The sequence below is a fragment of the Pseudorca crassidens genome, chromosome 2 (assembly GCF_039906515.1).
Source record: "Pseudorca crassidens isolate mPseCra1 chromosome 2, mPseCra1.hap1, whole genome shotgun sequence".
Lineage (NCBI taxonomy): Eukaryota > Metazoa > Chordata > Mammalia > Artiodactyla > Delphinidae > Pseudorca > Pseudorca crassidens.
The window spans coordinates 136931394-137219133 of record NC_090297.1 but is presented as its reverse complement, the minus strand read 5'-3'; the positions used below and the strand labels follow the sequence as shown (position 1 = coordinate 137219133).

General features: G+C 45.0%; 6 protein-coding genes, 2 long non-coding RNA genes and 1 pseudogene across 25 annotated transcripts; 8 read left to right on the top strand and 1 right to left on the bottom strand.

Moving 5' to 3' along the window:
* The first annotated feature begins 33492 nt into the window (after positions 1-33492).
* RGS8 (regulator of G protein signaling 8) lies at positions 33493-64073 on the top strand. Of its 13 annotated transcripts, none has more exons than XM_067728849.1 (8): positions 33558-33617; positions 34753-34825; positions 36182-36329; positions 36746-36874; positions 39308-39409; positions 40429-40493; positions 57615-57781; positions 58950-64073. In XM_067728849.1, exons 4-8 carry the CDS (start codon positions 36849-36851, stop codon positions 59130-59132), a joined length of 543 nt encoding a protein of 180 aa, XP_067584950.1. In that variant the 5' UTR covers positions 33558-33617; positions 34753-34825; positions 36182-36329; positions 36746-36848; the 3' UTR covers positions 59133-64073. The 13 variants fall into 13 exon arrangements, with proteins under 13 accessions (XP_067584956.1, XP_067584950.1, XP_067584955.1 ...); XM_067728846.1 differs by lacking the exon at positions 33558-33617 and adding an exon at positions 34137-34571; XM_067728845.1 differs by lacking the exon at positions 33558-33617 and adding an exon at positions 34137-34607.
* A 33742-nt stretch (positions 64074-97815) lies between these two features.
* Positions 97816-249999, bottom strand: LOC137219779 (uncharacterized). The gene is made up of 11 exons (XR_010941242.1): positions 249883-249999; positions 248861-249556; positions 198272-198419; positions 183005-183128; positions 181963-182153; positions 177603-177671; positions 141295-141334; positions 141019-141198; positions 139611-139740; positions 105666-105754; positions 97816-104302 (listed from the first exon to the last, which is right to left on the bottom strand). It is a non-coding gene; the product is annotated as an uncharacterized lncRNA (long non-coding RNA).
* Positions 106775-112551, top strand: RGS16 (regulator of G protein signaling 16). Of its 2 annotated transcripts, none has more exons than XM_067728842.1 (5): positions 106775-106927; positions 107815-107925; positions 108715-108776; positions 109065-109231; positions 110651-112551. In XM_067728842.1, the coding sequence occupies exons 1-5, from the start codon at positions 106884-106886 to the stop codon at positions 110876-110878; spliced, it is 612 nt and encodes a 203-aa protein (XP_067584943.1). In that variant the 5' UTR covers positions 106775-106883; the 3' UTR covers positions 110879-112551. The 2 variants fall into 2 exon arrangements, with proteins under 2 accessions (XP_067584943.1, XP_067584942.1); XM_067728841.1 differs by having other exon boundaries at positions 108712-108776.
* On the top strand, positions 121602-136798 carry RNASEL (ribonuclease L). 3 transcript variants are annotated; one of them, XM_067728838.1, is made up of 7 exons: positions 121602-123078; positions 127309-127394; positions 128641-128846; positions 129649-129781; positions 133745-133875; positions 133959-134055; positions 134529-136798. In XM_067728838.1, exons 1-7 carry the CDS (start codon positions 121602-121604, stop codon positions 134601-134603), a joined length of 2205 nt encoding a protein of 734 aa, XP_067584939.1. In that variant the 3' UTR covers positions 134604-136798. The 3 variants fall into 3 exon arrangements, with proteins under 3 accessions (XP_067584939.1, XP_067584940.1, XP_067584941.1); XM_067728839.1 differs by lacking the exon at positions 133959-134055; XM_067728840.1 differs by lacking the exons at positions 128641-128846; positions 129649-129781.
* Positions 179332-180382, top strand: LOC137219777 (RNA-binding protein with serine-rich domain 1-like; annotated as a pseudogene).
* RGSL1 (regulator of G protein signaling like 1) lies at positions 213040-224894 on the top strand. The gene is given in 7 exon segments (XM_067726581.1): positions 213040-213052; positions 215889-215971; positions 219831-219905; positions 221185-221504; positions 223477-224219; positions 224222-224356; positions 224359-224894. Coding segments are annotated over 7 exon segments (1629 nt in total). The 3' UTR covers positions 224619-224894.
* On the top strand, positions 240618-244592 carry TEDDM1 (transmembrane epididymal protein 1). Its single transcript, XM_067726512.1, has 2 exons — positions 240618-240646; positions 243548-244592. Exons 1-2 carry the CDS (start codon positions 240618-240620, stop codon positions 244590-244592), a joined length of 1074 nt encoding a protein of 357 aa, XP_067582613.1.
* Positions 250000-250244: 245 nt separating the features above from the next.
* On the top strand, positions 250245-259587 carry GLUL (glutamate-ammonia ligase). Of its 2 annotated transcripts, XM_067728836.1 has the most exons (8): positions 250245-250381; positions 251405-251518; positions 252984-253162; positions 254465-254626; positions 256219-256365; positions 256777-256904; positions 257104-257303; positions 257881-259587. In XM_067728836.1, exons 2-8 carry the CDS (start codon positions 251508-251510, stop codon positions 258197-258199), a joined length of 1146 nt encoding a protein of 381 aa, XP_067584937.1. In that variant the 5' UTR covers positions 250245-250381; positions 251405-251507; the 3' UTR covers positions 258200-259587. The 2 variants fall into 2 exon arrangements, with proteins under 2 accessions (XP_067584937.1, XP_067584938.1); XM_067728837.1 differs by lacking the exon at positions 251405-251518 and having other exon boundaries at positions 250248-250381.
* A 6745-nt stretch (positions 259588-266332) lies between these two features.
* LOC137219774 (uncharacterized) lies at positions 266333-268439 on the top strand. 2 transcript variants are annotated; one of them, XR_010941240.1, is made up of 2 exons: positions 266333-266860; positions 268056-268439. It is a non-coding gene; the product is annotated as an uncharacterized lncRNA (long non-coding RNA). The 2 variants fall into 2 exon arrangements; XR_010941239.1 differs by having other exon boundaries at positions 266842-266979.
* The last annotated feature ends 19301 nt before the right edge of the window (positions 268440-287740 follow it).

Below are 287740 nucleotides of genomic sequence, written 5' to 3'. Positions count from 1 at the left end.
ATATACATGTTCCTTATTGATGATGATGATGACCAGATAGTTGTCTTAGGTGCCTCAGCCCTTGGACTTTTCCTGGCCACAGCATGGAGATCATCTGATCCCAAGTTAGGGGGTTATTGGAATGCTTATCCTGGTGGTGATGGGGGTGGGGGAGGGGGAAGACAGGAAAAGGAATAAGGATGGTTGACAAATATTAAAATCAAGTTGTTGATGCTTCTGGGCACACCCTATCCTGCTTTGTTCAAAGCCAATCTCAGATGGCCAATGTTCTTAGAAAGCTGGTTCAAACCACAGTGGCTGCAGTGTCTCAGTGGGCAGGAGGCCGTGTTCCTCAGCTGGACCAGCTCTGAGCACCGCGAAGTAGAAGGTTGTCTTTGTCTCTCCAGCCTCCTTCCTTGGGGCCCCTTTTTTACAACGGCAGTATCCTCCAAGCCACGTGGGGTTGTCCTGTTCTTTTCTTGTTCTTATCAATACCCGGTTTTAGAACAGGATCTGAAACAAATTCACACTGAGATGTAAATGATGGACAGTCTAAAGTGTTACCTCTTCAGGGGAATTTAGTTTTTGAAATAAAATATACTTAACTCCCACATTAATTTTAAGAGTGGGGAAGGCATTCTGGGGGTATCAGTTCTTCCTACTTAGGTGGTTAATTACTTGCTCAATCTCAGTGTTCAAATCTCCACCTGCTCAGTTTAGCAGGTGGCATGGTTAGCACCAGTTGTACAGGGGAGTCAGTCTTTACAGGATGTATATTTTAAAAATAAATTTATTTATTTAATTTATTTTTGTTTGCGTTGGGCCTTCGTTGCTGTGCGCAGGCTTTCTTTAGTTGCAGCAAGCGGGGGCTACTCTTCGTTGCGGTGCGCAGGCTTCTCATGGCAGTGGCTTCTCTTGTTGTGGAGCACAGCCTCTAGGCGCACAAGCTTCAGTAGTTGTGCCACGTGGGCTCAGTAGTTGTGACTCGCGGGCTCTAGAGCGCAGGCTCAGTAGTTGTGGTGCATGGGCTTAGGTGCTCCGCAGCATGCGGGATCCTCCCGGACCAGGGCTCGAACCCATGTCCCCTGCATTGGCAGGCAGATTTTTAACCACTGAGCCACCAGGGAAGCCCCTACAAGATGTATTTTTGAAAAGTTTCTCAGGGACACTGGCGCACTGAATCTCCTGCCCTCTCTCCCTCCCTTTCTCCCAAAACTCTTCAGTTATAGGAGAAACTATAAAGTAGGTGGCTGCTTTTCCCTTGCTGAGTGATGCTTTACAAGAGGCATTTCTGGGAACTTGAAACCCATGGCAAGAATTGGAAGGGTCCGCCAGCTCCCTTATACACAGCCTTGTCTTGAGAGGAACTTCAGGGACCTCCCTGGTGGTGCAGCGGTTAAGACTCTGAGATCCCAATGCAGGGGTCTGGGTTCGATCCCTGGTCAGGGAACTAGATCTCACATGCATGCTGCAACTAAGAGTTTGCACGCCACAACTAAGGAGCCCACCTGCTGCAACTAAGGAGCCAGTGAGCTTCAATTAAGGGGCCCGCCTGCCGCAACTCAGACCCAGCGCAACCAAATAAATAAATAAAATATTTTTATAAAAAGGAACTTACTCTCCCTTGTCCTTTATTTGTGTTGTCAATGCTTGTTCACGATGCAGATATTTACTCTTACCTTAGTACTGGTTCTATGAGTATTAGGGGATGATTTCTAAGGCTTTTCTTCATGCTCATCCACATCAATACTGAATGTCCTAGAGTAGTTTTTAAAAAATATTGTGATGCAGAGTAAGAATATACCTAATGTATGTGTCATCTCACGTAACAATTCTTACTTTTACTATGTGTAAAATATGTTGTTTGACCTCTGAAACCAGTTCATTGATTCCCTAGGTCACCTGCAGTGAGGAGGCACCTACCTTGCACACGTACAAGCGAGCCTGTGTGCCTCTGACCTTGGTGCTGATAATGACCAGGTAAGCCTGGCTGGAGATGCCTTCTGAGAATGCCTCGCTCATCGCTAACAGGAGGCCACCCTCTCTCCCACAACACACCAAGGACAGCTTGGGGCCCAGATGCTCTCCCAGCAGTGGGGGCAGTGAGGGTGTGTCTGGGATTCACACACTGCAAGTGACACACACATAATCCACCTTACCAATTTCTCTTGCCATCATGGAAATGGCAGCAAGGGAGTGGAAAGGAATCTGTTTTAGTAGGAGAGTCTGGGTGAAGGGTTAGTGTTACGGAGCCACACTCTTGTCCCACTTCACATGTGGGTCCAACATGGTTCTTGTCCTCTCTCCTGCTTTTCTCAAGTTGACACACTTGACTTCCATGGATGACTGAATTGGGGAAGGCTCCTGCCCTTTGAGGGGCAGTGTCACAGATTCCAGGCCTAGGCATGCAAACCAAAGGGAAGGCTGTGACGGAAGCGGCTGGAAGCGGCTGAACTGAGAGCATGTGACACACTGAGTGTTTGCTTCCTCAGTGGTTAATTTATCAGTAAATTCAGAAATGCTGTCTCAAGGGGAAACCTCTCCAACCCATTATCGTGAATGCTCGCGTACCCTGGGAAGTGATTCCTCTGCTATTTTCTACAAGCTGAGAAATGTGCATTTTATGCAAGCAGAGAAACACAGAAAATTGCAGTATGGTTCTTGGAGAAATACCTATTTATCTGAGCCTTGTTCGATCAAAAGCCACCTAGGTTCTGTTGATATTTGTGTTAAAAACCGTGCTATTTAGGCTCATATTTAAAGCTGTAGCGAAATTTCAATTGTATAAACACCAAGTGTGTGTGTACACTTCCTGAGAAGATGGCAAACCTTAAAGGCAGGCACTGTATCTCATTCCTACTTTCTACCTCCTGCAAAACCAAGTGCCGTGCTGTACCATTTCTTGCCGTTCAATAAATATTTGTTAAATGAATGATGTAATTTGTGGCTTAACTCCTACAAATTTTAATCTCAAACCAGCTTTTCTCAACACTCAGCCCACCCCCTGCACCCCTCCCTGACTTCCCCATCAATGTGTGCTGAGGAAATGCAAACAAGACATAATTAGGAAGGTAAATGTACTTTGAAATGCACACATACAAACAAATGTAGGCCAAAGGCAAATTTAAATAGTTTTTTCAGAATTGTCTGTGGTTATTATCCCTTACCCTCTGCTGGCCCAATTTTAACAGACAATCAGGTTAGAGCTGATATCGGTTCTGTATTTCCACTTTAGAACAGAGGGGAAAGGTAGGAGGATGCTGTGAGGATGGTTCAGGAGAAAATAAAGTTAGAAAAACCCCAGAGTTGTGTTGAGTCGAAGACTCAAAAACAAAAGGGATAGTATATTTATTTTATTTTATTTTTTTAATTAATTAATTTTTTAACATCTTTATTAGAGTATAATTGCTTTACAATGGTGTGTTAGTTTCTGCTTTATAACAAAGTGAATCAGCTATACATATACATATATCCCCATATCTCTTCCCTCTTGTGTCTCCCTCCCTCCCACCTTCCCTATCCCACCCTTTTAGGTGGTCACAAAGCACCGAGCTGATCTAAAAGGGATAGTATTTTTCTTAGCTGAAGGCTATGTCAATTTATATTCAGGCTACCCCTCTGCAAGCTCTAATTCTATTTGTTCTCTCATCTATTGTTCGTCTCATCTCTCAGGGCTGAGGCTGGGAATGGGTGGCAAGTAGGGTTTGTGAGACCAGAGCAGTTTGTTACCCAGACTAGTGTCATCTCCTCTGGGGATGATAAAACTTTGCCAGCCGCCCCAGGGAGCAGTTCTGCTTTATGCTTTTGCTAGCACCCAAGCAACTCTCCCAGAAATTTGGGTTGCAGGCGAAAATGCTCCTTCCCCTTCAGAGGGCAGTTTGTAGAGGCTGAAGCCTGGAGGGCCAGGGATTTTTGCAAAATTTAGGTCAGGGCTCTGGCTGGAAATTGTGTACTCAGTCTGGACCATTCGGAATCCCTCTATCTTGTCCAGCATTGCAGGGTGCACGGCACATAACAGATACTGAAAATGAATGAATGAATGGGTGAGTGCATGAATGAACTTGCTGAAAACAAAGTACTCCTGCCTTTTTGTCATTGGCCTACACATCCAATGACCCAGTGTACTCCCATTTAGTAGAGGTGACTTGCCATGTACTTGCAGTTAGTGGACTGTGATATATGTTAGGTGGATACGTATTTGGTGTAAATCGAGGGACAGAAGTTTTTAATCTCCTTCAAAATATTGGGTCATCTCCCAATGATCCATTCCTTCGACCTGGTCTGAAATTCCCACCATAATTATCACTTAGGGGTTAGATAACAAAGCTGAAGAATTGAATTTGTTTAGGAAGTCACTGGAATAGTGTAACATTGATTTATTTAAGAAGTCACAGATAATATAAATACTTTACTTAGGATTGGACTTTTAACCCTCTCTCAGGTTAGCTGGTTGATCCCTTTGTTAACAAGTATATGAGAGGGACTTCCCTGGTGGTCCAGTGGTAAAGAATCTGCCTTCCAATGCAGGGGATGTAGGTTCGATCCCTGGTCAGGGAACTAAGATCCCACATGCTGCGGGGCAACTGAGCCTGCGCACCACAATTATTGAGCTCTCGCGCCTCAACAAGAGAGCCTGCGTGCTGCAAACTATGGAGCCCATGTGTCCCGGAGCCCATGCGCTACAACTAGAGAAGAGAAAACCCACATGCTGCAACTAGAGAGAAAACCCAAGCGCTGCAACAAAGAGACTGCGTGCTGTAATGAAAAGATCCTGCATGCCTCAACAAAGATCCCGTGTGCCAAAAAAATAAGGAAAATAAATAAATAAATATTTAAAAAAACAAGTATATGAGTTATAAGGCAAGAGCTTTAAAAGCAGAGAATCCAGCAGTGATGAGGAAAGATCTAAGGGTGGACGACAGCTCAAGGTTTCAGCTCAAAGGTTGACTGGACTCTGACTCTGAAGGGGAGACCTTTGCCTCTGCCTCTTTAGATAGAGGGTACTACTTTCCAATTTTATCCAGACCTTGCCCCATCCCCAGCTGGAAGTCAAGATCCTTTTTTTTTTTGCGGTACGCGGGCCTCTCACTGTTGTGGCCTCTCCCTTTGCGGAGCACAGGGTCGGGACGCGCAGGCTCAGCGGCCGTGGCTCACGGGCCCAGCCGCTCCGCGGCATGTGGGATCTTCCCGGACCGGGGCACAAACCCGCGTCCCCTGCATCGGCAGGCGGACTCTCAACCACTGCGCCACCAGGGAAGCCCTGCAGGAACCTTCTTTATGGTACACTTGGAGGGCAAAAAGTTGCATTTGTCCCAAGGGAAGATTGGAATATGGCACGAGAGAAATGGTAACTCGGATCTGCTTTTTCTTCTGAGTCTGACACCTTGCTGCTGAATGAAATTTCCTAAAATGCAGCTGTTATGATGTCATAATTCTGCTCAAAGACATCCAGTGGTTGTTTTTTGTCCATCAACTCAAACTCATACTATTCTACTCCATGACTCCAACTTCACTTTTTTGCCTTATTTGGGACAGAGCAACAGGTAGGGGAAGAAGAGGCCTAAATGTCATGTTGGACATACTTAACAGGGTTTCAAGAAAACATGACAGTATGACCGAATCACTTTGCTGTACACCTGAAAATAGCACAGTGTTGTTAATCAACTGTGCTCCAATATAAAATTAAAAATTAAAAAAAAGAAAACATGACAACCACATTGAGTACATTTATATGACAAATTTCTTACAAGGATTCACAATACATGTAATTTATTTATTAGAATTGGGAAGCTTGGAAAGAATATTTGACTGGGATTGGGAAAACTTGAATATGAATCCCAGCTCTACTATATTACTCACAATAAATCCTTAAATAATTTAGTTTCCTTCTGGTGTCTCCGTTTCCTCAAAGATACTTAGTCCACTGGGTTGTTGTGGTGATCAGAGTAGATAGCTGCAAAAGAGTCCTTTCAAACGCTAAATTCTCAATTCAAAGTTCTTTCAAACACGAAATTTCATCAATTAACAAAAATTAGAGATTTCATTAATTTTTAAGTAAAGTGTTATTCAGTTTTTTTTTTTGTACTTAATAAAATGAGAAAGCTAGTAAAAAGAATTTGGTCTTCCTGAGACACCTCTGAATCCAGGAACTCTATTTCATGGAGGCTGTGGAAATTAGAGGGTGGAAGATGCATCCTGCATCATCTGCAGGCAGAGTCCACCTGAGGTGGGACCTGGGGTCTTGACTAGAATACCACCCTGGACTGGCATCTCTTTCTCTCGAAAGGGAAGCCAAGAAGAATGATGCTCTTGGTTATATTTTAGGGCAGGAATGCTAAGGGGTCAGAGATTGGTGTGCTTATTAAAACACACAGGGACATGGGCTTCCCTGGTGGCGCAGTGGTTGAGAGTCCGCCTGCTGATGCAGGGGACACGGGTTCGTGCCCCTGTCCGGGAAGATCCCACATGCCGCGGAGCGGCTGGGCCCGTGAGCCATGGCCGCTGAGCCTGTGCGTCCGGAGCCTGTGCTCCGCAACGGGAGAGGCCACAGCAGTGAGAGGCCTGCGTACCATAAAAACAAAACAAAAAAAAACCCACACAGGGACAGAGTAACCCGATGATTTGTAGAGTGTATGTAGGGGCGCTGTTTGGGGGGTCAGGCTGGGGTGAGCGGTTACACCTGCTTCCTTCCATTTTCCAGGGCAAATGGCTTCAGCTGCTGCCCGGCAACAGCCAGCTCATCAAAGCCTTTGAGAACAGCTTTGAAAATGTGTTAGCCAATAGCCGGGCGGGACTGGCCTGGCAGCTGAGGGACCCCCTCGCTGGAGCAGAGACTTCCGAAGGAACAGATGGAGGCCTTTCTCCCCCTGGCTGGCTCTCAGGGCTTGTAGGCACGCAGGACTCAGACGCTCAGACCAAAGCAGCTTCTTACCACGTTTTCGCCCTTGGCCCACGGCTCCGGAAGGAGTCTTATACACCACTCTGCCGTTTTCCTTTGTGGGGTGTGAGGTGCCGGATCTTATCCAGGGCAGTCACCCTGCAAAGGTTTGCTCTCCCATTAAATTTGCCTTGAGTCTTCTCATGTGTCATTAATCAAGCAGCTGAACCGAGCGGGCACTGCTGGAGCACAACATTCATTATCGTCCCCAAGGGATTCCTTTGACTAGATTCCAGATCTTTTGGTTCTTGGAATAGAGATATCCATGCTGCCAGGAAGACCCAAGCCTGCAGCACGTTGCAGGCCACTCCAGGGACTTTCCCTGTGTCCTTGTCACAATCCCCAGGGTTCTGTGAATCCCCATGGATTCTCAAGGTCCCTGCAGCAAGCAAGCTGACTTTGGGAAGCAGCAGCCCAGGGAGAAGAGCCTCCAACAGGGCTCTATATGGGAGTTTCTGAGGACACAGCCATATGGCATGTATCTAGCCTGTTTTGTAAAATATTTTCCACTTTCCCTGTGGCAAGTGCTGGGGTGATTCTGCCCTTTTCTTCTTCAGGACTGGTGCAGTTTTGAACACTGGAAAAGGAGTTTGCTCAGTTAGCAAATTCACCCTCACCTAAGTAACATTGCTGATACTTTTTCTTCTTCAAAAAGGAGAAATCTTGGGGAAAGGTAGATGTGGCTTTAATCTTAGAGGGAAAATAATTATGCATCAGGGAAGTACTTAGGTTTCTCCTAGGACTTTATGGAAATGTTTTTTGGCTTTCCAGAGAGAAGGGATCATTTGTTCTTCAAGGAAATTTCAAGAAGATAATAATAATAATTAATAAATAACTTTATTGAGCATTTCTGTCTGGCAGGCATTACCGTAAGTATACTTAGTTATGATAACTTTTATGGGTGTAAAAACTGAGGCACAGCAGGGTTAAGTCACCTGCCTAAAGTCACACAGCTTTTAAGTGGTAGAGCTGGGATTCAAGCAAAAGCAGTCTGGCTCCAGAGTCTGCCCTGTAATGGACACAGTAAAACAAATAAACAAACAAAAACCAGACAAAGAAGCCATGTAATGATTAGATGGTGCCAGCTCCTTATTCAAAGGTTATCCACTCATCTGTAGATTTTCATGGCTTTGGCTTCTTGATTTTGTATTTTTATCCATTCTGTTGTCCAGCAGCCCCTGTGCCAGAGGGAAGCAGGGGAAGGGAGAGACAGGGAACTCAAATCCATCACTTTCAATCATCATGAGACATTCTAGTAAATGTCAAGTGGAAAACAATCGGTTAATTTGTGTCATCCTTTCCAGTAGTACCTCTAATTCCCTGAATTCGAGACGATGACACGTTGAAGTTTTTGGAAACCCTATCATTTCTGAGGCCTTACTTTTCCCTGACTTCATTTGTATCATTTTCATAAGCAATGAGGGGTGGTGACCCACAACAACGTTTTCTCAGTTGTAAGATTCCATCCCTCAATTGAAAGAGGAATTATGTTTTTAATATAGCGTTATATTTTGAGGGGCATTGATGGGAGTGGCGGGGGGATTACCAGTCTTACCACATTATATGTACCTGATGATTGTAAGACAACTGAGCTACAGAAATGTCAAAATGTGAGAAACAAATGTATTTTAGAATTGAGAAAATATATTCTATTCCTATCATTCAACAAGGAATAAACCTTGTTAAGGTAGCATGTTGTAAAGATTCTTCTTAAGTGATCTTTCCTCTCTGGGTATCAGAATTTTGATTACAGTTGTCAGCTGGAGTTCAGCCTTGTTCAGATATCTATTTTTAGCAATAGCTGAAGGTTTTTTTTTTCATGACAAGAGGAGGATTACTTAAGAATAAGAGAACTGACTCATGGAAGGGGTCTGAGTTTCTTTCTTGTTAGGAAGGGGCTGGCTTCAGGGGTTGCCCCCCTAATGGGATAGGAATTGAGTGGAGATTCTTATCTGAGGCAGAAGAGTTGGAAAAGTCGGAGAGGTGAGCCAGGTTTGAGATCAGGGAAAGCAGAGAGATTCAAACTCCAGAAATAAATTCAAGCACCAAGACTGCAGTAGATTTGTCATAAAAATGACCCCGTTCTTCTATCTTTCCCTATATTCGTGCCTTTCTAATGTGACTTTGCAGCTCTTCTCATCAAGTGAGGCGTCTATTTATCTCGCTCTTGAATCTCTGCTGGCCTTGTGACTTGGTTTGGCCAGTAAAGTACGGCAGAGTAAGGTTGTGGCAGTCCCAAGCCTGGGCTTCAAGAGGTCTTTGCACTTCTGGTCTTTTTTGGGGGGACCTTACCTCTGCCATAAAAAAGCTTGGCTAGCCAGATGGTTGCTAAGGGACATGTGCCCTGTCACCCTAGCCAACAGACATTCAAGTGCCAGGCATGCTGGCGAGACCATCCTAGACCAGCCAGGCCCTGCTGACCCACCAGTTGACTTGGGATTCATGAGCCAGCCTAGTGGAGATCAGCCCAGCCTGGCTCAAATCAGCAGAACCAGCCAGATGACTCAGAGATACATAATCAATAACAAACGGGGGTTATTTTAAGTCACTAAGATATTGAGTGGCTTGTTTCACAGCAATAACTAACTGACATAAAGACCAAATACCAGATTGAAATTAAGGCACCAGACCTAAGGGTTTAGAATAAGACAGAGACTAGGTTTGGAGCAACAGCTGTTCAAAAACAAAAGATGGGCTTAGAGGATCATTGTTGAGAATGGCCTTGGGATGTCTGTGACTTACCTTCTTGAGTAGCTGGTCGATTCTTAAATTAGACTTTTTTTAAATTTATTGTATTTATTTTTATTTTTGGCTGCGCGCAGGCTTTCTCTACTTGCGGTGAGCGGGGTCTACTTTTCGTTGCGGTGTGCGGGCTTCTCACTGCGGTAGCTTCTCTTGTTGCGGAGCACGGGCTCTAGGCGTGTGGGCTTCAGTAGTTGTGGCACGCAGGCTCAGTAGTTGTGGCTCGCGGGCTCTAGAGCACAGGCTCAATAGCTGTGGTGCACGGGCTTAGTTGCTCTGCGGCATGTGGAATCTTCCCAGACCAGGGCTCGAACCCGTGTCGCCTGCATTGGCAGGCAGATTCTTAACCACTGCACCACCAGGGAAACCCTAATTAGATGGGTTTTGTCACAGGGCAGAGGCAGAGTAGGGAGAATGAAAACTAGACAATAAATCAAGATTGTTTTGTTTATAGAAATATCCCAAGCATTGGTATCCTTAGCACAATGCCTGGCCCTAGGAGGTGATAAATAAATACAAGTTGATTAGATTAATAAGTAAATCTTCTCTCTCCTAGAAATTTCATTTGTTCATTCATTCATCCTTTCAACAGATTTTATACTGAGCACTATATATGGGTGTAGATGCTCCTAAGTGGGCAGACATATGGGCATGATTCTGCACAGGTTTTGAAATTCCATATCTACCAGACACGGAGTGTATGTAAACAATGTACTAAACATTCATCTTAAGCATGTGCATATGTACATCAAACTGCAGTGTATTCTGCTATTTACCTCCAAATCTCTCATATCTAAGGACTGGGTGTGGACTAGGAAATGTCTCTTCTGTTCAGGCTAGAACTCTCTTATTCTTTCTTCGACTTCTGCAAAGTCTATTGACCACATCTGGGTCTCAGGACATTCATGTCAGATATTAGTCTGGGATGTAGGGAATGCTTTCTTAAATAGCTGTTTAAGAGTGATTGTAGGTAGTTCTGCAGTTGCACAAAATTCAAATAGGATTCCTGAGCTCCAAAAGCTGCACAGGTCTGAGTGTGCTGAAATGTAGGAAAGTTTGTTTGCCTTCAAAGTGCTCCGTAAAATGTGAGTTGTAGCTAGTTATTGCATGTCTATTTTTGTGGTGCTGCAAATGTGTCTCACTTGGATCTACTGCCAGTGATGGGAGGGGTCAGGACCTGCTCCAGGAAAGGTTTCCAGAGTCAATATGAAAAAGGGCTAATCCCTTTAGCAGAAGTAATGAATGCTGAGATATCTCCTAGGTGTTCTTATCAAACACCTTCTCTGATCATGGTCTTTTATTATTCTACCGAGTATTTGTTTCATGTGTGCAATGATGCAGGCCAGTGGTTCCCAAATCCAGTCCAACTATAGATCCCAGTCAAAGATAAAGTTATCTCTAACCACAAAAAATGAAAGAAAAAGCTAACATGATCCAGTGTGTATGTGTGCATGCGTACCTGTGCATATGCATGTGTATGTATGTATATATTTCTTTATATCAATTTCTAAGTACCTAAATGTGGATGCAAAGTTTCCAACTGGGCTTGCACGGGAAGAATTATCCTTCATTCTCAGATTATGTCCTTCATACTCTTCTTGGCATTAAGATTATTTTATGAAATAATGGCAACAGTAGATAACCATTTTTAATGTTCTTATTTGAAAACATAAAAATTGATGATCCTGTGGTTGCTGCCTGGGAATTTTATAAATTTACCAGGGCCATGATTTACAGGTCTGGAAATCGCTGAAAGGCTGCACTAGGCACTGTGAAAGACAAAGAAGGATGACTTCTTGCTCTCCAAGAGTAAGCAATTCCTGTGGGACAATTAGACATTAGGACAAAACAGCTGGCAAAAAGTTATCTTACAAAGCTGTGTTCAATAAATGGACTGTGTCATGATAGGTGAGTAAATTAACATACCTCTTATATTCAAGAAAAATATTAACCAATCTGAGGCAAAGAAGGGTTGACGAAGGTTTCAGAAGAAACAAACACAAATCAGCTTTCTCATAAAGCCTGGATTTTATTAGTTGCCAATGTCAATTTTACTCATTGATATTAGAAATGAAGTTGGGGTGGTGGATACATTAAAAATGGCTAGTGTGCAAGGAAAGGAGCTGGAAGTACCCAGAGTGGGTTTGAAATCTGGGCTGTATGGGTTTGAAATCCAGGATGTATGAGTGAGCTTTTGCTGTGTAACAAAATATCCTAAAACCGAATGGCTTAAAACAACAACCATTTATTAGGTCATAATTATGTGAGTCAGTCGGGCAGTCCTTCTGATTTGTACTGGTTTAGCTAATCTTGTTTGGGCTTGCTCATGTGTCAGTAGACAGCTGGTGGGTTGGCTGGTGGCTGGATCATCCACTATGACCTCACTCACATGTCTGGCATTAACTGGCTATTGGCTGGTTGGCTGGTACAGTAGTAGTGACTGGGTCACATGTTGCTATTCATCCAGTAAGCTGGTTCAAGCTTCTTCACATGGAGAATGTAGGACTCCAAGAGCAACAAGATAGAACAAGCCCCAACTTACAAGTGCTTTCCAAGCCTACTTGCACCCTATTTATTTCTGTATCTCTACATTGTTTCATTCCTTAAGCCAAAGCTTCCCAACTTGTTTGCCTAGTGTATACTGCCATGTACTCAGGTATTCCTTCCCTCAGAATTTGGGCAGAGTGGCAGAGCCATGGACCTCACTTACTCCAGTGCTCCATAAAAATTTTTATTATTTTTATTTTTTAAAACAAAAACAAATATATGATTTATTTCAAATAACCTAGAGAAATTTACCAGTGTAACATAATCAAACCAGAAAAATCACTTGCAGATTGGAGATAGTAATGAAACTTTTCAGAAAGGAAATCCAAGAGAAAAGGGTTGTATTTTGAATGCAAATGTGATTCATTGTTCTCATAAATTGCTACTTAATCATGCAAAATCTGAGATTCAGAAGGAAAAAAGTCTTGGGAAGGTTATGAACTCTTTTAGTGATCTTTTTGTTAAATAGATCCATCTTTAAACATTTTTATTGCAGTATATCTGACATATAACATTAGTTTCAGGTGTACAAATAATGGTTCAACATTTGTATGTATTGTGAAGTGATCACAACAATAATAGTTTAAATCCATTACCACAAATAGTTACAGTTTTTTTTTCTTGTGAGGAGAGAACTTTTAAGACTTCCCCTCTTAGCACCTTTCAAATATACAATATAGTATCATTAACTATAGTCACCATGCTGTACATTACATCACGTGACTCATTTATTTTACAACTAGAAGTTTGTGCCTTTTGACCCCCTTCACCCATTTCACTCAACCCCTACCTCCCACCTCTGGTAACCACCAATCTGTTCTCTGTATCTATGAGACTTTGTTTGTTTAGATTCCACATACAAGTAAGATCATATGGTATTTATCTTTCTCTGTCTGATTTATTCCACGTAGCATAATGCCCTCAAGGTCCATCCATGTTGTTGCAAATGGCAAGGTTTCATTCTTTTTAATGGCTGAATAGTATTCCATTGTGTGTGTGTGTATACACATTTCCATTCTATTATGTGTATATATGTATATATATACCACATTTTCTTTGTCCCTCATCCATTGATGAACATTTGTTTCCATATCTTGGCTACTGGTTTTTTTTTAAGTTTTTATTTTTTAAAAATTTTATTGAAGTATAGTTGATTTACAATGTTGTGTTAATTTCTGCTGTACAGCAAAGTGACTCAGTTATAGATATATATTCTTTTTAATATTCTTTCTATTATGATTTATCACAGGATATTTAATATAATTCCCTGTGCTATACAGTAGGACCTTGTTGTTTATCCAACCTGTATATACTAGTTTGCATCTGCTAATCCCAAACTCCCAGTCCTTCCCTCCCCCATCCCCCATCCCCCTTGGCAACCACAAGTCTGTTCTCTATGTCTGTGCACATCTTATCTATTATAAATAGTGCTGCAATGAACATGGAGGTTCAGATATCTTTTCAAGTTATTGTTTTATTTCTTTCAGATAAATATCCAGAAGTTGAATTGCTGGATCTCATGGTAGTTCTATTTTGAATTTTTTGACGAACCTCCATAAATGTTTCCCATAGCAGCTGCACCAATTTACATTCCTACCAACAATGCAAAGGTTCCCTTTTCTCCTCATCCTCACCAACACTTGGTATTTCTTGTCTTTTTGATAATAGCCATTCTAACAAGCATGAGGTGATATCTCACTATGGTTTTGATTTGCATTTCCCTGATGATTAGTGATGTTGAGCACTTTCATGTACCTGTTGGGCATCTGTACATCTTCTTTGGAAAAATGTCTATTCAGATCCTCTGCCCATTTTCAAATTGGACTGTTTGGTTTTCTGATACTGAGTTATATGAGTCTTTGTATAGTTTGGATATTAACCCCTTATATGATTTGCAACTATTTTCTCCCATTTGGTAGGTTGCCTTTTCACTCTGTTGATGGTTTCCTTTGCTGTCAAAAACTGTTTTCTGTGTTTGCCATGATGTGAAAATCTGGGCAGTAATACTCTAAGCCAGTAGTTGTCAGGTGTGGTCCTAGACATGCAACATCAGCATTGCTGGGAATTTGTTAGAAATGCAAATTCTCAGGACCCACCCTAGACTTACTGAATGGGAAAATCTGGGGGTGGAGCCCGTAGTTTATTTTTTCAAACCATTTTCTCAATGGTCACCAATTCAGCCTGAAATTCAAAGTCTGCCACCATCTTCATTTCAGTTATCACTCACGTTGACTTCCCCAAGGTATTTGACACCTGCTTCTCAAAAGCTCATCTTTCCTGTCTTCTATTACATTTCATTCCTCTGGTTTCCTTATCACTCACTCTGATAATATCTGATTGACTCCTCTTTCTCTCCTCCTCTTTTAAATATAGTCACTTCTCAAGGTTCTGCCCTCAGCCCCTCTCTTGAGTGATTTCATCTACTCCCATCTCTTATCTTCAAGGAGAGAGCTCCCAGCTTTCCACGCTTTTGCTAAGATCCAGCACTATATTTCCATCTCCTCTTCGTCTTCTTCCCTGGAATAGTAACAGGGCTCAAACAATCCCAAACCAAACACATTAGTTTTCCTGTTACCAGCCTACATCTGCTCTTTCTCTTGGGTCCCCTAGCTTTCAAAGCCTGTTTTCAAATGTAAGATTATAGATCCCATCTCCCTCCCATCCTTCCCCATTCTGAACTCTTCCATCCCTCACTTCAAATCAAGACCTGCTGATTCAGCCTTCACAGATCTCTGTACTTTGTTCATCCTCTCTCACCCAGGGATTTACAATAACTTTGATTGGCTTCATTTTCCTCTAATCTCTCTCTACTCAGTATCTCCTTAAAACTCAGATCTGGAGATTGGTTCAAGATGATGGAGTAGAAGGACGTGCACCCATCCCTCTTGCAACAGCACTGGAATCACAGCTAACTGCTGAACAATCGTTGACAGGAAGACACTGGAACTCACCAAAAAAGATACCCCATGTCCAAAGACAAAGGAGAAGCCGCAATGAGACGGTAGGAGGGGTGCAATCACAATAAAATCAAATCCCATAGCCGCTGGGTGGATAACTCACAAACTGCGGTAAACACTTATACCACAGAGGTCTGTCCACTGGAGTGAAGGTTCTGAGCCCCACATCAGGCTTCCCAACCTGGGAGTCCGGCAACGGGAGGAGGAATTCCCAGAGAGTCAGACTTTGAAGGCTAGTGGGATTTGATTGCAGACCTTCGACAGGACTGGAGGAAACAGAGACTCCACTCTTGAAGGACACACACATGGTAGTGTGTGCATTGGGACCCAGGGGGAAGGAGCAGTGACCATATAGGAGAATAAGCCAGGCCTGCCTGCTGGTGTTGGAGGGTCTCCTGCAGAGGCGGGGGGGGGGGGCAGCTGTGGCTCACTGCGGGGACAAGGACACTGGCAGCAGAAGTTCTGGGAAGTACTCCTTGGTGTGAGCCCTCCCGGAGTCCACGATTACCCCCACCAAAGAGCCTGCAGGCTCCAGTGCTGGGTTGCCTCAGGACAAACAACCAACAGGGAGGAAACTCAGCCCCACCCATCAGCAGACAAGTGGATTAAAGTTTTACTGAGCTCTGCCCACCAGAGCAACACCCACCTTTACCCACCACCAGTCCCTCCCATCAGGAAGCTTGCACAAGCCTCTTAGATAGCCTCATCCACCAGAAGGCAGACAGTAGAAGCAAGAAGAACTAAAGTCCTGCAGCCTGTGGAATGAAAACCACATTTCACAGATAGATAAAATGAAAAGGCAGAGGACTATGTACCGGATGAAGGAACAAGATAAAACCCCAGAAAAACAGCTAAATGAAGTGGAGATAGGCAACCTTCCAAAAAAAGAATTCAGAATAATGATAGTGAAGATGATCCAGAACCTCAGAAAAAGAGTAAGACAAAGATTGAGAAGATGCAAGAAATATTTAACAAAGACCTAGAAGAATTAAAGAACAAACACCTAGAAAAATTAAAGAACAGAGGTGAACAATACAATAACTGAAATTAAAAATACACTAAAAGGAATCAATAGCAGAATAACTGAGGCAGAAGAATGAATAAGAGATCTGGAAGACAGAATGGTGTAATTCATTGCTGCAGAACAGAATAAAGAATAAAAAGAAATGAAGACAGCCTAAGAGACCTCTGGGACAACATTAAACACACCAACATTTTCATTACAGGGATCCCAGAAGGAGAAGAGAAAAAGGACCTGAGAAAATATTTGAAGAGATTATAGTTGAAAACTTCCCTAACACGGGAAAGGAAATAGCCACCCAAGTCCAGGAAGCACAGAGAGTCCCAGGCAGGATAAACCCAAGGAGGAACATGCTGAGACACATAGTAATCAAATGGATAAAAATTAAAGACAAAGAAAACTTATTAAAAGCAACAAGGGAAAAATGACAAATAACATACAAGGGAACTCCCATAAAGTTAAAAGCTGATTTCTCAGCAGAAACTCTACAGGCCAGAAGGGAGTGGCACAATATATTTAAAGTGATGAAAGGGAAGAACCTACAACCAAGATTACTCTACCTGGCAATGATCTCATTCAGATTTGACGGAGAAATCAAAAGTTTACAGACAAGCAAAACCTAAGAGAATTCAGCACCACCAAACCAGCTCTAAAACAAATGCTAAAGGAACTTCTCTAAGTGGGAAACACAAGAGAAGATAAAGACCTACAAAAACAAACCCAAGACAATTAAGAAAATGGTAATAGGAACATACATATTGATAATTACCTTAAGTGTGAATGGATTAAATGCTCCAACCAAAAGACACAGGCTTGCTGAATGGATACAAAAACAAGACCCATCTATATGCTGTCTACAAGAGACCCACTTCAGACCTACAGACTGAACGTGAGGGGATGGAAAAAGATATTCCATGCAACTGGAAATCAAAAGAAAGCTGGAGTAGCAATACTCATATCAGATAAAATAGACTTTAAAATAAAGAATGTTACAAGAGACAAGGAAGGACACTACATAATGATAAAGAGATCAATCCAAGAAGAAGATATAACAATTATAAATATATATGCACACAACACAGGAGCACCTCAATACATAAGGCAAATGCTAACAGTTATAAAAAAGGAAATCAAAAGTAACACAATAATAGTGGGGAACTTTAGTCAGACTCCCTGACTTTAGACTATACTACAAAGCTACAGTAATCAAGACAATATGGTACTGGCACAAAAACAGAAATATAGATCAAAGGAACAGGATAGAAAGCCCAGAGATAAACCCATGCACCTATGGTCAACTAATTTATGACAAAGGAGGCAAGGATATACAGTGGAGAAAAGACAACCTCTTCAATAAGTGGTGCTGGGAAAACTGGATAGCTACATGTAAAAGAATGAAATTAGAACACTCCCTAACACCATACACAAAAATAAACTCAAAATGGATTAAAGACAAATGTAAGACCAGACGCTATAAAAATCTTAGAGGAAAACATAGGAAGAACACTTTTTGACATAAATCACAGCAAGATCTTTTTTGACCCACCTCCTAGAGAAAGGGAAATAAAAACAAAAATAAACAAATGGGACCTAATGAAACTTAAAAGCTTTTTTTTGCACAGCAAAGGAAACTACAAACAAGACAAAAAGACAACCCTCAGAATGGGAGAAAATATTTGCAAACGAATCAACAGACAAAGGATTAATCTCCAAAATGTACAAACAGCTCATGCAGCTCAATATTAAAAAAACAAACAACCCAATCCAAAAATGGGCAGAAGACCTAAATAGACATTTCTCTAAAGAAGACATACAGATGGCCAAGAGGAACATGAATAGCTGCTCAACATCACTAATTATTAGAGAAGTGAAAATCAAAACTACAATGAGGTATCACCTCACACCTGTTAGAATGGGCATCATCAGAAAATCTACAAACTACAAATGCTGGAGCAGGTGTGGAGAAAAGGGAACCCTCTTGCACTGTTGGTGAGAATGTAAATTGATACAGCCACTGTGGAGAACAGTATAGAGGTTGCTTAAAAAACTAAAAATAAAATTACCATATGACCCAGCAATCCTACTGCTGGGCATATACCCATAGAAAACCACAATTCAAAAAGACACATGCACCCTAATGTTCATTACAGCACTATTTACAATAGCCAGGTCATGGAAGCAACCTAAATGCCCATCGACAGACGAATGGATAAAGAAGATGTGGTACATATATACAATGGAATATTACTCAGCCATAAAAGGGAACGAAATTGGGTCATTTGTAGAGATGTGGATGGACCTAGATAGAGACTGTCATACAGAGTGACGTAAGTTAGAAAGAGAAAAACAAATATCGTATATTAACGCATATATGTGGACACTAGAAAAATGGTACAGATGAACCCATTTGCAAGGCGGAAGTAGAGACACAGATGCAGAGAACAAAAGTATGGACACCAAGGGGGGAAAGCGGGGTGGGGGGGTGGGATGAACTGGGAGATTGGGATTGACATATATATACTAATATGTATAAAATAGATAACTAATAAGAACCTGCTGTATAAAAGATAAATAAAATAAAATTCAAAAAACCCCCAAAACTCAGATCTGATAATGCAAATGATTTGACCAACACTCCTTTATTTAAATTTTTTTTTTTTTTAACCATCTGGTTGCAATGTACCCATTAATGTACATCCTCCACTGCGGCCTCCTATCACACTTTACTTTCTTCTCCAGCCTCCCTAGGAAGAGCACTCACTGTTCCCCAAACACCTGGGGCACCTCTAGACTCTGTGCCTTTGCCCAGGCTGTTCCTCAGCCTTGAATTCTCCTCTCACTAAACTCCGCTCGTCAAAATCCACAGGTAACCTTCACCGTGCGGGTCAGATGAGGCTTCCTGTGAGAGGACAGCTCTGCTTTCTCACGTGGACCTGGTCTCTCCTCCCCCCAGTGTTTCTGTGTCACTCTTTGTGTCCTTAGTTCACTTATCTATACACTAGCATCACTTATTTAAATCTCTCTCTCCTTGGATCACCCAAGCCATGACAAGGATGTCTCAGTCATCTTTGCAACCCCACAGCACACAGTAGGCTCCAACGATTGTTTGAATTGCCCTGATTTTGTTGAATTGGGACAGTGTTTGATGCTGCAGTGAAATGGTGATCGTTACCCTTTTCAGAGGCACTGTCCTAACTGGAGCAACCATCCCCTGAGGGTCATCCGGGGCAGCGCTCATCAGGGCATCTGAAGGCAGACCTAAAGGAAAAGAACTAGCTTGTAGCGGGGAGGACGATTCTCTGGAAGTCTGTGGCAGTTCTTGGCCCCTGCATCCCGCCCCTCCCTCCGGAGAAGGCCCTCATTTGTGAGCTGTTTCCCTTCATTAGCTGTGCTTGTTGAGTCTCCGCAGCTGCACTTCCTTTGGTCTTCTCTGGCTTCGCTGTTTGCTTGTTTCCCAGTCAGCCTCTTTCTCTGGCTGTGGTTGTAAATAGAGCCGATGACTGTCAGTTCAGGGACCTGTGCGGTGAACCGGCCGCATGTGGGCGGCAGGTAGAGTAGACTGGAGAATCCAATGCGAAGGGTTGTCCCTGACGCTCAGAAGCTGCTGCAGGTGCTGGCCCGAGCTGTCCAAAAGGTTTCGCTCTTCACCATCCAAATGGAACTTTACAGACAGAAGCATCCCGTGACATGCTCTCTCCATCCCCTCCTGGGCCTCCCTCTCGTTCCTGTTTTGCCACCTCACACCCGTCACAGGTTGGGCCATGGTAAGAGGGGACACTCAGGCTTGCCTGTGGCGTGGAGTGAAAAATAACACGAAACATTTCATGCACTGTACTCTTCTAGGCCTGATTTTTGTCTCCTCGTTGAGAAGTTTGGAATTGTGCTTGGTCTACGTTGCCCAGCCATTCTGAATTCCTAAGCCAGAGTGGCCTGGCTTGTTGGCCGTGGCAGGAGAGGGACCACCTTGAAGCCAGAGCAGGAGCAGGGCCTTTGTCTCTCGTGTCCAACCTGGTCTGTTCTTGAGCCAAAGCAGGTTCTTCTCTCTCCCTGATGCCAGTTACCCTGCTTCACCCCCTTCCTCGGTGTGCGACCCAGGGGATCTCCTCCCTCCCCAACCTCCACCCTCAGACTCCTCTGGGCTCTGCCTCTCTCTGAATTCTGCAGAGTGTCGGCCCCTCGGAGGCAGCTGCCAGTGAACAAACTGTCAGCAGGAGAGCCACAGAGGCAGTGCCACCCTGCTCGAGTCTGCGGTCCTCCCCCGACTCTGCGTGGCAGTGCGCATCATCTGTCAGAGTGCCCCCTCCCCTCCCGCCTCTTCCCCACCCCCTTCCCCTGGCGCTAGCTGCATTCCGGTTCATGAGCTGCAAAGCCAGGCAGGAGAGGAGCTGAGCTAGTGGGAGCCGCGTGTTGCAGCCGCTCTGCTAGGGGCCGAGGTGTGGTGAGCTGCCCCTCGGCCACCCTCTCCCATGTACCAGGAGGTGGCCGACTCTGTCACCCAGGGCTTCACCGAGCCATGCCCAGCTGGGGCTCACGCCAGTCACACCTTCCCAGCTGCACTGCCCACCGCCAGACAGGTAAGAGAGAGCGGCTCTTCCAGCAGGGCCTGAGTGGGGCCCTGAACACGTCGTCCTGAGCCACGAGTCTTGCTGGGAAGTGCAGAACAACCCAAGGCAGAAAAGGCGCTGTCCGCCAGTCATAATCCTCCTTCTTTCTCTAACAGAGCTCCTCAGAATGGGTTAAGTCAGTCACCCTTGCCAGGAACAAGGGTGCAGGAATATGCCCATTCTTCCCAGGTAGTGGGCGCTAAGCTGTAAATGTCCTTTTTTTGTTCTTCCTCCTCCTCGATCCCAACTCCCCAGGTCCCCTGAAACCTGCCTTCTGATCCAAAGGGATGCAGTATCTTCCCTCAGATCCCTTCGGGAACTCTGCGAATATGGTAGGTTGCTGTCTGGACCATGACGCTGTCTCTGTTAGTTTCATTCATGTTTTTTTCTGCTGTTGTTTTAAGCGGATCACCTGCACAGTAGTCTGGCTGCCCACAGGATCTCTTCTGTTTCCAGACAGCATGCAGGTCTCCCGTGTTGCTGGTGACTAACACGGGTGACACATTCCAACGCAGGAGGACTCACAATCACAATGAGTTTGAGGGAGATCAAAATACACTGGAGGTCACCAATTTCTTTTTTTTTCAGCTTTATTGAGATGTAATAACAAATAAAATTATAATAGGTTTAAAGTGCACAATGGGATGATTTGATGCATGTATACATGGTGAAAGAATTCCCACCGTCGAGTTAATTAACACATCCACTGGCAGGTCACCAATTTCTAGTTTAAAAATATTATTCCACCCTTTTATTATTATACATAATGCTGAAATAACATCATAGTTAGAATTTTGTTCACATTCTGGATTGTTTTCTTAGACATATTCTTAGAATGAGACTTGCTTGGACGATGTTTTTTTAAAATTGATACAAGTGACATATAACATTATTTTGGTTTTCAGGTATACAACATAACGATTTGATATATGTATATATTGTGAAAAGATCACCACAATTAAGTCCAGTTAACATCCATCACCACACATAGCTGCAGTTTTTTTTTTTTTTTTTTGGCAGGTCACCAATTTCTAAGCAGTGAGTCGAGGACACAGTTACCATCTACAGGAGGTGATGAATCTTTGGCATCAGCTAACTGGGTCCTTCTCAGAGCTGTCTAGGGGGGCCATGGAGGAGGAAGGTGGCTTTTCTCTGTGTTAGAGTCACTCGGTATCCGTCTATTGTTTCACTCCATACTCAAAACCTGCTTTTCAGGTCCTCATAGTCATTATCTTGGAAAGCATTCAATCTAATGAAATAGGAAGGAAAGCCTACCCCATCCTGCAACTTGGGTCATTTTTTTTTTTTTTTTTTTTTTTTTTTTTTTTTTTGCGGTGCGCGGGCCTCTTACTGCTGTGGCCTCTCCCGTTGCGGAGCACAGGCTCCGGACGCGCAGGCTCAGCGGCCATGGCTCACGGGCCCAGCAGCTCCGCGGCATGCAGGATCTTCCCAGACCGGGGCACGAACCCGTGTCCCCTGCATCGGCAGGCGGACTCTCAACCACTGCCCGACCAGGGAAGCCCCACTTGGGTCATTTTTGAATTATTTGTTCCTACAGTTTTGGAAAACTCCAGGGTTGTCTTGGAAGATGCAAGAGGTGCTGGAATGTGGGGGAGTGAGGTAACTGTTATCATGAGCACATCTAAGTGCTTGGGGAAAGTTCAAAGCTCTAAACATGCAATGTGGTATTATGCTGATGACAGCTATTATTTTTAGTTTGGGCACAATAGCTCTATGAACACTCAATCAATCTGGCAAACTAGTTTTTATTAGCCATTTGCTCTCTGCTCAATCCTTAGAGTAGGTGTCCTAGAGGAAAGTTGATGGGAGTGGGGTGAGTGGGGATTGGAGTGTGTTGGGTGACTCCTAGCCCACCATGACCGGGCAGAGATAAGCTGCTCCTGGGGACCAGGTCCTTCTGGCATTTTTTTTTTTTTTTTTTTTTTTTGCGGTACGCGGGTCTCTCAGTGCCGTGGCCTCTCCCGCCGCGGAGCACAGGCTCCGGACGCGCAGGCTCAGCGGCCATGGCTCACGGGCCCAGCCGCTCCGCGGCACGCGGGATCTTCCCAGACCGGGGCACGAACCCACGTCCCCTGCATCGGCAGGTGGACTCTCAACCACTGCGCCACCAGGGAAGCCCTGGCATTTTTAAAAAAATTTCACACAGTGCCTTACACACGAAGGAATCTGAAAACTTCCTCATATTCTTTGTCCAGTTGAATTAGACCCGCTAACGAAGCCAAGGTGTTTCCCCTATGGGTCAGTGAGCTCTGGCCTGAAGAGCATGGTTCTTCAGCCACAAAAGCCATTTCACAAATGCCAGGGACTCCCGGGGGATTGAACAAGAGTGTGGATGGACGGCACAAATCCATCGTATTTCCATTTAAAAAACCGTCCAAATGTGGGTCTCAGGGAGAGGTCAGCAGCAGCAGCATTGAAAATGATGTGACGTTGTATAGAGTGGAAGAAGCCCTGGCTGTCCTGGGTTCGAGTCTCCCTAGGGTCATTAATTGAATTCCCTGTGCCCTTCACTCAGGGCTCCTGAATAGTTTTCATTTTGTAATTTGTAAAATGGGCACAAAAACAAGTGCCCAACTTACCTCGAAAGGTTTTTGTGAGGATCAACTGAAAAAAATCATGACAGCTCCCAATTATCAAGATTGCCGGGAAACTTTGCTAGGTACTTTCCTTACATGCTGCTGTTTAATCCTCCCGAATTCCCCAAACTGAGTCTCAAGGAGCTTAAGAAACCTGATCAGCTAAAGAAGTGAAAGCAGTCTGTAGGCTGTGACAGTGCCATACAACTGTAAGTTTTGTTGTGTATCATGATTTCATGGCTTAGAATACTTGTCCTGTTAATCCTATCCCAGGCTGTCTGTTTTGTGCTTTCTCATTTCCCCTTTGTCCAAATACCTACAGCTCCAGAGTCCCTAGAATTGCTCCTTGTGTCTCCTCTGTGCCTGGAGGATTAGAATATTTTTTGCTGTCCAAGAAGCATCAGCATTCTCATCAGAACATTTATCAGTGTTCTCTGCATGGAATTTCCACAAAGCTTTTGAATTCTTCAATAAAAGGTCCTAGACAGAAGAGGGTCTCAGAGAAGCTGCATGGCTTAAGGTAGATTCCCACCAGGGCCTTGTCTCTCAAGGAGAAGTGTCAGAATTCGCTCAGCATCTTTGTGCATCAGAACACACCCACACAACCCTGGTCCCTCCTCCCGCCCCCAGTGCAGGCATTAATGTGCACCCAGCACAGGCTCGAAAGCAAGGCATCTCATTTCCCAGAGAGCTCCGTGAAGGTAGTAGCAGATCCCAGCGGGAGAACTGTCCCCAGTCTCCACACCACTATTTCCTGCCACTGTTGCGACCAGCCCCCGTCCCTAGGTCTGATGGCTCGTGGAGTTTCCTTTTTGCACGACTCTAGGTGGCTGGCTGGAATGTAGCTGGCAGGGAGGACATAAAAGCCATTGGCTGAAGTCATTAAAAATGGAGGATTAGAAAGAGCTTATTTTATATTCAGAGGAGGGGGAGAGTGCTGAAGCTGCTTTCTGTAGACCCTGATGGCAAATGGTAAAGCATTTGTTACTGCCTACGAAGGTGAAGAGATTGGTAACCAGCACCCTGGCACTGCGAGAAAGGAGGAGAGCCACATTTCACTTGTGGCAGTGCCTCGTGCGCTGACATCTCAGCCCCAGGGCTTTGAAAGCTAGGTCCTGTTGCCCTTTCCTCCGCAGCCTCCCCTCCACCCCTATTTGGTGCTGGGCCTCTGTCTTCTATGACTCGGATGCTCTCCATGTTTTCATAAGGCTGAAGAATTTACAATCCATGTTTGCTTATATATCTATTGAATTTTTGCAGTAACACAGGAAGTTGGCATTGCCTTAGTATTCTGATTTCAGAGATGGGAAAGCAAGGTCTTAAGCCAAGATGACCCAGCCATGAAGGGGTGGAGTTGCAGTTTGAGCCCTTGTTACCGGACGCGGGAGCCCATGCTGTTTCTGTGACTCCATGCTGCCTCTTCCAGCCAGCATCATGCTCCTAACATAGTTTCGCTCACCCACCTGACGGCTGGTTCAGTGAAGTTCAACGAACATTTACTGAGCATCTTCTTGGGGCCAAGCTCTGGGCTACGTGTTGGTGATGTAGAGATGAAAAAACATTTTTTACCTGTGTAGTGTACATAGGTCATGTGATGGACCTATGCTGCCCGGTACATTGCGTGACCCACAGGAGATACCTAAATGTCAGTTGAATAAATGAATGAAAGAACGAATGAGAGGATATACTTTCCTATCCTTGGTGAACTTGAGAGAGTCTGGTTAGGAGAAGAGAGTTGCAGGCACTTCATCGTGCCAGGTGCTGAGGTTAGGGAAGTATGTCTGGGAGCACAGAGTAGGGCACTTGCGGAACCTGGCTGTACAGGGGAAGCTGCCTGGAGGAAGTGGTCCTGAAGTGCAGCTTGAAGGGTGAGTAGGCAGAGCGAATGGTAGAAACGAGGCCTAGAAACTTGGGGCCGTGGTGTGTGCTCAAGACTGTGAACAGCGTGGAGTCACCGGAGCATGAAGCAAAAGCCACGGGGGTGGTGGGTGACTCTCCAGGTAGGCAGGACCCAGCTCTCGGGGAGTTTATGTGTCAGAATCTTTTTTTTTCTTTTCTTTTTTTTTGGCTGCGTTGGGTCTTCGTTGCTGTGCGCAGGCTTTCTCTAGTTGCAGCGAGTGGGGGCTACTCTTAGTGGCGGTGCGTGGGCTTCTCCTTGCAGTAGCTTCTCTTGTTGTGGAGCACAGGCTCTAGGCACGCAGGCTTCAGTAGTTGTGGCTCGTGGGCTTCAGTAGTTGTGGCACGTGGGCTTCAGTAGTTGTGGCGTGCGGGCTCTAGAGCGCAGGCTCAGTAGTTGTGGCACGCGGGCTTAGTTGCTCCGCGGCATGTGGGATCTTCCCGGACCAGGGCTCGAACCCGTGTCGCCTGCATTGGCAGGCGGATTCTTAACCACTGCGCCACCAGGGAAGTCTTATGTGTCAGAATCTTTATTCAAGCTCAAACTTTATCCTTAGGCTAGCGGGGCTTATAGGTTGTAAGGGGAAGGGAACATAATCACATTTGTGATTTAAACAGGAGATTATGGCTGCAGAATGGAGTTGAATTTAAGGAGGAATCCTGGATCCCAGATCACGAGGACAAGAACTAGGGACCACGAGCCAGGACGTGAACCAGAGCAGTGGTAGTAAGGATGGAGTGGAGGCAGGTGTAAAAACTATGAAGGAGATTTAATCAGTATGATTTGGTAACTGGTTGACTATGAGAGATGACAGAAAAGGTGTCATCTCTAATTACTTCCCTATTTTTGGCTTGAGTTACTCAGTGGATGGTGGTGCCAGAAACTGAAACCAGGGCTTCCAGAGGAAGCCAAGATTTGTGTGTGTGGCAGGTAGGGTGGGGCATAAAATGGGTCAGGAAAAGAAAGGGATATGGTGTGCTCGATTTTTAGATACATTTGCATTTGTCGTACCTGGGGAATATCTGAGGGGTATGTTCAGCAACCCATGGGCTATAAGAATGTTTACACCTGGCAGGGGGCCCAGAATTAGAAGAAAGTATTTAGAGATGGTCAGTATAGCCGTGTAGTTAGGACTGTGGACAAGAATGAGATTGCTGAAGAATCATTTAAGGAGAGAAGGGCAGGGAGCCAAGGTTAGAGGGCAGGAGAGTATCAACATTTATGGGGGAGGAGGAGGCAGCAAAGGAGACCAAGGGACAGGGCAGTTAGGAGAGTGTAAGGTCGGGGAGGTGAAGAGAGTAGAGATGCTAGAAGTGAACGGTCACCGTGGTGAATGCAGTGAAGAGGTCCTTAAGGACAAGGGTCATTTGACCTCACAGGATGGGAGTCGCTCTTTCAAGGGAGTGGTAGGGATGGATGCCAATTGTGAAGGATTGAGGACGGGATAGGAAGCAGGGAAACGGGAGATTCTCTCAGACAGCTTTGCTGGCAAAGAGAGGAATACCCAAGAGAGAATGTTTTTTAAATGAAAGAGTATTTTTATTTGTAAGTATAATGGGAGAGAGAGAGAGAGAATAAAGATAGAGGCAAGAGTTGATAAAGCAAGGTAAGTGGGGAAGGAGGGGCTCGAAGCTAAGGAGGAAGAATTTGCCCTGAATAGACACATCTGAGAGGGGTGGATGTGTGTAAATGTGGACAGACTTGTAGGGGAGGAGATGGGGAAAGAGGCTGAGGTATTTTGTTCCTGAGGCCTGGATTATCTTGATGAAACAGGAGATGAGGCTGTGGGCGTGTGAAGGATTGTGTTACATGAGCCCTCTCTGTACTGTGGCTTCCTGCCCTTCAGCTGCCTTTACAGAAGTCAGCTGGCCACTGGGAAGCTGATTTGTAAAAACTGAGTTCGCTGTTTAAGGCTGAGGTCATAATAAGGACAGAGAAGTGTTGGGGAGGTAAGCGAACAGATCATCCTTTGCATCCTCAGCTGAGATTGACTTACTGCCCTCCTGGATTCTGGGTGTGTAGGTGAGCAGGTCAGCAGCAGGAAGAAAGGAGGTAGCTGGATTCTGCCCCAGCAGCTCTGGGCTTGAGTCCTGGCTATGACTCTAAGAAACGTGACTTTGGGCAAAGTCTTTAAAGTTTAGTTTCTGTAGGTGATAGCTAAGAGTTATACCCACTCTAACCTCGATGAATTTTGGCACCTACTTCCTAGGAGTCAAATAATAGTTTTTTTGGAAAATTGATTTATTTATGGGGAAGAAAATTTACAATGGAAAATATACAGGAAGTCAATTCCCATTTAAATTGCACTTTTCTTCCGTATTTTGATTTCCTTGCACTAATAGTTTACACATGGTATGCTCATTTTACTACAGCACATATTGTTACTGGTCACACTACTTAAAACATTTTTTATGCATAATATCAAATATACACGAGTCAAGAAAATAGGACAATGATCCCCTCTGCACCTACCACTCAGCTTCGACCCCCTTGCAGTCCCCACCCTAGATGATTTTGAAGCAGTTCCCAGATAGCATATCATTTCAATGCTAAATATTTCCAAGTGTATTTCTAAAGAAGAAGGTTGCTTAAGGAAAAAAAGTCTCAATATCAATATCACACTAATGACAATATCTAATCAGGGCTCACATTTCCATACTTGTCTCATTATATTTTTATGGTTTTAATACGAATCAGGATGCAAATTAAATTCCATATACTACATTAGGTTGATGTGCTTCTTAAGATTTTTTTTTTTTTTTTTACCACCGATGACCATTGTCTGAGAGATAGCCCTGTTATCCTACAATATCTCCTGATTTCATGTAATTTCCCCCAGTGTCGGTCTGCCATTTAATTTTAGATCCAAGGCACAATTGCAGTTTAGACACCAAAGCCTCCAAAGTTTCATTGTAAAGTTCCTCTAGACACACTTAGAAGGAGAAGTATAAAAATAATCAATAAAGAAAAGAGGCTAGAAAGAAGAAAAGGTGCAGGGAGCGGTAAGGAGACACATGAAGGCGCAAGAGGAACAAAAGAAAAGGAAAAAAGTAATAGAGACTTATGTAACCCACGATCCACCAAGGTTGAGAATCCTTACAGATGTGTTTCATACACTTTTTGCTGTCACCTAGATTAGCGGGTGGCAAACGTTAATCTTTAAATAATAACATCTATTTATTTGGTGTGTTTTCCCAAACAGCTTATCAAATAGCTGAGCAGGTATCGTCGAAGTAATCCTCTTTGTAAAGTAGGGAAGCAGTAGGAATTCTAATTCCCATTTTACAGATGATGAGACAGTTGGTACGGCTAATAATAGTGGCTCACAGTCATTTGCCATTTGTCAAACATTGTGCTAAACTCGATGACATTATCTAATTTAATCCTTATAACAAGCTGATGACATTGGTATAAGGATCATTATAAGCCTTATAACAAGCCGATGACATTGGTATAAGGATCGTTACAATCCTTATAACAAGCCGATGACATGATGAAAATAACATTCAAGAGAGGGAGAGTAACTTGCCCACAGTTACAGATCTGGAAAATCAAGGAGTGGGGATGGAAACTCCGGGCTGTCAAACCCACTGTTCTTTCTTTCCAGGTCAGTCTACTAAGTCATCAATCTTGTTTTGCATACACTTGCTCACTGGCAAAATTCCATTTAAAGAGAAGCTCAGAACATCACTAAATATAATAACAGGGTACAGTGTGCTGGAATTTGCAGAGCATTTTCCTTCCCACAGACTGTCTCTTTTCTTTCTTTTAACCATCTTGAAAAATAGGGCAGGTGTGTTAATTTGTGTTTTACAGATGAGGAAATGGAAATAAATGCAAAGCTTTTGATTATGTTAGTAATCAGGCAGCTAGTAAGGGCAGTTAGTATCACGGAGCTAGTTAATGGCAGAGTTAGGACCAGAGGCCCTTTCTTCTGACTCCACAACCCGTGCTTCTCGGGTCCTCTTTGCAAATCTCATGGGCCCACACCTTTGGCTGCTACTTTTTTCCACGTCCCCTCTGATGTTCCTTGTGCGAAGTCAAGCAGGCTTATTACAAATTAAATATCTGGATGCTTGAACTGATGAACAGGAAATGAGGCTGCTAATGCTCAGAGGAATGGAATCGAGATGCATTTTTTTAGCAGAATTTTGGGCCAAGTGGCCTCTTTCTGTCCTTCCTTTCCCTGTGTCCTTCCAGTCTCCATGGAAACCCCAAATCAATGTGGCATATGTTGATTCATGTTTCTACTGTTACTAGGAAGCTACAAACTGGAAATTGCTTTTAAAAGATTTGTGGAAAAGCTTTAGCATGCTCACCAGAATTCAAATCTAATATCAAAATGACTTTTTAAAAAAGCTTTTAATGTGGTCCTATCCTAGGTGGTATGTTGATTAAATAAGCACACAGGGGGCATTTGGCAATAAACCTCCTCTTCCACTGTCGTGGCTTTTAAAAATATTATACTGCAGGCTATAATTCCCTTTATCTTCAATGTAATTACATTTCTGTGGCCTGTGTGACAATGGCAGGTGTCCTTTTGCTCTTGATTAATTCCACTCTGCCCTGACCAGGCTGTTGGGAACAATAGTTTGCAGATGCTGTAGGTACCTGTGCTGCTGCCCCTGGGTGTCATTAGCATTAGACTGACTTCCTTCTTGACCTGGAGACTGCAGAAGTCTGGTGTGTTTCTGCCATAAGGAATCCTTGGTGATTTTCCACATTTTCTCATGCACTCAAAATCAAATACAGCTGACATTTATTAAACACCTGCTCCATACAAGGCAATGAGAATTTATAGCAAGGGGAGTAAGTCAGAGAGCCTGTCTGTGCGGAGCACACAGTCATTTGGGAGCATCTGAAAACATAAATCACAAGGATAAACTACAGGCTGTGATGCAGGCTGTCAGAGAATCACACAGCACAGCGGTGGTGTTGGGATGGGGGGATTCCTCCTGATTGAGGAAGTTCTGGAAAAGCTTTGGAAAGGAGAAATTTTAGCTTGGAGGTATTGGGTTTTGAGAAGGAGCTAGGAGTTAAGAAGCAGGCCCAGGGTGGGGACATTCGGGGCAGAGAGACCAGCAGAGGAATCAGGTGTGTGCTTGCGTGCATGCGTATGTTCTCTCTGTGTGTGTGTGTGTGTGCACGCACACGTGTGTGTATACAATGGGATATGAGACTGGATAGGTAAATGAGACCAAATTATTGGACCATCAGGCCGGACAGAGAGCTACAACGGAGCCCATCAAAGACTATTATACTGATGACCTGCTTTATGGTATCTATTCAGTGGGCAACTCTCATGGAAGTGGAGTGTACCAGGACGTTTGTGGGGAATGGGGGTGATGAAACGGGGGCAGGAAGATCAGCTCGTGAGGAGTGGGTGGAAGGGCATGCATTGTACTGGGTGCTGATAACCTCTGACATGGCAGTGTCAATGGATGGGAGAGGATGAAACTGAGAAATATATCAGAAATACAATGACAAGGTTTAAAAACCAATTCAGGGCTTCCCTGGTGGCGCAGTGGTTGAGAGTCCGCCTGCTGATGCAGGGGACGCGGGTTCGTGCCCCAGTCTGGGAAGATCCCACATGCCGTGGAGCGGCTGGGCCCATGAGCCATGGCCGCTGAGCCTGCGCGTCCGGAGCCTGTGCTCCGCAGCGGGAGAGGCCACAACAGTGAGAGGCCCGTGTACCGCAAAAAAAAAAAAATTCAGCAAGGGGAATGGAGGAAAAGAAACCCAAAATACCTGCACTTGTTACCCTGAGGGGCTGGAACAGAGTGACGTCATGAACACTTGGAGGGGAAGGTGGTTGTTTTGGGGGCAGTCGAGTCTGTGGGGTCTGAGAGGGGTGGGGCTGTCTAGAAGACCTCTGGAAATGCAGCGTGCAGCTCAAGAGAGGCAGGACCAAAGCACTGATTCTGGAGAGAAGCCGTGGCCGGTGCCTGAGAGGACTGGGTGTCCCAGAGTAAAAGCAGAGGGGGATAAGCAACAAGGTACAGGGCAGCCCGTGATGCCAGAGCAGGGCTTATCATGACTGTTTTCCTGGGAAAAACCATGTGTCTCGAACAGCGGCAATGTTCTGCGCCCAGTCTTCAGCCAGCAACTCAGGAGCAGTAACCAGAGAAGGATCCAGAGCTCTGCATCCCTGGACCAGAGTCCAAATAGCGAGTGCCTTTCTCATTAGCCCTCCAACCTGCTTGCCTTTTCCTGCCTCTCTCCTTCAGGAAAGAAGACCATGCCAGGATGGCATGCCAGAAGACCATGCCAGGACCCCTTTGGTCCGGCTTAATTCCACGCCCCTCCCCGACCCCAGGTGTTCTTTATGTACCTGCCTCTATAGGAAGGAAGATTAAGTTAGAGTCCTCCCTTGAGAGGGGCCTGTACTAGGTCTGTACTGCTCAAACTGGGTGCTGTGTGCTTACACCTTGGTGTTTAGGAGAGTTTGGGTAAAAAAAAAAAAGTTTGGAATGCTTTTAATTTTCTTTTTACTCATGCTAGAGGCATGTCCACACACACTCTCAACCCTCTGCTCTTTATATTCCTGTTCTTTCTTTTTTTTTTTTTTTTTTTTTGGCTGTACACGGGCCTCTCACTGTTGTGGCCTGTCCCATTGCGGAGCACAGGCTCCAGACGCGCAGGCTCAGCGGCCATGGCTCATGGGCCCAGCCGCTCCGCGGCATGTGGGATCTTCCCGGACCGGGGCACGAATCCAGGTCCCCTGCATTGGCAGGCGGACTCTCAACCACTGCGCCACCAGGGAAGCCCTGTTCTTTCTTTTAAAGCTTTATTCATGATGATATCTTTCCTTAAACATTTGGGTTGGCTTATGGACTTCCTGGTTAATATTAAGCAGCTTCCGCTTGAGACTTGGGCCCATCTGCAGCCCTGCTCTGTCTCCTTGGTGCCTTTAAAATCCTGGATACAGGACTGGGCAGCTTAAGACTTGGAAGAGTCCCTCATCCTATCATTTCAGTGCCGGTAGAGGTCCCACGATGATGCTGCCTTTGTGTTAAGGCGAGAGGTGGAACAGAGGCTGGAGGTATGGAGTTTGGTATCGGACACCAGCTCTACCACTTATAAATGACTTGTCTCTTTTCCCATCTGTAAAGTAGGGATGATAAAGATGCTGGCCTTGTAGGTTTGTTGTGCGAGTTAAATAAGATAATGAAGTGCGATGTTTAGCACAGTGTCTGGCACGTACTAAGTGCTCATTAAACATTGGCCCTGGGCAGGGAATCCAGGGGGGACCCACCTTATAATATAAGCTTATCTTGGATTAGCGAAGTGGTTACCAGTGGGCTTTTATTCTCCAGTTTATCTGTGTACCTCTTCCTTATGGTGCAGTACACCAGGAAAATGCCCAGAAGTGAAGGAGTCTCTTTATGCTTTAATTCTAAACCCCAGCTAACCTCAGCGTTCAAGACAGGAATTCTGAGGAATGGAAAACATTTCTTTCGCATCTCCTTTTATAACGCTAAGCTCCTTTTGCCTAACAGAGGGGCACCGTGGACATTTTCAGAGAGAGACAATGAGTGACTGTAGAGGCAGCATCAGAATTTTTATTTCCTCCTGTCTTCAGGCAATGTGTGCTTGCAGCAGAATCAGCGCACTGTGAGAGTACAGGCTATGCACCAATAGGTCTGCCAGGAAAGACTGGGTCCAGGTGTGACATAGTAGGAAAAGCTCTGCTCTAAGAGTCATAAGAAAACAAATTCTGGTCCTTGAGCTGCCTCTGACGTGTTGTGTCACTTTGAAAAAGGCAGGTCACCTTTTCTACCCTCAGTTCTCTGATCTGTGACACAGGGATAATAATACTCTCTCTGACTATGGCATGGGGCTGTCCAGTGACAATACATGACAATGCTTTCTACATTGTAAAAGGTTCAACAAATGGAATCTAGTATCTTTATTAGAAAAGCATCACTTTCCATAGAGATGTCTGCTGCCTTTAGCAAATGCTGCCTTCTGGGTTTCAGAAATGATTTGCCGCAAAGTCTAGGTACCTTTGGAGCTAGGTCCTGGGCGGGAGCAAGAGGCTGTGTCTTAGAGACCTACAGCGGAATGGGGAGAAGGTAGGTAAGCTTTATCGCAGGGCAGCGGTTTGTAAACTTTAGCATGCATTGGGATCACCCGGAAGGCTGAACCCATCCCCAGAGTTTCCAATTCTGTAGGTCTGGGGGTGGGGCCTGAGACTTTACATTTCTAACACATTCCCGGGTGAGGCTGACGCTGCCGGTCCAGGGACCACACTTGGAGAACCACTGTACTAGGGCAAGCAGGAAGAGAGAGTCCTCCTTCTGGAACTGAACCGGGCAGTGTGAAGATCCATGTGGGTAAGGTGATTTGGAAGAAAAAACTACAGAAGACAGAAAAATAGAGATAACGTGCAGATTGGGCAGAACAAAGGGAAAAGTCTCATTCCGTAACAAATGCAGGTAGGGGGAAGTTGCTAGGTGATGGATGAGGGAGAGAGGTGCATTTCCATTGTAGGGAAACCCAGGTGAGAGGCAGGAGCATCGATGTGGAAATACATGTGTCTGGGGAGGTGGAGATTTCTCATTAAGAAGTGAGGAGTGGTGTGGTGGGTGCTGGGGAGCGGGCCGGGCTGGGAGAGGAGTGCCACTGCAGAGTGAGAGGGACAGCTGAGATGTGGCAGAGCGGGGTAATTTCAGGGCTGTGTGGTCTGGCTCGGTAGCGCAGCACAATAGACATGGGGAGGAAGGGGGTGGAATCTGTATGTGTGACCTGCCCCGTGGCTTTCTTGCTGTCTGCATTTATCACATCACGTCACACCCAACAAGACAGCCCCCTCCTCCTGGTTCATTAGGAGATCTGATTCGGCTTGGCTTCTTCTGTCAGCAGCTGTCTGAGGCAAGATCTTTATCCTCCCTGCTCCCTGAGCAGCAGCCAGCCTTCAGCCGGCAGCAGAGCTTATGAGAAGAGGCCCCCTGGACCCTTGATGTTCAGCGTACTGGTGGCGGGAAAGAGTTAATACCTCTGGCTTCGTTGCCCCCTGGGCAGCCTCTGGGTGCAGAGGAGGGCAGCTCTGGGCTGTGGGGACTTCCCCCTGAGCTGCTGAGCTACGGCCAGAGGAGCAGGGAAGCACTTAGTGAGGCTGAAGACGAAAGTGCGGGAGGAGTGCCAGGCGAGCTCTGCTCAGGGGCACCTCCTGTATCCTGCCAATGAGGATGGGCGTGCAGACTGTGCCTGGGAGCTGAGCCGCCGCCCGCTGGGTGTAGGCTGCTTCAGTATTTACCGAATGTGACAAGCAGAGAGAAGAGCTTTCGGTGGGGCCGCTTGCTGCCCGGCTCAAGTGGTGGGAGGTGTGCTGTGCACGTATGCAATGTGAATATGTGTGTTTGTGTGCGTGTGTGTGTGCGTGTGCAAGTGTGCCTCTGTGTTCATGCACACATGCCCTTCACCCGCCAAGGATTTGATTGCTAAGAGAAAGATCTACTCTTTCCCCAGAGCTCCTTACCCGCAACCTTTCTGACTATCCCGTTGGCAAAGACCCGCAGGCCATGAGGACTGGTCAAAGACGGTGAGTGTTGCTTTGGCTTCTCTCTTTTCTCTCCGGGTGCCCGTGTGGGCTGATTGCATTATCCATATTTAATTAACCTGTCTCTCCATGCATATTGATTGCTTTCTTCCCGCTGAGGCTCTTAGTTTCTCTTCCCCTCTTTATCAATCTTTGCTCTTTGCTTTTAACCATTTTTTTCCCTTGCGTATCCTCGCTTTCCAATATGTCCCATCCTGTCTGCCCCAGAGTCACCTGTAACTTGATGCCCACTTATTAGGGCACAGGTAGCATGGTGCCAGCATGCCCTCTGCCTTCCTGGGCTCTGAGTAACCCCGAACTCTGTCCCCTAGAAGTCGAGGGCCAAATGGGATAAGAGCCCCTAGGTGCTGGGATGAATGAGAAAGGTGGGGTCAGAGTATCTTGCAGATTCTTACTTAATCGACTCTAAGTTAATATAAGGGGTGGTGGAAGGGCTGAGGGGCATTGATGGCCAGTGCTGGGTTTGGAAGAGAGAGAGGCAGACATCTCAGCAGCTCTGGGAAGCCAGCGCGGACTAGCAGTGGGATGGGAAAAGCGACAAGGCAGTGACAGGAGACCAGGTGATAACTGCCCCAGGTGACCTTGCCTGCTGTGAATGTGGGTGGTAGCCCCTGGTTCTGCTGAGCCCCAAGGTAATAGAGGAGGCTTCCCCCTCCTCTGGGGCTATATCCCACAGGTCAGAGAAAACGAGGCTAAGATACCCCAAACAATGATTTCTAGAGACCCTTACAGCTGTAAAGGGCTTTGATTTCCCGACTTCTGGGCAAGCAGGTGTACGCACGGTTAGGACGAAGATTGAGGAAATGTCCTCGCTGTCAGGGAACACAGCCCTGGCTCGGTCTCCCAGAGATGAGCCTTTACACGAAGTCTAACTAAATTTTTTTTCCCAGTTTTAACAAAGCAATCTTTTAATTTGATTGATTATAGTATTATTAGAGGAGGTTTTCTTCAAAAGTATTTGTGAAATGTTCTAGGTAATATCAAAATAATGTCACCTGCATAGATCATGTGGGAACCTGATCTATCTAAATTAAGTTTCTTTTAAAATAGATTCTATGTTTGGTGTCACGGTTCCCCAGGGGAACCCTTTATTGATGGGCTGCTCTCCTCATGTGTTTCTTCCTATCAGTTTCTTCTGTGGGAACAAAGGGTTTGATGCTCTGAGAATGGGACCCTCAGGAGAGACAGATTATTAGTCTATCAGGCCTCCACCTCAAGACCCCCTTTCCCCGATGCCCTTCCTGCTTCGGGTCGGGAACAGGCCAGTCTGCAGAATGTGGAAGGTCAGGCAGCCTCCATATGGGCAGGAAAGAGTGACTTGCATATTCATTTCTTCAGCCTGTGCCTGTGATCCCCGCAAAGGAGCAAACCTGAGTGGTGACAGTGCGTGACAAGCCTCCCTTGGAGTTCTTCCAACCTTCCTCCCGCTCACGCCCTCCCCAGGCACCGGCACTCCCACCTCTGGGACACGTTCCCTTGGAGGGAGGTGAGAAGCAGCCAATCAAAGGATTCTGGAGCAAGTGCTGACCACTCCGCCCCCACCCAGGGCTGGCTGGTCACTTGGGTCCCACTCGAGTAAGACACAGAGAACTGTAATTTTTGGCTTGCCACGCCTGTGCTTTCCTCCCCGGGGGCTCGTGTCCCACTTTACGCTGATGGCCAGTGGCTGGGGAAGCAGGACCTCCTGACCAACAGGCAGCAATGTGAAGCCACCCAACAACTGGTCCTTGTTCACCCCCGGTTGGTCACCCTTGCTCAGGACCAGCAGACATTCGTGGGGAACGGGTGTGTGTGTGGGGGGGCGGGGGAGGTATTCCGTTGGCAGAAAGTCACCTGCGAGGACTTGTAGTGCAGTCAGATAAGAGAGGGGGCCCGCTCTTACAGCAGATTCTTTGATTTTAGGTGAGAGGACGTGAAAGGGTAAATCCCTGTGCCCCGCAGTCTTATCTCCCGCCCTGACGTCCCTGCACACCAGCCAGAGGGTTAACCGTAAGCGGGTGCCTGTATGGCCGCTTTACTGATGCCACGCAGGTAACTGATGCTAACCTCTCTTCTCGTCTCTGCCACTTTCCTCTTCCTCTGCCTTCCCACCTCCCCTGCTGTCTGAGCCTGCTCCAAGCCTCCTAATGCCGTGGGTGGGCCACTGGCGTCCGTCCCCCAGGCCTCCTGTGTGGACGGCGCTGTCCTTCCCCGGGTGCTCCTTGCAAAGTTGGGGCCTTGCGAGCAGCATCTGCAAGGCCCTCCCGTACTCTGCCGGGACTTATGGGGTGGGACTGTGCATGAGTGTGCATTGAGCCATTTAGGGGTCTCTGAGTTTCCGGGGTAGAGAAGAAAGATGAGGGCAAGTCTAGTCTTTTTCTTAAGTGACCTTAACCTTCGACTCTTGCTTCTGCTCCTATTATTTCAGGCCTATCTAAAAGGTTAAGTCTCAGACAAGATGGAAAATAGAACGATTTTGCCCCAAAGAATATTTTGTGGAAGATTTTTGCAAACTATTTGGGAGACTTACTGCTGTCTTGGTAACAAGTAGCACACTTTACCCGGATCCCTGCTAAACCTTGTTAAATGGCTTGCATGGATGTGCCGTGTTTTGAAATCCTCTTAGTTGATCTTTAGGGGCATCGACCTGACTCTTCAATGATTGATGTTTCTGAGGCACCAAGGGATGAACCGACTCACTCTAAGTCGGTTCTGGCCTGTGGTGCAGCCTGGGCAGGACCTGCACTTGAATTCATGGAATGTGATGACTCAAGGGCCCTTAATCAGTTGCTACAATAGCCTAGTGCTGGGGCCCCCCGTGATTTGTAACAGTGAGTGGACGTGAGATGCTCACTGTCAAGGAAGGGAGAATGGCTGTAGCCAATATTTTGAAATGCCAGGAAGTCGATGGCTTCACAAAGCACCTGGCTGAGATGAGCGGTAGGGGCACAGATTGTGCAGAAGAGGAGATATTTCTGAAAACTTGAATGTTCTGGCCTTAAAAGACTCCTCAGAGATGGACTGTGGAGTCCAAGTGTCGTCCATCCCCGCCAAATGTAATACCATCCCCGTAGACATTTGTTGGATAAGATTTCTGTGAACAATTCCCAGGGTCAGGGATGAAAACCCATTTGAAGTAAAAGAAAGAGCTTGAATTGGATCTAACATCTCTGCTCAGGTCCAGGATTTGAGAAAATGAGGAAGGGAAAGCCAGGCTGGAAGAACTTCCTTTCAACAAAGAGAATGACATCTTCTAGGATAATTTCCATGGCAAACTGTTACCAGTGTGCATGTGGCAGGCCCCTGTTATCAGTCACTCTTAAGTCCTGACCATCCCAGACCCCTCCCTCTTAGCTTTACCCTCCATCCGAGGAGTTGCCATGGTTAAAGGCCAGGGGTCAGTAAACTTATTCTGTCAAGAGCCAGGGAGTAAATATTTTTGACTTCATGGGCCGTACAGTGTGTGTTGCAACCACCCAACTCTGCCCTTGTGTTCAAAAACAGCTTTAGACAATATATAAACAAATGGGGTGTTGCATTCCAATAAAACTTTATTTACACAAACATGTATCTTGCAGGGCTGTAGTTTGCCAATCTCGGTGAAAGGTAAAAGTGGCCTAATATTGAGAGTCAGAAAGAGACATTAGCATAATTTCTCATTGGATCTGCCACAACAAATAACTACTAAGTGTCTGGTCCTTAGGAAAATAAAAAATATGAGAAATTTAAGCATGCATGTTACAATTTTAAATATGTTGATCGAGATCAACCAAAATATAAGTAGGTGTATGAGAGCTTAGTTAGGTGAAGGTGCTGACAAGGGGCACCCTGGTTCTTAAGTGCTGATTGTACCCACAGCTTCTCCCCACCCGTAGGCATCAGTCCTCGCTGGTCTGTAGCCATTCCTGTATATCCTCAGGTTTGTGGGATCGGTGGGAAGGACCTGAGGTAGAACTGACCTGCCCTGAAGCCCCATACTTTGTCTGTGCTCTGAGATTCTATGACATGCATCCCTGTATCATGCAATCATCCCTCTGCTCTCCATATGGGTACCACTGGGGCTCTGTAATCAGGATTTACTGCTGCTGCTACTGCTACTTTGCCCTCCTAGTGGGAGAGCAAAATGTGGATTGTTATTATGTCATCGCTGTATTTCCTTTCCCCACAGAGAATCCTAATTTAGAAATTCTTCCAAGCTAACGACCTTCATTGACTTACCATCAACTTGCATGTCAGCTTTAAAAAGCATTAAGCCTCCAGGGGTAGGGGACCTATTACTATTCCGGTAGTCAAGATGGGGAGTGAGTACTGCCCTTGATCCTCTAGGTGTTTCTCCTCTTGTTTATGAGATCTTCAGGGGCCACCTGGGGAAGGAGGGGAGGGGGCACTGCTGGCTCCTGCCACAGCAACCCCAGGGGCGCTTTATGGGGCTGACAGTTATTATTATGACAGTTCCCCATCCTTCTGCCCCTGTGCTTGTTGCAGGAACAAAGGGATGAGGACTCGACTGGGATGCCTGTCTCACAAGTCCGACTCGTGTAGTGATTTCACAGCTATTCTTCCCGACAAACCTAACCGTGCTCTAAAGTGAGTAATACGGCCACACAGCATTCCCGGGCTGCCGACCATGGGTTGCCCACTGTGGGACTGTACAGCCTCATCTTCTCTGGTAGATGGCTGAACAGATGAGCCGAGTGACAAGAATTTCCTGCCTCTCGGCAGCTCCTTTTATATCTCTGAACATGAATGAAAAAATGTTATATTCCTTTTCGAAGGGTATGGCTTAACGATCTCAGAATAGGGACCCTCCTTTTTCTCCTAAGAAAACCATACCATGCAGCTCCCTTATAAAGCTGCAGTGTAGGATACTTCTTGGTTCTATTGAGTTGTCATTCTGAGTTTCTCAGTTTGGAAACAAATTACTCAAATCTACTCTAACATTCTGCTTAGGTTCAGAGAATCTGGATTCAGTGCCTATACTGTGTTAAATGATGTCACAGATGGTACCTCATTTAACCCTCCCGGGGCTCTGTGATGGGTGCTGTTATTCCCATTACAGATGTGAGGAAACTAAGGTGACAGTAAGAGATGGAGTCAGGAGCTCAGCCTAACTTTTTCTAAGTCCAGTTTCTTTCCATTGTTACTGTGACATGTTAATTAATTCATTAATTAACTAGAAGTATAGTTGGTTTACAGCGACATCTTTATTTTTATTTTTTTAGATTTTTTTTTTTTTTTGGCTTGTGGGATCTTAGATCCCCGACCAGGAATTGAACCTGGGCCCTCAGCAGTGAAAGCGCAGAGTCTCAGCCACCGGATTGCCAGGGAATTTCCCATACAGTGACATCTTTAAGTGATGCACTTTCTTAGTTTTGCTTTTTAGACTGAAAGCCAACATATTAAACTTACAGAATTCCAATCCTGAGATTTTTCCATCAGCTCCTTAAGAACATATACATTTATAGCGACAGAATTGTAGGAATCCAGCTATGATCTTCATTTGCCCTCCATTGTTTTGATTTATTCTCCTGAGCAAATCTTAGTGGTGGCTGAAGGAGAGGAGGTCGTTCCAGAAATATTCAAGACAGACGTTTCTTCTTTCCTAGGAGACTATCCACGGAAGAAGCTACGAGGTGGGCAGATTCCTTTGATGTGCTTCTCTCCCATAAGTGTAAGTAGGATTCAGGTTTCATCATGTCTCGGCAAATCATTCATTTGTAAAAGAGGCACCAAACACCTGCCATGATCCAGGTACTGTGCCTGGTGTCCAAGACAGCTCCAGTCTCTGACCTCACAGAGCCTCCTGGCTAGAGGGCCCGTAGACAAGAAAACATAATTTAAATGCAGTGGGAAGAGGGCCCTTATTTTGTTTTCTGAGCTGAAAGGATGGTCCCAAGGAGCCTTTACGTTCTCAGCAACTTTAACAAGAAAGAATCTGGCTTAGGGGGTTGCAGTGATGTGCTCGATGGGAATGACAGTCTAGATTCCATCCAAAGCTTGTTTTATAAACCGAGATGACCTCCCCCCAAGTCGCTGGAGAGCCTCAGGTTACTCAGCAGTCAAATGAATATTCTGTGCGTTTTGTTATTGACTTGAGTTGGCAGAGTTTTGAGTTTTCTTGTCCCTCCTTATTTGGGGGGTTTACTACCCCAGCTGTACTATACCCCTCAACTTCCGACCGGGTACGAGTTTTATTGTACACACGTCTGCTATCCCTCCTCTTCCGTTTTCCCCTTTCCTCACCTTGTATGCCTTCCGTTTCCCACAAAGGCAAAAAGAGTTGTGCCTTTTGCAGCGTGGGAAGGGCATTTTGATGGCGGCCAGACTCTTCAGCTCTTGCTTTTTTCTTATCATAAGCAAGTCCGAGTTCATTGGGCTTTACATCCTAGTGGCATGAAAAACATGGGAGTGGGAGAATAGGAGTAAGGAAGTGCGTTTTGAAGAGAAAAGAAGGTTTTACACAGACATTCAGTGTTCCTCATAAATTCGTCTTGCTAATATTAGAAGTCCTGATTGATCTGGGAGCAGAAGGCCTTCTTTTAGTTTAGAGCATTGTTTCCACTTACTTGGGGGACATCGTTTTGATACAACAAAGTGAAGGGCATTGGCTGGTACTCACGCTTGTGTTCTCGATTTTGACCCAGCTCGGCTACCAGATAGTTGATGGCCTTGATGGAGTCCCTCAGTCTTCAGAAAATGTCTTCAGAAGTGATTTTGCTTTCATCTGGATGAGCAGTCCCCTCTTACTATGCCCCTCATCCTAGTACTAATTAACGAATGCTTTTGACTAGATTTTAAAACGAAATGCAAAATTTAAGAATAAGCACATATTGTAGCAAGTGATTTTGTGAGACAAATAGTCATTTTCGTGTTCTATGGATTACACTTAGGAAAGAAAATAAAGCAGAAGAGATACAGCACATATGACATATGGCTATACCCCCAAACAGCAAACTTCTGTGGCGAATCTGTCGAGGTAATGGAATATGTACGATAGTACTTAGGATTTGATAGTTGTTTTTTATGGGGCGATTCTGACTTATTTTCTGGAATCACATTAGGCTAAATAAGTGTCACTATCAAGTTACACCTTCTTTTCTGGCTGGATTTGATTCAAGGTTATCTTGAAGTTTGATTTCTATTTCAGCCTCATGATTGACTCAGTTTAAGTCACTGAGGCCGTTTTCTCATTCTTAAATGGGGATGGAAATACCTGTGTGCTACCTGTCACCTGGGTGTGAGAATCTTCATGAGAGGACAACTTTAGATGATTTTGGGTTCTCTATGCAAAGGTGTTTTGTAAGAATATGGTGGAATTTTTCAAAAATGTTGCTTGTATTTCTCAAATGAAAAATAACTGTGGCTTGAGAATAAAATTGCAAGTTTTGCTGCCAACGATTAACGTGAAGCCTCTATAGACAGAGTTTATGATGGTAAAATTAGTGGATGGAAGCTTACGGTATGTTTGGATTGCTGCAGTGGCAAGACCGGTGATTTAGAGGTTTAACTGTATTTGTTTGACTCAATGACTTTTAGAGCTAAAGACACTTGGTTCTGCTTCTATCAGGGGTGCTTTGGGTTTCCAGGAGTGCAATCACAATTTTCTGAGCTGGGGATTCCACTAAGGGGTGTTACAAGCCAACACCAGATTGCTTTGCTTCTTTGTAAAAAAAAAAACAGTACAGAAATAAGCTTTTTGAACTTTGAAGTTCTGTGCTCCTCCTTGGAGTCTGATGTTCGTTTTTATTTCTGTTTAGTATGGAAATAAAAAGCCAACGGAGTGAATGTCTTTGAGAAGCAAGGGGCTTTTATTCAGGGGCCTCTGGCAGTATTGCAAAGTTCCCGAGAAGCTGTGGAGGGCCAGAGCCCAGCCTACCTCCAAGAGTGTTGACAACTTTCTGCAAGTCTAATTAGTTTGGGTTAGTACTGTGACTCAGTTGGGGCTGATTGAGCTTTTCCAAAGGGATTACACGTGTGCTGGTCTCTTACGAGGGACAGCAGTATCAGAGGTGTGCAGGGCTTTCAATTAAAACAACAAAGTGTCCTAAAAGAAAGGAGAATGACTGAACGACTGGGCTATGGAAAAACGTGTTAGTCTAGAGCCCACTCGCTGGTAATTCTCCAGGCAGCTGTCCTCCCTGAGTTTTCTATTTTGGAAAATTCAGATAATTGTTCTTGTTCCCATTCTCAGTTTACAGAGCATCTCTGCCATCCTGCTCTGCCTGGATGTTTAGGGCACTTATTTACTCTAAAAAAGGTGTCCTGAGTCTTCATTACGGACAAAATCTATGCTAAGCAGCTGACGGGAGAGGGGCCCCAAGATGAACCAGACAGTCCTTCCCTGGTGGAGAATGCAGGTTTCTGAGAAAACAGACATAGATACAGATAACACAAGAAATAAGGCCACGTGCTAAGACTAGGGGGCCTCAAGATTTCAAATAGAATCCTGACATTCAGTGTTCCTCTTAAATGCCACCTTGTCGACGTTAGAAGTCCTCACCGATCCTGAGCAGAAGGGCTGCTTTTGGTTTAGAGCATTGTTCCATTTAATCAGGGAGTGTACTTCTGCAGAATTAGGAATGCTGACTGGTAATCAGACCTCTCGATTTTGACCCAGCTCTGCTGCTAAATAGCTGGGCAGCCCTGATGGAATCCTTCAGTGTCTTGGAAAATCTGTTTCCTCATCTCTACAGTGAAGGATCTGGATCCAGGGGGCTGGATTGAGCTCTGCCCTATTGTTCTAGGATGCTATCTGTAGCAACCACCAGGATTGGCAGTCACTAGTCACCTACGGCAGGTGGTTTGAGTCCATGCTGCCTGCAGGGTTATGTAAAACTGCTTGAGAGCTGAAATGGCTTGAGCAACCAGATGAGAGGCGAAGGTACCTGTGTTATGAAGCTTTCTCCTCTCCTTGGCAGGATCCCACTGGGAAGGGATGCATCTCGCAGGTTCAAATCTCAGGGAAAAAAGAAAGCAACTTTTACTATTTTTTAGAATAAAAAAATCTGGAACGTAAATATTTGGGGAGGAATTTTATTTCCAGTTACACTTGCTTACAAGTGCAGTGCAGAGCTAAAGACGCCCCGTGGAGGTCTGGGAGATAACCACTTGCTAAGTGCTCTTTTTTTTTTTTTAACCAACAAATGAAATTGAAAGTGCTGATGGCTTCATTAGATAGGGAGGGATTTCTAATGTGTGTTAATTTGGCATCTTTCTCCTGTTCATCCAGTGACAATTATAGACTTGCTGTCTGTGTTTGTGCACCTAGTCTGTCCCCAAGGGCATGTGTGCGTGCGCCCACCTCTGCAGTTCATACTCGGGAGAATGAAGGCTCTCAGCTTGTGGGAAATCTTTTCTGACAGGTTGCTGGAGAGCACAGAATTTTGTGTCTTCTGCTTTTATTCCTCATGAGGTTCAGGCATGTGCTTGTTATTTGTCCAGCTTTTAGTAGGACGTTCAGTCCTTAACTCTGAATCAATTCTCCCTCCTTCCCTCTGCCCCTCCTTCCTTTTTTTTTTTTTTTGACGTAAAAGTTGAAATTCATTCCAGTTCTCAGGTGAAGGTGTAGACAGGGTCTCTTCCCTCTTTCTTTCAGCTGATCCCCCACCGGGATGACAGAGCCCTTCACCCTGGGCCCCCATGTGGTCCTTAGCTTTGTTGCATTGTTTGCAGCGCGTGGAGGGTCCAGGCTGACCTGTCCCCGCCAGGCCAAGGGAAGGCTAGGTTCATGGAATAGTGTACTTGAAAGCTGTTTTACATTTGCAGAGTTAGTATTCATCTCTGAGCAAAAGAGAGCAGTAAAGAAGCTTTTAGTTTTAAAAAAATTAGCCCCTTTGGGAAAATGATTGAGCTATAGAAAAATAGAATGAAGTGACCTGGGCACATAGCAACCAAGCAGAAAACCCCACACAAGCCAACACTAAAATTATCAGCTCATGAAATTCCTCACTTGTTCATGCAAATGGTCTTCAGCTCTAGAATGTACCGTTTAATAAACAGATTTCCACCTGTCACACAGCTCTCCTCACATCCCTCTGCAAGCCGAAAGGTTCTAGAACAGTGTTACTCAAAGTGGGATCCAAGGAAGGCAGCACCAGGAGCTGAGCAGCCGATGGGAGCCTGTGAGAAATGGAAGTTCTTGGGTCCCATCTCGTACCTACTGAATCAGAATCTCTGGGAGTGGGGACCAGCAGTCAGTTTTTGCTCAAGCCCCCCAGTAATGTTGACATGCACTGAAGCTTGAGAAACACTGCTCTAAAACACAAGTATGGGAAACTATGAACCTGGAGCCTCCTGGCGGGGCAGGTGGTCTGTGCTTTCGAAGAAACACACTCAAGACTGTACTGCCATTCTCCAAAGTTCTCAGGCAACGCATCCCTTTAATGGGACATCGTCCATATATTGCAGAGTCCACACATGTAGCAGGCGTGGTGGAGAGTGTTCACAGTAATTAAACAAATATGGCAGGTGTGCTTTCTGGATAAAGTGAGGATAAAAGTTAGAAAGAGATACTCAAATTAGAGATGGATAGAAAAGAAACTTCTCCTCCTTGCCACCCTCTCTATATTGCTGTAATTTTTATTTGCACCCAGGAACATGGATGCATTTAGCCTTTATAGAAGGAGTGACAAGAATATGTAAGGCAGCTATTAAAAGCTTGTTGAAGGGCTTCCCTGGTGGCACAGTGGTTGAGAGTCCGCCTGCCGATGCAGGGGACACGGGTTCGTGCCCCGGTCCGGGAAGATCCCACATGCCGCAGAGCGGCTGGGCCCGTGAGCCATGGACGCTGAGCCTGCATGTCCGGAGCCTGTGCTCCGCAACGGGAGAGGCCACAACAGTGAGAGGCCCGCGTACCGCAAAAAAAAAAAAAAAAAAAAAAAATGCTTGTTGAAGAAGGTTTGAATGAAAGCATTTGGACACGCATTCTCTTGCTTACCAGCTGTGACCTTTAGTAAATTATGTAAACTCTATAAACCTCACATTCCTCATCTGTAAAAAGGAATGCTTAGACTTACCTTGTAGATTTGTTGTGACGATTAAATGTGACTACGGTTGTGAAATGCTAGGCATGGTGACTGGTACATGGTGTGGGGCTCCATGAAGGATAAATATTCTTATTATTTTTATTATAACCCAACATTAAATTCATTGAGAACACATGCATTTCATGACTCCTATATACTAGAGATGGTGTCAGCTTCTTGATCCCATAGGCAGCTTGAGGTTCAACTCTGGGGGTAGGGTGGGGTTCACGTTAGCATCACCAGTGGGCTTATTCCAATTTCATAATACCTCACCCCCTTTGCCACATGAGGTTTTGGCATCCCTTCTTCATACTGTCCCAACTTCCCCTCAATGTATGTGAGAGCATCCATCTGCGATGTAGTTTTTTGTTTTTTTGTTTTTTTTGTTTTTTTTTTTTTTGCGATGTAGTTTTTAAAAGCCCAGTAGGTGAATCTGATATGTTTCCTCTTTGAGAGTCCCTGCAGTGTTGTTATATCAAACCAACCAGAAAAACATTCCTAAACACTTAATTTTTGAAATCTTTTAGGCTCTGGACTGGTGTACATGGGATTTGATAATACTTCTCTTGTTTTAAAGGAGTCATTTGTGAATGCTAAACTTTCACCCTATTTGGGGCACATCTCCTTTGTCACCCCTTTAATAAAAAATCCCTTGCCAATTTCTTATAATAGTTGCAGATACAGGCTCGACCACGTTTTTTCTGTTACTTGACTCAGTTTCTGCTTGATAAAATAAGAAGGAACATTGGACTAGGAGTTGTAAGACCCAGGCTCTCCTTCCTCTTCTGTGACCACGTCCTAGGAAGAACAAGCCATGCCACCCCAGGGCCTCACCATTTCCTTGTGTTCCATGTAGGCCTGGATCATAGGATGTCCCATGTGTTTTCTGACTCAAAGAGTCTAGCAACCAAGTCCTACTACTATCATAATCTATCATCTTGCGATATATATACTAACAAAGTAGAGATCATTGAAGAAAATTACGCGAATCACAAGACTGAAGTACAATTAGCATACTAATTGCTTGCCAGTAAATGTCAGTAACTGGAAATAGTTTGTTCTCTAAATAATCTTCCTACCTAAATCTTCTTAGCCCCAGTTATTTGCTTAAAAACCTTCATTTTATAGATAACATAAAAGAAAGCCTTTGATCCTGGTGCTATTCTCATCACAAATTTCAAATTAGTGAGCTTAGTTTCGAATCAAAGAGGTTTTGACTTCGTCATTAGTATATGTATCCTAGATTTCATGAATGTGTTTTCCTCTCCTCTCCTTCGTCTGACCTTGGATCCATTAACCAGCTTATTTTTTCCCAATTGATCAGGGACGCAACAAGAGGACTGTGGTCTTTGGGACTACACTTTCGCAAACAGAAAGCTAAAAAAAAAAATATATGTATATATCATTCTTGTGATCTTTTCTTTTTTTCCAAGCCTGGGAACTGAACTAGGCTCAAGCCCACCCCCAGTGCCAGCTAAATCAGGGCTCCTGGACCTTGAACTGTTACCTAAGCCACCCTCCCTGCTGCACCAGCTGCACGGCTCATTCATAGTGACCCAGTTCCTTTTCTTATGTAAGCACCCTGCATCAAAGCACTAGAGGGAGGATGCCGGCAGCAGGCAGCGTGTGCGGCCACGGGAGTGCTCTTGCAGATGCAGTGCATGCTCGGGAGGTTGCCAAAGTTCTGTCCAGTGTTCCAGGAATTCTGGACACCATCCTTTCCTTTCCTGCGACTCAATAGACACTAATCTCAAAAATGTCTGATGTCCTTAGTGTCTTGACTTAGAAGGTCACGCAGAGAAAGCCAAAGTGAAATAAAAATGAAATGAAATGAAGAAAAAAAAAGGCAGATCCTCCTGTTTCTCTCTCATTCTCCTGAACGGTTTCTCACCCATCATCTTTAAGTTACCAGGGTCGTGTTTTGGTATTAGGCAGGTTATGTTCTGTCCAATGATTCCTTAAGCCAGCAAAGTACAGGAGTAATGATCACAAACACATGTGGAGCAATCCCTGTCTTAGTGTCAGGCTCTGCATGCTGTTTACGTGTATTAACTCACCTCATCCCCACGGCCCCATGGGGGAAGTACTGTTAGCATCTGCATTTCACAGAGGAGAGAACTGAGGCACAGAGAGCTTAAGCATCTTGCTCAAGGTCACACAGAGCCAGGACACAGTCCCAGGCAGAATGGCTTCAGGGGTCAGAGAGAAATCACTCTCCAGCAGCCTGGAATCTGTGGGGGTGGTGGAGGGGGGTCTCTACTTCTCTGAGTAGTGGGGAGGGATCTGAGTCTGGGATACCCCAGGGGGGTGAGTGGGTAAGGGAGGGGTGGATGGTGCCTGGCAGGTGTGGGCAAAGGAAGCACAGCTAACAAAGCAGCTGACTCTGAGAGATGCCAGTAAATGCTCATGAGCCTTTCAGAGATGAACCGGCATCCTGCATTGTAACCAACTGCAGTTTATGGACAAGCAGAAGGGAAGGAGAGGGTCCTGGTGGACAGAAGGGGAAAAATGGAAGGAGGAGTGAAAAGGGACAGAGGATAGAAGAAAAGGGAGAAGAGCGGGGGGGTGGGGGGGGGAGATGCTGAGGAGATTAGGGAGAGGACCAGACAAAAGGCTTGCTGGGAGGAGGTGGGAGGTGATAGAAGGGGGCGGAAAAGATGTAGATGGGAAGAAGGAATCCTGCTGGAGCCTCATACAATTCCTTTGCTAGGTCACATGAGCAGGAAAGTTGGGCCAGGTTGGGGACAAGTGGTCTGTACACAGAGGCCCGCCGCGGCCATCTGCTCTGGTGCAGGGGAGGGGCTCCTGCAGCCATGGGGCGGTGGAGGGGGACTCCCACCCCATCTCACTTCCATTGTTCCGGGATGAAGTTTCTCTTTGCACAGTGAGCCTCCACCCTGCGTTGCTCAGAGCCGGCCCTGGAAATATGAAAGGATGGGAGAGGGGCTGAGAGGGGAGGGCAAGCAGAGGAGGAGGGCTGTGATCCCCATGGTCTGCGCAGGCCTCCATGAGGTTTTCAGTGTGTCTTTGCTGCGATGCTGCTTCTTGGGTCCAGACCCTCCTAGGCCTTTCTCCCCTCCTTCCTCATCTCTCCTCAAGCTCTTCCCTTGAAATCCTGGTAAATTTCAAGTGCTACATTTTGCTTTGTTTGCCCTCCCACTCCCTCTGAAACCCGCCCTGGAAATGCAGGCAAACACAGTTTGGATCAAGGCTGCCGGTGACCGGAGGCACCTTTACAAGGTCACTCAGCTGTGCTCTGTTAGAGTGTCCCCGGGCCAGGGTGGGGGAGTATGCCTGTCTGCTCTCTGAGGTGCCCCCTGCATCCTGGGAGGGACACGTAGGGTGGGTATCAGAGCTGCGGAAAAGAAGAGAGTTCAGACAGATTCCAGGTTGAGTGGTACCTAACGGCCTCCATTGTCGCCACAGAGGAGGTGATGGCAGGTGTCGTCCTGCCGGAGAATCTCCAACTCTGTGAGCCCAATGGTGTGTTTGCCCTGCTGTGGCGTACTTTCAGCATACTGTCTGATTTGGGGTTATTGCCCACCCCTCCTTTAGAGGAAGCGATAACGTGGGGTCTGCCAATGGTCACCAGAGGAGAGACAGGCGGAGTGGGCTCTGAAGTCGCGTAGATGTGTGTGTAAGTCCACCTCCCGCCCCTTACTGTCTAAGGGACCACAGACGTTTCACTTAAACTCTCCAAGGTGAGAAAGCCTCGGCCTTTGAGATGTTAAGGTGTTTTCCCCAGGTCACACAGGATTCAAACGCAGGCTGTCTGACTCCAGAGCCTCTGCCTTGATAATAGGGTTGGTGTAAGGGTTACGTGAGTTGATATGTAGATTGGATACCATAGAACTTGGCCTGGGGTAAGTCCTTGATGTATAATGTGAGAAAGAGGATGGAAAACCATCGTCTGAGAGCTGTGTGTGATGCAGACACATCAAGGTTGTGATGGGGGCACAGAGCAGAGCGCTGACCCTACCTGGGAGAGTTCATGAGAGCCACCACCCTCACTTTCCAGATGACGATGCTGAGACTCAGTGAGGTTGAATGTGCTAATTATGGGCAGCCTGCCTGTGATCAGAACTGGTGCTTCTGGGTGAGACAGTGGTGCTCCCATCCCAGGCGGGATGGGCAGGGTCAGTAGGCTGCCTCAACGGAGCTGCCAGACAATTGCAATCTGAGTATGAGCTCACCACACATTTTACTCCAAATCTCCATCCCCACTGAGTCAGTCTGAGCTGCTCTAATTCAGTTGGGTGCTACTGCCCATGCCCATTCTTCTCTCTATGTAGTTCTACTCTCCGATACTCCTCTGCCTCCCTCGGTGACTTTTTTCATTTCCTCCCCAACTCATCTGTCGCCCTCATTCCTGGAAATGTCGTCACTATTGTGTTGTTGCTTGAGGCCTCCTTGTCTCGTGCTGTGCAATGGCTCTCCCTCCCCTGCTCTCCAGTCATCACCGGCGCAGGCGTCCCTCAGGCCCCACCGTTGTGCAGAGCTGGAGAGTGGACCACTGTCTCACATAAGAATGCTGGCTCTAATCCCACTACTGGGCATATACCCTGAGAAAACCATAATTCAAACAGTCATGTACCAAAATGTTCATTGCAGCTCTATTTACAATAGCCTGGAGATGGAAACAACCTAAGTGTCCGTCATCGGATGAATGGATAAAGAAGATGTGGCACATATATACAATGGAATATTACTCAGCCATAAAAAGAAATGAAATTGAGCTATTTGTAGTGAGGTGGATAAGACCTAGAGTCTGTCATACAGAGTGAAGTAAGTCAGAAAGAGAAAGACAAATACCGTATGCTAACACATATATATGGAATTTAAGAAAAAAAAAATGTCCTGAAGAACCTAGGGGTAAGACAGGAATAAAGACACAGACCTACTGGAGAATGGACTTGAGGATATGGGGAGGGGGAAGGGTAAGCTGTGACAAAGCGAGAGAGAGGCATGGACATATATACACTACCAAACGTAAAATAGATAGCTAGTGGGAAGCAGCCGCATAGCACAGGGAGATCAGCTCGGTGCTTTGTGACCACCTAGAGGGGTGGGATAAGGAGGGTGGGAGGGAGGAAGACGCAAGAGGGAAGAGATATGGGAATATATGTATATGTATAACTGATTCACTTTGTTATAAAGCAGAAACGAACACACCATTGTAAAGCAATTATACTCCAATAAAGATGTAAAAAAAAAAAAAGAATGCTGGCTCTGCAGCTTGGCATCCTTGCTACTTGCTAACTGTGTGACCATTGGCAAGCTATTTAACTTCTCTAAGTTTCATTTTTCTCTACTGCGAAATGGTGAAACTATCAGGACCTATGCTGTAGATTTGCCACGAGGTTCACAATGCATTTGGTGCTGCACCTGGCCCCAAGTGAGTGCTCAATACCTATTTGCAGTGGTTATTTTAAAAATGCCTTCTCTAACTTCAACTTTTCTTTACCTCCAGCTTGGCCTCTTCCTTTTTTAGTGTCCCAACTGCTGGTGCCTTCCTGCTCTCCAGGTTCCATTTGCCAGCCTGGAGCTGATGCTCCTGTCTTTTTTTTTTTTTTTTTAAATTTATTTATTTTTGGCTGTATTGGGTCTCCATTGCTGTGCATGGGCTTTCTCTAGTTGCGGTGAGCGGGGGCTACTCTTCATTGCACTGCGTGGGCTTCTCATTGCAGTGGCTTCTCTTGTTTTGGAACACAGCCTCTAGGTGCGCGGGCTTCAGTAGTTGTGGCACGCGGGCTCAGTAGTTGTGGCTCGCGGGCTCTAGAGTGCAGGCTCAATAGTTGTGGCACATGGGCTTAGTTGCTCCACGGCATGTGGGATCTTCCTGGACCGGGGATTGAACCCGTGTCACCTGCACTGGCAGGCAGATTCTTAACCACTGTGCCAGCAGGGAAGTCCCTATGCTCCTGTCTTTGAATGACGGGCACACCCCAAAGCTAAAAGGTCTTGCTCCTTTCCTGGTGCATCGTAACACTCTCCAGGAACTGAAATCTAGGTCTTCATAATGGTTTGCCTACTTCCTACCAGGGTCCTATTCTTTTTTCCAGAGTAGCTGTTCCCAGACTCTTTTCACTCTCATAGGTGTCCCCACCACAGTACATACTACATTTGTAATTATTCAATTAATTATTTTAAATGATTGCTTAATGTCTGTTACACTAGACTAGCTTGCAAGTTCTGTGAGGTAGTGACTTTATATGATTTGATTCTACCGTATCTCCAACATCTGGCACGTGGAGGCAGACCACCTGCAGGGCCTTCATCCCAAATTAATAAAGAAGATCAAAGCTGTTCAACCATGACACATCTCAAATATGTCCCTTCCTGGACCATTTCTCTCTATTGCCATCCGCCCCCCTCTCTTTCTCTACTTTTTTTTTTTTTGGCGGTACGCGGGCCTCTCACTGCTGTGGCCTCTCCTGTTGTGGAGCACAGGCTCCGGACACGCAGGCTCAGTGGCCATGGCTCACGGGCCCAGCCGCTCCGCGGCATGTGGGATCCTCCTGGACCGGGGCACGAACCCGTGTCCCCTGCATCGGCAGGCGGACTGTCAACCACTGCACCACCGGGGAAGCCCTCTTTCTCTACTTTTGACTTTCAGGAAGTCAAGTTCATCCACTTCTTCTTGGACCCTTTCCTTCTTTAGAATCTGCCTTTAACAGATACTGTTCTTTTGCCCCTTTAATTACTCTCTTCCCTTGCTCTTTCCCTTCTGCTTGCAAACACACCTGGAAAGATCTTGCTTCAGAGTCATATGGACAGTAGGGAAACTTGGCTGTTCTTGCCAGCTGTGGACTGGAAAATTTATCTGACTTCGTAAGTTTTAGTTTCTTCCTGTGGAAAATGAGAGTGGATCATTTGTGCTATCTATGGATCAGAGTTGCTGTGAAAATAAATTGAGCTGCTGTTTGTAAAATCTCCAGCAAAAATCATGGCATATAGTAAATAAATAAAACTCCCTGCCCCAGATGCTAAAGAAAGAAATAAAAACTGTATCATTTCCCTTTCCTACCACTTTCTCCAGCTAATATCAGATGGGAACTCCTTCAACATCCTGCACCCACACGAGAAACTTTCCTGCATCCACACGCAGCCTTTCCTCTTTTTCTCCATCACAATGCTGTTCTCAGGCCTATTTCTCCTACCTTCCTGGAGGCAACATATTATCAATGAAACTTTCTTTTCGTTAACTTCAACTCCTCCAGCTCAACAAGTCTTTTCTGGCCAGATCAACGTTTAATCATACCCAAGGCTATCTTACAAAAACCCCACGACACACACACACACACACACACACACACACACACACACACACACACACACACACACACACACACACACACCCCAGACCATTTTCCTGACTTCTTGTTTCCCTCCAGCTGTGCTGTCTGATCTCTCTACTCTCCTTCTTGCAAGAGGCATCTGAATTCATTGTTTCAACATCTTCCCCCCTCATTCCCCACTATACTTACCACAATATGACTAGGGCTCTCATCACACCACGAAGACTGTTCTTGCCAGTGGTTGCGGAACCTTGTCGCCAAGTCTAAAGACCATCGCTTCTCAGACCGTATCTATCTTGTGACCTCTGGGTAGCGCTGGACACAGTGGCCACTTCCTACCTGAAATGTTCCCTTCCCTGGCCTTTTGGAATGCTGTGTTATCCCTCTGTCTCTGGCTCTTTCACAGGCCTCTTGGTGTATGTCTATCCTACAGGTAGGCTCAATAATTTTAGCATTATTATTATTATTATTAAACACTAGTCTTACTAAACTATTTCTGGTTACTCAAATAAACCTTTCTTAATTGTAGGCCTCCGTGCCTGTGGTTCCAGCTTTCTGCAAGTCTCTTCTTCCTCTTTCCCTTCCTTTTTCACTTAGCTTCCTTCTCCTCAGCTTCACATCTCAGCCTAGAAGCTTCTTCCTCCTATAAGACTTCCCTCTCCTCCTCAGCTCTGGCTCAGGCGCCCCACCCCGGGTACTTTCACAGCCACCTACGCTTTCCCTAGCATATCACTTATCATCTATACCATAATTACCGTAATTATGTTATCTTGGCTCAAATTGCTCTTTTACTGAAAGTTCTGTGAGCACTTAGTTGTGCCTGTCCCTTCTGCCCAGGCTCCTAGCAGAATGCCTGGGTCACATAATGGGTGAATGAATGAATGAGTGGAGATGGCCTTACTGCTGTGTTGGATTGGTAGTTAGGCTATCTTTTGGTTTTTTTTGTTTGTTTGTTTTTTGCGGTACGCGGGCCTCTCACTGCTGTGGCCTCTCCCGTTGCGGAGCACAGGCTCCGGACGCGCAGGCTCAGCGGCCATGGCTCACGGGCGCAGCCGCTCTGCGGCATGTGGGATCTTCCCGGACCAGGGCACGAACCCGTGTCCCCTGCATCGGCAGGCGGACTCTCAACCACTGCGCCACCAGGGAAGCCCTATCTTACGTTTTTAGATGCTGCATGTTATTACTTGCGTGAACTCAGCCAATCCACTTCTCTAAGCATGTTTTCCTCATCTATAAAGTGGGAAGAAGTAAAGCAACGTTCCTGAGGATACTCTGCAGGTGTTATCTCCTTTAATCCACACAAAGACCCAGCAAAGCTGAGATCTGATGCAAGGTGATAATGTCTGTACCTTGGGTAGGGTAAGGCCACACAGTTTCCCTAGCAGGGCGACCCTCAGTAATAGCATCGAGGAAGGCAGAGAGGTAATTTTCTCCATTTCAGCTTGCTCACAAGCACCCATTTTTGCCTGATGGAAAGCACAACAAAATCTAACACAAACAGCAAACGAAGTTTTCAATTCAAAGAATTTAGGCTCATCTGGTTGAAAAACAACAGACTCTTCAGAGTCCCTCTTCTGAGTCACTTTACATTTGCCCCTTTAGATAAACGCATAGTGTTTTAGGGTTCCCCCAGCCCCGCACCTTTTCCTTCCCACACCCTGACAGCAGCGGGAAGGCAGCAGGGGAGGGCCTCTGGCCCGTGTCCTCCCTGTGTCATGGATCGTGTCCCTGGCTCTTGTCACCTGTGGATTGGTCATTGCTCCGAGGCCACCTTGCGGAAGCAGCCCCGCCCATGCCCCTTGGCTCTCCCGGGCAGAGTCTCCTCAGAGGCTTCCGCAGCTGCAGGTGGTTTTCTCTCCCACCTCTGCCTGTAGCCTCTGACGGGCATGCTAGCTCTCAAACCCCTGTTCTTTTAGAGCCTGAGGAAACTTCTAGAGCTCCTCTATGAGAACTTGGAGGAGACAAGACATGGCAAAAAGAGCACCCACGAGGGATTTTATGGACAGCGATTTTATGATTTGTTTTCTGATGTATCCCAAGATTTTGAACAGTACTTTGTTCATGAGTAGTATTTTTTTTAAAAAATTGTTGAATTGAATGAATGCTTTTCAGAACATCTCTCTGCCTAATTAGTGCCACGCCACTGCTTCACACTCACTTTGATTCTTAATTTATCTTGGACTTCTGTGCCCTCCTCTCAGTGTTTTGAACCCAGTGCAGGAAGGAGGGGCAGTGGGGCACTGAGCAGACCTTTCGTATGAGTCTAAACTGTATTACTCTCCTCCTGCCTGGCACAGGGACAATTTTATTTCCAACCTGCCTGATGGGAAACAACCTTATATCATATTCTGCTTTCTCCAGACTCCTTGTCTTACTGTTAAGGTGACCATGTGTCCTGATTTTTGCCTATGGTGGTCATGGTTTATGTCTGTTGTCCCTGTGTAATTAACAGAAGTGGCCCCCTTGACTCCCAGAAATGTCCTGGCTGGGGTGATAGATTTCATGGCCACCCCTACTTTTGTTAAACACTTTAAGCTCAGGCCTCCAAACTTAGATTTCTTTGTGATTTAACGTTTAGCTTTGGGATTTTCATCAACACCCTTTTCTCTCCCAAGTTCCTGGCTCTTACAATTAAAAGTCTTGACTTTTATAACTATGGTTCTAGTGTGGGCATTACGATGTCTATTTGGAAAGATAAACAATGACTTTTTAATTAGGAGAAATAAAAATGTTTCAGAAAAGTAAAAACAAATAGTTAAATATGTCAACCACATGGCACCATCAATCCATGGAATGATGGTGGACAGTGCCCGGGCCTAGCACCTATGGATGGACCTTCGATGCTCAGGGGAGTCCATCACCCAGAATTAAGAACTGTTAACATATTGTCCTTCTAGTAAATTTTAGAAAAGAAATAAAACATTATAACCAGAGTCTTTTTTTTAAATTAATTAATTTTATTTATTTATTATTTTTGGCTGCATTGGGTCTTCGTTGCCGCGCATGGGCTTCTCATTGTCGTGGCTTCTCTTGTTGCGGAGCACGGGCTCTAGGTGCGCGGGCTTCAGTAGTTGTGGCACGTGGGCTCAGTAGTTGTGGCTCGTGGGCTCTAGAGCGCAGGCTGAGTAGTTATGGTGCACCAGCTTAGTTGCTCCGCGGGTTGTGGGATCTTCCCGGACCAGGGCTCGAACCCGTATCCCCTGCATTGGCAGGTGGATTTTAAACTACTGCACCACCAGGGAAGCCCCCAGCCAGAGTCATTTTTAACCAATGCAGTCACTCCTTTATTTTAGGCTGTATCTGTCCTTCCTCTGAGGACAGTTGGTAGAAAGCTAGAGCTCTTATTTGATTTGAGGAGCATGCGTTAAAGGTTAAGATAATTTATCAAAACTATTTTAAAATAAAAACATCAGCTGAATACATAGGCTATCAATGAATGTTGTTTCCCTTTCCAAATCTATGTGATAACACTGCTCATCTTATTCCGATTGGAAGCTCTGTTTGGCAGTATGCGTGACATTGATTAAGAAAAATGCAAGGCTATGTTAATCATTAACTCATTTAGTAGAAAAATTATAATTCATCTTAATTAAAATGTATAATTTGATAGGCAAGATCTTTTAAAATAAAGCATCCACGGAATTAATCATTAAACTATGGGGCCTCAAAAGTTTTTTAAAAGAGGCTGAGAACCCCTTCCATATAACCGAATGGTTTTACAGACTGCATTTCAGTGGGTGTTTACTTTCAGACATTTTTCTGATAATAGTGAAAGATTTGCCCTGAGGCATTCACTCCCCCCCACCCCCCATCAGTTTGTCTTGTGACAGATTGTTTTTTCAGGTTGGTTGACTTGCATTGGTGCAGGGAATGGATTACGTATATTCCTTTGGCCTCATTAGAAACACAGGCTCACCAGTAAACCCAGGGGACAGCCAACTCTGCATTAGGGGACAGGCAGTCACCACCGAGGGCTGATTAGAAGCGACCAGGCCTTCCCATAGTCATTATTCCTATGGCTTCCTAAACATTTCTCCAGAATATCACTATGATCCTTGAATGAGAAGCATGGCTTGCCTCTGACGGTACCTGTGTGTTTAAGAGAATGGAGTCTTCAAGAGGATGTGGAGGAGAGCAGTGAGGGCTGGACAATCAGGGCCACTCCTTTGTTTTTTTTGCGGTACGCCGGCCTCTCACTGCTGTGGCCTCTCCCGTTGCGGAGCACAGGCTCCGGACGCGCAGGCTCAGCAGCCATGGCTCACGGGCCCAGCCGCTCCGCGGCATGTGGGGTCCTCCCAGACCGGGGCACGAACCCGTGTCCGCTGCATCGGCAGGCGGACTCTCAACCACTGCGCCACCAGGGAAGCCCAGGGCTACTCTTGTGTTATGACTACCTTTCTTTCTTCTACAGTTCTTGGACTTAAGCCTCTTCCTATTTCCCTTCCTTTCCACTTCCCTCCACGTCCACAGATGGGGTGGCTGCGTTCCGCGCCTTCCTGAAGACGGAGTTCAGTGAAGAGAACCTGGAGTTCTGGTTGGCCTGTGAGGAGTTCAAGAAGACCAGGTCAACTGCAAAACTTGTCTCCAAGGCCCATAGGATCTTTGAAGAGTTTGTGGATGTGCAGGCTCCGCGGGAGGTGTGTTGGCGGTGGGGTCTTGTCAGACCTCCATCCATTGCTCTCTCTCCTTGCTGGGGTTTGAGCCAGGTTTGATGGGGACTTTCTTCTGAAATGAACCTCACTGCTCTGATGGCTCTGGATACAAAAGGGATCCCTTTTAAGGTGCAGAGCCCAAGGATTCTATAAAAAGGAGCTCTATTGGGAGTATTTTAGCTGTCTGTCAGTTAAACATGTGTCAGCAGGAACTGTGTTTCTATAGGGATTCTGCAAGATAGACGCCAGTAAGCCCATGTTAGTTTTCCTAGTGGAACGCAGCATGACTCGATGGAGTGAGCATGTACTTTGGAATCTTGTTCCAATATCAGCTCCACTACTTACTCGTTGTGTGATCTTGGTCAAGTTACCTGGTCTTTCTGAATCACATTTTCCCCAATGTAAAAGGCTATAATATCACCTTTCAAGACCACTCTGAGTATTAGGAGTCAAACACCTATTCAATATTTGTCACTGCTTATTAATGAGTAATTATATCATTTATATTATTTTATGATCATTTATTATAATTACTTATAATAATAATATGAATTTCTATGTACTGCTATTCTGAGTTATAAAACAGAGTTTTACCTGGGAGAGTTTTATAGGAGACAAATATTTGTTGTCTATGAGTTTAGGCGCATTCTATACCTAAAACTCTTCAGTTATGCTTCGACTTGGGATGCAGGAGGTCTTTGGCCAGTGGTCAGAAAGCTGCAGGCTCCTTATACATGCGGTTGGAACAGAGATGTACATTCTGAACATAGCCTTTCTCCCTGGGGTATTTGTTTCCTTAGCAGCTGAGAAAGGACAAAAGAGCAAGCCTACTTTAGGGAACCCACATTCATGCTTGTCTCTGGTTTAACTCTGCCTGACATTGCAAAGACCCATGGATTAAGAGTTGAGTAATTTGGGGGTTTGCCTTGGCTGTTACTAACTTTCCAGAGTAAATTAGACCAGCTTTTTAGTATCCCTTTTCTTCAGTATCTTTATCTATAAATTGGGATGAAGACTATCTGGTCTTCAGACCTCACAGGGTTCTTCCTGGGATCAAAAGGGATGACCTTCAGGAAAGCAGTTTATTAATAATTATTAATATAACAATTGGCCCTTGAGGACCTGTGACCGTGCTCTCTGTTTGTGTCTCCAGGTAAACATAGACTTCCAGACCCGAGAAGCCACAAGGAAGAACATGCAGGAACCGTCCCTGACTTGCTTTGACCAAGCCCAGGGAAAAGTACACAGTCTCATGGAGAAAGACTCTTACCCCCGGTTCCTGAGGTCCAAAATGTACTTAGATTTGCTGTCCCAGAGCCAGAGGCGGCTCAGTTAGACCTCAGATGGGGACTCTTGGAGATCACCGGCTTTCCCCTCCCCTTGCTGCCAAGACCATATTCTAATGTGAAATGTCATAGGTGTTCAAAAGCAGTGGCCTTTAGGTTGGGAGCCCGGGAGTGAGGAAGGGATGAAGGGCCATTCCAAAGTATGATCCAGCCACCAGAGCTCGGACTCTATTCCATTAACCCATGTTTGTGTTTTGGTTAGTGGTAGCACCTTGTCGCTGTCACCCTTCTCTGGGTCGGCAACTTGCCCTCCATAATGCCTTGGGTCATCTCCACTGAGAAGGCAGATATGCCATGCTGGGCTAATCTGTAAATAATGCAAATGCAATTTCCACCACTTCCACACCCTCCTCAGTTAGGACTCTCGACTCTCTTAACTTGTCCTATACTCTTATGAGGAAGAGCTAGAAGACTCTGGCTTACGTCTGTGATTTGCCATCACAATGTAATAGCCGGTCCCGCGTGCTGGGACCTCACGGTTTAGGAGAGAGGTCTCAGTGGAATCCCAGGTTTCTAGCACTGTCACTGATAGGTGGCCTCTGAGAGAAGGGGCACACTCCATGGAGTTGGCTGTTTCTTCCATTTGCATAAGACCAGTGTCACTGTCCATCTCAGCCTAGGAGATTCACAAGACTCCCATACCCTTGCCATTCCAGAAAGGGTCTTGGGAGATGTCCTTCACCACTTCTGATGTGGAACTGCTATTGAGAAAGAGACAGCTTGCAAGTCTTCCTCAGTTCTACCAAGAAGTTTTCCCGAAGTTGAATGAGCAGGGAATGTAGCACCAGTAGATTTTTGTGCAGTGGGCCACCATATAACCTCTCTGTTGCTTAACGTATTCTCTGCCCTCACCTCCCTGTGGTATCACACATCACTGATCTCTTAGAACGATGGATGGCTTGGTAAAGGGAGGTGAATTCCCTTAGCATGGACAGCTCTCACAGTGCCTAATACTTCTCCTGTCTCTCCCTCTTCCCCCCTTCATGCAGGTCATGTAATTCCAATGGGGGAGAATGGGAACTTAGGCTGTAATTCTCTTTCCAGCTTGCTTCCTGGGAGCATGCTTTTTTAGAAAGGTTCCTCTCGTGAGGGCCATCTTGGCTGACCAACAGCTTCCTTCTTGACTTTTTGGGATTGAACGTGGAACAGGAGGTGAGGCTAAGAAGATCACTGTGAACATCTGGTTGTAGAGAACCTTCCTAAGACGTCTTCATGGTATCCCGGTGCTGCTTTTGGAAATACATCAGGAAACTTTTCCCTGGAAGATGAGCAAGACACAGGAAACTTACTCCAGCTGCCCGGGAAAAAGCTGACTTTGGCCCAAGACTGCAGTGCCGAGGAGATGAATCCTCAGCAGAGAGACCAGAATGTGGAAGAGGAGCCTGGGGGAGGCTGGTCCCTGGGTGGACTGAATCACAGAGAACGTGCTGGAGGTACTATTGGGGTAACTCACAGCCGATGGATTTGGATTCACTGCAGATCTCCAAAACTTTCAGCTTGACTAAATGAAACAGCACATGATTAGGTGTAAGCTCTGGAATGCAGGTGATTGACAATTGGGCTGAAGCAGGCTCCTCGTGCAGCGGGGATGAGCCGTTTTAGATGTGCGGGTGTTCCAGTGCTTGCATTTCTGTCCAGTAACTTTATGAATCTCTTCCTTCCTTGGCTGCAGCTAGACAAAGCCAAGAAGGCTCTTGAGTCCCGCGGGCTGTTAGGGTCCGCTGCCCCGCCGTGTATCTGTGAGTATCTGTTAGTGAGAGCTGACATGTCTGTACGAACCATCGAGGAGAGAGAGAACACAGGCCTCCTGAAGAGACCTGTGGAATTTCACGTTCAAGAACTCTGCAGCCTCGTGTGGGTGTTCCTAGTTAGATCAGATAGTATTCCCCCGCCCCCACTGGTGAAAAACCATCCTTAGTTTAAGCTGCTAGAATTATTTTAATGATCAAATTCCGGAACAGGGTATTTTCAATGTTGTTTACATATGAAATGTACGTCTGCTGCCAACTCTACTGTCCACTAGGAGGTGCCTATAAATGGGAACAGCACAGAGTTATGGAGGCCTGAAACGTCCTAAGAGGGGCCTTTTTACCACTTCCACTGTCCCCAGGAGAAAAGTCTGAACAAGAGTGTTTTGCGGTCGCCTTCTGTGGGGCCTAGAGTTCTTGCCAACTATTGGTGGAACGAAGGATGCAGATGGTGGTGTCATGGCACCTGGTGACTTCCTCCCACGATGGGGAGGTGTGAAGGATCCAGCTTGGGTATCCTGAGATTTGCCGCTAAGTGAGCGTCTGTGGGCGTATGTTCGTGTGTAGAGGAACGTGATAGTTATGTTTATGGTACTCCCGTGGAGTGTGTGTGTGTGTGTGTGTGTGTGTGTGTGTGTGTGTGTGTGAGACAGAAAGAATTATGAGCACTAGACTAGTACACCACAGAGATGGTCTTCCCACGGGGGGAGCTTTTCTCACACCCTTTATGTCCTGCTTCCTCCAGGAGGCACAGAGCTCTCTGCTCTGATGATACTTTCAGGCACTTTGGTCATGCCAACCGAGATTTTGGTCTGTGACGAAACAAACAGATATGTTTACAACATCTAGAGCAATATCTAAGCATACCTCATCCCTGACCTTCCACATCGCCCTGCCCCGCCCTCTCCCTCAGCCTCTCCACAAGCCGTACTCCGCCTCGTTTGGTGGGCACCCACAGTGGCCGCTTCTCCACGTCTTCCTGGGTTCCTCACGCCGGGCTTGTGCTCTGGACTGCCTTCAGGGCACAAGGCTTGCTCTGTGCTTGGGACCTTTAAAGGCTCAAGGCAAGCCATGCAGTAGGCCGGGCAGAGCTGTGACTTTTAGGATTGCTCTCCATCCCTGAGTGGCCTTTAAGCCCCACATGAGTATTAACCCGTTTGGGGGCTGGTGTGAGATTTCCTGTTGCCCTTGGCAAGCCAAATAGAACACGATCAGTAACGACCCTTCATAGCCCTGGGCACTTCTGGGGTGAGGAATGTTCCCTGAGCAGCGTTTATTATGAAAGTTGAGGATGTGCAGGGATCACCCGGAAAGCCTGTTATAAGTGCTAATTTCCAGGTTCCACACCCAGAGATGCTGATCTAATAGATCTGGGGTGGGATGCAGAAGTCTGCATTTTTAATAAGCTCCCAGGTGTGTAGTGGCCTGTGGACCAGACTTTGAAAAAAAGATGGTCTAAGACAGTGGTCTAAGACAGAGGCTCTCACCCTTGGTTGTTCAATGGAATCACCTGGGGAGTTAAAGAAACCCGAATGTCTGGGTCCCGCCCCAGAACATCTTGGGGTTGGAACTCAAGGCATCAGTTTTTTAACTACTCCACAGGTGGGTCCAATGTATAGATGAGGTTGGGATGCTGGGCCTGAGGAGTGAGGAACACAGCTAAGGGTAAAACACAGCTGTGTGAGCTGAGAGGGCTGGAGCACACCCAGACACAAACAAGCACAATAACCAGGAACCTGCCAGCCCTGAATTTGACTCTTAGGGTGGTTGCCTCTATGCCCTCTCTGACTTTTGAGATAAAAATGTTTCTGCCCCAGCTGAATGCGTTGTCAGGCAGTGGGTCCGCCAACAGTGGGGGCTGAAGGGGTCCTTGGGGCTTTCCTCGCCTGCCGGGTCTTGTTCACAGGGCTTCCTCCAATCTCTCCTCCTAGGCTGCTTCGCTGTTTGTTTTCATGTGCTCTCGTGCTTGGTCATTCCGTGTTAGGCCGTGCCTCTGTACCCAAGGCCACGCGACATGGTAGCTGGACTCAGGTAGTGGGTGAGGGGTGTGTAGTAGTAATAATAGCGGTAGCACAACAACTTCAAATTTCTCAAGGGACGGTGTTTTACCCTCAGAATAGCAAGCTCTTTGAGGCTTTCTTCTCCAGGGCCACCACGGGGTTTTGGGTGCTGCCCTAAGCCCTCACCATTCCCTTTGGTGTTAGGCTGGATGGGCAGCTAGAAGGTTCGAGTTGATTTTACGCTCTGGTGCTCTCCGCAGAACTGGCTGCTCTGGATTAACCAAAGCTGTGAAATGGCTCTCTGCTCAGGCTGCAGGCCCAGCCTCTGGGTGCAGGCCCTGGGCGCCTGTCCTCAGCAGGGCCGGGTGTCCGGGCGCTCCAGGCCCTGGGCTGTGAGGGAAAGGCATGAACTCACTCATGTGCGGAGAGCCGGACTGGGAATGGGGAAGACTGAAGAGGAAGGAGCAGGGGGGAAAGACACGCAGCTCCCGTGGCATCTGCTTCTCCATAAACCAGAAGGGAGAGGTGATGAGTGGTGAGTTCAGAGGCAGGATCGTCTCCCATCAACAAGAGCACCCAGAGCTCTCCTGACCCTGTCAGTGCCCACTTCCAAGCAAGGCAGACGAATTACAATTTTCCATCCGAGGCTGTCCTTCAGTCTGCCAAGTGTCAGCCCTCTTCAAATCGGCATCCTCCGTTTTAGAAGCAAAGGAGGTGGCAAAGTCCCCCCTGGCGTGGGGAGCCTGTGCCACTTGGCATGAGACTGTGAAGGAAGAAGCCAAGAGCAGAGATGTCTTCCTGTCCCTGTGACCTCTTGGGATTCACAAGATGCTGTGGACCAAGATGAGAGATGGCAGGATGGGGCCACTGGCCTTCCCTGGTGTGGGGTCCTGGTCTTCTCAATAAACCGTTCTCTTCTTGATTCTTCCTCCCTTCCGCCCCTCTGCTCCCTCCCCTCTGCCAGGTACAGAGAAGGCGGCTGGGCTGATGTGCCCTCCAGGCGTGGTAGCACTCACCGAGTCACACGTGGCGGCACAGATCTGTAGCAGCTCATCTGCTGTAGAAACGCTTGGCTGATGGAGTCCTCATTGAGTTGTTTCATTACCATGCAAAGTGGAATAATGTCACTCACCTCTACTATAAACAAGGCTGTGAGGACATAATAAACAGAACCTGAACACGCTGCCCTTTGCTCTCTGCCCACATTTCTGGCCGGCTGACTCTTTATGAGGAAACACTTCCCATAACACATGGACTCCCCGGGAGGGGGCACGCGGCCTCTCCCTTGCAGAGAATGGCACGGGGCTGGCCATCAGGAAAAGCAGCAGTGTGGGTGGAAACGGGATGGGAATGACTTGGGATGAGTTTGGGGGTGGAGGGTGACTTTGGGATGTGAGAGTGGCTTTGAAACTGTAAAGTGCTATACGAACACGAGGTGGTATTTTTATTGGTGCCCCCTACTGCGTGAAAACGCAGGGAGAGAAAAGGCTGAGGGATGGTTTATATATTTGTTCAGCTGGAGCAATCTGAAGATGGAGTGGGTTGACCTTGCTTATGCCCCTACCTCCCTTTGTACAATCAGCGTGCCCCTGAAAGGACTGCGTGAGTCATCGAATCTTCCAGAGTCTCTGGTGATGGGCCCCATGGAGGGGACCACAGGAGAATGAGCTGGAGGGCCTGCTCACAAAAGCTCAGTTTTCAGTTGTGGTGATGAGACAGAGATATACAAAATATCATTCATCCAAAACAATTAAAATGTACCAGAGAAGGTCTCTCTTTAAAGGAAAGCTGATGTTTCTTCAAAGGTGAATGCTTTGGGTTAAATGAAGAAGGCTTTGCCATGCAAATGAACCCCCCTCCCCAATCCCGGTTTTGGGCACTGGTCATGGGAGATGGCAGCAGGCGGCTGCAGACAGGAGGCCCGCCCCTGGGGAGGGGATGGCACTGGCTCCTCTCTTCCCAGCTTTGCCCTTCTACTCCTTCCTACCCCGATTGCCACCCGGACTTTCTGACCCCGCCCCCAGGCCTGAGAAGAGCAGGGGAGGAGGTGAGGTGAGGGCGCAAGGGGCTCAGACCTGGGGCTCATGCCTCCTGCGATAGGCCTCTGGCTCTCTGAACCTGGGAGGACTCTGGTGGGTCGTTCCCGGGCTCATGGGAGACCCTGTCTCTGGGGGATTCCTCCAGCTCTCTCAACCAGGGTGAATGCTTTCCACCTCTGGCTGGTGGCTTGCTTCTTCCTGGGAGGTGCCCCGGCGTCTCTCTGCTGCAGTCTTGTTTGTCCCTCCAGGACGCCCTCTTGGACAGCTGCTTGGATGACCCTTTGCTAGTCTCTTTCTCTCAGAGACCCATGACTGGCCCATCCATTGGAAGCACTGGGGCCTCATTTGGCCCTAGAATTACCAGGCAGCAGCTGCTCTGCCTTTTCTCTGCAGCCAGAGCCTCCAGCCAGCCCACTGCTCATCTTTTCAGTTTTCCAGGCTGGAGTCAGACCCCCAGGCATCAGGAGGCACATGTCAGGCTCTCCAAGGGACCCACCGCCCCTGCTGTCCCTGGGGGCGAGGTGAGAGGCAGCCATTCAGCCCCACTTGCGTGGGGTGGGACTCACACTCCTCTAATATCTCTCTCCAAAAACTTTCACAAATTCTCTAGGCCTGACCTTTTTCCCTTGGAGACAGGCTTTGAGTGCCGTCCCTGGTTCTCCACTCCCTCCCTGCAGTGTTTGCTTCATCTGGAACCCTTCAGATCTCCTATCCATCTCCTAGGCCTTGACGGAAGCCTCTTACACAGACTTAACACTATGAGGGGCGTCTCATTAACATGCAGTAAATGTGGAAGAAAACAAGCAAAGTCCCTTCTGGACCTATTGTTTACATCAACAAAGTGAGATCCACAGCCTGAGGGAGACAAAGCAGGGGACATTGAGATAACGACCTCCCGTGGATACACTTCTTGGTTGGCGCCGTCTGTCTTGGTCCCCTGCCCAGGAGCTGTGGGACAAAGCCCTCCTGAAGGCAGGAGGGAAAGAGTGGGGCTCCATCATGGGAGTGCTTCCCCCTGTTCAGGCCTCATTCTACAGCATAGAGGGGAGTCCAGGTCCACCAGCCCCTGGCACAGCGGCTCGTGCCCAGCCAAGGAAACAGAGTCCCAAGCTTGGGAGAACTGTCTTTGATCAGGGTTTCATCACACACTCCTCCTCATATCTGGGGCTCTGATGCAGATTCTGAGTTTGAATCCCAGCTTTCACTCTTATAAGTTGTGTGAGCCTAGGAAAGTTACTTCGCTGTGCCTCAGTTTTCTCATCTGCAAGACTAAAATAACAGAGCCAACTGCTTGGGGCTGTTGTGAACATTATATAAGTTGACATAGAAGAGTGTTTATTATGATGCCTGGCACGTAGGCGCACAGTGCGTGTTAATTGGCATCTTCTCTCACACTGGGATCACCAGGACTCAAGCCAGCACCCCCTTCTTGATTGAAAAAGGAAACCACTCAAAGCAAATGATATGACAGGTTCAATGTCTCTTCCTTCCCTGCTAAACCATAAACTCCCTGAGGGCAGAGACTGTTTGCTTTGTTCCCTGCTCTAGTCCCTGAATATTTATTGAAAGAATATTGTACCTACAAATGTTTCTTGAGCACCTCTTATAAGTGAGGCACTGGGATTGTTTGGAAGTGAAGGCAAGAAATCCACAACCTGGGCCCTCAAAGAGCTTACTTCACTGTTACAGGAGCTTAACCCTTCCCAAGGCCTGGGAGACAGATCTCAGATACCAAAGAACTTAACAAATGGGTGGTAAAGGAAGTTAAGTGGCTGCGTAGTCACGGTGGCAATACTTAGAGAAAACACCTCGGGGGAGCCTAGAACTTTGCAGAGCAATTTAGATGCCTCATCTAGTTGAATCTGCACAACAATTCTGTGAGGTAGTGTATTGGTTTGCTAGGGCTGCCATAACAAGGTACCACAGGCTGGGTGGTTTATAACAACAGAAATTTATTTCTCATGATTCTGGAGGCTGGAAGTCCAAGATCAAGGTATAGTCAGGATTAATGTCTTCCAGGGCTTCTTTCCTTGGCTGGTAGATGGGACCTCCGCACTGTGTCCTCACGTGGTCTTTCCTCGGTTCTTACACCATTGGTGTCCCTTTCTCTTCTTATAAGGACACTAGTCAGCTTGGATTAGGTCCCACCCTAACAGCCTCATTTTGAGTTAATCACCCCTCTAACCACCTATCTCAAAATATAGTCACATTCCAAGGTACTAGGGGGTAAGGCTTTAACAGATGAATATTTGAGGGAGGGTATAATTCATCCCATAACAGGTAGACACTGTTACCTGTTATTATCCCCATTTACAGATGAGGAAAGAGAGCTTAAGTGACACACCAAAAGTCACACAACCTGCGGGTGGCAGAACAGGGATTTAGAGTCCTGTAAATTCAGAACCGATGCTCTTAACCTCTGCTATGCCAGCGGGCCAGAAGGGAATGTGGGGTTGGGGGCATGGGGTGGAGTGGGGACCTGAGGAGGTATGGGGGAGGGGAGGGAAGGCTGGAACGAAATGCTCATGGGCTGGGAAGGATGCATAGGCACACCAGTGCAGGTGAGGTAGGGGTGAGGGTATGGGTGGAAATCTGGGCTCCTGGAGAAGCTGGAGGCCTGGTGGAAAATGATGGTGTCTGAAAGACACACCGCAGAGCCTGCTGGAAATTGGATTAGTCAATTATCTGCCTGAGCTGTCCCCTGGCCGTGGTTTGTTTTGTTGCTGCCCTGACCTTTGTACTTTCTCTCCATTCATACGGTAAGTCCGCTGCTGTCTCACAGCACCACTCGGCCGTCACCCCTGAGCCCACCACTCTTCTGGGGGAGGCTGAGTCACGGCCCCGCCCACTGCCTGCAGAAAACCTTTGGCTCCGTCTCCTGCATCTGCCATGGGGTGAGCACATTTCTCCCAAGGAGGGAGAAATAGCCCCATCTTCTCAGGCACTGAGACCTACCTTGCAGGCACCGAAAGGGACAGGGGGCTCTTCCCCCAGCCACAGGGTGGGAAAGAATAAGAGATGTGGATGAACTAGCCCGAGACTGAATCCTGACACTGTTGCTTATTCTGTGTGTGTGACTCTGGGGAACTTAGCCTCTCCTAGCCTCTGTTTTCTTATTAGCAAAAGTGGGGGTAATAATGCCTACATTTCCAGGCAGGGTGGCTGTGAGGATTAGAGGTGATACGTGCAAAGCACCTGAGGCAGGAGCTGGTACAGATAGGGACTCAAACAATGGCAGCTCTAAGTATTAGAGATCCAGGCCCAAGGTTGCGGACATCCTGGTGCTAGGTCTCTAACTTTTTCTGGGGGCCAGAACTTGTCACGGAGCCGTTGGCCGTGGAAAGTCTATCGGGTCGAATATAAGTTGTACTTGCAGGAAAACAGGTTATCTGTCAGCTAGAAACAAAACAAGGTGGCTTTCGTTCAAGAGGGCGCTCTGCCCTGGCCAAGAGATTAGGACCGATCCACGGGTGCCCTGCGAGCTAAATGTAATAGGCCTCACTCGTCACACAGGCTTTTCAAAGGGCTCTCAAAAGGCAACAAACTAATTGGACTTTGAACTGGCAGAGTTAAAAAAGAACAACCCTGTGTCTTTCAAAACCAATTTAACTGATCAGGCGCCTCCAGTACACCGTTTTCTAATTAACCCCGGGACCAGAATTATACTCTTGACTTGTAGCTTTTGCAGAAACTCAGGAAAGGAAACTGATGTGGATAATCTCATTCAAGGTGCAGAGTATGTAAGTGGCTCTGGAGTAGATTAAAATGGAGCCTACCTCGACTACAGAATAGCTGTGTGGAGGTTTGCTAGGATATTAAGGGAAATCATTTCAATCATGTGCTTTAAAAGTGAAATCGTCAGGGTTTTCCAGTAAGTGCTTTATCAGGTCAGTTGTAACCAATAGCAAGGATGATGTCAATCTACAAGCCGGCAAGGCCTAGATTGGCAGCAAGTCCCAGGAAATGGCAAGGAAGGGGTGAGGAGCTAGGAAGGGGGCTTCTAGAACCTAAGACATCACAGTCACATTCAAATCACAGAAACCCTGGGTTTTCAGTAGCACGCTGGGTCGAGGCCAACTTCCTCTCCCTGCATCACGGGGAGAAAGGGAGTTGACTCCTGGGGAGATGAATAGGGGGCAATTACCCAAAAGTAATATCAGTCCTCACTGTGGCCTGGCCTTGGGGAAGACTGAACCCAGGCCAGAGGGCAAACAGATTTCCTTTCCTGACTCAGGGCGGACAAGGCAGTTGCTAAGATACGGGGACTTTGCAAGAGAAGAGGGGAGCTAGTGTTTGTGGGCAGCCAGGGGAGTCCTGGGACCCTGGCCCCTTTCACTGGCCAATGGCTCTTGGCAGGCAGCTCTGCGGAGGACTTGTCTCGGCCAGGAGGAAACATTCTCATGCAGAGGGGTGGCATCTGGGCCTGCTCTGCAGCCACAGAGACAGTCTTGCTCTGTGGAAGGAGCAGCTGTCGGCCACCTGCTCAGCAGCCTGAGTTAAGTCCTCTTTTGAGCAGGAGCGAAGGAGGCTGGCCTCTAGAATGAAGGGCGCGTTCAGTGCTACCTGCCCCGGCCATTGGCTTCGGGAGGTGAGCCGTGAGTGGGGCACGTGGCCTATGGTTCCACCTAAGGCCCCACACAGGGCTCCCTCTGGACGCTGGCAGCTGTCCCATCTGCGGGCCTTTTTGTCTCAGTGCCACGTGCCCCTGCCCCTCTGTCCCTGTCCCAGAGGAGGTGTCTGTCCCAGAGCCAGACAGGCTGGCAGCCGGCTGGGCAGAGAGATTCGGGGGTGCCAGCCCTTCCACTAGAATAAGTGCAGCCCCAGAGCAGGGCCAACCAACCACCTATGGGGTGTCTAAGCTTATGTAGGGAGGAGGTTTTGGAGGGTAGAGGAGCAGGGACATGTTCTATAAACTGTAGAAGAAAATGCCATGTGTACATATTCACCACCAATCAAGAAAGAAAGAAACAGACCCAGAGGTGAGGAAGGAACACATCCTGTAACCCTAGAGTTTGAGCAGAGAACTAGATGTAGAAATCGTCGCTCTTCACGAAGCACTTACTATATGCCTTACAAACACGGTTTAATCCTCCCGGCAGCCCTAGGAAGCAAGCATCCTCCTCCTGTTTTTTTTTTTGTTTTTTTTGTTTTGTTTTTTGCGGTACGCGGGCCTCTCACTGTTGTGGCCTCTCCCGTTGCGGAGCACAGGCTCCGGGCGTGCAGGCTCAGCGGCCGTGGCTCACGGGCCCAGCCGCTCCGCGGCATGTGGGATCTTCCCGGACCGGGGCACGAACCCGCGTCCCCTGCATCGGCAGGCGGACTCTCAACCACCGCGCCACCAGGGAAGCCCCATCCTCCTGTTTTATAGAGAGGGGCATGAGGCTCCGAAGGGCTGGCAGGAGGGCACTGCAGACTCTGGCCCTGTGCTCTTAGTCCTGGCCTTTCGCAACCTCCTGCGTCTGTGCTCTGCCTTCCGAGAGGCAAAACCTCTCTAGACACCTCTCCTAGGAGAGACCTAAGCCATTTATTTAACTTTTCATCTGTTGTTCATTTTCTCTCTTTTTATCCAGAATATAAGCTTTCCAAGGGCAAGAGCCAAATCTGATACTTCTTGGCAGGCAGCTCCTCTGCCCAGGGCACTTGGATGCTGCACACTGAGCGCCCAGATGCTCTCTGATGATCCAAGATCACACTGGCTGTCCTTCCCGCGTGAGATGATCGCCCTGACCCTCTCTCTGTAGGGCTTCAGTGTGAGATAGTTTTCCCAGTTGGGTCCCACACTCGTTCTCCTAATCACCTTCAGCAAATTCCATTGTAAGGTGAAGGTCTGAGTGAGGACAGGTCTGCAGCCTTGGGAAAGAATGAGGCCTCGGTCCAGAGAAACAGGATCTGTGCCTGGGGGCCCTGTGAGGAGGGTTTTTTTTTTTTTTTTTACATCTTTATTGGAGTATAATTGCTTTACAATGGTGTGTTAGTTTCTGCTTTACAACAAAGTGAATCAGTTATACATATACATATGTTCCCATATCTCTTCCCTCTTACGTCTCCCTCCCTCCCACCCTCCCTATCCCATCCCTCTAGGTGGTCACAAAGCACCAAGCTGATCTCCCTGTGCTATGCAGCTGCTTCCCGCTAGCTATCTATTTTACGTTTGGTAGTGTATATATGTCCATGCCACTCTCTCGCTTTGTCACAGCTTACCCTTCCCCCTCCCCATATCCTCAAGTCCATTCTCTAGAAAACCATAATTCAAAAAGAGTCACGTACCACAATGTTCATTGCAGCTCTGTTTACAATAGCCAGGAGATGGAAGCAGCCTAAGTGTCCATCACCGGATGAATGGATAAAGAAGATGTGGCACATATATACAATGGAGTATTACTCAGCCATAAAAAGAAACGAAATTGAGCTATTTGTAGTGAGGTGGATGGACCTAGAGTCTGTCATACAGAGTGAAGTAAGTCAGAAAGAGAAAGACAAATACCGTATGCTAACACATATATATGGAATTTAAGAAAAAAAAATGTCATGAAGAACCTAGGGGTAAGACAGGAATAAAAACACAGACCTACTAGAGAATGAAGAGGGGTTTTATGGGCCCTGCCATTACTTAAACATACACAGATCTGTGAATCCTGTAAGCCTGGAGCCAGCGAACAGCTGGCCTGCCGAGGGCATATTTGCCTGGTAATTCTAATTTTTATTTGAATGCCCATCTGCCCAATCGCTGACATCACAGGGCAGCTGCAGGTCTTGTTTTCCCTTCCTGTTGTCTGCGCCTGTGATGTGGCCTTGATCTGGGGATGATTAAATGGCTCTGTGGGTGGCCTCACCCCATAGTGTGTGAGCATGGGGTAGGGGTGGGAGAATACTCCTCATAACTCCTTTCCCCTACTTTTTCCTCACCTTCTGCTCTTCATAACAGTCCTGGATTCAAATCCTGGACCTGGTTATTTGCTAGTTGTGTGATCTTGAACAGTTTCCTTAAGCTCGCTAAGCCTCAGATTCCTTATCTGTAAAGTGGGCCCAGCATTTCCACCCCTAGGCATATAAATCTCAGAGACAGTCTTATCCGAGGACACCAGTGGACACAAGAGTGTTCTTAGCAGCACTGTTTGCAATAGCCAAAGGCTGGATACCACACACCAGGCCTTAGAAAGAAGAATGAATAAATTGTGGAACGGTCACACAGTGGAATACCATCTAGCTGTGACAGTGAACAGACGGCAGTGGTATTGCAGTAACCGTATGGATGAATTTAGCAAAACAACGTTGAGCTAAAAAAGAAGGTCCTTTTATTAAAATTTAAATATAACCAAAATAAACAGTGTATTCTGAGATTTCCATATATATGTAATAAAACTAAAAACGAGCAAGGGAATGATAGGCGAGGTGGTTGACTTAGGTAAGGGGAGGTCGGAGAGGAACGGGAAGGAGCACATGAGTAAATGTAATTTAGCATCAGTGTCTTAATTCTCGGCTTGGATGTGAGTTCAAGGGTGCTCATCATATCACTAAAATTAGTGATTGAAAGAATTAGAAAATAAATAAGTAGGGAACAAGCATGGATCAATAAGGATAGTATGAAATGAATCCAAAAATTGTAAAGATTAATTCAATTTTGCACACTGATTCCATTAAAAAATATGATTGCAGGATTCCATGAAATGAGATAATATTCATAACAACCACTGTCTGGCATCCAGTAGGTACTCAAGAAATTAAGTTAATCCCTCAATTCTCCCAGCCACCCAGGGATCTTATCTTGCTCCCCGTAAGTAAGGATTCTTAGTGCTTTGATCCTCTATGGCTGAATCCTACATCACTCACTAATTTTCTTCTACTTCCTTCCTCCCTCCCCCTACTCTCCTCTCCCTCCCCAGAGCAAATAAAGCTTATTTATCCTATGTCACAGGGTTATGGGGATACTATATAAGAGAAGGCTTTGAGATTGTTAAGTGTCCCCAGTAAACTGTCACTTTCCTATGTGCCCTGCATTCTATCAGTGAGAGAAAACAACAAGACAGAACTCTTGAGCTGGGCAGCTTCTGTAAGTGAAATGGACCCGTGGCCATGCAGTTGATGTTTGGGGAGGAGAGAGACTGATGTGATCTCTAATATTCTAGGGGGATGCTGCAGGAGGTGGCCAGGCGTTGTCCCTGTAATGGCATCTGTGATTGAATGGAAAGAACCCTGGGCTTGGACTTGGAGCTATAAAACCTAGGTTAGAATCCTGACCTTCCCACTCATTGGCTGTAGGTAGGCGAGTTACTCAGTATCACTGAGTCCTGCTTCCCTTATCTGTACAATGCACGTTGAATGTAAATTAAACAGACACACACACAGAATCAGTACAATGCTTGCCTGACACATAGCAGACATTCAAAAACTACTTGCTGAATCTGAATCCTATATCGTCTCCAGAGCCCAAGTTTCTTGCTGGGGCACTGGGATACTCACTTCAGCCAGAGTGAAAATGGCTTAATCCAGATCTGACAAGAAAGCATCATTTTGAGATTCAGTGCTGATGAATTGGTGGGATAGATAGGTGACATTTATCAAGGGGTTGGAAGCAGTTCCTTGATCCCCTTCCTTACTTCCTGAGCCCTAACCATTGGTGCAGGATGACTGGAAAAGATAAAACAAATCACATGTACTGGTGGCTCTTTTCTCAACTTTTCTGTCAGATGGAACCAAGGGAAGGAGACAACCAGAGGGAAAATAAGTTGCTGGATATCGATTCTGGAGAACCCTAATAGAGGTGGAAGCCGGGAGGAAGATTTAAGGGTACAGGTAATTTACATCCTATAGGCCTTTTAAAAATTGTTAAGCTTGGCCTGAGAAAGCTATCTCCTTTTTCCTCAAAAAAATGACTTAGCCCAGCCCAGCCCATGATTAGTTCTAGGTCTGTGAAATAGACCGGAAGCCTGGGGTAAACTCTGAAACTTACTTTCAAAACAGAGGTTATTGAATACCTATTATGTGCTAGCACTGTGCAAAGCTTTTTATGTACTTCAAAAAGCAATCTTTACGGTATCTAGCCAATATGTCTCTAAATCTTCATTTTCTAGACTTGAGATGACTTCTTAGATTAGATGGGGTTACCCAGAGATAAGTAGTGAAAATGTGAGGGCAGAAACCAGGCGTCAGGGTGGAGGTGGCTGCCACAGACAGGAAGAGAGGTCATCCTGTATCTTAGGTCACAGCTGCCCGTCTACCTCAGAGACAGGGGTGATGTCTACGGATTCGGACCAGAGCACAGTTGTGAGACTTGGGAGGGAGACCCTGGGGGCCCCTAGCTTTCCAGCTGGAACTATCTCCTGGCAATACTGACCTTTCCACACAGCCCATCTTGCCACACCATGTGGAGAAAGGAGATGAGTAACATTGGCCTGTCACCCCAGCAGAATCTGCATTTAACTGGGATGAAAGACTTAGCCTGAAGGGATAGAGCTTGGTGAGATTCTGAGCATCAGTAGGAATTTGGGGGGAGGGAGGGTTTTAAAAGGACCCCTTGGGTGCCCTTCCCTTTACTCCAAAGTGCAGAATTTTGTCCTATTTGGAAATGTGGCCAGTCTCCTCACTCCCCCCACCCTCCCATAGACTTGAAACTCTAGGGTATTTGCTTGTCTTTGTGAGTAGGGGCAGGCTTTTACATTTAGGAACATTTTTGTGGGGAGATAAGGTATATGAAAGGGTTTTATAAATAGTAAAAGGTTACATAAGCGTAAGGTGATGCTTTTCCTACTGCTTCCTGTGGAGACTGATGCAAGCAGAGGTCTCTGATCTCACTCCCACTGGGAGCCTTTCTCCCTTCCTTGGAGCCCGACCCAGATTTGAAGCCCAGGAATACATCTTATGTAAGACTTGGCTAAAGTGATAGAGCCCCTCTTCCCAGTTCAAATTTCGTTAGATTTTTATCAATTAAAGTTTTTAAATTAAGCGTTTACAGTGTGTCCAGGCACTCTGCATAGCTGAAAACATTAAGAATAATATATGCATGATTCCTGTATTCAAGGAACTTATAGTTCAGGACTGGCTAAATAAAGGGGAGGGGGCATGGAATCTTATTGTTAAATGAAATTTTAATTAAAAACCTCAATACGTAACGTGAAGAGGGGCTGGGCTGCTTTGATTGAGGTGGAGATAGAGGAAGGAAGGGGTGAAAGAGGTAGAAGGTCAGAGGTCATGTTGGCCGGACCTCACCATGTCCCCTTGAGGCCCTTCTAGGGTTTTTCAGAGGCCAGTTCAAAAGGCAATAATTTCCATAAGGCTTCTAGAAGAAAACAGAACACTTTCCTGGCTTGAAGATAGACCCAAAAGCCCTAAGTATAAAAGGAAAAAATGATAAATTAGAGAATATCGAAGTTTAAAACTTCAGCTCATGAAATGACAATCGCTAAAATAAATAGGGAAACCAGAGTGGGAGACCATATTTGCAATACTTATATCGGACAGTAAATCTGTATCCAGAAAATGTGAAGAACTCCCACAACTCAATAAAAAACAAACAAAAAACAATATAAAACATTGGTCAAAAGACTTACACATACACTTCACAAATGAATAGTACATTACTGGCGGGTAAACCAAATTAAAAAAAGAGTCAATCATTCGGGGAGTATAAATTGGCAGCTTGACAACAGTTTTCTTTTAAATAGCAGTGCCACCATTTGAAATGGCTTTGTGTGTGTCCTTAACAGTTCCACGGATTCCCAAGTGCTTTTTCTTATTTCAGTTATAAAACTTTTTCTCATATCCCTTCTCTGCCTCCAAATTATTTTTATCCATAGCACTAAAGTCATGAAGATACAGCTAGATGACCCATAGATGTCAACGGTTTTGTAATCCTTCATTAATGGCCTCCGAGGCCTCTTTTCTAAGTTCAGAAATGACATATTAATATTTCTGTTTGCCAGGGAGCGATCTCCCAGTGGGCTGCAGTCACCATCCTCTGTAAACATGCAAACTCGCGTTACTACTAGTATAGCACCTTAACGATTTTCTCTTGCCCGTAAACAGCTACACTTGTGAAGTACAAGTGACACCCAAAAAGAGTGCTAAGAGACTCCTATCCAGGGCTCTAAGAGGCTCTTCCAGGGACTAGGGAACACTTGGAAAAATTATGGCAAAACCCACAGTGATATACGCCCACCAGACATGTAAAATGAAAATCTTGATCACACAAGGGTTCGCAAGGATGTGGAATAACTGGAATTCTTATAAAGTGCTTGTGTGAATGCAAAATGGTACAAGGCGCTTCAGAAAGCAGTTTGTCAGTTTCTTATAAAGCTAACATATGTAACATATATATAAGTAACTTATAACTTTCTTATAAAGCTAACCCTATGGCCCAGCTACCTTACTCAAGGAGTTTTCATATCTGAAAACATATGTCCACAAAAAGACGTGCACACATATGTACATAGCAGCTGTATTCACAATAGGCAAAAATTCGAAACAACCCAAATAAGCAGGACAATGCAGGATAAGCAAACCGTGGTGTAGTCATACATGGAAAATACTACTCAACAGTTAAAAGGAATGTACTATTGATACATGTAACAACACGGATGACTCAAAAACATACTGAGCTAAGGAAGGCAGACACACAGTACTCTATCCTGTGTGATTCTGTTTATGTGAAATTCTACAACGGGCAAACTCATCTATGGTTTTTAAAAAATCAAAAAAAATAAGAGCCCGGTTGGGGATGGATGGAGTGGGATGGTAGCAGGAAACTGGGAAGGGCCACAAGGGAACTATCTGGGGTGACGGGAATGTTCTAGATCTTAATAGCGATGTGGGTAACATAGGTGAGTGCATTTGTCAATACTCCTTGAACTAAAACAGTTAAGATCTGTGTATTGGGTTGGCCAAGAAGTTTGTTCGTCCTTTTCCGTACCATCTTATGGAAAACCCAAACAAACTTTTTGGTCATCCCAAAATTTTGCTGTATGTAAATTACATCTCAATAAAAATGCGAGGCAAAGAAATCACTACTTTCCAATTTCGATAAGGCAGAGTAAAGACCTTTTTGTACCCCTCTTCTCTCAAAAACAACTCACAGCTAGGAAAACAGCAAACAGCAAAATAAACTGAGGCTCAGTGAAACTAGGTAGCATCTGGAACCCACAATAATACACAGAGAGCAGAGGGGGGAATGACAAGTGATTTAGCAGAGAGGATAGAAGCCAGATCTGAGCCCTGAGGGGTAGGGGTGAAGAGCAGGATGTTGGTTGATTGACAAGCGTCAAGTTCAGTGGCCTGCAGAAATCCAGAAAGGCTCTGGTGCTAGAGGAATCAGGAGGGGTGTGTGGAATGGGGACGCTGGAGCAGGACTGTTTGAGAGACTGGTGAGAAGTGTTTGCTACAGCCTCCCCACTACTGCCCTAGGACACCATCGCTATGAACCCACAAACTCCTCCTTTTACTTTTCTGCAATCCTGAATCCTTCTCAAGGTTTAGGGTCTGGGAAATCCAAAGCCAGGAAGATCAACGGTCTATTTCTATTTTCTTGCTCTGTACAACCCTCCTCTGACAAAAGAAGGTACAAAGTAGCTTATTTGCTTGAAGAGAGGAAGCGAGAGAGGAAATTTTTATTTTTTTGTTTTTTGATAGGTAAGAAGTGGATTTATTTAGAGAGAAACACACTCCACAGAGTATGGGCCATCTCAGAAGGTGACAAAGGCCTTGGGAGAAACACGCTCCTCAGACAGAATGTGGGCCATCTCAGAAGGTGACAAAGGCCGAAAGAGGAAATTTTAGGTAGGGGAAGAAAACCCCAGATTAATATGGCCAAGTATCCTTTAGCTACTTATACATGCACTTGCACTCTCTGTTTTCGAGTACTATAACTTATATTGTATTTCCTCTATAAGAGAATCTGTGAGGTAGTGAAGACACTAGTATTCCCCATCTAACTGATAAGGGAAACTGAGGCACAGAAGAATTATATGAGCCGTCCAAGGTCACATGACCTGTTACTGTCTACTCAGAACAACGGCCCTGGTCCCTTGGCTCCAAAATGATTATTCTCTCACTATTCAATGATGACTGTGTGCTGCTCTTCAAAAATACAGGCAAACAGGCAAAAGAAGAGAATATACTGTGATTCCCTTTATATACAATTCTAGAAAATATAAACTAATCCATACAGCCCTCAGAGAGCAGCTCAGTGGTTACCTGGGGAATGAGAGGGCAGCACAAAGTGAGAAGCAGAGATTCCAAGGAGATGAGAGAGACTTTGGGGGGCAATGGATGTGCTCACTGTTTGACTGTGATGATTGCACTGGGTTTACATATGTCAAAACATCAGATTTTACTAAATATGTACACTTTATTCTATGTTGATTACTCCTTAATAGAGCTGTTTACAAAAATATGGGCAGAAATGAATCAGTTGCTGGGAGGCCCTGCAATTACCATTTCTGCTTTTCAAACCTCTATAAAACACCCACAAATATGCTAGACATACGGAATAATATACACCCTGACTTCATGGGGATAATTCTTAAAAGAAGAGGACTTCCAAAAAGGGAGTCCAGTGAATAAAGATTTACTGAGTGTCTGTTATGAACTGCGTGTTCAAGTCTCCCCCAAACTGATATGTTGAAACTCTAACCCCCAATGGGACAGTATTAGGAGGTGGGACCGTTGGGAGGTGATTAGGTAAAGATGAGGCCATGAGGGTGGAGTCCCCATGATGGGATTAGTTTCCTTAATCCCATTAAGGGATTAAGAGGGAAAGAGGCTAGAGATGGCTGCTCTCTGGGCCATGTGGGGACTTAGTGAGAAGGCGGCTGTCTACTGGGTCTGCCGGTGCCTTAAACTTGGACTTCCCAGCCTCCAGAACTGTGAGAAATACACATCTCTTGTTTAAGTCACCTAGTGTATGATATCTTTGTTATAGCAGCCCAAACTGACTAAGACAAAATCTAACGTGTGATCTGTAAAAGTTTTCACTAAACCCTATGTGTTGGCTATTACCATCATATCCATCTTACTGGTAAGAAGTTCTCAACGCAGCAACAGTTGGGGTTTGGGGGACACCCCCTTTTCCCACTCGCTTTCTGAGTTCTGAACCCTTTGTCTGACTCAGGAGTCAGACACACAATGACGAAAATATCAACTTCATTACGGATAAAAGCTGGTTTGGAAGGCTTGCCTGAGAAGTGCTGCTAAATGGTTCTGTTAATAGGTTCTTCTGACCTGACCCGAACTCTCAAATTTCAGGCTTTCCCTCAGGCCCCACTCAACTTAGCAAAGAGTAGGGATTTCAGGCTTCCTGGGGACAGGCCACTTCAGAAGCTGCTGCTTCCATGGGTAGGACTGAATCAGGTTGGGGAGAGAGGCCACAAGTATAACTTTGAGGGAGTCCCTTAACATGAAAACACAAGGAATCAGAAATAAGTATTCCCCCCAACAGTCAGGTGGAATTCAGACACAGGTCCACATGCCAAAGCATTTACTACATCAGTGGGCTTCATTCTAAGAGTTGTGTGCAGAAATCATTTCTGTGCACTGAGTCCTGTGTTAAAAGGACTAAGGGAACTTCGATTTAAAGAAACCCAGGGGTAAACTTTTCATTAATTGGATAACTTTCTATATTCTTTCACTCACTTAAATACTTTCTGTGCACTTAGTCTGTAGGCCTTTGAGCCCATGACTAGGCAGGCTAAGCTAAATGTCATGGTCCCTGTCCTCAGGGAGCTCAAAGATTGACCAGCCATTCCTAAGTTATAGCTCCTGCCTCAACTTTCCTTTTCAGTATATCTCCCATTGATCGATTTTGCGCCTCCTGTTAAAAACAAACAGGATTTCTCCTTGGGGCTCCTATAGATGCACTCCATACCCTTCCCCATCTCTTGCCTTTACTTATGTTATTCCTTTGGCCTGGAATCCAATTCAATTAAGCATAAAAATTGAGCATCTGCTCTTTTAGGACTGTGGGAGCTGGAGCTACAAAGAGAGGAACACTATCTGGCTACTGGACATTGTAAAGCTTGGCCTTTAAATGTCTAAATCCTATCCACCCTTTAAGGTCCACTTCTTCTGTGAAGCCTTCCCAGGTTTCCCAACGAGCCGTGCTCTCTGATCTTTGCCTCCCTGGAAGTTTTTCAATTGTAGCTTTGAATGGTGCGTCTACCTGCCGATTGGTGACCCTTCAGCCACACTTACCTAGGGGAACACAATGGAAACACCCCATAATTGCGTGATCATCTCCATAGCAGAGTCCCCGAAAAGCTGGTATTTCATTCTCTTGTCCCCAAATGTTGCTGCCTAGCATAAAATGGGCAGGAAAGGACATAGTCAGTGATGGCAAAGGCTACTACTGGTTGGCCTACCCCTGCATCTAGCGTGACCCACCTTTGCTTTGTGGCTACTGCCCCTCCTTCTTCACCTGGCTGTTGCCACGGCTGTCGGGTGTCCCTGCCTTCCCCTCACATCCTCCCACTGAAGCCTCTGCACTTCAAGTTTGAATAAACTCAGCCGCAGATGCCCTCACCTTCCTCCAGAGCCCAGGACTTCAGCCTTTTCTGTCCATCCTGAAGTCCAAGTCCTTCCCAGGAAGCCAGAGCTGCTCTGTCTTGGGCCCAGAGCCAGATTACATCTCAATGCAACCCTAGGGACTCCTTTGGGTTTTTCCAAGTTTAGACTCACCCAGTGTCTCACCAGACCAGGGAATATGATCAGATCTTCCTTTTTTTCCTGCTGTGTATACAAGAGCAAGGAAGACAGGAGGGCCGCCTCTATTACAAAAGAAATTTTGGTTGGCGACATAAATTCAACTCAAACCAGCGTGAATAAAAGGGGGACTTGGCCAGAGTATGGGGCATCCCATGGAATCTAGACGGGGATGCAGCCCAGCTGGCATCAGAAACAGTGAGCAGAGCTGTAGGGAGCCCGGAAGCCCTGTTTCTCCTCCCCTCTGTTTCTCTCTGTGCACCTGCCGCATCCTTTTCTCTTCTTGCAGACTGTTTTCCTCTGTTTCCCAGTTCACATGGCAAAAAATGGCTGGTAGCTGCCATGTTTACGTATCAGTCCTAACACCAAGACATGGAGAGGAGCCCATTCTGTCTCTCAGTCTCAGGTCAAAAAACCCCCAGACTGACTGGCCCAAATTGATTTGGATGTGCTCCCCTGGGCCAAGGAGGCAAGCTCGCTTTATCAGAACACAGCTTCTGCTGCAACTGTGTGGAAGCAGGAGGGGAAAGGGAAATTTTTAGAGAAGGGGGTACTGGGGCCACAATCCAGAAGGTGTCCCCCAGACCGTCTCATGGAGCACGTACTGACAGGTTCTCCCTCTAGGAAACTAGTCCCCTCCAATTCCGCATCCAGCCACCTGGACACTGGTGCTGGTAATATGCTTATTTATGGGTGCATCTTCTGGCCCACTCCCTACCCCCTCCTTAAGCTCCTGGAGGGCAGGGACAGGGTTAGTGGCAGCCCCCCCGCCCCACTGCCTATCCAGTGCCTGCACTTGGCAGATGTCCCTAGTGGTTGCTGAGAGAATATAATACTTACATGTACCAAGAATTGCCCTGAGCCCTGTACACATTAACTTATTTAATCCTTGAAATAACCCTACGAGGTAGGAACATTTGAGGAGACCGAGGGGGTAAGTTGCCTGTCCCAAATGACATAGTTAGTCGGTGGCTGAGTCAGGATTCAAACCCAGTTAGAGTGACGCTCAGGTTCGGGATCCTAACCAGCAGATCCTACCAACCTCTTCATGAGTGTTTGGTGAGTTTCTGCTTTGCTTCTCAGGTTTCTCAAGTGAGCCACATCTGAATACACACACTGGCAGCAGTGACCCCGGGTAAGGGGGGCAGGGGGGTAGAAGTCAGGAATTTCTTGGCCCTCCCTTCTTAGGTAGAATTGGCTACTCTCTTTTATGCCCATGTCTTACCTGTACACACGTAGCACCTGTAACTCTTTCCTGTACTGATCTGTTTATGTGTCTGTTTCACATATATGACCAGTGGGGCACATTTTTAATATTCACTTAACATACTTTTATTTTAAATAAAAATATTGCTGGGAAATGAGTTGTAAGTTATAGATGTAGAAAAAACACAATAGGGAATTCCCTGGCGGTCCAGGGGTTAGGACTCCGTGCTCTCACTGTCAAGGGCCTGGGTTCAATCCCTGGTCAGGGAACTATAGGATCCCACAAGCCATGTGACATGGCCAAAAATAAATAAATAAATACACAAATAAATAAGTAAATAGGCAAACATCATTATAAAAAAAAAAAAAGAAAAAACACAATAAAAACTGTCTCTTATTCCCCTCCCCTCTGCCCCAGCCCCCTTTCCACAGAGAAAACCACTGTCAATGCAGCGTTAAGTTCTTTATCTGGTGATTTCCTGTATACTTCTAACTCACGGCACTCCCTCTTGATTCATCAATTTTAGACGTCAGTTCTAGACTTCTCATTACGGTAGTGAGGATTCTAAACTCATGTACTTTCCCCTCTTGTCTTCTTCTAGGTCTCCCCAGTTTCTGGTTAACAATGCTTTTGTTATCATGATTGTATAGATATTTTTTACTGTTAAGACAATTAATATATTTTAATTACATATCCATTACTGCACAGTTCTTCCCCCGGGGATTAATAATTGCCTCAATTTTCATCTGTTTAGTGTTCTATCAACACCTGGTTGCATCTTCCCACGTGCTCCCACAGCTGTAAAACACTGCCCAATGACACCTCCACATTGTCCAGTCTGTCAGACAATCCCCACACCCCACTTCACCACCCTAACTGTCTCTCCTGGAGTCCTCTGACCCCCTTATTAGGGATCGGTTGCTGCCTCAGTCTGCCGTTTAGATGTTGTGGCCCTTTCCTTTGCTGACTTCCTGGGAATTCCTTTCACCTCTCTCGTCTCCTAATTCCCGTCTCCCAGCCCATCCTCTCTCTTCTTATTTTCTTATTTTTGTTTCAACAGATCACACTTTCCGGTAGTAGCTTTCTAAGAAAGGGTGCATGGGAGATAATTTTTGGAAACATTTTTTACTAAAAATCTCATCTCTGCTCACCTTTGATTTGAGTGGTACAGAATTCCAGGTTGAAAATTGTTTCCACTTAGAACTTTGGAGGCAGTACTCTTGTTTTCTGTTTTCAATGTTGCCGTTAAGAAGGATTATTTTGATTCCCGTGTATCATTTGTGGTCTCCTTCACCCTGGTTTCTCAACTTATAGGTTCTTTTCTGTTTGTTTCAGCGTTCTGAATTTACAATGATGTGGGGCTTTTTCCATTCATGTGAGCACGCAGTAGGCCTTGACAATTTGGAGAAGACTCATGCTTCACTTTGGGGATGGTTTGCTTATGTTATTTCTTTGATGATTTCTTCCCCATTGTTTTCTCTGTTTTTTTTTCTGGCACTCCTATTAGTTAGAAATGACACTCTTTGGCTTTATCCCCTAATGGTCTTATTCACTTCTTTTTATTGTCCTTTGCTTTATCTTTTTTTCTACTTTCTGGGAGATTTCCTCAACATTGCCTTTGGACACTTCTGTTGGTTGTTTTTGTTTGTTTGTTTTGCTATTGTAGTTTTGATTGCCAAGAGCTTGTGTTTTTTTCTCTGATTAGTCCTCAGAAAGCAAAATTCTGTTCTTATTTCCTGATGCAATATTTTCTCCTACTTGTCTGAGGATATTAATGATGAGTTTTGTTTTGTTTACTTTTCTTTCCATTCCCTGCATTGTTTCTGTTTCTCCCAGGATCCATGTTCTTATTTGTTTTAGTCTCTCTCTTTCATGTTTGAGACTTTGCTCTAAGGTCTGGTGATCCTTGGTTTTTCCCTCACATTTAAGAGTGAAGCACTAAGAATGTGACTAAAAGTTCTGTGTGCGTAAGTGGGGCTTTTTCTGTGGGAAACCCCAAATGTCAGCATCTGTAAGTCTCCTCTCTGGAGCAGTTTGACCTCTCCATTGGAAAGTGATTCCCCTGGGGCCGGGCCAGGAAGGAATAAATGGCTGCTGGGTCATCAAAGCAGAGGAGGCCTGGGACCTGTTCTCCAGGGGTGTCCCCAGGGAGGCAGCAAGACCCTGAGAGTCATGGCCGGGAGGGCAAGGGGTCCATAGACAGTACTTCCAAAGGTTGCTGTTCAGAAAGAGAAGTTACGAAGCAGCAGCTGCTGCTGGACCTGACTGTGGATGGGGATTGTGGCTGTCTGAGCAAAAACCTGAGCGGACAGAGGACCAAGGACAAGAGGGCCACTCACTCCCACTACCTGATGCCTCAGTGTTGTATGAAGGCTTATCCCCCGGTAACATTTCAGGGAGAGGTACCTCAGTGGGTCTGATTCCTTGTTTTGTTTTTGCTTCTCTAGCAGTTTGCAGAACAGGTGCTTAAACTGAGAAATTAGGTTAACCTATAGGAAATAAAGAAAATAGTAAAAAAGAAAGAAAGAAAAAGAAAATAGTAGGTTGAGGACTGGAATTCACAGCAGGTATGTGTACATTTGCAGATAAATCAACACCAAGTGTACCACATAGTGATGACATAAAATAAATTCCTAGACCCCAAATGCAGGAGTTCTGGATAGGCTTCTGTTGGCTCCCTGGCATCCCTCAGCCTCTCATTGTAAGTCTAACCTGAATCCATTATTGGAGGAAGCTAAAGAATGATTCTACCCTGTACCATCCCACTCATGTATCATCAGGGAATCACCAACCCTCCAATGGGAAAGTCAGATCAATGCAGCTGAAACTGCTGACATATTTGGAGAGAATTTCAGTCCTGTAGCTTAGGAATCACACATGTGTGTGCACACATGTACACATGCATACACATATGGACTGGGTTCCTAACTCAAGGGATCGGGGGAGAGATGAGGGAACCATGGGGCTCATTTCCAGTCCAATTCCTGCCCAGAACTCTCCAGACAGAGCCTCAGTGCCTCTGGAGATGTAATCGCAGTCCCAAACAGGTGTCAGGTGCAGCTGGGGGCCAGCCCGACTTCTTAGAACCCAAGAACTTCTTGGGTTCTTAGAGTCTGACAGTTCCAGAAAGACAGGGTGGAGAAGAGAGACGGTGGCAGGGCATGGAGGCACACAAGAGGGCGGTGGTGGGGACTGGACTGGTGAGAAACAACCCTCCCTCCCTCCCCTCCCCCACTTCCCTGAGAGCCCCAGGGCTGAGGCAACGTGTCACCATATTTTTAGTTATTCTGCTAAGTTGTGTCTCGGGGAAGTGAAAGACAAATCTCCAGAGGTTTGCGTGTTTGATTCACACCTAACACGCCGCTGTCTACTGCCAGGGGAAGTACTGCTGTGCAGATTTCTAGCAGCAGACTGAGACTGAGTCTTCAACTTTATAGCTGTTTTGCCTGTCTTATTGTTGGGCCTTGCGGAAGAGTGTTGATGATGCAATGCCAGCCCTCCTTGCTAGGGATGACTCAGCACTTTGGGAAAATAGAAACCCAGGGGAGAGCACTTAGCTAAGAGTGGCAGCAACCTGTTCATCATACCCAGAGGTGAGATGCTGCTCTCTTAGATGTATGCAGTTGCATTCGAATAATACTTCGTGAGATGCTGCTCTCATAGATGTATGCAGTTGCATTCGAATAATACTTCGTGCTCATCTCAAAGGGCCTTAACCAGAGAGCTTCATTAAAATCTCATGAGAGCCTCATGAAATATACAAAAACTCCGTGCTCTGTATTTCAAAGAGAGAAACTGAGTCCTGAATGGCCAGCTGGGTGGCCCATGAGTAACCAGCAACAAAAAGAGCAAGAAATTCATTTCATTCTCATTGCTCTCTCTTTCTCTCTCCAGATTAATTAATTTAACCAAATCACCCATTTTAAAAGTACTGATTTATTACTACACCTCTAAGTATATACATGCAATCTGATGAATAAAAACCAAGAAGAAAAAATCCAGTTCACAATACGAATGTCTTCGGGGATGATCTTTCTTATTAAAAAGCATTTTTTTTTTCACTTAATAAGATGATTTCCCTTGGGAGTCCATTCATGGTGAGCTTCGCTGGTACACTTATTTCTTTATTTTTATTATTAATATTTTTTAACATCTTTATTGGACTATAATTGCTTCACAATGTTGTGTCAGTTTCTGCTGTATAACAAAGTGAATCAGCTATACATACACATATATCCCCATATCCCCTTCCTCTTGCGTCTCCCTCCCACCCTTGATATCCCACCCCTCTAGGTGTCACAAAGCACTGAGCTGATCTCCCTGGGCTATATGGCTGCTTCCCACTAGCTATTTTACACTTGGTAGTGTATATATGTCCATGCCACTCTCTCACTTCGTCCCAGCTTACCATTCCCCCTCCCCGTGTCCTCAAGTCCATTCTATACGTCTGCGTCTTTATTCCTGTCCTGCCCCTAGGTTCTTCAGAACTCTTTTTTTTTTTTTTTTAGGTTCCATATATATGTGTTAGCATACAGTATTTGTTTTTCTCTTTCTGAATTACTTCACTCTGTAGGACAGACTCTAGGTCCATCCACCTCACTACAAATAACTCAATTTCGTTTCTTTTTATGGCTGAGTAATATTCCATTGTATATATGTGCCACATCTTCTTTATCCGTTCATCTGTCGATGGACACTTAGGTTGCTTCCATGTTCTGGCTATTGTAAATAGAGCTGCAATGAACACTGTGGTACATGATTCTTTTTGAATTACGGTTTTCTCAGGGTATATGCCCAGTAGTGGGATTGCTGGATCATATGGTAGTTCTATTTTTAGTTCTTAAGGAACCTCCATACTGTTCTCCATGGTGGCTGTACCAATTTACATTCCCACCAACAGTGCAAGAGGGTACCCTTTTCTCCACACCCTCTCCAGCATTTATTGTTTGTAGACTTTTTGATGATGGCCATTCTGACTGGTGTGAAGTGATACCTCATTGTAGGTTTTTTTGTGTGTGTGTGTGGTACATGGTCCTCTCACTGCCGTGGCCTCTCCCATCGCGGAGCACAGGCTCCGGACGCGCAGGCCCAGTGGCCATGGCTCACGGGCCCAGCCACTCTACGGCACGTGGGATCCTCCCGGACCGGGGCACGAACCCATGTCCCCTGCATCGGCAGGCGGACTCTCAACCACTGCACCACCAGGGAAGCCCCCTCATTGTAGTTTTGATTTGCATTTCTCTAATGATTGGTGTTGTTGAGCATCCCCTCATATGTTTGTTGCCAATCTGTACATATTCTTTAGAGAAATGTCTATTTAGGTCTTCTGCCCATTTTTGGATTGGGTTGTTTGTTTTTTTGGATATTGAGCTGCATGAGCTGCTTGTAAATTTTGGAGATTAATCCTTTGTCAGTTGCTTCATTTGCAAATATTTTCTCCCATTCTGAGGGTTGTCTTTTGGTCTTGTTTATGGTTTCCTTTGCTGTACAAAAGCTTTTAAGTTTCATTAGGTCCCATTTGCTTATTTTTGTTTTTATTTCCATTTTTCTAGGAGGTGGGTCAAAAAGGATCTTGCTGTGATTTATGTCATAGAGTGTTCTGCCTATATTTTTCTCTAAGAGTTTGATAGTGTCTGGCCTTACATTTAGGTCTTTAATCCATTTTGAGTTTATTTTTGTGTATGGTGTTAGGGAATGTTCTAATTTCATTCTTTTACATGTAGCTGTCCAGTTTTCCCAGCACCACTTATTGAAGAGGCTGTCTTTTCTCCATTGTATATTCTTGCCTCCTTTATCAAAGATAAGGTGACCGTATGTGCATGGGTTTACCTCTGGGCTTTCTATCCTGTTCCATTGATCTATATTTCTGTTTTTGTTCCAGTACCATATTGTCTTGATTACAGTAGCTTTGTAGTATAGTCTGAAGTCAGGGACCCTGATTCCTCCAACTCTGTTTTTCTTTTTTAAGATTGCTTTGGCTCTTTAGGGTCTTTTGTGTTTCCATACAAATTGTGAAATTTTTTGTTCTAGTTCTGTGAAAAATTCCAGTGGTAATTTGATAGGGATTGCATTGAATCTGTAGATTGTTTTGGGTAGTATAGTCATTTTCACAATGTTGATTCTTCCAATCCAAGAACATGGTATTTCTCTCCATCTGTTTGTATCATCTTTAATTTCTTTTGTCAGTGTCTTATAGTTTTCTGCATATGGGTCTTTTGTCTCCTTAAGTATGTTTGTTCCTCGGTATTTTATTCTTTTTGTTGCAGTGGTAAATGGGAGTGTTTCTTTAATATCTTTTTCAGATTTTTCATCATTAGTGTATAGGAATGCACGGGATTTCTGTGCATTAATTTTGTATCCTGATACTTTACCAGATTCATCGATTAACTCTAGTAGTTTTCTGGTAGCAAATTTAGGATTCTCTATGTATAGTATCATGTCATCTGCAAGTAGTGACAGTTTTACTTCTTCTTTTCCAATTTGGATTCCTTTTATTTCTTTTTCTCTGATTGCTGTGGCTAAAACTTTCAAAACTGTGTTGAATAATAGTAGTGAGAGTGGACATCCTTGTCTTTTTCCTGATCTCAGTGGAACTGGTTGCAGTTTTTCACCATTGAGAATGATGTTGGCTGTGGGTTTGTCATATATGGCCTTTATTATGTTGAGGAAAGTTCCGTGTATGCCTACTTTCTGGAGAGTTTTTATCATAAATAGGTGTTGAATTTTGTCAAAAGCTTTTTCTGCATCTATTGAGATTATCATATGGTTTTTCTCCTTCAATTTGTTAATATGGTTTATCACACTGATTGATTTGCATATATTGAAGAATCCTTGCATTCCTGGGATAAACCCCACTTGATCATGGTGTATGATTCTTTTAATGTGCTGTTGGATTCTGTTTGCTAGTATTTTGTTGAGGATTTTTGCACCTATGTTCATCAGTGATATTGGCCTGTAGATTTCTTCTTTTGTGACATCTTTGCCTGGTTTTGGTATCAGGGTGATGGTGGCCTCATAGAATGAGTTCGGGAGTGTTCTTCCCTCTGCTATATTTTGGAAGAGTTTGAGAAGGATAGGTGTTAGCTCTTCTCTAAATGTTTGATAGAATTTGCCTGTGAAGCCATCTGGTCCTGGGCGTTTGTTTGAAGATTTTTAATCACAGTTTCAACTTCAGTGCTTGTGACTGGTCTGTTTATATTTTCTATTTCTTCCTGGTTCAGTCTTGGAAGTTTGTGCTTTTCTAACAATTTGTCCCATTTCTTCCAGGTTGTCCATTTTATTGGCATATAGTTTGTAGTAATATAGCTTGTAGTAATCTCTCATGAGCGTTTGTACTTCTGCAGTGTCAGTTGTTACTTCACCTTTTTCATTTCTAATTCTGTTGATTTGAGTCTTCTCCCTTTTTTTTTCTTGATGAATCTGGGTAATGGTTTATCAATTTTGTTTATTTTCTCAAAGAACCAGCTTTTAGTTTTATTGATCTTTGTTATTGTTTCCTTCATTTCTTTTTCATTTATTTCTGATCTGATTTTTATGATTTCTTTCCTTCTACTAACTTTGGGGTTTTTTCGTTCTTCTCTCTCTAATTGCTTTAGATGTAAGGTTAGGTTATTTGAGATTTTTCTTTTTTCTTGAAGTAGGATTGTATTGCTATAAACTTTCCTCTTAGAACTGCTTTTTCTGCATCCCTTAGGTTTCGGGTCATAGTGTTTTCATTGTCATTTGTTTCTAGGTAATTTTTATTTCCCCTTTGATTTATTCAGTGATCTCTTGGTTATTTAGTAGTGTACTGTTTAACCTCCATGTGTTTGTATCTTTTACAGTTTTTTTCCTGTAATTGATATCTAGTCTCATAACGTTGTGGTCGGAAAAGATACTTGATACGATTCCAAATTTCTTAAATTTACCAAGGCTTGATTTGTGACCCAAGATATGATCTATCCTGGAAAATGTTCCATGAGCACTTGAGAAGAAAGTGTATTCTGTTATTTTTGGATGGAATGTCTTATAAATATCAATTAAGCCCATCTTGTTTAATGTGTCATTTAAAGCTTGTGTTTCCTTATTTATTTTCATTTTGGATGATCTGTCCATTGGTAAAAGTGGGGTGTTAAAGTCCCCTATGGTTATTGTGTTACTGAGGATTTCCCCTTTTATGGCTGTTAGCATTCACCTTATGTATTGAGGTGCTCCTATGTTGGGTGCATAAATATTTACAATTGTTATATCTTCTTCTTGGATTGATCCCTTGATCATTATGTAGTGTCCTTCTTTGTCTTTTGTAATAGTCTTTATTTTAAAGTCTACTTTTTCTGATATGTGTATTGCTACTCCAGCTTTCTTTTGATTTCCATTTGCATGGAATATCTTTTTCCATCCCCTCACTTTCAGTCTGTATGTGTCCCTAGGTCTGAAGTGGGTCTCTTGTAGACTGCATATATATGGGTCTCGTTTTTATATCCATTCATCCAGTCTATGTCTTTTGGTTGGAGCATTTAATCCATTTACATTTAAGGTCATTATCGATATGTTTGTTCCTATTACCATTTTCTTAATTGTTTTGGATTTGTTATTGTAGGTCTTTTCCTTGTCTTGTGTTTCCTGCCTAGAGAAGTTCCTTTAGCATTTGTTGTAAAGCTGGTTTGGTGGTGCTGAATTCTCTTAGCTTTTGCTTGTTGTAAAGCTTTTAATTTCTCCATCGAATCTGAATGAGATCCTTGCTGGGTAGAGTAATCTTGGTTGTAGATTTTTCTCTTTCAAGACTTTAAATATGTCCTGCCACTCCCTTCTGGCTTGCAGAGTTTCTGCTGAAAGATCAGCTGTTAACCTTATGGGGATTCCCTTATATGTTATATGTTGCTTTTCCCTTGCTGCTTTTAATATTTTTTCTTTGTATTTAATTTTGATAGTTCGATTAATATGTGTCTTGGCGTGTTTCTCCTTGGATTTATCCTGTATGGGACTCTCTACGCTTCCTGGACTTGATTGACTATTTCCTTTCCCATTTTAAGGAAGTTTTCAACTATAATCTCTTCAAATATTTTCTCAGTCCCTTTCTTTTTCTCTTCTTCTTCTGGGACCCCTATAGTTTGAATGTTGGTGCGTTTAATGTTGTCCCAGAGGTCTCTGAGACTGTCCTCAATTCTTTTCATTCTCTTTTCTTTATTTTGCTCTGCGGTAGTTATTTCCACTATTGTATCTTCCAGGTCACTTATCGGTTCTTTTGCCTCAGTTATTCTGCTATTGATTCCTTCTAGAGAATTTTAAATTTCATTTATTTTGTTGTTCATCGTTGTTTGTTTGCTCTTTAGTTCTTCTAGGTCCTTGTGAAACATTTCTTGTGAAACGTATTTTCTCCATTCTATTTCCAAAATTTTGGATCATCTTACTATCATTACTCTGAATTCTTTTTCAGGTAGACTGCCTATTTCCTCTTCATTTGTTTGGTCTGGTGGATTTTTACTTTGCTCCTTCATCTGCTGCGTATTTCTCTGTCTTCTCATTTTGCTAAACTTACTGTGTTTGGGGTCTCCTTTTCTCCTGCTGCATGTTTGTAGTTACCACTGTTTTTGGTGTCTGCCCCCAGTGGGTAAGGTTAGTTCAGTAGGTTTTGTAGGCTTCCTGGTGGAGGGGACTGGTGCCTGTGGTCTGAGGTTGGATCTTGCCTTTCTGGTGGGCAGGACCATGTCCAGTGGTCTGTTTTGGGGTGTCTGTGAACTTATTATGATTTTAGGCAGCCTCTCTGCTAATGGATGGGGTTGTGTTCCTGTCTTGCTAGTTGTTTGGCATGGGGTGTCCAGCACTGGAGCTTGCTGGTCATTGAGTGGATCTGGGTCTTAGCGTTGAGATGGAGATCTCTGGGAGAGCTCTCACTGACTGATATCAGGACATTGGACCAAGAGAGACCTCCTGGGGTCAGGAGGTCCCTCTTGGTCCAATGTCCTGAACTCGGCTCTCCCACCTCAGAGGCTCAGGCCTGACACCAGGCTGGAGCACCAAGACCCTGTCAGCCACATGGCTTCTAGTGTTGGAGGGTGTACTGCAGAGGCAGGGGGTGGCTTTGGCTCACTGTGTGTATGAGGACCCCGGCAGCAGAGGTTCTGGGAAGTACTCCCCTGGTATATTTAAATGTTGGCTCATAGATCTTTGCTTGCCAAGAAAAGTATGAAGGCAGGGGGGCAATGAAACTTTAAGCTGAAATACCCAGTTGTCAGTGCGTGCTGAAGAGCAGTTGGCAATTAACAATGATTTCTGAAATGATGGTGTAAGCCAATGAGTATATAGAATCAATTCACAAAAATGCAACTCACGTGCAGCTTTGGGGTCATATGTGTTTTACGAAAGTAAGCCCTGCCCATAGCAGTGTAAACCCAGAGGTATAGAACCCCAGAGAAGATTTATGGAGGCCTGGTGGGCTAAGGCTCAGTGGGATGGGGACGTCTGCCTTGACAAAGAAGAAACCATAGATCCCTGCCAAATGGCCTCACAGAGCTTGGCTACGTGGGAGGCTGGGACAGCTGCAGTTCTGGGGTATCAAGAGGAGAGATAGGTGGTTAGCAGGTAAAAAGCCGGAGCGCCTCGGTCCTAAATCCAGATGGAGTTTACTGTCCCCTCCCTCCATGGATCATGGCTGAGATTCAGCAGCAGGGATCTCTCTTGTGCCAAAATTTTGCCTGAATTTCAACCCCCCTAGGAGACAGTGTGTGTTCCTGTTTGTATAACGGGTCTGTGTTCAAATCTGCGCTCAGCCATGTTCCAGACAAGATTCCTAATCTCTCTAAGCCTTAGATTCTGCATCCAAAAATGGAGAGAGTGAGTAGCTACCTTGCAAAGAGGTAGTAAGCCTGAGAGATGATGTCTGTAAAGGATTTGCATATAATAGGTGCTCCAAATTAGTAGCTATTATTTTTATTGGAAGAGAGGCTGAAATCCCATCAAGGGGAAAGAGAAAGGCTGCCATCAGCCAAAGTGTGTTTGGAGGGGGGCGGACTTCCATAAAGAGTGGATGGAGAGTCAGCCCTAAGCTCCGGTCTGCATACTCAACAGCAATAGGACCGGTGCCAGAAGCTGCCTGTATCTGCCCAGCACAGCTTGGAAATTTGCATCAGAAGCAGCAGGGTGCCAGTTAGGTACCCTCATCTGGGACTCTTGAGTCAGGAGCTGGTGATGCAAAGAAATGGGGTGGGGGAGACTCCACTTTGAGGTTAGTGGTGGCCGTGGCCTCTGTTTTCCAGGGGCAGCGGAGCCAGCGGGGGGGTTCTGGGGAGTTCCAGCGCTGGCTGTGGAGCAGGCTGAGACATCTAGCCTTCAGCCGTGGCCCCTTGCTGGTGCTCATCAGAGTGGTTCTGTGGAGGGATTTTTGGCCACCGAGCCTCCCTTTGTTCTTGTCTGTGTTCGGAGACTCCCCGAAAATTCTGTAGGCTACCCCAAACTCCCTTCAATAATTTTTTTCTCTTTAAGTCAGAGACAGTCCATTTCCATCCTTAGCAACAGAAACTTGACCAGGACATCTTTCCGACCACCTTACTTAAAGTACGCCCCGCTTTGCTCTCTGCTTCCTTTGTTGCTTTCGTCACTGTTCATCATTATTTTACCAACTTGATGCTTGTTCCTTATTTCTCTTCCCCTTCCGGATGGAAGCTGCCTGAGGGCTTCATCTGCCGTCCTCTGGGGTCCATCCACAGCCAGGCTCCTGGAAGCTGCTTGACATAGCATCCTGGCTATGCCCACAGACGCCGGGGCCAGCCTGCCTGGATCTGAACCGTGGCACTGCCACTGTGAGATTTCAGACCTCCATGTGTCTTGGCTTCCCTAACAGTAAAGCAGGGATAACAACAGTTCCTGTGTACAGCTGTTGTGAGGATTAAATGAGGGCACATATGAGAGGAGTGCCCGGCACAGTGTTCATGGATGAACTTAGGAGAAATCCAGATAAGAAGGCAGCTGCTTTTCAGGATTTAATGATCTTCGTCCCATTGCTCTAACCTTCACTCTCAGTGGAGAACCCCTTTCCTAGGGTTAGGCTGAGTTTATCAGGTTGAAACTTGGGGTCCAGAACCAAGGGCCCAGTCTTCGACATGCTCTCATCTTTTGAGTATTTCATGCTGCCCCTGTTTTGTTACCTAAGCATCCCAAACCTGGGTGCTCAGAGCCTGGGAAGCCAAGCTTCTCTGAACCACTGAGTCATGGCCCGCCGTCTCCTTCCTCAGAGGCCTCTCACTGTCTTTCCCCAGCCTGCTGGGGCTAGTGGGACAGCCACTGCTTCTAGGAAGAGCTGCTCCTTCTGGGATCCCCAGGCCTTGGATGATACCAGAACATCAGGGCAGAGCCTTTCACCCAGACAGGCTGTGGCAGGGCAGCCAACTAAAACATCACATTCCTGGATGACTGCTTTTCTCCAGAACCAGTGCGTTACTTTTTTTTTTTTTTTTTTCAGTGTGTTACTTTTTCCATGGTCTTGGCTCTTCCGGCACAGAGGGCTGGATGCCACGTGAGCCATCCATTTCTCCGCGTCCCCTGCCAAAGTCCACCGATGGTGCAACCGAGCCTGGGGCTACGAGCCCAGATGTTTGCTGCTCTATTTTAAGATTCTTAGTTCTGTCTGTTTCCCAGAAGTTGTCAATTGGTCAGAGGAAAGGGAAAGCGGGGGTGGGAGAAGATGAGGGCCAAGCCACAGTGGCTCATTCCTTCCAGCTGGGTGGAAATTCCCATCCTTCAATGAACCGAAGCACCGCCCTCCAGCCCCAGACAGAGTGACTCAGAATTCTTCACTGGTCCTGGCCACGACGAAAAGGTCTTGTTCATTTTAATAATAGAAATGAGGAGAGTACCGCATTATTTGTGTAAATCTTAGACTTCTCAGAGCACAGTCACACACTTTCCCAAACAGAGGCACAGAGAGGTTGGTCATTGCCCACGGTCACACAGCTGGTTAGTCACGGAACTGGTCACAGAGGCTGGATCTCCTGAATTTTAAACTGTTTTCTGCCATTCAGTAAACAGCCATTTATTATCTTTCCCCATGCCAAGGCGCCTTCCCGGGCTTGTCAGCGTCCATGTGACGGAGAACGTAGCCTGGGGGCTGGTCTATGGTAATTCCCAAGACTTCCTGTTCCCATGGCTTATTGCTTCTCAACCTCACAGGAGAGGACATTCATTCATGCAAATGAACAGTTATTGTGTGCCTGCTGTGTGCAACTACCGTGCTTTTGCAGGTTCACAATTTGCAGAAGAGAAAGTTGCTAAATGCAAAATTACAATAAAATGTAGTAAAGTGCTGTGTTGTTGGCAAACACAGAATGTTTAGGGGACACAATGAAAGAGGTAATTCACTTTGTTGGGGGGAATTCCCTGGCACCCCAGTGGCTAGGACTCCACGCTTTCACTGCTGAGGGCGAGGGTTTAATCCCTGTTCAGGGAACTAAGATCCCAGAAGCCGTGCAGCCAATAAACAAAAAAACAAACAAACACTTTGTTGGGGGCAATGAGGACAAATCATAGATGAGGTGGTTTTTCCCCCAACTTAAAAAAATTTTTTTATTGAAGTATAGTTGATTTACAATGTTGTGTTAGTTTCAGGTGTACAGCAAAGTGATTCAGTTATATATACATAAAGAATATATATACATTCTTTTTCAGATTTTTTACCATGATAGGTTATTACAAGATATTGACTATAGTTGCCTGTGCTATACAGTAGGCCCTTGTCTCCCAACTTTTAATTGTGAAAATTGTCAAGCATATAGAAGAGCTGAAAGATGATTATAACCACCACCTAGGTTCAACCATTGCTATCATTTGCCATATTATCTTTCTCTCTCTTGATATATAGACAGGTGGATATAGATACCTAGATACGCAGATATATACACACTTATGTAGGCATATAGCTGAATCATCTCGAAGTCAGTGAGGGATGTCATGACACTCGCTCCTAAACATCTCAGCAAGCGTCTTTGAAGAATAAGGACATTTGGAGAGGTGCATTTTGAGTTGGGTCTTGTCAGATGAATAGGAGTTTATCAGACAAAAGGGGAAGGTCATTTCAGGTAATGGCAATGACGACGTACGTGAAAGCAAGTGAACGGTGTGGAGCGTTTGGGGGAAAGGTTATGGAGCGTGACCAGAGCTGAAGGGGTTGGGGGGCAGGTAGAAGAGGAGTCTGCAGCAACGGGTTGGCACCGGACTGTGGAGGAACGGGAATGTCCTGCTGAGGGTTTCAGTGTGGCCCTGGGGGAGGTGGGAGACACTGGAGGCTTGAAGAGGGTAAGGACACGCTCCAATTTTTCTTTATCTGGCACCACAGTGGGTAGGATGGGTAGGATGTGAGAAGATGGCTTAGGATGCAAGAAGGTGGACAGTGGTTGTGAGGATGGAGAAGGGAGAGTCCAGAGATTGGATGAGAGTAGACAGGACTTAGAGGCTGATTGGAAACAGGAGGGATGAAAGTGAGGGATCATCGATGGTGAGTGAGATTCCTCTCAAGAGCAACTGAATGGATGCTCTACTGCCATTCATCAAGGCCATTCATCGAGTCACATGATGGTATGTACACCATATTGAATGAGTTTTGGACAAGTTAAGTATGAAGACACCTAATAAGCAGGTGGAAATATGGGTCTTGAACGCTAGAAGGGGTCAGAGAGATGGGTTCGGGAAGGCAGCAGTGTATAGAGAGTGGTTGAAGCAAATACAGCTTACTCTGCTAGAGGCTGAAGTACCAGGAGAGAGGCTGGCCAGGGCACAACCTTGGACGGCACCTATATGGAAGGACAGATAGAAGACAAGAGGGGCAGCCTCGGAGGTGGGAGACCAGCTAGAGGGAGGCCCGCCCACCCGCCAGGTTCCCAGTGGGCATTAAATGAGCTCATATGAGTGAGATTCCAAACTCCAGGCTAGGACTGGGTAGGTGTTGGATAAGTGAAAATACCATTCTTTTTTTTTTTTTATGGACCATTTTTAAAGTCTTTATTGAATTTGTTACACTACTGCTTCTGTTTTATGTTTTGGTTTTCTGGCTGCAAGGCATGTGGGATCTTAGCTCTCCCACCAGGGACTGAACCCGCACCCCCTGCATTGGAAGGCAAAGTCTTGACCACTGGACGGCCAGGGAAGTCCCGAAAGTACCGTTCTTAGAGTGGATGGATGTTCTAGGTGATGAGCGCGGCTCCAGGGTCAAAAGCTGCCGGGATTGAAGGGCTGGCTCCTCCTGAACTGAGCCTTGGAAGCTGAAAGCCCTGTTCCTGTTCCCAAGAAAGGAAGCCCAGACTGAATTAAAAGAGAAGGAAGGTAAACCTTCATCTCTCGAATCCTCTTAGAGCTGCGGATGTGAGTGTTTGGAACCCAGGGCAGGAAGGAGCTTTCTGCAACTCTGGAGGGGGCGAGGAGGGGGCTGTCTACACAGTGAGTGGCTCACTGCGTGGGTGCTGGCGTCAGACGACCCGGTATCAAACCAGGGCTCTGGCCTCTTGTCCCTTCTTCAATTAGCCTCTCTATGCCTCGGTTTCCCCATCTGTAAAACCACAATAGTAGGCATACCTTCCGCAGAGGTTAGCGTGAGGATGAGATGAGATGAGAAGAACCATAAATTTGGAGCACAGAGAATGCTCGCTTCATGTAGCAATTGTCCTCCCCATTGCTGCCGCCCGGGGGTTCGGGAAGCCTGGGGATTTGGATCCAACAGGTTCTCCTGTAGCCCACACCGGAGCAGCACAGCCACGTGGAGAGGGAGTGGCTCGCCGGGGCTCAGCCACACAGCCCAGCGCGTGTCTCCCCTGCGCAGATGTCCGGGGCCCATTAGGCAGAGCTCATTTCTTTCTCGGCCAAACATCACGCAGCCTCCCGCTGCGCTCTTCCCCCTGTCCACCTGGGCCTGTTTCTAGGACATCTGCTATGTCAGGAGCTGATGGCCGGGGAGCTTGTGAAAGGATCACCTGTTCCCATGGCTCCCCCCCGCCCCCTTCCCTCCCACCCCACCTCTGCCGGCCCCAGCCTCCCGTGGCTCAGACAGCTGGCCACGTTCCTCCCTTCGCTCGGGGAGCTGCGGGCACAGTGTAAGGAGGCACGTTTCCTCCCAACTTGTTACGGAGGGACAGCTAGCGTTGATGCTTTGTCAAGCCTCCTGCTTTCCTACAAGATTGCTTTTCCTCTGTGCCCCTCCTTCAACCCTCCCCACCGGCCCCTATTCTCTCCCTATTGAAATGGGGGTTCATGCACTGTGACTCAAAAGAGGGCAGGTCCCAAACTCCCAGGAGATGGCAAACCACTCCTGTAGCTCCGGCCTGACATCTCTGCACGTGTGTGAGACATTCACATGCCGGGGCTTGCTGTGTGAGCAGTCCTCGTGTGTCATCTGTGGCCTGTGTAAGCACCTACATATCCCTATCTAGGGCAGCGTGGAGAAATGGCCTGAAGTGGCAGCCAGGGGCTGGGGGGAATGCTGCTCAGAGGCAAGAGGACGGGGCAATGTGTAGCCCTGCGTCCGGATCTGCTGGACAGAACTGGGTTTCAATCCTGGCACCTCTGTTCACTGGGTGGGTCACTGTGGGTAGATTACTTACCCACGCTGTTGGTTTCTCCATCTGGAAGGCACTGAGCTCAGTGTTGGCTCATGGGGGCCCTGCAAATGGCATGTCCCTTCCTCCAAGACAAGGTCTAGAACAGGGCCAGGTGTTAGCCAGCTGCAAGCAGCTGAAATCTGTTCTTACTACCAAACACAGCATCTCCCTAGCACCTGCCTCTCTGGAATACCTAGGAGAGAGGGAAAGGCGGCGAGGTGTGCCAGGAGCTCTCCTCACTGAAGACCTTCAGAGAGACGGGACAAAGTGGCACAGCTCCGTGTGTGTCTGGTGCCCTGTTTCCAACTCGAGCTGGGCTCTGGAAGGACGGATGCGTGTCAGACTTTCCCTGGCTTTGTGCCGGTTTGCCTGCATTGGGGGACTCCACCAGCCCCAGTGGGGGCCATGTGAGGGAAGTGCATGATAATAAATTTCATTGCGTAAGGCAGACTGTCTGCGACCCAATTCCAGAAAGTCATCAGCTTGGAGTTCAGCCAGGAGTGTCTGCGACCCCAAGGAGCCTGGAGAGGCCGAGCTGACGATGGCTCTCCAATGACATCCACCGTGTCCAGTGGGATGCACTCCTTCCTTCCTCAGCCAATATCTCATGACTGAGCTGACAATGGCTCTCCAATGACACCCACCGTGTCCAGCGGGACGCGCTCCTTCCTTCCTCAGCCAATATCTCATGACTATCTATGCTATGCCCGACACTGAGCTGGGTACAGATTCCAGGTTCCAGGCCACCCTGAGGCCATTTCAGACCCGCCCAGGTGAGCACCTACATCTCAAAGGCAGCTTTCCAGCCGAGGAGAGCACACCAAGTGTCTCTAGGACCAGGGATGGACTGGTGTGCTGAGCTCCCCTAAGAAATGAAGGGGGGTGGGCTGGGACTTAAACTGCTGCTTGCAGAGGTTTCCATCTCTGAGGGTCTTTCAGTCCCCCGTCCGCCACCCCCCCTCCCCCCCATGTGGTTTGAGAGTAAAACAATGTTTCAGGTAGGCCATTTGCTTCCCAGAGAGCAGGGGGCCTTCTCCTTGCCCAGAGCATCGCCTATCAGTGTTGGTGGCTGCCCCGGCCGGTGAATATGGTAGAGGGAGTGAGTCGGTCAGAAGCCCCCTCTCCTCCCCAACCGGGGGTGGCATCTGTTAGATTCCCCCGGTGCTTGTTTCCTGCCTGGAGTGAGACACAAGCCGGCAGGCGATACCTGCCTCACGTCCCAGGTCTGGAATCCCAAAGTCCTCACTCCTCAGTCCAGGAAAGAACAGGGAATTGGACATGTAAATTTCACCTTGCAGTCATTTGCAAATCCCAGGCCTCACTTTTTTGCCCCCTCTAATCTGTCATTCTACGTGGCTTCCCAGGGCCTTGGAAGATTATGAAATGAGAACAATCTAGGTTTTTATAAACTTTGTTTCCAAGACTCAGTGAGTAGAAGTGAGATGCTCTCAGAAAAATGACATTCGTGACAAAAGTGAAAAAGGAGATGGGGAGGGAGGGTGAAAAGGAGGAAGACAGAAACCCAGGGCGCTTAGGTGACCCTCCTCTTTTGGAATTGGCAGTATTAGGGTGAGGGGGGGCCTCATTTATTGCCACTGATTTCGTTGATACTCTAGGGAATGAATCAATATGCGAGCACACGCATGTGAAAGCTGAGGCAGCGCGCTGCAGGGGGACCCCAGACGCCGGGAGAATTCACGATTCAAGGCAGGCAGACAGTCTGGTTGGGCTGTGGGGTAAAGCAGACCATCACAGCCAGACAGGCGAGCCCACCTGCATGGGGGAGACCACAAAACACCAAGCACGGGGCCTGTGAAGGGCCACGGCCCGCATGCAGCGGAGAAAGCATTAACCCCAGAGGCTCCATCTACCAGAAGAGGATGAACAAAGGTTTCCAGGGCCCACACATCCCAAAGGCTTTGGGAACTGGAGCTCTGCCTCCCTTGAAAGCTGCCCCTGGGCTCTTTCCAAGGTGGGAGCCAGGATCCTCTATGAGCAAAGAGGGCTTGGGAAGCACAGCTGGGAAAGGAGGCGTGGCAAAGCAGCTGAATTGAGTTTTCCTGAAAAGATAATAAAAGCCCAGATGTTAACCAAGGGATTTTAGCAGAGGAAGGAGCTCTCGGCAGCCACGTGTGGGAATTGCATACGCAAGAGACAAAAGAAGCAGACAGGTCCAGAGCCAGTGATGACACACAGCTGAAGGCAAAGACAGAAAGTGGGAAACATGAATGGCTGCAGAGGGATGGGGTGAGCAAAGAAGAGGGGTCGGGGTCGGGGGGATACAGGAAAGAAAACTACAGAAAACAGAGGATGAGGTGTAACGTCCTTCCCAAGCTTATGCTTCGTTCTTCTCATAGTGAGCAAACTCTGAGTTCTAGAAAACACCATACAGCAGACTGGCATGGTGTATGTTAGCAACACAGGCTCTGGAATTGGACTGAGATCAAAACCCAGCTTGACCACCCACTAGCTGTGTGATCACAGGCAAGTTACTTAACCAGCCTCTGCCAGAGTTCACTCAAATGTAAAATGAAGACAAGATAGAACCCGGCTTATGGGGTGATTGTGAGAACCGAAAGATAATTCAGCGGAAGCAGCACACAGAACAGAGCCTGGCACACAGTTAGAGTTCATAGCTATTAAGATTTGTGTTGAAACAGAAGCCAGCCTGCCAGCCAACATTTACAGAATACACACCAAACTGGGCACGGTGCTAGGGGCTGAAGATAAAAAGAGGACCAAGGTTTGGGCTTCCCTGGTGGCGCAGCGGTTGAGGGTCCGCCTGCTGATGCAGGGGACGCGGGTTCGTGTCCCGGTCCGGGAAGATCCCACGTGCCGCGGAGCGGCTAGGCCCGTGAGCCATGGCCGCTGAGCCTGCGCGTCCGGAGCCTGTGCTCCCCAACGGGAGAGGCCACAACAGTGAGAGGCCCGCGTACCGCAAAAAAAAAAAAAAAAAAAAGAGGACCAAGGCAATGGTTCCCTGCCCTGCAGGAGCTCACAGAGCAAACAGATTGGGAATCAATTCTGAGTTCAGGGTAACATAGGCAGGAACAAGTTCCAGGGATGAGAGAGCACTTGCACCAGGCCTCAAAAATATGTAGAAAACAAACTCAGGATTCAATGTGAGTCCTATGGTTCTAGGACTCAGACTAGTGGTTGCCTCTGATGGGGGTGGTGGGGGAGGCTGGCTGGAAGGAGCATGAAGTTTTCTAGGGTGACAGAAGTATTCCGTAGCTTGATTGGCTCTTGATTAAAATGCCACCCAGCAAGCTGGCACGGTGTATGCCATGGTTACGTGGATGTCTACATTTGTCAAAACTCATCGAGCTGTATACTTAAGATCTGTGCATTCATTATATGCAAACTATATCTCAATATATATAGTTTATTGAAAATATCTTTTAAAATGAGTAGCACTGGGATTGGAGGGTCCTTCAGGCCTAGAGAACCTCGTGCTCAGGGCTTGTTGGTACAGGCAGCACGGTGCCTGGGGTAACCTGCAGCTGCTGAGGCTGGCTGGGTGTTAGGGTGTGAGGCGAAGGATGCGAGATCAGTTGATTAGAGCCTTAGGTGCCATGTAGAGGAGACTAGACGTGATCCTACTAGCCATAGGTGCTGCTGAAGAGTTTCAGCCTCTCCCAAGTGGCTGGGACTGCCCTCCTTGCAGGCTAGGGGTCCATTGGTCCAGTTGGGTAGAGAGAAGCAGGCCTCCCATCCCCTCAAAACTCTGCTCAGAGGGAAGGAGGAGAGGGAAGAGGAGAAATCAGAGCTGAGTAGTACAGCCATCAAAGTGAGCTACACCCAATGCCCTAAAGGATGATCAGGGGAAAGCAGTCATTTCTTGCACCCAGGCTGAACTCTGTCAACTTCCCCTGCCCAGGAAGGGAGAATACCCACAGTTCTTGTCATGATGCAGCAGGGAACTGACCCCCAGAGACTATTTCACGTCTGCTGGAGGTGATCTCTCCCTTCTCATGCAGACGTCTTAGGATATGTGCTGCCCCTGCTGTTTTTGTGCTTCTAAACCTAAAAGTGGCATCCAAGTGTGCACACTGCCAGCTTAAGCTCCTCTGCCTGTATGTAAGGAATTCCTAGATCTTTGTGCATCTTTGCTGTACCCCCAAACTACAACACGCATTTCCTAGTTGTTTGTCCCACCGAGGCATGCTTCCTCCCACGTGCCCTGCATATTCTGACCTTCCATGGTGCTCAAACCTCTCTCACTCCTGTTTTTTTTTTTAAACACTGCCAACGCTCTCTGATCTCTCCCTTTCCTGGACACTTGTTGCAACACCAGGCAATCGTTTCCTATCACCTCTCCCTCTCCCCTCTGGTAGTTCTGTTTCCTCAGCTGGAAGGAAATATAAGGCCATTACAGTCAGAGAGGAGCCTTAAAAACTGTTGTTTCCCCATCAACTTGGGAACATAGTACATTCTTTTTTTCTTTTTTAATTCTCTTTTTTGGGGTCATGTTTCTTTTATTTATTTATTTATTTATGTTTGCGTTGCTGCACGTGGGCTTTCTCTAGTTGCGACGAGAGGGGGGCTACTCTTGGTTGTGGTGCGTGGGCTTCTTAGTGCGGTAGTTTCTCTTGTTGCGGAGCACGGGCTCTAGGCGTGCAGGCTTCAGTAGTTGTGGCACGCGGGCTTCAGTAGTTGTGGCCCGCGGGCTCCAGAGCGCAGGCTCAGTAGCTGTGGCGTATGGGCTTACTTGCTCCGTGGCATGTGGGATCTTCCCGGGCCAGAGATCGAACCTGTGTCCCCTGCATTGGCAGGTGGATTCTTAACCACTGCACCACCAGGGAAGCCCCATAGTAAATTCTTAATAAATATTCATTAGTAGATTGATGACTGACTTTGGAAGGTCCAGACCGCTGTGGGGATCGTCTGTGCCAAAGTCGAGTAAGTATTTTCATTTCCTCTAACTGTTTTCAGCAGACAAAGGTCCTGTCTAGACCTCAGTCTCTGTGGAAAGAGTGGTCCTGGGGGGTCAGAGGGGCGGAAGGAGATGGTAGGCAATGCGGCTGGGATATTGTGGGATGTTGAATCCTGACCCCAGATGACCCAGGCTGCAGAGCTGTGTCCCCATACTCTCCACTAAAGAGAGCACAGCTGCACTGGGAGCGCTGGGCAAAAATGAGGTCAGGTTCTGTCAAAGCCAGTACGATTCACAGGCGAGCTCAGCTTTCTGGATTGACAGCAACTGTTGAGTCATTACTGCAATTGTAGACATGAACCGCTTTACCTGCTGGGAAGAGAATTTAGGATAAACCGTGAACTTCAAAAAGTTTCTGCCTGGAAACTGAAGAGGTAACCATGGCAACCGGGAGGCAGGCTGAACTTGGAGAGGGCTCTTCGTCTTGAGCAGGGAGCTTTGTGCTCTTGGCTTTGCCCATCTGTGCACCATGCATCAATTCCTTTGTCTCTTTCGCTTTCTTTGTCGAATGAAAAAGTACTAGCTCGGGAATCTGGAGATTCGGCCCAGGGTTCAGCTGTTTTCAGCTCCATTGCATTTAACTAAGGGCCTTTAGCACTGCCGTTTTGTTGTCTGCAGAATGGAAATTTAAAAGCTCCTCTGGTCTATTCACAGGGAATGCAGAAAGGACAGGAAGGTTTGAGGAGGTTTTCTGCCTAATCACTATTATTGTTGTCATGTGGCCACGTCCAGGCTGATTCCAACGTGGTACTACCGAGGGTAAGACCGGGGGTTCGATCCGTCCATAAACTTGCTCTTATTGCTTGGAGAAAAGCTGTCTCAGACACCACCCACGTCCCCATTCGGCAGCTGCATAATAAAAGCATATGCACTGGGGCAGAAGCAGCAGCAGGTGACAAAACAGCCCTCATCCCAGCTGACGAACTCCTCCAGCAGAAGGGCCTGCTAATGCTGCCGGCTGGGCTGCGTCATCGTGTGGACCAAGGGCTGTGCGGAGAAGCAAACGTTCAAAAAGGCATCCTTCCGTTGCCCCCCTCCCAACTCTTGCCCATCGCCCTGCCCCACACCAATCCAGCCCTGGACTTGTGAGAAAAGTAGAACAAGAGCCCAGGCGGGCCAGACGGGGTGCAGGTGGGAAGCGGCATCTAAGATGGTGCTACCAATGCATGAGCTGCTGCCTCGCCTGTCCCTGTGTTCCACTAACCACCGGGAGGCTGGGGAGGGTTCAGCTCTGGCTTCAGAGAGCATTAGGTTTTGACTAACTGGATCATCTTCCGCAGGCCCTGGCTTAACAAGGGAATCTGCTCTGACAAAAGACCCCCCATATTGTTCTGATTGGGGCCTCTTTTCCTATAGCGGTGCCTCAGTGGCTCTCTCACAGGCCTTCCTCCCCTCTTCCCCTCTGTGGTTTTCCCCTTTCCTTCCCTGACCAGCTTTTCTGGGACTTCTCACTGAGCTCTGTCAGGTGGAACCTCTTCACCTCTGGTTTCCGACCCTTACTTCCAGCCGCCGCTGAGGAATAGCAACTCTTAAACGCCCCTCATGAAATAAACACCTAAACTCCGAGAGTCACAAAAAGACTTGCTACTTTTTCTTGTTGTCTAGCAACCCCTGTAACCCTACTAAGTAAACCTGAGAGCCAAGGTTGACTGAGCGCTGACTACGAGCTGAGCTCTGTCCCAAGCACCTTCCAGGTGTGGCTACAGGTGCTGTGGTGTGTCTCCCAGATCTGCGTTTGGGACCAGGCCCTTATTCCCCAGGGTGCTGGCTGCTGTAGGCTCACAGCCGTCTCTCCCTTAACAGAGGGAATTGCCTCGTTTAAAATTAGGCCGTCCAATGAACTGTTGATGAGGGATACAAAGGCCCGGCCCCTTGCTTCACTGCGGGTCTGCTCAGAAGAGTCATCCCACTCCAGAGCACCCCCTGGGACCAGCTTCCGGCATTCGTTTCCTCCCTCTGCCCAAGCCTGCTTCCCTCACACCCTCTTAGTTCCCAGAACTCTCCCCAGCAAGTCTCTGCCTCCGAGCAACTAAGTTTCCCGTCTCCTGGGGAATTCAAACTAAGAATTAAATTTCTTTAGTCCTCACAACAACTTTATGAAATAAGCGCATCATGTTTTCTGTTTTAGAGACAAGGAAACGGAGGCGTGGAAAGGTTGAGAAACTCGCCTAAAGTCTCCCATCAGTAAATGGTGGAGCCCAGATTTGAAACTGAGAAATCTATCCCTAGATGGTACACTCTTAACTTCAAGTGCAGCCTCTTAACAGCAATCCCAAAGGGAAGTGAGGGGCAATGGGGAGGCTGTGATGCCTTTATGGGAAAGTGAGGAGAGAGGCAGAGCATTTATTACCTTTATCTCAGAGATGAGGACGCCGAACTAGCTGGCAACTGCTTAAAGGCAGGATCATTCACTAGTTCCGGAGGTGGTGGGATTCTAATCTGCAGAGGGGCAGTGAAAAAGCATGGTAAATTCATATTTGACTTCTGGCAAAACACTTACTGTGTGACTTTGAGCAAGTTATTTAACCCGAGTCTTAGTAAAAAAAGTACACAGTAGGGCTTCCCTGGTGGCGCAGTGGTTGAGAGTCCACCTGCCGATGCAGGGGACACGGGTTCGTTCCCCGGTCCGGGAAGATCCCACATGCCGCGGAGCGGCTGGGCCCGTGAGCCATAGCCGCTGAGCCTGCGCGTCCGGAGCCTGTGCTCCGCAACGGGAGAGGCCACAACAGTGAGAGGCCCACGTACTGCAAAAAAAAAAAAAAAAAAGTACATAGTAGATGCTCAATAAAGCCAGCCACCAACCCCAACCCTTGTCTGCTATTTCTAACTCTGATCTTGGGCAAGTCTCTCTAACGTTCTGACTCAGTTTCTTCATCTATAAAATGGAGGTGAGGATGACAAAGGGCTTACTTAGTTGACCCGTGGCCATTTGGGTAGGAGCACAGTAAATGGAAGTTATCAGTATAACCATGATGCTCTCTTGCCTGGCTTGCTTCCTGTGCTCCGGTCCTGCAGGACCCAACAGACTCAGGCTCAGGCTGTGCTCGACACCGTGCGTGCCTCCCCGAGGAGGCACCTCAACACCAATCCTCCTGGCACCGCTGAGTTGGTTTCCTGCTTTTACTAGCGGCAGAAGGTGGTTTTTTTTTTTTTCCCCTCTACTAAACTGGGTGTGCGCTTCTCTTCTCCGTGTGAGTTCTCTGCCGCTTCTCCCTCCCCACGCTGGTGTCCGCCAAGAGGAGGGGATTAGCCCCGTGAGCACCCCCGCGGTGTGAAGGTTGCACGAGGGTAGCGGCGCATCCCGGGCAGCGAGCCCCACCCCGTCGAGCTGCAGGCCCCTCCTGCGCCTTCGCCCGCGCTCAGTACCGCTCTCCAATTGGTCGGCGGCGCGCACCCCGCCCCGCCCCCTCCAAGGCAATAAAAGCCGCTGGCTCGGCGCAAGCAGTTGAATAAACCCAATCTGCGCAGAGAGGCGCTGCCCGCTGCTGCTCTGCCTCCTCGCGCCCTGCGTTGCCCGCTGGAGCCCGTCACCATCCTCCACACGACGTGCTGCCCTGCACCCGCAGCCATGTGCCGGACCCTGGCCGCCTTCCCCACCAACTGCCTGGAGAGGTAAGAGCAGCTTGTCCAGCTGCCTGGAGGAAGAAGAACAAGTCCCACCAACCTTAGGGAGTGCAGTGGCAGCAGGCTTGCAGACCTGGGTGGGCTGGAGAATGGGACGCAAGTGACGAGAGGCGGAGGTCAACTTGGTTCCACGTTCTCAGATGCCTCCTTAGAGTCTTAGAGAAGGATGGGCGACGAGAACGGAGAAGGCAAAGCAAAGGGAAGCAGAGGGACCACTGCTTACTGCCATTCCCCACCCTCTGACAAGTGGCGCTTCTGCTCAGGTGACCCAGCTTCAGGAGAACCACGGTGGCATCACCAGGCAGAACCGAGTCTTCCCCGGTTTCTTAAGCACTTGGTTTTCATTCTAAGTCATAGGTCTAGGGGCCCTCTGGCCCTGGAAAGGCAGGCAGGTGTTTTTCAGCAGCTGCCCCTGTGAGGGATGTGCCCGCTTCCCAGGGAGCTACTCACCCACTCCAATCCTTGCTGGAGCTGGGAAGGAAAAAGTAAAGAGGAAGGCAGAAATCAGCTTCCACACAGCTCCAGAGATACTTGTGACAAGTCTAAGAGACTGCTGAACTGCCTTCTGCTAATCAACAGGCACAGAGATGGATCAGTGGGACTTAAGTGGGCAAAAGCCCACGTGTGCTGTACTGTAGACCCAGAAAGTATAAGACCTACCGAGGCACAGCCTAAATACTGCTTTCATTGTTTCTGGGTTCATGATACCGCTGAGAGAGGCAACGTTTAGGCCCTGGGAACAGTTAACGGGTTCCCAGGAGCCCCAAGGCTGGAATTTGGGTGACACTAACCTGAGCTCTTCTGGGACCTCGTAAATCTCTCTGCCCTGGCTGAGCGAGTGGAGAATCCTCACAAGCTCGTGCTTTGTCTTCCAGAGCCAAAGAGTTCAAGACACGGCTGGGGGTCTTTCTTCACAAGTCAGAACTGGGCTCCGGTACTGGGAGTGTTGGCAAGTTCGAGTGGGACAGTAAACACAGCAAAGAGGGGTAAGTCCTGCTGAAAGCCTAGGGCCCCTGGAGGGAGGGAGCCAGATTCAGGAAAGGAGTCCTGAGAAGGAAAATACCGGGAGAAATTAGGACATGCCAGCGTGGATGTTGGTGACCTTTTCCTAGAGATTGTAATGGAGCTGGTCATAGCCGGTCTGCTATGGATGCCTGGCTCATGGGTGACTGCGTGGATGGCTCCAGGCTTCTAATGCCACCAACAAATGAAGATACCCAGGGCCTGAATGTCTAGTTACCAGACTCTCGCACCTGGAGATGTCATTGCACATGCAACCAGGGCAAGGGCAGGGTCCAAGGCCACTGGAGGGTTTTAAATTAGTGACTACTTCCACTGACATGCACTTTACCTGGAAGCCCTTTTATACTGACCATCAACTGTGCCAGGTGCTGCGTTAGGCTCTGGGGTTATGGGTAGACATAATCTCTATTCATAAGACCCTTATTTCCTTAAGAAAGTATACAAAACAAGCTCTGAGAGTCAGGGGGATAGAAAGAACTTTGGACAGTGAAGAAGACAGTCTTAGATACTTAATGAGGGCCAGAAGTTCCCTGCTTTGGTTTCTGGTTACTGAGCTGTCCTCTAGAAAACACAACTATTTCCCTGAACCCCAACTAAGAGTTTGAGGCATCAGCTCCAATAATTATCCAATTATACAATTGTGTGAATTATACAACTTCCATCAGCGTTCTGGCTAGGATTTGTGCTGTGCAGTAGTTTGTTGATTTTTTTTTTTTTTAATTAAAATCCTGCCTTTTTTTTTTTTTTAGCAGAAACTTCTCAGAAGACGTGTTGGGGTGGAGAGAGTCATTTGACTTGCTGCTGAGCAGTAAAAGTGAGTGGGGCCCTGTTGTGTCTGTCTGTGGATGGCACATGTGTGCCCATGTGCCGTGGAGGCAGCCTGAGGATGCTAAAAGTGTGGGCAAAATAGTAGTAGTAGTAATAATAATAATGATCCCCTAGTGTGCCAGCCTCTATTCAGAATACAAAGGCAGGTCCTTGTTGGAGAAAATTACATCCTAAAAATAGACCATTAACTACAATTGCTGTCTTTTCTTCTTCTATTCCCGGCTGGCTGTCCCCGCTGTCTGACCTGTCTCTTCCTCTCTCCCTGCAACCCCAGATGGAGTGGCCGCCTTCCACGCCTTCCTGAAGACAGAGTTCAGCGAGGAGAACCTGGAGTTCTGGCTGGCCTGTGAGGAGTTCAGGAAGCTCCGGTCAGCTACCAAGCTGGCCTCCCGGGCTCACAGGATCTTTGAGGAATTCATCTGCAGTGAAGCCCCCAAAGAGGTCAGAGCCGTGACATATGCCAGGGATCCTGCAGACCCTGCCTGCTCCTTCCCCACTGAGAATCGGGGATGGTGGGGGGCCAGCAAGGAAAGGGCCGAGTTTAGAAATACAGTGGCCTCATTTGTCACAGGAGGCTGGAGACTAGAAAGCCAGGCTCCGGGCCACCCCTGCCTCCTTTTACCCTCATACTCACCAGTGGGACCGGAGGGGTTGGCAGGGGTTTTTTGGCTTCTGTCCATATGCACTTCTGTAAACGAAGCCCTTTTTAGAGCTCAAAACACTTACACAACTGGGGAGACAGGTCATCATAGGGTAACCTGGCTCAGTCCCCTTGTTGACCTGCCTCAGGTCTGTGGTCTGCGGACCTTTTAACCTTCCCCCAGGCCTCCACTGTGTTTGATAGAGAATATGGCGCCACCTTGTGGAGAGAGAGTAGTAATGCCTTGCTTTTGTATCTGTACAATATATTTTCTGAGCACTTTTATTTATTCCATAAAGATTTGTTGAGCATCAGTTACATGCAAGGCAGTATTATAGACATTGAGGATATGGCAGTGAACAAAAAGTCTCTACCCCAGTGGGAGAAGGTGACAATAACCAATTAAGTAAATATTGTCAGGGAATGATCTCTGCTCTGATAAAAACAAAGCAGGATATGGAAGGGAATACCAGAGTACGGGGTGGGAGGATGTGAGGTCTTTCCGATTTATAAAGGGAAGTGAGGGGTGGGCTGTTTGATAAGGTGACATGCGAACAGAGACCTGAAAAGGAGGAAGGAACATTCTAACACAGGAAACGGAAAGTGCAAAGACCAGAGAGTGCCTGTTGTGACCACAGACCAGCAAGTGGGTCCATGTGGAATGGAGCATGAGGGAGAGAGAGTGGGAGATGATGTCACACAGGTGGCAGATGGCCAGGTGCCGGCCCAGGTGGCCGTGTGGGCTCATTGCACACTTGGGTTTTTCCTCTGAGTGACGGGAGACAACAGAGCTGCTAGCAAACTGACTTGGGTTTTAAAAGGCTCGCTCTGCTGGGTGGAGAATAGAGCCCGGGGTTAAGGGGAGAAGAGAGAGACACCAGGTAGCAGGCGCTGGCACTAGTCTAGGACAGAGGTGATGGTGACTTGAACCCGGGTTGTTACAGTGGAATGGGTGAAAAGAGGTTGAATTTGTACCCATTCTCAACATATCCTGGGTCGTTCTGAGAGACTGGAGGACAGACACTGGATCAAAGGTGGGGACAGGCCCAGAGTTGAAAAGCCCGTTGATGGTCAACTCTGGAGACCCCCGGTTCCGTGTTCGGAATCCAGTGCGCCTTCACTGCCCCACGTGCCAGTCCTCCCGTGCCTGCTGGCCTCCTGCCTCTGCCACCCCGTGCCCTGACGCCCACGCACTCACGTGCTTGCCCTCCATCCCACAGGTGAACATAGACCACGAGACCAGGGAGCTGACCAGGACGAACCTGCAGACGCCCACGGCCATGTGCTTCGACGTGGCTCAGGGGAAGACGCGCACCCTGATGGAGAAGGACTCGTACCCGCGCTTCCTGAAGTCCCCAGCTTATCGGGACCTAGCTGCCGAAGCCGCGGCCGCCTCCGCCTCTGCCGCCTCCGCCTCTGCCTCCCCATCCGAGCCCTCGCATACCTGAGCCTCCAGGCTGGGAGGGGGCCGGCCAGGCAGAGAGGTTGGGTCGCCCGTAGCCGAGGCGCCGCCCCCGTGTGGGGGGGCGGGTTCTGCACAGCCAGAGAGGACAGCGAAGGGAAACGCCCACCCGGTGACACCCTCTCCTCTAGACCCTGCGGGACTGAATTCCGTGCGTGAGAGGGTTCCCCCACTTCTAGGACCTGCGCCCAAGGGCTGAAGAGGAGGGTTGTATGTGGCTCTCTGGGGGAAAAGAAGGATGGTGCAAGAGTCAGCATCGGCTCTGGCCCTTCTCAGCGGGGCAAGGGATATTCCAGGGTGCTTTGGGAAACTTGTGGATAAAAGGAAACTTGAAGATGAGTGAGGGAAAGACAAGCAGGTTAGCCGTTCTGCCTGTCCGTCGGTGGACACATCCTGGTTTCCTGGTTCCCAGACTGCCCTGGGCACACAGGGAACCGTGGATGTGGAGCCTTCCCATCCCGTCCTCTTCACCTGCCTCTGGGCTGCGCGGCGGGTTCCTTAGCTTGCATTTCTCAACACTCCTGTGTCCAGCCTGGCAGTCTTGTCAAGGCCAGAGAACCAATGTGATGCTTGCCCCAGATGAGATTTTTACCTCAAACACTGGCCTTCAAGCCCCTTTCCAGATCAATAGAGAGCCCTGAAAAGAGGCCATCTTGCTTATGTGAAATGAACCTTGGTGCTCCTGGTGGCCTCTTGCGGGTGCCCCGACCCTGTGTGTGCATCAGGGTCCACCTGTGAGCAGGGCCCGCTGAGGACCTCTTGCTGGGATGTGCCCTGTCTTAGCTCCGTGCTGCTGTTGAATGTGGGGCCCATCAGGAGAAGGGCATGGGGCCTCTTGGTGAGCGGCTAGTCCAGCTCTTTTGCCGGGCAGGGTGGAAGGGGGGAGAAAAGGATCCTGAGAAACAAATCTCTTGGCAGTTCCAGAGAATCCTCTTTAAATCAAGCTCATCTTTTATTTTTGTGGGTATGAGAACAGCGAAAAAGAGATTCCCCAGGATGGAAGGGGAGCCTCGTGTTTCTTTCCTGTGGATGTGAGGTAACGCTCACTGGGGTGTTGGGAGAAATGAGGCAGGGACCTCAATGAACTTGGATGGACCGTAGAAGCTGGGAGTGAGGCTGGGAAGAGCAGGACTGGGGGCAATCAGAACCCGCTGGTCACCTCATGGCATCACTGAGCACACGTTCCGTGGTGGGACTTCTGCCCGGGCCCAGGCTGGGGAGGTGAATTAACCGGGCAGCTCCCCTGTGCCCCAGGAAAATCCACACTGTTCTCTCTGCGCTATGAGCTCCTCCAGGAGACAATTATTTAAGTCTAACATATTGTTGGTTTTGTGACAGTGGTCATGGCACATTATTTTCACTGCTGTTGTCGTGTTGTTGTATTGTTATTTATTGTCATTTGAGTTTGCCTCTACTGGAGAATCTCAACAGGAGCTGGCGGCCTGACTGTCTCCCTCTCCACTGGACTCTACCTCTTGAACATGCTGGGAACCTCTTAGCGCCTGTCAGGAACTCCTCCCTGTTTAAATATTTATTTATTGTTGACAGCTGGAACTGGTTTTCTGATGTGAATGATGTACTCGATCCCCATTTTCCTGCTTCAGCATGTTATTTTATTGTGAAATAAAATAAAACCCAAGTATGAGATCCTGTCTCCAAGGGCTGTGTGGTCAGGGGAAGAGGGAAAGGGAAGTACGGGCGGGAGTCTTGTGGGAGAGCTGGCGTCCGGAGATGCCACAGGATGCATGGGGAGCTTTCGAGGTACGGGCAGAGGTGACTGTTCTAACGGTGGCCACCAGGATGGGTAACTTCATTCAGCTGGTGACAGCCCAACTTGTGTCAAGCCATTGTGTCGTGTTGATTGGACCTGGCTCAGCTGTCATTTCAGAGCCCATCTCCTCTCTCCACCCGGCCCAGCACAAGCCATTCCCAGTTCTTCTTCGAACAGAGCAAGGGGTGGTTGCCCCGGCCAAGTAGCCACACATTATCAGTTGCGGGGGGACTTTTGTGCCATTTTCACCTTTGCCCATTTTCAATTTGCATTAGTATCCTTTTAAGATGTCATATAAATTCAGGGAGTTAGTATTCCTTATAATTTCATAGACGTCTCTGAGATGAGCTTTGGGAAGCCACTTGGTACATGGGACTGTTCCATTCCCGGGGCAGAGGGAATGAGAGGTTAGCGCTGGGCTGGAAAGAACTTTGGGGTAGGCTTGCAAGGATCCAATCTGCTCTCCCTCTGCCGATCACCTACTCGTTCTCCCTAAATTCTTCTCTATGTTGAATTATCTGTTTATATAAAGATAACTGAGTAAAGTGACCAGACTTCAGGTACATCGAGTAGAAAACCCCATGGAATCACATTCGAAGCCCAGATCTAAGAGGCGATTCTATGTGTGATGCCAGGAGGGATTCTGAGGTTAAGGGCCTGGAAAGGAAGATGGGAACACACACCGTGGCAGGCCCTGATCTCATTGAGTCCTTACCACAGCTCTGTGAGGTAGGTATGATAACCCTACAATACAGATGAGGAAACTGAAGCTCCTGGGGGCATGGGGGTGGGTGAGTGAGAGGGGAACATGCCCAGGGCAGCTGGCTCGAGAGAGTGGCAGAGATGAGATTGGAACCCAGTGACACCGTGTTGGGGCTGGGGGGGTGAGTCCAGTCTGTGAGGGATGGTCGAGGGATATGATGGATGAGGGAAGAAGAAAGATGGTACCCAGAGAGGTGGGGAGGTAGGAACCTTGTCCTCTTCTCATTACTTTCCTTCCATCTTTTTGCCTTTTTTACATGCATTTATTGCATCTAGTGCATTCTATGTGCCTGGCAGAAGACCAAACTAGTAGCCGTACCATCAGCTGCAGGTAGCCTCACTTTATGGTGGGTGGGGATTCTGGGTAACTTTAGACAAGGGCACAAATGTGTATTTTCTGAAGCAGTATGGGTGCCCGTAGGAAAACGTGGGTGTAATCGGCTAGTAATGGAGAAATGAATGGGGGTGACGGACATCCAGTGACTGGGGTGGGTGCTGGCAGGCTCCCCAATCCAGCAAGACCATCCTCAAGGCTTGTTCCCCTCTCCTAGCCCTTCTTCTCACATACAGGGTGGTCTTGGAGCCCATGGCGTGGCCTGAAGGTGGTAGATACTCATTAGAGATAAAGAAGAACGACTCTTGGCTGACCTATACGTCTCCCAGGTGTCAGGCTCAAACCAACACAGGACCTCTACTGTATTGGTTCTCAGAGTGTTTAAGGGATTTCCTGAAAATCACTCAGCCAGCAAGAGGTCTCCAAGATCTTCAAACTCACTGGCTCTGGTCCTCCCCCAGTGCACTTCAGGCTTTGGCTTAGCAGGCAAAGCACTTCCTGCTTCCAGGCAAAGCGGCCTGCTTATGCCTTTCCGGCCTCTGCTCCCAATCGCTCACCTGCCCCTTGAAAACAAACCTTTCACGGTTCCCAGATTCACCCTACTGTTCAAGCCTCCTTGCTTTTGCCTCCTGGACCCCCTCCCTGCTGTGTCCCCTACTCCCATCACTCCTTCATCAGCCTGGGGACGCATCTTTCAAAAGCCGGCTCAAGGGTCTTTCTGCGGCGCCTTCCCCTGAGCCTTTGGGTCTGATCCCTGAAGCCTGTGCTTCATGTGCCCCCACTGCTGTGAACCCTCATCAGAGCACTTACATCCCTCCTTTCTGTCTCCCTTTACCAGACGGCAAACTCCTGGGGTTTAGGCATGTCCCCCTCTCCAATTTTCTACACCCAGGGCCTAGCATATACATGTTTAGCAGACGGCTCTTACGCTAATGATTAATTTTAAATCCAGCAGGAGAAACGTTTAGATGACCATTTCCAACTTCCTACCAGACTCCTCTCCCTGGACGTCCCACAGGCTCATCGTATGTAGCACATTCAAAGCCAAGGTCATCATCATCCCCCTCAGATATCCACAGCCTCCTGGTCCTGTAACCCCGATAGGGAGAGACGCTGCTTCTCCTCCCGGCTCACCGAGACATCTTTATAGTTTTTTTTTTTTTAAATAAATTTATTTATTTATTTATATTTTTGGCTGTGTTGGGTCTTTGTTGCTGGACACGGGCTTTCTCTAGCTGCAGCGAGCGGGGCCTACTCTTCATTACGGTGCGTGGGCTTCTCATTGTGGTGGCTTCTCTTGTTGTGGAGCATGGGCTCTAGGCACGTGGGCTTCAGTAGTTGTGGCACGTGGGCTTCAGTAGTTGTGGCTCACGGGCTTAGTTGCTCCATGGCATGTGGGATCTTCCCGGACAAGGGCTCAAACCTGTGTCCCCTGCATTGGTAGGTGGATCCTTAACCACCGCGCCACCAGGGAAACCCTCACTGAGATTTCTTAGAGGAACCTTTCATCCTCTTCAACCTAGGCTATAAAAACGACTTCCCACCTGGTGCCCCTCCCCAGTGCTCTCCCCCTCCAGTTCATTTTCCATGCCATGTCAGTCTTTATCCATAAAGCACGGATCTGAGCATGCCATGGATGCATTTAAGCCCTTCAGTGGCTCCCCTTTGAGTATGAGAGAAAGTCCAGCTCTTACAATGACATACGAGGTTCGTGCTGACCTGACCCAAGTCCCTCTCCTGACTTCGTCCCTGCCCAGATGGCCCTCACACACATGCTGTTCTCTCTGCTTGTAATGCCCTCTTTGTTTTTCTTTTAATTAGGGGTTGGGGGCTGAGGAGGAGAATGCCCTCCTCAAAAGGCCTCCTGAAAATCTAGCAAAAACATCACTTCCTCAAGTGAAGCCTTCCTTCCCAGACATCCACTGCCCAGAGTTCATCTCTGCCACTTCCATGATTCTAGGACACCCTGTCCTAACCTTGATCGCCTCATGTGTGACATGGCACTGTCACTTGCCTCTTCACAGCTCTTTTTCTTTCACTAAACCACTCTCTTCAAGATGGGGAGCCACATTATTTGATAAGATGGGGCAGAACAGACCACGGCTGAGTGATACACAGCTCAGCTCATGGGGTTGGAATGTCGGGGCTGGAACTGGCCCCTTCGCTGTATGACCTTGGGAAGCTACTAAGCCTCTCCAAGGCTTACTTCACTCATCTGTAAACGAGTGCAGTAAGAGTGCACCCCTCAGAGGGAACACGGAATGAAAGAAAAGTGGCACAGTGCTGATATCCCACGAGTATTAACTATTATTATTATCTGATTCCAGGTACTCAGCACAGTACCTTGTACACAGTCAATAACTATTTATTGACTTTTTGAAAAGAATGGAAGAGTCACAATTCAAAGCCAGGATTCCAAGTCTACTTTCCCAAGTGTAGTACAGCTGTTTCCATACTGTATTTTATCTGATATGAAGAGCATTCCAGAATTCCAGATGAGGAAATCAAGGACTGAGCCATTAAATCCAGACAGTACTCACTCAACCCAGGCTCGTGTATTTCCGCATCAGTGCTGTTGCTTCCGTGTTGGCTGTGGAGGGCTCTGGCCTATCCCTCACCCTCTGCTGCCTCCCTGTGGCCATGTCAGGTCAGGCTATACAAACTTTTCCCTTGGAACTGCTTAACTTTGCTTGGAGTTGGCTCCTTCCTTTGGAATTGTATCCAAGAGGTATAACTTTTAGTTTTGTTTATTAATGCAGTTTAATAAAGATGTGAAATTTCAATAGAACTGAAAATTATTAGCATAATTGCTAAGGTACCCCAGGGGGTACAGGGGTTAAAATTAGATTTCTTTAGCCAACAGGGCTGAAATCACCTTTAAAAACTGAAGCTCTTGGCGTGGATGTAGAGAGAAGGGAGAACTTGTGCGCAGTTCGTGGGATTGTAAGTTGGTGCAGCCAGGATGGAAAACAGTATGGAGCTTCCTCAAAAAATTAAAAATAGAACTGCCACATGATCCAGCAATTCTACTTCTTTTTTTTTTTTTGTAGCTATATGAGATAACGGATGTTAACTAAACCTATTGTGGTAATCATTTCAGAGTGTATGTGAATCAAGCCATCATACTATATAACTTAAACTTCTAGAGTGATGTATGTCAATTATTTCTCAATAAACCTAGAGGGAATTCCCTGGCGGTCCAGCAGTTAAGACTCTGAGCTCCCAATGCTGGGGACGCAGGTTCGATCCCTGGTCAGGGAACTAGATCTCGCATGCCGCAACTAAAGGAGCCCACATGGGGCAACAAAGATCCTGCATGCTGCAACTAAGACCTGGCACAGCCAAATAAATAAATAAATATTTAAAAAAACCAGTACCTACCTCATAAAGATTAGATTATACGATTTTATATATATATATATATATATATATATATAAAAATATATATAAAGGGCTCAAAACAGTTCCTAGAGCATACTAAAGAGCTACATAAATGCTTGCTACCATCATCATTCTTCTTCTTCTTAACATTATTATTAGTTCAGGTAGCAAAAGTGGCATGTGCAGAGACATGGTGGTGGGAAACAGTGTGATGTGATGGGGAACTGGATGGTAGTAGTGGTGATGCCCATGAGGAATCAGGACAGTCAGGGACCATACCAGGACCTGAAATCATGTTACATATTGCATTTCTCCATTATTTATGATCTATTTCTGCCTACTAAGATGCAAGCTCCAGGAAGACCCCCCCGAGGCACTTGTGTGATAAATCACTGTATCCCGAGCATTTAGAATAGTCACTGGCAACACTGTCAGTGCTCAATAAATATTAATTGAGCGAATGATGGGTTAAGGATTTTGAACTTTGTCCTGCACACTATGGCGAGTCAGTGAAGCAGGTAATACTAGATGAGAGGCTGAGAAGCAAATCATCAGTTTCTTCCAGTAAGCGATAGGAAGGGCTGAGGTAGTCATCCCCTTGCAGATGAAAGTAGGAGACTTGGGATTGGAATGAGAATGGGGAGTGGCATTCAGGGGCTGGTACCATTCATGGGGATGGAGAAAAAGGAAAGGAGCAGGTTTAGGGAGAGATGAGAATCTCTGTTTGGGACATGTTCTAGATTTGTGGGTCTGAAGTTCAGCAGAGAGGCTGGGGCTAGAGAGAGAGGCTTGGGAGTCACTGGGGTGTAAGGGGCAACAGAGGTCGAGAGTCTGGATGGCGTGCCGCTGGTGACCAACATGTCACCACACCTTGCTCGCTGTTCATGACCCTCTAGGAAGTTTGTCTCCCGGCAAGACTGGATGTTCTTTGAGGACAGGAATACTTCCCATGGTAGCCTTCAGTATACAGCGTGCATCTCCATGCTAGGAAAATGGTCAGGAGCGGAACTTCTAGAGCAGAAAGGAATCTTAAAAACCATATTAACATGAGAGAATGAGGCCCAACATTGTTCAACCACTTGCCTGTGGTCACTCAGCAAAACAGCCACAGCTCTGGCTGCAGGACCAGGTCTTAAGACTGCCAGCCTTGTGCCCTTTCCAGGAGGCCACATTGCCTCAGGGTGGTGAAATTGACAGCACCCAGGTGAGTGAAGGAGCTTGGGCTTTGGGCTGATCTAGCTTCCTGCAGCCTCCGTTTCATCATCATCAGGATTGTTAGGGGTTGATCGGGTCCGAGTCTCTTGTGATGCAATGAACATAGTGCCAGGCACCCTGTCGGTGCCCAATACATGTTTATTTACCATTCATTTCCCTCAAGAAGATAGGGGGTTTGGAACAACGTGGTCAGGTTGGAGCTGTGACCTGAAAGGCTGAAGGCTGAGCAGCACGATCTTGGACATCAAATCAGCCCTCAGCAATCAGTTAAGAGCCACCGAATAAATACATGTATATGTATAACTGAATCCCTTTGCTGTACACCTGAAATTAACATATTGTTAATCCACTATACTCCAATAGAAAATAAAAGGTTAGAAAACAAAAGAGCCACTGCTTTCCTCTAGGAGGTTTAAAGGTGCTACTAGCTCAGGCCACCTCTGCTGAGTGTAGGCGTGGTCAGTGTCCCCTCCCTCCTCCTTTCACTCTCCTTTCTAGGCTCCGCCCCGCTGGCTCGCTTTTCGACGCTCCAGCCCCAGAAAGAACTGTTTCCTTGCTGGCTACAGTGTTTGAGGGTTAGGTGCTGCCAGAGAAATAACCAAGGAGGAGGCGTCTGTGTTTAGAAGGTAAGGTGGGCAGAAGGAGGAGAGCTGGGAAAGCTTGAGAAGTTGTTTTCTTTGAAGGATTCCTTGGGCTTTGGGGACTGGAGATGACAGTGGGTGTAGAACTGGAGGAGAGGAGAGAGCTCACAGAGCCAGCTGGTCAGCCCCAGGGGGCCCTTTGGGCCTGAGCCCACCTGAGATTCCCAGGGTTCTGTCACAATCCACACATTATTTATGCAAGTCATCTCAGTTTATCAGGCACATCTTGTCATGTGGAGAAAATGAAACTGAAAGCAGGACTCTTCCCTTGCAGTGTTTTTGATGGGTTATTTTCATTTTCTAGTCTGATATTTCACTTGGGGGTTCTTTTATTATTATTATTATCGTCATTTTTATTTGCATTTCCTCAAAAGGAGTCCAAGATGTGGTATTCTTAAACGATTGTATTACACTGAAGTTAGCAGTTGGAGGTGGGCTGGAATAAATAAAAGACCGGAGGAGGAAAGAAGTTCGAAGAAACCCTGAGTCTTCCAGGTTTCTTCGAGATTCTTTCCTTCTCTGGTCCTTTATTCCAGCCCACCTCACACTCACTGTCACCGGAAGTGTTTACACAAACATTGGGTCCAGAGAGTTCATTACCGGGTGATTGTGCTTCCGCTGCACATTTGATTAGACCTCTGAGGTAAGGGCTTTGACACTGTCGGAGGGGGTGAGATTGCTGAAAAATGGTTGCTCTGTGAATTTTGCAGCAGACGTAGTTATGTAAATATTCAGGTAACAGTTTGCTGCCATCTGCTGTTTGAATTGGGTCTAAATTGCTCAGAGCTGATCAAGGGCAGTTGGATTAAACTGACACCCCAGGTTCCCTATTTGTGTAGTATGTATATGCACATGGGTGGGGAGACTGGGATTTGTTAACTTTTGTTTTCATAAACGGACGTAATTAGCTCTACCATTTATTGAAGGCTTAATATTTCCCCCTCTCCCTACTTCAATGCACTTTATACGGGGGACTGTATTTATTGTTGCCCCCATTTGAGGGAACAGAAAATCGAGACTTAATAATCTAAGGTTACACGATTAGGAAGTAAGAGTCTAGAATTACACGACCAGGGGCTCAAACTTCGATCTTGCTGAGTTGGGAGTCCGAGTTCTTAACCATACTCTACACTAGTTTGAATAGGACTGCACACATGCAAAGAACCAGGAATGTGCTGAGCGTGTTCAACCAGAAACACAAACTGATGAAAAACACATATTTTCTTATTAAATGAGGGTTCTGTTTTTTTTAAAAGGCCATCTATTCCTAGTAAGAGTATGTTTATATGGCATTGGGAAAAAATGTATTAATATAGGTTGAGAATCCTAAAAACAATCATAGCCTTTGACTCGGCATTCAGTTCTTTGAAATCTATCATAAGAAATCTATTATAAGATCTATCATAAGAAAACAAGCTAAAGTAAGCTAAATTTGCTCTAACATTATTTCGAATTGTGAAAAAAATAATCATTTTGAAACTCTGTTTTAAAAGTTATTTTAAAAATTTGCTCCATAGTAGAGAACTGAAAAACCTCTCTGATGGCATATTGCATAGCCATCAAAATGTTTTAAAACACTTGTAGGGCTTCCCCGGTGGCGCAGTGGTTGAGAGTCCGCCTGCCGATGCAGGGGACACGGGTTCGTGCCCCGGTCCGGGAAGATCCCACATGCCGCGGAGCGGCTGGGCCCGTGAGCCATGGCCGCTGAGCCTGCGCGTCCGGAGCCTGTGCTCCGCAACGGGAGAGGCCACAGCAGTGAGAGGCCCGCGTACTGCAAAAAAAACCAAAAAAAATCCCACTTGTAATAACATAGGACATTATTTATAATAAGGCATTAAATGAAAGGAGGCAGGATACAAAGTTACTTACAGAGCATGAGCCCAACTATTTTTTTAAAAATCTATAGAAATATACTAAAATATTAACAATACCTGTTCCTGGGCAATGGGAGAATAAAGTAATAATTTTCTTGTTTAAAATTTATATATATTTATAATATTCTATAATAAAAATTTCTATAATAGATGTATTTTGAAAAAGTTGCTAGTAAAATTAATTTCTCAAATTCAAATGTTTTCGTTTTTTTATAAATTTATTTATTTTTGGCTGCATTGGGTCTTCGTTGCTGCATTCAGGCTTTCTCTAGTTGCTGCGAGCGGGGGCTACTCTTCGTTGCGGTGCACAGGCTCCTCATTGCGGTGGCTTCTCTTGTTGTGGAGCATGGGCTCTAGGCGCGTGGGCTTCAGTAGTTGTGGCTCACGAGCTTAGTTGCTCCACGGCATGTGGTATCTTCCCGGACCAGGGCTTGAACCCGTGTCCCCTGCATTGGCAGGCAGATTCTTAACCACTGCACCACCAGGGAAGTCTAAATGTTTTCTCACTATTATAAAATTATGAAGTTCCTCTCTCATCTCCAGGTGGAAAGTCAGAAGACTTCAAGAGTATTGTCCTTCCTGATACTGGTGGTCTGTAGCCAGATAATTCTGATTTACCCTGACAGGATTTTCTAAGAGTTCCACGTCTCTTTGATCAAATCCCAAGGAGATAAGTTTTTCATTTTCTTGAAAAAAAGGCAAAAAATTTGTAACCAGTGGTATTTACCATCATGGAGACCAAGAGCCCTAACAATCCTCAGGAAAGACCCACACCCTCTACTAATGGGAGGGTTTCAGAGGAAGACAATCATTTGTTGATTAAAGCTACTAAAGAAGATGACATTGAGCTGGTCCAGCAATTGCTAAAAAAAGGGGCTGATGTCAATTTCCAGGACGAAGAATGGGGCTGGTCACCTTTGCATAATGCAGTACAAAGTGGCAACGAGGACATTGTGGATCTTCTGCTTAACTATGGTGCTGAGCCTTGTCTGCGGAAGAGGAATGGGGCCACTCCCTTCATAGTTGCTGGCATCACTGGAAATGTGAAGGTGCTCAAACTTTTACTTCCGAAAGTAGCAGATGTCAACGAGTGCGATGTTCATGGCTTCACAGCTTTCATGGAAGCCTCTGCGTATGGTAGAGTCGAAGCCTTAAGGTTCCTGTATAACAATGGAGCCAAGGTGAATTTGCATCGAAAGACAAAGCAGGATCAAGAGAAGATTAGGAAAGGAGGGGCCACTGCTCTCATGGATGCTGCTGAAGAAGGGCATGTAGATGTCGTGAGGATCCTCCTTCACGAGATGGGGGCAGATGTCAATGCCCGAGACAATATGGGTAGAAATGCTTTGACCTATGCTCTTCTGCACTCTGACAATGAGAAGGTGAAGGCCATTACTCGCCTTCTGCTGGACTGTAAGGTTGATGTCAGTGTGAGGGGGGAAGGAAAGAAGACGCCCCTGATCCTGGCAGTGGAAAAGAAGAACCTGGGTTTGGTACAGATGCTTCTGGAACAAAAACATATAGAGATCAATGACACAGACAATGAGGGCAAAACAGCACTGCATCTTGCTGTTGAACTCAAGCTGAAGGAAATTGCCCAGTTGCTGTGCCACAAAGGAGCCAGAACAGATTGTGGAGACCTTCTTGCCATAGCAAGGCGCAATTATGACCATGACCTTGCAAAGTTTCTTCGCCAGCATGGAGCCGTAGAAGATTTTCACGCTCCTGCTCAAGACTGGAAGCCACAGAGCTCACGCTGGGGGGAAGCCCTGAAACATCTCCACGGGATATACCGCCCTATGATTGGCAAACTTAAGATCTTTATTGATGAAGAATATAAAATTGCTGACACTTCTGAAGGGGGCATCTACCTGGGGTTCTATGAAGACCAAGAGGTAGCTGTGAAGCTATTCTATGAAGGGAGCACACATGGACAAAATGAAGTCTCCTCGTTGCAGAGCAACCGAATCAACAGTAATGTGGTGACATTCTATGGCAGTGAGAACTACAAGGGCTCTCTGTATGTGTGCCTCGCCCTGTGTGAACACACACTGGAGGAGCACTTGGCCAACCACAGAGGGGAGGCTGTGCGAAATAAGGAAGATGAGTTTGCTCGAAATGTCCTCTCATCTCTATTTAAGGCTGTTGAGGAACTACACCTGTCTGGATACACTCACCAGGATCTGCAGCCACAAAACATGTTAATAGGTAAGTCCCCAGTGTTCTCTTAGAAACGTAGGGCCTTTTGTTACGAGGGGAAAGGATTTTCATGGCAGAACAGGGAAGAACTAGAGTCAGTGTGGATTGTTCAGTTTGAGGATTAATGTAACAAATCGATGGTGACAGTGCAACCTCTCCTGCTACCAGGTATAACCCGTATTCCACGTGGAGGTCGAGGATGCCAATGGAATAGCAGGCTAACCTTATATTGCCCTTGGCAAATACAGATTTGTAGATCTTGGATGGAGCCAGCTCCAGAAGTTTGAATTCTTAGAGTAGTCTGCAAGTCAGGAAACCTAGAAAGTGTGTTCCTTCAGAGAAGGTGGCAGTTACAGTGAAACTTAATGGCAAAGCTGAGGTTAAAATTGGGATCCAGGTTAAGATGTGACACGGTGAAACATACTGCAAGCAGACCGAACAAGTCAGTGTCCACTGCTGCAAACCCAAACCAAAATAAACTAAAGCAACATTCAAGGATACAAGCAGAGCTGAGGGCTTTGCTGGTGGCGCAGTGGTTAAGAATCCGCCTGCCAGTGCAGGGGACATGGGTTCGAGCCCTGGTCCGGGAAGATCCCACATGCCGCAGAACAACTAATCCTGTGCGCCACAGCTACTGAGCCTGCGAGCCACAACTACTGAGCCCGTGAGCCACAACTACGCACCTAGAGCCCATGCTCCACAACAAGAGAAGCCACCACAATGAGAAGCCTGCACATGGCAACGAAGAGTAGCCCCTGCTCGCCGCAACTAGAGAAAACCTGCACAGCAACGAAGACCCAACACAGCCAAAGAAACAAACAAACAAAAAAACGAAGCAGAGTAGGGAACAAACGTATGGACCCCAAGGGGGGGAAGTGGGGGGGCAGCAAGATGCATTGGGAGACTGGGATTGACATATATACACTAATTTGTATAAAATAGATAACTAATAAGAACCTGCTGTATGAAAAATAAATAAATAAAATAAAATTCAAAACTTCCCCCCCCGCCAAAAAAAAAACCAAGCAGAGCTGAGTGTAAAGTCCCAGGGGGCAAGGTGGGACAGTAAAAAGAGCCTTGGCTTCAGCCATATTTAAGGAGCCTTGCAGCCTTGTCCCACCACTTTGTAGCTTTGTAACCTCAAGCAAGTCGCTTAATTCTGTGAGCATTGGTTTCCTCACTTGAGACTGATAATACCTCCCTCATAAGGTTGTTATGAGGTCTAAGTGCAGTATGTCAAATGGACAAGTCATCTGTACATTGTAAGTGCCCAACAAAGGCCAGGTGCTTGTCTAGAGGGCTAAGCAGAAGCAGATACCTAACCTACAGACATGCACTGACATTTAAGCTTGGTGTAAGGGACCAGGGCAAAAAGAAGATGTGGGTACTGAGAGTCAGAGAACGGTACTTAAGGTCCTGGAAGAGAGAAATAGGTAGACGTAAGATCTGGTTTTAGTGTGAGGACAGGTGTTTGTGACACTCCTTCCTGGTTTTAAGCAACTTCGCTGGGGAGACTGACAAGGGCCAGAAATATGTGCAACTCTACCCAGTAAGGAAGTCTTTGAGGTTCAGCCAAAGGTGAGGTCCTTCCCAAGTTTACCTGCTGATCTTGATGCAAAAGGATCACATATCACGTTCTAAAGAAAAATAAGTTGTGACTACCTATTCTTTGAAATTTCTAGCACCACTTCTTCCATTCTTAAGCTTGAACAGTAAAGAACTGATTATATTTCTGCCTCAAGGTGGCGAACCTAGCACATACTGCAGACTCTTCCCTGTATTAAATCCCTCCAATGATGGGAAAAGATTTTTAAATGAATTCATAACTGAGATCAACATTAAAAAAAGAATTCCTAGAGGACAAAATCCTTGAAGAATCATGGAGAGACTAAACATAGATAGGATGGGATTGAAGAATAATACAGGAGTCCAGGACAAATGCAGGAAGCCACAGATAAACATTACTTATGAACGTAGGAACAGTGTAGAAAAGTGCCACTCCAAAGTGATGGAAGCCAGAAGCAGGAGAGGACCAAGGACCAGCTAGCAGGCAGATTGCTGCGACAGTCGACACTAGGAAGATCAAACCCTGGGCTTCCCCTCTTCCCCAGGGACCAAGCATCTATGACAGACCTTTCTTCTACAGACAGGGGGACTGCTTGAGACACTGGGTTATTGGTGATATCAAGAGAAACAAAGAGCAGTTAAACATGCAAGATTTCTGCCAAAGCAGCTACTAAGTGGCATGTCCTGCTTACCCCCGAGCTTCACTGAATAAAATGCAAAGCAGAAGCTCTGACGACTGCCTCCATTCCTCCACTCTGTTGGGTGGCATTAACAGAAACAACTCACAGGACATCAGAGAGTCTCGACTGCAAAGTAAGGCTTACAGTCGAAAATCACTTAGGATATGCAAGAGGTGCCAATACCATGAAAGAGAGGCATGAAACAGAAGAATTTACACCCAAAGAAACATAGCTAACCAAATGTGTACGTTTCCATGACTGTTAAAAGAAATTGTCACAAATCTGGTGGCTTAAAACAACAGGAATTTAATCTCCCACAGTTCTGGAGGCCAGAAGTATGAAACCAGTTCCACTGGCACCAAATCAGGTTCCAGCAGGGCCAAATTCCCTCTCTACACTGTAGTGCAGAAACTGGGCATAAGCATTAAAACTTTTTATAGCACTTTAACAATATCTGTTGAAACTGAAAATAAAAAATTGGGGCGTGTAAAAAACAAATCAAATGTTAGAAGAGATGTGAGGTATTCCATTAGGTACTTTCAAATGTCAGTAGCAGAAAACTCGACTCCAAGTGGCTTAAATAAGTGAAGGGAATTTATCACTTCAAATAATCGAAAGTGGTCTGTGGTTTATGATCTGCACCCCATCTGCCCCTTCACCCTCATCACAAGCAACTTTCTGACTCTGTCCCTCCTCCCCAAGTGCACACTTGGGCCTTCCTTCTGCCAGAGTGGACTTCTCCACGCATTCCTAGCTGGAATCCTCTCTTCCCTCTGTTCCCCATTCCACTCACCTACCCAAATTCTACTTTCTGATCTTTTCTGTCTAGGCGTCTCTTGCATTTTTTTTTTTTTTTTTTTTTTGGCCGCACCATGCAGCATGTGAGATCTTATTTCCTCAACTAGATTGATCCCATGCCCCCTGCAGTGGAAGTTTGGAGTCCTAACCACTGAACCAGCAGGGGATTCCCTAGGTGTCTCTTCCTTAAAGAAAACTTCTCCACCCTCCCCACACCCCCACCCCAGCCATGTAGCTCTTCTCGTGATCCACTTTTAGGGCATCCTGCACTTTTGGCTAGCATTTTCAAAATGGCAATTCATTTAATGTTTATCCTCCTCTAGTATCGGTCCCCTTGCCCAGAGACTCTAAACTCTGTAGGGCTAGGACTGTGTTCTCCTTCCTCGCCATCATTTTTTTCCCCTCACTAAACACTTGTTGAATGATTTAGTGGGTTCCTTTTTGTTAGGCTCTGAGTTTCCTCACAACTGTGATGTCTAAGTTCATAATGAAAGGAGTTTGAGAAGCACACAGTTGTACTGGCCATCATCCTGTGTGGGGTTACCCAGCCTTCCTCTCAGACTCTTTGAAGCCACCTCTTCGAGGACAAATTACTGCCTCACCCACCTTTCATTTTGTTCCTGACCTCTCTCATCCATGCATCCCTCTTTCTGAGGACTTAGTGGCTTCCTTTAAGGGAGGAAGATTCTGAAGGGGGCAAGGAGGCAGTGACTCATTACCAGCACATGGTTTATTCGTGGTAACAGATTACAACGTCTTAGTGGGCAGTGACCAGCGGGCTTGATTTGGTGGAATGCTATGCTTAAGGTGGTCTTGGATTCGGATCCTTATTGTTTAGTTGTTCTTTAGCTATAGGATGAAACCTTAACTCCGGCCAGCAGCTTCTTTACAGATCTGTGCTCTTTGACCCCAGGAGTTGCATGACTGGGGAGCTGGTTATACTTATCCTCATGCTTCCCCACCCCTTGGCTTGGAACAAATAAAATGTAAGTCCTGCTCTTGGCAGATACCTGAGAGATCAAACGACACAGTGCACGTGACAGTGTTTTGAGAAGCAAACAGCAAAGCAGATGTGAGCTTATCATTGTCTTCCTCAGAGATGATAGGTTGTACATTGTGTTACAGACTTATTTAAATTAATTACAGCATGTGGAGAATGAGGATTTTCAATGCATCTCTACAAACCATCCCTTAGATTACAAGAATGGCGCTTACCTGGCAGATTTCGATAAAAGCATCAAGTGGACCGGAGATCCACAGGAAATCAAGAGAGATCTAAAGGTAATTTCTACAAACAATTTACTTTTCTATCTTTCTGCTTCCTTCTTTGTTCATTACTTTACTCCCTGTGGCCAGTTAGAGGATGTTCCTATTTCAACCAGAAGGAAAGACATTGCACGGCATTTCCCTGGTACTCACTGCCTTCACTCCCTTGCAGACAGCCAAGTGGGTGTGGGGTTGACCATCGCCGTGGCCCCTTTCTCTATGTCTTTAGATCTCTCTCTGACCCCACAGGCTGAATAGTAAATACACTGAACACGCCACAGTTCTTCCAGAATTACCGCCAGGAGATTTTCTCCAAAATAATTCCACAATTCCTGTAGGAGGTATTTTCTGCCTAAAGACAAAGTAAATGAGATTTCTTTTCCCACTCTATTCAAACACGTGTGCCAAACTCCTAGGAGGGCCAGCGACTAAGGCCCTCTCAAGCACAGCGGAGGGATGGGATCGATCCGCACCTCAAAAGAGACTAAACTTGGCCCCAAAGATTAAGATCCTGAAAGAACTGTTTCTCCAGAGAGGAGACAGAACAGAGACGTAGCCTCTGCAGACCACGGCTCCCAGATAGATTCTGAGCTTGTCAGCGCAGCTCTCGCCTGGAGTTTTCCAGGGCGCTGAACTTCCAACCCAATAGACGAGAACTCTCCATCCATGCCTGGCCTTTCTGGTTCAGCGGCTCCAGATTTTAGCTCCTTCACTGACTGGTGTCCTTCCCAGTGCAGTTTCTATGCTGGCCTCCTTCCTGGTCCTTCCTCCCTTGCTGTGCCCTGACTCCTGGGGCCTTCCCTCTATTCTGCGGGACCTGGTCTGGCTCCTTTATCTGTGGCCTGACATAGGCCCGACCCAAAGTCCCAGTTCCCACCTAGACTCTGAGCATCCCCCTTGTTTAAAACCTTCTCCCTTTCCCCTGTTTATCTAAATTCTATCTGTACTTGGAGGTCTAGCTCAAATTCCTCTTCCTCTAAGCAGTCTGCCCTGACAACTCTGGCCTGGGATTATCTTTTGTTCCTTATAAACCTAAACCTATAAACTATACTACCTTGAAGGGGTAGTATCCTAGACTATACTACCTTGAAGAGTTCTCTGTGCACAAGCCCATGCCTTCTCTCCCTGACCAGGCTGTGGAATCCCCTCGAGATTCTACGCGTTTTCCATTTGCTCATAGCCTGTGCCACACCCTCCAAAGTTCCCCAAATAGAGCGAAAATTCATAAGTGCTTTTGGCTTGATTTATGGCTTTTGTGTAGGCCCTGGGACTGCTGGTCCTGTACGTGGTAAACCAGGGAGACATTTCTTTTGAGAGGCTGAAGGATCTAAGACATGGAGAGTTGATTCAACTTTCTCCAGATGAGGAAACTCGGGACCTCATTCATCACCTGTTCTCCCCTGGGGACAATGTGAAGGACCATCTGAGTGGCCTGCTGGGTCATCCCTTCTTTTGGAGTTGGGCGAGGTAAGGAAAACTGAGTGTATATTACAGGCCTCCAGGACAGAGACAGTGAGTGTATTAGTCAGGGCTCTTTATATATGTACAAAATAAGGAAATGCCTCATGCAATATTGGGGCTGAGAAGTTCCACTATTTGCCATCTTCAAGCTGGTGACCCAGGAAAGCCAATGGTGTAATTTAATCTGAATCCAAAGGTCTGGGAACCAGGGGAGCTGAAGATGGAGATTCCAGTAAGGGTCTGAAAGCCTGAGAACTGGGACAGCTGAGGGCAAGAGAAGAGCCATGTCCCAGCTGAAGCAACCAGGCAGAGAGGGGCGAATTTCCCCTTTCGTTCTAGGCAGGCCCTCCATAGATTCGATGATGCCCACTCACATTGGGGAGGGCCATCTGCTTTACTGAGTCCACTGGTTCAAATGCTAATCTCCTCGGAAACATCCTCACAGACACACCCAGAATAATATTTAACCTGGGCCCTGTGTGGTCAGTGACATTAACACATAAAATTAACCATCATGGTGAGGTGGGCAGGAGTCAGGCTGGGAGTCAGCAGACCCAGGCTTTTCTCTCAGCTTGGCATTTCCTGGCTGGGTGTCATTGGAGCAGTGACTGAACTTCTCTGGATCTGGTTTTCTCCATTGAAGAATAGAAAAAGGATGAGGGAAAACAGAGAGAGAGAGAGAGCTCTCCCCTTATGCAGATTTTAGAGACATGCTTTTACTACTCCTATCAAAAGTCAAAATCTAATAGTTCTGTAAAGATTAGATGGAATTAGGATGGAACAACCGTGATGATTCTGTCATTCTCAGCCGCTACAGGACCCTTAGGGATGTGGGAAATGAATCTGACATCAAAACGAGAAATGCTAAGGGCAAGATCCTCCAGCTTCTGCAACCTGGAACATCTGAACTTTCCACAAGTTTTGCCCAGTGGACAACTAAGGTGCGAACAACTCCTATGGTCTGGGAGTTATTCCAGGAATAAGAATCTGTGTCATGTGTTATGTTGGTTTTCCTAACTGTTTTATACTACGGGCCTGGCCCAACCAAGTGGTGAGAAAGGGGATTTTCCTCTCCCTCCTCCCATCCCAGGTCCCCTCTGCCCTTTTGAGTCTCTGCTCCAGGCCAGGCCCTCCTGAGAGACTCATCCAGGCTCCTCTTTAGGATGGCCTTGTCACAGCCCAAGAGCCTTTTTCTTTTCTGTGACTCTTTCTCTCAAGCCTTGTTTTCTGAGCGAGGTCTGACTAATAATTCTATTTCCACTGTGACAAGAGCAGCTGATGAAATAGAGTTTAGCCCAAAGGAGGGACTCCCCCATGGGGCATTTCCGTCCAGGGAGACTGGCTCCCTCTGCTGTCAGTGAACAGCCCTGCCTGAGCATCCGTGTACATAGACACACTTATTTTCTGTATGAGAGAACAGAAAATGAAAAAAAAAAAAAAGAAAAGAAAAAAAGATGATCTTTCAAATTCCTCCTCTTCCAGAGAAGGTCCACTCAATATAGTGGAACATAAAAATTAATCACCATTTCAGTCTAGTCAGTACTACCAGAACTTTCGTGATTATTAATGAGCAGACATCTATCAAGTACCAGTATGTGTTAGGCCCATGCAAGGTCAGAGATATACAAAACAGAGTACAGCATCCATGTGGGGCGGAGAGACCCACAGAATGATGGCTGTGGGATACATGCTGGGTACCCCAGAGACATGGGCAAAGCATTATGGGAAAATCCATAGCTCTCAAGTCTTTGAGTGAGACCAGCAGCTTCTGTATCTTAAGAGTTGAAGAGTTCTTTCAAACCTCTTCATTTCTGCGTCTCATTTTTCTTTCCTTCCCTTGCTTGCCTCTAGACCACATATCACACTCATAATTGCTGGCTTAACGTCTCTCTTTCTTGCTACACAGTAAGTTCCACGAGGGCAGAGACCATCCGCTGTCTTGTCTGTCATTGTATTCTTGGCATGGAGTAGGTGTGCCATGACTCTTTGCTAAATGAATGTCTATAAAAGTTCAGCTAAAAATTAAACTTGTAGAAACAAAGACATTTGAAACCAGAGCAGATGATAGTAATAGCTAACGATCACGTAGTGCTAACTACATGGCAGCTGTAGTTCTCAGGACTTTCCATGAGTAACCACAGTTAATCTTTACAACAGCCTCTGAGGCAATTAGCTCCATCTTGCAGGTGGGTAAACTGAGGCACAGACAAGTGATTTGTTTCAAAGGCACAGAATCAGTAAAGGGTGCAGCAGGATTTGAAGCTGGGCACTCTGGCTTAAAGGCCATGTGCTAACCTGTAGCTGATAGAGATTGTCATTTTCTTTTTCTTTTTAATGTCTGAGACAGAGAAACAGTACTACAGGCAATAGAAAGGAGAAATCCAACCTCAAGACTGAAGTGCTAGTAAAAGTGGTTGCAAAAGTAGAAATAAGAGAAGTATAGAGCACAAAGCACAGAAGAAGCAGGTGATGAAAGCTATTGTTTCCCTTCTTTTCTCACTCTCCACTCAGTGTTAAATGGAGCATTATTTTCAGACCATATAGGAAAGTCATTCTCTTGAAGGTTAATTATCTGGCCTTTACTTTCTGTTTGAAAGCAGAAGCAAGGTTTGAGAAAATGCAGTGGTGTTGGGTAAATTGTCAATCAAAGCCCAAAGGTCCAGAGGCACAAGAAGGAAGGACAGAATTGAAATGAAGAGGAAAGTACAAATAAGGTGCTAAATATCACTAGAGAGATAAAGGTTATGGAGGTAATGGAACGTTATCAGTCATCAGATGTGATGATACAGGTGGGTTCTAAGGTGCAAAAATGTAATTTTAAAAAGTGTGTCCAGGGGCTTCCCTGGTGGCGCAGTGGTTGAGAGTCCGCCTGCCGATGCAGGGGACACGGGTTCGTGCCCCGGTCTGGGAGGATCCCACATGCCGCGGAGCGGCTGGGCCCGTGAGCCATGGCCGCTGAGCCTGCGCGTCTGGAGCCTGTGCTCCGCAACAGGCGAGGCCACAACAGTGAGAGGCCCGTGTACCACAAAAAAAATAAATAATTAAAAAAAAAAAAGTGTTTCCAGAGAACAAGATACAACAACGAGGAACCTGGGAGACAAGGGGGTTGGAGAAAATGGGGCTGAACCCAAAGACGCAAGACTCTATCATCCAGAGAAAGGAGCCTCAGTTCTATTTATAAACATGAAAAATTATGGTAGAACTACTTTTTTTATCCTCAGATAATTTACATAAGATTTTATTCTGATTGTACTACAAATGACAAAAGGATACCCAATCTACTGTAATAGAAGGTACAGAATTGAAAAGCGAATAGGAAAATAGAGATACAGAAAAAAAGATAATACAAATGAGACCAAATATTAAATGTGCCAATTCCCCTAGAGAAACATTTAAAACTGACTAAAAATAAAAATATAAAAACGTATTTAATCAACAAGGTCCTACTGCATAGCACAGGGAACTATATTCAATACCCTCTAATAAACCATAATGGAAAAGAATGTGTAAAAGAATATGTATATATATGTATAACTGAATCACTTTGCTGTACCAGAAATTACAACATTGTAAATCAACTACATTTCAATAAAAAAATGGGAAATAAAAAAAAAAAGGCCACGCGCTAAAGCGGCTCACTGCACAATGTTATGATGCCATCAAGTCCACCAAATCATTTAATTGCCAAGGAAGTTGAGGCTCAGAGGTGGAACCCCAAATACTCAGGGCTGGAAAGCCAGAGGTTGGCAGAGCTGGAAAGAGAATTCTGTTCTTTTGTCTCCCAGTTCATTGGTTCTTTCCCTTAAATTTCATTGACATATGTTGAATTTTGATTGACTTCAAGTCTTATCTTTTCATTTTCAGCTTTGTTGTCCTGTTGATTTTGGTGACTTGCCCATTTTCCTGGGCGTGCAACCAGTTTTCCAGTGTGGACTCCACCTTCTTCACATGGCTGCCTCTTCTCGTACACATACATGCTCAGCATTTCTCACATGTGCTCCACACATAGTACCCCCAGGCAGGCTTCTAGTCACCAGTTACTCTTCCTAAGGGACCCTCTGGCTTCATGGTTGTTGCATCTTATTCTCTTACTCCAGACTCTTTCTACCTATCAGAGCCATCTACAAGAGGAAGGCATTATTATTATTATTATTATTATTTTATTTTTTTGCGGTATGCGGGCCTCTCACTGTTGTGGCCTCTCCCATTGCGGAGCACAGGCTCCGGATGCGCAGGCTCAGTGGCCATGGCTCACGGGTCCAGCCGCTCCGCGGCATGTGGGATCCTCTCGGACCGGGGCACAAACCCGTGTCCCCTGCACCGGCAGGCGGACTCTCAACCACTGCGCCACCAGGGAAGCCCAGGAAGGCATTATTAATATGACAGCAGCTGCCCTGGGACACCTAGGGACAAGGAGAAACATGTAACCTTTGGAAACATAATTACAAACAAAACAAAACAAAGAACAACCACACTCACTATGGCAATGGCTGCAACGCCTGGTTTCAGTCAGGACAACCCTCTTGAAGGAGGAGATGTAATCAAGTATGAAATTGGAAGGGTGGCCACAAGGACAGTGCTACTGTAGAGTATAGTGAGCAAATTTCCTCGTATAGTAGCCAACGATTTCCTAAACCATGTTTTAATGTAGTTAATTTCTATGAAAACAATTCTCTTGGAAAATAGATACACGAATTTAAAGTTATTTATAATTCCACGTCCAAACACAACTACAGTTAGTGTTGTGGTGTACGGTGCTTACGTCCATTCTTTTCTTTGTATTAATTTGCTTTATCAATTAGTAGAAATTTTGACATATATTCAGATTTGTACTCTGCCTTTTTGTACTAACATTCAGGATTTATTTTGTGTTGCCACCACATTCTTGTGTAATGTTTTTTTAGATTGACAAATTTGTGATGGAAAAAATGAATGAGTTTTATAAAAAAGGCAACGTTTATCAGGACACCGTGGGTGACCTGCTGAAGTTCATCCGGAATTTGGGAGAGCACATCAATGAAAAAAAGAATCGAGAGTAAGTCATGTATGAGAAGTCATGTTTGAGATGAGAATAATTGAAAAATTCCAGTTCTAAATTTATATCTGCTAATTTGATAGAAAGAAGAATATTTATTTTGATGAAAGTCATTCCTCCTTCTGTGTGGAAAAGGGCCATCACAAGGGTCTTACAGTCAACAGTGGACATGCCCTGCAGGTTCTCCTCTTCCTTTTCATTTTTTGCTGAGCCCCCTTTAACAGTAGGCTAGCGATTCTTGTGTGAAGAAACACAGGGGACTGCGTGGCTGGGTAAAGCGAATGTAGCATTGGAAGAGTAGCCCCGTGTTAATCCAATTAGCTTTCGCTACCAAAATTCTTAGCTGTAAACTCACAAAAAACTTGCAGTTTTGAGGGCTTTTTTGGATTTCAGCATTGTAGATAAGGGATTGTGGGATAGTATTATGTTCATTTTATGGATAATAAAACTGAGGTTCATAAAACTTAAGTTGCCAAAGTTTAGTCCATTAGTTGAAGAGTCAGGAGATGAATCTTGCTCTGTCAGATTCCAAAGTCCTCATTTATTCTGCTATAGAAACCAGGGGAGCAAAAAAGGTTTCCAGGGCCATATGCTATAAAGGGGGGATGCAGAGTTTGGGGCAAGCATGTCAAAATATTTATGTTTCATTTCAGGATGAAGTCAAAAATTGGAGCACCTTCCCAGTATTTTCAGGAGAAATTTCCCGATCTGGTCATGTATGTCTATAGGAAACTACAGAACACAGAATACACAAAGCATTTTCCAAAAACTCACAGCTAAATAAGCCTAGGTGTGATGGAGGTGGTGGTGGTGAGCAGGCTGGCCAGCCCTAGTGCCTTTTGAATTCAGGGAAGTATTCTTTTGCTGTGTAATCCTGGGCGAGTCACAACTCTCTGGGCCTCTTGACATTTTTTTTTTTTTTTGGCCGCACCACGTGGCATGTGGGATCTTAGTTCCCCCACCAGGGACTGAAGCCATGCCCCCTGTAGTGGAAGCACGGAGTCCTAACCACTGGACCACCAGGGAATTCCCTGAGCCTTTTGACTAACCTGGTTGCTTGTGAGCAATGAATTGGATAGCTGATGTGTCAGTTCCTGGTGCCGTGCTCAGCATTCTCCACGTTTATAACAAAAAAAAGCATATGCTCAAACTACTCTAGTCCTTTTTAAGGGTAAAGCTTAGTGGCAGGAGCTGGGAGAGCATCCTGCTAAGATTCCTCTTGTCAACTGCACCAAAGGAGTGAGTTCCTAAACCTCTAATGTTTTATGTTTTACATCAATTATCTCATGTAATTCTCCCAACAACCTTGCAAGATAAGATTAATATCCCCTTTTAGGAACTGAAGAGCCTGAGAGACTCAGGGAAATTGAACTACTTGCCCCAGATTATACAACTTGCACAGAGCGCAGTATAAATGGACGTGGTGTTATTGTTACCTCTCACTCGGCACCTTAGAACTTAATTACTAGCTCAGAGCTCTTCTACATGAGACCCAAAAGGTCAAATGGGCTCTGGGTGGCTCATTCATTCATTCAATATTTGTTGAGCACTAACTAGTATAAGTCTAAGCACCAACTGTATGAAATGCATTCCTTCTAGAATCACCTGTGTTGGTTTTCTATTATGTCAAGGCTGTATTTCTCAACTGTAGGCAATCTTGCCCTTCAGGGGCCATTGGGCAGTTAAAATGTCTGTCAAAGCTGAGGGTGGGGGGTTGTACTGGCATCTAGTAGATAGAGGTCAAGGATGCTGCTGAACATTCTATGATATGCACAGGATAGCACCCCCGAAACACAGAATTATCTGGAAGAACAGAATTATCAGTGACACTGAGGTTGAGAACTTCTGCCTTAGCGGGCTGTGCTACCTTTGAACTGGCTGGGAGCCCAGGACTGTGGACTGTGTGGCTCACCTCACAGAGGACTGACTTGAGTGTGATGTCTTGCTTTTCGATCTGCAGTGAGACAGTTCCAGTGTCACCCCCTCAGGAAGTCCTCTGAATGCCCTCACTTTCCACACCCCTGTCTGAGTGTCCTCTCTGGCTTCCTAGCACCCATGGCCACACAAGAGCATGTTTCTCTCCACCCAGAGCATGATTCTTCCCCACTGGAATGATATATATATCATTGGCTCCTTAGGGCCCATGATAGATATATTTTTTGATGTGTATCGTACAGCCTAGCAAAATGTCTGCCACATGGTAATGACCAATAAATATTCATTGAAAAATGAATGATCCCTCTTCATACGTGAGTAATAATGCTAGGACATATTTTGATGGTGTTTTATAAGTTATAAATTACACCTGCATATTTTACTTCTTTTCGTTTTCAAAATAATCCTGTAAGATAAGTGTTGTGATCCTCATTTTGCAGATGAGGAAACTAAGGTTAGAGACGTGTTGATTTACTCTAATGCATAGGAAGTGTCACTGTCTGAATTTGAAAAGATTTTCTGGCATGAAGTCTGATATTCTTTCCATTTATCGTCACTGTGGTGGTGAAGATGAAGCTTTGTAATGAGAGGAGCTGTGAGAAAAAACAGTGTCTTAGGTTCTTTCTGAAAAGGAGATGGTCTTGACTTCCCTGGTGGTCCCGTGGTTAAGGCTCTGCACTTCCAGCGCAGGGGGTGCGGGTTCGATCCCTGGTTGGGGACTAAGATACCATATGCCACAGGGCATGGCCAAAAATAAATAAATAAATAGAATTTAAAAAGGAGGTGGTCTAAGAAGGGTGCCACTGCATGAAATTAACAAGTACTGGAAGAAAAAAACTTAAGACTTCTCTTTAAGGTTTTAGGAGCAGCAAGGTTGCTTTAAGTTTTAAAAGTAAGATTTGTTTTTCTGACTTGTAGTGAGTACTTGGATATGACAATCAAATGCCCATTTGTAAAGCATATTCAATAAAACTTTGAATTACCTGAATGTCTGATTTTCTCTGAGTGACATTTCTACTTTAGAGAGTAGTGATATCTACAATAGAAAATGCTCAGTGATTAATTCCTGGGTAAGTTTTAAGAAAGGCATCCTGCTCTTTAAAAATGGGAAAAGGAGCCTGATTTCAGCCCTCCATTAATTCGGGAACAATACACACCTTGGGGGTCCTTGTAGAAAAAGAAGGGTCTGATCATTGTACTCTCTAATCCTCTAAGCGTTTCTGTGGACATACTGCAAATATTTCTTATTCAGTTGCCATTATCACAAACATTTAATTGAGCTTGTAGTTCATGTTAGGTACTGTGTTAGGCAAAGTGATTCTGTGCTTGGGCTTGTCAAGCAGAAGCGCCGGTTACACAGAGACGAGGGGAGCTTGCCTGCCTAGAATGCACTGAACAAGCAACACAGGAGAGGAAAATTATGGTAAGAATAATAGTTACCACCTCTTGAGCACCTACCGCTTTCCAGAGCCTAATGCTTTTATATGTGACATCCCATAACATGACAGTGCCATAAGATGTAATTATTTCCATTTTACAGAAGAGGCAACTAACGCTCAGAAAGGATTGCTAAGTCGCCCAAGTTCGTATGGGTAGTAAGTGGAAGAGCCAGGGTGCAAACCCAGGTCTGCAAGTCCAAAGGGTGTGGCTTTTCTGGAGCGCCAAAGATGGGGAGTTCAGGTAGGCTGGATGGTCTTTGTGAGAATGTGTATCGGGGCTTTCATCCATTCCTTCCTATTAAAGCCTAGGAGGTCAAGGTTACCCATGGCCTTCATAGCAACCAAATCCAATGGTCCTTCGCTGTCTTCATCAACCTCACACCACAGTTGATTCAGCTGACTACCCTTTGGCTCTTGCACCTGTCTTCTTTAGCACCTGCAGCACCACACTTATTGCTTCTCCTCCCCAGTGGTTGCTCCTCCACAGTGTCCTTTGCCAGCTGCTTCTCTGCTTAACCCCTAAACCTTGAGTGCCCCCGAGTTAATCCTCAAGCAATTCACTTTTCCTCTTTTCTCCGTGGATGAACTTTTCAAGTGCCGTGACAAGTATCGTCATAAATAGACAGATGATATCCATGTTCTGAAATTTATCCACATAATTGCCTACGAATTATCAGTCTTGTTTGCTTCTTTTTTTCCCATACGCCCTACATCCAATCTATTAATAAGTCCAGTTGGTTCTCTCACCAAAATAAATTCTAAATCTGTTCACAACCTTCTGTGTCTGCTACGCTCAAGCTACTGTCATTTCTCATTTGGACTGAAGCAGGAGCCTTGAGCTTTCATCCTCATGCCCCATCTTTTCTCCACAAAGTGATGTTGAAAAAATAGTCCATGGTGAGAAACTGAAATGAGCTCTTCCCCCGGTCCCTCTTTCAGCCTTGCACATGGCCAGACCCCCACTAGCTCAGTGTGAGTGAGGAAAGATGGTGACCAGTGAGATGAGTTGGGCCCTGATTATGCGGTGCTTTTGAAGCTAGGCACCAGACCCTCTAGGGACATTCATCAAGTGACATGGGATGGACACAGAAGTATGTGTACAATCCACAGATCAAAGTTACCCTCCATCGAAGGCCCCTTGCCTTCTATGGTCCCTAGCTGACAGCGATGTTCCCAATACATATCAATGTATTGAAGGAGGGAGGTGAGTACAATGGGCGATTTGTTACAACATTTTACTCAGTGGGATCTCCGGAATCTTAACGTTCCCTGGTTTCCTTTCTCCTTTGGCTAGTTGAGCTGAGAATCAAGTTGTCAAATCAACCCTAGATGGAAATCTTATTCATTCATTCTTTCAACAGATATTTATTTTGTGCCTACTAAGTGCCAGGTACCATCTAGGTGTTTGGGATACATCCACAAACAGAACAAAAATCCCCGCCCTCAAGGAGCTTATACTCTAGCAGAGGAGAGAGACAATATACAATAAGCATAATAAATACATCCTCTAGTGAGAATGAAAGTTATAAGCATTACAGGAAAAAAGGAAAGGAGGACGTAGGGAGAGCTAAGACAGGGGTGGATGAGTGGGCATTGGGCCATCAGCCTTCAATGAGGAGGTCAGAACTGCCCAGAGACTTGAGGTGAACGGAGGTCCATGTGAATACATGGATGAGGAGCCTTCCATGTATTCAGCAGCGTGAACAGCCAGTGCAAAGCCTTGAACTGGGAATGTGTCCACTATGTCTGAGGAACTGCAGGGAGGCCAATCTGGCTGCAATGAGGGAGCAAGAGAGAAGCAGAAGATGAGGTCAGAAAGGCAATGGCGCCAGGTCTCTAGGACCTGGAAAGGCATTTTAGGGGCGCTGGATTTCACACTGAGATGGGAGCCATTGGTGGTGGTGGTGGGGAGGGTCAGCGAGCAGAGGAGTGACATGAACTAACGGATGTTTTAAAAAGCTCACCCTGGCTGCTGGGAGCAGAGAACAAGAGCAGCAGTGAGGAGACTGATTCAGAGGTGATTTCAATAGCCAGGCGAGAAATGATGGTGGCTTAGGCCAGGTGATAACAGTGAAGGTGGTGCTACCTTTGATTCTGAACATATTGTGGGCAATGTGGCCGTCATTAACTCTCTCATGTCTGGCTGCAGTGAGACAAACAGCCCCGCCCATCAGACTCCTGCTCGTTGCTCTTGGTTCCGATTTTTCAGCCTAAGATTTCGCCGCAACACAGCCTGAGCCAACCGTACATCTAAGGCTATGAAGGCAGCCCGTATTTGTACCTTACTGTAGGACTGACAGGCACGGGATGCTGTGCAACCTAGCTGCCCAGGTTTCTCCCCACACACACCCGCCGGCTTACCTCCTTCTGGGGACTGAACGAAACTGATGAACTCCTGACAGAGAATGTAATGGAAACACAAGTTGGTTTTACAGAAGAAAGGTAACCGGTATTTTTCCAACCAGGTCAATAATCCTTTGTACTTTGCAATCTAGAGTCCAAACAAACAAGGAACAGAAAAGAGAAATGGAACTGAATCGCTAAGAAATGCAGCTCAGCAAGGGCAATAAATAACCTCATGCTTGTAGTATTTGGCCCAGAGGAGAGGTGTGTTGATTAAAAATAGTATCTAAGGGAGGCGGAGACTGGGGTTGAGGTTCTCAAAGGACTGATTGGTAGGAAAGGAAAGGCTTGTTTTCTCATCAGAAAAATCTTTCTTATTCCTGGGTGAGGTTGTTTAAGAAAAGTTCAAAGTAAAGAAAAAAAATCTAAGTTTTGCTTGAGAGAAGAGAAGCAGGAGAGATTTTGGTCTGTTGTGTCAAGTCATAACTCTACTCAACTTGCTTCTTTGTAAGCACACTTACAATTTCTCACAAGCTCTCAACCCATATCACCAGCACAACGTGTACAAAAACACACAAACACACATAACATCATTTAGAATACGGGACGGATCCCTGAAGGATCTAACTACCAGAGAAAGGAAATAAAATAAAATTTTAAGTCTTGGGGCTCTCATAAGAAAACCAAATATAAGAATCAAGTGGAGTGTCTTTCTCAGCTCTCCAGATCCCAGAGAAAAATAAAACCTTGTTGTGAGCATGGCTGAGTGAGCTTTCTGATGCCACATGTCACAGGTAGGGCATGAGGAAGCCATTGGTGAGTCCAAGGTCTACAGAGTGGAAAAGGAGAACAGGAAGGGGGGAAAAGGAGACGAGAGAGACAGTGAACAAGGACAAGGAAAAAACATATAAAGAGAAAAAAAGATGGGAGAAAGATAGGTCTCATGGTCAAGCAGTCACTAGGAACTGTCGAGTGTCATCTTGACTTGAGCTACGCCTCACAATGCAGATAATTGCTGTGCGGCCCATGGGCTGCACTGCCTATCTCACACCCATGGCAAGCATTGCCGATCAATTCTCAGACTCCTTCTGGCTTAGGTGTGGCCTCAGAGTTCTTCTCAACACAGTCCTCCAAGCATCTCCTACCCAACGACCACAGTGGACATGAGAGTTTAATCACTTTTGCTAACCATGGACTACAATATAGAGGAAAGAACTCACCAGCAGTTGCTTGCCCAAGTGGTAAAAATGCAAAAAGCAGAAATGTCTACCTGCCTTGATGCTGTTTGTCCTACTTACCTGCTTTATAGTTTCTTCCACAGTCACCCTCAGGAGATCCTATCCCTCTCCCTGTCCGAATCCACACATCAAATTCAGCTGCCTCTTCCCCCACCCCAAACCATACACCATTCAAGAATCATACTCACCAAGTCATGGGGTATTTCTGGCCACAAGCTCCACTATGAATTTTCAAGAGTGTAAAATGGTGTCTGACCAAAGACCTGCAAAAGAAACCTAAGAAACAGCCAAAGGGGTCTAGAGTTTCTCTTCATGAAAATGTCACAGTCCATCTGCAGCCACAGGCAAAGAGAGGTTCCATTGCTTTCCTATATCAAGGGACATTAATTCCTAACTTCATTGCACTGAATCAACTTGCTTTGTGCAAAACAACCAAGAAAGATTAAACTGCAAGATTCATTTACCTTTTGGCTCCATCCTGCCCCGACCTGGGAGTTATCTTGCCTGTGTGCAAAGGCCAAAGCTCACGACATTAAAAGGTATTTATTTTGTGTATTGCATTATTCATTTCTACAGGACTTAGAGAGAGCAAAGGCTTATAGCCTTTTCATAAAGAGAAATACCTTTGGATTTGCCTAAATTCTTTAACTGGAGAAAGTAGAGAGAACAGAGGATGTGAGGATTAAAGGTACAAATAACTTAGGGGGGCGTTAAGAGTGTCCAAAATTGATAGAAAATTCTAGGCTACTGTCCTCTTTTGTCAAGGAGAAGGGTCTGTGACCTAGGCGGTTTTGAGACTAATGTGAAAGGGCTTCTATGTTTACAGGTAGCTATGCTTAGCAGTCTCACTGTAGGCATCAAAATATCTCAAAGTGCCCCCAAAGTATTTGTGATAAACAAATTTGTGATAAAGCCCAGAGGGGCTAAAGTGAACTCTCAGCACATCACGTCATTCTGACCATCTCCCCGAGACCGGCAGCCCCAAACCTTTGTCAGTCTGCGGCCCCCTCCTTCTCTTCCCTTTGTCCTTGGCTGTATCGATGGAAGGTGATGGTGTTGCCTGCACTTCACAAATATCGGTCTATGAAGGAGACTCAATCCTTAGTGACCCCTCCCTGCTCTGCACTCGGTGTTGGACAAGACACGCCCTGCCTGGCGTGTGAAGTTACCTTTATGGGATGTGCGGTGGGACTGTGAGATCGTGAGATTTTGTGGGAGTAGTGCGTGGGAGCATTTTCACCATGTGACATTTGTGCCATTCAGGGCCGGAGGCTGATGTGGAAAACACGCCAGGCCTGGAGCCACAGGACCTGGTCACTCTAGGACTGCCCCAGATTTGCCAAGTGACCTTAGGCAAGTCATTTAACTTCTGAGACCCATCTGTAAGGAGGGAGTGATGTTGACCTGACAGGGTGATTATGGACATTAAATGGTAGAAATTTGTAAATTGACAGCAACACTCAACATGAAATACCACTTTCTTCCTAAATAGACCACAGCGACCTAAATGGCCAGGACATTCTCAGGATTCTACTTCCCACATTACGTTCGCCATTTCTATAACATTATTGCGGGCCGCATAATTAAGTTGACAAACTGATTAGCTAAAATGCCTTAAGGTTACTTCTGAAACCTTTCATTAAGACAGTGGCAGATGCTAGAGTATGAGTGCGGATCACCCCCAAACACCTGCTCTTCGAGGCCTTTTCCTCCTTCCCTTTTTTACCATGTCGCTGGTACCACCATCCACCCAGGCACCCACGCCTGCTACCCTGATCCCTCTCTTCTTGTTACCACTTCTCTCTGACATTCAGAGTGATAGGTCCTGTGTTTCGCTTTGTGAAAAATCTCTCCTATTTATCCATCCTCTTCATCGTTTTGCCTTTAGACTCTCATCGCTTCTCACCTAGACTCTTGAAACAATCTCCTGACTAGTTTCCCTGTCTCCACTGTGGCCCCCTGACAGCGCTAGCCATGGCCAGACTTCTGCAGAAATAATTTTCCTAGATGAAAGTCTGATCATGTCACTCCTTTACCTAAACCTCTGATGATGTTTTGTTTTTGTTTTTGTTTTTTTTGTGGTATGCGGGCCTCTCACTGTTCTGGCCTCTCCCGTTGCGGAGCACAGGCTCCGGACACGCAGGCTCAGCGGCCATGGCTCACCGGCCCAGCCGCTCCACGGCATGTGGGATCCTCCCAGACCTGGGCACGAACCCGTGTCCCCTGCATCGGCAGGCAGACTCTCAACCACTGCGCCACCAGGGAAGCCCTCTGATGATGTTTTATTGCCCTCAGAATGATGTCCAAACTCCTAAGCTCGGCCTACGTACTCTCGGAGGCCTGGCTGTGCAGCCTCATCTCTTGCTATGTCTGCCTCTCACAACTTTTTCTTCAGCCTTAGAGGTTCCCCCAAGGTGCCACAGGACTGTATTCGTGGTGCCTTTACTTACTCTGTCCTGTCCCTAAGGCCTCTGCTTCTCTTGATACTCAACCCCCCAGTCTTTTCCTCTTGCTTCTTCATCCACCCTTCCCTCCCCATATTCGTCCCCAGACAATTGTCAGATAACTAGTCTTTCCAGGCTTGGCTTGTGTGACCTCTTCACTGGCACCTTTCTGACTCTTCCAGGTAGGAGTGGCCTCTTCCTCCAATGTACCCCACTGCCTCCTAGAGACTTCAGTCATGTCACTCACAACCCTTTGCGCACTGACCTTAAACACTGATCTCTCACGTTAGACTGGAATTCCTTGAAGACACAGATGGTATCATTAATATCTGTGTCCCCAGGACTAAGCTCAGCGTCTAAAACAAAGTGGCCACCCAATAGGTGTTTGTGGAATAATAGTGTTCTTTCCTAGTTTTGTGAAATTTCACCTTTTAACAGGCAGCATCCATGGAAAAAGGTGCACTGAGATGAGCAACTATTTATAAGGCACCAGCACGCAGATGTAACCAAATATTTAAACCAAAAAAGAAGCAGGATTAGTGTAGGTTTGGTTTGAAGAATATTTTGATATTTGAGGTTTGTTTTAGTTGCATAGATTGAGAAGATATATAAATTTGGTTTCAGTTAACAACTCAGCAATTGCTATCTGCCAAACACTGGGTGAAGGGAGTAGAGCAGAATGAATAATCCATTGTCCTTCTGGAGGAATTCACAACTTCACAATCCAGTGGGGCAGATACACACATATAACACATGAAAGTTGCAAAGTGCCAAGGGGCACAGAGGCAGGGAGAAATAAGTTCCTATTGGGAGGACCTAGGAACTCCTTAAGCAGAGCAGGATTTAACTAGAGATCTGAAAAATGGTTAAGAGTTTGGTGAGTGAAACTATGGAAACTAAGAACACAGCCAAGGAGAAGCATAGAGGTGGGGAGAATGCCAGGTGTGCTTTGCAAGGGTAGAGCGGCCATCACTGCAGCACTGGGTACCAGCAAAGGGTGTGATGAAAGATAACTGTGTACAGGCAAAGGCGATCAAGGAGGCTGGGGATTTAGGATTTCATTATATCAGTAACTGGAACTCCTGGAGATTTTAGAGGATTTTCTACTTCATATTTATTTGCTCAAATTGAAATAGTTTTGATTTGGTAAGAAGTTTATTTTTTAAAAAATGCTGGAGAGGGTGTGGAGAAAAGGGAACCCTCTTGCACTGTTGGTTGGAATGTAAATTGATATAGCCATTATGAGGAACAGTATGGAGGTTCCTTAAAAAACTAAAAATAGAATTACCATATAACACAGCAATCCCACTACTGGGCATATACTCAGAGGGAACCATAATTCAAAAAGACACATGTACCCCATGTTCATTGTAGCACTATTTACAATAGCCAGGTCATGGAAGCAACCTAAATGCCCATTGACAGACAAATGCATAAAATAGATGTGGTACATATATACAATGGAATATTACTCAGCCATAAAAAGGAATGCAATTTTGGGTCATTTGTAGAGACGTGGATGAATCTAGAGACTGTCATACAGAGTGAAGTAAGTCAGAAATAGAAAAAAATATATCATATAGTAACGCATATATATGGAACCTAGAAAAATGGTACAGATGAACCTGTTTGCAGGGCAGAAATAGAGACACAGATGTAGAGAACAAACGTATAGACACCAAGGGGGAAAAGTTGGCTGGGGGTGGTGGTGGTGGTGGTGGGATGAATTGGGATATTGCGATTGACATATATAGACTATTATGTATAAAATGGATAACTAATAAGAACCTGCTGTATAAAAAATAAATAATGTAAAATTTAAAAAAAAAAAAGATACTCAGCTCAGTAAGAGTCACTCTTCAGCTGTTGATGAAACATTTGGATTTAAGTCTGAGAATGCTTACTGGGAGAGAAAGAAATGTGTTGAAAAAATCAGCAAAGGTTTCATCCTCTAGCAGAATTATAAGATTTGTAGAACCAATCATCTCTATATGGGGAGAAAAAAATCTCTCATAAGCAGGATTGCATTTAGGATGGGAATATTAAGCAATAGAACAGATCATTTTACAAGGGTTAATCTCAGCATGACGATGGCTTTTAGGGTCATCTAACTCAATTTCTCCCCTCTCCAGGACCCTCGTCTGCCACATCGCTCTGCTTAAACACTCCCAGCTGTGGGGAGCTCCCCGCCTCACAGGACTGCCCATTCCATTTATGCAGAGAGAAAATAGTTTCATAAGATCTTTCCTACCGTGAACTGCCTTCCTTTACCTTCTTTCCGTTTGTTGAAACTCTGCCCTCTGAAGCTTGATTGAATTCATCTAAGTCCTCTTTTAATGGACAGAGATCCCATATTTAAAAAGTCATTACAACCTTCTGCTTACCTTCACCCCCTCTGGCTAGTCACTAAGCATTTCTTCAGTAATTCATCACATGGCCTCCTTTCCGTCTGGTTCTCTTCTCCTTGGCTAGAGGGGCACCCACAACTCAAGCATTCCACATCCTTCTCAGGGAGGAGCATAAGACAACGATTACCCATGTTCTATGTTATATTAGCATGGTCGGAAACGGGGTTAGCTTTTCTCACGTTACACTATTAACTCCACCATCTTTAATATATGCAGTCACTTTTCAGAAACCAAGTCAAATTTCATCTTGTAGGTTTGGGTCCAACATTAAAGCCCCAAAAGAGGTTTTTTGAATATATCGGTAATGGAACATATTTATTATTTCTCTCAAGCTTGATCATTGTGCTGCCCAAGTTAATCTCAGGAAATAAGTGTTGACTGTCTCAAAGTCAAGCATAGAGACCACAGGTAGACTAGCTGGTCTCTCTAAGTTTACTCTAATTCACTGTATCTGCTTTTTAGTGTATAATGTCAACCCTTGAATAGTAATTTAATTGTTCTATCAATGGCCCAGCATTTTCCCATCATACCTAAAGTGTATAATGAAAGACTTACAGGGCTTCCATGGTGGCACAGTGGTTAAGAATCTGCCTGTCAATGCAGGGGACATGGGTTTGAGCCCTGGTCCGGGAAGATGCCACATGCCGTGGAACAACTAAGCCTGTGCACCACAACTGCTGAGCCTGTGCTCTAGAGCCTGTGAGCCACAACTACTGAGCCTGCGTGCCACAACTACTGAAGCCCGTGCGCCTAGAGCCCGTGCTCTGCAACAAGACAAACCACTGTATTGAGAAGCCCACACACTGCAACAAAGAGTAGCCCGTGCTCGCCACAACTAGAGAAAGCCTGCACAGCAACAAAGACCCAACACAGCCCAAAATAAATAAATAAATTTATTTAAAAAACCCCAAAACACTTATAAAATGAGAAACCTAAATATTATACACTAGTCCTATCTCTCAGTCCAGCTAAATGTCTGGTGAGAAGAGTATGTGCCACTCCTCTAGGGTGAAGTTGTAATAACAAAAGAAAACTAAACAATCCCTTTCATTATTTTTCCTAATGACACTTTGGTGGTTATTGTCTTCTTATAATAGAAACAGAAATAGAAACCCAGACAATCAAACACTATTACAACAGAACTGATGCCAGTTCCTGCCCTCTGCTCCATAGATGTCTTTTTTTGTCGGTACCTAGTGTTGTAAACATTTATGTGTTTTTTTCTGTCTTCCTCCTCAGCCTTCTGCTCATCTTTTTATGAGAATTCCCTGATTCTTTTTTTTTAACATCTTTATTGGAGTATAGTTGCTTTACAATGATGTGTCAGTTTCTGCTTCATAACAAAGCGAATCAGTTATACATGTACATATGTCCCCATATCTCTTTCCTCTTGCATCTCCCTCCCTCCCACCCTCCCTATTCCACCCTTCTAGGTGGTCACAAAACACCAAGCTGATCTCCCTGTGCTATGCGGCTGCTTCCCGCTAGCTATCTATTTTACATTTGGTAGTGTATATATGTCCATGCCACTTTGTCCCAGCTTACCCTTCCCCCTGCCCATATTCTCAAGTCTGTTCTCTAGTAGGTCTGCATCTTTATTCCCGTCTTGCCCCTAGGTTCTTCATGACCATATTTTTTCCTTTTTTTTTTTTAGATTCTATATATATGTGTTAGCATATGGTATTTGTTTTTCTCTTTCTTACTGACTTCACTCTGTATGACAGTCTCTAGATCCAACCACGTCTCAACAAATGACCCAGTTTCATTTCTTTTCATCGCTGAGTAATATTCCATTGTATATATGTACCAAAACTTCTTTATCCATTTGTCTGTCAATGGGCATTTAGGTTGCTTTCATGACCTGGCTATTGTAAATAGTGCTGCAATGAATATTGGGGTGCATGTGTCTTTTTGAGTTATGGTTTTCTCTGGGTATATACCCAGTAGTGGGATTGCTGGATCATATGGTAATTCTATTTTTAGTTTTTTAAGGAACCTCCATACTGTTCTCCATAGTGGCTGTATCAATTTACATTCCCACCAACAGTGCAAGAGGGTTCTGTTTTCTTAACAGCCTCTCCAGCATTTATTGTTTGTAGATTTTTTGATGATGGCCATTCTGACTGGTGTGAGATGATATCTCATTGTAGTTTTCATTTGCATTTCTCTAATGATTAATGATGTTGAGCATTCTTTCATGTGCTTGTTGGCAATCTTTATATCTTCTTTGGAGAAATGTCTATTTAGGTCTTCTGCCCATTTTTGGATTGGTTTGTTTGCTTTTTTGATATTGAGCTGCATGAGCTGCTTGTAAATTTTGGAGATTAATTCTTTGTCAGTTGCTTCATTTGCAAATATTTTCTCCCATTCTGAGGGTTGTCTTTTCATCTTGTATATGGTTTCCTTTGTTGTGCAAAAGATTTCAAGTTTCATTAGGTCCCATTTGTTTGTTTTTGTTTGTATTTCCATTTCTCCAGGAGGTGGGTCAAAAAGCGTCTTGCTGTGATTTATGTCACAGAGTGTTTTGCCTATGTTTTTCTCTAAGAGTTTGATAGTGTCTGGCCTTACATTTAGGTCTTTAATCCATTTTGAGTTTATTTTTGTATACGGTGTTAGGGAGTGCTCCAATTTCATTCTTTTTCATGTAGCTATCCAGCTTCCCCAGCACCACTTATTGAACAGGCTGTCTTTTCTCCGCTGTATACTCTTGCCTCCTTTATCAAAGATAAGGTGACCATATGTGCGTGGGTTTATCTCTGGGCTTTCTATCCTGTTCCATCGAACTATATTTCTGTTTTTGTGCCAGTACCATACTGTCTTGATTATTGTAGCTTTGTAGTATAGTCTGAAATCAGGGAGCCTGATTCCTCCAGCTCCGTTTTTCGTTCTCAAGATTGCTTTGGCTATTTGGAGTCTTTTGCGTTTCCATACAAATTGTGAAATTTTTTGTTCTAGTTTTGTGAAAAATGCCAGTGGTAGTTTGACAGGGATTGCATTGAATCTGTAGATTGTTTTGGGTAGTAATTTTCACAATGTTGATTCTTCCAATCCAAGAACATGGTATATCTCTGCATCTATTTGTATCATCTTTAATTTTCTGCATACAGGTCTTTTGTCTCCTTAGGTAGGTTTATTCCTAGATATTTTATTCTTTTTGTTGCAATGGTAAATGGGAGTGTTTTCTTAATTTCACTTTCAGATTTTTCGTCATTAGTGTATAGGAATGTAAGAGATTTCTGTGCATTAATTTTGTATTCTGCTACTTTACCAAATTCATTGATTAGCCCTAGTAGTTTTCTGGTATCAGCTTTAGAATTCTCTATGTATAGTATCATGTCATCTGCAAGCAGTGACAGCTTTACTTCTTTTCCGATTTGGATTCCTTTTATTTCTTTTTCTTCACTGATTGCTGTGGTTAAAACCTCCAAAACTATGTTGAATAATAGTGGCGAGAGTGGGCAAGCTTGTCTTGTTCCTGATCTTAGTGGGAATGGTTTCAATTTTTCACCATTGAGGACGATGTTGGCTATTGGTTTGTCATATATGGCCTTTATTATGTTGAGGAAAGTTCCCTTTATGCCACTTTCTGGAGGGTTTTTATCATAAATGGGTGTTGAATTTTGTCGAAAGCTTTCTCTGCATCTATTGAGATGATCATATGGCTTTTCTCCTTCAATTTGTTAATATGGCTTATCACATTGATTGATCTGCATATATTGAAGAATCCTTGCATTCCTGTAATAATCCCCACTTGGTCATGGTGTATGATCCTTTTAAAGTGCCATTGGATTCTGTTTGTTAGTATTTTGTTGAGGATTTTTGCATCTATGTTCATCAGCGATATTGGCCTGTAGTTTTCTTTCTTAGTGACATCTTTGTCTGGTTTTGGTATCAGGGTGTTGGTGGCCTCATAGAATGAGTTCGGGAGTGTTCTTCCCTCTGCTATATTTTGGAAGAGTTTGAGAAGGATAGGTGTTAGCTCTTCTCTAAATGTTTGATAGAATTCACCTGTGAAGGCATCTGGTCCTGGGCTTTTGTTTGTTGGAAGATTTTTAATCACAGTTTCAATTTCAGTGCCTGTGATTGGTCTGTTCATGTTTTCTATTGCTTCCTGGTTCAGTCTCGGAAGGTTGTGCATTTCTAAGAATTTGTCCATTTCTTCCAGGTAGTCCATATTATTGGCATATAGTTGCTTGTAGTCATCTCTCATGATCCTTTGTTATTTCTCCAGTGTCAGTTGTTACTTCTCCTTTTTCATTTCTAATTCTATTGATTTGAGTCTTCTCCCTTTTATTCTAGATGAGTCTGGCTAATGGTTTATCAATTTTGTTTATCTTTGCAAAGTACCAGCTTTTAGTTTTATTGATCTTTGCTGTGTTTCCTTCATTTCTTTTTCATTTATTTTGGATCTGATCTTTATGATTTCTTTCCTTCTGCTAACTGTGGGGTTTTTCTGTTTTTCTTTCTCTAATTGCTTTAGCTGTAAGTTTAGGTGGAAATAGAAACAAAAATAAACAAATGGGACCTAATGAAACTTAAAAGCTTTTGCACAGCAAAGGAAACCATAAACAAGATAAAAAGACAACCCTTTGAATGGGAGAAAATATTTGCAAATGAAGCAACTGACAAAGGGTTAATTTCCAAAATTTACAAGCTGCTCATGAAGCTCAATATCAAAAAAATAAACAAACCAATCCAAAAATGGGCAGAAGACCTAAACAGACATTTCTCCAAAGAAGATATACAGACTGCCAACAAACACATGAAAGGATGCTCAACATCACTAATCACTAATTAGAGAAATGCAAATCAAAACTACCTGTCAGAATGGCCATCAACAAAAATCTACAAACAATAAATGCTGGAGAGGGTGTGGAGAAAAGGAAACCCTCTTGCACTGTTGGTGGGAATGTAAATTGATATAGCCACTATGGAGAACAGTATGGAGGTTCCTTAAGAAACTAAAAATAGAACTACCAGATGACCCAGCAATCCCACTACTGGGCATATACCCTGAGAAAACCATATTTCAAAAAGATTCAGGTACCACAATGTTCATTGCAGCTTTATTTACAATACCCAGGGCATGGAAGCAACCTAAGTGTCCATCGACAGATGAATGGATAAAGAAGATGTGGCACATATATACAATGGAATATTACTCAGCCATAAAAAGAAACGAAATTGAGTTATTTGTAGTGAGGTGGATGGACCTAGAGTCAGTCCTACAGAGTAAAGTAAGTCAGAAAGAGAAAAACAAATACCATATGCTAACATATATAAAAAATGGAACCTAAGGAAAAAAAAAAAGGTTCTGAAGAACCTAGGGGCAGGCCAGGAATAAAGATGCAGATGTAGAGAATGGACTTGAGGACACGAGAAGGGGGAAGGGTAAGCTGGGACGAAGTAAGAGAATGGCATGGGCATATACACAGTACCAAATGTAAAATAGCTAGTTAGTGGGAAGCAGCCACATAGCACAGGGAGATCAGCTCAGTGCTTTGTGACCACCTAGAGGGGTGGGATAAGGAGGGTGGGATGGGAAGGGTGGGAGGGGCATGCAAGAGGGAGGAGATATGGGAATATATGTATATGTATAACTGATTCACTTTGTTATAAAGCAGAATCTAACACACCATTGTAAAGCAATTATACTCCAATAACGATGTTAAAAAAAAATAAAAAGCATAGTGTCTTAAGGAATGTGGGTATATATCAGTGCTGTATAGACCACTCTTCTAGGAAGAGAACTAAAAGAATTTTCTTTGCCCAGGTTATGATCTCTTTTCCAAAGGAAGTGATAATCTAAGGAAAGATGTGTGCATGTTTGTGTGTTACCCTGATTAATGAATGAGGTAATTGAAGATTGAAGAAACATGGTAGGCTACAAACTCATCTTGGAACACATGAAACATCAAGACACATATGCAAATAAATTGTACTTTTAAGAAAATGTGTGCTATTTTGTGTATGTTGTTTTTTGCACAGTAAAATGCTTAAATTTTGTTTTGCATTTTAAAATCTGACATTAAATTTACAAGAGCCTTTTTAAGTCCTTAGGAGAAAGTTCTTAGGTTTGTAAAACTGCCTTGTTAGGTATGTAAAGTATTTTTTAAAATCATATTTTCAGCCCATAATATGAAATGCCTAAGGAATTTTAGTTAACAAAATATGGAAGTGGTATCTGTTTAGGAAAATTTGATTTATCAAATGTATGATTTTATTGAAAAATAAGGAAAAAGTGAAAGCAATTTAAAATAAAATTACATTTAAAAGTAATTCTATATGCCAAGTTTAAAAGCTTAACAATTAGTTTATATATATGTACCATAATATATTGAATATTGATTATAACACAGCAATTGCCAGTATTTTGTGGTTGGCACCTTGCTCCATTGGAAGAGCCCATTAATAATCTTCTACCTTTCACCTGAAATGCAAATTAACGAACTTTCCATAAAACAATTTGTGTGGTTTTTCCTTAGCCACCCTTCCTAGGGGGCAGGAACTCAAGAGTTTTCTCTGGTACCATCGAGCCATGAAATTCCATCACTGGAACTGCAGTGCTGGGCTTATGAGTACAGGAATGTATGACCTCAGAATGCCTGCCCTGAAATCCTCTAACAAACTCCTGTGTATCCCTCAAAACCCAGATCAGAATTAAATTGACATTTCATCCATGTTACACCTGTACTAGATGCTTTATTTACTCATTCACCAACTATTTATTGTATGCGTATGGGATGAGCTAAATGAACATTTTGATGATTTTTATAGAGTTGCTAAAAAACAGCCATTTTAACTCAAGCGTTTTGACACTGCTGTGTTTTTGAGACACACAAACATATATATCTATATATTTATGTATATACAGCTATCTGTATCTATATATCTATCTATATATCCATCTTTGTATCTGTGTATGTAGATCTGTACATATATACTCTATATCAATTGAATTTTATGCTTATTCATGTCCACACATCTAAGTTTAATAGGAAACAAACAGACCTTCATTATGCTTACTAGATGCTTGGAAAACACTGGCTTATGTATTTTTCTACCTTCCTCTTCATCCTTCCCTCATTTCTTTTAAAATTGATACCTCAGCACAAATGGAGAGCAAGGGCCCCTTCCTAGCTCATGCAAAGATGGTGCCCTCTGGTGGATGGTGGTAAAAATTACACCATTCTCTCCAGAATTCTGTTTGGGTTTTTTATTTTTCTTTTTTTCCCAGATTTATCTTCAGTTGATTTTACATTCCAGCGTCATTAGGATTACTGTCAGAGTGCTCATACCTACTGTGATATGAGGAATGCAGAAAGTTCCTTATCACCCAAACAGCAGCCCTGCCCATTCCACCATTATATCAGGCCTCAGTAATGATCCTTTGTGGCTTTGAAGGTCCCTGCTACTATTTATTATTTTACCTCAAAGGTACACATTGTGAGACATAATAATATTTTGAGGCATTAATTTACTACAAGAGATGAGCTCATCAGTATCTGATCTCAAAAGTACTCAGAAGCAAGACAGATCTGTCAAAAAGTGGCTGAGGTATCTCTTCAACTTCTACCTTTGTAGAGAGAAAATACCTTAAAATAGTAATATTTTGTCTGTTCGTTTCTGCCCTTGTATATAACTTTTCTCCCATTAGTGAAAGGAATTGCCTCAAGATGAGGTCAGATTGTAATACCAAAAAATAAAGTCAATTTTTAGGTTAAAAAAATCGAAAATATGCTTTTAATACGAAGAAGAGGAGGCCTGCATGAAGTAGAAAACAGAGTTTTGTCAAATCACTAGGAACGAATATAGAGGAAAACCAGACTCCCTGCCACCCCAAACTCAAGGCACTAGAGGAGTTCGAACGAGGCCACAGGAAGGAGGAGCTGCAAGGCTGGGCAAGGCCTGAAAAGGTACCCAAGGTTGCGGGTAAGAAACAAGGTGATGGGACCCAGAGGTGACAACCAGAAACAGAGAAGAACCTCCAGGGGAAAGTGCAGAGCTCCACAGTCACCAGGAGCAAGGAGAAGCACAGAAGCTGAACTACTGTCTAGGGAATATTTTATTTCCACCCCGGGGACCATGGCTCATCTCCTGTGGACAGCATCATTACCTGATCATCCCACTGGTGCAAGGTGTAAGCCTCCCGTGGAGAGCTGCCCGCTGCTCACACACTGGACGTTCGGCACATGCATGCCAGCCTGCATCCTGAGACACTGCTGAGCCCCCTGTAAATAACACTGGGTAGTACCTCCCTCCTTTGCAATCGTCAGAATGCTCACAGATCCCCAAAACCAGAGAGTAGAGGCTCTTAACAGCCAGACAACAATTTACCCCTGCTACACCTTAACTTTTGAACAAGAAAATTAACACGGAAGAATAGCGCCAGAACCAAAGGAAAAGGGTTACATCTTGTTTTCCTAGGAACTAGAAGCAAGGGGGAAACTAGAAGGATAATGGCTCTCTAGAATCCTTGTCCCAGCCTCACACTGTTCTAAGCATAAATATTTTAGCCGTGACCACAAGTAGGGAAGCTTAGATTCTCCACATCCTGGGGACAGCAAGGAGAAAGGCAGAACGGGTGGCATAAAAACATTCTTTTGCAAGATCCCAATACTTGAACTCTACCCGCACAGAATTCCATTCCCTTTGACTCGCAGCTATAGCATTATGTGACATGGCTAAATGTCTACCTACATTAAGCCACTTTGTTACAACTTTGGAGTTTTAGGTTATCATCTATAAGTCTACTTCACAGAATAGTAGTGAGGATTAAAAAGAAAAATATGCAGAATAAACAAGCCATTGGATTTTGTATTGGAGTATAATTGCTTTATAATGTTGTGTTAGTTTCTGCTGTACAATGAACTATATCAGCCACATATATATATATATATATATATCCCTTCCCTTTTGGACCTCCCTCCCCTCCCATCCCACCCATCTAGGTCATCACAGCGCACTGAGCTGAGCTCCCTGTGCTATACAGCATTTTCCCACTAGCTATCTATTTTACACATGGTACTGTATTTATGTCAAACCTAATGTCCCAATTCATCCCACCCTCTCCTTCCCCTACCCTGTGTCCACATGTCCATTCTCTACGTCTACATTTCTATTCCTGCACTGCAAATAGGTTCATCTGTACCACTTTTCTAGATTCCACATATATGCATTAATATACGATATATGTTTTTCTCTTTCTGGCTTACTTCACTCTGTAAGACAATGTCCACCCACATCTCTACAAATGACCCAATTTCCTTTCCTTTTATGGCTGAGTAATAGTCCATTATATATATGGACCACATCTTCTTTATCCATTTGTTTATCGATGGGCATTTGAGTTGCTTCCATGACCCAGGTACTGTAAATAGTGCTGCAATGAACATCGGGGTACATGTGACTTTTTGAATTATGGTTTTCTCAGGGTATATGCCAAGTAGTGGAATTTTGGTTCATATGGTAGTTCTATTTTTAGTTTTTTTAGTAACCTCCCTACTGTTCTCCACAGTAGCTGTATCAATTTACATTCCCACCAACAGTGCGAGAAGGTTCCCTTTTCTCCACACCCTCTCGGCATTTAGTTTGATGATGGCCATCCTGACTGGTGTGAGGTGATACCTCACTGTGGTTTTGATTTGCATTTCTCTAATGATTAGTGATGTTGAGCATCTTTTCATGTGCCTCTTGGCCATCTGTATGTCCTCTTTGGTGAAATGTCTATTTTGGCCTTCCTCCCATTTTTGGATTGGGCTGTTTGTTTTTTGATATTGAGCTGCATAAGCTGTTTGTATATTTTGGAGATTAATCCTTTGTCCATTGTTTCATTTACAAATCTTTTCTTCCATTCTGAGGGTTATCTTTTCATCTTGTTTATGGTTTCCTTTGCTGTGCAAAAGCTTGTAAGTTTCATTAGGTCCCATTTGCTTATTTTTGTTTTTATTTCCGTTACTCTAGGAGGTAGGTTATAAAAGATCTTGCTGTCATTTATGCCAGAGTGTTTTTCCTATGTTTTCCTCTAAAAGTTTTACAGTGTCTGGTCTTACATTTAGGTCTTTAATCCATTTTGAGTTTATTTTTGTGTATGGTGTTAGGGAGTGTTCTAATTTCATTCTTTTGCATGCAGCTATCCAGTTTTCACAGCACCACTTATTGAAGGGGCTGTCTTTTCTCCATGGTATATTCTTGCCTCCTTTGTCATAGATTAAGTGACCATAGGTGCATGGGTTTATCTCTAGCCTTTCTATTCTGTACCATTGATCTATATTTCTATTTTTGTGCCAGTACCATACTGTCTTGATTACTGTAGCTTTCTAGAATAGTCTGAAGTCAGGGAGCCTGATTCCTTTGGCTCCATTTTTCTTTCTCAAGATTGCTTTGGCTAGTTGGGGTCTTTTTTGTTTCCATACAAATTGTAAAATTTTTTGTTCTAGTTCTTTGAAAAATGCCCGTGGTAATTTGATACGGATTGAATTGAACATGTAAATTGCTTTAGGTGGTTTAGTCATATTCACAATATTTATTCTTCCAATCCAGGAACATGGTATACCTCTTCATCTGTTTGCGTCATCTTTCATTTCCTTCATCAGTGTTTTATAGTTTTCTGAATACAGGTCTTTTGCCTCCTTAGGTAGATTTATTCCTAGGTGTTTTATTCTTTTTGTTGCAATGGTAAATGGGATTGGTTCCTTAATTTTTCTTTCTGATCTTTCAATGTTAGTGAATAGGAATTCAAGAGATTTTTGTGCATCAATGTTGTATCCTGCAAATTTTCCAGATTCATGGATTAGTTCTAGTAGTTTTCTGGTGGCATCTTTAGGATTTTTTACATATAGTGTCATGTCATCTGCAAGCAGTGACAGTTTTTTTTTTTTTTTTTTTTTTGCGGTTCGCGGGCCTCTCACTGTTGTGGCCTCTCCCGTTGCAGAGCACAGGCTCCAGATGCGCAGGCCCAGCGGCCATGGCTCACGGGCCCAGCCGCTCTGCGGCATGTGGGATCTTCCCGGACCGGGACACGAACCCGTGTCCCCCGCATCGGCAGGCAGAATCTCAACCACTGCGCCACCAGGGAAGCCCAGCAGTGACAGATTTACTTTTTCTTTTCCAATTTGTATTCCTTCTATTTCTTTTCCTTCTCTGATTGCCATGGCTAGGAGTTGAAGAACTATGTCGAATAATAGTGGCAAGAGTGGATATCCTTGTCTTGTTCCTGATCTTAGAGGAAATGCTTTCAGTTTTTCACCATTGAGAATGATATTTGCTGTGAGTTTGTCATTTATGGCCTTTATTACGTTGAGGTAGGTTCCCTCTATGCCCACTTTCTGGAGAGTTTTTATCATAAATTGGTGTTAAATTTTGTCAAAAGCTATTCTGCATCTATGGACATGATCACATGGCTTTTTATCCTTTAATTTGTTAATATGGTGTATCACATTGATTGATTTGTGTATATTGAGGAATGCTTGCATCCCTGGGAGAAATCTCACTTGATCGTGGTGTGTGATCCTTTTAATGTGTTGTTGGATTCTCTTTGCTACTATTTTGTTGAGGATTGCTGTGTCTATGTTCATCAGTGGTATTGGTCTGTAATTTTCTTTTTTTGTGATATCTTTGTCTGGTTTTGCTATCAGGGTGATGGTGGCCTCATAGAATGAGTTTGGGAGTGTGTTCCTCCCTCTGCAAATTTTTGTAAGACTTTGAGAAGGATGGGTGTTAGCTCTTCTCTAAATGTTTAATAGAATTCGCCTGTGAAGCCATCTGATCCTGGACTTTTGTTTGTTGGAAGATTTTTAATCACAGTCTCAAATTCAGTGCTTGTGATTGGTCTGTTTATATTTTCTAATTCTTCCTAGTTCAGTCTTGGAAAATTGTACCAAGACTGAACCAGGAAGTTGCTTGTAGTAGTCTCTTAGGATGCTTTGTATTTCTGTGGTGTCTGTTGTAACTTCTCCTTTTTCATTTCTAATTTTATTGATTTGAGGCCTCTCCCTTTTTTTGTTAATGAGTCTGGCTAAAGGTTTATCAATTTTGTTTATCTTCTCTAAGAACCAACTTCTAATTTTATTCATCTTTGCTATTGTTTTCTTCTTTTTCTATTTCATTTATTTCTGCTGTGACCTTTATGATTTCTTTTCTTCTACTAACTTTGGCTTTTCTTTGTTCTCTTTCTAGTTGCTTTATGTGTAAGGTTAGATTGTTTATTTGAGATTTTTCTTGTTTTCAGTTTCAGAAACAGAAAAAGTATTCCCTTTTTCAGTTGTAATAGATACTGATAAATGTCCCATCAAAGTGGTGGTACTAATTTTCACTCAACCTCACAGCCTATTAATCAACAAGTTCTCAGATTCTCCTTCCTAAGTAACTTTTCTGGTCAGTTCCTTTCACTCCATCCCCACCCACCACCCTTGTTCAGGCATCACCAACCCTGCATTGTTGCAATATCTCTTAATGAGGTTCCAATCCTCATTGATTCCTATCCACATTGCAACCACAGTGAATGAAGACCTAATCTTGGGAGTGAAGATATAATCATGCCACTGGCTAATCTGAATTCTCTAGTGGCATCCCCTTGACTTGTGGATAAAATCCACGTCCTTAGAATGAGCTTCAAGTTGCCTCGTGTTTTGCCCTGGCCTCATTTCCACTCCCTTCCCACATTCTCTCCAGGCATATCAGAAGCTTCTAGCTGGGTTTGAAATGGGCTTCCTATTACACATTTTTTCTCTATCTGAGAAACTCTGCCTTTCCTTCAAGGCTTAGCTCAAGCACTGCCTCCTCTCAACTGGGAAGGATATCTCTCCATGCAACTTCTAGTCATCTCTATCGGTACAATTGCCACCCTGTTTCACCAGTCTTGTTTTACTGGGAAGTCTTTGAAGTAGGAAACCGTGTCCTGTCTTGTCTCTTTAGAATCTAGCCCTATGCCTGGAGGTGCTCAATGGATGTTTGTTGGATGAATGAATACATGAACACATAAACACATGAGCTCCACCATAAAATGCTTATGTTATAGTTATAAAGACAGAACAGATACATACAAATGATGCAAGTCACTAATGCTAAGAGTGAAATACCAAATGAGTGGGACAAATGACCAGAGCTATGCAATTAGAAGGGAGAATTCACCCCAGCTGTCGAAGGCAGGGCAAATTGGATCATTCCCAAAGAACAGCTGGAGAGACTGACATAGGTGTGTTCAAAGTTTATCTTGACTCCTTTCTCCTCAATTAAACACAGAAGAGGCCGAAGGAAAGGGTGTGGATGACTTGGCATAATTATAATTTCCCAGAGACTTAGACCCCTTTTGCGTAAATCAGTGTTTTTCAACCCTTTTTTCATTTTTGTCCTCCTTAAGGAAGCTTTTTAACATATGTTCCCTTATCTCGTCCCCCCGCCGCATGAAAATTTAATAACGAAATATACTATCTCTTTTATGTCCTATAGCCCTTTGGAAAGCCACACATCATTGTAATATCTAAAATCACAAATTTGTACTTCCTTGGGGGTCATAATGTCCCTTTTGAGAGCACATGGTGTAAACCAAAGGCAGAGTGTGATCCCAGCAAAGAGCTTGGTGATGCAGCACAGAGCTCATCTTCAAAAACACTGGTCTTCAATAAATGTATTTTTAGCAATAGGCAGTGAGGGTTCTTTAGTGAGAGGCAGACTAGATGGCCTCAGAGGCACTTCCAAATTCTACATACGGAGCTGTCAGAACTCAGAGATCTCAGGGGGAATGTCCTGGTATTTAATTAGAAAACTAATTTAATTTGGAAAGAAAGTAATTAGGAAATTCATGTTCTATTACAGGGACTTGAATGAAAATTGCTTTCCTCTTACTCTTCTCCAGTCAATAACCAGGGTGACAACTATAGGAGAGAGGGAAGTGTTATCTAAAAGGATGAAAGGGATAAGCATACCTCTGGTTTAGGGACTTGTAGCCCAAAATAGATGAAATGCAAATCAGGAGACTGAGCTTACCCCAATGTGGTGGAAGCAAGAAGCTCCCTTCTATTCAGCCACACATAGCACCGATGGGGCATCCAACTAGGATGGGGAGGGAGCAGCTGCCAAACTCACTACCTGACGCTCTGTGATCTGCAAGTAAGGCCTCTTCCGGAGGCAGCACTCCTGGTACCGTGGTGGACACTTGGCCATGCACTGGCTTACCCTCAGGGACAGGGTCTGATGGGCACTTGTCTCAACAGTAGAGTATGCGTCTTGCTGCACATCAGATTCATCTCAGGAGAGCTTTTCTAAAATACAGAGTACTAAGTTTTGTATGACCCTACTAAATAAAGGCTCTGGGTTGGGGCCCAGGAATCTGCAGTTTGTATCATCCCCCCCTCTCCCACCACTGGTGATCCCAATGCAAGGGCATCTTTCACCTGATGATTGGAGACCATTGCATTTGACTGGAAAGCACCACCCTGGTTATCAGGTCTCACCTGGAAGCTATCTTCCTGCCCTCACTGACCCACAGACTCACACAGGAGTGTGGGGCAACATCTTTGTAAAAGCAGAACTGAAAAGGATTTCCCAAGAAAGGCTGGCATGCAGGAGGAAACGGAGGGAGGGGGAGGGAGGTGGCTAAGAGGGGGATGGAGAGGGAAGGGAGAAGAAAGGGAGGGTGGAGGAGAGAAAGAGAGATGGAGAAGGCTGAGGGAGAACGTGGAGAATTCCGCAGAAAGAAGACAACGAGGGTGAACGCAGACCAGACCCTGGAAAGGAGAGGTGAGGAAAGGAGGAAACAAGGGAGCCAGAGGCCTGTGCTTTCTCTCTCAAGGTGGGAGAGAAGTAAAAAGTCCTCATGTCCAGGCCCAGGAGATAGTACCAGTTGGTGATTAAGAAAATGTGTGTTTGGCCAATTGCTAGGCGGGTGTTCTAAGACAAGGTACTTACCTTCCTAACATTCATCCTCCTCACAGGTAAGTGTGGAATTGTAATCGTGAGGCCTCCATGAATAGTGCATCTTAAAGCAGGTTATCAATATAAAGCACTTTAAGTTGTTAATCTTAGGGCTGGATGAGACCACTGGGTCTATTTCCTCCAAATCCCTCTTTTCACAGAAGAAGAAACCGAAGCCCAGAGACAAGTGACCCACAGGGTGTCACATGGTGAGCGGTGTGTCAGTGACAAAGTATATGCTGAGATACTCAGTCACCAGCTGTCAAGAAGTACGAGAGAACTCCAGCCCACCCTCAGGCAAAAGGGGAGGTAAGTGGGTGAAGGCTGTGAGCCCTCTTTCCCAATCAGCCCCCTCGGCTGACGGCCCCCAGGCCACAGGAGAGCACAGCACTCGGGCCAGCCCGCGAGCTGGATCTTGGTCTGTCCCACCCTGCCCGCCCCCTCGCGGTCTTGTCAAGAGGAGAGGCCAAAGGAGGCATCCCCAGAATTGGGGGACGAGGAGAGTCAGCATCAAACAAGCAGAATTGTCCCTGCAGGAGCACCCCACCCTAAGAGGTACTGGGCACCACACACGTGTCCACCATTAAAATGCTCACTTGAATGTACCCTCAAGACTGGAATGCAGCTGGAAAAAGCAAGAATAAAATCAGTTATTTTGAGGCTGGGCTTCGTGGTAGAAGGATGTGTTGGCTGAAGGGGAGTGGCTGGTCAATATGGAGCCAGAAACACATATAGTTAGAAGCAAGAATTTATCGTCTTCCTCCAGTGCTAACCAAGGAGAAAGACTGTACTGGGGAGGAAATAAGTATTACAGAAATGAAATCCTTTTGGAGAAGGGGCAACTTGTCAAGCTTTTCCTTTACCTGCTTTATTTTCCCCGCGAGTACATTTAGTTATGTATGTTCTGAGTCAATGTTCTGAGCTAAGCTATCCCTTGCTACTTTGATCTCAGGTGAGGGGCAGGGTTGGGGGCGGAGCGTGGATGGGTGGGGGCGGGGAGCATCTCATAAGCAGGCACAAGTAATTCAGTCACTGCAGAGACATATCCTTTAATGTTAATGAATACACGGGGCTTCTGGTTTATAAGCATCGGTCAGTCCTTCGGAACCTAAACAGACTGATAAACATGAGTTTCTGCATCTGTAAAGCTGAGGTCTTGGTCCTACTCAGGATTTATCCTGCCTTGCTGCGAGCCCCAAGCCCTGCCCCACCCTACTTGCCACCATCTCAGCTACAACAATACTCTAATACTGCCCAGATCACACACTTACATTTAAGGGAAACACCCCAGAAACACCAGTGCCTTAACCCATTTCCCTTCAACAAATGTATTAACCAGCTATGATCAGCCAGACACTACACTAAAAGCCGGTATTACAAAGGTGAATAAGACATGGCACCTGCCTTCAGGGAACTCAGAGGCAGGACCTTGCCACTGCAAGTGTGGTCCATAGGCCACCAGTGTCAGCATCACCGCAGAGCTCGTTAGAAATGTAGATTCCGAGGCCCTATGCCAGACCTACTGACTCTGAATCTGCATTTCACTAAGATCTCCAGGTGATTTGTATGCATATAAAGTTTGAGAAGCGCTGATCTAGTAGCAAAGATTCAACTAAAGCCATCTTGAATTAAACTTCATGACGATGAAGTAAACTAAGTATGGTGGGAACATCGAGAAGGGTTTGGTTAATTCTGAGGGAGAAGTAGCCATTTGCACTGAAATTGAACTGGCCAACAAGTTGGGGCTGGGGGCAACTGAGAGTAGGTAGGAGCATTCACCTGTGGAAAAGGGCATGAACAAAGCTGTGAATGTGCATGTTGTGTGGGTGATGGGGGGTGTGAGGGTGAGGGTAGGCCATGTGCAGAGCCAGATTGGGACAGACTGGAAGAAAGGTCTTTCAAGGGCTCCTAAATCTCACCCCAGGATGGATGGCTGCCCAGCCTATAGGTGCTGTGTTCTTTGCACTGCCCTTGTTACCAGCCCTCCATGCTAGGATCTGACCAGTGCATGGACAGGGAGAGGCCTCTTCCCAACTTCTGGCCCTCAGTGACCCCTTGGGGATGAGGGGCTGATGTTTGCAGACAGCAAAGGATGCCGAGTCTCAGATCTCACGCCAGGACACCTGGTCCCTGGCAACAACTCTGCAGAACGACCTTGGTAGGAAGTGGATGCACAGATTCCCACGGATCCCACGGATTACTGGCAGCCCAAACAGCCTCCGAAGAGAGGGCTTCCCCCTTATTCAGCTTGTAAGAGAAGCTGACTCTGGAGAAAGTTGAGAAAGTAATGACATGTTATGGAAGGGGATTGGGTCAGAGTCTGGAGGCTGGGTTCCAGTTCCGACCTGGCCTCTAGCTGTATAACCATAAGGAAGTCTCTGGGTCTCAGCTGTAAAATGAAGAAGATGGACAAGGTGATTCCCAGGTCCTTTCCAGCCCTGATAGTCTGTGATTCTGGAACCTTCCAGTTTTAGAAAGGTCTGCCATGTTCCCCTTTTTCAGACTACTTGGATTCTTGTGGAATTTACTGCTGAGTGTCAAAATAAAACATCCTGAGGACAGGATCTCCATCCAACTAACAAGGGCGTCTGGATTATATTGTCCATTGGATTACATTTAGAGGACTAGATAGATAGATAGATAGATAGATGACACACAGACAGATTGGCAGATAGATAAATTATGAAACTGACATTAAACCTCTACCATGGGTTGTGTTTGGCAATTGAGTTCAGCACCCAAAATGCAGAACCTTTGATTCTGGCCAAAATGTTGTCATATATCTTTGGAGAAATATGACACATATTAACAAAGAAGAAAGCACTATATAATTTCATAATAAAGTGTTCTGTTAATGATAATTGTTAACATTTTACAGTGCTAAACACTTTATAGGCATTTCCTCGTTTATCTCCCTCAAATCTTAAGGTAATAAATCATGTAGTATGTTTTTGCCTGTAAATAACAGAAAACCCTGATGATGCTGGCCTAAGCATTAAGGAATTTATTCTCTCACTTAACAAGAACTCCAGAGGTAGTGTACCTCCAGAGCTGGTTAATACACTGACTGGATGAAATCGTCAAGGGTCCAGTTTATTTCTAGTTTTTCTCTCTGCCATTCTCATTGGCCTTGTCCTCAGATTAGCGACCGTAATCGTTTCAAGATGCGGTCACACTTAAAGATGCCATATCCTCATAGATTGTCCAGAGGCAGAAAAGACAGCTCTATCATATACATAAAATATTCCTTTATGATGGGGGAGCGCTTTACCAGAAGAACCAGAGCAGGCTTCCCCTCGCATCTCCCTGCCTGGGCTTGCATTTCACGCCCACCCCTCAACCCACCACCAGCGAGGGAATCACTGCGGGGCTCAGCCTGCTTTACTGTTGTTTTACTCCTTGCCTGTGGTGGGCACGCAGGCCCACCTTCCTCGGAGAGGGAGGGGAGCTAGTGAAAAGAAAAGGAGGGGGTGTTCTATAGGAAAAAAGAAAGGCAAGTGGTTTTAAGGCAAAAAAAGAAAAAATATCATTTTACAGTATAAGAAATGGAAGTTTCGAGAATTAAGTAACTTGTTCAAAGGCATGCAACTTGCAAGCAGCAGAGTTGGGATTCAAAACAGAGCCCATACCCTGACACATTCCAAATCAGGTCAAAGTCACCTGCCCCCTGCAGCTTCCACTGCATTCCTGACCTCAGCCCCCAGGCAGTTACTCACTCTGGGGTCAGAGGCTTCTTGCCCCGTCAAGGTCACAATGCACAGATGTTATTTGCTCTCCCAGCCTTCTCCAGGGCAGGGACTAGATTTCATCCATCTTTTTATTTCTCTTTTATCCCCACCCTCTAACACCATGCTTAGTTTCTTTTTTTTTTAATTAATTAATTTATTAATTTTTGGCTGCATTGGGTCTTCGTTGCTGCGTGTGGATTTTGTCTAATCGTGGCGAGCGGGGGCTACTCTTCATTGCGGTGCGCGGGCTTCTCACTGCGGTAGCTTCTCTTGTTGTGGGGCACGGGCTATAGGCACGTGGGCTCAGTAGTTGTGGCACGTGGGGTCAGTAGCTATGACTTGCGGGCTCTAGAATGGAGGCTCAGTAGTTGTGGCGCACGAGCTTATTTGCTCAGCGGCATGTGGGATCTTCCCGGCCGGGAAGTGGGATGTGGGGATTAAACCCTTCTGCTATGTTGCCAAACAAAGGAAGTCCTTGGACTAGCTGTTCAAGATAAGCTCATTTTCTAATTCATTTATGCAAATGAATTACTTTTTAGTGACAATAAAACCTGTTTATTTGCCATCAAGTTGTCTAGGAAACTGGAATTAAATTCGGCGTTTAGTTTCAGTTTTTAAAATAATTTTAGACATGAATATTGCTAAAACATGTTGAAACTTCTCTGCTGCCTTTAATAAGGGATGGTGAAAACAACTGAAGTTTTTATTTTTTATGGCTCAGTTAGTTATCTTGTTGCACCATCATATAGGAAGGAACACCATGAGGTGGGGGGGATACAGAGGGAGCGCTGTGATTATCTACACTTAACCCCAAACTGGTAAGATCGTTTAAGTTTTGCTTTGCTTGTCAGAGTTTCTTCTCTTAGGCTACCAGCTAGTTCTTCTCTGCTGTCATATGTCAATTTTCTCTTCAATTAACATACTATTTCTAACTTATGACCTAATAAATGAATCAGGAAGATACACTTATTAACATTGCATATAAAAGAAGAGCGAGTTGGCGCTGAGTGAGGTTTCCAGGTGCCTCTCTGCGTGATTGCCACTGCTTGAACTTTAGAACGTTGATTCCAGCTGAAGTGTTTAAGGGGGCTCTTTTCTCTTGGACCTTGTCTGTATTCTGGATACTTGAGGTTTCCGATCTATAATCTTCCAGAAGTGAGTCAAGTATAAGTATGGACATTATTCTCAGAGATTCCACTCTTTAACACCTAACTCCATGTGTAAAAGTGTGGATTTGAGCACTCTTTCATTTTTCCTTTCTGTGTTCCCTCCTTCTCCCAGCTAATATTGCCCTGTCCCCTTCTCTCTAAGCATTCATGCCGGCAGCATATTGTCAGGAAATAAAATTGGCCTCTGAATTTGCACCACTCAGTCGAATTCCTAATTTTTCTTAGGATGTTAATTTGGAACGTCAAATGGCTGCTCTGAACCTCAATCACCTCATTAAAAAGAGTGATAATTCTTCTTAGATGGGAAAACTGAAGGTGGTAATGCTGTGAAAGCATTTCCTAAAAGTATTGTCATTCAACAGTGTAACCTTCTGACATGTCCTTGCTAACAATTATTGACAATTATTCTGTGACAGACACTGAATTAGGCTTCATAGATTTTTCTCATTTAATCTTCACCAAAAAATCCTAATTTATGCTGCAATAATGCTAATTTTATCCTCATTTTGAGAAAGAGGAAACTGATGCTTAGAAAGGCTAATTAACCCAGGTTGATGCAGGTGATAAGTGTTAGAGTCAAGGTTTAAGCTCAGGCAGGAGGACACCAGACCCCAAATCTGAGTCCCCATACGATGGCAGAATTCAGATATCTTGTCTGGTGGTGGGATCAGAGAAACAGGAGGGGTGAATTAGGGGAGCAGATTAGCAAAGGCCCCTCAGACCGCAGCCCCACCGGTGGCTGTCTCTCCATCATTCTCCATTCAGGCCCAGGGCAGCCCTGGCCCCGCATTCCCACGACAGCTTTCAGAGTCCCACTTCAAGAATGATGCAAACTCCCTTCCAGGTAGAGGTCGGACCACCTCCCTCACAGGCCATGCTGAATTTCTAAGGATTCCTGTATGTAGCTGGCATTGCAACTTTTCGGTGGTGAAGTGGGGCAAGCAAGGCCCTAACACCCATGGAAACACATCTGTGTCTCCATCATGCCAGCCAGCACTTGCTGATCTAAGAGAAAGCTATAGCTCTATAGAGTTCTATATATCTCCAAGCTGCTGATGGAGCCCAACGTCACTGGTTTACAAGCACTTTCTTTGCCTGCTCCTTCCCTCTGGCTATGCACCTGCCTAATCTCTCTCTGTGAAAAGCCCCAGGATCAAAAAGGATATTGAGTCATTACCTAATAATCTAACAATCTAAAGAATTCAGCAATGAGTGCAGTCTCCTGTGGGAGCTTTCCTTGCAACTTGGACCATGGAAACAAAGTAGGATTACCAAAGAGGGGACTGTAATCTGGGGCTAAGTGGGGTTTAACTAGGTGGAACTGGCACGTTCTGGCCAAAAAGTACTGGCGCTTCTCTCCCGTGGTCCTCCATTTACCCCATCATTTATTGACTCCTCACAACTGGATGGCATTGAAACATAAACTAATGGCATAACCCTTCTTATGCAACACGCTCTGTGGGTAGCAGATCCTTACAATAAGCGTCACCCTATTTGACAGATAAAGTAATTGAGGTTTAAGGACTTGTCGGAGGTCACATAGGCAGGAGGTGAAAGACTGGGATTCAAACCCAGGTTCAGCTGGGACTAAAGCCTGGTGCTTGCCCCTGGACCACATGGCCTCTTGGACTGACCGTCACCACTCATTCCCTGGGAAACTGGACTGTGCCAACCATGTCTGGTCAGAATCTGAATACCATACGTGATAAGATGAATAATCCTACCTCTAAAATACCCAGCCGGCTAGCAGTTTTCTCGCCCTGATTCATTGAAATGAAGAGGCATTGTTAAAGCATATATTAGGCCCCTGCCTGAGAACCCAGAGCCTGCTGCTAACAGGCAGCTGACAGTAGTGCCTGGCTTTCTGCAGACACAGGCTGTTTTAAAGCCAGCATCAAATGCACTCATTCAGGAGGACCCCTTCTTCCCACCCCTCCTTAGATCCCTGGTGAGTTTCCATTCCCCATTAATCTTTATCCCAAGAATTGTATTCCCAGGATGGCCCTAACTCAGGAAGGAAACTGAAGGTTGGATTAGCATAAAAATATGTGCTTTTCATTAGATTGGCGGCAGGCAGCATGAGTTGTAACCTGTCCAACTTCAACACTTGGAATAGAAGCATAGCTCACAGTCTGAGAAATACAGTCAGTGCTAGATTCCCACTATGCCCCTGACTGTTCGGGATCTCTGGCTCCCTACTGGTTCATCAGACCCAAAATAAATGCCACAGTCTGGCATTCAAGGTCTTCTGTCTGCTGTCTCCAGGGCTCCCTAGTCAACCCTGGCTGCTCCGCCCAAAGCTCCCCGGCTTGGCAGGCAGCTGCCCCCAGCTCCTCCCCATCGTGGTGCCTTGGCTTACGCCTGAAACACCCTCTCATCTCCATCCTACCCCTCTAAGCCCATCATTCCTTTTAAGACTCACAAGGCTCCAGGAAGGTCTTCCTGACCAGCCCCTATGTCTGCATTTCTTTCCATTAGCCCTTACTCAGTAGACCTCCCATGGGTCATCAAGCCCTTCTTTGGCCAACATTTTCTGAGCCCTTTCTGTGTGCTAGGCACTGGGATAAGTGCTTTGCATATGATCCTCTTGCTCTGCTCCCCTTTACAGGAAACCTCCTCAAAGAAGTTGTTTATACTCGTGTCTCAATTCCTGTCCTCTCATGCTCTTTTGAACCATCTTCAAACAGACCCTTGTCCCCACCTCTCTGCTGGAATTGTTCTTTTCAAGGTCACTGATGATTTCTACACTGCTAAATCCAATGATCACTTTCCAATCCTCTTCCTCGTTTCAACAGGATTTGATGCAAGCATCGGACTCTATCATACCCTCTCATGTTGAGTAGGTTTTACTAAAGAGAAGTTAGATAATACCCCGCCAAAATTGTCTATTTCTTCCTATTTGACCTTAAGAAATAAAGGCTGAATATAAATACACACACACCCCTACAATTACTATAATTGTTTCAGCTGCAACTGTAATGTCGTATGAGGTGTGACTACTCAAATAATGGGTCTTGCTGCTAACAATGTATTTTTTCCCCCAAATGGTAACTTTCGATAATATTCTGAACAAAGCAAAGTACAATGTTCCTTTGATTTAAATGATTAAATATTAAGCGTATGTTGCCATACTAAAAAGAATATTTTGTAAAGTGGAAAGAGAGTCGAGGTTCAAATAATTCCAATAATTATACTTTTTTTCACTGCAGTGAATGCTTGACAAAACATTCAAAGTTGTGTGGGACATGAGATCGTTCTCTTTGTGTGATACTTGTCTCGCACATTGCAGGATATCGAATAGCCCTGGCTCCTGCCTATGAGATGCCAGTAGCACCCCCAGGCATTGTAAAAGCCAACAGTGCCCCTTCAGAATTCCACAATGCTGCTTCAGGGGTGACACCATGTGGGGAGACAATTGTCCTGCACTCCTGAACAGCTCATGAGCAGAGAAGCCGACTGGCTTTATTCCGGACTGTCTTTCCAAGGATCTTTGTGTAGCAAACAGCTTTGGAACATACAGATAGTGTCCGTCTCAGAGCAAAGGATAGGCGTGCATACTGCCTGTTACAAAAGCTTCAGGCTCCCTCAGCCTGGGGTTCCTTTCCTGTCATGCAACCCACTGTGTGTATGCAGGCACCTCTGGCCCTCTCCACATTGCCTTAGGCAACTGAGACCCAGGGAACAGGGCAGGGAAGGGCGGGTACTCTGGCTACTGCTATTGCTGAGAGTAATAATGTCTTTTGTCTGTGACCCCAGGAACTCATGTTTTCTGCCAGCATCCGTGAGGCTGGGGTAAGCTGACCTTAAATAGGGTCAAACTCAGATCCTTCACAGTTCCTGACAATCACTCCACTGAAAATCAGTAGAACTCTACGCTAACTCCCATTTCTATATACTAGTCCTGACCTCTTCCTGAACTCCAGATGCTTATAACCAATTACCATCAACACTTGAATGTCCAACCGGCATCTCAAACTTAAAGTGCCCCCCAATACACTCCTTAACTTTCCCCCAAATCCTTTCCTTCCTGAAGCCTTTGTCATCTCAACGCAAAGCAAATTCATCTTTTCTTGCCTCAGGCTGAAAATCTTGGTGTTGGGGTTTGGGGAGGTGCTTTCCTTTCTCTTGTATCACACATCTAGTCAGTCTCTTAGTCCTCTTGACGCTACCTTCAAAAACCACACAAACTCTGACCACTTCTCACCGTCTTCACCTCTCTCACCCTGGTCCACACCACCATCACCTGCGATCTGGATAACTGCCATCGTCTTAACTGGTCCCTTCCCCAGACAGTGCATGACTCACTAGCTCATGTCACTTCTTTTAGGTCTCTGCTCAAATGTCACCATTATCGCACAGGTTTTCACGTATGACCCTATTTGAAATAGCATCCCCTTGCAGGCCTGGTGAATCCTATTCCCTTTCTCTGCTTTATTTTTCTCTCTAGACTTTACAGCATCTCATATATACATACATTGCTTGCTTATCTTTTATGATCTATTTCCTCCCATTAAAATGTAATTGTCTGTTGAATGGGTGAATCGATCAATACAATCTTCACAGCACACCCCTAGAATTCCAAAAGTAAAATTTGCAATAGTTGCTAGAACTGAACTGCTCATAACCTGTGTGGAGGGAGAGGATGAAATGCCATGAAACAACTGACAAACAAAACCTGGAACCAGGAAGCCTAGGGTCAGATCCTAGTTATATCGGTGGCTAGCTCTGTACTACTGGGTAAGATAAGAACACTGACCTACAGTTATTTCATTTGTCGAACAAGTACATTCCCTGCTGATCCCATGGGTTGCGGTGATTGTCAAACTTAGTAAGTTATCCCCCAAAGCTCTGCAAACTGTAAAGGACTGTAGGATTTGTTTTTTGCTGTTTATCTTTAAAACCTACCACATTTTTCATTCCCATTGTCACAGTTACAGCCTGTATGATCTTGATCGGCAAGCATTCCTGTGCTTTGTTGTACACCTGGATTGTCTCAAGCAGTTCTGTCTGTTTTACATGCCTTTGCCCCACCCTTGCCATTTGCCCTGACCCAGATCCCCTGCTACAAAGACTCCAGGTCCTACGATGGAATGTCTTTCCCATCCCTATACTGCTTTGGAATGGTACTGTCAGGCTTCTCAGGGTGTGAGTGTTATTAAAGGTGTTACTGCTCCTTAGCAGCTCCTAGGTTGCAGGTATTGGGCCTATTCACCTTTGTGACTCCCCGACTCCTAACACAGTGTGGTTATAGCACAGCCTCTACTTGGCTGAATGAGCTCAACATGTCAGGGAGCAAGCTGGAAGCAATTTATGATTTCTCACTGACATTCTCTGTAAAGAAATCACCACTTTCCAATCTCTTGTCAACCTCAACTTCTTACATGGGCTGCGTGATGGACAAAAGCCAGCAGTGTGACTCCAAGCCTCCCTTAGAAAGTCTTGCATAGGGGCTCCAGCACCTCCCCTTGGAATGACAGCAGGATTTCACATCAACGGTTGTATTACTAACCATTGAAGCCTCTGCTGAAACTTAGAGACAAAAGAGTGAGTTACAGTGAAGATCTTATTTCAAGCATTTGTTGAATTGAATACCAAAAATTCAAAATGACAAGATATAGCGCCAAACGAGGTGTATGACACTTGAGACGAGTCCAGAAGACCCACTCTGCTAGGAACAGAGCAGCTGATGAATTCTTAAGCTCCTTTCTGGAAATGTCTTCAAACAGAAGACTGGGAAAGCAGTGAAGGAAATGTCTTTGAAAGAAGATCTCTTTGGTGATGCACATGTGAGAAGACACTTGCAAAAGATGCTCATGCCATCCTGCAGTTTGTAACAGGATGGGAACTGTTCAGTCCTGACCCGAGGGCCCTTTGATGACAGGGAGGAACTACCTCTGCTGGGGACTGCCTGTGGAAATCCTAAACCTCCTCAGTTAACCCTCAGTATTGACCTGCCGATCCCTCCCTTTTTTGCCCCCAAATTCCATGTCCCAGTAGAAATTCCTGGGAATCTGCTCCTCACCAGCTTAGGGACTCAGTGAAGGGGAGAAACAGAAACAGGCATGAGGGACACCACTATCATTATTCAGGCACATATAACGATCTACACACTTGCCTGTTTTAAGCCATTTAATCTTTACAATTATTCTGAGGAGTATACAGAAGTAGTCCCATGGGGAAGCCGAGGCTCAGGTTGCTGAAGACATTTTCCCATGAAAACACAGCTAGAAGAAACAGGGGAGGTACAATTTGCTGTTCCCAGAACCTTCCCTGGACTGCCCTGCTGGCGCTCACCCTGTGTACTCCACCTGAAAGACCACTGCTCATCTCTACTGGTCCAGATCCCACTCTTCTTAAAGGGGCAGCTCCCATCTAACTACCTGCATACAGCAGTCTTGGTTCCTTCCAAGGTGGAAGCAACGGCTTCTTCGTCCATCAGATGGAACTTTGTACGTTTTACATGTCATAGTCCCCCACTCCCGCCTCCAACGTGGCCATTTGTGTACACCTTATTTCCTCTACTAGAAGAAAAAAGCCTTGTGGGCTGCGACAGTGTCTTATTCACCTTGGTAATACCCAAAGCATATAATCAAAGCATTAGAGCAAGTTTCTTGCTCATAGTAGGTATTCAACACATGTTTGTTGAATGAGGAACACAGAGGCATTGTAAAAGGTGAAATCTCAGGTATTCTGGTCCCAGAGCCCCTTGTTTTCAGCTCAGATGAACAAGATCTGAGGGTTCGCTGTCATCAAAAGCAAACGCTGGCCCAATTCCAGAGGGCATCTACCCCTTCCTGGCTTCTGCTTCAAAGTTTCCCCTAAGTCCCAGTCGCAATCCTCTTGATCTTTCCCTGTTTGCTCATTAAAGTTAATTTGGGACATGAAAAGATCCAGGACTGAATATTTCACTCAGGCCAGGTCTCCTTAATACAGCAACTGCAGACAAAACGTACAAAGATGGCAGAGGTTATCAGTACGAGGCCAGTGCATGGACCACCTGTTTACACCCTGGACCCTCTGTTCATGGATATAGATCTTCAGTCAGCTTTGGGATGCTAAGAATAGCAGGAGAAGTAGATTATGCCTCTTCATAGAGATGTCAAGAGTCTTCAAGAAGTTCCACAGCTCTCCTTCTGGGAGGGATTAAGAAAATGTCGATTTGTGTGAAAATGGCCTTATGTTGAGTCCTGGGTATGGACGAAGATCATTGTTAAGAATATCAGTTATTGGGCTTCCCTGGCAGTCCAGTGGTTAAGCCTCCACACTTCCCTTGCAAGGGGGCACAGGTTTGATCTCTGGTTGGGGAACTAAGGTCCCCCACGCCGCATGGCACAGCCAAAGGGAAAAGAAGCAAAGGAATATCGCTTATCATCTTCCGAGTTCTTCCGGTGTGGCGAGGATCGTGCTGAGTGTTTTCACATCGATTACCTCTTCCAATCCTCCCAGCCATCCTCCAGGTGGTATTATAACTGACCTTGTATTTCTTATGAGGAAAGCATGGCCTAGAGAAGTTCAGTTACTGGACTGAAATCTTACAGCTATCGGCGACAGGGAAGGTGACAAAGCTGAGATTCCAGCCATGGCAGAATAGACCCAGGGTCTGGACTACTAACCACCACATCCTATTGCTCCTTAGGATGTCTCAAAGTGTATTTTTTAGCAGGCAGAAAAGATACGAACCAATAACTGCTGCCTTAGAAGGTGCCGCTCTGAAGAGTGGGGTAAGGCCTTGGCTTTTGTTAAATTTCACTTATAAAATTGATTTATTTGAGGAATGAAAGGACAGAGGTTGTCGCATAAACGGTTGGTGCCGTGAGAACCCAAGAACGACTTTGCCTATGTGACATGCCTATAAGGCATGTCAAGGTTTCAGGATTCAACGGGATGGTCTGTAAAGTTTACAAAGCTGGAGCCAGAGGGGTGAGGACAGTGGACGAACACAGAAGCACAGTAAAGTATCGCCAGTCTCAAGTGCCCATCGCCTTTGATTCTAACAGACATATATTTGCTTTAGAAGAAATTTTAATTCTAGTCAATGTAAGTTACTCAGTCCTATGGAAATATTTTTAAAAGCGGAACTGGGGTCAGGACTAAAATAAGAAACAATGCAAGCATAAAATAAAATTCTACAACTACGTCCAAATATATCAATGATCACGGTAAATGTAAGTATCTTAAATTCCCGTCAAAGTAATAGATTTTCAGAACAGGTTAAAATACAGTCAAGCTATATGCTGATTATAAGACATATGCTTAAACAAGTGGGCACAGAAAGGCTGAAAACATAGGCATTAAAGAAGACTAGAAAAATAATGAAAATAGATGTTATAATACTAACATCAGACAAAAGAACACTAAAGATGAGAATCACTAACATTAAAAGGGACAAATATATTTTGTCCTTTCTGTCACGTTCAAGTCACAAAGAAGATATAACAATTATCAATTTTAATGCGTTAACACTGCAGCCTCTATATGCATAAAATAAAAACTGATAGAAATAAAAAGAGAAATGTTTTCCAGATAACTTTTGGGTTAAATAGAAAATAAATAAAGTAATAATGACAATATAAATGGAAAAATTATTCAGAAGTGAATGACAGTGAAAGCGCTCTATGTACCAAAATCCATGGATGCAGCGAGAGTGGACTCAGCTCAAAAGAAGTCACCTTGCCATTTCCTGAGCCTTCATGCTCTTTACACCAGCACTGCACCATTTGCTGCAGTGGCCACTGTCCACATGTGGCTAGTTAAATTTCAATCTATTACAATGAAAAAGTCGCTTCCCTAGTTGTACTGACCACATTTCAAGTTCTCAGTAGCCACAAGTGGCTAGAAGTTACCATAGTGGACAGCACAGATTTTAGGAACTTCTCATCCTTGCAGAATGTTCTGCTTGGCTGTGCTTCTCCAGAGTTTGCCAGGGAAGTTCCAGTATGTCAACTTTGCTGACTGTAGGCCGCCATTGAGCCCAGGTTTCAATTGGCCAAACTAGCCAACTATCGATATTTATACCATTCCCAGATGCTCAAGCCACTTATTAAACCTAGAATCTCAGGAGAGTCAACTCATATTGATAAATGAGGCCCAATCAACTCTTCAGTTTCATTCTACATAGTCAAACACCTTTAGAATTCATTCACACCCACGTTCCTCATACTCTTGCCAATGCCGATGGGTGAGGTCTTGTTACACTTTTGGTGGGTCGATTCCCTCTCTCACCTCAGGGCAGGTCTTGTTCCCCTTTTCTGGGCTGTGTTGGGATCTACTCTTGGTAGGGACATGCAGGTATTAAGAGTGGTGGGAGTAGGGCCTACAAAGACCGGCATCCCCTGGTGATGGGACCATCCCGGGGGCAGTCACTGAAAGGTGTTTATGCCGAGGAAGACATTTTCTCTCAAGTGGGAAGACGGGTTTCCTCCATCAGAAAGAGAGGTCCTATGGAACTGGGGAGTTCAAACCTCAGCCTCCCCTGTTTCCCCATTCCAGATCTCAAGGTCCCATGCCTTCCTCCACAGGAGCCCTTGTCTTAGCGTTAGAGACTGGGGGAGCAGGCCTTCAATTGGCCCTGCCACTCTACAACACAACCAGTACAGCACTGGGTTCTTAGCCATGTTGGCCCTGCAACGGTAAGAACGGACGGATTCCTTTCAAAAGCCTGGTATAAAGGCTTTTGAAAGTACTTGACACTAGAAGCTTCCCTGAGTTTCTGGCAGTTTTCTAAGACATACCCAGGGATGATTCTGACCAACCTTGAACCTCCCGCAGGAACACCTCCTGTCAATGAACTATTCTAATCTGCACTCGACTCATCATTCAGCATGACATTCTCTCATTAGTGTGCAATTTGAATATTTCCTGTGCGTGTCTGAGTCTGCTATACCTTTAACTATATCGTAAGCTTTGTGAGGGCAAGATTATCTCACAACATTTAGTAAATTCATAAGTTCTGAATTTCTGAAGGCATTCTGGCTCATCCTGGCATTTAATGCCAGACAAGTGGCAGTGGCTGTGCCTGGGGCCCCTCAAGAACGTGGGGTGGTGGTCAGGGAGACAGGTCTGAGGGGGAGTCTCGCCGTGGAGCAGACAGGCCATGAAGGACGTCTGTGGGCTCCTGTGGTCAAGCTGAGTTTTCCTCAGGAAACTCTTTCGAGGCACTCGGTGTCCACAGACTCTGGAGCTGTCTGCCAGCTCTGCTAGTCATTCCCCATCTTTGGCTTCCTTCTGGTGACTGGTGGGCCGTGTCTGGTTTGGGGTGGGTGATTCCTATCTTCAAAGTCTTGGTCAGGAGGTTCCTATTTTAATGAACACCATGCAGCCTTGGTGCCTGGCCAAGGTGGGGGCCAGAGCAACCCGGACGGGACCTGAAGTGGGGCCCCCTGTCCTCATGCATGCCACTTGCAAACTCACACTGCTGTGGGCTCAGTGCTGCTGTTCTCTCTCCTCCTCCGGCCACTGGCAATCAGCTGCCGGAAATGGCCAAGAGGTGGAGAGAAATGTGGTGGTCAGGAGATGACTGCTGTCTGCTTGCCCCTGAGTGTCCACTCTGTCCCTTAGATCTATAGCTCTGAGGTGCTGGACATATCATTAGGAGCGACCTAAAACAGCCTTTTTTGACACCTGCAGTCCAATCTAGGTAGAACTGGGCTACCCAGAAACGTGCACTGGCTCTGTGCTGATGGTGAGTACTCAGCGGAGCAATGGCCTTTGCTGCACAGAGGGCCACTTCCGCTCCCAGCAGCTCAACAGCTCCCCAGAGCGCGGGCAAGAACGAAAGAGAATACTGGAGATTTCTCCTCCCTGGTTCACTCATCACAGTGTCACGTGCATGGCTTCCCTTTGTACCTCCTCTCCCTGAGCATTTAGCTTTTTGAAGTTTTCTGGGTGTTTTGATCACTAGTTAATAAGGAAATACTGTGGGGTTACACAATTACTCCCTTCTAGGCAACAACCCCATGCTTCCCTCCCTCCTTCTCTCTCTCCCTCCTTCATTCTCTCCCTCCTTCTCTCTCTCTCTGCTTCTCTCTCTCCCTCCTTCTCTCTCTGCCTGCTTCTCTCTCTCCCTCCTTCTCTCTCTCCCTCCTTCTCTCTCTCCCTCCTTCTCTCTCTCCCTCCTTCTCTCTCCCTGCTTCTCTCTCTCCCTCCTTCTCTCTCTCCCTGCTTCTCTCTCTCCCTGCTTCTCTCTCTCCCTGCTTCTCTCTCTCCTTCTCTCTCTCCCTCCTTCTCTCTCTCCCTGCTTCTCTCTCTCCTTCCTTCTCTCTCTCCCATCATTCAAATGATGTTACATCATTTGCAAATATTTTCTCCCATTCTGTAAGTTGTCTTCTCATTTTTTCTTTTTTTATGGTTTCCTTTGCTGTGCAAAAGCTTATAAGTTTGATAAGGTCCCATTTGTTTATTTTTATTTCTATTGCCTTGGGGGACTGACCTAAGAAAACATTGGTATGATTTATGCCAGAGAATGTTTTGCCTATGCTCTCTTCTGGGAGTTTTATGGTGTCATGTCTTACTTAACATGTGTTTAGTTCTCACACTGCATGTTTCTGTTTCTGGAGTCTCTATTACATCATACTATGTTAATTTATGGGCATATGATACTTGCTTGCTCCTACACCACAGTTTTAATTATTGAATATGTATAATGTATTATGAAAATTGGTAAAGCAATTTATTCCTCATTTTTTCTTCTGGGAAAAAAAAAAAGAAAAAGACCTGGGTTCTTCTCTAAATGTCTTTCCCAGATATATTTTAGAATGGGTTTGCTGAATTCCATTAAAATTATGTGGACAATTTTTTTTTTTGGATTGGGAGTGCATTTAATTTAAATATGTTTCTATAAATTCAGGTATGTTACCCAAAAGATATGTTTTATGAGGTATTATGTTGGTAGAAATTCATTAATTATCAGAGATTTGCCTAGCAGTTTAGAACTGGAGCACAAATAACTTGCTAAGAGCAAGGAGGAAGTGTTTTCTGAGTTATTTCATCATTTTCCATGGCTGTATTAAAAAATGGCGATAAAAAAGTGGTATCCCAGAAGAAAAATAATAGGAAAGAGCCAAGTAACTAAGTGTAACAGGAGAAACAAGAAGGATTTGAAACACTCTGACCTGTACCGAGAAAGGTAAGCTCCAGCCGGGAACGTGGAGGCTTCTTAGCCTCTCCACACCCTGGGGAACCTGGGGATAGAGACAGAAAGTATGATGTATACATACTGTTTAGGAGGATGAGGGATATTCTCACTGTTCTACTCATGCACACTGGGTCTCCTTGCTGCCCACTTTTTACCCATTTTGTTGTCTGATTAATCACCCCGTTCTCTGCAGAGAAGTCAGTGGAAGCCAGATGACAGAAGCAGGGGCTTGAGGCCAAGCCTACCAGCTTAATCCCTGTCCTATCCCTGACCAGCCATGAGTCTTTGGGCAAATTAACCTGTTGGAGTCTCAGTTATGGAGATTTCTGGAAAACCAAGAGGGCGTACCTTACGTAGAGATATTAAGCAACGATATACAGAGAAACTCTCTCAAAGTCAGTGGCGTGTTTTTACACACAGACCAGAAAGAGAGTGGACCCGCTGCTTAGATAATTCAGACTTTAGACCATTGATGCCTCCCTGAGAGTTCACAGGGCAATCAGACATTACATTGAGGAGAGACAGGAAAGGGAGGCGCTAGAAGCAAAGGAGACTTTATTAAGTATCAACTGTGTAGAGGACATTATATTCTTCTGGAACTTGCAGAGCAAATTAGGTAGCTAGGATATGACAAAGTCTCTGCTCCCTTTTTTTTTTTTTCTGGCCATGTCCTGTGGCATGCAGGAGTTCCCTGACCAGGGATCGAACCCATGGCCCCTGCAGTGGAAGTGCAGAGTCTTAACCACTGGACCGCCAGGGAAGTCCCACAAAGTCCCTGCTCTTAAGCAGCCTCCCTTTTAGTTGCTGAGGCAAAACCTCCCCCCAAAAAACAATGTGAGAAACAGGACAAGGCAGAATCCATCTGTCTAACAAAGGAGAGAAGAGCAAAACTCAGGAGGTCTCCACCCGCCTTCTCCCTGAGGGCTCCTCAAGTTTGGGGCCGTATATACAGAGCTAACTTCTACCTACTTTTATCATCTCCCTCTGGCCACTGCTCCCGGGCAGAATGGAAAGTTGTGGACACGAGCCTACACGTCTGGTGAACTGGTTCTCACTGTTCCCTTCCATTCTAGCACACTGGGAACTAACTGCCTTCTGCCAAAGGAGGAAGGTAAACATTTCCCAGTGTGCACCTGCGAGAATGTGTGCACTCCTGACGTCTGTTTGGGCCTTTGAGATGCTTCTGGTTACACTTGTCCCTCTCTCCCATGGCCTGCTTTCTTCTGCTCCTGTCCAGTGCTTAGAGGAGAGGCGGACAGGTCCACAAACACGGAGACTATCCAGAAAAGGCCTGGGTTCCTCACAAACATTTGCACATCGTTTAAGATCCCTTACTCATATGTTTGGTCATATATTGAAAGCATGAAACCGTATAAACATTGGGGAGTGTGCTCACATTATACATACTGAGCATCTATCCAGCCTCTTCATTTTTCTGTAACAGACACATTTGGGGGAGCACCTAGAAAGCCCCTCACCTGCCCCTAAATCTCTCTCCACTGGACAGTAGATGAACCTGAAAAACTAGCTTTTGAGATTAATTTTGGGATGTCAGGGTATCATTTCTTATTAATATCAAGATATGTTGTTGAATATTACATATACAACATATCTGCATATGTATTGAGTATGAATTAGCTCATCAACTTTATTCTCTAATTATCATCTGCTGTGTGTCTAACACACAATAGGGCCTCCCCGCTCCCTAATCGTGAAGCCCGAGCAGCGCGGGCCTCAGTGGCTGAGGAGAGGGGGAGGAGGTCGCGGCGGCGGGAAGATGCTGCACTTTGGCGTAAATTGCAATCGATTAGGGATCGTTTCTCAGACTCAAGTTAGAAGGGAGAGTTCAGATAAGTGAGGCCGCCATTGCTGCTTTGAACACCTCAGAAGGGGAGAATGGATTTATCAGGAGTGAAAAAGAAGAGCTTGCTAGGAGTCAAAGAAAATAATACAAAGTCCAGCACTGGGGTCCTCCTACCAAACGCAAAGACCGCTCTGATGGGAAGTCCAAGGATCGCTCTAAAGATAAGGGGGCCGCCAAGGAGTCCAGCGAGAAGAATCGTGGCGGGGATGAAACTCCAAAGAGGCGCAGCGCTTCCAGTGATAGCAGCAGCACCAGGTCTCGGTCCAGCTCGACCTGCAGCTCGGGCTCGAGCACCAGCACGGGCTCCAGCTCATCTTCATCATCGAGCCGCTCAGGAAGTTCCAGCACATCCCGCAGCTCCAGCTCCGGCAGCTCCCCTGGCTCTCCGAGTCCTTCTCGGCGCAGGCAGGACAACGGGCGGCATTCCCGCTCCAAATCCAAACCACCCAGAAGAGATAAAAAGGAAAGGAAAAGGCGGAGCCCTTCCCCTAAACCCACCACAGGGCACATTGGAAGGCTCACAAGGAATGTGACCAAGGATCATATCCTGGAGATATTCTCCACCTATGGGAAAACTTAAATGATTGACGTGCCTGTAGAAAGGATGCACCCCCGTGGAGTCTGAGAATCCAGATGAGGCCGAGAAGGCGCTGAAGCACGTGGAGGGAGGACACATCGATGGCCAGGAGATCACTGCCACCGCTGTGGTGGCTCCCTGGCCTCGGCCGCCCCGCCCCCCGGCGATTCAGCCGTCCCTGGAGAATGCCGCCACCGCCTCCCATGTGGTGCAGGTCACCCCCACGGATGAGGAGGAGGTCGCGTTCCCCTCAGCACAGGTCCCCGGTGCGCCGGCGCCACAGGAGCCGCTCCAGCTTCAACTCCTCCGTATAAGCAGGGCCACGGAAGCTCTGCCCTGTGACTTGTATCCCATCCAACTCACTTCTGTCACTTTTCTAGCCGAAGGAGGATCGGTAGGAAAGAAATCCCTCACTCAGGGGCAGGCTTCGGAGGTGAAGGCAGTAATTGCTACGTTTCCCCTGGCGGCAGAGTTCCGGCTGCAGGGGCGTTGTTGGTTTGGGGGTCACGCTTATAAAGATGCCCTCCAGTTTTCTGGCTAGAAAGCTTCCACATTTCTAGTTCCTGAGAGGCAGTTTAGTGGCAAAGTCAGCAGGGATGAGCAGGGGGCTCCAGGCGGTGGTACAGCCCCAGCCTGGGAGCATGTTTTCCCCTTCCACAGGTGACCTGGGGCCGATCTGGTGGCCTGCTCGTGCCCTAACCTGCTGGCCTGCAGGGTCCCACAGGAAAGGGTGTGCTTTTATGCAACTGCCGTTCCTGTTAGCCTGGCCCTGCACCCCTGTTTGAGTCCTCTTCTGACCTCAAGGGCCAAATACCCGAAATGGTTCTTTTCATGTGTACTCATGTGCGTACACACACACACACACACACACACACACGCACATCTCCCTTTCTCTCTGAAACTGGTAAGTTGAGAGCCAGCTCTGTCGGGTCATCACAGAACTGCCCCCTCTCCCCCCCCGCCCCCCCCGTCCCCCCCCCCCCACCCGTTGTGTCGGTATTCATGGTGGTCGTGTAGGTTACCTTGGCAATGTGTTCATTGCTTTTTTGGCTTTTATTGTACAGTCAGTACTATACATTTTCTCTGTTTTCAGTTTTGTAACTTTGTAGCATTTTAGATAATATTGTGTTTGTACTTTGTTGTGTAGAGAAAAGAATTGTGTTGAATAAACCTAGGATTAGAGTGCAAAAAAATAAAATAAAACATACACAGGTAGAAAGAGTTCTAGGCACTAGGTGACTTTCAGTTGCATTTGCAGGACTGTATTCAAGGCAAGAGTCTACATGTAAAGGGGATGGTGAAGAACAAGGTACAGGGAATGTGAGACATGCCCTGGGAACACCAGTGGTTCTGGATTTATTGTAAGAGGTACATGGAACCAAAGTTTCTCTGGGAGGGAGGGATAGGAGTGCTTAGAGGAGAGGAAGGCCATTATTCAACATGAATGATGCTGACCTCACAGTCTTCTGCATAATCATCTGTCCTTACCGTGTAAGCAAGGCTGTGGGGCAGAGAGGCAGCACTCATGTGCTGACAGCGCCCCTAGTGGAGAGGAGGAGAGTTTGCACCCAGGTCACAGCACTGCCTGTGAACCCTCCGCCTCAGCCCTCAGCTTCTCCGTTTCCTATAACTCTTTAATATCAGAAAGTCCAATCTGTCCATGCCCTTGAGGATGAAGGTCATTTTCTTGACTGTGGGACAGTGGGGCTTTCAGTGTGAAAATGCTGTGGGAGAGAGAGCTTAAGATTGCTTTACGGAAGGGCTTACCTTCCTTATTCCATGTTAACTTCAACTTTCTTTTCTTTTTCTTGTGCGAGTGTGGCATAGATTGGCCAGCAATTCACCATATTCATTTCCTTTTCCTCTGTATGCTGATAAACTACATTTTCCACCTACCTTGCAGGTGGATGCAGCCTGGCAACTGGGTTCTGGCCAATGGAGTGTGAATGGAAGCGACATATATTACTTTCCGGTCACATCCATAAAATCCTGTCTCGCACACTCTTCCATGCTATTTTCCTTTCCTCTGGATTTATACAGAATATCACAGCTTACTTGAAAGCCATATGTTGCTGAGGATGGAGGAGCTGCAAGATGAAAAGGAAAGATTTCCTGGATTACACCTTTTAGGAGGCCTGTACATTGTTCAGGAACACTCATTTTAGACTACATGTGGTCAAGAAACAAACTTTTTTGATGAAGCCATGGAAATTTTTCACATTGTTTGTTATAGCAGCTAGTTCACCTGAGCTAAGACAAAACTAATATGGAGCCTTTAGAGGAAAATTTAGAAAAATCTGTAAGCAAAAAATGAGAGAAAAAATAAGCACCTGCAATTCTAAACCTGATGATAACCACTGTTAATATTTTGCTGTAGAATCCTAGCTTTTAAGAAAGCAGGGTGGTGAAATGGGGTAAAAGAATGACTGGAAATAGAGAGACCAGGAATCTGGTCACCATTTCCCCCTAGATAGCAGAGCTTTGGTTTCTCTATGAAAAACAAGAAAGAGCTTTGTCACCTGTCTTGTCTAAGGATGGGCGTTGTGGGGTGGGGGGTTGGAAAGCAGAGAAGTGAAAAGAAGAGGGAGAGAGAGAGAGAAGGAGGGAGAGAGAGAAGGAGGGAGAGAGAGAAGCAGGGAGGGAGAGAAGGAGGGAGGGAAGCATGGGGTTGTTGCCTAGAAGGGAGTGATCGTGTAACCCCACAGTATTTCCTTATTAACTAGTAATCAAAACACCCAGAAAACTTCAAAAAGCTAAATGCTCAGGGAGAGGAGGTACAAAGGGAAGCCATGCACGTGACACTGTGATGAGTGAACCAGGGAGGAGAAATCTCCAGTATTCTCTTTCGTTCTTGCCCGCGCTCTGGGGAGCTGTTGAGCTGCTGGGAGCGGAAGTGGCCCTCTGTGCAGCAAAGGCCATTGCTCCGCTGAGTACTCACCATCAGCACAGAGCCAGTGCATGTTTCTGGGTAGCCCAGTTCTACCTAGATTGGACTGCAGGTGTCAAAAAAGGCTGTTTTAGGTCGCTCCTAATGATATGTCCAGCACCTCAGAGCTGTAGATCTAAGGGACAGAGTAGACACTCAGGGACAAGCAGACAGCAGTCATCTCCTGACCACCACATTTCTCTCCACCTATGGCCATTTCCGGCAGCTGATTGCCAGTGGCCGGAGGAGGAGAGAGAACAGCAGCACTGAGCCCACAGCAGTGTGAGGTTGCAAGTGGCATGCATGAGGACAAGGCGGCCCTCTTCAGGTCCCGTCCGGGTTGCTCAGGCCCCCACCTTGGCTAGGCACCAAGGCTGCATGGTGTTCATTAAAATAGGAACCTCCTGACCAAGACTTTGAAGATAGGAATCACCCACCCCAAACCAGACACGGCCCACCAGTCACCAGAAGGAAGCCAAAGATGGGGAATGACTAGCAGAGCTGGCAGACAGCTCCAGAGTCTGTGGACACCGAGTGCCTCGAAAGAGTTTCCTGAGGAAAACTCAGCTTGACCACAGGAGCCCACGGACGTCCTTCATGGCCTGTCTGCTCCACGGCGAGACTCCCCCTCAGACCTGTCTCCCTGACCACCACCCCACGTTCTTGAGGGGCCCCAGGCACAGCCACTGCCACTTGTCTGGCATTAAATGCCAGGATGAGCCAGAATGCCTTCAGAAATTCAGAACTTATGAATTTACTAAATGTTGTGAGATAATCTTGCCCTCACAAAGCTTACGATATAGTTAAAGGTATAGCAGACTCAGACACGCACAGGAAATATTCAAATTGCACACTAATGAGAGAATGTCATGCTGAATGATGAGTCGAGTGCAGATTAGAATAGTTCATTGACAGGAGGTGTTCCTGCGGGAGGTTCAAGGTTGGTCAGAATCATCCCTGGGTATGTCTTAGAAAACTGCCAGAAACTCAGGGAAGGTTCTAGTGTCAAGTACTTTCAAAAGCCTTTATACCAACTTGAAAGGAATCCGTCCGTTCTTACCGTTGCAGGGCCAACATGGCTAAGGACCCAGTGCTGTACTGGGTGTGTTGTAGAGTGGCAGGGCCAATTAAAGGCCTGCTCCCCCAGTCTCTAACGCTAAGACAAGGGCTCCTGTGGAGGAAGGCATGGGACCTTGAGATCTGGAATGGGGAAACAGGGGAGGCTGAGGTTTGAACTCCCCAGTTCCATAGGACCTCTCTTTCTGATGGAGGAAACCCGTCTTCCCACTTGAGAGAAAACGTCTTCCTCTGCATAAACACCTTTCAGTGACTACACCCGGGATGGTCCCATCACCAGGGGATGCCAGTCTTTGTAGGCCCTACTCCCACCACTCTTAATACCTCCACGTCCCTAACAAGAGTAGATCCCAGCACAGCCCAGAAAAGGGGTACAAGACCTGCCCTGAGGTGTGAGAGGGAATCGACCCACCAAAAGTGTAACAAGACCTCACCAATCGGCATTGGCAAGAGTATGAGGAACATGGATGTGAATGAATTCTAAAGGTGTTTGACTATGTAGAATGAAACTGAAGAGTTGATTGGGCCTCATTTTTCAATATGAGTTGACTCTCCTGAGATTCTAGGTTTAATACATGGCTTGAGCATCTGGGAATGGTATAAATATCGATAGTTGGTTAGTTTGGCCAATTGAAACCTGGGCTCAATGGCGGCCTACAGTCGGCAAAGTTGACATACTGGAACTTCCCTGGCAAACTCTGGAGAAGCACGGCCAAGCAGAACATTCTGCAAGGGTGAGAAGTTCCTAAAATCTGTGCTGTCCACTATGGTAACTTCTAGCCACTTGTGGCTACTGAGAACTTGAAATGTGGTCAGTGCAACTAGGGAAGCGACTTTTTCATTGTAATAGATTGAAATTTCACTAGCCACATGTGGACAGTGGCCACTGCAGCAAATGGTGCAGTGCTGGTGTAAAGAGCATGAAGGCTCAGGAAATGGCAAGGTGACTTCTTTTGAGCTGAGTCCACTCTCGCTGCATCCCATGGGTTTTGGTACATAGAGCGCTTTCACTGTCATTCACTTCTGAATAATTTTTCCATTTATATTGTCATTATTACTTTATTTATTTTCTATTTAACCCAAAAGTTATCTGGAAAACATTTCTCTTTTTATTTCTATCAGTTTTATTTTATGCATATAGAGGCCGCAGTGTTAACGCATTACAATTGATAATTGTTATATCTTCTTTGTGACTTGAAGGTGACAGAAAGGACAAAATATATTTGTCCCTTTTAATGTTAGTGATTCTCATCTTTAGTGTTCTTTTGTCTGATGTTAGTATTATAACATCTATTTTCATTATTTTTCTAGTCTTCTTTAATGCCTATGTTTTCAGCCTTTCTGTGCCCACTTGTTTAAGCATATGTCTTATAATCAGCATATAGCTTGACTTTGTATTTTAACCTGTTCTGAAAAGCTATTACTTTGACAGAGGAATTTAAGATACTTACATTTACCGTGATCATTGACATATTTGGATGTAGTTGTAGAAATTTATTTTATGCTTGCATCATTTCTTATTTTAGTCCTGACCCCAGTTCCGCTTTTAAAAATATTTCCATAGGACTGAGTAACTTACATTGACTAGAATTAAAATTTCTTCGAAAACAAATATATGTCTGTTAGAATCAAAGGCGATGGGCACTTGAGACTGGCGATACTTCACTGTGCTTCTGTGTTCGTCCACTGTCCTCACCCCTCTGGCTCCAGCTTTGTAAACTTTACAGACCATCCCGTTGAATCCTGAAACCTTGACATGCCTTATAGGCATGTCACATAGGCAAAGTCGTTCTTTGGTTCTCACGGCACCAACCGTTTATGCGACAACCTCTGTCCTTTCATTCCTCAATTAAATCAATTTTATAAGTGAAATTTAACAAAAGCCAAGGCCTTACCCCACTCTTCAGAGCGGCACCTTCTAAGGCAGCAGTTATTGGTTCGTATCTTTTCTGCCTGCTAAAAAATACACTTTGAGACATCCTAAGGAGCAATAGGATGTGGTGGTTAGTAGTCCAGACCCTGGGTCTATTCTGCCATGGCTGGAATCTCAGCTTTGTCACCTTCCCTGTCGTCCGATAGCTGTAAGATCTCAGTCCAGTAACTGAACTTCTCTAGGCCATGCTTTCCTCATAAGAAATACAAGGTCAGTTATAATACCACCTGGAGGATGGCTGGGAGGATTGGAAGAGGTAATCGATGTGAAAACACTCAGCACGATCCTCGCCACACCGTAAGAACTCGGAAGATGATAACCGATATTCCTTTGCTTCTTTTTCCTTTGGCTGCGCCATGCGGCGTGGGGGACCTTAGTTCCCCAACCAGAGATCAAACCTGTGCCCCCTTGCAAGGGAAGTGTGGAGTCTTAACCACTGGACTGCCAGGGAAGCCCCAATAACTGATATTCTTAACAATGATCTTCGTCCATACCCAGGACTCAACATAAGGCCATTTTCACACAAATCGACATTTTCTTAATCCCTCCCAGAAGGAGAGCTGTGGAACTTCTTGAAGACTCTTGACATCTCTATGAAGAGACACAATCTACTTCTCCTGCTATTCTTAGCATCCCAAAGCTGACTGAAGATCTATATCCATGAACAGAGGGTCCAGGGTGTAAACAGGTGCTCCATGCACTGGCCTCGTACTGATAACCTCTGCCATCTTTGTACGTTTTGTCTGCAGTTGCTGTATTAAGGAGACCTGGCCTGAGTGAAATATTCAGTCCTGGATCTTTTCATGTCCCAAATTAACTTTAATGAGCAAACAGGGAAAGATCAAGAGGGCTGCGACTGGGACTTAGGGGAAACTTTGAAGCAGAAGCCAGGAAGGGGTAGATGCCCTCTGGAATTGGGCCAGCGTTTGCTTTTGATGACAGCTAACCCTCAGATCTTGTTCATCTGAGCTGAAAACAAGGGGCTCTGGGACCAGAATACCTGAGATTTCACCTTTTACAATGCCTCTGTGTTCCTCATTCAACAAACATGTGTTGAATACCTACTATGAGCAAGAAACTTGCTCTAATGCTTTGATTATATGCTTTGGGTATTACCAAGGTGAATAAGACACTGTCACAGCCCAGAAGGATTTTTTCTTCTAGTAGAGGAACTAAGGTGTACACAAATGGCCACGTTGGAGGCGTGAGTGGGGGACTGTGACATGTAAAACGTACAAAGTTCCATCTGATGGACGAAGAAGCCGTTGCTTCCACCTTGGAAGGAACCAAGACTGCTGTATGCAGGTAGTTAGATGGGAGCTGCCCCTTTAAGAAGAGTGGGATCTGGACCAGTAGAGATGAGCAGTGGTCTTTCAGGTGGAGTACACAGGGTGAGCGCCAGCAGGGCAGTCCAGGGAAGGTTCTGGGAACAGCAAATTGTACCTCCCCTGTTTCTTCTAGCTGTGTTTTCATGGGAAAATGTCTTCAGCAACCTGAGCCTCGGTTTCCCCATAGGGCTAGTTCTGTATACTCCTCAGAATAATTGTAAAGATTAAATGGCTTAAAACAGGCAAGTGTGTAGATCGTTATATGTGCCTGAATAATGGTAGTTAGTGTCCCTCATGCCTGTTTCTGTTTCTCCCCTTCATTGCAGTCCCTAAGCTGGTGAGGAGCAGATTCCCAGGAATTTCTACTGGGACATGGAATTTGGGGGCAAAAAAGGGAGGGATCGGCAGGTCATTAGCGAGGGTTAACTGAGGAGGTTTAGGATTGCCACAGGCAGTCCCCAGCAGAGGTAGTTCCTCCCTGTCATCAAAGGGCCCTCAGGTCCAGGATTGAACTGTTCCCTTCTTGTTACAAACTGCAGGATGGCATGAGCATCTTTTGCAAGTGTCTTCTCACATGTGCATCACCAAAGAGATCTTCTTTCAAAGACATTTCCTTCACTGCTTTCCCAGTCTTCTGTTTGAAGACATTTCCAGAAAGGAGCTTAAGAATTCATCAGCTGCTCTGTTCCTAGCAGAGTGGGTCTTCTGGACTCGTCTCAAGTGTCATACACCTCGTTTGGCGCTATATCTTGTCATTTTGAATTTTTGGTATTCAATTCAACAAATGCTTGAAATAAGATCTTCACTGTAACTCACTCTTTTGTCTCTAAGTTTCAGCAGAGGCTTCAATGGTTAGTAATACAACCGTTGATGTGAAATCCTGCTGTCATTCCAAGGGGAGGTGCTGGAGCCCCTATGCAAGACTTTCTAAGGGAGGCTTGGAGTCACACTGCTGGCTTTTGTCCATCACGCAGCCCATGTAAGAAGTTGAGGTTGACAAGAGATTGGAAAGTGGTGATTTCTTTACAGAGAATGTCAGTGAGAAATCATAAATTGCTTCCAGCTTGCTCCCTGACATGTTGAGCTCATTCAGCCAAGTAGAGGCTGTGCTATAACCACACTGTGTTAGGAGTCGGGGAGTCACAAAGGTGAATAGGCCCAATACCTGCAACCTAGGAGCTGCTAAGGAGCAGTAACACCTTTAATAACACTCACACCCTGAGAAGCCTGACAGTACCATTCCAAAGCAGTATAGGGATGGGAAAGACATTCCATCGTAGGACCTGGAGTCTTTGTAGCAGGGGATCTGGGTCAGGGCAAATGGCAAGGGTGGGGCAAAGGCATGTAAAACAGACAGAACTGCTTGAGACAATCCAGGTGTACAACAAAGCACAGGAATGCTTGCCGATCAAGATCATACAGGCTGTAACTGTGACAATGGGAATGAAAAATGTGGTAGGTTTTAAAGATAAACAGCAAAAAACAAATCCTACAGTCCTTTACAGTTTGCAGAGCTTTGGGGGATAACTTACTAAGTTTGACAATCACCGCAACCCATGGGATCAGCAGGGAATGTACTTGTTCGACAAATGAAATAGCTGTAGGTCAGTGTTCTTATCTTACCCAGTAGTACAGAGCTAGCCAACGATATAACTAGGATCTGACCCTAGGCTTCCTGGTTTCAGGTTTTTTTTGTCAGTTGTTTCATGGCATTTCATCCTCTCCCTCCACACAAGTTATGAGCAGTTCAGTTCTAGCAACTATTGCAAATTTTACTTTTGGAATTCTAGGGGTGTGCTGTGAAGATTGTATTGATCGATTCACCCATTCAACAGACAATTACATTTTAATGGGAGGAGATAGATCATAAAAGATAAGCAAGCAATGTATGTATATATGAGATGCTATAAAGTCTAGAGAGAAAAATAGAGCAGAGAAAGGGAATAGGATTCACCAGGCCTGCAAGGGGATGCTATTTCAAATAGGGTCATACGTGAAAACCTGTGCGATAATGGTGACATTTGAGCAGAGACCTAAAAGAAGTGACATGAGCTAGTGAGTCATGCACTGTCTGGGGAAGGGACCAGTTAAGACGATGGCAGTTATCCAGATCGCAGGTGATGGTGGTGTGGACCAGGGTGAGAGAGGTGAAGACGGTGAGTGGTCAGAGTTTGTGTGGTTTTTGAAGGTAGCGTCAAGAGGACTAAGAGACTGACTAGATGTGTGATACAAGAGAAAGGAAAGCACCTCCCCAAACCCCAACACCAAGATTTTCAGCCTGAGGCAAGAAAAGATGAATTTGCTTTGCGTTGAGATGACAAAGGCTTCAGGAAGGAAAGGATTTGGGGGAGAGTTAAGGAGTGTATTGGGGGGCACTTTAAGTTTGAGATGCCTGTTGAACGTTCAAGTGTTGATGGTAATTGGTTATAAGCATCTGGAGTTCAGGAAGAGGTCAGGACTAGCATATAGAAATGGGAGTTAGCATAAAGTTCTACTGATTTTCAGTGGAGTGATTGTCAGGAACTGTGAAGGATCTGAGTTTGACCCTATTTAAGGTCAGCTTACCCCAGCCTCACGGATGCTGGCAGAAAACATGAGTTCCTGGGGTCACAGACAAAAGACATTATTACTCTCAGCAATAGCAGTAGCCAGAGTACCCGCCCTTCCCTGCCCTGTTCCCTGAGTCTCAGTTGCCTAAGGCAATGTGGAGAGGGCCAGAGGTGCCTGCATACACACAGTGGGTTGCATGACAGGAAAGGAACCCCAGGCTGAGGGAGCCTGAAGCTTTTGTAACAGGCAGGAGGCACGCCTATCCTTTGCTCTGAGACGGACACTATCTGTATGTTCCAAAGCTGTTTGCTACACAAAGATCCTTGGAAAGACAGTCCGGAATAAAGCCAGTCGGCTTCTCTGCTCATGAGCTGTTCAGGAGTGCAGGACAATTGTCTCCCCACATGGTGTCACCCCTGAAGCAGCATTGTGGAATTCTGAAGGGGCACTGTTGGCTTTTACAATGCCTGGGGGTGCTACTGGCATTTCATAGGCAGGAGCCAGGGCTATTCGATATCCTGCAATGTGAGAGACGAGTATCACACAAAGAGAACGATCTCATGTCCCACACAACTTTGAATGTTTTGTCAAGCATTCACTGCAGTGAAAAAAAGTATAATTATTGGAATTATTTGAACCTCGACTCTCTTTCCACTTTACAAAATATTCTTTTTAGTATGGCAACATACGCTTAATATTTAATCATTTAAATCAAAGGAACATTGTACTTTGCTTTGTTCAGAATATTATCGAAAGTTACCATTTGGGGGAAAAAATACATTGTTAGCAGCAAGACCCATTATTTGAGTAGTCACACCTCATACGACATTACAGTTGCAGCTGAAACAATTATAGTAATTGTAGGGGTGTGTGTGTATTTATATTCAGCCTTTATTTCTTAAGGTCAAATAGGAAGAAATAGACAATTTTGGCGGGGTATTATCTAACTTCTCTTTAGTAAAACCTACTCAACATGAGAGGGTATGATAGAGTCCGATGCTTGCATCAAATCCTGTTGAAACGAGGAAGAGGATTGGAAAGTGATCATTGGATTTAGCAGTGTAGAAATCATCAGTGACCTTGAAAAGAACAATTCCAGCAGAGAGGTGGGGACAAGGGTCTGTTTGAAGATGGTTCAAAAGAGCATGAGAGGACAGGAATTGAGACACGAGTATAAACAACTTCTTTGAGGAGGTTTCCTGTAAAGGGGAGCAGAGCAAGAGGATCATATGCAAAGCACTTATCCCAGTGCCTAGCACACAGAAAGGGCTCAGAAAATGTTGGCCAAAGAAGGGCTTGATGACCCATGGGAGGTCTACTGAGTAAGGGCTAATGGAAAGAAATGCAGACATAGGGGCTGGTCAGGAAGACCTTCCTGGAGCCTTGTGAGTCTTAAAAGGAATGATGGGCTTAGAGGGGTAGGATGGAGATGAGAGGGTGTTTCAGGCGTAAGCCAAGGCACCACGATGGGGAGGAGCTGGGGGCAGCTGCCTGCCAAGCCGGGGAGCTTTGGGCGGAGCAGCCAGGGTTGACTAGGGAGCCCTGGAGACAGCAGACAGAAGACCTTGAATGCCAGACTGTGGCATTTATTTTGGGTCTGATGAACCAGTAGGGAGCCAGAGATCCCGAACAGTCAGGGGCATAGTGGGAATCTAGCACTGACTGTATTTCTCAGACTGTGAGCTATGCTTCTATTCCAAGTGTTGAAGTTGGGCAGGTTACAACTCATGCTGCCTGCCGCCAATCTAATGAAAAGCACATATTTTTATGCTAATCCAACCTTCAGTTTCCTTCCTGAGTTAGGGCCATCCTGGGAATACAATTCTTGGGATAAAGATTAATGGGGAATGGAAACTCACCAGGGATCTAAGGAGGGGTGGGAAGAAGGGGTCCTCCTGAATGAGTGCATTTGATGCTGGCTTTAAAACAGCCTGTGTCTGCAGAAAGCCAGGCACTACTGTCAGCTGCCTGTTAGCAGCAGGCTCTGGGTTCTCAGGCAGGGGCCTAATATATGCTTTAACAATGCCTCTTCATTTCAATGAATCAGGGCGAGAAAACTGCTAGCCGGCTGGGTATTTTAGAGGTAGGATTATTCATCTTATCACGTATGGTATTCAGATTCTGACCAGACATGGTTGGCACAGTCCAGTTTCCCAGGGAATGAGTGGTGACGGTCAGTCCAAGAGGCCATGTGGTCCAGGGGCAAGCACCAGGCTTTAGTCCCAGCTGAACCTGGGTTTGAATCCCAGTCTTTCACCTCCTGCCTATGTGACCTCCGACAAGTCCTTAAACCTCAATTACTTTATCTGTCAAATAGGGTGACGCTTATTGTAAGGATCTGCTACCCACAGAGCGTGTTGCATAAGAAGGGTTATGCCATTAGTTTATGTTTCAATGCCATCCAGTTGTGAGGAGTCAATAAATGATGGGGTAAATGGAGAACCACGGGAGAGAAGCGCCAGTACTTTTTGGCCAGAACGTGACAGTTCCACCTAGTTAAACCCCACTTAGCCCCAGATTATAGTCCCCTCTTTGGTAATCCTACTTTGTTTCCATGGTCCAAGTTGCAAGGAAAGCTCCCACAGGAGGCTGCACTCATTGCTGAATTCTTTAGATTGTTAGATTATTAGGTAATGACTCAATATCCTTTTTGATCCTGGGGCTTTTCACATAGAGAGATTAGGCAGGTGCATAGCCAGAGGGAAGGAGCAGGCAAAGAAAGTGCTTGTAAACCAGTGACGTTGGGCTCCATCAGCAGCTTGGAGATATATAGAATTCTATAGAACTCTAGCTTTCTCTTAGATCAGCAAGTGCTGGCTGGCATGATGGAGACACAGATGTGTTTCCATGGGTGTTAGGGCCTTGCTTGCCCCACTTCACCACCGAAAAGTTGCAATGCCAGCTACATACAGGAATCCTTAGAAATTCAGCATGGCCTGTGAGGGAGGTGGTCCGCCCTCTACCTGGAAGGGAGTTTGCATCATTCTTGAAGTGGGACTCTGAAAGCTGTCGTGGGAATGCGGGGCCAGGGCTGCCCTGGGCCTGAATGGAGAATGATGGAGAGACAGCCACCGGTGGGGCTGCGGTCTGAGGGGCCTTTGCTAATCTGCTCCCCTAATTCACCCCTCCTGTTTCTCTGATCCCACCACCAGACAAGATATCTGAATTCTGCCATCGTATGGGGACTCAGATTTGGGGTCTGGTGTCCTCCTGCCTGAGCTTAAACCTTGACTCTAACACTTATCACCTGCATCAACCTGGGTTAATTAGCCTTTCTAAGCATCAGTTTCCTCTTTCTCAAAATGAGGTAAAATTAGCATTATTGCAGCATAAATTAGGATTTTTTTGGTGAAGATTAAGTGAGAAAAATCTATGAAGCATAATTCAGTGTCTGTCACAGAATAATTGTCAATAATTGTTAGCAAGGACATGTCAGAAGGTTACACTGTTGAATGACAATACTTTTAGGAAATGCTTTCACAGCATTACCACCTTCAGTTTTCCCATCTAAGAAGAATTATCACTCTTTTTAATGAGGTGATTGAGGTTCAGAGCAGCCATTTGACGTTCCAAATTAACATCCTAAGAAAAATTAGGAATTCGACTGAGTGGTGCAAATTCAGAGGCCAATTTTATTTCCTGACAATATGCTGCTGGCATGAATGCTTAGAGAGAAGGGGACAGGGCAATATTAGCTGGGAGAAGGAGGGAACACAGAAAGGAAAAATGAAAGAGTGCTCAAATCCACACTTTTACACATGGAGTTAGGTGTTAAAGAGTGGAATCTCTGAGAATAATGTCCATACTTATACTTGACTCACCTCTGGAAGATTATAGATCAGAAACCTCAAGTATCCAGAATACAGACAAGGTCCAAGAGAAAAGAGCCCCCTTAAACACTTCAGCTGGAATCAACGTTCTAAAGTTCAAGCAGTGGCAATAACGCAGAGAGGACCTGGAAACCTCACTCAGCACCAACTCGCTCTTCTTTTATATGCAATGTTAATAAGTGTATCTTCCTGATTCATTTATTAGGTCATAAGTTAGAAATAGTATGTTAATTGAAGAGAAAATTGACATATGACAGCAGAGAAGAACTAGCTGGTAGCCTAAGAGAAGAAACTCTGACAAGCAAAGCAAAACTTAAACGATCTTACCAGTTTGGGGTTAAGTGTAGATAATCACAGCGCTCCCTCTGTATCCCCCCCACCTCATGGTGTTCCTTCCTATATGATGGTGCAACAAGATAACTAACTGAGCCATAAAAAATAAAAACTTCAGTTGTTTTCACCATCCCTTATTAAAGGCAGCAGAGAAGTTTCAACATGTTTTAGCAATATTCATGTCTAAAATTATTTTAAAAACTGAAACTAAACGCCGAATTTAATTCCAGTTTCCTAGACAACTTGATGGCAAATAAACAGGTTTTATTGTCACTAAAAAGTAATTCATTTGCATAAATGAATTAGAAAATGAGCTTATCTTGAACAGCTAGTCCAAGGACTTCCTTTGTTTGGCAACATAGCAGAAGGGTTTAATCCCCACATCCCACTTCCCGGCCGGGAAGATCCCACATGCCGCTGAGCAAATAAGCTCGTGCGCCACAACTACTGAGCCTCCATTCTAGAGCCCGCAAGTCATAGCTACTGACCCCACGTGCCACAACTACTGAGCCCACGTGCCTATAGCCCGTGCCCCACAACAAGAGAAGCTACCGCAGTGAGAAGCCCGCGCACCGCAATGAAGAGTAGCCCCCGCTCGCCACGATTAGACAAAATCCACACGCAGCAACGAAGACCCAATGCAGCCAAAAATTAATAAATTAATTAATTTAAAAAAAAAAAGAAACTAAGCATGGTGTTAGAGGGTGGGGATAAAAGAGAAATAAAAAGATGGATGAAATCTAGTCCTTGCCCTGGAGAAGGCTGGGAGAGCAAATAACATCTGTGCATTGTGACCTTGACGGGGCAAGAAGCCTCTGACCCCAGAGTGAGTAACTGCCTGGGGGCTGAGGTCAGGAATGCAGTGGAAGCTGCAGGGGGCAGGTGACTTTGACCTGATTTGGAATGTGTCAGGGTATGGGCTCTGTTTTGAATCCCAACTCTGCTGCTTGCAAGTTGCATGCCTTTGAACAAGTTACTTAATTCTCGAAACTTCCATTTCTTATACTGTAAAATGATATTTTTTCTTTTTTTGCCTTAAAACCACTTGCCTTTCTTTTTTCCTATAGAACACCCCCTCCTTTTCTTTTCACTAGCTCCCCTCCCTCTCCGAGGAAGGTGGGCCTGCGTGCCCACCACAGGCAAGGAGTGAAACAACAGTAAAGCAGGCTGAGCCCCGCAGTGATTCCCTCGCTGGTGGTGGGTTGAGGGGTGGGCGTGAAATGCAAGCCCAGGCAGGGAGATGCGAGGGGAAGCCTGCTCTGGTTCTTCTGGTAAAGCGCTCCCCCATCATAAAGGAATATTTTATGTATATGATAGAGCTGTCTTTTCTGCCTCTGGACAATCTATGAGGATATGGCATCTTTAAGTGTGACCGCATCTTGAAACGATTACGGTCGCTAATCTGAGGACAAGGCCAATGAGAATGGCAGAGAGAAAACCTAGAAATAAACTGGACCCTTGACGATTTCATCCAGTCAGTGTATTAACCAGCTCTGGAGGTACACTACCTCTGGAGTTCTTGTTAAGTGAGAGAATAAATTCCTTAATGCTTAGGCCAGCATCATCAGGGTTTTCTGTCATTTACAGGCAAAAACATACTACATGATTTATTACCTTAAGATTTGAGGGAGATAAACGAGGAATTGCCTATAAAGTGTTTAGCACTGTAAAATGTTAACAATTATCATTAACAGAACACTTTATTATGAAATTATATAGTGCTTTCTTCTTTGTTAATATGTGTCATATTTCTCCAAATATATATGACAACATTTTGGCCAGAATCAAAGGTTCTGCATTTTGGGTGCTGAACTCAATTGCCAAACACAACCCATGGTAGAGGTTTAATGTCAGTTTCATAATTTATCTATCTGCCAATCTGTGTGTCATCTATCTATCTATCTATCTATCTAGTCCTCTAAATGTAATCCAATGGACAATATAATCCAGACGCCCTTGTTAGTTGGATGGAGATCCTGTCCTCAGGATGTTTTATTTTGACACTCAGCAGTAAATTCCACAAGAATCCAAGTAGTCTGAAAAAGGGGAACATGGCAGACCTTTCTAAAACTGGAAGGTTCCAGAATCACAGACTATCAGGGCTGGAAAGGACCTGGGAATCACCTTGTCCATCTTCTTCATTTTACAGCTGAGACCCAGAGACTTCCTTATGGTTATACAGCTAGAGGCCAGGTCGGAACTGGAACCCAGCCTCCAGACTCTGACCCAATCCCCTTCCATAACATGTCATTACTTTCTCAACTTTCTCCAGAGTCAGCTTCTCTTACAAGCTGAATAAGGGGGAAGCCCTCTCTTCGGAGGCTGTTTGGGCTGCCAGTAATCTGTGGGATCCGTGGGAATCTGTGCATCCACTTCCTACCAAGGTCGTTCTGCAGAGTTGTTGCCAGGGACCAGGTGTCCTGGCGTGAGATCTGAGACTCGGCATCCTTTGCTGTCTGCAAACATCAGCCCCTCATTCCCAAGGGGTCACTGAGGGCCAGAAGTTGGGAAGAGGCCTCTCCCTGTCCATGCACTGGTCAGATCCTAGCATGGAGGGCTGGTAACAAGGGCAGTGCAAAGAACACAGCACCTATAGGCTGGGCAGCCATCCATCCTGGGGTGAGATTTAGGAGCCCTTGAAAGACCTTTCTTCCAGTCTGTCCCAATCTGGCTCTGCACATGGCCTACCCCCACCCTCACACCCCCATCACCCACACAACATGCACATTCACAGCTTTGTTCCTGTCCTTTTCCACAGGTGAATGCTCCTACCTACTCTCAGTTGCCCCCAGCCCCAACTTGTTGGCCAGTTCAATTTCAGTGCAAATGGCTACTTCTCCCTCAGAATTAACCAAACCCTTCTCGATGTTCCCACCATACTTAGTTTACTTCATCATCATGAAGTTTAATTCAAGATGGCTTTAGTTGAATCTTTGCTACTAGATCAGCGCTTCTCAAACTTTATATGCATACAAATCACCTGGAGATCTTAGTGAAATACAGATTCAGAGTCAGTAGGTCTGGCATAGGGCCTCGGAATCTACATTTCTAACGAGCTCTGCGGTGATGCTGACACTGGTGGCCTATGGACCACACTTGCAGTGGCAAGGTCCTGCCTCTGAGTTCCCTGAAGGCAGGTGCCATGTCTTATTCACCTTTGTAATACTGGCTTTTAGTGTAGTGTCTGGCTGATCATAGCTGGTTAATACATTTGTTGAAGGGAAATGGGTTAAGGCACTGGTGTTTCTGGGGTGTTTCCCTTAAATGTAAGTGTGTGATCTGGGCAGTATTAGAGTATTGTTGTAGCTGAGATGGTGGCAAGTAGGGTGGGGCAGGGCTTGGGGCTCGCAGCAAGGCAGGATAAATCCTGAGCAGGACCAAGACCTCAGCTTTACAGATGCAGAAACTCATGTTTATCAGTCTGTTTAGGTTCCGAAGGACTGACCGATGCTTATAAACAAGAAGCCCCGTGTACTCATTAACTTTAAAGGATATGTCTCTGCAGTGACTGAATTACTTGTGCCTGCTTATGAGATGCTCCCCGCCCCCACCCATCCACGCTCCGCCCCCCACCCTGCCCCTCACCTGAGATCAAAGTAGCAAGGGATAGCTTAGCTCAGAACATTGACTCAGAACATACATAACTAAATGTACTCGCGGGGAAAATAAAGCAGGTAAAGGAAAAGCTTGACAAGTTGCCCCTTCTCCAAAAGGATTTCATTTCTGTAATACTTATTTCCTCCCCAGTACAGTCTTTCTCCTTGGTTAGCACTGGAGGAAGACGATAAATTCTTGCTTCTAACTATATGTGTTTCTGGCTCCATATTGACCAGCCACTCCCCTTCAGCCAACACATCCTTCTACCACGAAGCCCAGCCTCAAAATAACTGATTTTATTCTTGCTTTTTCCAGCTGCATTCCAGTCTTGAGGGTACATTCAAGTGAGCATTTTAATGGTGGACACGTGTGTGGTGCCCAGTACCTCTTAGGGTGGGGTGCTCCTGCAGGGACAATTCTGCTTGTTTGATGCTGACTCTCCTCGTCCCCCAATTCTGGGGATGCCTCCTTTGGCCTCTCCTCTTGACAAGACCGCGAGGGGGCGGGCAGGGTGGGACAGACCAAGATCCAGCTCGCGGGCTGGCCCGAGTGCTGTGCTCTCCTGTGGCCTGGGGGCCGTCAGCCGAGGGGGCTGATTGGGAAAGGGGGCTCACAGCCTTCACCCACTTACCTCCCCTTTTGCCTGAGGGTGGGCTGGAGTTCTCTCGTACTTCTTGACAGCTGGTGACTGAGTATCTCAGCATATACTTTGTCACTGACACACCGCTCACCATGTGACACCCTGTGGGTCACTTGTCTCTGGGCTTCGGTTTCTTCTTCTGTGAAAAGAGGGATTTGGAGGAAATAGACCCAGTGGTCTCATCCAGCCCTAAGATTAACAACTTAAAGTGCTTTATATTGATAACCTGCTTTAAGATGCACTATTCATGGAGGCCTCACGATTACAATTCCACACTTACCTGTGAGGAGGATGAATGTTAGGAAGGTAAGTACCTTGTCTTAGAACACCTGCCTAGCAATTGGCCAAACACACATTTTCTTAATCACCAACTGGTACTATCTCCTGGGCCTGGACATGAGGACTTTTTACTTCTCTCCCACCTTGAGAGAGAAAGCACAGGCCTCTGGCTCCCTTGTTTCCTCCTTTCCTCACCTCTCCTTTCCAGGGTCTGGTCTGCGTTCACCCTCGTTGTCTTCTTTCTGCGGAATTCTCCACGTTCTCCCTCAGCCTTCTCCATCTCTCTTTCTCTCCTCCACCCTCCCTTTCTTCTCCCTTCCCTCTCCATCCCCCTCTTAGCCACCTCCCTCCCCCTCCCTCCGTTTCCTCCTGCATGCCAGCCTTTCTTGGGAAATCCTTTTCAGTTCTGCTTTTACAAAGATGTTGCCCCACACTCCTGTGTGAGTCTGTGGGTCAGTGAGGGCAGGAAGATAGCTTCCAGGTGAGACCTGATAACCAGGGTGGTGCTTTCCAGTCAAATGCAATGGTCTCCAATCATCAGGTGAAAGATGCCCTTGCATTGGGATCACCAGTGGTGGGAGAGGGGGGGATGATACAAACTGCAGATTCCTGGGCCCCAACCCAGAGCCTTTATTTAGTAGGGTCATACAAAACTTAGTACTCTGTATTTTAGAAAAGCTCTCCTGAGATGAATCTGATGTGCAGCAAGACGCATACTCTACTGTTGAGACAAGTGCCCATCAGACCCTGTCCCTGAGGGTAAGCCAGTGCGTGGCCAAGTGTCCACCACGGTACCAGGAGTGCTGCCTCCGGAAGAGGCCTTACTTGCAGGTCACAGAGCGTCAGGTAGTGAGTTTGGCAGCTGCTCCCTCCCCGTCCTAGTTGGATGCCCCATCGGTGCCATGTGTGGCTGAATAGAAGGGAGCTCCCTGCTTCCACCACATTGGGGTAAGCTCAGTCTCCTGATTTGCATTTCATCTATTTTGGGCTACAAGTCCCTAAACCAGAGGTATGCTTATCCCTTTCATCCTTTTAGATAACACTTCCCTCTCTCCTATAGTTGTCACCCTGGTTATTGACTGGAGAAGAGTAAGAGGAAAGCAATTTTCATTCAAGTCCCTGTAATAGAACATGAATTTCCTAATTACTTTCTTTCCAAATTAAATTAGTTTTCTAATTAAATACCAGGACATTCCCCCTGAGATCTCTGCGTTCTGACAGCTCCATATGTAGAATTTGGAAGTGCCTCTGAGGCCATCTAGTCTGCCTCTCACTAAAGAACCCTCACTGCCTATTGCTAAAAATACATTTATTGAAGACCAGTGTTTTTGAAGATGAGCTCTGTGCTGCATCACCAAGCTCTTTGCTGGGATCACACTCTGCCTTTGGTTTACACCATGTGCTCTCAAAGCGGGCATTATGACCCCCAAGGAAGTACAATTTGTGATTTTAGATATTACAATGATGTGTGGCTTTCCAAAGGGCTATAGGACATAAAAGAGATAGACAGTATATTTCGTTATTAAATTTTCATGCGGCGGGGGGACGAGATAAGGGAACATATGTTGAAAAGCTTCCTTAAGGAGGACAAAAATGAAAAAAGGGTTGAAAAACACTGGTTTACGCAAAAGGGGTCTATGTCTCTGGGAAGTTATAATTATGCCAAGTCATCCACACCCTTTCCTTCGGCCTCTTCTGTGTTTAATTGAGGAGAAAGGAGTCAAGATAAACTTTGAACACACCTATGTTAGTCTCTCCAGCTGTTCTTTGGGAATGATCCAATTTGCCCTGCCTTCGACAGCTGGGGTGAATTCTCCCTTCTAATTGCATAGCTCTGGTCATTTGTTCCACTCATTTGGTATTTCACTCTTAGCATTAGTGACTTGCATCATTTGTATGTATCTGTTCTGTCTTTATAACTATAACATAAGCATTTTATGGTGGAGCTCACGTGTTTATGTGTTTATGTATTCATTCATCCAACAAACATCCATTGAGCACCTCCAGGCATAGGGCTAGATTCTAAAGAGACAAGACAGGACACGGTTTCCTACTTCAAAGACTTCCCAGTAAAAAAAGACTGGTGAAACAGGGTGACAATTGTACCGATAGAGATGACTAGAAGTTGCATGGAGAGATATCCTTCCCAGTTGAGAGGAGGCAGTGCTTGAGCTAAGCCTTGAAGGAAAGGCAGAGTTTCTCAGATAGAGAAAAAATGTGTAATAGGAAGCCCATTTCAAACCGAGCTGGAAGCTTCTGATATGCCTGGAGAGAATGTGGGAAGGGAGTGGAAATGAGGCCAGGGCAAAACACGAGGCAACTTGAAGCTCATTCTAAGGACGTGGATTTTATCCACAAGTCAAGGGGATGCCACTAGAGAATTCAGATTAGCCAGTGGCATGATTATATCTTCACTCCCAAGGTTAGGTCTTCATTCACTGTGGTTGCAATGTGGATAGGAATCAATGAGGATTGGAACCTCATTAAGAGATATTGCAACAATGCAGGGTTGGTGATGCCTGAACAAGGGTGGTGGGTGGGGATGGAGTGAAAGGAACTGACCAGAAAAGTTACTTAGGAAGGAGAATCTAGAGAACTTGTTGATTAATGGGCTGTGAGGTTGAGTGAAAATTACTACCACTACTTTGATGGGACATTTATCAGTATCTATTACAACTGAAAAAAGGAATACATTTTCTGTTTCTGATACTGAAAACAAGAAAAATCTCAAATAAACAATCTAACCTTACACATAAAGCAACTAGAAAGAGAACAAAGAAAAGCCAAAGTTAGTAGAAGAAAAGAAATCATAAAGATCACAGCAGAAATAAATGAAATAGAAAAAGAAGAAAACAATAGCAAAGATGAATAAAATTAAAAGTTGGTTCTTAGAGAAGATAAACAAAATTGATAAACCTTTAGCCAGACTCATTAACAAAAAAAGGGAGAGGCCTCAAATCAATAAAATTAGAAATGAAAAAGGAGAAGTTACAACAGACACCACAGAAATACAAAGCATCCTAAGAGACTACTACAAGCAACTTCCTGGTTCAGTCTTGGTACAACTTTCCAAGACTGAACCAGGAAGAATTAGAAAATATAAACAGACCAATCACAAGCACTGAATTTGAGACTGTGATTAAAAATCTTCCAACAAACAAAAGTCCAGGATCAGATGGCTTCACAGGCGAATTCTATCAAGCATTTAGAGAAGAGCTAACACCCATCCTTCTCAAAGTCTTCCAAAAACTTACAGAGGGAGGAACACTCCCAAACTCATTTTATGAGGCCACCATCACCCTGATAACAAAACCAGACAAAGATATCACAAAAAAAGAAAATTACAGACCAATACCACTGATGAACATAGACACAGCAATCCTCAACAAAATAGTAGCAAAGAGAATCCAACAACACATTAAAAGGATCACACACCACGATCAAGTGAGATTTCTCCCAGGGATGCAAGCATTCCTCAATATACACAAATCAATCAATGTGATACACCATATTAACAAATTAAAGGATAAAAGCCATGTAATCATGTCAATAGATGCAGAATAGCTTTTGACAAAATTTAACACCAATTTATGATAAAAACTCTCCAGAAAGTGGGCATAGAGGGAACCTACCTCAACATAATAAAGGCCATAAATGACAAACCCACAGCAAACATCATTCTCAATGGTGAAAAACTGAAAGCATTTCCTCTAAATCAGGAACAAGACAAGGATATCCACTCTTGCCACTATTATTCAACATAGTTCTGGAAGTCCTAGCCATGGCAATCAGAGAAGAAAAAGAAATAAAGGGAATACAAGTTGGAAAAGAAACGTAAAACTGTCACTGCTTGCAGATGACATGACACTATATGTAAAAAATCCTAAAGATGCCACCAGAAAACTACTAGAACTAGTCCATGAATCTGGAAAATTTGCAGGATACAACATTGATGCACAGAAATCTCTTGAATTCCTATTCACTAACATTGAAAGATCAGAAAGAAAAATTAAGGAACCAATCCCATTTACCATTGCAACAAAAAGAATAAAACACCTAGGAATAAATCTACCTAAGGAGGCAAAAGACCTGTATTCAGAAAACTATAAAACACTGATGAATGAAATCAAAGATGACACAAACTGATGGAGAGGTATACCATGTTCCTGGATTGGAAGAATCAATATTGTGAAAATGACTAAACTACCTAAAGCAATTTACATGTTCAATGTAATCTGTATCAAATTACCACTGGCATTTTTCAAAGAATTAGAACAAAAAAATTTACAATTTGTATGGAAACAAAAAAGACCCCAACTAGCCAAAGCAATCTTGAGAAAGAAAAATGGAGCCAAAGGAATCAGGTTCCCTGACTTCAGACTATTCTAGAAAGCTACAGTAATCAAGACAGTATGGTACTGGCACAAAAATGGAAATATAGATCAATGGTACAGGATAGAAAGCCTAGAGATAAACCCATGCACCTATGGTCACTTAATCTATGACAAAGGAGGCAAGAATATACCATGGAGAAAAAACAGCCCCTTCAATAAGTGGTGCTGTGAAAACTGGATAGCTGCATGTAAAAGAATGAAATTAGAACACTCCCTAACACCATACACAAAAATAAACTCAAAATGGATTAAAGACCTAAATGTAAGACCAGACACTGTAAAACTTTTAGAGGAAAACATAGGAAAAACACTCTGACATAAATGACAGCAAGATCTTTTATAACCTACCTCCTAGAGTAACGGAAATAAAAACAAAAATAAGCAAATGGGACCTAATGAAACTTACAAGCTTTTGCACAGCAAAGGAAACCATAAACAAGATGAAAAGATAACCCTCAGAATGGAAGAAAAGATTTGCAAATGAAACAATGGACAAAGGATTAATCTCCAAAATATACAAACAGCTCATGCAGCTCAATATCAAAAAACAAACAGCCCAATCCTAAAATGGGTGGAAGGCCAAAATAGACATTTCACCAAAGAAGACATACAGATGGCCAAGAGGCACATGAAAAGATGGTCAACATAACTAATCATTAGAGAAATGCAAATCAAAACCACAGTGAGGTATCACCTCACACCAGTCAGGATGGCCATCATCAAAATAAATGCCGGGAGGTTGTGGAGAAGAGGGAACCCTCTTGCACTGTTGGTGGGAATGTAAATTGATACAGCTACTGTGGAAAACAGTAGGGAGGTTGCTAAAAAAACTAAAAATAGAACTACTATATGACCCAAAATCCCAGTACTTGGCATATACCCTGAGAAAACCATAATTCAAAAAGTCACATGTACCCCGATGTTCATTGCAGCACTATTTACAGTACCTGGGTGATGGAAGCAACTCAAATGCCCATCGATAAACAAATGGATAAAGAAGATGTAGTCCATATATACAATGGACTATTACTCAGCCATAAAAGGAAAGGAAATTGGGTCATTTGTAGAGATGTGGATGGATACTGTCTTACAGAGTGAAGTAAGCCAGAAAGAGAAAAACATATATCGTGTATTAATGCATATATGTGGAATCTAGAAAAGTGGTACAGATGAACCTATTTGCAGTGCAGGAATAGAAATGTAGACATAGAGAATGGACATGTGGACACAGGGTAGGGGAAGGAGAGGGTGGGATGAATTGGGACATTAGGTTTGACATAAATACAGTACCATGTGTAAAATAGATAGCTAGTGGGAAAATACTGTATAGCACAGGGAGCTCAGCTCAGTGCGCTGTGATGACCTAGATGGGTGGGCTGGGAGGGGAGGGAGGTCCAAAAGGGAAGGGATATATATATATGTGGCTGATATAGTTCATTGTACAGCAGAAACTAACACAACATTATAAAGCAATTATACTCCAATACAAAATCCAATGGCTTGTTTATTCTGCATATTTTTCTTTTTAATCCTCACTACTATTCTATGAAGTAGACTTATAGATGATAACCTAAAACTCCCAAGTTGTAACAAAGTGGCTTAATGTAGGTAGACATTTAGCCATGTCACATAATGCTATAGCTGCGAGTCAAAGGGAATGGAATTCTGTGCGGGTAGAGTTCAATTATTGAGATCTTGCAAAAGAATGTGTTTATGTGACCCATTCTGCTTTTCTCCCTGCTGTCCCCAGGATGTGGAGAATCTAAGCTTCCCTACTTGTGGTCACGGCTAAAATATTTATGCTTCGAACAGAGTGAGGCTGGGACAAGGATTCTAGAGAGCCATTATCCTTCTAGTTTCCCCCTTACTTCTAGTTTCTAGGAAAACAAGATGTAACCCTTTTCCTTTGGTTCTGGCGTTATTCTTCCGTGTTAATTTTCTGGTTCAAAAGTTAAGATGTAGCAGGGGTAAATTGTTGTCTGGCGGTTAATAGCCTCTACTCTCTGGTTTTGGGGATCTGTGAGCATTCTGACGATTGCAAAGGAGGGAGGTACTACCCAGTGTTATTTACAGGGGGCTCAGCAGTGTCTCAGGATGCAGGCTGGCATGCATGTGCCGAACGTCCAGTGTGTGAGCAGCGGGCAGTTCTCCACGGGAGGCTTACACCTTGCACCAGTGGGATGATCAGGTAATGATGCTGTCCACAGGAGATGAGCCATGGTCCCCGGGGTGGAAATAAAATATTCCCCAGACAGTAGTTCAGCGTCTGTGCTTCTCCTTGCTCCTGGTGACTGTGGAGCTCTGCACTTTCCCCTGGAGGTTCTTCTCTGTTTCTGGTTGTCACCTCTGGGTCCCATCCCCCTGTTTCTTACCCACACCTTGGGTACCTTTTCAGGCCTTGCCCAGCCTTGCAGCTCCTCCTTCCTGTGGCCTCGTTCGAACTCCTCTAGTGCCTTGAGTTTGGGGTGGCAGGGAGTCTGGTTTTCCTCTATATTCGTTCCTAGTGATTTGACAAAACTCTGTTTTCTACTTCATGCAGGCCTCCTCTTCTTCATATTAAAAGCATATTTTCGATTTTTTTAACCTAAAAATTGACTTTATTTTTTGGTATTACAATCTGACCTCATCTTGAGGCAATGCCTTTCACTAATAGGGAGAGAAGTTATACACAAGGGCAGAAACGAACAGACAAAATATTACTATTTTAAGGTATTTTCTCTCTACAAAGGTAGAAGTTGAAGAGATACCTCAGCCACTTTTTGACAGATCTGTCTTGCTTCTGAGTACTTTTGAGATCAGATACTGATGAGCTCATCTCTTGTAGTAAATTAATGCCTCAAAATATTATTATGTCTCACAATGTGTACCTTTGAGGTAGAATAATAAATAGTAGCAGGGACCTTCAAAGCCACAAAGGATCATTACTGAGGCCTGATATAATGGTGGAATGGGCAGGGCTGCTGTTTGGGTGATAAGGAACTTTCTGCATTCCTCATATCACAGTAGGTATGAGCACTCTGACAGTAATCCTAATGACGCTGGAATGTAAAATCAACTGAAGATAAATCTGGGAAAAAAAGAAAAATAAAAAACCCAAACAGAATTCTGGAGAGAATGGTGTAATTTTTACCACCATCCACCAGAGGGCACCATCTTTGCATGAGCTAGGAAGGGGCCCTTGCTCTCCATTTGTGCTGAGGTATCAATTTTAAAAGAAATGAAGGAAGGATGAAGAGGAAAAATACATAAGCTAGTGTTTTCCCAGCATCTAGTAAGCATAATGAAGGTCTGTTTGTTTCCTATTAAACTTAGATGTGTAGACATGAATAAGCATAAAATTCAGCTGATAGATATAGAGTATATATGTATAGATCTATATACACAGATACATAGATGGATAGATAGATATATAGATAGATATATAGATACAGATAGCTGTATATACATAAACATATAGATATATATGTTTGTGTGTCTCAAAAACACAGCAGTGTCAACATGCTTGAGCTAAAATGGCTGTTTTTTAGCAACTCTATAAAAGTCATCACAATGCTCATTTAGCTCATCACATAGGCATACAATAAAGAGTTGGTGAATGAGTAAATAAAGCATCTAGTACAGGTGTAACATGGATGAAATGTCAATTTAATTCTGATCTGGGTTTTGAGGGATACGCAGGAGTTTGTTAGAGGAGTTCAGGGGAGGCACTCTGAGGTCATACGTTCCTGTACTCATAAGCCCAGCAGTGCAGTTCCAGAATTTCATGGCCCGATGGTACCAGAGAAAACTCTTGAGTTCCTGCCCCCTAGGAAGGATGGCTAAGGAAGAGCCACACAAATTGTTTTATGGAAAGTTCGTTAATTTGCATTTCAGGTGAAAGGTAGAAGATTATTAATGGGCTCTTCCAATGGAGCGAGGTGCCAACCACAAAATGCTGGCAATTGCTGTGTTATAATCAATATTCAATATATTATTGTACACATTTATAAACTAATTGTTAAGCTTTTAAACTTGGCATATAGAATTACTTTTAAATGTAATTTTATTTTAAATTGCTTTCACTTTTTCCTTATTTTTCAATAAAATCATACATTTGATAAATCAAATTTTCCTAAACAGATACCACTTCCATATTTTGTTAACTAAAATTCCTTAGGCATTTCATATTATGGGCTGAAAATATGATTTTAAAAAATACTTTACATACCTAACAAGGCAGTTTTACAAACCTAAGAACTTTCTCCTAAGGACTTAAAAAGGCTCTTGTAAATTTAATGTCAGATTTTAAAATGCAAAACAAAATTTAAGCATTTTACTGTGCAAAAAACAACATACACAAAATAGCACACATTTTCTTAAAAGTACAATTTATTTGCATGTGTGTCTTGATGTTTCATGTGTTCCAAGATGAGTTTGTAGCCTACCATGTTTCTTCAATCTTCAATTACCTCATTCATTAATCAGGGTAACACACAAACATGCACACATCTTTCCTTAGATTATCACTTCCTTTGGAAAAGAGATCATAACCTGGGCAAAGAAAATTCTTTTAGTTCTCTTCCTAGAAGAGTGGTCTATACAGCACTGATATATACCCACATTCCTTAAGACACTATGCTTTTTATTTTTTTTTAACATTGTTATTGGAGTATAATTGCTTTACAATGGTGTGTTAGATTCTGCTTTATAACAAAGTGAATCAGTTATACATATACATATATTCCCTCCCTCTTGCATGCCCCTCCCACCCTTCCCATCCCACCCTCCCTATCCCACCCCTCTAGGTGGTCACAAAGCACTGAGCTGATCTACCTGTGCTATGTGGCTGCTTCCCACTAACTAGCTATTTTACATTTGGTAGTGTGTATATGCCCATGCCGTTCTCTTACTATGCCCCAGCTTACCCTTCCCCCTTCTCATGTCCTCAAGTCCCTTCTCTACATCTGCATCTTTATTCCTGGCCTGCCCCTAGGTTCTTCAGAACATTTTTTTTTTAGATTCCATATATATGTATTAACATATGGTATTTGCTTTTCTCTTTCTGACTTACTTCACTCTGTATGACAGACTCTAGGTCCATCCACCTCACTACAAATAACTCAATTTTGTTTCTTTTTATGGCTGAGTAATATTCCTTTGTATATATGTGCCACATCTTCTTTACCCATTCATCTGTTGATGGACACTTAGGTTGCTTCCATGCCCTGGGTATTGTAAATAGAGCTACAGTGAACATTGTGGTACCTGAAACTTTTTGAAATATGGTTTTCTCAGGGTATACGCCCAGTAGTGGGATTGCTGGGTCATATGGTAGTTCTATTTTTAGTTTCTTAAGGAACCTCCATACTGTTCTCCATAGTGGCTGTATCAATTTACATTCCCACCAACAGTGCAAGAGGGTTTCCTTTTCTCCACACCCTCTCCAGCATTTACTGTTTGTAGATTTTTGTTGATGGCCATTCTGACAGGTAGTTTTGATTTGCATTTCTCTAATGATTAGTGATGTTGAGCATCCTTTTATGTGTTTGTTGGCAATCTGTATATCTTCTTTGGAGAAATGTCTCTTTAGGTCTTCTGCCCATTTATGGATTGGTTTGTTTTTTGATATTGAGCTGCATGAGCAGCTTGTAAATTTTGGAAATTAATCCTTTGTCAGTTGCTTCATTTGCAAATATTTTCTCCCATTCAAAGGGTTGTCTTTTTCTCTTGTTTATGGTTTCCTTTGCTGTGCAAAAGTTTTTAACTTTCATTAGGTCCCATTTGTTTGTTTTTGTTTTTATTTCCACCTAAACTTACAGCTAAAGCAATTAGAGAAAAAAGAACAGAAAAACCCCACAGTTAGCAGAAGGAAAGAAATCCTAAAGATCAGATCGGAAATAAATGAAAAAGAAATGAAGGAAACAATATCAAAGATCAATGAAACTAAAAGCTGGTACTTTGCAAAGATAAACAAAATTGACAAACCATTAGCCAGACTCAACAAGAGAAAAAGGGAGAAGACTCAAATCAATAGAATTAGAAATGAAAAAGGAGAAGTAACAGCTGACACTGCAGAAATACAAAGGATCATGAGAGATTACTACAAGCAACTATATGCCAATAAAATGGACAACCTGGAAGAAATGGACAAATTCTTAGAAAAGCACAACCTTCCAAGACTGAACCAGGAAGAAATAGAAAATATAAACAGACCAATCACAAGCACTGAAATTGAGACTGTGGTTAAAAATCTTCCAACAAACAAAAGCCCTGGACCAAATGGCTTCACAGGCGAAGTCTATCAGACATTTAGAGCAGAGCTAACACCTATCCTTCTCAAACTCTTCCAAAATATAGCAGAGGGAGGAACACTCCCAAACTCATTGTACAAAGCCACCATCACTCTGAAACCAAAACCAGACAAAGATGTCACAAAGAAAGAAATCTACAGGCCAATATCACTGATGAACATAGATGGAAAAATCCTCAACAAAATACTAGCAAACAGAATCCAACAGCACATTAAAAGGATCATACACCACGATCAAGTGGTGTTTATTCCAGGAAGGCAAGGATTCTTCAATGTACGCAAATCAATCAATGTGATAAACCATATTAACAAACTGAAGGAGAAAAACCATATGATCATCTCAATAGATGCAGAAAAACCTTTCGAAAAAGTTCAACACCCATTACTGATAAGACACTATGCTTTTAGACTTGTCTTCAATGAAGTTATGTGAAGCCACCCTCTACTCCTAATCACTGCCCTGCTATCTTCCCTGCAGTTCAAAGAGGCTGACTACTGGAGCTATTAGCAACCAAATGGAGTGTTGTCACCCCAATAATAGCAAGGACTAAAAGCCAACAAGGCTGGCTAGAGGCTTGAATTACATGACGGTTAGATCCCTGATCCTTTCAAGACCTTCTAGTTCCCAAAGTGAAAGGGTACCAGATGTCTCCTTTACTTGTGTGATGATAAGAATCACCTGGGGTGCTTGCTAAACACATCCATTGGGCTTCCCTGGTGGCGCAGTGGTTAAGAATCCGCCTGCCAGTGCAGGAGACACAGGTTCAAGCCCTGGTCCGGGAAGATCCCACAGGCTGTGGAGCAACTAACCCCGTGCACCACAACTATAGAGCCTGCAAGCCACAACTACTAAGCCCGCATGCCTAGAGCCCATGCTCTGCAACAAGACAAGCCACAGCAATGAGAAGCCTGCGCACCGCAAGAAGGAGAAGCCCCCACTTGCCACAAAAAGAGAAAGCCCGCGCACAGCAACAAAGACGCAACATGGCCAAAAATAAATAAATAAACAAATAATAAAACAAAACAAACAAAAAACACATACATTACCATGTCCATGCTCTGACAACTCTAGCTTAGAAGAGCCTGGGTGAGGCTCAAGTGTTTTGTATATTTTACAAGTGCCCCAGATGATGATTATTATCAGGCAAATATAAAATATATTGTTTTTTAAAAAATTATACCTAAGTTCACGTCTCAGCTCTACCACTTACCAGTTGTGTGTTGGAGCAGATCTAGTGTGCAATGATTTCCCAAAGCTCTGGGCATCTCCTTTACTCCAGTGCACCCCTACCCTGGAAATGGCAGCAGATCTCTTTGGCAAAAGTTAGGAAGAGACTCCCAGGAAATACTTGCAAAAATATCGCAAGGTTCTTCCTAAGGGGCAAAATGCTTTCTTTTCATTTAAGAGCTTCTAGTTCTGACTCAGGACTGAAAATTGGATGAGGGGTCTGGAATTCTACCTGACGGTTCATTTTTGGTTCATATTCATATTAATTCATTCACTCAAATATTTATTGAGCACTTCCACGTGACAGAAACTGCTCTAGATGTTCGGGATGCATCACTTGAAAAAAGAGTAAAAAATTCCTGCCACCATGTAGTTTATGTTCTCAAGTAGAATCTCACTGAGCCCGCCACACAGTTTTTCCAAGGGACCCTATGATCATTTGCCACCACAAAGAATCTGTGTGTTGGATCATTCTGATATCCATACACCATAGCTGCTATTATGATATCCACATATACTTTGGTGGTTAGCACCACCTCCCATTGCAATCAAAGGTAATTTTCAACTACAGCATCTTCTTTCAGCCTTTGTGGACACCTCCACTGTGCCACTACTGCTGGCACCATCACCAATGAGCCTTTGCTGTAATAAGCACCACCATGCATAATCTCTCATTGCCCCTGAGCTTTTTCCTTTTGCTTTTAAAAATTATTATAATTATTATTGTTTATTGGAGTATAACTGCTTTGAGTCACCCCTTCAAGATGAAGAGCCCTGGATGGAGGATCTGACTGCTGAGTCTAGGACAGGTGCCCGTGTCCTTGCGGCCAGGACAGGAGAGGGACTGTCCGGCCCCTCTGGCAGGAGACAGTCCCTCCAAGACTCACACAATTTTTCAGCCCAAATAAGAAGGATGGTCAGAGACTGAGTGACCAAAACAAAGCTACACAAAACCCTAATAAATGCACATGCCCCTGGCCCTCTCAGTGTTCAGGATCCTCTTTGGGCTAATTTACAGGGATCCTAGGACAGTGTAAGGAGGGATCTAAATGTGGCAAATCAGACCCAAACCCGGGACTACCCAAAATCATTTGCCTCTCCTTCAAGTGAACAAGAACTTACTCTTCAAACCCATTTGAAGGCAATAAAAAATGAGTATGAAAAGTTAATTTCCACATTAAAATCTTCTGAACACTTGTCTTATAACCAGCTGTTCTCTGTGAGTAAACTCATGCTGAGCTCCAAATTTCCAACTTGCTACAAATGTTTTAGACCTTGCTAGAAATTACTTCTGCCTCCTTTCTCTTTGGTTATTATTGTTCTTCATCTCTAAAACTCTTTCTATGTGGATCAAAAGTGTTCTGCTCTTTTCTTTGAGCTACTCATGATCCCAGAAGTAGGCCTGGCCCAGTTTACAACAGAAAATCATTATACCATCCTGAGAAAAATTAAAATGAAAGAATTATAACTTCTTTCCCATATTGCCTCTTGCTTGCCTCTAGTTTTCTGGGGTAACTGGTCTAGATGGATGAGGGATTGATCAGGATTAGAACATTTCTGGTCAAAATTGGTCACAGAAAATCTGCAGTTCTTTTGTATGCTATGATTTGATGAAAATATTAAATGACTTTGTCTCAGTCTTATGGTAAAATTCTTAGATAGGTGGGGTACCTTTTTCTAAGTAGCTCCTTTCCATATAGATATTGTTTATGTCTTCCTTTATAACATCTGTGGGAAAGAAAGTCTAATTAAACATATAAGGATACGCACAAGAAGTGGCAGGAGAAATTATACAGAAAAACACATCATTGTGAGCAAGTCCAAGAGACTTATTTCTAAGCTCATTAAAACATGTTTTTCATGTGAAAGGGAGGTTTGATTTACTGGCACATTTGAAATAAGATGGGCTCTTGAATCGCGTAGGCAGAGTCCAATCTCAGTGTTGCACTTACTATCTTTCATTGAAAAGGAGGTGATGATAATCCCTATTTTGCATGGCTGAGAATGGAATGAGAATCAAGTATAAACACCTCATCTAATTCTTCCTCATGGAAGGCATTCAGCTAATGTTTATTCAATCTTTTTTCAAAGCCAGTGGATAGTAACCCACAGCCAACCAGAGGAAACTATTTGGGAAGGAAGAGAAGGGGTGGAAAACAGCATGGATATTAGGTTAAATTTTCCAGCTTCTCTGAGAGACAAGTCATTAAACATTCACTGTGTACCTGTTAAATTTCTAGCAGGATATTGGATCCAAAAGACACATGAGGAATGAATGAACAGATTCCTACTCCCTCGAAGCATAAAATCAAGTTAAAAAGACAGAACTTAAACTCAGGATCTAGAATTAGACAACAATTATAAAGAAACTGTCGAACCACACCAAATAGTATGGACTGAAGCCCTAAGTATGGGAAGAGTCTGTATGGTTAAGGGAATCCAGAAGATCAGGTAACGTAAAGACTTATTTTCAGACTGAGGTCTCTACCAGAGGTATCGAATCTGGAACCCCTAGGAGAAGGTGTCATTGTGCATTCATAAGGAGCAGTGGCAGGAAGAGCAAGGCCACATGAGCAATGCTGGTGTGAGTCTCTGAGAGGGATGTCTCCGCGGCTTTGAGCCCCCCAAGTAAGGCAAACCACTCACCTTCGTGGTTGTTAACAGGAATGAGTCATTCAGGGACACCACATGTAGATTTTATGTTATTCATACCAGTTGTTTTTCTTCTCTTTTCTCCCCTTAACCCACTTTATGCCACCACATCTTTTAGGATCAGATAGAGTCCCATTCATAAGACAACTAAGGCAACTAGGAGGGATAACTAATAGGGAAGAATTAAAATGCATATTGGCCCATTGTGTGTCATACCGCCTCCAGGGAGAAGGCTAGCATGAGGTTTGGGGTTATCCAACAATTTCTTTGTTACCACATCAATATCACTATTGTGTGGAACGAATGTTGAAAACCTGCTCAGATTATAATGAAGTTTGAAGGCAAAACAGGTGAGAATGGAAAAACAAGAATGGAGAAATAGGACAGGGAAGTGGAGGATATGGAGAGCCTTGTTCCTACATCCCATGAAGACTGTATTGTTAATGCCAAGCACTGCTCTCAGTCAAGCCCCTCGTCACCAACAGTATGTGTGACTATAGAAAACAATCGATTGAGAAATTTATCCAAAACCTTGCTTTCCTGCACTCAGATCGTCTCAATAATCTTATTCAGCAAATCCATGCCAGGATTTATGAATAACAACAAATGAACAAAAGTCCAAATGATTGAAGATCTTTTCTTGAAAGAACAATTCATTCAACATTTACAGAACTTAGACACTGTGCAAACACTCTTAGTGTCTAGAGGAATAAAGATGAAAAGACAAAAGTCCCACCTCTCATGGAGCTCAGTCTGTTGAGGAAGACAGTTGAGGAATACTCCTCCACTGCATAAGGGAGTATTGAGAGAGAGAGAGAGAGAAACAGAGCAACAGGAATCAAAGATGATTTTCAAGTTTCTGGTTTAGACAACTGGATGGTGGTTCCAGTAACTGAGACTGGGAAAACAGGAAAAGGAGAAGGTTGGGAAGGAAAATTATCAGATCAGCTTTGAAAATGTTGAGATGAAACTGCTTGACGGGTGTCCATGTGGAGATGTCCCATAGCTCATTGGATATTTAAAACTGGAGCCAAAGAAAGAAGTCTGGACTGAGAACATAGATTTTGAAATTATCCATGGGGAATAGATAAATTAAATCAGGGAATTCTCATAAAAAGATGAGCAGAGGGCTGAGGAGGAGGACGATAGAAAAAAACACATAAATATTTACAACACTAGGTAGCAAAAGAAAAAGACATCTATGGATCAGAGGGCAAGAACGGGCATCAGTTCTGTTACAATCGTGTTTGATTGTCTGGGTTTCTATTTCTATTTCTATTATTAGAAGACAATAACCACCAAAGTGTCATTAGGAAAAGTAATGAAGGGGATTGTTTAGTTTTCTTATGTTATTACAACTTCACCCCAGTGGAGTGCCATGTACTTTTCTCACCAGACATTTAGCTAGCTGAGAGATAGGACTAGTGTATAATATTTAAGTTTCTCATTTTATGAGTGTTTTTTTAAAAAATAAATTTATTTATTTTTGGCTGCGTTGGGTCTTCGTTGCTGTGCACGGGCTTTCTCTAGTTGTGGTGAGCAGGGGCTACTCTTTGTTGCAGTGCACGGGCTTCTCAATACAGTGGCTTGTCTTGTTGTGGAGCATGGGCTCTAGGCAGGCAGCCTTCAGTAGTTGCGGCGCGTGGGCTCAGTAGTGGTGGCTCATGGGCTCTAGAGCACAGGCTCAGTTGTTGTGTCTCACGGGCTTAGTTGCTCCGTGGCATGTGGGATCTTCCTGGATCAGGGCTCAACCAGCGTCCCCTGCATTGGCAGGCAGATTCTTAACCACTTTGCCACCAGGGAAGCCCTATAAGTCTTTCATTATACACTTTAGGTATGATGGAAAAATGCTGGGCCATTGATAGAACAATTAACTTACTATTTACCAGTTGACATTATACACTAAAAAGCAGGGGCAGTGAATTAGAATGAACCTAGAGAGGCCACCTAGTCCACCTGTGGTCTCTATGCTTGGTTTTGAGGCAGTCAACATTTATTTCCTGAGATTAACTTGGGCAGCACAATGATCAAGCTTGAGAGAAATAATAAATATGTTCCATTATCGATATATTCAAAAAAGCCTCTTTCTGGGGCTTTAATGTTGGGCCCAAACCGACAAGTTGAAATTTGACTTGATTTCTGAAAAGTGACTGCACAAATTAAAGATGGTGAAAGCTAACCCCATTTCCGGCCATGCTAATATAACATAGAACATGGGTAATAGTTGTCTTATGCTCCTCACTGGGAAGGATGTGGAATGATTGAGTTGTGGGTGCCCCTTCAGGCAATGAGAAGGGAACCAGACAGAAAGGAGGCCATGTGATGAATTACTGAAGAAATGCTTAGTGACTAGCCAGAGGGGGTGGAGGTAGGCAGAAGGTTGTAATGACTTTTTAAATATGGGATCTCTGTCCATTAAAAGAGGACTTAGATGAATTCAATCAAGCTTCAGAGGGCAGAGTTTCAACAAACGGAAAGAAGGTAAAGGAAGGCAGTTCACAGTAGGAAAGATCTTACGAAACTATTTTCTCTCTGCATAAATGGAATGGGCAGTCCTGTGAGGTGAGGAGCTCCCCACAGCTGGGAGTGTTTAAGCAGAGCGATGTGGCAGACGAGGGTCCTGGAGAGGGGAGAAATTGAGTTAGATGACCCTAAAAGCCATCGTCATGCTGAGATTTACCCTTGTGAAATGATCCATTCAAATTGCTTCATTTTCCCATCCTCAAAGCAATCCTGCTTATGAGAGATTTTTTTCTCCCCATATAGAGATGATTGGTTCTACAAATCTTATAATTCTGCTAGAGGATGAAACCTTTGCTGATTTTTTCAACACATTTCTTTCTCTCCTAGTAAGCATTCTCAGACTTAAATCCAAATGTTTCATCAACAGCTGAAGAGTGAATCTTACTGAGCTGAGTATCTTTTTTTTTTTAAATTTTACATTATTTATTTTTTATACAGCAGGTTCTTATTAGTTATCCATTTTATACATAATAGTCTATATATGTCAATCGCAATATCCCAATTCATCCCACCACCACCACCACCACCCCCAGCCAACTTTTCTCCCTTGGTGTCTATACGTTTGTTCTCTACATCTGTGTCTCTATTTCTGCCCTGCAAACAGGTTCATCTGTACCATTTTTCTAGGTTCCATATATATGCGTTACTATATGATATTTGTTTTTCTATTTCTGACTTACTTCACTCTGTATGACAGTCTCTAGATTCATCCACGTCTCTACAAATGACCCAAAATTTCATTCCTTTTTATGGCTGAGTAATATTCCATTGTACATATGTACCACATCTATTTTATCCATTCGTCTGTCAATAGGCATTTAGGTTGCTTCCATGACCGGGCTATTGTAAATAGTGCTACAATGAACATGGGGTGCATGTGTCTTTTTGAATTATGGTTTCCTCTGAGTATATGCCCAGTAGTGGGATTGCTGGGTTATATGGTAATTCTATTTTTAGTTTTTTAAGGAACCTCCATACTGTTCCTCAAAATGGCTGTATCAATTTACATTCCCACCAACAATGCAAGAGGGTTCCCTTTTCTCCACACCCTCTCCAGCATTTTTTCAAAAATCAAGTTTTACCAAATCAAAACTATTTCAATTTGAGCAAATAAACATGAAGTAGAAAATGCTCTAAAATCTCCAGGAGTTCCAGTTACTGATATAATGAAATCCTAAATCCCCAGCCTCCTTGATCACCTTTGCCTGTACACAGTTATCTTTCATCACACCCTTTGCTGGTCCCCAGTGCTGCAGTGATGGCCGCTCTACCCTTGCAAAGCACACCTGGCATTCTCCCCACCTCTATGCTTCTCCTTGGCTGTGTTCTTAGTTTCCATAGTTTCACCCACCAAACTCTTAAACATTTTTCAGATCTCTAGTTAAATCCTGCTCTGCTTAAGGAGTTCCTAGGTCCTCCCAATAGGAACTTATTTCCCCCTGCCTCTGTGCCCCTTGGCACTTTGCAACTTTCTTGTGTTATATGTGTGTATCTGCCCCACTGGATTGTGAAGTTGTGAATTCCTCCAGAAGGACCATGGATTATTCATTCTGCTCTACTCCCTTCACCCAGTGTTTGGCAGATAGTAATTGCTGAGTTGTTAACTGAAACCAAATTTATATATCTTCTCAATCTATGCAACTAAAACAAACCTCAAATATCAAAATATTCTTCAAACCAAACCTACACTAATCCTGCTTCTTTTTTGGTTTAAATATTTGGTTACATCTGAGCGCTGGTGCCTTATAAATAGCTGCTCATCTCAGTGCACCTTTTTCCATGGATGCTGCCTGTGAAAAGGTGAAATTTCACAAAACTAGGAAAGAACACTATTATTCCACAAACACCTATTGGGTGGCACTTTGTGCTAGACGCTGAGCTTAGTCCTGGGGACACAGATATTAATGATGCCATCTGTGTCTTCAAGGAAGTCCAGTCTAACGTGAGAGACCAGTGTTTAAGGCCAGTGCGCAAAGGGTTGTGAGTGACATGACTGAAGTCTCTAGGAGGTAGTGGGGTACATTGGAGGAAGAGGCCACTCCTACCTGGAAGAGTCAGAAAGGTGCCAGTGAAGAGGTCACACAAGCCAAGCCTGGAAAGAAGACTAGTTATTTGACAATGGTCTGGGGACGAAGATGGGGAGGGAAGGGTGGATAAAGAAGCAAGAGGAAAAGACGGGGGGGTTGAGTATCAAGAGAAGCAGAGGCCTTAGGGACAGGACAGGGTAAGTAAAGGCACCATGGAATACAGTCCTATGGCACCTTGGGGGAACCTCTAAGGCTGAAGAAAAAGTTGTGAGAGGCAGACATAGCAAGAGATGAGGCTGCACAGCCAGGCCTCCGAGAGTAGGTAGGCCGAGCTTAGGAGTTTGGACATCATTCTGAGGGCAACAGAAAATCATCAGAGGTTTAGGTAAAGGAGTGACATGATCAGACTTTCATCTAGGAAAATTATTTCTGCAGAAGTCTGGCCATGGCTAGCGCTGTCAGGGGGCCACAGTGGAGACAGGGAAACTAGTCAGGAGATTGTTTCAAGAGTCTAGGTGAGAAGCGATGAGAGTCTAAAGGCAAAACGATGAAGAGGATGGATAAATAGGAGAGATTTTTCACAAAGCGAAACACAGGACCTATCACTCTGAATGTCAGAGAGAAGTGGTAACAAGAAGAGAGGGATCAGGGTAGCAGGCGTGGGTGCCTGGGTGGATGGTGGTACCAGCGACATGGTAAAAAAGGGAAGGAGGAAAAGGCCTCGAAGAGCAGGTGTTTGGGGGTGATCCGCACTCATACTCTAGCATCTGCCACTGTCTTAATGAAAGGTTTCAGAAGTAACCTTAAGGCATTTTAGCTAATCAGTTTGTCAACTTAATTATGCGGCCCGCAATAATGTTATAGAAATGGCGAACGTAATGTGGGAAGTAGAATCCTGAGAATGTCCTGGCCATTTAGGTCGCTGTGGTCTATTTAGGAAGAAAGTGGTATTTCATGTTGAGTGTTGCTGTCAATTTACAAATTTCTACCATTTAATGTCCATAATCACCCTGTCAGGTCAACATCACTCCCTCCTTACAGATGGGTCTCAGAAGTTAAATGACTTGCCTAAGATCACTTGGCAAATCTGGGGCAGTCCTAGAGTGACCAGGTCCTGTGGCTCCAGGCCTGGCGTGTTTTCCACATCAGCCTCCGGCCCTGAATGGCACAAATGTCACATGGTGAAAACGCTCCCACGCACTACTCCCACAAAATCTCACGATCTCACAGTCCCACCGCACATCCCATAAAGGTAACTTCACACGCCAGGCAGGGCGTGTCTTGTCCAACACTGAGTGCAGAGCAGGGAGGGGTCACTAAGGATTGAGTCTCCTTCATAGACCGATATTTGTGAAGTGCAGGCAACACCATCACCTTCCATCGATACAGCCAAGGACAAAGGGAAGAGAAGGAGGGGGCCGCAGACTGACAAAGGTTTGGGGCTGCCCGTCTCGGGGAGATGGTCAGAATGACGTGATGTGCTGAGAGTTCACTTTAGCCCCTCTGGGCTTTATCACAAATTTGTTTATCACAAATACTTTGGGGGCACTTTGAGATATTTTGATGCCTACAGTGAGACTGCTAAGCATAGCTACCTGTAAACATAGAAGCCCTTTCACATTAGTCTCAAAACCGCCTAGGTCACAGACCCTTCTCCTTGACAAAAGAGGACAGTAGCCTAGAATTTTCTATCAATTTTGGACACTCTTAACGCCCCCCTAAGTTATTTGTACCTTTAATCCTCACATCCTCTGTTCTCTCTACTTTCTCCAGTTAAAGAATTTAGGCAAATCCAAAGGTATTTCTCTTTATGAAAAGGCTTTAAGCCTTTGCTCTTTCTAAGTCCTGTAGAAATGAATAATGCAATACACAAAATAAATACCTTTTAATGTCGTGAGCTTTGGCCTTCGCACACAGGCAAGATAACTCCCAGGTCGGGGCAGGATGGAGCCAAAAGGTAAATGAATCTTGCAGTTTAATCTTTCTTGGTTGTTTTGCACAAAGCAAGTTGATTCAGTGCAATGAAGTTAGGAATTAATGTCCCTTGATATAGGAAAGCAATGGAACCTCTCTTTGCCTGTGGCTGCAGATGGACTGTGACATTTTCATGAAGAGAAACTCTAGACCCCTTTGGCTGTTTCTTAGGTTTCTTTTGCAGGTCTTTGGTCAGACACCATTTTACACTCTTGAAAATTCATAGTGGAGCTTGTGGCCAGAAATACCCCATGACTTGGTGAGTATGATTCTTGAATGGTGTATGGTTTGGGGTGGGGGAAGAGGCAGCTGAATTTGATGTGTGGATTCGGACAGGGAGAGGGATAGGATCTCCTGAGGGTGACTGTGGAAGAAACTATAAAGCAGGTAAGTAGGACAAACAGCATCAAGGCAGGTAGACATTTCTGCTTTTTGCATTTTTACCACTTGGGCAAGCAACTGCTGGTGAGTGCTTTCCTCTATATTGTAGTCCATGGTTAGCAAAAGTGATTAAACTCTCATGTCCACTGTGGTCGTTGGGTAGGAGATGCTTGGAGGACTGTGTTGAGAAGAACTCAGAGGCCATACCTAAGCCAGAAAGAGTCTGAGAATTGATTGGCAATGCTTGCCATGGGTGTGAGATAGGCAGTGCAGCCCATGGGCCACACAGCAATTATTTGCATTGTAAGGTGTAGCTCAAGTCAAGATGACACTCGACAGTTCCTAGTGACTGCTTGACCATGAGACCTATCTTTCTCCCAATCTTTTTTTCTCTTTATATGTTTTTTCCTTGTCCTTGTTCACTGTCTCTCTCTTCTCCTTTTCCCCCCTTCCTGTTCTCCTTTTCCACTCTGTAGACCTTGGACTCACCAATGGCTTCCTCATGCCCTACCTGTGACATGTGGCATCAGAAAGCTCACTCAGCCATGCTCACAACAAGGTTTTATTTTTCTCTGGGATCTGGAGAGCTGAGAAAGACACTCCACTTGATTCTTATATTTGGTTTTCTTATGAGAGCCCCAAGACTTAAAATTTTATTTTATTTCCTTTCTCTGGTAGTTAGATCCTTCAGGGATCCGTCCCGTATTCTAAATGATGTTATGTGTGTTTGTGTGTTTTTGTACACGTTGTGCTGGTGATATGGGTTGAGAGCTTGTGAGAAATTGTAAGTGTGCTTACAAAGAAGCAAGTTGAGTAGAGTTATGACTTGACACAACAGACCAAAATCTCTCCTGCTTCTCTTCTCTCAAGCAAAACTTAGATTTTTTTTCTTTACTTTGACCTTTTCTTAAACAACCTCACCCAGGAATAAGAAAGATTTTTCTGATGAGAAAACAAGCCTTTCCTTTCCTACCAATCAGTCCTTTGAGAACCTCAACCCCAGTCTCCGCCTCCCTTAGATACTATTTTTAATCAACACACCTCTCCTCTGGGCCAAATACTACAAGCATGAGGTTATTTATTGCCCTTGCTGAGCTGCATTTCTTAGCGATTCAGTTCCATTTCTCTTTTCTGTTCCTTGTTTGTTTGGACTCTAGATTGCAAAGTACAAAGGATTATTGACCTGGTTGGAAAAATACCGGTTACCTTTCTTCTGTAAAACCAACTTGTGTTTCCATTACATTCTCTGTCAGGAGTTCATCAGTTTCGTTCAGTCCCCAGAAGGAGGTAAGCCGGCGGGTGTGTGTGGGGAGAAACCTGGGCAGCTAGGTTGCACAGCATCCCGTGCCTGTCAGTCCTACAGTAAGGTACAAATACGGGCTGCCTTCATAGCCTTAGATGTACGGTTGGCTCAGGCTGTGTTGCGGCGAAATCTTAGGCTGAAAAATCGGAACCAAGAGCAACGAGCAGGAGTCTGATGGGCGGGGCTGTTTGTCTCACTGCAGCCAGACATGAGAGAGTTAATGACGGCCACATTGCCCACAATATGTTCAGAATCAAAGGTAGCACCACCTTCACTGTTATCACCTGGCCTAAGCCACCATCATTTCTCGCCTGGCTATTGAAATCATCTCTGAATCAGTCTCCTCACTGCTGCTCTTGTTCTCTGCTCCCAGCAGCCAGGGTGAGCTTTTTAAAACATCCGTTAGTTCATGTCACTCCTCTGCTCGCTGACCCTCCCCACCACCACCACCAATGGCTCCCATCTCAGTGTGAAATCCAGCGCCCCTAAAATGCCTTTCCAGGTCCTAGAGACCTGGCGCCATTGCCTTTCTGACCTCATCTTCTGCTTCTCTCTTGCTCCCTCATTGCAGCCAGATTGGCCTCCCTGCAGTTCCTCAGACATAGTGGACACATTCCCAGTTCAAGGCTTTGCACTGGCTGTTCACGCTGCTGAATACATGGAAGGCTCCTCATCCATGTATTCACATGGACCTCCGTTCACCTCAAGTCTCTGGGCAGTTCTGACCTCCTCATTGAAGGCTACCCTGATGGCCCAATGCCCACTCATCCACCCCTGCCCTAGCTCTCCCTACATCCTCCTTTCCTCTTTTCCTGTAATGCTTATAACTTTCATTCTCACTAGAGGATGTATTTATTATGCTTATTGTATATTGTCTCTCTCCTCTGCTAGAGTATAAGCTCCTTGAGGGCGGGGATTTTTGTTCTGTTTGTGGATGTATCCCAAACACCTAGAATGGTACCTGGCACTTAGTAGGCACATAATAAATATCTGTTGAAAGAATGAATGAATAAGATTTCCATCTAGGGTTGATTTGACAACTTGATTCTCAGCTCAACTAGCCAAAGGAGAAAGGAAACCAGGGAACGTTAAGATTCCGGAGATCCCACTGAGTAAAATGTTGTAACAAATCGCCCATTGTACTCACCTCCCGCCTTCAATATATTGATATGTATTGGGAGAGAATTATAAAGCATATCCGAAGTGAAATCCCTGGGAGATATAAGAAAAAATCAATCCAGTGTCTGATAGTCCTCAGTCTCTTGCCTTGCAGACTGCTACCCTCTCCATCAGGGATATCAGTGGGAACCCCAACCCTAAACAGGGAAGGGCTTGAGAGAGACCAGTTGTCCTGAAGCTGGTAGGTGCCTGTTCCTGAGATAGTACTTGTGAGTGAAGGGTGGCTGGCAAGAATGAAGGGGAATTGGGACAGGGTAATTGAATAGCTCCTGCACTTCTAAGCCTGCATGGCATGTTTTGTTTTATTTTCGTAGTTGGTTTGTTTTATTTTTCAATTGGGATTCTTGAGAACAAACTACAGTCCACAGGCCAAATGCAGTACATGTGGCCTAGGAGCTAAGAGTGTTTTTGTATTTTTAAAGGCTTAAAGAAGAAGACTGTGCAACAGAGACTATATATGTGTTACAAAGCATAAAATACTTACTACTGGCTCTTTACAGAAAAAAGTTTGCCAACCCCTTCTCTAGAACATCAGATTCATTCAAATGTATTTATTTACTAACTGAGAAGGTGTTCCTAACCCAAATACAAATGTGTTCCAGAAGATTCGCTGTTTGGGCTTAGTCACACTCCTCTTTATTCATATAGACAACTGAGGATTGATGACATTAAAATCAGGGCTAGTTGGGAGTTTTTCAATTTGTCCAGTCCAAACTCTTTCCTTCAGTCAGATCTAACTTTGAGAAATCCCATTCAGAGGTACATGTTTCCTGTTCTTGAACATGTTTTCGCGTACCTCTTGCTTTTCTTTACAATAACTTTCAGTAGTCTGAAAAGTAACTTGAGGAATCCCACGAAATGATTATTTCTCTGGGGAAGAAGGAAGGTAATCAGAGTAAGGGGTCACTGAGTGTTGAACAAACCCTAAAAACATGTTCACTATATATCTGACCTGTCTACACCCCAGGACACAAAAACATTTGGAAAAATTCAAAAACCTCACCATTCCACATCATTTTCATCCTTTATCTTTCTTTCCAGAGGCCCTTCTGAACCTTTCTGTCTGGCATCCCAACCAGTCAACCACCAGGAGGGAAATCCTGAGTCACAAGCAAAAAGTGGCTCTGTTCAAACTCCAGAGCTATTGGCTCCCAAACTTTTATACCCACGCTAAGACGATCATGGCCAAGGAGGAATCGTGCCAGGCTCTGATGCAGGAATACGAGACTCGCCTGTACAGTATCTGCTATACCCACGTAGGAGGGCTCCCTCTGAGTATGAGCATCAAGAAGGGGCACCACCCCCAGAAGCGGTACTCGAGCGGGAAGGCCAAGAGGAAGATGTGGCAGTTGACAGACCAGGGCTCTTGGTCTCTGGAAGTGAATACCAACCCAGATACCAACACTTTGCTCCCCCAGGAGCTGTTTCCTCAAGGCAAGTTGGTTATACAAATGCCTTCCCCGAAAGAGACCTCTTTAAAGGAGAGAATTATCAGTTTCCAGGAAGAGGATATTCTCTGTGCCAAGAAGTCCAATGTGAAGAACAAAGCCAAGAGCCACCTCCACATGGAGGGCCTCTTTGAGACATCATTCTTTACCCACCTGAGGACTGTCACCCCCATCATCAATTACTCCCCCCACAAGACAATTAAGAAGGCCGTGGAGCAAAACCTCTCCTTGGGGTACACCCACTGGGCCTTGTGTGCTGATGCCTTGCAGGGAGTCCCATTTGGGACCACCTGAAGAAGCAAAATTTGAAAGTGGAGGTCCAACTCCTGGACCTATGGCAGGACCTGCACGATTTCCTCAGTGTCCTGATGAGTAACAGGAAGACTGGGAAAGCCTTCCTGGGCACATGCTGGGCAACCGGATCTGTGAGCTCTGCCTTAATGAGCAGATTGGTCTACGCCTACCACTAAAATCCCAAACCATCAAAGGCCTGAAGGAGCTGCTGCCATCTGGGGATGTGAACCTCTGGATTCCCAGAGCCCAGAAGGAGATCTGCAATGTAGGCCATGCCTCACAGAAATGGGTTGGTATCTGGAAGATTAGGTCAAGACTGACCAAAAATCCTATCTGGTCATCTATCCTGGCTAACTTAATGATATAACTACCCACACAACACTTTCCATATTGAAGCACTCGTTGATCACTTAGGAGCAAGTTATATAAATTCCCAAGAAGCAGGCAAAACTCCAAAGTAGGATGGAGGCGGAGGAGTGGTCTTCAATTCCCCCTTATACGGAGTCACCCAAAACTGTGAACCTCGGACTGTTCTATTGAGGGAAGTTTTAAGAACTCTGTTCTAAACCTCATGTACTGAAATACAGGGTCTCCGTTTCCTAGACTAGCCGTCACGGAAATGGCCAAATGAGAGGGTTTATTCTTTATTATTATTATTATTATTATTATTTTGCGGTACGCGGGCCTCTCACCCCTGTGGCCTCTCCCGTTGCGGAGCACAGGCTCCGGACGCGCAGGCTCAGCGGCCATGGCTCACGGGCCCAGCCGCTCCACGGCATGTGGGATCCTCCCGGACCGGGGCACGAAACCGTGTCCCCTGCATCGGCAGGCGGACTCTCGACCACTGCGCCACCAGGGAAGCCCGGGAGGGTTTATTCTTATCCCCAAACATTAGATAAAAGCATGGGACTATCCTGGAGACACAGGAAGTAATAGTTTGATGATTGTAAGTCAAGATCTTGGCAGAAAACAAATGGTGGAGCCAAATTGGGTAACAGATAAGAGCTTAATAAAAAGGCACTACTTACAAAGGAGGGTAGGGAAACCACAGTGGATACCCCGTGCAATACCCCAGGGCCAGTAAGGGTGGGCCACCTTCATCACTCTTAGGCCTGAAGAGTGGAAGAGAGGGAGCAGTTACCAGAACCAGGGGATAAAGAGCTGTGTAGAGTGGAGCACTGGTCAGGAGCTGTGACTGTCAGTAGAGGGACGTCTGGAAGGATCGGGGGGAATAGGTATTCCAAGCTCACTCTCCACCTTTTGTTTCCCTTTTCCTACCAGCTCCGGATATATCCAATGAGAGGTCAAGGGAGTGTGTTAATGTGCCCATACAGGTTAATTTCCCCAGGCACAAGCAGGGTGAAGAAGGGTAGAGAGTGGATCTGGAGGGCAATGGCTATAAACAAAAAGCTATTTGGGGGGCTTCCCTGGTGGCGCAGTGGTTGAGAGTCCGCCTGCCGATGCAGGGGACACGGGTTCGTGCCCCGGTCTGGGAAGATCCCACATGCCGCAGAGCGGCTGGGCCTGTGAGCCATGGCCGCTGGGCCTGCGCGTCCGGAGCCTGTGCTCTGCAACGGGAGAGGCCACAACAATGACAGGCCCGCATACCGCAAAAGAAAAAAAAAAAAAAAAAAAAGCTATTTGGTGCATTATAACATATTTACCTGATAAGCACACTCACTACCTCCTTTGGGCTTCTTAGCACCTCCAAGCAGCAGAGAGGGTAGTATTATTGACACTACTACGCAACTGAGGAAAATGAGACTTAGAGAGGGTGTGTGGATTATCCCAAAGGCATGCAGCAGACTAGCGGAGGAATCAGGGTTAGAACTCAGGAGTCTCTGGCTCTAAATCCAGCACGATTTCTAATGCACCTTAATTATCCAGGGTTGCACATCTGGGCAGTGTAAGGATGAGATTAGTCCAGTGGGTCCACAGCCAAAGCTGTTTGCACAGTTCTCGAGTAGTAGAAGCTCCAGAGAAGTCCTCCCTCCCCTCCCTTCCCCACCCTTTGTAGAGGCATTTGGGGCTAAAGGCTTAGATAGGCTGTGCTTTCTGGATCAGCAAGTCCACACAGTAAAGCTCCCTCTCTAGGCCTTTGGTCTTCAGCAAAGATATTGAAGGTATTTGTGTTATCGATAATGCTGGACTATCAAAGTTTCTAAGATTAAAAATCTGGATATCATCTATGACTCTCCTCTTTGTCTCATACTCACATCTAGTCTACCAGTGAATCCAGCTGGTTCAACCTTAAAAATATATCCAGAGTCTGGTATTCTTCCCCTCACCTGTTACAACCACTCTCATCCAAGCCCTGTCCAAACTCGCCTGGATCACTACAGCGGCCTCCTACCTGATGCCTCTGCGTCTGCTTTTGGCCCTCAGCAGGTTCATTTCCAGTGTGGCCACAGTGATTCTGCCGGAACATAAACTGTGTAATTTAACTGAAAGTAAGTAAAGTCAGTGAGGACCTTGAAAAGAGATGGCTGTCTCCAGTAAAAACCAAAGCCCTTGCTAAAACCAACAGGGTCTACACTATCTGTCCTCTGCCTCTCCTCTCTGGCTTCATCTTCCTCTGCCTCTGTGCTCATCACATTGGCTAAGCCAGACACACCCCTAGCTCGGTTGTGCTGCTCCTGCTGTGTGTAACATGCAGATTCCTGCACGGCTGAGTCCCCCACTCCCTCAGGTCTTTACTCAAGTCATCTCATGAGGCCTTCCCTGCCCACTTGATATAAAACTTCAACCCTATCTCCATTTTACTTTTCTCCTTAGCACTTACGCGATCTGGATCAATGCATCCATCCTTCCATACATACATACATACACTTTGCGTGCATTCATGTATAATACATGTATAATCCTTACAATGCACATGTATGCATTTGTATATACAATGTACATCTATCATATACACATATAATATACTTGTACTATATTTCAAATAAATACACTAAATATAAGTTATGTATGTTATATATATTGTGTTATATATATGTATATATAAATACATATATATTTAACTTAATTTGCTTATTTTCCTTCTCCCTATGAGGGCAGAAGTTTTCATCTGATTCGTCACTACTGTCTCCACAGCATCTAGAAAACTACTGGCAGTGCAGTGTTTAGTTCTCAGTAGGGCTGATAGATAGTCAAATGTCAACAGACATTTGTTGAATCGATCAGTCCTAGTTGGAGATGACCCTTCTTTGGGCTTTTCCACAATCTTTTCTGGTCTGAGACACCTGTCTCAGTGAGAACTCTGATTTTCATCCACCTGTTCAACCATCCTCCAATTATACAATCAGCTTTTGTTGAATGCTTAGAGCATGCCAGCTAATATGTCTATATCCTGACTTTTGACTCACTGATGTGGAAACAGAGTCCACGTGGAATAGAGGAAATTACTCTAGAATTTGTCCTAATTCTAGAGAATTGGGACAAAATCATATTTTGTTATTATATATGTGAATTCAATAAGTTTATACTTATGTTGAGAATACTATACTGTAAAAGGTAAATAAGTAGAGAGAAAAGGGTGTGAACCTGGAAGACAGAGCATCAGACTTAAAGTCTGCTCTTGCTTCTAACCAAAGAGGGGAAGATTGAGAGATGGTGCTGAAGATGTCTGGGGTATGCAGTTTCATAGATACTGATCGGAGACCAAGTAGGATGACAAGAAATTTAACTAAAATTTCCTTAATTAAATAAAATCTAATGGAAAATAGATTCATAGTTACCAGAGGCTGGGGGAAAGGAAAATGGGGAGTTGTTTCTTAATTAGTACAGAGTTTCCATTTGGGGTGATAAAAGGTTTTGGAAATAGACGGTGGTGATTGTTGCATAATGATGCATGTAATTAACGCCACTGAATTGTACACTTAAAAATGGTTAAAATGGCAAATTCATGCTATATATATTTTACAACAATAAAAAGTTTCTTTTGGAAAGAAAGTAAAAGATACCAAGGACATTGAGTTTTAGTGAGGAGAGCAGACAGCAGTGAATTTGAATTCTAGCTTCTCCACTTTCAAATCATTTGATCTTAAGCAGAAGGCTGCCGGGCCCCTTTGATCCTTGTCTCCTCATCAGTACAATGGGGATCATAATGGCTCCCTCAAAGAAAGACACTGTGTGTATAGTGTCTGGCGAGTGGTAGTACACAAATGTTCACCTCTTACAACCCTTAATCAGAACCATAGAACCTTAGAATAGGACGAAGCCCTCGAGGTTCCCTCAGCCTCCCCTCTCATTGTACAGATGATAGAGCAGGGTCTAAGGTCCCACTGCTGTTTCCTGACAAGTTTGGAGCCAGTGTCCAGATTCTCCCAGTCTACAGCAGAGTCAGCAAACGTCAGTCCGGGAGCCAAATCCAGCTTACCTCCTGTATTTGAATAATCAGTGAGCTAAGAGTGGTTTTACATTTTTTAAATGGTAGAAAAATATCAAAAGAAGAATTCATCATGCCACATGGGTATTATAAGAAATTCAAATTTCAGTGTCCATAAATAAAGTTTTATTGAAACACAGCTATGCCCATCTGTTTACATGTTGTCATGTGCTCTGACTACACAGTTGGATCATTGCAACAGAGACCGTTTGGTCTGTGGCCCACGCAGACTAAAATATTTACTATCTAGCTCTTTACACACTGTTCTGTGGAGAGGCCAAGAAGGTTTACCAAGTGATGGACAAACACAGTTCTGAAGGAAACACTAATACATTCTAACAAAAAAGAATTACAGAAAAATAAAATATAGGGACTTCCCTGGTGGCACAGTGGTTAAGAATCCGCCTGCCAATGCAGGGGACACGGGTTTGATCCCTGGTCAAGGAAGATCCCACATACCACGGAGCAACTAAGCCTGTGTGCCACAACTACTGAGCCTGAGCTCTAGAGCCCATGGGCGACAACTACTGAGCCTGCGTGCAACAACTACTGAAGCCCGCGTGCCTTAGATCCCATGCTCCACAACAAGAGAGGCCACTGCAATGAGAAGCCTGTGCACCATAATGAAGAGTAGCCCCCGCTCGCTGCAACTAGGGAAAGCCCGCACCCAGCAATGAAGACCCAAAGCAGCAATAAATAAATAAATAAATTTTTAAAAAGAAGAAAAAGAAAAATAGTTCAAATTTTATTTAGGTCTTCTGCCCATTTTTGGATTGGGTTGTTTGTTTTATGGTTATTGAGCTGCATGAGCTGCTTATAAATTTTGGAGATTAATCCTTTGTCAGTTGCTTCATTTGCAAATATTTTCTCCCATTCTGAGGGTTGTCTTTTGGTCTTGTTTATGGTTTCCTTTGCTGTGCAAAAGCTCTGAAGTTTCATTAGGTGCCATTTGTTTATTTTTGTTTTTATTTCCATTTCTCTAGGAGGTGGGTCAAAAAGGATCTTGCTGTGATTTATGTCATAGAGTGTTCTGCCTATGTTTTCCTCTAAGAGTTTGATAGTGTCTGGCCTTACATTTAGGTCTTTAATCCATTTTGAGCTTATTTTTGTGTATGGTGTTAGGGAGTGATCTAATCTCATACTTTTACATGTACCTGTCCAGTTTTCCCAGCACCACTTATTGAAGAGGCTGTCCTTTCTCCACTGTACATTCCTGCCTCCTTTATCAAAGATAAGGTGACCATATGTGCATGGGTTTATCTCTGGGCTTTCTAACCTGTTCCATTGATCTATCTTTCTGTTTTTGTGCCAGTACCATACTGTCTTGATTACTGAAGCTTTGTAGTATAGTCTGAAGTCAGGGAGCCTGATTCCTCCAGCTCCGTTTTTCGTTCTCAAGATTGATTCGGCTATTTGGGGTCTTTATTTCTCCAAAGAAGATATACAGACTGCCAACAAACACATGAAAGAATGCTCAACATCATTAATCATTAGAGAAATGCAAATCAAAACTATAATGAGATATCATCTCACACCAGTCAGAATGGCCATCATCAAAAAATCTAGACAATAAATGCTGGAGAGGGTGTGGAGAAAAGGGAACACTCTTGCACTGCTGGTGGGGATGTGAATTGGTACAGCCACTATGGAGAACAGTATGGAGGTTCCTTAAAAAACTACAAATAGAATTACCATATGACCCAGCAATCCCACTCCTGGGCATACACCCTGAGAAAACCATAATTCAAAAAGAGTCATGTACCAAAATGTTCATTGCAGCTCTATTTACAATAGCCCAGAGATGAAAACAACCTAAGTGTCCATCATCAGATGAATGGATAAAGAAGATGTGGCACATATATACAATGGAATATTACTCAGCCATAAAAAGAAACGAAATTGAGCTATTTGTAATGTGGTGGATAGACCTAAAGTCTGTCATACAGAGTGAAGCAAGTCAGAAAGAGAAAGACAAATACCGTATGCTAACACATATATATGGAATTTAAGAAAAAAATAATGTCATGAAGAACCTAGGCGTAAGACAGGAATAAAGACACAGACCTACTAGAGAATGGACTTGAGGATATGGGGAGGTAGAAGGGTAAGCTGTGACAAAGCGAGAGAGAGGCATGGACATATATACACTACCAAACGTAAGGTAGATAGCTAGTGGACATATATATACTACCAAACGTAAGGTAGATAGCTAGTGGACATATATATACTACCAAACGTAAGGTAGATAGCCGCATAGCACAGGGAGATCAGCTCGGTTCTTTGTGACTGCCTGGAGGGGTGGGATAGGGAGGGTGGGAGGGAGGGAGACGCAAGAGGGAAGAGATATGGGAACATATGTATATGTATAACTGATTCACTTTGTTATAAAGCAGAAACTAACACACCATTGTAAAGCAATTATACCCCAATAAAGATGTTAAAAAAATAAAGATTATAGTCTAAACATAAAAAAAAAAGCTAAAAATAGAGTTGCCATATGATCTAGCAACCCCACCCCTGGGCATATATCTGGAGAAAACTATAATTTGAAAGGATACATGCACCCCAACGTTCATAGTAGCACTATTTACAACAGTCAAGACATGGAAGAAACTTAAACATCCATTGACAGATGAATGGATATAGAAGATGTGGTATATATATATATACAATGGAATATTACTCAGCCACAAAAAGAATGAAATAATGCCATTTGCAGCAACATGGATGAACCTAGAGAGTATCATGTTAAATGAAGTTAAGTCAGAAAGAGAAAGACAAATACCATACAATATCACTTATATGTGGAATCTAAAATGTGATAAAAATGAACTTATTTAGAAAGCAGAAACAGACTCAGAGACATGGAATACAAAGTTATGTTTACCAAAGGGGAAAGGAGGTGGAGGAGGGATAAATTAGGAGTTTGGGTTTAGCAGATACAAACTATTCAATACTATATATAAAATAAATAAACAACAAACTCCTATCGTATAGCACAATATATGTAACATACACTCAAAATCAATACCCAGATTATATAGACAAAACATTAATAGGCAAACAAAAACACAACTTAGTACTAAAAAATAGTAGGATATATAAGTAACTATGACTCAGAAGAAGAGCAAATGATTAATAAAGATTAAAAATATGTTAACCTAAGGACTTCCCTGGTGGCACATTGGTTAAGAATCCACCTGCCAATGCAGGTGACGTGGGTTTGATCCTTGGTCTGGGAAGATCCCACATGCTGTGGAGCAACTAAGCCCATGCACCACAACTACTGAGCCTGCGCTCTAGAGCCCACGAGCCACAACCACTGAGCCCTAGTGACACAACTACTGAAGCCCGCGTGCCTAGAGGCCATGCTCCGCAACAAGAGAAGCCACCACAATGGGAAGCCTGTGTACCGCAACGAAGAGTAGCCCCCGCTCACTGCAGCTAGAGAAAGCCCGTGCGCAGCAACGAAGACCCAACACGGCCAGAAATAAATAAATAGGCAGACTGAAATAGAGCTGTTCAAAACACAAATAAAAAATTAAGTTTTTTGAATTTTATTTTATTTTTTATACAGCAGGTTCTTATTAGTCATCAAAAAAATATTTTAAAAAATGTTAACCTAAACAATTTTGAGAAAAACAGATTTAAATAAAGTAGGATCTTTTTATCACCATCAGATTGCCAAAAATTGTCACAAGTTTTGAAGAAACAATATTATCCACTGCCGGAGAAGATTAGGGGAAAAGGAATATCATACACTGTAGGTGGAAATATGAATTGGTCTACATTTCCTTGAAGTCAGCCTGGCAGACTTTTGGTGTGCCAGAATTTAAAGTGCATATATCCTTCACGCAAACAATTCCACTTCCTGCTACCTGCAGTGGACATTTGTCATGTGAACCTAACAACATCTTTGAAATAGACTCCCAACACTTTCATCAGTTTCCACATTGTCAGGCCTGCCTTCCTGATAGATTTCTGTTTTTAACCCCTGACCTCCCTTGTAGCCAGCTAGGGTACAGGCATGTGACCAGTTAGACACACCCACTTAAGATTTCAACTGAGAATTGAGCAATGTAAGAAAACTGAATCTGCATGGGGTCTCTATTCTGTAACAAGAGTAGTGGCAAAGACGGCAGCCTCTGCTCATCACCAAGCTGGTTTGCCCTGTAGTTCTGAGGTCAGTGCCAGAAGCAAAAACCTAAACCCATCTGACAGTGAAGTCCTGGGCATTGGTCCTTCAAACTTAACCTGGAGCCTTTCTCCAGCCTTCCTAATGATTCTGTGAACTAACATCTATTTTAATAAATTTCTTTCCCTTAAACTAGCCAGAATGGATTCTTGCCTGTAGCTAAGAACTCTTTCACAGTGTCTATTCTAGAAATACTCACATATCTATACAAAAAACATGTACAAGAATAGTCACTGAAGCACTGTGTCCATAGGTAGCTTTATTTATTTTTTATAAATTAATTTGTTTTTATTTATTTATTTTTGGCTGCATTGGGTCTGCATTGCTGTGCTGGCTTTCTCTAGTTGCAGCAAGCAGGGGCTACTCTTTGTTGCGGTGCGTGGGCTTTTCATCGCGGTGGCTTCTCTTGTTGCATAGCACAGCCTCTAGGCATGCAGGATTCAGTAGTTGTGGCATGCAGGCTCAGTAGTTGTGGCTCGCGGGCTCTAGAGCGCGGGCTCAGTAGTTGTGGAGCATGGGCTTAGTTGTTCCATGGCATGTGGGATCTTCCCGGACCAGGGACAGAACCTGTGTCCCCTGCATTGGCAGGTGGATTCTTAACCACTGTGCCACAAGGGAAGTCCCCATAGATAACTTTAAATAATAAATGTTCACCAGTAGGGGAATGGGTAAATAAATTGTGGGGTACTATGAACTAGTGAAAAGGAATAGGGGAGATCTGTGTCTTAAAAGATCTCCAAGATGCAGTGAAAAAAGTTAAATGCAGAAAATATGGGGCATATGATCCAGGTTTTGGAGACAGTTGTGTTCTTGTTAACTTCAGAAAGTCTTAAATTTTCTCCTTACACCTGTCAAGAATGGCTAGGACCATAGAGCAATCAAGAGAGAGGACATCTTGATGGGTGTGACTTGCTTTACTTAACATACCCTACAGCAGATTTTATCTCCATTTGAATAATGATCCAATTGGATTTTAACCTATAATTAATGTGACTATATAATTTATTATTTAAACTTGGACACAAGAGAGAAAAGATGCAAAATTAACTCTTCCACTGAAACAACAGGTAAACACCAAACTACTCCAGGCAAATCAGGATCTATGGTTACCCTACCATAACCTAAAAAGAGATGTGCCGTATATTTTCAATTTGCCCCTCCAAATCCATCTTTCACCTCCACCCTTCTCCCTCTCCCAGGAGACTGCCCTGGTCTGTAACACATCATTGAGCCCCCTTATCCTTTGGCTTCGGGCAGCACTTGGCCAATGACTAGCCCCAGCAGGAGGATGGAAAGAATAGTGAGATTAGGGTAGTATTGTCTTAGCTACTATCTCTGGGGTCACCTCAGGCTGGCTGTACCCTGCCACCACAACACCATCAGTATTAGTTTCCCAGGCTGCCACAACAAATGACCACAAACGTGGTGGCTTAAAACAACAGGAATTTATGCTCTCACAGTTATGGATGCCGAAGTCCAACATCAAGGTGTAGGCAGTACTGGTTCCTTCCGGAGGCTCTAGGAGGCTCTGTGCCATGCTTCTCTCCTAGCTTCTGATGGCTGCTGGAAATCCTCAGTGTTCCTTAGTTTGTAGATACATCACTCCAAGCTCTGCCTCCACCTTCACATTGCTCCTGTGTGCCTCTGTGTCTCAAAAATCCCTCCGCCTTTCTCTTATAAGCTCATCTGTCATTGGTTTAGAGCTCACCCTAAATCCAGGATGATCTCACCTCAAGATCCTTACTTATATCTACAAAGACCCATTTGCCAAATAAGGTCATGTTCACAGGTTCTGGGATTAGGACTTGGAAGTATCTTCTTAGGGGCCATCTTGCAACCCACAACACTGTACTTGCACATACCCAGGAACTTCGCTCATCCCATGTCCCCTGGGGCCTAGAGGTAGTAATAGCTCCAACGGTTACTCAACTATTCCTTGTGGTGTCCTTACACCGTACCCATGTCTATGTAAGAACCTTTATCAAACCTTCCTTGAACTATCCCAACTTGGGTTGCCATCAATTTTCTGTTGGGACCCTATCTGAAACACCAGTGGAGTACTTGCACAGGAGGCCATAAGCCTTAAACAGAATTTACTCCCAGATATTTGGAACAATGACAAGAGAAAAAAATTTACAACTGAATTTCACAAAAGTGCACATACAACGGAGATTAATTTGTAAATTTGCAGGTAATACATTAAGGAGGTCTTCCAAATTCAATCAAGATGACCAAATGATTAATTAATTCATTTAAAAAATCCTAAAATAGCTACTATTTTCCAGGTACTGTGAAGGTATTAGCAATATAATAATGAGAAAGATACAAAGATGTGCACAATTGTATTGCAACTTACAGTAATGAACAAAAAGGAGGATTGGATGGTCTGGTAAGCAGAATTCTAGATGGCCCCCAAGATTCCTGTCCCTGGTATACATACTCTGTACCCTCCCCTTGAGTGTGAGTGGGACCAGAGAATATAATGGAATATCACTCACATGATTAGTTACTAATCAGTTGCGTTATGAATTAGTGAAAAAGAAGATTGTCCTGAATGGGTCTGACCTAGTCAGGTGAATCATCTAGGAGATGTACTCCAGTTGGCCTGGAAGAACGCAAACAGCCATGCTGTGAACTCCACTGAGGGCCACATGGCAAGGAACTGTGGGCAACCACTAACAGCCAGCAAGAAATGGGAGCTTCAGTCCTAGAACAGCAAGGAGCTGAATTTAGGCAACAGCCAGTGAGCTTGCAAGAGGATCCTGAGCCAGACAACACCTTGATATCAGCTTGGTGAGAGTTTGAGCAGAGGACTCAACTAACCCATATTGGATTCCTGACCCATGGAAACTGTGAGATAATAAATTTGTGTTGTTTAAGCTCCTAATTTTATGTTAATTTGTGGCATAGCAATAGGAAACCAATTAGGTGGTATTAGTTTGGGGTGAAGCACTGGTCAGTGATGAGAAACACCGTATCTCATTAAGATGTGTGGCCCTGTTATTGGAAGATTGTATCCAAAATGAAGCAGAGGTCCTAATGAGAATGAGAAGCTTCAGGACCACCAAGATATTGTGCTCCTTATCCAAAATCATAAGGCACCTTTGTGAATTCACTTTCCTGGGCCCCAGAAGCAGTGGCTTGGACAGGGTATGTGAGAATTCTAGACTTTGGGATACTGGAGGCAGAGGAGGGAGTTGGATGGGAGTAATCAACTTAACCCTTCAGGTAGTTTACATCAAAGGTGATGGCCAAGAGTTGCATTTACATGAGCCCTCAGTGGGCCTGTTAGAGGCCTGGTAGACAATGTAGATTCATTACCTGATTTAAAACAGATAAACCCTTAAATCATATTGGCTTAACACAACAGAAGGTTATTTCTCCCACATTCATAAAATTAAATGCCAACACTTGTAGTTAGTAGGCAGCCTTTCACCTGGTCCTTCAGAAGCCAGACTCTTCCCATCTTGTAACTTTGTCCTCTAGTGCCTCACAATCTTCTGTATTCAGCCAGCAGATACGGAGAAAGAAAGGGTGAAGAATGAGGAGAGAGGTTTCTATGGGCCACGTCTTGAAGTGGTGTACATCACTTCCACACACATTCCACTGGCCCAGACTCAGTCACTGAACACGCAGGTAACATGGTCCCTGGCTAGGTGGCAACTTCCCAACAACACCCTACATTGTGGGAGGGGAGCAAGGATATTCAGTGGGGAGATAGATGTATCTCCCACAGGGAATTTTGAAATTTACAGTGGGGTTCCCAAATTGCAGAGTTAAGAATCCTGCACAAGAGGGCACAAACGTTAACTCCTGATTTGGGGATGCAGATTCTGGTTTGGAAGAGGACTGATCTATGGAGAAACAGACTCTGGGTCCTTGAGTTCTCTCCTCAGCCACGGGTGTGAGTTAATACCATAGTCATAAGGGAAGAAATAGGTATAACAGAGGTAAGATGAGTATGTGCTTCCACCTTGCCAAAAGTTTCTAGAAGAAAAAGAAATTTGAAGCTGTTGAAATGTGATCACCAAAAGTAACTGAAATCTATTATATGAACTGTGAAACCTAAGTCATGGTTATGCAATGAGGTATAAAACTCCCATTATAGGAAATTTCAAAGAGGAAAATTATGAGCTGGTGTGCCAGGAGAAATAAAGCAAATATGTCCTTTCAAACTAAGAAATGAGAATGTTGTTTTCCATCTCTCATGAGCTTTGTTTTGGTAAGTTAGTGACAAACCCCAAGGCTTAGTAACCCCTACTTGAAATAAGATGAAAGTTTGGCACATAAACAAATGGGCTCTGACCTTGTTCTGATTCCATGGACCCACTCCCTGTGTAGTTCTGCTCAAGCACCTACCTCTGGCTTTCTCCCTTCCTGGGGTGTATTTCTGCCTAGCAACAAGGTGAGTTGTAATCATTTTTTGATGATGATGATGATAATGGTGCCCCTCCCAAACAGAAAGGAAGTAAATTAAAAGATGCTTTTGGAAAGCACCATACTAAAAGCCTACAACCATTAAGTTTATAGTTTAGCTGTCTAGATGCCATTTCTGAAGAAACCTCTACCTCCACCATGAACTGTTCCTTTCACTAAAACTAAAATTCACTCAACATGTCATTCTATACTGTCTAAATCTGTGTATATCAATATAGCAGCCACTAACTACATGTAGCTATTGAGCATGTAATATGGCTCTTCTGAAATGAGATGCACTGTACATGTTAAACATAATGCTGGTGGGACTTCCCTGGCAGTACAGTGGTTAAGACTCGGTGCTTTCACTGCGGTGGGCCCGGGTTCAATCTCTGGTCGGGGAACTAAGACCCCACAAGTCCTGACGCACGGTCAAAAAAAACCACAAAACATTGTAGTTTGTAGACTTAGTATGAAAGATGGAATCTAAAGTACTTCATTTATTAAAAAAAAAATACTTCATTTATAACTTTTATATTAATTACATATTGAAATGATATGTGGGCATATTGAGTTAAATATCTCATTAAAATTAATTTCATCTTTTTATGTTTTTAATGTTGCTGTTAGAAAATTTGTTTTTGTTTTTTAATTCTTTATCGAAGTATAGTTGAGTTATAATGTTGTGTTAGTTTCTGGTGTACAGCAGATCAATTCAGTTATATATATATTATATATATGTTCTTTTTCATATTCTTTTCCATTACAGTTTATTACAGGATATTGAATATAGTTCCCTGAGCTATACAGTACGAGTTTGTTGTTTATCTATTTTATATAGTTTGTATCTGCTAAACCCAAACTCCTAATTCATCCCTCCTCCACCTCCTTTCGCCTTTGGTAAACGTAACTTTGTTTTCCATGTCTCTGAGTCTGTTTCTGCTTTGTAAATAAGTGCATTTTTATCATATTTTAGATTCCACATATAAGTGATACCATATGGTATTTGTCGTTCTCTTTCTGATTTACTTCATTTAACATGATAGTCTCTAGGTTCATCCATGTTGCTGCAAATGGCATTATTTCATTCTTTTTGTGGCTGAGTAATATTCCATTGTGTATGTATATGTATGTATATATATATATGTATATACATACATATACATACACACACACACATACACACACACACACACCCTACATCTTCTTTATCAATTCATCTGTCAATGGACATTTAAGTTGCTTCAATGTCTTGGCTATTGTAAATAGTGCTGCTATGAACGTTGGGGTGCATGTATCTTTTGAAATTATAGTTTTCTATATGCCCAGGAGTGGGGTTGCTGGATCATATGGCAGCTCTATTTTTAGCTTTTTAAGGAACCTCCATACTGTTTTTCATAGTAGGTGTACCAATTTACATTCTCACCAACAGCAAAGGAGGGTTCCCTTTTCTCTACACCCTCTCCAGCATTTGTTATTTGTAGACTTTTTAATGATGGCTATTCTGACCATGTGAGGTGATACTTCACTGTAGTTTCAATTTGCATTTCTCTAATAATTAGCAATGTTGAGCATCTTTTCATATACCTATTGGCCATCTGCATGTCTTCTTTTGGTGAAATGTCCATTTTTTGATTGGGTTGTTTGTTCTTTTGCTATTGAATTGTATGAACTGTTTGTATATTTTGGAAATTAAGCCCTTGTTGTTCGACACATTTGCAAATATTTTCTCCCAGTCCACAGGTTATCTTTTTGTTTCGTTTATGGTTTCCTTTGCTGTGCAAAGGCTTATAAGTTCAATTAGGTCCCATTTGTTTATTTTTGCTTTCACTTCTGTTGCCATGGGAGACTGACCTAAGAAAACTTTACTATGATTTATGTCAGAGAATGTTTTGCCTATGTTCTCTTCTAGGAGTTTTACAGTATCATGTCTTATATCTAAGTCTAAAGCCATTTTGAGTTTATTTTTGTGTATGTTGTGAGGGAGTGTTCTCACTTCATTGATTTACATGTGGCTGTCCAGGTTTTCCCCACTTGCTGAAGAGACTGTCTTTTCTCCATTGCATATTCTTGCCTCGTTTGTTGAAGATTAATTGATCATAGGTGTGTTGGGCTCTCTGTCTTACCCATTGATCCATATGTCTGTTTTCTGTGCCAATACCACAGTGTTTTGATTGCTGTAGCTCTGTAGTTTTGTCTGAAGTCTGGGAGGGTTATGTCTCCAGCTTTGTTCTTTTTCCTCAGGATTTCCTTGGCAATTCTGGATCTTTTATGCTTCCATATAAATTTTAGGATTACTCGTTCTAATTCTGTGAAAAATGTCATGGGTAATTTGATAAGGATCACATTAAACCTGTAGATTGCTTTGGGTAGTATGGTCTTTTTAACAATATGAAATGTTCCAGTCCAAGAGCATAGGATATCTTTCCATTTATTTGTGTCATCTTCAGTTTCCTTTATCATTGTTTTATAGTTCTCAGCACATAGGTCTTTCACCTCCTTGGTCAGGTTTATTCCTAAGTATTTTTTTTTTTTGATGCGATTTTGAAAGGGATTTTTTTTTTTTTTTTTTACTTTCTCTTTCTGATATTTCATTATTAGTGTAAAGAAATGCAACAGATTTCTGCATGTTAATCTTGTATCCTGTTATCTTGCTGAATTCATTTATTAGTTCTAGTAGTTTTTGTGTGGAGTCTTTAGGGTTTTCTATATCTACTATCATGTCATTTACATATAGTGACAATTTTACTTTTTCTCTTCCAATTTGGATACCTTTTATTTCTTTTTCTTGTCTGATTACTGTGACTAGGACTACCAATACTATGTTGAATAGAAGTGGTGAGAGTGGGCATCTTTACCTCCTTCCAGATTTTAGTGGGAAGGCTTTCAGCTTTTCAACATTGAGTATTAGGCTGGCCATGGGTTTGTCATAAACGTATTTTATTACGTTGAGATATGTTCCCTCTGTACCCACTTTGGTAAGAGTTTGCATCATGAATGGATGTTGAATTTTATCAAATGCTTTAGAAAATTAAAAATTACATACATGACATTTGATTTCTAGGGAACCAAGGTAGTCTAAATAGTTCTCTATATGTTGTGTGTTTGTGTATGTGTGTTTGAGTGTGTGTAGAGATGTGTGCCTTCAAATTGTAAGCCCTTTGTGGATAAGAACTACATCATATACTTTTTTATATGCCTGCTGTACTCAGCAGAATCCACAGCAGTTAGTAAATTCATAGGTACTGAATTCCTGAAGGCATTCTGGCTCATCCTGGCATTTCATGCCAGACAAGTGGCAGTGGCTGTGCCTGGGGCCCCTCAAAAACATGAGGTGGGGAACAGGTCTGAGGGGGAGTCTCGCCATGGAGCAGCCAGGCCATGAAGGACCTCCGTGGGCTCCTGTGGTCAAGCTGAGTTTGTCTTAGGAAACTCTTTCCAGGTACTTGGTGTCCACAGACTCTGGAGCTGTCTGCCAGCTCTGCTAATCATTCACCACCCTTCACTTCCTTCTTGGCTACTTGTGGGCAGTGAGTGTCTGGTTTGGGATGGGCGATTCCTATCTTCAAAGTCGTGGTCAGGATGTTCACATTTTAATGAACAACACGCAGCCCTGGTGCCTGGCCAAGGTGGGGCCTGAGCAACCCGGACGGGACCTGAAGTGGGGCCCTTTGTCCTCATATGTTCCACTTTCAACCTCACATTGCTCTGGGGTCAGTGCTGCTGTTCTCTCTCCTCTTCTGACCACTGACTCACAGCTGCAGGAACAACTGGGGAGAGGAGGATAGGAGCTGGAGAAAGCTCTGCTGCACCCACCTTACTAGGACCACAGCCTCTAAGTACTAGAAGCAACATTAAAAGCAATCAAATGTGGCTCCTCTTGAGGCCTGTAACCACATGCTTCCTGTCCTGGTCCTGCTGATACATAGAGGAGCAATGGACCCTGGGCCTCTCCCAGAGCAAATCCAAGAACCTAAGAGAATCCCTCGGGTTCTCTCCTCCTGACGACTTCAGAAGCGTCACTCAGATTTTCCCTTTGAATCTCCTACCTCTGAGCATTGAGCACTACAGAGCTCTCCCAGTGTTTTGGTAATTCACCAAAAGGGAGAAGACAAAAGATAAACATGTTCACTTCTGTGCAACCATATTCATGCCCTTTTATTTTCATTTTAATAGAAAGTTAAGTTGAACACTCAGTTTTTTTTAGATGAGGGGTATGACATGCAGCAAATCAAGGGGAACTGGAGTGAGAAGGCAGATTTCTGACTTCCATCGATGCATTTTCCATTCTTCATGCTGCTTTCTTAGAACTGTGTTTCTACACCTCAGTGGTAACAATGGTCACCTCCAGATTGTGTAATGTTCTTCTTTTTGCTGATGCATTTTATCTGACTTTTCTATAATGACTGTATATTAATTGAATAAAAATACTTAACTTTAAAATTTAAAGTTAGAAAATTCCCCCAGAAAGCTGAATTAAGTTTCGCTTTTCTAATTTCCCTTCACACTCAAATCCCTAGCCCCACCAAACCTCTAAATAGCAAGAAGAAATCTGAATTACCGTCATCCTCAAGGGCAGGAAGATTTAACTTTTTCTGGAATTAAGTGGACTTGTGGAAGTGTAGGTAGTTGGGTAGGAGTGAAGTCTCAGAGGCAGTGCTGTGACCTGTGTGTAAGTTCTCCTCCTCTTCACTAGGGGCACTGTCAGCATACAGGTGCTGCCTCTCTGCCCCACAGCATTACTTGTACCGTAAGGACAGATGATTATGCAGAAGACTGTGATGTCAGTACCATTCACGTTGAGCAATGAACTTCTCCCCTCAGCATTATTATCACCCCCAGAGAAATTCCTATTCCATGTACCTTCCACAGTAAACCCAGAATCACTATGAGCTTCACATTATCTGTACTTTGTTCTTCACCATCCTCTCTGCCTTATACTCAGCTGGCTGTTACCCAATACCTAGGACTCTGTCTTCTGAGGTGCATTAGACACTAGCAGAGTCATAGATAAATGAAGCTGATGGGCTAATTCACATTAAAATCCAAATGGCCAACACTAGCACACTGGAGTCACTCCTCTCAACGGTATCTACATTTTAGGGATTACACCTTAATGCCTTGCATCAGTTAGGGATAGATCATGGGAATATGGATTTCTTATGGATATTAGACCTTACACATTTGTAGTGAGGAAGTCTATGGAAGGCTCTTGCCTCTCTGTGTGATGGGGTGGAGGCCATTTCAGCTCAAATTGGCAGCAGTCAGGAAGAAGTACATTACACAAAGTTGGGGAAGAGCAAGGACAAACTGCAGCTTATGAAGATAGACTGAAGCCTCTGTCTTCCCCTCATCACCTCATACTTCAGTGGCAGGTGGCCTGCAGAAGCAGCTGGTGCCCTTCACACAAAGAGAAGCTGAGGGAGCTGTAGGCCTGGCTGTCCATGCCAAGGAGTTGAGCCAGCAGATCAGTAACTGAATACGTGAACTGCAGTGGCGCCTGGTACCCTACACCTTCAGAGTGTCTTAGGTTGCTTCATTTCCATCTTTAGGTTCTCTTGTAAACTTCTCTTGCAGCCAACTCAATCTGGAATCATAGAGGGAAGGTAACTCTAGGAAACATGGCTCAAGCTTGGTTAGGTTGACACAGTACAAAATACCCACTGTTCCTGAAATCAGTATCAAAAGTTAGCTTTTCAGATCCATTTACTGGCCAGTAGAAATGCTGAAGTGGGGAGACAAAGGTGGGGAGGTGAAAAGATAAGGGGAGGAGAGGAAGGGACCTTTCTTGGTGATCCTCAGAACACGTCTATAAAAGAAGAAAAGCCAGATAGGTACGAAACATGCTCATATATCCAAATGTTTTTAAATATATGTGTCCAGAAAGAAAACTTTGTAATCAGGCCAAAGTTATGTCTGAGAGATACCAAAGGAAACCTGAGGATTTGTGAGTGCCCAGGCTTCCTCTGGAGACCATGGCAACCCCTAATCCCATCCCATGCTTCTGTGCCCTTCTCTGAGTGCTGGGCAGTACCAGGGGAAGGAAGCCATAGGAGAAAGGGACAAGTATGACCAGAAGCGCCCCAAGGGCCCTAGAGGGGAGCCCCTAAAGGCACATTCACCAGCTGTCTTCTTTGGCAGAAGCCAGTTAGTCCCCAGCGTCCCAGAATGGAATGGAGCAATGAGGCTTTACACCACCAAAGTCATAGGCTTGTTTCAAGAAGCATTTCCTCTCTGTGGGGGAGCAGTGGGTGGGGTGAAATGATAAAAGTTGGTGGAAGGCAATTCTTTCCAGAGTCCAGATCTTGAAGTGGCCCCAGAAGGTGTGGACGTGCCTTGGTTTTACTCTTCTCACCTTCTTTAGAGGGATTTCTAGTTCACTGGGAACCTTTATCGGTCATGCGTACCCAGGGCTGTTTCTACTCTCATATGGGCTGTATCAAGCAGTAGTGGTCTCCAAAGCTGTGATATTCAGTGACTCTTTCCTGTATCCTTCATCACCTCCCAGGAGTAAGGGGAGATGGGCCAGGCTGTGGAAAATATCCTACGGAGGTTTGCTGAAGACGCTGGCTGGCTCTGGCTTGTTAGTGTATGAGATAAGCTGCGTGAAGAGAGGGCTGATACTGATGAACAGGGAGCTGCCCCTGACAGTTATGTACGCCAAAGAGTGGCAGCACGTCACCATGTACATCCTTCTCACCCTCAACGGCTGTGTAGAGGTCGTGAGCAAGAACTTGCTGCCTCAGCACTGTGTGCCCCTAGAAGAAGGGACCTTGGTGCTGACTTTCTATGTGCTCCTGCTGTTGCTGGTGTCACATGTTCAGGACTCAGCAGGGGTGGAGCTGCAGGTTCACTCTCTGCTCATCTTGGTGGTGGTGTTGCTGATGCTGGTGTTGACCGTACAGCTGTGGGTTCCCGACACGTTTCAACTCTCAGTGATCGGGACCTTTCTGTTTCAGATCATAGGCTCCTGGCTGGTACAGGCCGGCTTCATTCTGTACAAACCAGGCACCGGCTACCCGGGGCACGATGATGACATCATTGACATCACGTTTGTCACCACCTTCTTCTGCTGGCATGTGATGATCGATGCTTTGTGCCTGTTGGGAATCTATGGCGTCTCTTCCTTTTGGCATTGTTGTTACCGTCCCAGCTGGAAGCTAACAGGGTCCAGAGAAGCTCCATGTTACACGACCACCGTGGGACCCCTCTACAAATTGCTGCAGGAAGTGGATCAGTCAGAGTCTGGCAGTCTCTCAACCTCTAGCTGGGTCTTAAATGTCTGGGCTCAGATCCTAGTGAGGGCTGAGGATAACAACTGTTGTGACCAAGTTTTCTGATCCCTGCTATTTTCCCTTAATTCTTGGTTCCTAGACTCTTTCCAATTACCTTTGTTGGGGGAACTCCTTTTTTGTCTACCTCTCATACACACTGATGTCAGATGACGAAAAAGCACAGGTGCTGCCAGCTGCCCATTTCTAGTCATTTGAGGCCTAATTTTATAATGATAAACAAACCTCAAGTAATCAATTGATATCCCCCACACAATATCTCTAAAATATCCAGTGTAGGTAATAAACTTGCATGCTATTAATTTACTATAGTATTTGAGATGTAACAGAGAAGCCCTCCCCTTGAAGGCCAGCCAAGAAAAGACTTCTCAAACACTCTTAAGGTTGGGGGGAGAAATTCGCAATTCTCACAAAATTCCACCAGAGGGCACTATATTCACATCACCCCAGCCAAGCCTCTAACTCTCCAACCCAGTAAAAAGTCTCCTAAGAACCGGTTCAAAAAAAGTGGGGGGAGGGGAAAGGAGGTCAGGAAAAATATAGAGCCAAGTTTACGTATTGTCCAAATAACCAGAAAATGTACCCAAGCGCTGTTTGCTTCCCGCTAATATTTGGCGTGGAAATGTGAAATAAACAAGGATTCAAATCAACTAATGGGATAGGAGTGAGGGAGGATGAGCTGTGGATCCAGTTGAGGATATCTTTGGGAAAAGTACCAACTCAAGGACACACTCTGATCCTAGTCAGTTTTTGACCACAATGCTAAATTTCCTAAACTTCTAAATAAGCTTCAATAATGTTCCAATCAATCTAGAGAACAAAGATAAATCCATACATACTTTGAGAATAGGAAGAAAATTTATCTGTGAAGATCCCACATTCACAAAACAACGAAACAGATTATTAAATACACAAAATGATCTCCAAAGATTCCTTTAAAAAGAACCTGTCATACAGCAATTTTTCCCCTGGTAATCTAGTTATTCACAAAGAATATATTGAATGTCCATTGTATGTAAGGTACTGGGTAAGCCACTATGCAGGATTCAGAGGTAAACTAGTTGGTTCCTGGACTGGGTACTTTCCTTAGTGGGTACAGTAGGGATTTCGGAGTTTAGAGGTAGTGGCCCAGGAATGCATCACCCACAGCCCGAGAAGGCTGAAGGAAGGGCAACAGAAAAAGGCTCTCAAGGGAATTGCACCTTGGAAGCATATTAGCCTGTGAAATGCTGCACTAAGGTGAATCCAGCTAGCTACTGCAAGTGAGCACGTCCTCAGCTTCCTCACTGGTCAGCTAGAATGATTTGAAGGTTCATTCTAGAATTATACAGCTGTAATTTTCTCAGTAGCACTTATTTTACCATGTCGTTAGCTAAGATGAACTTAATTCCTCCCAACTCTCCAAGCAGTTTCCTATGAGAGACAAGATTTGGGGTAGGGCTCAGACCCAAACCTTCAGTCATAAGGTGTAGGCTGGGAAACGAAGTGTTCTCTATATTTGAATGGTTTCCAGGGGCCTTCAACAAAACTCAAATCAGACAAAAAAAAAAAAAAAAAAAAAAAAGCTGAGACTTGAATTTCTAATTTCCTAACCTGAGCTTAAGAATATCAAACAATCAGAAAAGAGATAAAGAACAATTCCTCTGGGTTCAGTGTTAGATACCAAATTGATGTAAAACCTGGTCTTTCCTTCTTTAATTGTGTACTGTGAAATTTGAAGGCTTGGTCAATTGCAGCTTTTCCCCAAAATGTGCTTTAAGAGTAATGACATCAACTTCCAAGGCTGTTTCTTTTTCTTTTGTTTTATTTTTGTTTTGCTTTAAGATATACAATGGTCTATTCTTTTGGAAAGAACTGGCGTTGGTTTATTGAAAAAAAAAATTTATAATTCTGGGTTGGGTTTCCAGGGTGTTCCTCAAGCCTGAGTCTCAGCTATGTCTCTTTAGCCTAAGTTAAGGGTTTTGTTCAATGCCTACTGAAATCATTCAAATGTTGGAAAAACTCCATTTCCCAAACTACATGTTCTGGTTGAAGGTTTGAGTACGTTTGAGCCTTACCCTAAATCTTGTCTCCAATGAGTGCAAGGCAACCAACCACACAGGCCTTGGGAAGGCACGCTCAGATCACTAGATTAAGGGCTTACGACCTGCAGAGTGAGAATGGGTCCTTTAAAAGAGAGTGAAAGAAATTGAGAGAATTCACAGGTAAAGCCCAGCCAAGACAAGGCCTTTATTTCAAGCAGCAGAACAACACTGAAGAAATGCTTTTTTTCAGTCCCCAGTCATTTCTGCAGATTTGGAACCAAATTTTTACCTGTGATATTTCTCTCCCACTCCACCCACCCCTTGGACACAGCTGCTCTATTCTAAGAGAGAAAAACCTGACTTCAAAGCACACGCAACAGAATCCCCTGTGTGCTTTGATACTGGGTGTACCAGAAGACAGAAGAGTTCATCCGTTCAAGTGCTCTAATGCTTTTTAGGGAGCGAGTGGAGAATGTGGGCGGGTAGCAATTTAGGGAAGAAGGAGAAAGAGAACAAAGGGCAGCAGACACAGCAAAGTCAAACAGGATCAAACAGTCCATTCTACTTCTAACTTCTCTAAAAGTACAGTCTGGGTTTCTGGGGACGAACCAGTTAGTTTAAGGACTTTCTTCTGCTTTTTCTTCCCTCATACTCTTTTAAGGTTCCCTGAACAATCATTGGGCTCATTTGGGCCCTAAATCGGTTGGGTTAAGTAAGTATGGTGCTGACTAAGGGGGACAAGGCCTCTTGTTCTGCCTGAAAAACTCAGTAGTCATGTATTACCTTCCTAACCCTCACAAAGTATGCCCCGTCACGTGAATGGATCAAAGCAAATCCATTTCCATTCTTGGAAAAGCAGCTCAAAGCACATGTTCTCTTGATGGTGCCGCTGTCATTTCTGTGTGGTCAACAAACATCGGTTATTGACCACTCACCCTGGACACTCCTGGGGGACACTAAGATGAATAAGCTGCTCAGGGAGGTTAAGACACCAGCAAGGGCGGCAGGCACCCACAGACTAGAAGCTTTAAGAACTGCACATGCTTCCTACTTTTCCATTTTCTATTCTGTGTGCCATCCCAGCCTCGGGTGCTGGTGGTGACGAGTACAGTAAAAAGCTCTGGTTCACTTCTGGCAGTTTGGCAACTGGAAATTAACATTTTCTAAAACAAGAACATGACTCTTCCCCTCCCTCACGCCCCCTCCTCAACAATTTAAACTCAAGACCTCACAGAAAGAAATGGAATGAAGACATCTCAGTTTGCTACCAGGTCTAAGCCCACTCTCATAAAACCAACGGTAGAGCATTACACGAAGTTAGGAAGTTGTACTTCACAGGTTGTGGTGGGGAAAGAAAGAAGCCAATCCCATCAGATTATCTTGGCCTATAATAATTATTATTGCTCTTTTCTAAAAATTTACTATATGCATGTGCCTTCACAATTAATCCTTACAATATACAAGGTAGACGTTATTCTTATTTTGGAGGCAAGGAATCTGAGGCTCTAGGGCTAAGTACCTACCCCAACACAAAGCTGGTAAGAAGTAAAGCCCAGATCTGAACCTGCGTTGCCTGAACTGAAGCCCAGCTTTTAACCATCATATCGAAGGATCACATAAAGGATGGAATCCCTTACACTTGCAAGGCGACTTACCTGGTCCACAATGTTACCTGTCTGAAACATACCAAAAGCCCCTGTTTGAGGTGAATCTTGCATCTCTCATTTTAAATCACTACAGTGTTAGACACACTCTCACAGGGAAGGGATGTTGACCAAAGAAGCCAAGTTATGTGTGTGTGGTCACAGGCAACATTTCTTTTCCATATTTGTGGTACAAAAAATAACCAGAAGTGCAAACTTCTTCCCTTCCTCTTCCAAAGGCCCTGGAAACATGACTTCTTAGTCTTCAAACAGAAAACCTCAAAGTCTCAAATACTGGGGCTCTTGAAAGATGCAATAAAGGCTAGACACCATCAGATGGATTCAGGCAATAAAAATAGTATGATCAAGTAATAGCACTGGTAGAAATGAAAACATTATATTCACGTGTGTGTTGTGTATGTGTTGTATACATATATATATAGTTATTGTGTATCTGTTGACAAGCATCCACTTCAAGACTGTGTTCACATACACATACACGTTTTCTCAACTATCATAGTAAGGCTATAAGGAGAGAGGAGGAAGGGGTACTGATTCTCATTTTCCATATTACAAAAACGTGCAATAAATTACTTGACAAACAAAAACAGACAGAATTCGTTTCAGGAATTCTAAATTTTTGACATACCCTGAGCTTCGAAGAGGAGATGCCAAGACTTCACCTTCCTTTCAGCTGTCCTCGGGAAACAGTTTGCACACAGAATTTCAAATCTGATGGGCGACTCTTAAGGTCCTTTCTTGAACCGCTTTACTGAACAGAATTTCAAATCTGATGGGCGACTCTTAAGGTCCTTTCTTGAACCACTCTATTTATTTTATTTTTTTAATTAATTAATTTAATTTTATTTATTTTTGGCTGCGTTGGGTCTTTGCTGCTGCGCACGGGCTTTCTCTAGTTGCAGCGAGCGGGTGCTACTCTTTGTTGCGGTGCGCGGGCTTCTCATTGCAGTGGCTTCTCTTATTGCAGAGCACGGGCTCTAGGCGCGTGGTGTTCAGTAGTTGTGGCTCACGGGCTCAGTAGTTGTGGCTCGTGGGCTGTAGGGTGCAGGCTCAGTAGTTGTGGCTCACGGGCTCTGGAGCGCAGGCTCAGTAGTTGTGGCGCATGGGCTTAGCTGCTTCGCGGCATGTGGTATCTTCCCGGACCAGGGCTCGAACCTGTGTCCCCTGCATTGGCAGGCGGATTCTTAACCACTGCACCACCAGGGAAGTTCCGCTTTATTTATAGATGAGGGAACTTGGGCCCAGAGGCTGCGAGAATTGCCTCAGGTGTGGCAGAGGCAGAATCAGGTCTCCCGACTTGTGTCTCCGCCCGCCAGGATCCCTTCTATGGAATGAGACAAAACACAGCACTTTCACTACCAATGTGAGATCCTAGACTTCTGTTCACATCCCCAAACCCGCCGAGAGACCTCCGGCAGCCCCGTCTGCGCCGCCCCCTCCGACGCCTGGCCACGGCTGCGGCGAGCCCAGGGCTTCCCCCACCCCGCGAGCTCCCTCACAAACTTGACCCGAGGGCCGGGAAAGGGGGCCGGGGGTTCTCTAACAACAAAAGGCAAAAGTGGGTGCCCGTGGGTCAGAATTTCCTCTGGGAGCTCTGGGGCGTGCAGTGTGACCTAGTAAAAGAGAGAACTCTCCCGCAAAATATCCGACCTGAATGCAATACTGGGCTGCGGGGCCAGCCCCAGGCCGGGCGGGCGGGGGCGCCGCGTCGCTGCGCGGCAGCCCGGGCCGGCGGGGTCCTTCCCGGCAGGCACTGGGCCCGCCGCCGCCGCCGCCGCCGCCGCCGCCGCCGCCCCGCCCTTCCTCGCTCCCCTCCCCCACACCCCCTTCCCCCACCGCCCTTTCCCTTTCTTTCTTTCCCGGGCCGGCTCGCCCCCACCCCGGCGGCGCCCGCTCGGCGGCTCGCCCAATGGCCGAGTTGCCGGGACGCGCATCAGCTGATCCGCCTGGGCTCCGGGCCTCTGGGAGCCAATCAGGGCGCCAGGGGCGGCCCCGACTGCAGATAAAGCGTGCGGGGCCGCAGACGGCCTTGCAGAGCCGAGAATGGGAGAAGAGCCGGCTGTGTAAGCAGTTCTTCTGGCCTCCTCGCCTCTCCTCTCCGCACCTCGCTCTCGCGGCCTGCCCACCCTGCCGCCTGCTCGCCGCCCAGGTAAGCGCCTGGCCGGCCCGGGGGGCTCGGAAGTGTCGCGAGCCGCCGCGCTCTGACCGAGCGGCTGAGCTCGGTTCGGCCCCTTCCCACCTCCAGCCTCTACTCTGCGCCCCGGCCTGCGGGCCCTCCCGCTTGCTTCCGCCGCCCGTGCCTCCCGGCGGGTCTGGGTCGGCGATGGCGGGGCGCGCGAGTCGCCAGGGCTTCGAGAAGGGCGGGGAGTTGTTTTGATCTTCCTTCAGCTGCTTGCAGCCCCAAGCGCCGCCCCTGGATGTCGCTCGGCAGGGCGAGCTGTGGAGGCACTGCCCGGGCCCGGCGCCCTCGGCTCGGCCATGTGGTGTGCGTGGTGGATGGAGTGGTCCCCTGCTGGAGCCTCGCTCTTTTCCTCCGCGGAGGCGGGCCCTGGGGCGGTCGTCGCGGTTAGCCGCCTGCGCGGAGGCGAGGGGCAGTGAGCGTCTGTGTTGCGGCCCGCTCCCGCCGCGGGCTCCCGGGGGCCTACCCCTGTGACTGAACAATGGGGAGCCCGGGATGCGGCATGGCCGGCGGGCGCGGCGGGTGGAGAGGACTGGCCGGCTGGACAGGGGCAGCAGCGGCACGCTGTCCCTCTGGCGGATGTCCCCATCCCCCGCCCTCCTAGCCCTGTCCTTGGAGAGGGATGGCCCCCTCGGCTAGGCCCTGAGATCCAGACGGGGGCCCAAGGGGCGGGGCGCCGACTTTCGGGACCTTTCTGTGGGAAAGGGCTGCTCTCAAAGTGGATTATCCCAACCACCCCGGGGGCGGGAAGCGGGGATCCTCCCCTGGCCGCAAATCCGTGAAGAAGACCATGAACGAAGGTGACGACCTGGAGTCTCGGTCCTCGGGGTCCCCCTCCAACTGCTTCGGCTTCGTCGCCTGCTCAGTGAACGCCAGAGAGAAACTGCGAGTCAAGATCGAGACGTTGACCTACCAGCCTTCGCATTCCAGCTCGTCCCGGTCCGATCCCTACCGCTCTCCAACTCCCTCTCCCTCTCCGTCTCCCTCGCCCAGAAACCTCCGGTGCCTGGACCAGCGAGAGCCGGAGACCCACGAGAGGCGCGAACGCCACTCGGAAAGGAGAAAGGCTAAGGAGGGCATCGATACCGTTGACCTTATGTGGCTGGGGTGAGTGAGGAGCAGGGATGAGGACCCCGGCTCCCACTGCAGCTGCAGAAACAGCTAAAAACTGCAGAACCCCATCCCTCCCAGCACCCACCACGTAATCTTGGCACCTCGGCGGCACCAGTTGATATAGTAGACTAGGCTGTTGGCATTGCAACTCGTCACCAAAAAGAGCAGGATCCGAGGCTTAAAGGGAGACAGAGTGGTTTGAAATTGGAGGTGTAACAGGTTGGGGACGAAAGCCAGAGACCGGGTTATAGCTTTTAGTGGGAGCTGAAAGGGTCAGGGATTGCTCCCTCTGGCTTTTAAAGGCAGGATGGGCGTCGGGGTTGGGATTTGACTGACCAAGTCTTCTACAGGAGTAGGCAAAGGTAGTGGTTGTCTGCTAACACTGCTTGACAGACAGCTTCTCCGCTTTCGGGGGGGGGGGGGGTGGGCGGAGAAGGGTGAGGCTGTTGGAGGGAGAAGCAGTTATGTTTTCAGCTGGGCAAACATGGACGGTTGCCCATAGAAACTTTGCCACTGTACTTCAGAAAGTTACCCAAGTCATTGGAGGAGAACAGTGTGTTCCCTTTCCAGCCACCCTGGGCTGTCGACAGCAGAGGGAGGGGTGGAACGTTTCCTCTTAATGTTGAGGTTTGGTTTTGTGGCTTCAGTGTCTCTTTAAGGGGTTTGGTTTTGCGGTGGAGCCTCGCAGTTTTTAGCATGCCTCAGCTTTTGAAACCCCAGAGCTTTTTGATTTAGAAGTGGGAATTTCTTAATTACTTGAAAAGCTCTCTGGTGGAATCTGGTCAAACTTAAATCTCCTGTCTGAAGTGAGAACTTTGCCTCAGACTGATGTAAATTATGCCATCGTGTATCTTAGAATCCAACTTGGATTGGCTATTTTTACATCTTGGTAATTGTAATAACTGCTGTTCTTCTAGGAAGCCACCAGTCTCTTAAAGCTTCTAGCTAGCCCCCTTGTTTCATCCTACCAACTAAATGGGGGGGGGGTGTTTGTTTTTTGGAAGGGTGGAGGAATCTTCAAAAGCACTCTTTACTGAGATATCCTCTGGGGTGTAAGGAAAAGGGAAGACTTAACCCAGAGATCATAGCAGCCAAGCCTTTCTGTGGCTGGATTTTACTTGGAGACGATGTCTTTTCGGCAGACTTTCTGTTTCAGAACTTTTGTATCTTCATTGTGTTTTGGGGTTTTTTTCTCCCTCTAGTATCTTAGTGTGAAAAATGAAACAATTCCTCTACCTCTGATAAACTGCAAAAAGTAGAGCTTAGTGCTCACAAGTTTAGATTCTGGCTTGAGGAAGCTTATAAGGAGACTTTTGTCTAGTATAAAAGTTTAATCTTCCTGAAAGCAAGTTAAATAGGGAGGGGCCACCACTCCCGCTGCTTCTTGATTTAGTTGTCCTTATTGCGTCAGAGGATCTGTTTGGAGTTGGTGTTCTTATTTTATTTTGTCTCTCTCCAGAACACCTTCCACCATGGCCACCTCGGCGAGCTCCCACTTGAACAAAGGCATCAAGCAGGTGTACATGTCCCTGCCTCAGGGTGAGAAAGTCCAAGCTATGTATATCTGGATTGATGGTACTGGAGAAGGACTGCGCTGCAAGACCCGGACCCTGGACTGTGAGCCCAAGTGTATAGAAGGTGAGAGACTGAGCTGGCTGGGAGCAGCGTGAGGGTGGGCAGCAGCCTGAGACCAAGCCACTAGATTTGGCCTCTGTTTGTGATGCTTTTCGAAGGCGGGACTTTTCAGACTTCATTCAACCAACATTAAGCTCCTACACTGCCTCCAAGCATAACAGCAATGGACCCCTTCATTTAAATGAAATCTTGCGTGTAAGCCAGTATATTGAAGGAAAAGAGACAAAGTCTGGGGGCAAGAGGGGTTGGAAACTTTGTTTACTTGGGCAGTCCTACTTAATTGGCCCTAAGGTACCGCCAGGAACCCAGTTTGAAAACCACCTCTGTAACCTGACTGTGCCATCTACTTTACAAACTCTTTGAATGCTGTTTCAGACTCATGTGTCACTGAGGTTCTACATGCAAAACAAACACCCTAAAGTGGTCTCTAGGACCAGCCATCATTAGTTTTTAGTTGATGCCACTTCTGGAAATTCTTAAGCTGGCTGATTGCTTATCCTACAGGAGCTATTATATGAGTTGTGACAACTTCATTCTTTTGGTCTAGAACAAACCATAGCCACTCTCCTTCTGGAAAGGGACCGTGGTCCATCATCTTTTACCTGCTTTTAGGTTAGGTTACTCTTCTGATAATGTTCACATTTGAGCAAATGAATGAATGACTATAATATAAAGCATATACTGTGCACCTGCTATGTGGCAGGTGTTGGATAGGCCCTGGGAATACAAGATGAGAGTCTGGTCTCTGCCTTGGGAGAACTCATAGTCACCTGGAGTGATGAAGGAACTGGCCCTTAAAACATAGTGTGGATACGTGACATGGGAGCACCATTGAATAAGTCATCCGGCTAGTGTCTGTTTCCTCATCTGTTAAAATAAGGACACCACTTGAACTAGGACAGTCCGTCACACAGCAGGGGGAGGAATTAGAGAAAGAAGCAACACAGTTGGCTCTCAGAGAATCTTTATTTCTCCTATTTCAGTACTTTAAATGAGGACTGACTGACTGACTGGTGATATCCAGTTTGTCTCCTTGGTGTCCAGTAGACTTATTTACAGAGGAAACGTCATTCTTAGGTTGTTCTTGTGACTGTTACTTCTTTTAGGAAAGTGATGCAGTGGTCTTACTTGGAACTCAGATAGGAAGGACTGTAGGGCTACCTGCAAACATCAGGGTTTGTGTGTTAATAGTGGCAGTCATGCATGCCTCACTGGCTTTCTGGACAAGAGAGTACAGATCTTGTGAAGATCTGAAAAGTTCCTGTGCGTTGTAACTATAATTTTCCCCTCTCTTTTTTACCCCAGAGTTGCCGGAGTGGAATTTTGATGGCTCTAGTACTTTTCAATCCGAAGGCTCCAACAGTGACATGTATCTCGTCCCTGCTGCCATGTTTCGGGACCCTTTCCGCAAGGACCCCAACAAGCTGGTGTTCTGTGAAGTCTTCAAGTACAACCGAAAGCCTGCAGGTGTGTATAGGATAGGTATGGATACCCCACCCCAGTCCATGAATTGTAAAGGTGGGCGGGAGAGGATATTCCAAAATCGGTATTGGAAAGACGAGCTTACCTCAGAACTGTCTTAGAAGTCTGAAGGATTGGACATGGACCTCTCCATCCTGAACTTCCTTGTTCAGAGAGGTTGTATGGTCCATCCTCCCATTGTTGGTTCCATAAAACGACATTGGATTCTTCTAAATCTGCTGGGGGAGTGCCGCATGTCACAGTCCTCCTGCCTGTAGATTTTAAGAACATGGATTCTGAAGTTAGAATGTTGGGTTTGAGTTCTAGATCTGCCACTTACTTGGTATGAACTTGGGCAAGTTACTTTTCTCCTATACTTTTCACTTCCCCGATTTTAAAATGGGGAAAATAATGAAATCTGTCTCATAAAGTTGTTTAGAGGATTAATTGAGTTAATATGTGCAAATGATTGAGAAGAATTGTATGTTATTGGTTGCCTTTTCATTCCAGAGAGCTTGTCTTCTTTCTCTGTCCACTGACTAAAATAAGAGCATCTTGGTTCACTGATAACATACGTTTGCCTTGAGGTTTGCTGTAACTGCACCTTTGGTTTTTGTCTGGTATACCCTTTGCTCCCAGTTCTCCACCATTCACCTTTTTAAGCTCAGCTGGAGTCTCACGTCCATGAAGTCTCTTGCTACACTCAGCCAGTGAGACTTTTTGGCAAGTCACTTAGTGACTCTGGACCTTACTTGTCTTTGTTTTGAGAGGCATTATCAAATTGTGGTAAAGGGCCTGAGCTCTGAAGTCGACAAGCAGGGTTTCCTGACCTTGCTGCTTGTGCTGTACCCTGGGCAGGCTACCTACCATCTCTGAGCCTCATTTTCTCATTTGTGAAAATGGAGACTTGTAATACCCACCTCAGGGCTGTTAGGAAAACGAAGTTGGGGGTTTTCTTTGATGTAACGTAGAGATCTTAAAATGGTTCCTGGGACATAGTGAAACAGCCATAATGAGTCTATAAAGTTCCGGTCTGGGTTAGAAATTGTTCCCAGTTGAGCTCGTCACATTTTATTTTATTTTTATTTTTTTGTACTAACCAGTACTATAGAACTTAGCACTTTATCTGCTCACCTGGAATGTAAAGCTCTTAATAGGCAAATGATTCTCTCAATAAAAATTGTAGATTTGGCTCTAAATGCTTGAGAAACTAGGAATAAGTCTGACAGCTAGAAGCAGTTCTTTTGTGAATAGAGGGTTTACGTGCCTGACATTTGGTATTTGGGAAGGAGCCAGCTTGCAGATAAGGTGAAAACTTGCTCTGTTCTGGATCCACTCCCATGTGACTCTGTTGTAACCCAGTTTAGTTATAAATAAAGCCTTTTGAGAGTCTCCCTGCAGATATATAATCATAGCTTCTCTTATCGTCCCCTTTTACACCGACCGACGGGGGCACAGAAAGGTTAACACTGGGTCAATTCAGCTTATAATCAACATCTCAAGTACCTGGAGTCCAAGGAGTATTTCCCATCAATGCAGGGATTCAGTACATTTGTCCATATGTCTCTAATAGTGTGTTGACTCTTTCTTTTTCCTAGAGACCAATTTAAGGCACACCTGTAAACGGATAATGGACATGGTGAGCAACCAGCGCCCCTGGTTTGGAATGGAGCAGGAATATACTCTCATGGGCACAGATGGGCATCCCTTTGGTTGGCCTTCCAACGGCTTCCCTGGGCCCCAAGGTAAGTCCCCTTGGTGAGGGGTGAATCTTGCTCCTCCCCAAGTGCTTAATTAGCAAGGAAAGTCTCTCTCTCCAGAGATGGGATTGAATCCTTGTGGATCAAAAAGCTAAGGGAGTATCCCTGAGTTTGGCTGAAATAATACCGTAAAGAGAGAGAGCCCTTGTGCTACCCAAATCCGGACGTGGATGTTGAGACATTAACATTGCGGGAAAACCTTTGGCCCTACTGAGAATGTGGCCAGGAGGGCCCCCTGCACTCCACTCCTGCACCTCCAGGTGAAGGCAGGGATGGTGATTCCAGAGAGCAAGTGTTGAGAGCTTTCTGACTTCTGACTTTGGGCCGTGCATCTCACACAGATAGGAATTTTCTTGATGTCCTGCCTCTTGACCTTCCATCTTGACGCCTCTGCAGGTCCCTACTACTGTGGTGTGGGAGCAGACAAAGCCTATGGCAGGGATATCGTGGAGGCTCACTACCGGGCCTGCTTGTATGCCGGCATCAAGATCGGGGGCACGAATGCCGAGGTCATGCCTGCCCAGGTAAATGGCTCAAGTCCGTCACCTTCCCCACCTAGAGGCGAGTGGAGACTTTTGCTAGCAAGGGCTGCTATGGGGCCCCGCTCCTTAACCCAAAGTCCTCAAGGTGGCTTGGAGTAGGGGTGAGAAGGGTGCACGTGTCAGAGCTTCTGGGTTGGGGTGAGCAGTGGGTTTTAAAGGCCAGTCTTCTCGTTCTCTCTAGTGGGAATTCCAGATAGGGCCCTGTGAAGGAATCGACATGGGAGATCATCTCTGGGTGGCCCGCTTCATCTTGCATCGTGTGTGTGAAGACTTCGGAGTGATTGCCACCTTTGATCCTAAGCCCATTCCTGGGAACTGGAATGGTGCCGGCTGCCACACCAACTTCAGCACCAAGGCCATGCGAGAGGAGAATGGTCTGAAGTGAGTGCCGCCTCCTGCTGGGGCTGTTTCACTCTCTTTGCAAGAATACTTGCCAAGGGTTTGATGTATCGGGGATGAGTCAGCCGCCTTCTCAGTTCGTACCTTGGCCCTTGGCTTCAAAAATTGTCTTCTGATCCTGTCATTTTGTTTCTATTTGAAAAGTACCCCAAAAATACTCTAGGAGTAGGATTCAAGGATGGTGATAGGGGAAAGTTGACACAGATGAATGCATTTGAAAGTCTTTAGTAAGAACTAAATTAGTAACCGTACAGGCTTATGAATGAATTCAATGCCTGTGGGTGGGAGAAAGTCCTTGATTGGGATCTTTTCATTCAACAAATGCCATCTACTGCATGTCTAGCACTCTTCCGAGCACTAAGAGACACAGCTTACAAGGGAAAGTGCTGCCCTTGTGGAGAATTTGTTCTCCTGGGGCCATGTTTTGGTGAAGTAGACCCTGGACAACAGTCTTTGGTAGATGAGTCACTCCATTCTTGGATCCACACCTGCTCCTCTGCCCTTGAAGGGCGGGTTTCCTGGTGGCAGGTTGGACCCTCATCTTAACTGTCTCCTCCAGGTACATTGAGGAGGCCATCGAGAAACTAAGCAAGCGACACCAGTACCACATCCGAGCCTACGATCCCAAGGGGGGCCTGGACAACGCCCGGCGCCTAACTGGATTCCACGAAACCTCCAACATCAACGACTTCTCTGCCGGTGTGGCCAACCGTGGCGCTAGCATCCGCATTCCCCGGACTGTCGGCCAGGAGAAGAAGGGTTACTTTGAAGACCGTCGCCCCTCTGCCAACTGTGACCCCTTTGCGGTGACAGAAGCCCTCATCCGCACGTGTCTTCTCAACGAAACTGGCGACGAGCCCTTCCAGTACAAAAACTAAGTGGACTAGACTTGCAGCCGTCAAAACCCCTCCTAATCCTACATCCTGCTGCCACTCTCGCCCCTCTCACCCCTCTCACCTGTTATAATAGCTGTTAACTCAAAGGGCAGGATGTCAAGGTCTTTTTTTATTCCTCACTCTTGCTTTCTTTGGCCAGGATAGAGGGGTCAAGTTCTTAATCTCTTCACACCCACCTACCCCCCCACCATTTTTTTTCCTATCACTGAAGCTTTCTAGTGCGTTAGTCGGGGTGGGGTTGGGGAAACATAACCACTGCTTCCATTTAATCAGGTGTGTTTGTCCAATAGGCATAGCTATCCGGACAGAGAGCATAGTATTTGTGAAGGGAGGGGGAGGACTTTCTCTGCGTGGTAGCTGAGTGGGGGGCAGGGGGCTTGATTCTGTGGTAAGGTTAGGATTTCCCTTTCTTGGTGAGAAATTCCATTACTTATAAGGTTATAACCAACTTTCTATTAAAAGTGAGAATTAGGGGAGAAGGAGTGGTGGGAAATCAGGTGGGAAAATGCCCTAGATCTCCTAGTGTGGTGCTTCCCTTGCCTGGGGCTGAATGCCCTGACAAGCTCAGCATAAATGGATGGATAGCCCTACGTTAAAAGAAAGAGTTCCATGTTGTTTGGTCCTCCATTTATAACACAAAGCAGAGTAGTATTTTTATATTTAAATGTAAAAACAAAAAAATTATATATACGGGTGTGCAGATAAATGTGTGTTTTCTCCTTAGCAAGTAAAAACCATTCTGGTCACGGGGAGCCAAATTTGAGTTGAGTAGTCTGGTCTCCTTTTGCGGGGGGGAGGGGGGTGCTTGACAAGTTGGCTACTGGGCTCTCATCCCCTCACTACCACTTCAGGGCTTCTCTGCCCTGCTCACCCTTCTGGGGAGGCTGGCACGGGTTGGCTGTGTCAGCCCGCGGGAGCAGCAGCAGTCACCTGAGCCCTGGGGCTTTGGTTCAAAAGACACACACGTACTTGTACACACAGGGGTTTGGAAATATGAGTTGGCTGGTCAACTTGAGCATGTTACTGACAAGGGGGGTTGGGGGTTATTGTCTGGTGGGACTAGCATGTCACTAAAGCAGGCCTTTTGATATATTAAAAAAAAATTTTTTTTAAAGCAAAACAAGTTTAGATTTTAATCGTATTTGTAGGGTTTCTAAGCCTTTGTTTTACAGAATTGCTTGTTTGCTTCAGCTGTCTCCTTCCCATGTCTGCTGTTGGAGGAGATGAGGACAGGTCTGGAGTCAAAATACTTGTAATTTTGTGTCCTGGTGTCTATTCTCTGAGTGTGAAATATTCCCTTCCTTTGTTTAGATTCCTGAGGAGTTTTTTTTTTTCTTTTATAATAAAAACAAACCCCACCTTTGTTCCTACGTCTCCCCTACTGTTTCTGGCTGTTTCTGTGTTGGCTGCAGCAGGCAGGCTATGGTTTTTTCTTACCATGACAACTTCTAATTGCCATGTACATACAGTATGTTCAGAGTTAGATAACTACTCATTGTAAACAAACTGTGTTAACTGCCCAGAGCAGCTCTTATAAATCAACCTAACATTTATAAGACCTCTTCTGACTTGATTCTTTGTTATTCTTTTAAATCGCTATGTGCCTCTTCATTCCCTTTTACTACCAAAAAAGGGGAGTTTTTTAAAAGAGGCAAAGTAAGTTCAGGTTTACCTGTTCTTGGAATTAAAAAAAAAAAAATCTTTCCTGAGTCTTGTTGCCAACCAGATCTTTCCCATGCTTTGGGAATTTGGATATGTGGGTTAAGGCATATCCTAGCCTTAGAATTTTGCAGTAGGGTACAAACACCAGCCGTCCCCTGCCTGTGCTCCAGAGCTTGCCTTTGACCTATCATGCTATCACATTGTTTTGAATACCCCTCTGCCTTAATTTTATAGCAGCCTGAAGTGTTTAGTGTGCTTTCAACTGGTCTCACTATCCCTACTGGTCTCCATTTCATCCTGTGCCCAGCTGCCAGTGATTCATCTAAATAGCAAATATTGACCACGTTGCTATGCTGGTTAAAGCCTTTTTTTTTTTTTTTTTTTTTTTTGCGGTACGCAGGCCTCTCACTGCCGTGGCCTCTCCCGTTGCGGAGCGCAGGCTCAGCGGCCATGGCTCACGGGCCCAGCCGCTCCGGGGCACGAACCCGTGTCCCCTGCATCGGCAGGCAGACTCTCAACCACTGTGCCACCAGGAAAGCCCTGGTTAAAGCCTTTTGAGGTTACCTGTGCTGAGGGCAAGCCAGCCCCAGACATGCCTTGGATACGCTTTTCCTTGCACCAGACCAGTGAGCTGCTTGTGATACCCTCAAAAGCACTATGTTGACACCTCAGTGCCTTTGCTCCCTGTCCCTTTACCTGGAAATTCTTCCACCTCGTCCTGGCTTCTTCCTACCCTAGTTTCATTTCCACATCAGGCTGGGTAGGAGCTCCCTCCTGCTCTCCGGTGCTGTGCACATACCTCTAGCAAAAGCACTTATTCATCCTTTGTCCTTGTAAGGTACCAGGTATTGTGGGCAATCGTAATTATCTTTTTAAAAAGTAGTGTCCTCTATCAGTTTGGAGGTAGCTGGTGCCTGTTACAGCAAATTTATTATAGAGATGAGTTTTCTTTGGGCAAGTGCTTATTGCTCTAGTCTTAGGTGATCCTAGATATCTGCATTTTTTTTTCTAAGTTATATCCCATTTTCAAAGTAGGATGATCTTACCTGTTGGTTTGCTGGGAGTGGTCCCAGTTTGCACCATGTTTTGGCATGATTTAAGAGTGCCCTCTTGCTCTCGGTGTTTTCCAGGTTTTGCTGATAAATTATTTATTTCAACTGAAGCTCTATTTCCCTCTCTCCAGCCGAAGTTGGCTTCCCTTCCCTGGGTCACCAGCACAGTTCTTGGTGAGGGGGTATTCTGCACAGCGCAAGCACTACATTAAGGAAATAACCTGAGCACTTTGCTTGTGTGCTCATTGTAAGCAATTCTCTGACAGATTACGTAGAAAGGAATTCTCAATGTGATCAGGATTTAGGTGGAAACAACTAGTATATTTCCTTCTCCAACCTCTTACATAGAGTTAGCTTTGACCTACAGGTCACAGTGCAATCCCCTTGTATTTCTAAGGTGTTCTTTATAGCTCATTTAGCAGACACTAGGTTACGTGATAACTTTATCAGTGATAGATTAAACAGAATGACGGCCAAGCCTTCAGCCTTAAAGAGACAGGCCAGTATTCACAAAAGGAGTTTCTCCATTTTAAACACGAGTTCCCTTAATTCCATCCTGCCAGTTATTGGATAAGAGCTAAATGACAACACAAGCTAGAAGAAGAACATCAAGGAGCTGATAAAGGATTCCAAGGAGTTCCTTGGATGGTTATTACTGGGATCATTTAACAAGCCAGATCTGCGCTGCTGGGTAGAATTTTACCTTAGTGGATAAAAGAACTTCCTAAACAAATACTTGGTGCTGGGGCTCCAAATATCTCACCAAAGCCTGCATTTAGGTAATTCCAGCTACTCCTTGGCCCTTACACCAATAAAAGTACAAAGTTTGAAAAGTAATTTGCTATCGCAAAGAAAGCCCTTCACTCACTAGACTTTTTGATTGTAAACTTCATGAAGGCAGGGATCCTGTTTTTCTTTCTCAGGGCTGTATCCTGACCTGTCATGGTGCCTGCAGGGCTTGTTTCATGAATTATTTTTAAGTACCAGTATTGCAAGCTTTAAGCCCACAATTCTATTGGGTGGTGTTAAACCCATGAGGTCTTGGTGGTTTGGCTGTGTTTTAACTCTGGTCATGGCACTAAGGTGAAGTTCTGTTTTACTGAATTTTTAATGACTGCTGGCGTGGTTGGTTCTGGCTGGAGTCAGGCTGCCAAGAGCCTCGTGTTGCTTTATGAGTAGTGGCAAGTTACCGTGTCATTCCAAAGGCTTCAGGTAGATTGCTACTGTAACCAATTTGACTTCATTAGAGCCCTATCATTTTATAGGCTTTAGCTCAATCACCACCTACTCATTAAAAAAAAAAAGGTCAACTTGATTTTATAATATGCAGATATATGCACATATATAAAATATAGACACATACCATATTGGGACATATGCATATATGTACACATTAGAACACAATCTAGGTATCTTACACGAACCTTCTGCAAAAGCTATAGCACCTTATAAAGGAGACAGGAACTTAAGAATATCTCTTCCAGAAGCAGTACATATTCAAGCAGATTCACTGGTCTGAAAAGCTGTCACTAGGAGTGGGGGGGCAGGACATAGATGCTATAATCATTCTCAAAGCATGGTTCTACCACCAACCCTTTCTAATTCTACCCTCTCCTGTGCTTAATGGACAAGAAGTTTTGGGGCACTGTCAACTAATTGTTTATCTATGATTCACTGCCTGGAGCCCCTCTGATATAAAGGGGATGGTGTCCTAGTCCCATGTTACAGAGGAAGTGTCTATGCAGTTCCTATTGTTATTTGATGACTTTCTTTTGCAGGGCCTTGGACCTCAGCAAGTTGTCCTCTTTCTCATGGATTTCAGATTAAGTTACTTGCATTGTCTTGAGGTTGTGACTGTCTCAGCTTCCTCTACTCCTCCACCTTATGGCATAGTCAGCAGATCTATAGGCTTAACTCCAGTGGGTGCACACTCGTCAAATCTAAACTCCGCATGACAGCCTTTCTGCACTTGCCTTTCAAGAAAGATTCAGAATAACTCCTCCTTTATGACTATTATTCTGCTCTACTGATGTTAAATGGAAGAGGCATTCAAGATACCTCCAAAATTTAATAGATATAATGTGGACCAAATAGGCACTACTTTTTGGTGTTTTGGTGCAAACATAGGAATGAGGGTGTCAACTGAATAGAAATTCTTCCTCTTCTTCATGCCCCTCCCTCTTACAGCTAAAAGAGTGTCATTGGCGTCATGAAACAGTATGAGACTTCAGGACATATTGCTATGTATTCTAGCTTATCCTCAAATGATTTTTTGAGCTGTTTTGATAACTACTCAAATAATGCTATATAATGAAGTACAGTATCATACTGGTAGAAGGGAGGAAAGAGGATTGGGGGAGGGGCAGAGAAGTGAGTTGTCTGGTCTCTGGCAAGGAATTTGTGATATGTTAAGAGAGACAGTATAGTAGGAGAATCCACTTCCCCAGGGCTTTGTTTACAAGAGAGGATCATGAAATGAATGTACTGGGTTTCTCCTCCCCAAATAACCTACCTCCAGACTCATTCCTAGGTGGGCTTAGGAACCAGAAACTGCCACCCTATTTTAACATCTTTACATAAATACATTATGGCCTAACCTACTTAAGGCACTGTAGCCATGTAAGCCTTTGGTAAATGTTTGTCGAATTAACTGGAAAGGTCATTATCAGTGTCAGTGGCTAAAATAAGTGAATAGAGGGTGGAGGATGGGGGTGGGAGGGCAGTTTATCACAAGCATGAATCTTAGATGTTTATGATTTGTGTATGAGCTTCCTTACTCCTGCAGTTCGTCCCAAATTACCTGGTCCAGAAATAGTCTCCTCTCCCTGGTCCCAAATGCAGGGCCTTCAAGGATGTTCACCCCAACTGCTCTATCCTGGAAACAGCTGAGCCTTGCAGGTTCCTCCCTTCCCTAAGGAGGGAACAGCTGGGAGCACATTGATACCTAGACTATCTGGCATTAAATGATTCATTTGTACAGAAATTGACACCATCCTAATAGAATCAGCCTGAGATAAGCTATGGACATCCCTGAAATTCCTTCTGGATTTAGAATTCCATGCAGTGAACCATGTTCTACCGTGAAATGAAGCAGTTAAGGGTTAAATTGGCTTTCTTGGAGGATGACTGCTTTCAATTTACAGTTATTTATTTGTGATCAAGGTTCACAGCTAAATTCAGAAAGTCAGGGATGTTGGAGAAGTCTGAAAGAAATGAACAAGTCACACCTTGACACAGCGTTTCTTTGGGGGTAAAAAATATGAGGCAACATTTTAGTATGAGTAATGACAGGAACATTTAACCTATTTAAAACTCATTTCTTCTAGGTTAGAGAGAACAGTTTCTCTCTGTTTGAAGACTCCTGCTTCATGTACAGGAATCTTAAAGCTAGATGACAATCTTTCCAAGGGAAATTAGCCCAGTACTCTCCATCCCTGAGGGCTATATATAATTTGAAAGCATTGAAGTGTGTTACCCATCATTGCATAACAAATTACTCCAAAAATATAGCAGCTGAAAACAGCAAATATTTATTATCTGATACGGTTTCCTGGGGTCAGGAATCTGGGAGTGATGTAGCTGGGTGGTTCTGCCTCAGAGTTTCTTTGGAGGTTGAGTCAAACTGTCAGAGCTGCAGTTTATGAAGATGTGACTGCACTACAGGATCTGTTCCCAAGCTCAGTCACATGACTGGGTAGGAGGCTACAGTTCCTTGCCACACAGGCCTCTCCACAGTGCCACTCGTGACACATCTTTCTTCAGAGTGAGTGAAGCAAGAAAGAAAATGAAAGCAAGAGAGAGAGAGATGCAAGACACAGTCTTTTTATAACCTAATCTTAGAAGTGATATCCCATCACATTTTTTTTTTTTTTTTTTGCGGTACGCGGGCCTCCCACTGTTGTGGCCTCTCTCGTTGCGGAGCACAGGCTCCAGCCGTGCAGGACCAGCGGCCATGGCTCATGGGCCCAGCAGCATGTGGGATCCTCCCGGACTGGGGCAGGAACCCGCGTCCCCTGCATCAGCAGGCAGACTCTCAACCACTGCGCCACCAGGGAAGCCCCTCCCATCACTTCTGCCGTGCTCTATATGCTGGCACTGAGTCACGAAATTCAGTCCACGCTTAGAGGAAGGAAAAGCTCCACCTCTTGAGCTTAGGCCAATCTTTAAATGTATCACGGTGAGCAGCTTTGGCCCTAAGACAATAGTAAAGATTAAAGTATTATCCTGGGGAGAAAGTCTTTTATTTACAGTTTCTGGTTTCATTTCTTTGATTCCTGTTTTTAATGATTCTCTCGTCTGTCGGAGAGTGGAATTAAGGATTTCCAGTTCAATGCCTGCACTTAATTGGGAGCGAGGAATAATTTGGATATGTCTTTCCCTTTCTCCATCCCAAACCGCAGGAAGGTCCTCTGGGAGCTATACAGGGAACACGGAGCAGGCAAGAAAATAGAGGCAATGTTTCCAGGGACCAAAAATGCCCCCAAGTGTGTGTGCATATAAAGTAAATTCCCAGACTGGACTCCTATAGGCCTTCCAAAGCCAGGTGCAACCTCTCCATTCATATTAGCTCCACTACAAGCCCAAACCTGCATGCTCCTCTGTGAGATATCGCCTTCCTGTCAAAGATGCCCTTGATGGTCATTGTAATCCACATTTCACCTGGATTAAAATGTTTGGAGAAGATATATACACAGTGTGATTGATTCCCCTTTAGCCTGGGCTAAACTTTCTCTAATCCTAAAAAATGACATTATGGATCAGCCCTTCTCCTGATCCATATACTTAGGAAAAAAAGGCGAGTCCTCAGCAGAATGAATACAAACCCAGAAACCACAAAAAAACTATGTTCTTACCACAGCATTCCCAGGAGAGACCCCTGGGGGGGGCTTGCCTTAATATTTCTGCCTGAATAATCAAGATCTGGGAGCCAGGGACATCTCCCAGGGGACGAGGTTAACTTAAGTCACTTCTGGGAGCTTGAAACTATTGATATGGACTTGCCCTTTGTCTTCCCATCTATTGAGAAACCAAGAACTACATCTAGGGGCTAGTAAACTAGTGTGTATTGTGCAAAGTTTTCAGCAGAGAGGCCAAGTTAGAATTCCAGAGGTGGTGACAGAGTATGGAAAGGATGGAAGGTTCCTGTCCTAGTTCACACGTTTATTTAATCATTGAGTCTGTCTTTGCCACCGCTCACTGCAGCCCCACCTTCCCTTGTCTCTGACCTGTTCTGCCTCTGCCTTCTGGAAAGCTCCAAGACCTGACTGAGTTCATCTCAAGAGAGACTCAGATGTCTGGTGCCCTCAGAGCACGCAAGCCCTTTTCTGCTGACCCTCCTTGCGAAGAATCCAAGAAAACCCAGAAGCGCCGAGCACCAGGTTTTTTTTTTTTTCATCTGGGTTTCACCCAGCCTGGCATGGCAGGCGGCAGGGTTATTTTGCTTTCATAAGCCATGTTATGTAACTAAAATTTTGAATAGTGACACTGAGCCAACTGAGATGTCACACAGAAGGGGAGGGGAAGAGCAATCAAAGAAGTGGAGAGAGAATACGGAAAGAGAGTAAGAATGGAGGAGCAGAAAAGAGAGAAAAACTGGAAGGGAGAGTGGGGATAAGGAGACTATTTATTTCTCCTGCCTGTTCGTATGTTCTTGGTCTCCAGTGACAGGATATGCTACCTGAAAAGTTCTCCTCCCCTCATTTGAGCTGGGCTGGAGGCCTCCTTCAGGTCCCAGTCTGTGGAAAACCTTGCTGAGTGCCAGCTGTCTGCAGGCATCACCCCGGGGCCCACTGGTGTCCTATTGGAGGCTGCAGCTGCCTGGCATGGTGTAGCACAGAGTGTTCTAGGTGGAAGACAAACAGGCATGACACTGTCTCCAATCATGCAGCCTCCAAGACAATTCCAGGCTGACTGCGGGAGTCAGGTGCTGGTGAGTAGGAAAGCCCCAGAGGGTTCTGGAGACCTGAGGCCTTCTTCTTCTGCCATATTTCAGAAGATTAGAGTCTACTCTCACCCGCTTCCAGGAGCTTGGGTAGACATCAGGAGCAGGTATCAAAGAAGGCTAAAGGGTTTTGAATTTGTACCCACAAAATGTCACTTTGTTTCACTTACTACAGATTAGATCTGAAGCCAAGGGAATTCCCTGGCAGTTCAGTGGTTAGGACTCCAAGTTTCCAATGCGGGGGGCCTGGGTTTGATCCCTGGTTAGGGAACTAAGACCCTGCAAGCCATGGTGTGGCATGGCCAAAAAAAGAAAAAAGAAAAAAATCTGAAGCCAAAAGTAGTGATGCTGAGGTAGGGATGGCCCACATCTACGTCCCAGGCATCCAAAGAATCCTCTTTTCTTGTCAATGCATGCTCATTGGAAGTTTCACTGACCTTTGGCACACAAAGATGTTGGTGCAGGAATTTCAATCCTAGAGTCAGAAGTGGAAGTCAGACTAGGGCAGTCACCCTAAACTTTATTTTGGGTTATTCCTTTCTTGGACACTCTGGTTTAAACATACGAATAGAAGCAGTTATGGATAGATACAGATGCCCCCCTAAAATAAGCTTTATTTATAATTTCAGTGTGTTCAGAGTCTGCCTGAAGCCTACCCAGGGATTCAGGTTAAAAACTCCTGCCCAACGGCTGATTTTGTGCAGCCTTCCAGGTTTAGAAACTGTTTTTACAGCATTCATTATAGGCTGTCATGTACTTGATGCTCAAACTCTCTAGGGCAGGGAGATCTCACTATATCATAAGGAAGCCCTTTCCATTTATGCAATGCTTTATGCTTTTCTTTATGATGAGGTAGAAGTTGCTTCTCTGTAGTTGTTGTTTGTTCTTTCCTTTCTTTTTTCTTTTCTTTTCATCTTTATCCTCATTCTGCCCTCTGAAATTACACAGACCCAGGAGGCTAATCTTTCTCAGGTGAAAATTCTTCAGAGTTGAAGACAGGACTCATGTCTCCATTGAGTCGTTTCTTTTTCACATTGAACATTCCCAGTTACTTCTGTCCTGCAATGACTTCTAGATCCTTCCCCAGCCTGTTCTCATTCCTCTAGATATTCTCTGGATCACTGATCCAGTTCTAAAAGGCTGATTCTCTAGGACAATTCTAATGGATATGATTTTTAAACAGGTGTCTTGGACATCCCTGATGGCGCAGTGGTTAAGAATCCGACTGCCAATGCAGGGGACACAGGTTCGTGCCCTGGTCTGGGAAGATCCCACCTGCCATGGAGCAACTAAGCCCCTGCGCCACAGCTATTGAGCCTGCGCTCTAGAGCCCACAAGCCACAACTACTGAGCCCGCGTGCCACAACTACTGAAGCCCACGCCGAGAGCCCACACTCTGCAACAAAGAGAAGCCACCGCAATGAGAAGCCCGCGCATCGCAATGAAGAGTAGCCCCCACTCATCGCAACTAGAGAAAGCCCGCACACAGCAACAAGGACCCAACACAGCCAAAAATAAATAAATTTAAATTAAAAAATTTTTTAAATAAAAATAAAATAAAAAGCTTGCCAGTCTCACTACCAAAATTTGTATTTTAAAAAATTAGGGCAGCGTTCACCCAGTGTATAGTATCCTGTCTACCCTTGTGCTAAGGTTACTGAGGGTGGTTCCAAGAGCACTTTATCAGGTAGTCCTCCCCTCCCCCACCCCCAACTGACCCCACAGCTTGGCCATCGGTTAGCTGGGATTTTTGTTTCTTTGCCTCAGGGGAAGGTTGGGTTGCTGGGTGGAAACCGAAGCTGGGTGGAAATCTGAAGCTACCGGGGAGACTACTTCCCCAGTAGTCCTTAAATGAAAGCTCAAACACTTTAAATCTTACTGGGGGAGGGCACAGAGGGCTCCCCAAGAAAGGGAGCCTCTGAGAAGACTTAAAGGAAATACTCCCCAAGACATAAGGGACATTGATATTGTTTTGGGGGTCCAGGAAGGTGACAGGAAGGGGGCAGGTTTCACCTGAAGAGGCTGGGTCAGAGTGGCGAGGAGGCCACCTGCTTCCAGGGTACCATGGGCAGTGACATCGCCAGCAGCAGCCACTTGCTACCTTTTCCTTGTGTTCTGGGCACCAGGTAATTCTCCTGAATTTATTTCCAGCTCTGGGCAGGGCCAGGGACCCAGCAATGCAGGCTCGGAGTGCAGCGAGGGCTCCATTGAAAGGAGGGGCACAGGGCAGCTCTTCGGTCATCAGGGCAGCCTGGAGACTTGTCCCTGAGTTTAGAGAACAGGGACACTTTTTACATAGCTTGTAAATCTATTTGGAATGGCTGAGTAGAGATTCTGATGGAGATTACGAGATTGCTGAAACCACCTCAATACCACTACTATTGGCTTCAGATGAAGTAAAATAACATTTTATGGGTGTAAATTCAGAACCCTCTACCTTATCTTTGGCATTCTTTCTGATATCAATTCAAGTTCCTAGTAGATACTCAATAAGTGTTGTTGAATGCATGGATAAATTCAGGGGTTTTTTGTTTGTTCTTTTTGGCCCTGCCGCTCAGCTTGTGAGATCTTAGTTCCCTGACCAGGGATCGAACCGTGCCCCCTGCAGTGGAAGCACAGAGTCTTAACCATTGGACAGTCAGGGAATTCCCATGTGGATGAATTCTTAAAGGAGCTGAGCTACTCATTTATATTCCTTTATCTTTTGAGCATGTGCTTTAAAAAAAGTATAAACTCAGGACTTCCCTGGTGGTGCAGTGGTTAAAATCTGCCTGCCAATGCAGAGGACACGGGTTTGAGCCCTGGTCTGGGAACATCCCATATGCTGTGGAGCAACTGAGCCCGTGTGCCACAACTACTAAGCCTGCATGCCACAACTACTGAAGCCCGCGCGCCTAGAGCCCGTGCTCCGCCACAAGAGAAGCCACTGCAATGAGAAGCCTGCACACCGCAATGAAGGGTGGCCCCTGCTTGCCGCAACTAAAGAAAGCCCGTGTGCAGCAACGAAGACCCAACGCAGCCAAAAATAAATAAATAAATAAATTTTAAAAAATATAAACTTTACAAAAATCTCTATAATAAAAGACTACCGGTAAAGGATTTTTTTTTCCCTATTGGTAATTACTGCATGCTAGGTGCTGTTGACTCACTTAACTGCACAACAATCCTATGAGCTGCTGTTGCTATTATTATTCCCATTTTGAAGATAAACAAGTTGAGGCACATAAAGATTAAGTCACTTGCTAAAGGCCACACACAAGTAAGAGGCATAGTTAGGATCTGATCCCAAACAGTCTAGTTCCACAGCTTCCTGGGACTCTGGTCTGTCATCCTTAAAATGGCAGTGATAGCTGTCCTGTGCCCACCACTACAGCTGCATGGACACAGTGAATGTGAAAGTGCTTTGTAACTTGCACTATGTGGCACTGGCGTACAGTAATTTTAGCTACGAGAGTAACAGAGCCCTTTCTCTTGTTTTAACTTCTTGTGATGTGGCCACAGTTTTATTTTAGAGCCTGTGTTCTTGGCTCCTGCTCCATTGCCTTTGTGTCTCAGAAAGGGAACATTTCTAACTCAGGTTAAGTTTGACTTCTTGGTTGCCTCGGTGTGTTCCTCTGAAACCTTTCCTAAGAAGTCGAGATGGTGTAACTCACAGAAGCAATCACCTTAGGACACATCTAAATTGAGATCAAGCACAGGTGCTCACAGACACAGTTCAAAGTTATGGCGGTTTGATGCTGAGATGCTGAGTGTGGTTCCCAGGAAATAGCTTGCTGGGGCCACTCTCACTGCTTGGGTGGGGTGTGTGCTGCTCTACAAAGGAGGCTCCGGCAAAACAAACACTGAACCCTACTTTCACTTTTCGACTTTTCTTGTAAAAGCAAAATTCCTCTTCGGATTTATTTCAGTTAGCAAAAACAGGTACTACCATAGGTCTTTCCTAAAATCGGAGAGGTGTAAAGGAATCTGAATAAAGTGAACTTTTTTTAGAAATTTTATTGATTGATTGTTTGATTTTTGGCTGCATTGGGTCTTCGTTGCTGTGCGTGGGCTTTCTCTGGTTGCGGCGAGAGGGAGCTACTCTTCGTTGCGGTTCGTGCGCTTCTTTTTTTTTTTTTTTGCGGTACGCTGGCCTCTCACTGTTGTGGCCTCTCCCGTTGCAGAGCACAGGCTCCGGCCGCGCAGGCTCAGTGGCCATGGCTCACAGGCCCAGCCGCTCCGCGGCATGTAGGATCTTCCCGGACCGGGGCACGAACCCGTGTCCCCTACATCGGCAGGCGGACTCTCAACCACTGCGCCACCAGGGAAGCCCCGTGGGCTTCTTATTGCTGTGGTTTCTCTTGCTGCGGAGCACGGGGCTCTAGGCGCACGGGCTTCAGTAGTTGCAGCACACGGGCTCAGTAGTTGTGGCTCACGGGCTTTAGAGTGCAGGCTTAGTATTTCTGGCACACGGGCTTAGTTGCTCCGCAGCATGTGAGATCTTCCGGACCAGGGATCGAACCCATGTCTCCTGCATTGGCAGGTGGATTCTTAACCACCGCGCCACCAGGGAAGTCCCTAAAGTGAACTTTTGAAAAGTGGGGGATACCTGTATGTCAAATCCATTTAACTTTTCCTTTGTGATATGAAAAGACTAAGTGCAATGATAATACCTCTATAGTTTTTTTTTTTTTTTTCTGGCTGTGCCTCACAGCATGCAGGATCTTAGCTCCCGGGCCAGGGATCGAACCCACTCCCCCTGCATTGGAAGGGGAGTCTTAACCACTGGACTGCCAGGGAAGTCCCTCTATTGTATTCTTAAAGAACTGCAACAAGGGTTAAAATGACCAGATGGATGAAGAAGAAAAACAAACAGCTTGAATTTTCCACTATGATTCTCATAGTTTCCTGAGCTCTTCACACCTAAGGACATACTAGGAGCTAACGGGCATCCTTCAGGACATCCCTAAAAGGCAGGTGGACAGGAGGTTCAAGTAAAGAAAGGAGCAAGGAAACTAAGTGTGATGTCCCTGAGAAAAATGATTAATAGATCTACAATTGCTATACAGCTAGTGTATTCGTTGACCATATAATTCTTGCTTTCAAAAGGCAAAGGACTTATTTGTATGCTGTTTGTTTTTAATTGGTGGGGATACATGAGACTAAACTAGAGCCAACCTTTCACTTCTCCTCTACCTTTTCCTCAAACATCACAATCATATAAAAGATGGTCCTGTAAAATTCCAAACTAACCAAAGAGTTCTGTGTTCCCAGCAGCATCTTCTTTCCACAACTGTAGTAATGGGGCAAATTATAAACTTTCAGAATTAGGGACCCCACCGTAGACCTAACTACATAATAATCTCCAGAGGAGGGAGAGAGGGAGTACATATTTTTAAGAACCATTCCAGATGACTCTTCTCAGTCAAGTTTAGGAAATACCTCTGAGCTTCGGAGTGCCGGGCCAAGCCCAGATTTTGGACTCAAAGGACATAGTTCACTCTCCATCTGGCATCAATTTTCTCAAACTCATCAAGTGTAATTTTCTACACTTGTAAAGTGGACTCATAATACCTCAAGCTGCACAAGGGAGCTTGTTGCTACAAAGCCTAATCTCCTCACTCAGACATTAGGAATATTCTGGAGTGTATTTTGAACTGATTACCCAATACGAATTCCATCCCTCAACCTTTATCGCAGGGTCTCTCATATCCATGCTGTCCCACACATTCCCTAATGTGGACCAATTTATTCCTCCCTTCCCCACATCTGACCCCTCCACTGTGCTTGCTAGAACGCCTGGCTTGTGATCAGCAGACTTTCTATACATATAGTCCTAACTTATTCCTTCCATCTCATTGCCTGGACCAAGGCTCCCCTTCAGGGCTAGTTGGATATGAGTCCGGAGCTCTTGGTTCCCAGATGTTTCTGTGAGTTCTTAGCCCTTTCTCATCCCCTACATCTCACCTGGCCTTTCCTTTTCAATCTCTTTCACTGGTTCCTCCTCCTCCCTTGACTGGCTCCAATGTCTACATTTTGGAGAGTTTCTAGGGCTCTATCCTAGACTCTTTTTTTAATGTATATCCCTCCCCTGGTAACCCTCAGACTACATGTCCCAACTTTTACCTCCAGCCTAGATCTTTCCCTTGAGCTCTTGACTTCTATATCCAACTACATACTTGAGAACCTCACTTGGTTATCAATAAGAATCTAAAACTCAAGTATGTCCAATAAAGAGCTCTTTATTTCAGAGCACCATTTCTAAGACTCTTCCTCCTCTTCTCTCTGGTACCAGTCATTGTTGCCCCAAACCTAGCAACTGATCTTGCTTCTTCCTTTTCATTTACGGCATGCTCTTTCCCCATCTTGTCTATCAGCAAATCCTCTATGTTTTATTTACAAATGTATTGTGAATCCTCCCATTTTTATCTATCTCCACCATTACATTCCTAGTCCAAGTCACCATCATCTCTCACTTGTCCTTCCACTTAAGCCTTGCAAATGGTCTTTCTCCTTCAACTCAAAGCTCTGATGAATGCATTTCCCAACAGCAACCAGGGAAATCTTTCAAAAACCCAACCTGGATTATATCTCATCTCTTCTAACACTTTTTAATGGTTTCCCATTGTTGTTATGGAATTCAAGCTCCATTCTGTTGTCTCTTAGGTCTTGCTTTGATCTGGACCCTTCCTGCTTCTCCAACTTCACCTTAGACCAGTCCACCCTCACTCCCTCTGCTCAGTCCCTCCATTCTGCTTTCTGTGAACACACCAAGATGGTGACCTCTGGGTGTGCTGTTTCTTCAGTCAGAAGAGGTTCTTCCTCAAATTCCAAGCAGAGCTGTTTTCCGTAAGTCTCAGCTCAACTGCCACCTTCTCAGAAAAGCCTTCCCTAACCATACTCTCTAAACCCTCTACTCTGGCCTCTGCTTCATTCTAGCACATCCATCTTAACACTTCTTTCATCACAAGTATCATAATTAGCATAACATTATCATGCTAATCTATTTATTTGTGTGTTGATTATCTGTATTCCTTATAATGGTAATTATTATTTTCAATATGAGATACTAGAAAGAGTTTGGGATATGGAATTCAATGGAAGGCATAGCTTAATTTTAGGTCTCATTACTTACCTACTATATGATCTTGGCAATTTACTTTCTCTCTGTCTTATTTTTCTCATTAGTAGATGGGATTAACATAGCAATATAAAGTCATTACAATTAATGAGCTAACATCCATGAAGGGCTAAGCAAAGTTTTTCCTGTTACTATGCACTGGACGTGGCATTTTTAAAGACGTTCACTTTCACAAAATTACTTCCCAAGTAAAATCATTTTAAGAATTACTTAAGGGCTTCCCTGGTGGCGCAGTGGTTGAGAGTCCGCCTGGCGATGCAGGGGACGCGGGTTCGTGCCCCGGTCCGGGAAGATCCCACAGGCCGCGAAGCGGCTGGGCCCATGAGCCATGGCCGCTGAGCCTGCGCATCCGGAGCCTGCGCGTCCGGAGCCTGTGCTCCACAACAGGAAAGGGCACAACAGTGAGAGGCCCGCGTACAGCAAAAAAAGAAGAATTACTTAAGAAGTTTTTTTCTATAGTTCACCTCCCATTTTTATGGTATGAATCAGGGAATGCTCTGGGCACCTGTATCTTGCAAACCAGTAGAATGGACACAAGGGCCCTCACTCTTGGAGAACAGACACTACGGAAAGAAGGCAAAGCTTTATGGACCCACACAGTAAAAACTTCAGAGCCAGACAAGCCCAGTGAGGCCCAGGGAAGGCCTTGGAGAGATTCAGTGGAGACAAGGTAGTACTATAAAGTAGATCCATGCAAGCGCTGGACTTCTGAGGCTCAGAAAGAGGGCTGGCCATTGGACCTTCGGTTGTTTAGTGATTTGTTCAAAAGTTTGTATTGCTTTCTTTACTCCTAGGAGCTAAGCTCCAAAGGTAGAGACACTATCCCTTCTGTTTCATTTAAATTCTGACTTTCTCCCACCTCCTTTAGACTATGTCTATGTGGAAGGTAATTTTGCATAAAAGGAAAAATAAACAAATACTAGAATTAAAAACAGAAGTCCTGGGTCTGGGCACTGGTTCTGTCAGATACAATGTGGAAAGGTTCTGGGTCTTCTGGCAGGTTGGGAATCACCAGCAGTCTCTCAGACATTGTTACTGGAGGTGGAAGTTGGGACATCCTTTTGGGAGGGCAATCTGGCAATTTAAATTACTATTTCCCATACATGTACCACAGTGTTCATTGTAGCACTATTTATAATAGGCAGGACATGGAAGCAACCTAAATGTCCATCAACAGATGAATGGATAAAGATGTGGCACATATATACAATGGAATATTACTCAGCCATTAAAAGAAATGAAATTGGGTTATTTGTAATGAGGTGGATGGACCTAGAGTCTGTCATACAGAGTGAAGTAAGTCAGAAAGAGAAAAACAAATACCGTATGCTAACACACATATATGGAATCTAAAAAAACAGTACTGATGAACCTAGTGGCAGGGCAGGAATAAAGACGCAGACGTAGAGAATGGACTTGAGGACACAGTGGGGGAAGAGGAAGCTGGGACGATGTGAGAGAGTAGCATTGACATAAATACACTACCAAATGTAAAATAGATGGCTAGTGGGAAGCAGCTGCATAGCACAGGGAGATCAGCTTGGTGCTTTGTGACCACCTAGAGGGGTGGGATAGGGAGGGTGGGAGGGAGGCTCAAGAGGGAGGGGATATGGGGATATATGTATACATATAGCTGATTCACTTTGTTGTACAATAGAAACTAACATAACATTGTGTTAGACCTGCGCGGTCTCCTAGGAGTTTCGACTCGCCCAGGAAACAACAAGAGTCGGAAGTCGATGCAAAACGCAAGAGGTTTATTGAAGGCCGGTGCACCGGGGTTCCTTGGTCCTCACGCAGGAGGTCGAAGAAGGAACCCTTTTGGGCGCGAATATGTCAGTTTTATAGGTTCCCACTTCCCCGTATGTAAATTATAGATTTGGTTGTGTTCTCCTGCTGATTGGTCCCGGCTTAGGCTCGGACCAGAGAGGGAACTTGTCCCCAGCTGCCTGATTGGTCTTTGACAGACACCTTTTTTACATTTTGTTATCTCCCTCCTTCTCCCCAGCTGCCTGATTGGTCTTTGACAGACACCTTTTTTACATTTTGTTATCTCCCTCCTTCTCGGAAGGGGGCCGGACATCCTGGAAATTCACCCATTGTCTAAGAAGCCCCTATTGTCTGGAGAGTTCTTAATCATTAGCTGGAACAATGTCCCTCGAGTCCCACAATTGTAAAGCAATTATACTCCAATAAAGATATTAAAAAAAACTTTAAAAAAATTACTATTTCCAATGCACATATCCTTTTCACACAGCAAATATCCTTCTAGAAATATATATGCTTGTATATATGCATAAATACGTGTAAGGAAAGATCATTGCCCTATTGTTTATATTAGGAAAATATTGAAACCAAGTGGTTAGATAAGTAAGGCCCATTCATAGGTAGTACACAGCTGTTAAGAAGAAAGAAGGAGGTCTATGTGTACTGATAGGGAAATTGGACCTATATTGTTAAGTGAAAAAGCAAAGGTTGGAGCACACCAAAAGCAGACACACACACTCCCAGGCACAATTATATGCTTATATTCATAAACTATTCCTGGTAAAATTTTCAAGTACTGATGGTGACTTCCTTGAGACAAGGATAAGAGCGAATTGTTTGTGGTTGCTTTTCTCTGCAGTTTGGAGTTTTAAAAAAATCATGCATTTATCATCTTTTCAGAAGAAAAAGTGTACACTTTTCAGCCCCATGGCTGTAAGTCTACAGCACTGAGTCAGTGAAGGAGCGATGTCTGATCCTCTTACCTTTGGGCAAGTCATTTAATCTTGCTGAGATTTTTCATCACCTACAACATGTTTATAATGATATACAGCCCTCGGGATTAAGTAAGGTCACTCTGTGGATGTGCCAAAGCACACTAGTAGGGAACACAGCCGATGTCTAACAAATGCTCGTTAGCCTCCCTTTCTGTCCTTGCCACAGTAGGTAGAGCCGTGAGCACATCATCTCTTGTGGCTTGGGTTTCCTTTCTTAGGCCAGGAAAGTTGTGCGGATGCCACAGCTATTTAAATCAACTGACCTTTCCTGCTAAGGCTGCAGGGCAGCCTCTATCTTAGGCTGGGGATGACTAAAGTTGCTGATGATGGAGGCTGCTGACGGTGGGTGTGTTGGGAGGTGGGGCAGGGGTGGGGCCATTCTTTCCTCAGACCCTTCTGACCTACTGGCTCTCATGCTCTGCAAATTTCTCTTGACAGAGATGCCTGCCAGCCAGACTGGTAATCTCTGGGAAGATAGAAATAGCAGGGCTCGTGGCTCCACCTCCCATTCTTTGGGAAGGGGACTTTGGCCTCAAGTCTTTTTTCCCTTTTGCCAGAGTTTTAATTCCCTTTATTGCCTTGGCCGCCCCAAGCCCTCTCCTGAGGGTGATGGAGCTTTGTCAAAGCAGTAGGCTGGGCTTGCATGCTTTCCAGAGGGCACGATCTAGAGAAACACCCAAGAACATTTCATTGTCTCCTTAAGAGGTGCTGTGAGGATGTCATTGTCCCACCTGGTTCCTTCAAGCCAAGTGACCTCATTAAGGAAAGTCATGTGACTTAACCACCTCCACCCACAATTTCCATCAGCTCTACTGCAAACTCCTATCCTCATCATGCAATCTAAACAACAGCAGTGAGCTTGCTCATTCCAGAGAGTAAAGCGCTCCACGCACACTACCACACCTACTAGAGAACTCTTCCTAGAATTAAGTAAACTTGCCCAGGGTTCAGCACCTGGCATGATTTCCACAAATACCGTTATGGTATGAGAAGCAGCTTACACAGAGCTCCATTCGACCCTCAGAACTTTTATTTATAAAAATCTTTTACAAAGTGTTTTTTTTTTTTTAATTTTTGACCACATTATGTGGCATGTGGGATCTCAGTTCCCCGACCAGGGATCGAATCTGCACCCCCTGCAGTGGAGGTGCAGAGTCTTAAACCACTGGACGGCCATGGAAGTACCAAAGTGTTAGCTTTATATATCAACTAGCCTGGGCCATGGTGCCTGCCCGTGGTTTCTGTGAAGGTGTTTTTGGATGAGATTAACATTTCAATTGGTGGACTTTGAGAAAAACAGTTTACCCTTAATAATGTGGGTGGGCCTCCTCTAATCTGTTGAAGTGGGACAAAGAGTAACTTCCCAGAGCAAAAAGGGACTTTGCTGTGACTCAAACTGGAACTCTTCCCTCAATCTCCACCCCCTTTGGATTTGCCAAGCCTCCATGATCCTGTGAGCCAGTTCCTGAAAATAAACCTCTCTCTCTCCCTCCCTCTCTCTCCCTGTCTCTGTCTCTCTCTCTGTCTCTCACTCTCATATATATATTTTATATATTTATATATTATATATTTATATTTATTATAGGTATACATATATATATTTGTATTTACAATTTTGTCCTAGAAGAAAATAAAACCTAATTAGGTTTTATCAGCATCTTACCAAAGTCAAAACCAAAAAAAAAGCACACATTGAAAAAAACTGGAAAAAATATGTTAAAATTAAATGGTAGAACTATGGGTGATTTTCCTACATTTTAAAATGTTTAGTAATGAGAATGTAGGACTTTATAATGAAAATGTTAAAAATTAATTTTTTAATAGGGAGGTTTATGTTACGACAAGATAGAGGTTTTAAGTAAAACAAAACAAAAAAGGGTGTGCTTCCTAAGCAAATAGAGCTTCAAATCAAATATCCCAGAGCTCTCTTTCAACCATGCTGCCACTAAGACCCTGTAGCTAGGAATCTTGCTGAGGTTTTCCCTGAGAGCTGGGGCTGCCCGTCTCCCAAGATTCAGATGTGACCAACAGTCTATGAAGGCCAACTACATGCCAAGCTTGAGCTGGGTGCACTTGCTCACTGCACGTGTTCATCTGATTCTCACAACTCCTCTACGTGAGAGGTAAGTTATTCTCAACAGATGAAGAAACTGAGGTTCCAGGACTTCCCTGGTAGCACAGTGGTTAAGAACCCGCCTGCCAATGCAGGGGACATGGGTTCGAGCCCTGGTCCAGGAAGATCCCACATGCCATGGAGCAACTAAGCCCATGAGCCACAACTACTGAGCCCGCGTGCTGCAGCTCCTGAAGCCTGCTAGCCTAGAGCCTGTGCTCCGTCACAGGAGAAGCCACTGCAACGAGAAGCCCGTGCACTGCAACCAAGAGTAGTCCCCACTCGCCGCAACTAGAGAGTCTGCTCAGCAACTGGACTCAACGCAGCCAAGAAGAAAAAAAAGAAACTGAGGTTCCAAGAAATGATGTGATTTCCTTAAGACCACACAGTTAGTTAAGTGGCAGAACCAGGATCTGAACCCTAATTTCCTAACTCCAGCCTCAGTGCTCTTGCCTCTATTATGGCTGTCTTTCCTGGGATCCCAGGAGATGTGGGAGAGGGCAATATGCAGAGTCTGGCTCATTCTACAGTAGCTTTTGTACTGGAGGAGGTGTAATGTGAAAAAATGCATATGATCAAAGTTTTGCATACCATTTCCCCGGGCTCGTCATCCCCGCCTCACCAAGTCTCTAGGAAACCCACATTCCAACTTTCTGTTCCAAACAAGAGAGGGAGACGAGGCCAATTCACCCTAGGAGCTCAGCAGAGGCTTAGGCCTTGATCCTCGTTGGCTCATGCCTCAGCCCCTGCCTGGCCTCCATGGTGGCCATCTGCCCTTTACTCGTGCTCTGCCATTTTCTTCACACCACAGGAAACCAGCCTTCTCTCCTGCCTCTATCCGAACATGAACACAGGAGAAAGGCAAGGACATCCTATTGACATTGAAAGGAGATGGTAAGTGGTGGGGGGGTGTGGGGGGTGTGTGTGGATAGTAGTGGCAAGGAAGTAGAGGGATGGGGGGGTGGAGGTAGCTTGGGAGAGTGGAGAAAAAGCTATTGAGGAAGCAAGGGAATAAAAAGTGGTTAAGAGAGCACAGACTCTCTGGAGGCAGATTATGTGGGTTCAAACCCCAGCTCTGCAGCTTACTGTCTCTGTGTGACCTCAGATGAATTACTTTGCCTCAGAATATCCACTTGATAGGGCTGATGTAAAAATTAAATGAATTAGTGGGTGGAAAGTGTAAACTTCCTGGTATATGTGCTCTGTGTTTGCTTTTATAATACCCAAACTAGCTGTGTGGCTTGGGCGACTCACTTCCTCTCTCTGACCTTCAGTTTTCTCATTTATGAAGTAAAGGGGTTGGATTAGGTGGTCCAAATTCCTTTCTCACTTTCAAGTTTTAGGCTGCTGACCTCTCTTTAGTCATTAGGAAATATTCTCAAGTTTCTATTGAGAGCTGGCTCTGTGTCTCGTGCTTTAAATGATCACAGTACCCTTGTCACTTGGCATTTACCATTATAACACGTCTTTGGACATTAAAAAATGTTTCATTTTTAAGATTGTCTAGCTGAAGTTCAAATTCTCTAGGAGATCCTAAAAGCAAAAAAGATTAAAGGACCCTAAGAGCAAACAAAAGGATAGGAGGCACCCGAGGAGATGGGGTGGCAGCGCAGGCGTGGCTGCAGCCTGCCACCATCTAAAATTCCCACTCTGTGTGCCCCTTCGGTCCTGCTGGCTACCTCTCTTGCCTGGATCTCCCTTCTTTCCTCAACTCCACCGTGTTGTTAAAGCTGCTACCATATTTGTTTCTTTCCTCACTGCCAGACTTTAGGAAACAATGGCCAACCCCACCTGCCAACACGGCCTGGCCAACTGGCCACACCACCATCTTCCCAGGCCTCTCTGAGTAGCTCCACCCAGTTGACTCCTTCTCAAAAGGCTCCTCCCCTTTCATGTCAGTGACTGACACTTTGGTCTCCTTTTGACATTCAAACAGCCTCCAGTCTAGTCTAGCTCTAGTCTGGCTGACCCTTGGCTGAGCCCAGGTCTAGGGTGTGGTCAGGCTCCGGGAAATCCCATCAGGGGAGATTTGGCCCATCTGAAAAGACTAAGATTGCCTTGGGGCATATAATCCATTTCAAGGGTGTGTGCCATTCCTTTCCCTTCTCCTAAGCTCTTTTTTTCCACCCCTGAAATGTCCCCTTCCCTTGCCTGCTTTTGAAATAAATGTTCAGGGAGCTGCCCAGGCAGGTTCAAAACAAACAGCTGCCTCAGCACCAGCTCTTCCCCCACACTTGCTGCTGCTATATGTAGAGTGGGATCTACGGCCCTAAACGCTGGAGTCAAATTGCAGGTACTCAGCTCTTTAGCAGCCTGTCCTTCTGCCCTGTGTTTTTGCTTAGGGGGATCTGAAACCCGTGCACCCCCGCCCCCTTCATTCCATGTTTCCCCGAGGCTTTGAGGGCTGTGGCTCTATCTGATGCCCAGTGTGTCTGGCACATGCTCTGGGCCTGGTGGTCCCAGGGAACCTTGGAGTGGAGCAGCAATTCTTTTACACTTTTAAAGCCATGCTAGACTAATGCCTTTCAGGCACCTCTATTCTTTCCCCAAAATGAACCTCTCCAGAGTCCCGTGTGTTTGTTAGACAACACTTGTCAGCATGGAACCTGACTGTGGGATTAACCAAAAGGTTTATTTTTCTCACAGAACAAGAAGTCATAGGTAGCGTCCCAGGCTATGCAGCAATGCCAGGATGTAACTAAGATACCAAACTCCTTAGATGTTTTTGCTCCACCATCCTTAGTAAGTGGCTCTTCTCATGGCCTAAAAATGGCTTTTGCATCTCCCAACATTATTGAGAAAGGATGCTACCTTCTCCTTTTCTCTGCTTTTAAGTATGAAAGCAACTATTTTAACTAAATGAGTGATTCATAAATTCACAGGCCTTGTAAAAATTTAGAAAATTACAGAGAAGGATAAAGGCATCCCTTCACCATTCCTTTTCCCAGTCCCTGGAAGTGAATATTGTTATCACTTTTTGGTTTTCCTTCAGACCTTTTCCTGCATATTGCATACACGTATATGTGCACATGGAAAATACAAAGTTTTAAAATAATTTTACTTGTATCATATTGTATGGATAATCCTTCAACTTTATTTTTCTTTCCAATTCAACCATAAATTTTGGCAATCTATTCTTTTATTACATGTAGCTTTCTCAAGTTGTCTTTTATTTTCTTTTTCCAAACTGCTTCCTGGTATTTCCTACTATGAATATATAATGCTCTAGTTTCTTTAGCCAGTCAATCCCCTATTAATTGACATATAGGTCATTTCCAACTTAGGATACTGCAGAACAATGATGCAAAGATTATCCTTATACATATGCCTCTTTTGTACATGTAGATACCATAAAATGAAATTTCTGGGTTTTAGGATGCAGGTATTTTTTTAAAAATATTTATTTATTTATTTGGTTGCACTGGGTGTTAATTGCGGTATGCAAACTCTTAGTTACAGCATGCATGTGGGATCGAACCCGGGCCCCTGCATTGGGAGCGTGGAGTCTTACCCACTGCGCCACCAGGAAAGTCCCAGGCATTTTAAATCTTTACAGGTATTGCCAAGTAACCCTCTCCTCCCCCGCAGAGAGAGCCATATCTAAGAATCTGGTTTGTTCACCTTTAACTCCGTTCTACCTTTGGGTCTAGCATGGTCTAAGCTCAATAAATGTCTGTTAAATTGCATGCTCCGCCAGGATTTTATATGGAGATTACGCAGGCAAGTAGCTACTTCTCCATTAGACTGCTTTCTCTGTTAAAAGTACATTCTGTTGAGCCTTATGTTCTCTCTCTCTCTTATTTATTTATTTATTTATTTATTTTTGTGGGATCTTACTTCCCCAACCAGGGATTGAACCTGGGTCCTTGGCAGTGAAAGCATGGAGTCCTAACCGCTGGACCTCCAGGGAATTCCCCTCTCTCTCTTTACCATTATACTTTGGTTCTTTCCTATCCCTAAGATCCAGGGAGAACAAACTTAATTCCTGTTTCATGTGACGTGCCCAGCCTGTATCAGACTGAAGATTCCTGCTTCCCCCTCCCCCATGCCCGTTTTTAATTTTTCAGGGTTTTTGTGAAGATAAATGAGATAATCTTTGTGAAAGTAGTCTGAGTTCTCTTCAAGGCTGGAATGTAACTATGGCAACAACATGTCCCCAGTTTTTGAGGACAGATTCATTTCTATTTGATGAACTCTTATTTCATACATTTAAGTTTTTGAATATGAAATACATTCACAGGGCTCAAAAATTCAAAAGTACAAAAGGGTATACATTGAAAAGTCTTGCTGCCATCCTTATCCCCCCCCCCCATCCTTTTAGTTACTGACTTCTGTCTCCATGCCCCCCACGTAACCACTTTAATTCATTTTTGGATAGCATTCCATAATTTCCTTATTTAAGTCCTTACAGATGTATGTTTCCCCACTGTGTCCCCCCATCCTGCTCCTCACTTCTTTCTATTCACATGTATATCTTGAAGATATTTCCATATGAAAACATACAGTGCTTCCCAATGATTACTTTTGCCTTTTTCTATTAATAGAAAATTTTAAACAGTATATAGAAAATTTAACCTTTCATATAACCTCCATCCAGCTTCAACAATTATTGACAATTTGCCAATTTTTAAATCTACTCTTCTTTTAAAATTTTTGTTGTAGGATCCTAAAGCATATCATATTTCTATTTTCATCTTTATTATTTTTAATGGATACACAAATACTCTGATATAAAGATATGCACCATAATTTAATTTAGCAGTCCTTCACTGATGGATATTTGTTTCCATAGTATAATTCTTTTTAATAAATGGGATTATATCTACATATGTATATATGTGTGTGTATATATATATATATATATAAATACAGATATAGATAAACACATACATACACATGTAGTATATTTTTTACTGTTTAAAATGTTCACATAAATTCACTACTCAGAAAAGGAAAATTTTTATCAAACCATGGCTTCAATTTGGAGTTCATAAAATAGAATCACTGCAGAACCTGAACAGCAACTATGGAGTTTCTAATCTGCTCTTCTCAAAATGCTGCAGTATCTTTGATTTTAAGTATTAAAATCATATTAACACTCTTCTCGCAGTTTCATGATTAAGAAAGCTATGGATTTCCTGAATTTTATTTTCTCTTTTTTCTTTTCAAGGCTTTTCTCAACTTACCCAGACTTTGTCCAGTTTCTCAACCTCAGCACTACTGACATATTGCATAACTTCTTTGCTTATCCAATTGTTCTGTGAATTGCAGGATGACCTGCATCATCCCTGGTCTCTACCCACTACATGCCAATAGCACTTCCCACCCCCCTCCAGTTTAACAATCAAGTGTCCCAGACACTGCCAAATCAAGTGTCCCAGACACTGCCAAATGTCCCCTGGGGAGCAATTTCCCGACCTTGAGAACTATTGCTTCAGACTTAGAGCAAATGGAGGAAAATTGGACAAGATGGCCAGTAGCAGACATAGAAACACGTCATGCTCTACTAGCTGATATCCAAACAAAAACAAGTAAACTGAATTATGCTTCTGTTTCATTTTCCATTCTGAGCTAATTACTTCTTTGTTTATTTAATCAAAAAGTTCTAACTTAACTAGTTTAAACAACGTTTGAGAATATTATTAGAAGCAGAAGACTAATGAATGAATTTTCTTTTTTATTTATTTATTTATTTATTTATTTATTTTTGGCTGTGTTGGGTCTTCGTTGCTGTGCGAGAGCTTCCTCTAGTTGTGGCGAGCGGGAGCCACTCTTCATCGCGGTGCGCGGGCCTCTCACTATCGCGGCCTCTCTTGTCGCGGAGCACAATCTCCAGACGCGCAGGCTCAGCGGCCATGGCTCACGGGTCTAGCTGCTTCGCGGCATGTGGGATCTTCCCAGACCAGGGCTCGAACCCGTGTCCCCTGCATTGGCAGGCAGACTCTCAACCACTGCGCCACCAGGGAAGCCCTGAATGAATTTTCTAATTCCTCTTTCCAGCCAGTGACCTTGGTTAATATTTCTTAGCAGTGACATGTCTCAAGTACTGTTTATCTTTTTACCTCTGATAAGTCATATTTTGTGTAGTTATTTTGTGATTTAATGCTGTGTTTTCCATTGAATGCCTCAAAGTGAACTCTATGAAGTTGAAACATTTTTTCTATGTGAATTTATATATAAGTCTTGATTAATTCCTGCATCAAAAATTCTGTGTTGTGGTCTAGGTGGCTCTCAAGATGTGTATTCAGTTTTAGAATTGGATACTGACTTCAGATGAGAAAATGCAAGAGGAGTATGGAGTCTCCTTTGCCCTCCTTTTTGAGAAACAACTTGTCTTCTTTGCAGAGGGAAGAATGTAACCAAATTTTCTCAGCCTAGACTATAAACATGCTGTCAGATGCCTAGAAATCCTGCCTAGCTAGCCAGGGTCAGTTCACTTTCTTACTTTTCTATGAGTTCCTGCACCTGCTAAGCCACACTGGCCAGTCTCATCCTCTTCGCTCTGACAGTGTTTTAAAACTCTGCCTGACATCATGGTGAGGTGTGGACACATGTCCCATTTTTTGTTTGTTTGTTTGTTTTAATGAAACCGTGTGACTTTATTAATTTACTTATTTATATTTTGGCCATGCTGCACGGCTTGCAGGATCTCAGTTCCCTGACCAGGGATTGAACCCGAGCCACAGCAGTGAAAGCATCTAATCTTAACCACTAGACCACCAGGGAACTCTCCACATGTCCCCTCTTAACCTGTCACCTCCTCCATTTGATTGTGAGCAGCTTAAGGGCATGTACTCATTTATATGTATCCCTGATATGCCCAGTATCTGTTATCTTACTTGGCACACACTAATTGCCAAGTAAATCTCAGTTTAGTTTAAATTAGTTAAATAATTGAACCCTTTCCCCTCAAATCTTCTGACTGCTTGAGGAGCATTTATTGCTTACTCCTTTTGGAGTTTATGCCTTTGGGATATTCCTTCTATGCCCAGTGACCAGTGTTGCTGTGTTGCTATCAGTGAAAGATGACATTCATTATCATCATCATCATCATCATCATTACTATTAATAAGAGTCTCTTATGTGCCAGATATTTTACACATAATCTCATTTGTTATTTTGTAATTACGTTGCAAAGTAGGCATTCTTATACCCATTTTTCAGATGCATTAGAAAGCAGAAGCTGGGACTTCCCTGGTGGCGCAGTGCTTAAGAATTTGCCTGCCAATGCTGAGGACACGGGTTCGAGCCCTGGGCCAGGAAGATCCCACATGCCACGGAGCAACTAAGCCCGAGTGCCACAACTACTGAAGCCCACGCGCTCTAAGGCTCACATGCTGCAACTACTGAAGGCTACTGGCCTAGAGCCAGTGTTCCACAACAAGAGAAGCCACCACAATGAGAAGTCTGTGCACTGCAACGAAATGTAGCCCCCGCTCACCACAACTAAAGAAAGCCCACACTCAGCAAAGAAGACCCAACGCAGCCAAAAAAAAAAAAGAAAGCTGAAGCTCAGAAAAGTTAAGAAACGTACCCAAGGTCACCCAACTCATAAGTGGACAAGTTAGAATACAAACTCAAATGTCTGATCTCTAAATATTTGCTCTTTCCATGTGTCATTTCACTATGTGATCAAGGAGAATCTCTGGGGGAGAACCCATGTGGGGTAAAAGCTTTGGTCAAACAGGACATTCAAAACCTTGGTGGTCTCTTAGATTTCTCCTCCACAGGAGAGAGTCCTTTATCTGTTAGGGTTAGAAGGACGTGGGTCTCCTGCCTGGAGAATTAGTTTGCTCACAGTAAGGCAGGGATCCACTGGAAGGGTCATCTAGGGTCATAAGAATCCTCCAGCTTGTTCCAGCCTTATTCCTCCTGTCCTGTAGGTCATAGCTCTGGCATTGTGCAAGGAGGGGTATGAGCATTTTGGAAGAGAGCATCTGAGGCAAAGCCGGCGGGAGTAGCAGGGGTGGGGCAGACCCTGAGAACATCAAAGCCCTAATGAGGCCTTTTCCATGCCTACTGCTCAGTGACCTCTTGAGCAATTCTTTTTGTAGTTTTTTCTATTCCTTTGCTCCTGGTCTATCTTGGATAGGGTGACTATGCAACATTGTCCAAACTAAGACAATTTTGAGAAGAGGACAATATTAATAATAACGCTGGGATATCAGAACCTCCTGGGGAAACCAGGATGCATGATCTCTCTATTTAGTTTGTAATTTTTTTATTTTTTTGGCTGCACCGAGTGGCATGTGGGATCTTAGTTCCCTGACCAGGGATGGAACCTAGGCCACAGCAGAGAAAGCGCTGAGTCCTAACCACTGGACCACCACAGAATTCCCTGGTCTCTCTATTTTTGAAGTCCTATTTCCATAACATTTCAGAAACCTTTCAGAGGTGAATGTCCCTGACACCCTTGAACACAGAGAACACATTTGTATAGGCTTGATAGGAAATGTCATAAGGCAGTAAAAATCGATGGGGCCTTTTCCAAACTACATGACCTTGGATAAGCCACTCAACTTCACTGAACTCAGTTTCCTCATGTATATAAGGGCATAATGGTATTTACCTCAGGGGGGCTTACATGGAATAAGTAAGATATCATAGATACTATCTGCATAGTAATCCCTTTCTCAGCTGAGTTGGGAACCCTTGTGGCTTTGGGGTGATGGTGGGGACCCCCGAATATTTGGTCCAAGGTCAGGGGATCTCTGGAAACCTTGAGAGATGGTCTGAGTTTCACGTTCCTGTGATCTGAGGATTCTTGGCCCACCCTTAATTAATGAAAGTGGGGCCCACTCATTTTTACTGGTTAAAGAATATTCATCCACCAGCTGGGAATAAGAAAGGAAAAAAAGAAAAGAAAAAAGAGC

Coding starts and splice junctions, on each gene's coding strand:
- RGS8 (XM_067728849.1), top strand. CDS start 36,849: ATGGCCGCTTTACTGATGCCACGCAG. Junction 39,410..40,428: donor AAACCTAACCGTGCTCTAAA/GTGAGTAATACG, acceptor CTTCTTTCCTAG/GAGACTATCCACGGAAGAAG. Junction 40,494..57,614: donor TGTGCTTCTCTCCCATAAGT/GTAAGTAGGATT, acceptor CCACGTCCACAG/ATGGGGTGGCTGCGTTCCGC.
- RGS16 (XM_067728841.1), top strand. CDS start 106,884: ATGTGCCGGACCCTGGCCGCCTTCCCCACCAACTGCCTGGAGAG. Junction 106,928..107,814: donor CCCACCAACTGCCTGGAGAG/GTAAGAGCAGCT, acceptor TTTGTCTTCCAG/AGCCAAAGAGTTCAAGACAC. Junction 108,777..109,064: donor CTTGCTGCTGAGCAGTAAAA/GTGAGTGGGGCC, acceptor CTGCAACCCCAG/ATGGAGTGGCCGCCTTCCAC.
- RNASEL (XM_067728838.1), top strand. CDS start 121,602: ATGGAGACCAAGAGCCCTAACAATCCTCAGGAAAGACCCACACCCTCT. Junction 128,847..129,648: donor TTCTTTTGGAGTTGGGCGAG/GTAAGGAAAACT, acceptor TGTCATTCTCAG/CCGCTACAGGACCCTTAGGG. Junction 133,876..133,958: donor AATGAAAAAAAGAATCGAGA/GTAAGTCATGTA, acceptor CTAATTTGATAG/AAAGAAGAATATTTATTTTG.
- TEDDM1 (XM_067726512.1), top strand. CDS start 240,618: ATGGAGCAGCCAGGCCATGAAGGACCTCC. Junction 240,647..243,547: donor CCAGGCCATGAAGGACCTCC/GTGGGCTCCTGT, acceptor AATTCTTTCCAG/AGTCCAGATCTTGAAGTGGC.
- GLUL (XM_067728836.1), top strand. Junction 253,163..254,464: donor TGAGCCCAAGTGTATAGAAG/GTGAGAGACTGA, acceptor TTTTTACCCCAG/AGTTGCCGGAGTGGAATTTT. Junction 256,905..257,103: donor CCGAGGTCATGCCTGCCCAG/GTAAATGGCTCA, acceptor CGTTCTCTCTAG/TGGGAATTCCAGATAGGGCC.